The sequence below is a fragment of the Gigantopelta aegis genome, chromosome 8 (assembly GCF_016097555.1).
Source record: "Gigantopelta aegis isolate Gae_Host chromosome 8, Gae_host_genome, whole genome shotgun sequence".
In the NCBI taxonomy this organism is placed as follows: Eukaryota; Metazoa; Mollusca; class Gastropoda; order Neomphalida; family Peltospiridae; genus Gigantopelta; species Gigantopelta aegis.
Window position 1 is genome coordinate 37,812,063 of NC_054706.1, and position 288,358 is coordinate 38,100,420.

The window sequence follows — 288,358 nt, forward strand, 5'->3', positions numbered from 1 at the left end:
TGCAACAAGCCGGATTATTCAGGCAACCATATTTTGAAGAAAACACATGTGAAAGCTACAAAAGCAATTTAAAAAATGTATAGGATAAATTAATGGAAAATGCTATAGCAGAGTAGACATGTAGATCTATATGCATTGATTAAAAAAAAAACCTCTTCACTAATCATGACATGAGACTCGGTTGGTGGCCAAAAAAATCATGTAGGAAACTTAACTCTTGTAACTTACTTGTAAGCGATGTTCTACAGCTGTTGGCGAAAATTAAGCGGTTCCACCGACAGCATAAATGTTAGACACATTCCCTTCATTCACTTTCATAAAATATAAACTAAACACGAACAGGACAATTCCTTCCAATATAACTAAATGATCCGTAAAAATGCACAGCAGCTAGCGGAAATGGCGTTGCTTATTAAAATTATGTCATTTACCAAATGACGTCACTTACAAAACAATTTGCATTTTTACGCGACATAAGTATCAATGACGTTTACATAAACAATACTACAGCTAAACAAAATAAATTCAGTTATGTATTGTTAAAATATGCATATAAATTTAATTATAAGATTTGACCGCAATAATTTTTTGGTTCAACCAAGTATGAACCAAGAAAACAATGTGGACACTTTTGTATGACCCGCTACGCATCGTTTTTTCGGTTCATACTTGCATGAACCAAAAAATAATTGCGGTCAATTCTTAAATGAACAAACTCCCATTGCTACGTCTGGACCAATGGGATGACATTATGTTGTAATGAATGAACGGAAATTTAATTATTGTAAATTGGTATTAGTTTATGTGGTTGTATTGGTATTGGTTGTTTTATTGCACATTTTTAAAACAAAATATTTCACCTGGATTCTTGAGCGTACAAAAATAATCAAAACAGATATTTACAGTCCTGAGAAGCAAAAGTTTTAAGGATTTGACTGATCACCTATATTCATATTTTAATCTCCACAAACCAGATCTATTAATCTTTTCCAAGTCACAAATCTGCCTTAGCATTGCCTTGAATTTTGCTGAGCCATCCTTCGGAATTTGTGGCTTGAAATGTTCAATAAGTTCCTGAGTTGTTGCTTGTCCATCAACTGCTGCTTGGAATGCCACGAAGTTTCGAATGTCGGTCATCAGCTCCATGTCACGGGGACACAAAAGATCAAGAGGGTCACCATCACCCTCCTGCTGCGATGTGGACATCCGGTGTCGGTTTCTCATCTTGGTTAACAGTTCATCTGAAGACATCGAACTAACAGTGTTTGCCACACTTCCAGACACACTGCCATCAAATAGTTTCGGTTTAGTATCTTCCACTGACTAAAAACAAGAACACAAATAAATTATTATTTTCAAGAAAACTCTTATAAAAAAATAATGGTTACACTTGTATGAAACCAGAAGAAGAATGTCTTTTTTATGTGGAAGTACAATATTTAACAGAATACAAAACATTGTGTGAATATTTTTATTTGCCTTGTGAAATTGAAAAAACATAACAATTACAATATAATAAATTGTAGAATGTGATAAAAGTATATATTAAAAAATAATCTATGAGTTTAGATTAGTTTCCAAACAAGAAAGCTGTTTTATGTGTAAACTGTGGAAAAATGTGATATTACATACATATGGAAGGCAACTCTAACGGAAATATCTGTATTTAAGGTTTCACACCACCATTAATGTTTCACATCATTATGTGCATAATAGTAGTCCAATACATTTACAAGTAATTATATTCTTCATTACTTGTGTAAATAAAGTCCAAGCTATAATTCAATGCAATATTCAATGTTTGTCTTCAGGAAAACAAAAGTTATTGAGTTGGGTTACTTTTTTTTTTTTACAAAATGGAATTTTATTTTATTTTGCATCAGAGGGTACCTACTGTCTAATGTAATACATACAAATTTAAAGTCAAAATGAAAGAACAAAACTATGGAAATGTAATCCAGTTAGTTGAAAGGTACATACAACACACCTATTTGTTCCATATATTGTCTGTTTAAAATTCAGTGGTGGTTGCTACTATGTGTCAGATGTTTGTGGAAGACTTTGAAGAAAAGTGACTATATTTCTAAAATAGCTGCAAGTTCTCTTAAAGGTTTTCACTGAATACAGTTTTTGCCTTCAATGCATCGGCACGAAAATTGCTACACATTAAGTTTCAAACAAGTGACAACATTGTTCATAAATAAAAACACTTAACTAACATTGTAGATATTAAAACAAGCACCCTATGAGAGTTTACTGAATTACATTTTAATGGAAGGAAGGAAATGTTTTATTTAATGACACACTCAACTCATTTTATTTACAGTTATATGGCATTAGACATATGGTTAAGGACCACACAGATATTGAAGGAGGAAATCCACTGTCGTCACTTCATGCGCTCTTTTCGATTGGCAGCAAGGGATCTTTTATATGCACCATCCCATAAACAGGATAGCACATACCACAGCCTTTGATGTACCAGTCGTGGTGCACTGGCTGGAATGAGAAATAGCCCAATGGGCCCACTGACGGGGATCGATCCCAAACCGACCACGCATCAAGCGAGCGCTTTACCACTGGGCTATGTCTTGCCCCTTATGAAACTGTTGTCTTCTTATTTACTGATACAAAACGAAACCAAAGCATCTTCATTGCATGAGGATTTTATATTGCACTTTTTAAAAAATATAACAGATCATCAGAGAGAATTAGATGTTTCCATCATATACACTTCTGCAAGTTTCACTCTGAAAATTAAGATGATCCATAGATTAATAATGAGTATTTTATTACAATCTAACAAGCATGACACAAGACAATAGTGTTCACAGAATACATTACCGAAGATACTGCTGTTTTCACTGCCTTTGACTGTCGAACCAGTAAATTGTTTTTCTTTTTTCCAAACTTAGGTCTACAAAAACAAAAGCATAATTTTATTAATTTCATTAACCTTTAAATAAACCAGGAGGCAGGGCAAAAAGCCAGAGTTCTCCCTCCCCCACCTTCTTTGCCTCTCCCTCCCTCCCTCTCCCTCCCTCTCTCTCTCTTTGAGATTTGGAAAAAATGTTGTAGATATCCATCAGAATGTACAATTATCAAGTAATTATAGATGCTACTCTCGATACAAAACCTATACTATCTCGACCATTACCTTTCGACCGACCGTTCAAAATTGTGCCAAAATTTCCTCATCAAAATTGCGCACCACTTTCTCTTTGGCATTAACGGCATTTGGCATTCAAATTCCATAGCACCACCACCATCCCCACCCGCCTGTTACGGATTCAATTGGGCTGCTGGTGCTCCCTTGCACCTGCCAGTGCAGGCGGTTCCTCCTTCCCCTCCCCCCACCTTTCCTGTCATGGACAGAGGAGCCAGCCAAGGCCGGCTCTTGTGCCCACGACAGGCGTGTGCTACAACAGCTTGCTCTGAATGTGCACATAAAACCCTATGACCTGACCTGACCTGATGCCCATAGTTTCAAAAAACAACTTACCTCGATAATATACCTCCATGCTCTCCAGTCCAAGTTGGAATACCTGAAACTGCAGGCAAGCACATAGACCTGGATTTTTTAAGGGCAATAGCTGCTTGTTTGGCTACTTTCTCTGCTTCTGCCTCAACCAAGGCATAATCTGGTCGACTCGAGTCCACAATCTTATCATGTTTCAAGGCTCCTTGAATACCTGTCATTGACAGAAATAAGCAAAACGTTTCATTTGTCAACCAGTAAGAACACCTAGACATCTACTTGTTAGTAAAGTTTTCAATACCCCAGTAATCCAAATAAGTGGCAAGTTGCTATCTAAGATAAGGGTATAGGATGAAGTATCTGAAAGAGCATCTGATAGAGTCAAAGTTCAAAGTGCCCCCAACATAAAATAGAATATCCCTGTTATTGGTGAGATATATGACAGGATGTGTTATCTGACCAGTAAAGACATTTAATTTGATTTGGACTAGTATCAGTGTCCCAGACACTGCTACTGAATGATGCAGAACAAGTCAATGTTTCAGAAAAATGTATTTGTTCTTTCTATATGTCAAGTACTGTATATCACTATGTATTAAAGTTTGTTTGTTTTGTTTAACACCACCACTAGAGCACATTGATTTATTAATCATCGGCTACTGGATGTCAAACATTTGGTAATGTTTACATATAGTCTTAAAGAGGAAACCCGATAAATCTTTTTGTTAGTCACAAGGGATCTTTTATATGCATCATCCCATAGACAGGATAGCACATACCACTGCCTTTGATATACCAGTAGTGGTGCACTGGATGGAATGAGAAATAGCCCAACAGGGATCAATCCTAGACTGACCGTGCATCAGGCGGGTACTTTACCACTGGGCTATATCCCGCCCCCACTATGTATTAACCGACTCTATATAAACTGATTATCAGGCCCGTAGGAACCGGGGAGGAGGGATATAGCACAGTCCCCATCTTGAGGACAAAAATGTATGGGTTTTTTTTGTGTCCTACTCTATATAAATAAAGGTAAAATATAGCTTGTGTCCCCCCCCCCCCCCCCCCCCCCCCCACCACACACACCAGGATGTGCCGCCACACCACTCCAAATATCATTCCTACAGGCCTGATTATCTGGTACAAAAAGGTTTACTCACTGTGTCATGCAACTCAACCATTAGAACACCTCAACCATTAGGAGTATGAATCATTTCTAATCATTTCTTATGGACAGCAGAATAAACAACTGACATTACGACACCTCAACCATTAGGAGTATGAATCATTTGTAATCATTTCTTATGGACAGCAGAATAAACAACTGACATTAAGAAGATTTTATTTCTCATGACTAATAAAATCTGTCATTGAAGATAAAATATTGGACGATAATCAGTGGTTCCAAAAAAGTACTTGTCATGTCTGATTAGGTAGGAATAATCTTTTGATTTGCACGAATTGTAGCATCAAAATTAACTTCTTATGGGTCATGGTTACTGTGTCACAAGGCAGACACTGAAATCCATTGTTGTCCAGATGTTTCATTTTATTTCAATACAACAGTGGTTTTTAATTGCTCAAAATCAGGATTTTCCAGTGTAAATGTTTACTTATCCACCACTTTATTTCTACTGCTGCTTCTGGTAGATCCTAAAAAACATAGTTGAGCTTTTCATCTACAGCAAAAAAAAACACTTCAAAAATGTCATAGGTTAAAAAATTAGTAAATTCAAGCCCTGTCAATCTGTAAAATTATCTCTAAAATTAAATACAGAAGAATCTATCTAAACTGGACACCCAAGGGATCAAATAAAAATTCTGGTTTTAAGGGTATCTGGTTGAAAGAGGTTATGCTCTGTATTGCTATTAAAAAAAGAACCATGAAAAACATCTGGTTTTGAATAGAAGTCCGGTTTAAAAAGGGTCTGGTTTTGAGGGAAGTCCGGTTTAGATAGGGTCCATTTTGAGGGGTTTCACTGTACCTGTTTCTTTGAAGAGTGCTCTCAGAACATAATCATCTTGCTGCAAAGATTTGTTCTGTGATGTTTTTTCATCAGCTGTCTGAGATGGAAGTGCCTTGTGCCTGTCCAGATGTGGAATTCGCTCACCTTCAAATTCTACAAAACAAAATCAGTGCATGTATATGTGTTTGCATTTTATTAAATGAAACTTATTTTCAATTGGACTCCTTTTTGACGTGATTATATTTCTGGAATGTGAACTAAAAGTTGTATTATTTGTTCCACAATATCTACAGAATTCATGCATAGGAATTAAAACTATTTATTCCACAATTTCTACATATTCACTGTAAAAGGGATATGTAGGTAAAAAAATTAGCAAATTAGGTTTCTCATGATTGTGTCCCAGTCGAGGCATGGGATTTGTAATCCAGATACCGACTCCAAACCCTGAGTGAGTGCTCCGCAAGGCTCAATGGGTAGGTGTAAACCACTTGCACCGACCAGTGATCCATAACTGGTTCAACAAAGGCCATGGTTTGTGCTATCCTGCCTGTGGGAAGCACAAATAAAAGATCCCTTGCTGCTAATCGGAAAGAGTAGCCCATGCAGTGGCGACAGCGGGTTTCTTCTTAAAATCTGTGTGGTCCTTAACCATATGTCTGACGCCATATAACCATAAATAAAATGTGTTGAGTGCATCGTTAAATAAAACATTTCTTTCTTTTTTTTCATGACTGTGACACTTTAAATTGAATATTTTGCAGTGTAAACTAGTCAAATCTATAAGCAATAGTCACAAGTCACAAATAGAAAAACAAGCAAGCAATAAAATGTTGCTGAACATATCACTATATACATGTAACTGATTCTGAAGTTGTCACGGTTTCTATTAGAGGGTAAAACAGGTATGGTGCTATACCCCCAATTTTTTTTTGTAAGTGAACTTTTTGACTAAATTAATTACTCTTATCATTACTGTACGATTTTCTTAACCCTAATCCTAAACATATCACATTTTCTTTTCAGGGGGATGTCCCACATATGTTGTTGACTGGTTGCATTTAATTCCATAGCATTATACCCCCAAAAAATTTCTTTCTGGCAGAAACACTGGTTGTGCATGTGATCCGTTAAAAAATAGCTATATTTTCTGGATAGCAGTATAAAGGCATCTCAAAGGCATTTCACAATAGTTTGAAATATCCAGCATTACAAGAAAAATCAAAATCAACTTATTTTTTAAAATTGTAATTATTTTTTAAAATAAAGCAATTGCAGGTTCACTTTAAAAGCAAAACTTTTACACTGTTTAATTATTATTAATAAAGATAGTAGAACAAAAATAATATCAGTGGCCAAACTATTTTTCATTAAAAAACAACAACATCATAATAATAATAATGTAATAAGAATAATAAAAACTTACTTGCATCTTTACGTTTCTTTTCTCTTCTTCCTCTTCTTGCTGGTACTGTAATCTCCGTTGTTACTTTCATGAACAGACGTACAGTTTCTATGTCTGACAAGGCCTACTTTTGCAATACAGTTCTTTCGTATTTCTTTGCTAATCTTTTCTGATGATCTTTCTTTGAAAGTGGAACCACCGAATGGTTTTGGAGAATCATTTATAACACTGTTCAATGCATCTCTGCTTTCCACATTGCTTGCAGATAGGCCATTCACAGTTTTTCTGCTTGCTGTGTGCTGGGAAGATTTCAATTTCCCTTCCCCTATCTGTTTACTTAACTTCTTTGCAAAAGATCTCATCCTAGCCAACTCATCTTCACTCAAACTAGCTTCAAACTCATCCACATTTTTAGACTTTTTCTGCCTGTTCATCTCATCAAATGGATTTACTTTGTTCTTTTTAGGTACTTTGACCTCTGACCCGGTCCCGGCAAAGATTGCACTGGTCTCAGTACCCTCTCCGTCACCTCTGTTGTTGAGCGTAAACAACTCAAAAATGTCATTTGACTTGAAAAATCTTCTTTGTTTGGGGTCTTTTAAAACACGATTGGTCAAGAACTGTTTAAAAATTTGTCTGGAACAAAAAAAGGAAATAACAGTATTGAAGTTTGAGTGGACAATACTAATTTAAAAATGGATGTACTCAAGCATTCAAATAATACTTAATCATCCGAATGAATTCAGCAGAAAACAATGATTGATTACAAGCAGAATACGAACTTGACAGATGCTTGTATTCGGTGTGAAAACACTTCACATGTTAAAGAAATTGTCAGTAAACTGAAAAGAAACATGAATGAAAATAATACTAATTTGTGTTTCTATATATATATATAGGTATAATGTATGATTTTTTACTTAATGTTGAAAGTTAACACTAATTATTTGTAGTCATTTCTTTTATTTTTTTTATTTATATAAAACAAATTACTCCAGTATTGCTTTAAGAAAAACCCAATGTTCATGTTTAAAAAGACCTTAACATAAATTAGTGTAGGATAGAACACTTGCCGAAATCTATAGAGGCCCAAAAGCCTGTTTAGTACTTCTTTAAGAGTCGTAAATGTCCAGAACAAAGAAACGGTCACATATCAAATACCTGTGATAAATCTTTTCCTCAATGGTTCCTGAAGTAAGGAGACGATATATCGTTACTGGTCTTGTCTGGCCAATCCTCCACGCCCTCTCCCGTGCCTGCATGTCCGTACTTGGGTTCCAGTCTGGATCAAAAATAATCACTCGGTCTGCACCAGTCAGATTGACCCCGAGGCCACCGACACGTGTGGTGAGCAGAAACACATCCAGAGAAATGTCCTGAAAGATGAGTGGGTCTTGTGTCAGTTTCAAAATACCACAAATAGGTTGAAAGACCATCATGAAATATAGTCCAAAAGACACATAACTTGATATTTGTAAATCTGATTTTGATGCAACACTGAACAAAAAATCAATGTTAGTTTGCAATCTAAGTTTGTTCGTTTGTTATTTAACATAAAAATTAAGTTAACTCAAAAATAATTTGGGACTTACACTGTTGAATTTGGTAACAAGAGGTTGTCTAGCTGATATAGGAGTAGTGCCATCCATCCTGAGGTAATTGTAGTCTTGTTTGACTACAAATGATTCCAAGATATCCAACATCTGAAATATTAGACAACAAAATAAAGAACAATATTATGGTGATAACAATGAAGGAATTCTGAAGAATTACAGAATCTGGCAATGTAATTTTAAAACATAATAAAGGAAAGGAATATTTGTTGAACAACACCTCAGCACATTTCAAATATGGCTATTTGGTTTCTAACATATTGTGATAAATGGTCGAGAGAAAAACAGGAAACCGACTGCCACCACTTACACATAGGCTACTCCTATAGAACAGAATAGCAAGTTATCTTTTATATGCACTTTCCAAGAGACAGGACAGTGCATACCATAGCCTTTTATATACTAGTCATAAGACACTGGCTGGGATGGGGGAGGGGAGATCAAACCATAAAGGGTGATTGATCCTGCACCTCAAATGAGCATCCCTTTAAAAAAGCTAAATAAAATAAAAACTGCTTACTGGTATTATTACCACTATTAAAGCTACAGGCTACAATGATCTGACAAGTTTGAAATATGTAACTTTTAATTTAGCATTTTAAATCCTTATAAAGGACCTTGCACTTACCGTATTTGACCGGAAATTAGCCCAGGGGGCCAAGACAACTCATTGTAAGCTTAGCATGGGCTTATTCCCAGACAAGGGGCCAGTTTTGTTGAAAAAAACACAAAAAAACAAATAATTAAAATAAATAATAATTAAATGAACTAGGAAGAAAATGAAAAACGTCCAGTAGCACAACTATTAATTAGTGTTCCATTTGTTATTAATAAATAATAGTTTATTAATTAAAATTTTTTTTTTACTAGTATCTAATTATCAGAAACGCACATTCTATGTTACAATTACTTACCAGTGCTGTTTATTTACATTCAAAATTTAATGCTGAGAAGACTTAAAACAACAAACTGAATAGTGTATACACACGTTTCTGACAGGCAGCCAGCTTACACTACAAAGAATTGTCAATCTAGGCCATTGTTCTTAGCCAATCAGAATACGGTATTTGCCTAATTAGCATTAACTGCGGACACAGTGTGGTGGTAAAAATAGACATTGGTTTTAGTTCAGACTTGGGTTTGGGTACTTCAAAGAAATACTGCAGGCATGAAATTGAAAACAATGTTACACACTGTTACTGTTAGACTACTAAATCTCACTGGTGGTAAAATATTGTGTTACATTTGTGTGTTTAATTATTTGCAGGAGGTATGACCTTTTAAATGAACTTTGAGCAAACTTGCAGTTTTGTGTTATTTATAAGGTGACGAAGTTGGGGGTGGGCTTATTTACGAATGAGGGCCTAATTTCTTAAATGCTATCAAAATGGAGGGGGGCTTATTCAAAGACATGGGCTAATTTCCGGTCAAATACGGTATATCTTATACCGTTCATAAAAATGACATCTAAAACATTTTTAAATTCAGAATGCTGCAAATTTTGCAGGATTCTGTACTTTCACAAATTCCCAGGTTTTTACAATCGTTTTTAAAATTACAGGCAGATTTCATGTCATCCATAGTTTTCAAAAATGTTAATAGTTTTCTGTGGTAAGATGCTGGAAAAATCATAGTATCTTTACTATATTTTATATCTGGGTAATTAAAACAAATGGCCTACTAACCATTCTACTTTGAGAAAACAACAGAATTCTGTGTCTTTGTTTTTTCCACAGCCGTAGTAGGGCTTCTACTACAATAAGTTTCCCTGAGCGACGCCAGTATCCATATTCCAAGGTCTCATCACCGCCTGTCGACTGCCCAACAAATATGCGTGGTCCACCAGTTGATAAATCTGGATGGTTGCAGATCTTACGCAAAGTTATCAATCCAGCAAAAATCTAAAACAAAGAATGATCCAAAAATGTCTCTATTATTTTATGGTTGAAGAAATATTCAGTAAAAACTGATTTTTGTTTTATTTTTACTGTCTGCTCAAATAAGAAATAACTGAACATACTGAACACATTTGCAAATGTAGAGAAAAGTTAGTTTGTTTATTAATCATCGGCTATTGCACGTCAAACATTTGGTAATTTGGACATATTGTCTTAAGAGAGGAAACCCACTACATTTGTATATTAATAGTACCATCCCACAGACATGATAGTACATACCACATCTTTTTATATATCAGTCACGGTGCACTAACTAGAATGAGAAATAGCCCAAATGTAAAGAAGACAAATACTGTTGTCCGATAGACATGTTTGCAATGTTTAGTCTTTGTAGTTCATACCTTGTATCTCCCTGCAAGAATATTCTGACATTCTCTGGAATCCAAATAAGCCTGATATACTTCTTCTTGTTCATCTGTCAACCGACAAAATAAAACCTAACAAATAAAAAGAAATAATAATAAAATTATGTAACTTTTTATAAGAATTTTAGAACCAAAAGCAGTAATGGTTAACAATGCCATAGCACATTTGAACTATGGCAATATGTCTATGGTTATTTCAACACATGGTCAAGACAATGAGAAAGTAAACCTGCTAACAGTAAGGCATCTTTCATATATATGCACTTTCTATACAGGACAGCAGATACCATGGCTATTAATCACATGAAAATACTTTTGTCAATAGTTTAAAGAGCCATTCACAACAGTCGATATTCTCACAAATGTATTCTTTTTCACTACCCTCCTCCTAAAAGTGTCTATCAAAAACATTCATTTTCGTAAATAACATGGTTTACAGGGGTTTTTTTCATTTTAAAAGAGTATACGCTAGTTTTTTCCCAATTTGTATTTGTGAAAATATTAATAATTGTGAACAGCATTAAAAGCTACATATTGTATTAGAAACACAGACTAAAAGATGCATTTCAGGGCTCACCCTGTACATGCAAAATTAGCCAGTTGCTACATTTGATACAAAATGGCTACAACATTTAGTCTTTGCATAATAAAATGTTCCTTAAATTAACCACATTATAAAAAAATTTAATCTGAAAATTGGCTGAACCAAAAACATTTTCCAATGTCAGCCATGCATTCTACCAAAACACATACAATCCTGATAGTGTTTTTCTATTTTTGTAAAAGGCTGTCACCTGTTCACTTTTGTTCGGTAGATTTATATTGCTTTGCACGTCTGCCTTCATTCTCCTCAACAGATATGGGTTGATGGTATCCCGCAAAACACACACACACTTGTAAGATGTTTCCACCTGTCAAATAACATAATGTTCAGAGAATTATTTGTATCATTAAAGGGACACACCCTAGTTACGGCTAGTTGTTAACCATTACGGCGTTGTTTTTCGCTATTAAACCCATTTTTTCACAAATAAAATTGCACTTTACTTACTGTTTATTATTTAGAATATACATTTCCATTCACCTGAAGTGTTTTTTTGTAATCCTGGTTTTTGTAATACCACAAAATGCAGTTTTCGTATTTCATAAATCGCACGCACATCTGAGAAAAAAACGTTGAGCAGACAAGGTCTAATCTATTTTTAGAGGGGATATTTCCATTTTAATGTCACAGACGTTGGTATATCACGTGACCGTTATCATTTTGGTTCTGTTTGTTTTCTCGTGCACGGTTCGCGCAATCAACATCCGATTTGTTGTTGTTCATTTGTTAGATTTTTCTTCACAGTTCGTGAACATTTTCAGTGACAATAAAGTTCAGACAAGTAAGTGTCTCGATACAAAACGTTACAAACCCTTAAAACCAATAATTTTGCTAAGTCTTACGATATCTGGAGAGGAGATACAACCAGGACAGAACAGTTGGAACATGTCCTGGAGAGGTGAAAGAAATGCACCCCAAGTCTGTGAAATTTGTCGTGATGTAGGCATTGTTGTGCTTCGAGCGACATCTACCAGTGACATCAGAATACCAACTTTCAAAATTATTTCAAGCAATTGGGACATGGGGATTCCCATGGTATTTATCGATATAAAACCTGCTTTTTCACTCCATTTGATAAAAACGTGATCTAAGTGTGTTACAGGTTTGTAGATTAACCAAATTATAATTTATTTTCGCTGGATGGAACTAGGGTGTGCGGCTTTAATGTGTGTTTTAGACTGAAAATGCAATGCCATCATAAGCGTACGAGACAGGGGGGCAACTACCCCTCCAGTGCTGAAGAAAATCCTCAAATTCGGGAAAAAACGATATTCAGCCAAAATGAGCTGGCCTGAAACTTTTTCACCATGTATTTCCATGATTCTACACACAATATTAGTTGTAAACCATGTAAAAATGTGTAGTGATTTGTTTGCAACCCTATAAAGCTCTTGGCAGTAATGCTAATATGAACAAACATGGTTATTCAAATTCGGGCATTTTCACTTAATTCGGGCAAACACCAGCCTGCCCCCACCCCCCTACAAAAATGGAAGCCTGTACACCTATGAATGCCATCTTTTTAAATACACACAATCATTGTAAAATCAATTATACTAAATACCAATACAAGTACCATGTTACATCTTATTGTTATGTAGAAGAAATCCTATTATCAACATTAAAAGTTTGTTTTGTTTCATGACACCACTAGAGCACATTGATTTATTCATCATCGGGATGTCAAACATTTGGTAATTTTGACATATAGCCTTAGAGAGAAAACCTGCTACATTTTTCCATTAGTAGCAAGGGATCTTTTATATGCACCACCCCACAGACTGGGTTGCATATACCACAGTCTTTGATATACGAGGTCGTCGTACACTAGCTGGAATGAGAGATAGCCCAACGAGCCCACCGACAGAGATCGATCCTAGACCGTCCTCGTGCTTTACCACCGGGCTATGTTGTGCCTTCAACATTAAAAGATGCAAGTAATGTGCAATGACTGATTGTACCAAAACAATACCTGAACTTGGGTTGCATTGGCATAGCCGCCCTGTACAATAGGAACAGAGAAGTGCTGCAGGAAGTCTGGCAACATTCCAAGTTTGCCAGGAAACACAAAGTCAAACAGCGACCACAGTTCTTTTAGGTTGTTTTGTATTGGTGAACCTGACAGGATTATCCGATGTGGAGTACGAAACTGAAAATTAAACATATATAACATTTACAACATTATATAGATATTACAGAAAGTTAATATATTTTAGAAAAAAAAGCCTGCAACAATCTCTTAATAAATAATACAAAACTATCAAAAGACCTGTGGTATTGTTTTAATACATGTTTTGCAGTTTTGGAGAAAAGTGCCCACGCCTCATGAATGACTAAAATGGAGGCTACTCATGAATGTCTTTTAAGAACAGAAGTTTGTTTTATTTTATTAATACAGTACAGTGAAACCCCTCAAAACCGGAATTCCCTCAAAACCGGACATTTTTAACGGTTCTTTTTTAAAATCATTAAAGAACTTAACCTCTCTAAACTGGATACCTCTTAAAACCGGATATTTTACTTGGTCCCGGGTGTGTCCAGTTTAAAAATTGCAATATATTGAGCTTTTTATTACAAGGGGTCAAAATTTTAAGAAATAATTTAACAAAATTAGGACTAATCTTTTGTTTTTGTTTTACATAAACGAACATTGGTCTTTGGCATTTTCGATCAGCATACTCCGCATTCTACCTGAATGTCCATTCACATCTTATGTTGAACACTGCATCATGATGTTAACTGCCAAATAAATTTGTTTTAACAAGTATTCTGGGATCCAACACATTTCCCTATCTCCTAAGTTCAAGGATCATAAATCTGTGAAAAATGGCTAAATCGCCATGAAACTTGATATGTAACAGTACATGATAAAGTTATATAAAAATTTTTTATCTTAATATTTTCCGACACTGCATACAAAAAATTCATAAGTTCAAGGACCATAACTCTGTGGAAGATGGGTAACTTGCCATGAAAGTCAAACTTGTTTTCATTATACTTTATAAAAGGCAACACTTATACATATACTGTAAAACGGGTATTATTCGCGAATGTGTAATTTTCGCGTTTTTCGCGTTTTTAATTTAGCCGCGAACATTACACTTACGCAAATAATAAAATCCATTAGAACCAAAAAAACACCAAAAAAAAGCAAAAAAACACAATAAACAGTTTAGCAATTTTGGCATGCTGTTCTGCATCATACAGTCTATATTCACCGTGTTTTTGTTTACGATTTGTAGAAGTGTTTAATTTATCAACGGCATCATTGGCGGTCTGTGTCGATTGAACTTCTTCGATCGTTAAACACGTTGAAGGGTCAGGTAAACCAATGGTTTCAGGTTTGTCCGAGCTTTTTTTAACCACTGCAAAACTGAACCTGCCATAACGCTAAATGTGGTTGATTTTTGGAACAGACATTCTTACTGGTATTGTTAAGCTATGAATAAACATTTTGAAATTAGTATAATGAGCCATTTTTAATTGGCCAATCAAAATAAGGGACACAAATGGTTTTGTAAACTTCCGGAAAAACGTTATCGACAAGTGACAAAAACAAAAGAGGCGAGACGTTTTTAACAACCGGTGTTTAAACATTAAAACAAGATTACTAATACAAGTGTTTGTCTTTATTTCACACTTTCTGGAGATCTGATTGAACCACATCCTGGATTACTTTCATTAATTGTATACACAGTGTGGTCGCCGCTGGACATGTGGCTGCAGCACTTAGCGGAGTCGCTCAGAAAGGGATAATATTACGTATACCTCTGTTGACCACTCTAGTATCGATTTAATGTTATGTACCAAAGTATAGTTTTGTACGTGTTAGTAATTTAAAAAACAAACAAACAAAAAACAAAAAACAAAAACCATGACACCGCGAAAATTAAAAACCGCGAACTGCCTGCATTTTTGATATCGCGAAAATTTACTGCCGCAAATAATACCCGTTTTACAGTATGCAAATTTTTATTTTTTTAAAAAGTCTCCTACCGGAGGGGACTATAGGTTTTTGTCTACCTGTCTGTCCAACCTTCTGTCTCACAATGCCTTGAGATACTGAGCTGATATTTTGTGCATAGCTTTATCATGTACTGTTACAGAAAACAAAAATGACTTTCATGGCAATTTACCCATTTTTGACAGTTATGGTCCGTGTACTTAAGAAATATGAAAATCTGTGTTCCAGACTGGGTTTTAGCAATGCCTCAAGATATTGAGCTGAAATATTGTGGATACGTTTATCATGTTCTGCTTTAGATCAATACTATAAATTACCTGTTTACATGCAAGTGTTATCTGGGCATCGGGGTTGCGTATCTTGTGTCCCTCGTCCAACACAACATAATGCCAGTTGCAACGTAGCACAGTTTCTTGGTGCTGCACAAGGGTGTTGAATGATGTGACTAGAACACCACCAAATTTTGAAATAGAGTGTATCAGATCTGACTGAAAAAAGAATTAACAACTGACAAGAGTGCAATGTAAATACTAGTAAAATATAGTTTTGACAAAATGAATTAAGAAAAGGCACTGCTCTGTTGTGGTACTTTTTCTCTAAGGTTACTTTCCAGTGATATTTTGCAGACATAATTTGCTCTGATAACACTAAGTTTCTTTCAAGCAATGTTTGATAACATTGATGTCAATAAAGCAATTAATAACAAAACTGACATTAGCTGTTATAAAATCACTATAGAGAGCATAAGGAAATATAAATAGTATGAACTCTCTTTAACCTTCTGACTACTGGATTAATTTTTGACAAAAACCATGATGAGGGGAACAAATTTATAATAATAATAATATTAATAATAATGTTCAAATGCGAATCGGTAAGTATTATTTTTGTGGGTTTTTATATTTTAGATCAGTTAATGTTAATAAAGCTGCATTTACTTATGCACATTTGTGGCTACATGTCCAGTATTTAAGGCTATTATTCCCAATAACTGTGTGTACTGACCAGCATGATTCATATCCCAATATTTCGTTACTTTCATTTTTGGTAAAATGGTCAAATTTATTATCACATTAGATGTTACAATCAGCTAACAATTCCTGAAAATTACCGTGATGTTCTGCCATTGCTGTCAAGCGAAAACATTTGTCGAAAATCACTTTTTCAACTCAAAATTCCCATGTATTTCTCATGCAAAAACAAAAAACCAAAGTGGCCATTATCATGATTAGTCTCGATCAATGTTGTTCTATTAGTATTTCTGCTCAGTGCCATGTGCAAAATGGCGGGAAATATGAATTAGTGTACTGTATGCAGTATACACTGTGTTGGCTTGTGTGACCTTGGGCGAGATATCTTGCCTGAAGTAGTCAGAAGGTAAATTATTACAATTGTACAACCAAAGGCAACACTTACCGTGACCCTCCCCAGAATTAAAAACCAACCCGTACCTTAATAATGTATTTTATTATAGAGTTGAATACCAATTTATTGGTTTCCTTAGGAAAAATGTTAAAGTTTGTTTTGATTAAAAACATTAATAAAGCACCCTCATTAATTGATCACCAGCTACTGGGTGTTAAAAAATATAGTCTTCACAAAAAACATACTACATTTTTATATATATTAGCAGCAAGGGATCTTTCATCTGCACTTTCCCAGACAATATACCACATACCACTGCCTTTGATATACCAGTTGTGGGGCCCTGGTTGGGACAAGAAAAACCCCAATGGGGTCCACCGAGCAACCCACAACCCTCAGGTGAGCACTTTACTGAAGGAGGTAAATCCCTGCTCCATCTCAGTTCTCTTTTGATATAAGTGTAATAGTATAACCAGCATGACCAAACTGTTATACAAGCTTGTGTGTCGTACTGATTTTACGATAACGAGTGTCAGGATTTTTGTATTGCCGGAGCGAAAGCGAGGGTAATACATTAATCCTGACACAAGTTTCGTAAAATAAGTACAACTCACAAACAAGTGTAATAATTTCTTTATTATCCATATTAGTATTGTTAGTTTTGTTATGAATAACAAGGACCATTTCAAAATGTTTCAATACAACTAGAAGACCACAATTAAATGACGTCATATTTCTCATACACAGTTGGAGCTTGGATTGGAGAAGATTATGACGTCACTTCCCAAAATGACGTCATTACACTAGTTATTACATGTGTGCTTCATATTATTGTTATTAACTTGGTTATGTTGAACCAAGTGGATAACCAAGTGGAACTTACCTCACTCCCAGAGTGTGCACCAGATGAGTGAAGAATGGCTACACGGAAAGGTGGCCACCATTTGTGGAACTCTTGGACCCACTGATGCATGACCGTCGTCGGACAGACAATTATACATGGTCCTAGTCCAACGAAACTGAAAGTACAATGTCCTGACATGCATTTTGACGACTTAATTTAATCAGTGTTTATTTCACCAACTGTCACAATCTCATATTTAACACACAGCTAAACATAGTTATCTCAGTGTTGTAGGGACAGAATCAAATTGCTTGAGATAACAGTAGCTCAAGGAAGCATAATTATTGTAGATGTTAGTGAAAATAATACCATGGGATAATTTCCTAACCTCAAGATACCCTGTGCGGTGAGATAACAGGTAAAAAAATAATTACACTTGAGTGTACTTTACTAATGCTAACATAAACTTAACTTTAACAGACGTGTCTGTTTTTACTATCAACTGCTGTGACTAAACTACACCGTATACCAGCTTCCATTTTAAGCAGGGTCTTTTTTCTTTCAATTATTTCAGTTTAGCTTGGTGTGAAAACAAAAGGAAAAGTGCTTTGGAAATAACAACAATGTTCATTTTGTATATGCAATCTGTAGAAACATTGTTAATACATAAATAACAACATGTTCTTTGTTATTATTTTACTTACGGCATATTTCTGCATCGTAGTTTGCTACACTTTAGACCTGCGAGGAAAACAATCATTTGAATGGTTTTACCAAGTCCCATTTCATCCCCCACAATTCCTCCAGACTCCTGGCAATGTAATTCCCACAGCCACTGTACTCCCGTCTTCTGATAACTGGAAATAAAATATACTCAGTCTCTCAATATTATACGTCAAAATGTTTACTGCCATAAAGAAAAGAAAAACATTAATGTTTTATTTAACAACACACTTACCACACTTTATCTTACATGTCAAACACACTCTTTTCAATTAACAGCAAGCTTATAAAAATTCTAAAATTCTAAAATTTTATTAGTTTGTTGAAACAGCCTTAGAGAATTCATAAATTGTTTCAATAAGCGACTGAATGTTAATGCTAAACTTGAATTTTAATTTGTTAAAATTCAATAAAAAATTAAAATTACTTCTTTTTTTTTTAGAAATATCTATGGTTTGTAGAGAAGCCTTGTATCAAGTTTCAGAACTCTCCAGTTAAAACTGTATGAGTTTAATTATTTTAAATTTAATGAAGATATAACAAATTTAGAAATCTCTGTTAATTTGTAAAAACTGACCTAGAGGATTTCCTATATTTCAGAATGATGTAATCAAAACTCTTGAAGGGGAAAGACTTTTTTTAAATGAAAAGTGTTAAACTTCATTTTAAATTTGTTACAATTTAATAAAACTTTACTAGCTTGAGACATTGCCCTAGAACATCCCTGTACCAAGTTTTAGAATGTTCCAATCACAATTCTTGAAGAAGAAATGTTGACCGATAGACACCAGTATGAGAAAAGCTCTGATGATGAATGTCATAGTGGAGTTAAAGGGAGTATGTTCTGTATAGCCGTAAAAATGTTGGTATATGTGAACCGACTAATATTCCTTTCTTTCCATTAACTAGTAAGAAAGTTGTTCTGGAGATGGCCCTTTAAATTGTCACAATTGTCCAATTACTACGTGAGAAATTATGTACCTGCGCAACTCAACAAACATCTTAAAGTCTGTCACAAGTTGGAAGATTTGGTTATAACATTGTATTTTTATGTGACCTAAATAAGGAGAGCAAAAGACTTCAAGAGAATGACAGCTCATCACTGACATAAAACAGAACTGGATTGTGTATTTTAAATGCTTAAATATTACAAAAATATTTTAGAGACTGCAACTTTAGAAATGAATGAAGCAACATTCACTCAAATAAGGTTTTGGAGAATTCAACAGTAACTTTCTTTAAAGGAACATGTAGCGCAAATCTAATAAAGGCCAATTTATCTCACCATTATCTCTATTATCTTCTTTTTGTAGTCTGGCCTGTCAGTGTGTGAAAATAATACTATAACACATTTTGTCTAGTTTATAAATGAGCCACAAAATTACCTATGATGTCTGAAACAACTTACTTGTACAGTTTACTCCAGATTTTGCCAGGAATCTTGAGTCCTCCTTCAAACTCCTTATCCTCCATATCAGACTCAAAGCCATTCTGTTCGCACTCATATTTATTCAATAAATCAGTCTTGTGCTGCTCTCTGTAAATGTAGAGCACAGTATTTATTGCAATGATAGAAAACAAAAAGGAAACGGAAAGATGTATGATTTAACTAATTAAGATTCTTGATATGTAATCAATCAGATTGGTAGAGCACAAATTATAATTTTTTGATAATACAGATCATTGGCACAAAACAATTAACGATACATGAAATTATTTGAACGTAACTGTTCCTTTATCGTTTCTTAGCAAATGTAATTAATTAAAACCTGAATGTAATTTTTTTTTTAAAATGTGCATGGCATGAACACACAGGGGTGCAGAAAGTACTACTTCACACACAAAACGTTAAAATTTGGATGGAGTTAAACAATATAACCTCTAGTCCGATAGACAACCCTCCTTTTTCTGACTGCAAATGAAGCAACCGGATGACTACAAATATTAATCCGACTTTTTCTAACAGAGTGATATTGAAAAGCTGTAGTTGATCACCAGAAAATCTAATGTAAACTTCAGTTTGAAAGCAGATATATGAAAATATAATTTTTATATCCTACTGAGAAATGACAGACTAGTAGAAATTCCATTAGTCCAGTAAATGTTGGTTTGTACTGATCTGGTGAACTAGTAATTTAAGATATTTTTCATTTCTGCACCCATGTACATATGTGCAGCTAGTAACCTGGATTCACATTTCCAGGAAACAGAGATAAACATAAAAACTTACTGTTGAGGTAAAAACAAAAAGTTGACTCCATTGTCAGAAAGGTAACGTCTATATCTGACCTTTCTATTCTGTAATGGTGAGATAAAAACTGTCAAAAACTACGTACTTCAACCGTTTGTTGTAAAACTTCTCATCACCATCATCTCTCGTCTTCCTCACAGATGAACGAGTATTTTTAGTTTTTTTCCGAGAAGGAACATAGTCATTATCAGTGTATGGTGGTAACTTGTTAGTCTGCAAGACCCTTTTTTTCACTTGCTTTTTGACTGTAAATAAAACAGAAAACTCTTAAATGATATATTTAAGTTATAATGATCATAGACACAAATGTAAACATAATCAAAATAAACCTTAACGTGATCTCAATGTTGACAGTGAAATGGCCATGATGAATGTAGACCTTGAAATAAAGCAGCAAGGGCTGATAAAAAATTCAGTCCTCCGAGTTTGGCTCCAGATCAACATTGGAATTACTTGCAAGGTCGCCAGGAAGCCAGTTAATCCCTGAATCAATCCTTTTAAACTGTATGGAAGAATAGGTTGAATTTTAGTTGCATCAATTTATGAGCAGAAATATGCATGTACCTAATTGACTTATAGTTATCCTACTATATTCCTTTATATTCTTACACAATACATATAACAATTCAAACTTACCAACATCCTCAAATTCATCAGAGTCATATTCCATCTTCCATTCATGTTTATCGGGTAGGTATTCATCATCACTACTCACTTGCATGTCATTATCAGAATATGTGTCTTCATCATTCTCAGTGGCACATTGAGGTAATCTGTGATCTTGTTTCTGCTGTTGATTCTCCCATGAATATACTTTTTTATCACTACTGTTAATGAGATTTGGTCTGTTCTGCTTAAATTTCTTTGAAGGACTCTCAGAAGAACCATCTTCAATTGATTTTGACAACCTTTTCTTAACTAAAGGTTTAATCAATGTTTGGGAGGATTTCTTTACCACTTTACATTTTATGGTAGATGGCAAATCTTTTTCAGACAAGAATTTTTCAAAATCCGACATCTGAGATGTACATGGTTGTGGTGGTTTGTCTTCAGTTGGAAGAATCGGTTTCGCTGTTTCATCATTCTTAATTAGTGTGCCAAATGGAGTCATGTGTCCAAGTCGTATCAAGCGGTCTCTCTCTTTTTCTTCTTCCAATTTATTGGTGGACATAAAGTCAGCACTGTCTTCATCTGAAAAAGCAGCAATATTCATTTAAAATCTTACAAGTTTGTATCTTCATTTCAAACATTTCAAACAAATCTTATCTGCGAAAATAATACTCATAAATCACAACAACCTCGATTCAGGAGTGTTAACGCTGGAGCCTTTTAGCTAAAAAGCAATTTTAAAGCTGGATTTTCAAAAAGTTGTATAACATTGAAATAGTCTTTATTGGAAATGAAAACACACAGAAAATAATGTCTTCTTCTGGTACTTGACTACAACTTGGCAAAAACAATTTTTGTTTAGTTTTAACTTTACTCTGTTATAAATTTAACCTTAAATACATTAAACATTTTAACATTAAAAACTAATTCAAGCAACAAAAAATAATGTAATAATTGCACAACCTTCTTCATCTGCGGATTGACTATTGCTTTCTGCTGGAACACCATAGAGCTTTATTTGCAGATACCTGCGCCGGGCTTTCAACTTTTTAAGTTGGTTCAACTGAAATATATATATAAGACATATTACATGCCAAATTACATTTCCTAACATACAATTCTCATTCAACATTGGATATAATAGTACAACTGGTTAGCCAAGAATAAAAATAACAATATTATGTTAAACTTCATGTTCTCATTCAGCATTCTAAACGGGTATTGGATGAATTAGATCTTTATATTACCAAAACAATCTAAACTATAAAACTATACATCAACAATATTGCCAAATATGAGTGTTTGGGGGGGGAGGGTACAGTACTCATTTTAATATTTAAAACAACAAAACCAAACCAAACCAAATCACAATTGCTATTCAGTTAACTATAATGTGAGACTATGTATCATACTATAACCCCTTGTAATAATACTGCAGAAAACATTTTCTAAAAACACACACATGTATACCTTGTTGTTTTTTGATCGCCAAACAGCATCATATTTCCTCTTAACCTCACCAAAGCATGTTTCAGAAACTTGAAATGAAGCCAGTACTTTGTTAATATGCTTAATTTCCTTCTCTGTTGTGCTATAAAATAAAACACAATCTTAAAAGATTCTTATTTTAAAACAGCACAGGTTAGAGTATTAATCATCGCAAAGGATTTATTTACAAGAGAGCATGCAATGATACTTGAAACCATACCATGTACTGTTTGATTTTTTTTATGTATGTAATATCTCAAAACAGTTTTACATGCTTGTAAAATGTGTGTATTTTAAGTTTTGTTTTGTGAATTATAATGGTCATTGTTAAAATGTCATTGGAAATATTACAGTGATAACCATTTGGCCCGCATCCCATGAATGTTTCTATACTTGATGTTATCAAAATATAGTGTCAATACATATTACCTTTTCACTAATGCATGTATGGTGCAGCAAAGAAAGGTTGACTGAATTAGTGAATAGTGATTTTTCTACGTGTTAAATACAGAATACTACATGAGCGGCAATTAGATACCATTTATCTTATGAGTTGTTTAAAAACATATCTACGAGCAAAAATGAATTGGATACATTTTTAAACAACGAGTTGTAAGATAAATGGTATCTATTTCCTACATATCTTTAAAAAACAGTTTTAAAATAAATTTAAACGCCTTTTCCAACGAAAACCTATGTACAGCCTTAGCGCTTATAGTTAATTTATGAGCCACAGACAAGTCAATTTCAGGATAACTTGTACGTCACAGGAAGGAAATGTTTTATTTAACAATGCACTCAACGTATTTTATTTACGGTTATATGTCAGACATATGGTTAAGGATTACACAGAGTAATCAATTCGACCATGCTTTTTTTTCATTGGATGGTATGGCATTGGTGACCTGGTCATCACCTAGGAGCAGCCAGTTGTGTCTTTAAAATGTTATCACACATATGTGTTAATACTATGTGTGTTACAAAAATAATGAATGATGTTTATACCAACATGTGTATAGGTAGCACTAAACCAAATAACTTCCGGCTGGGTCAAAGTTAGAGGTGCACCAAAGAGAAGTTAACACCACAAGTCCTGTGGTTGGTGATAAATGTGAGTGTGTTGGCTGTAAAAAAAAGTAATTTCATCTGGGCAAAAAATGTATGCAATTTTATTTTATCTAGTACCACTGTGTCAAGTAGCCTTGTGCTTGAAACATGTATTGGGTACCTGTAAAAAAAAGTACTCAAATTTTGTGCGGAACTAGGGTAATCATAGACGCTATCCATTATCTCTGAAATGAGCAGCTTGAACCCCAATTTTTTCTGATTCATTTTAAGGGTGAAGGGCATTAGCATTTATATCTGTGGTGTTTATGTTTCAAGATTGATACACTACAGGTAGGAGTTTTAGCCACATATGTTACTATTGTTGTTTATGGGATTTGATTTGGTAGTATACACCCTGTAAGAAGAAAAATGTGCTTAACAACCCCTGCAATTGCCACGGCAATTGGCAATGCTGTAGAGACTGCTGTGGATTTTTTAATTCTCTGCATCACTTTTTTGCTTTGGACTATATTCAGGTTTTTCTTAATGGTATGATTTTTTGCCGTGGACATTTTCTTAATTGCAGGGGTTGTACAATGACAGAAAACTCAAAACAGTCACTTAATTAATAACCAGACATGTGCATATTAAAAAACCCATTAAATCCAAGCCAATATCATAATAAAACAAATATATACTACTGCATTCTTCTATTCAAAAATTTAACTTACATGTGCATTTACATTTGAATGATAAAATAGTTAATACAACATTCTGCTATATAATATAACTACATCAGAAGGCACTCTTATTTTAACCTACTGTTTGGTTTTGATATTTTTAAACTAAAATATTATTACATTTTTATAAACATTTTACCTGTAACTCTCATCAACAGACTTCAACTCCTTCTGCAGTATTTTTTTGAGTCGGTGTTCTTCTTCAATGGCCAGGGCTTTGTCCACTTGGGCCATAACACCTATTAAATAAAACCACACTTTGTATCTAACATGCATTTATTAACCTCAATGATAGTTTCTTACACCTTACACAAACATAATATTCTTACATGTAGGGTCATAACACCTATTAAATAAAACAACACGTTGTACATTTTCTTATACAAGCATAATATTCTTACATGTAGGGCTTACATACATAAAATACAAAGCTATCACATACACAAATCATTAAAGCCTTTACATTAATTAAGGTTTTAGACAGCCATACACTGAAGACATTTAGTTTAAATGTACATGACCTTGCACTGTCATTATATTCATACTTATAGCCTAATAAACAAAATGAACAAATTTAAAGATAGTATATTTATAATATTAGACAATAATAATATCTGGCTGGTGGGCATGAAAGTTACAATACATGGCTGCAACAAAATATGACTCAAGAAGATCATGTACAAAACGGAAGAAAACCTGTCAGCCATTCCATGTTTCAAAAGCATACATTTCGGCTATTGTAACATCCTCATAAAAATACCAACGTTCTTCTGTTTATTTCCTACAAATACTGAAGATTATATTCTTTCTGCAGAGCAAAAACATGGTTATTTCAATTGTATCCACAATCTTTGATGATTACAGATCTATTGTTGCCAATTTTGTCATCGATCAAGGATTGAATTAGTCATGATTCAAAAAAAAATTAAATATCAAAACTATTTCACTTTTAACAAGACATTATGGGAATTATTCATTTTGTTAAGGATATTGATCACAGCTTAAGCTTAAATTTATAACTTCATAATTGTTGGTGTTATTTTATTATATTTACATCTTAAGTGTTGTTATATTTATATCGCCTTTATGAAAACAAAACTGCAAACTAAATATATGAAAAGAAAGAAATGTTTTATTTAACGATGCACTCAACACATTTTATATACGGTTATAAGGACCACACAAATATTGAGAGAGGAAACCCGCTGCCGCTACTTCATGGGCTACTTTTTTCGATTAGCAGCAAAGGATCTTTTATATGCACCATCCCACAGACAAGGTAGTACATACCATGGTCTTTGATATACCAGTCCTGGTGCACTGACTGGAAGAAGAAATAGCCCAACAGGCCCACCGACGGGGATCAATCACAGACCGACCACACATTGAGAGAGTGCCATACCACTGGACTACGTCCCGCCCCACACTAAATATATGATGCTAAAATGTGACCGATTCCTTTTAACTGAGATTAAATACCTTGTTCAAATTCAGCCTGGTTGAAAACATTGAGACCCAAACGTTCGAGCTCTGCAGCTGCATTGTCTTCGAGTGATGCTTGTGGAATTAACCCAGTGTCCACGTGAAAAGGGTTGGCATCAGTTGATCCAGAATCGACAGGAGTCACCATGGGCACTGCATCATTTAATGTGACGGCATCATGACCACCACTACTTGAACTGCTGCTATCGGGAAGTTCAAGTACCGGTATATCCATTTTATCCATGATGATGTACAAACCAAATCTGAAAATCTAAATATCTGCTATGTTAGTACAAAATTATTTGTATATATGTGAATCATTTATAAAAATATTTTTTACTCTGTGTGTGTGTATATGTATCAAAGTCAATGGGAAATTGACGTCATTCTAATACCAATGTCATTCATATTCCAAAACAGTTTTCAATATGCATGGCGTAGGAAGATTTGTTTCAGTGAAAACATAAACATCTTTTTAGTGTATATCAGTGTTTATAAACAGACAATTAACCACCATTTTATTAATATTTCTTTGCTTCAAAACTGGCTACCATGTAGCAAATTTTCCTGCATGGGCCTCGTGAACTTTAGCAAGCATCAAGCGTAAATATTAACTATGTAACATGTTTCGGTGAGTGAAATGTTTAGTCGTACCGTATAGCTTACAACCAGAACTTTCCAAAATAATAATTATTCAATATTTTATCAAAACATGTGTTGTTCAATTTATAAAAATTATTTTAAATATTTTATGACAAATTACAAAATGCATGGGAATCCTTGCAAAAGTATGTACTGTTAAACTATATTTTAAAAATTACAATTAAACATGTTATATTTATTTTGTATGAAGCAAAAACAATGGTTCTGGAATTCATGAATTTGTAAAAAAAATATTTACTATAGTCTGTCCCACAGGGAACACTTTTTTTCATGTAAGTCATTTAGTTCTGAGCAGATTGTTTTCTAAATTGGACACAAAATGGTTTTATTTTTTTTATTTCCTTAACATTTTTACGTCAAACCAAAATGAAATTGCTTTTTTAAAAAACAACACACTTTTGTTGGATGGGACGGACTATAAACGGGGTAGTTCACCAAGGTAAACATCTACGGTCCGTTTTTTAACATTTTGACATTTATGTTACGACACAGCAATAAACATCACAATAATAAATATCGTGCCGGAGACGTTGATCTTGAACTATAAACGGGGTTACTTCCTCTGAATCTTTTTTGGTTTTGTTATCGTTTAAAAAGTTAGTCACAAAGTGGTCAATTTTTTTCATTTATTATCAATTACAATTTGAAAGTTGTCCCATCAGTTAAACATCAGTCATTCAAGTGTCCACGGTAAAATTACGACAAGTTGTGCAACTCCTCTCGTCAGTCGTTTTCACAGTGACAATCACTGACAATTTTGCGTTACGAACACTTTAAGTGACAAGTCGGTTTAGTGGGCATGGCCCAAGGACAATTCTAAGAACAATGAAATTATGTGTGAAAAATACACGGTATCGTACCGGAAGACGATGTGCTTTATTACAAAATTACATTTCATAACTCAAGCGTTTGGAACAAAGTCGCCACCATTTTTCTTCTTTTTTTTTCTTCTCTTTTAAATTCCTCCGATTCTTGGAGACCTAGGGACACTTTCTCTCTATTATTATAAAGGAATCATAAATTATGATCCATGAAACTTGTACCATTTGTTATGGGCATATGACCTCCTCCTTATATCTGAAACCTCACAAGGCCTACAGGAATGTCTTAACAGGCTTGATGACTTCTGTAAGTTATGGCACCTAAATATAAACCATTCAAAATCAAATTTTATAATCATACAAAAAGGGAAAAGCCCAACAACAACTAAACTCTACCTAAATAACAATGAAATTTTTCAAACAAATGTATACACTTATCTGGGTTGCACTATTATTTCAACTGGAAACTTTACTGAAACAAAAAATGTACTTAGTAATAACGGATCAAAAGCACTCGTTAGATTACACCAAGCTTTCTCGGGTGTAAATCCACCCCCACATATATATAATCAGTTACTGTTTGATACACTAATTAAACCTATTCTACTTTATAAGTTCTCGGAAGTATGGGGCACGGAACAAAAGAAACACAACCAATACAAATTCTTTGACATATTAGAGTCTGAACCCTTTGAAAAAATACATATAAAATTCTGTAAAATTAATCTTCAAGTCCCACGAAACAGTGTTAACATTGCCTGCAGAAGTAAAATGGGGCGCTACCCATAAATAACATACATACAAATATTTGTAAATATTTTATTTACCTAGAAAATGTAGAAGAATCAAGATCTATATTGTATGATGCAGTATCCTGTAGCAAAGAGCTACAAACACAACACAAAATAGGCTGGCATGCTTATTTACAAGATATGCTTGATAGTAACATCATTGACCAAAATCTATTAACTAACGCTAAAATTCATTCAAAACCGAACTGTAGCTACGTAAGCAAAATCCTTGATGATAGATCTGATATTACGAACACTTTAAAATTAAGCTACAGAACTCTGAAAAGCTGCTAATATTTAAACATATTAAAAACAAATATGGAATGGCAAATTACTTGAAATATATAAAAAAAAATACTCATTTTAGACAAGCTCTTACTAATCTACGTCTGTGCGCTCACAGAATAGCTAGGCTATAGAGAGTGGACGTCATAGGAATATCCCATCTAAATGAGCGTATCTGCCGGCTGTGTCAACAACAACCAGAATATGAGATGCATTATTTAACTAAATGTCCAATAAATATACATTTAAGAAAAATACTATATTATAATGTCGGTCAAATATAAAATACATTTCTGTTTGAACTGGAAAAAATTGTTTTCCTTCTTGACAGCTCAGAACAGGTATCTCCAATTGTTGGCCAATTCTGTTATGAAATGTTCAACCATAGGCAAAATGAACTTACCAGACCCTCTATTACAACACCAACCTGAATTAACACATATACACACTACATACATATACGTGTACATATCGTATACATATTACATGTATATAATCATTGCCATCATTACTAATACTATATATCTGATTTAACCCCTGTACGTTCTTATTATGTTCAATGTATGCCATGCCATTTTATATGATCCATATATAAAATAAATGATTTGAATTTGATATAACACGAGTAAATAAGATAATTTATATAGTCATGTACATAATTATAAGTGCAAATAAGATAATGTTTTGTACATAATCTACAAGGTTCAAATTATTTATTATTTATAAATAAATACATTTTCTTATTTATAATAATTATTAGTATCAATCAGTATTGTTTGGGTTGTCCTAATAGCCTACTTCATTGAAAAGACTAAAACTGGATTTTACCTTCCAATTCATAGTAGTCCAAGGTAGACGTATTTTAAAAATTGATGTACGATTCGGACTACTTCCCAGTAATTCCGTACGTAACAAAAACTATAAAATAAATAATCAAGTTTGAGTTCACCACTACAAAGTTTACCACGACCAGAATCATGTTGAATATAGCCAACAAGAAAATGTATTTGATATGAAAAACTGTTAGTCGAAATTAGCCCGAGTTCTCTGACGGTAAGAGAGCTATAGTCCATCCCACAGGGAACGCCTTTTTCATACTATGGAATTTACTATAAGTTATTTATTTCTGAGCCGATTGTTTATATATATAATATATATATATATATATATATATATATATATATATATATATATATATATATATATATATATACACACACGATTCGGTGCCACAGGTTCGAGTCCCAGCAACGGCATGGGACAATTTGTGAGGCCAGAAAGGATTTAATTATCCCCTGCGCCAGTGCGTTAATATCTATGTATGTAAAAGTCAACCTCGACATACATACAATATATAGATATTCATACATCAATACATACTAGCCAGTGCCAGGTCTGCCCACTGTTTCATGCACGTAAGCAGGATCGACCGCGTAGATTGTAGGCCCCATGCATATGGTTGAGTTAAAGAACTTCCTTTTTATGGAAGCTTCGATAGCTCAGAGCGTATCGTGGTTAGTCTTGCAATTTGCGGGCGATTCGGTGCCACAGGTTCGAGTCCCAGCAATGGCATGGGACAATTTGTGAGGCCAGAAAGGATTTAATTATCTCCTACGCCAGTGCGTTAATATCTATGTATGTAACAGTCAACCTCGACATACATACAATATATAGATATTCATACATCAATACATACTAGCCAGTGCCAGGTCTGCCCACTGTTTGATGCACGTAAGCTGGATCGACCGCGTAGATTGTAGGCCCCATGCATATGGTTGAGTTAAAGAACTTCCTTTTTATCGAAGCTTCGATAGCTCAGAGCGTATCGTGGTTAGTCTTGCAATTTGCGGGCGATTCGGTGCCACAGGTTCGAGTCCCAGCAACGGCATGGGACAATTTGTGAGGCCAGAAAGGATTTAATTATCCCCTGCGCCAGTGCGTTAATATCTATGTATGTAACAGTCAACCTCGACATACATACAATATATAGATATTCATACATCAATACGTGGTTAGTCTTGCAATTTGCGGGCGATTCGGTGCCACAGGTTCGAGTCCCAGCAATGGCATGGGACAATTTGTGAGGCCAGAAAGGATTTAATTATCTCCTACGCCAGTGCGTTAATATCTATGTATGTAACAGTCAACCTCGACATACATACAATATATAGATATTCATACATCAATACATACTAGCCAGTGCCAGGTCTGCCCACTGTTTCATGCACGTAAGCGGGATCGACCGCGTAGATTGTAGGCCCCATGCATATGGTTGAGTTAAAGAACTTCCTTTTTATGGAAGCTTCGATAGCTCAGAGCGTATCGTGGTTAGTCTTGCAATTTGCGGGCGATTCGGTGCCACAGGTTCGAGTCCCAGCAATGGCATGGGACAATTTGTGAGGCCAGAAAGGATTTAATTATCCCCTGCGCCAGTGCGTTAATATCTATGTATGTAACAGTCAACCTCGACATACATACAATATATAGATATTCATACATCAATACGTGGTTAGTCTTGCAATTTGCGGGCGATTCGGTGCCACAGGTTCGAGTCCCAGCAATGGCATGGGACAATTTGTGAGGCCAGAAAGGATTTAATTATCTCCTACGCCAGTGCGTTAATATCTATGTATGTAACAGTCAACCTCGACATACATACAATATATAGATATTCATACATCAATACATACTAGCCAGTGCCAGGTCTGCCCACTGTTTCATGCACGTAAGCGGGATTGACCGCGTAGATTGTAGGCCCCATGCATATGGTTGAGTTAAAGAACTTCCTTTTTATGGAAGCTTCGATAGCTCAGAGCGTATCGTGGTTAGTCTTGCAATTTGCGGGCGATTCGGTGCCACAGGTTCGAGTCCCAGCAATGGCATGGGACAATTTGTGAGGCCAGAAAGGATTTAATTATCTCCTACGCCAGTGCGTTAATATCTATGTATGTAACAGTCAACCTCGACATACATACAATATATAGATATTCATACATCAATACATACTAGCCAGTGCCAGGTCTGCCCACTGTTTATATGAGTTGCCACGGCATGCACGTAAGCCGGATCGACCGCGTAGATTGTAGGCCCCATGCATATGGTTGAGTTAAAGAACTTCCTTTTTATGGAAGCTTCGATAGCTCAGAGCGTATCGTGGTTAGTCTTGCAATTTGCGGGCGATTCGGTGCCACAGGTTCGAGTCCCAGCAACGGCATGGGACAATTTGTGAGGCCAGAAAGGATTTAATTATCCCCTGCGCCAGTGCGTTAATATCTATGTATGTAACAGTCAACCTCGACATACATACAATATATAGATATTCATACATCAATACGTGGTTAGTCTTGCAATTTGCGGGCGATTCGGTGCCACAGGTTCGAGTCCCAGCAATGGCATGGGACAATTTGTGAGGCCAGAAAGGATTTAATTATCTCCTACGCCAGTGCGTTAATATCTATGTATGTAACAGTCAACCTCGACATACATACAATATATAGATATTCATACATCAATACATACTAGCCAGTGCCAGGTCTGCCCACTGTTTGATGCACGTAAGCGGGATCGACCGCGTAGATTGTAGGCCCCATGCATATGGTTGAGTTAAAGAACTTCCTTTTTATGGAAGCTTCGATAGCTCAGAGCGTATCGTGGTTAGTCTTGCAATTTGCGGGCGATTCGGTGCCACAGGTTCGAGTCCCAGCAACGGCATGGGACAATTTGTGAGGCCAGAAAGGATTTAATTATCCCCTGCGCCAGTGCGTTAATATCTATGTATGTAACAGTCAACCTCGACATACATACAATATATAGATATTCATACATCAATACGTGGTTAGTCTTGCAATTTGCGGGCGATTCGGTGCCACAGGTTCGAATCCCAGCAATGGCATGGGACAATTTGTGAGGCCAGAAAGGATTTAATTATCTCCTACGCCAGTGCGTTAATATCTATGTATGTAACAGTCAACCTCGACATACATACAATATATAGATATTCATACATCAATACATACTAGCCAGTGCCAGGTCTGCCCACTGTTTCATGCACGTAAGCGGGATTGACCGCGTAGATTGTAGGCCCCATGCATATGGTTGAGTTAAAGAACTTCCTTTTTATGGAAGCTTCGATAGCTCAGAGCGTATCGTGGTTAGTCTTGCAATTTGCGGGCGATTCGGTGCCACAGGTTCAAGTCCCAGCAATGGCATGGGACAATTTGTGAGGCCAGAAAGGATTTAATTATCCCCTGCGCCAGTGCGTTAATATCTATGTATGTAACAGTCAACCTCGACATACATACAATATATAGATATTCATACATCAATACGTGGTTAGTCTTGCAATTTGCGGGCGATTCGGTGCCACAGGTTCGAGTCCCAGCAATGGCATGGGACAATTTGTGAGGCCAGAAAGGATTTAATTATCTCCTACGCCAGTGCGTTAATATCTATGTATGTAACAGTCAACCTCGACATACATACAATATATAGATATTCATACATCAATACATACTAGCCAGTGCCAGGTCTGCCCACTGTTTCATGCACGTAAGCGGGATCGACCGCGTAGATTGTAGGCCCCATGCATATGGTTGAGTTAAAGAACTTCCTTTTTATGGAAGCTTCGATAGCTCAGAGCGTATCGTGGTTAGTCTTGCAATTTGCGGGCGATTCGGTGCCACAGGTTCGAGTCCCAGCAATGGCATGGGACAATTTGTGAGGCCAGAAAGGATTTAATTATCTCCTACGCCAGTGCGTTAATATCTATGTATGTAACAGTCAACCTCGACATACATACAATATATAGATATTCATACATCAATACATACTAGCCAGTGCCAGGTCTGCCCACTGTTTGATGCACGTAAGCCGGATCGACCGCGTAGATTGTAGGCCCCATGCATATGGTTGAGTTAAAGAACTTCCTTTTTATGGAAGCTTCGATAGCTCAGAGCGTATCGTGGTTAGTCTTGCAATTTGCGGGCGATTCGGTGCCACAGGTTCGAGTCCCAGCAATGGCATGGGACAATTTGTGAGGCCAGAAAGGATTTAATTATCTCCTACGCCAGTGCGTTAATATCTATGTATGTAACAGTCAACCTCGACATACATACAATATATAGATATTCATACATCAATACATACTAGCCAGTGCCAGGTCTGCCCACTGTTTGATGCACGTAAGCCGGATCGACCGCGTAGATTGTAGGCCCCATGCATATGGTTGAGTTAAAGAACTTCCTTTTTATCGAAGCTTCGATAGCTCAGAGCGTATCGTGGTTAGTCTTGCAATTTGCGGGCGATTCGGTGCCACAGGTTCGAGTCCCAGCAACGGCATGGGACAATTTTGTGAGGCCAGAAAGGATTTAATTATCCCCTGCGCCAGTGCGTTAATATCTATGTATGTAACAGTCAACCTCGACATACATACAATATATAGATATTCATACATCAATACGTGGTTAGTCTTGCAATTTGCGGGCGATTCGGTGCCACAGGTTCGAATCCCAGCAATGGCATGGGACAATTTGTGAGGCCAGAAAGGATTTAATTATCTCCTACGCCAGTGCGTTAATATCTATGTATGTAACAGTCAACCTCGACATACATACAATATATAGATATTCATACATCAATACATACTAGCCAGTGCCAGGTCTGCCCACTGTTTCATGCACGTAAGCGGGATTGACCGCGTAGATTGTAGGCCCCATGCATATGGTTGAGTTAAAGAACTTCCTTTTTATGGAAGCTTCGATAGCTCAGAGCGTATCGTGGTTAGTCTTGCAATTTGCGGGCGATTCGGTGCCACAGGTTCAAGTCCCAGCAATGGCATGGGCCAATTTGTGAGGCCAGAAAGGATTTAATTATCCCCTGCGCCAGTGCGTTAATATCTATGTATGTAACAGTCAACCTCGACATACATACAATATATAGATATTCATACATCAATACGTGGTTAGTCTTGCAATTTGCGGGCGATTCGGTGCCACAGGTTCGAATCCCAGCAATGGCATGGGACAATTTGTGAGGCCAGAAAGGATTTAATTATCTCCTACGCCAGTGCGTTAATATCTATGTATGTAACAGTCAACCTCGACATACATACAATATATAGATATTCATACATCAATACATACTAGCCAGTGCCAGGTCTGCCCACTGTTTCATGCACGTAAGCGGGATTGACCGCGTAGATTGTAGGCCCCATGCATATGGTTGAGTTAAAGAACTTCCTTTTTATGGAAGCTTCGATAGCTCAGAGCGTATCGTGGTTAGTCTTGCAATTTGCGGGCGATTCGGTGCCACAGGTTCGAGTCCCAGCAATGGCATGGGACAATTTGTGAGGCCAGAAAGGATTTAATTATCCCCTGCGCCAGTGCGTTAATATCTATGTATGTAACAGTCAACCTCGACATACATACAATATATAGATATTCATACATCAATACGTGGTTAGTCTTGCAATTTGCGGGCGATTCGGTGCCACAGGTTCGAGTCCCAGCAATGGCATGGGACAATTTGTGAGGCCAGAAAGGATTTAATTATCTCCTACGCCAGTGCGTTAATATCTATGTATGTAACAGTCAACCTCGACATACATACAATATATAGATATTCATACATCAATACATACTAGCCAGTGCCAGGTCTGCCCACTGTTTCATGCACGTAAGCGGGATCGACCGCGTAGATTGTAGGCCCCATGCATATGGTTGAGTTAAAGAACTTCCTTTTTATGGAAGCTTCGATAGCTCAGAGCGTATCGTGGTTAGTCTTGCAATTTGCGGGCGATTCGGTGCCACAGGTTCGAGTCCCAGCAATGGCATGGGACAATTTGTGAGGCCAGAAAGGATTTAATTATCCCCTGCGCCAGTGCGTTAATATCTATGTATGTAACAGTCAACCTCGACATACATACAATATATAGATATTCATACATCAATACATACTAGCCAGTGCCAGGTCTGCCCACTGTTTGATGCACGTAAGCCGGATCGACCGCGTAGATTGTAGGCCCCATGCATATGGTTGAGTTAAAGAACTTCCTTTTTATGGAAGCTTCGATAGCTCAGAGCGTATCGTGGTTAGTCTTGCAATTTGCGGGCGATTCGGTGCCACAGGTTCGAGTCCCAGCAACGGCATGGGACAATTTGTGAGGCCAGAAAGGATTTAATTATCCCCTGCGCCAGTGCGTTAATATCTATGTATGTAACAGTCAACCTCGACATACATACAATATATAGATATTCATACATCAATACGTGGTTAGTCTTGCAATTTGCGGGCGATTCGGTGCCACAGGTTCGAGTCCCAGCAATGGCATGGGACAATTTGTGAGGCCAGAAAGGATTTAATTATCTCCTACGCCAGTGCGTTAATATCTATGTATGTAACAGTCAACCTCGACATACATACAATATATAGATATTCATACATCAATACATACTAGCCAGTGCCAGGTCTGCCCACTGTTTGATGCACGTAAGCCGGATCGACCGCGTAGATTGTAGGCCCCATGCATATGGTTGAATTAAAGAACTTCCTTTTTATGGAAGCTTCGATAGCTCAGAGCGTATCGTGGTTAGTCTTGCAATTTGCGGGCGATTCGGTGCCACAGGTTCGAGTCCCAGCAACGGCATGGGACAATTTGTGAGGCCAGAAAGGATTTAATTATCCCCTGCGCCAGTGCGTTAATATCTATGTATGTAACAGTCAACCTCGACATACATACAATATATAGATATTCATACATCAATACGTGGTTAGTCTTGCAATTTGCGGGCGATTCGGTGCCACAGGTTCGAGTCCCAGCAATGGCATGGGACAATTTGTGAGGCCAGAAAGGATTTAATTATCTCCTACGCCAGTGCGTTAATATCTATGTATGTAACAGTCAACCTCGACATACATACAATATATAGATATTCATACATCAATACATACTAGCCAGTGCCAGGTCTGCCCACTGTTTCATGCACGTAAGCGGGATCGACCGCGTAGATTGTAGGCCCCATGCATATGGTTGAGTTAAAGAACTTCCTTTTTATGGAAGCTTCGATAGCTCAGAGCGTATCGTGGTTAGTCTTGCAATTTGCGGGCGATTCGGTGCCACAGGTTCGAGTCCCAGCAATGGCATGGGACAATTTGTGAGGCCAGAAAGGATTTAATTATCCCCTGCGCCAGTGCGTTAATATCTATGTATGTAACAGTCAACCTCGACATACATACAATATATAGATATTCATACATCAATACGTGGTTAGTCTTGCAATTTGCGGGCGATTCGGTGCCACAGGTTCGAGTCCCAGCAATGGCATGGGACAATTTGTGAGGCCAGAAAGGATTTAATTATCTCCTACGCCAGTGCGTTAATATCTATGTATGTAACAGTCAACCTCGACATACATACAATATATAGATATTCATACATCAATACATACTAGCCAGTGCCAGGTCTGCCCACTGTTTCATGCACGTAAGCGGGATCGACCGCGTAGATTGTAGGCCCCATGCATATGGTTGAGTTAAAGAACTTCCTTTTTATGGAAGCTTCGATAGCTCAGAGCGTATCGTGGTTAGTCTTGCAATTTGCGGGCGATTCGGTGCCACAGGTTCGAGTCCCAGCAATGGCATGGGACAATTTGTGAGGCCAGAAAGGATTTAATTATCTCCTACGCCAGTGCGTTAATATCTATGTATGTAACAGTCAACCTCGACATACATACAATATATAGATATTCATACATCAATACATACTAGCCAGTGCCAGGTCTGCCCACTGTTTGATGCACGTAAGCCGGATCGACCGCGTAGATTGTAGGCCCCATGCATATGGTTGAATTAAAGAACTTCCTTTTTATGGAAGCTTCGATAGCTCAGAGCGTATCGTGGTTAGTCTTGCAATTTGCGGGCGATTCGGTGCCACAGGTTCGAGTCCCAGCAACGGCATGGGACAATTTGTGAGGCCAGAAAGGATTTAATTATCCCCTGCGCCAGTGCGTTAATATCTATGTATGTAACAGTCAACCTCGACATACATACAATATATAGATATTCATACATCAATACGTGGTTAGTCTTGCAATTTGCGGGCGATTCGGTGCCACAGGTTCGAGTCCCAGCAATGGCATGGGACAATTTGTGAGGCCAGAAAGGATTTAATTATCTCCTACGCCAGTGCGTTAATATCTATGTATGTAACAGTCAACCTCGACATACATACAATATATAGATATTCATACATCAATACATACTAGCCAGTGCCAGGTCTGCCCACTGTTTCATGCACGTAAGCGGGATCGACCGCGTAGATTCTAGGCCCCATACATATGGTTGAGTTAAAGAACTTCCTTTTTATGGAAGCTTCGATAGCTCAGAGCGTATCGTGGTTAGTCTTGCAATTTGCGGGCGATTCGGTGCCACAGGTTCGAGTCCCAGCAATGGCATGGGACAATTTGTGAGGCCAGAAAGGATTTAATTATCCCCTGCGCCAGTGCGTTAATATCTATGTATGTAACAGTCAACCTCGACATACATACAATATATAGATATTCATACATCAATACATACTAGCCAGTGCCAGGTCTGCCCACTGTTTGATGCACGTAAGCCGGATCGACCGCGTAGATTGTAGGCCCCATGCATATGGTTGAGTTAAAGAACTTCCTTTTTATGGAAGCTTCGATAGCTCAGAGCGTATCGTGGTTAGTCTTGCAATTTGCGGGCGATTCGGTGCCACAGGTTCGAGTCCCAGCAACGGCATGGGACAATTTGTGAGGCCAGAAAGGATTTAATTATCCCCTGCGCCAGTGCGTTAATATCTATGTATGTAACAGTCAACCTCGACATACATACAATATATAGATATTCATACATCAATACGTGGTTAGTCTTGCAATTTGCGGGCGATTCGGTGCCACAGGTTCGAGTCCCAGCAATGGCATGGGACAATTTGTGAGGCCAGAAAGGATTTAATTATCTCCTACGCCAGTGCGTTAATATCTATGTATGTAACAGTCAACCTCGACATACATACAATATATAGATATTCATACATCAATACATACTAGCCAGTGCCAGGTCTGCCCACTGTTTCATGGACGTAAGCGGGATCGACCGCGTAGATTGTAAGCCCTATGCATATGGTTGAGTTAAAGAACTTCCTTTTTATGGAAGCTTCGATAGCTCAGAGCGTATCGTGGTTAGTCTTGCAATTTGCGGGCGATTCGGTGCCACAGGTTCGAGTCCCAGCAACGGCATGGGACAATTTGTGAGGCCAGAAAGGATTTAATTATCTCCTACGCCAGTGCGTTAATATCTATGTATGTAACAGTCAACCTCGACATACATACAATATATAGATATTCATACATCAATACATACTAGCCAGTGCCAGGTCTGCCCACTGTTTGATGCACGTAAGCCGGATCGACCGCGTAGATTGTAGGCCCCATGCATATGGTTGAATTAAAGAACTTCCTTTTTATGGAAGCTTCGATAGCTCAGAGCGTATCGTGGTTAGTCTTGCAATTTGCGGGCGATTCGGTGCCACAGGTTCGAGTCCCAGCAACGGCATGGGACAATTTGTGAGGCCAGAAAGGATTTAATTATCCCCTGCGCCAGTGCGTTAATATCTATGTATGTAACATTCAACCTCGACATACATACAATATATAGATATTCATACATCAATACGTGGTTAGTCTTGCAATTTGCGGGCGATTCGGTGCCACAGGTTCGAGTCCCAGCAATGGCATGGGACAATTTGTGAGGCCAGAAAGGATTTAATTATCTCCTACGCCAGTGCGTTAATATCTATGTATGTAACAGTCAACCTCGACATACATACAATATATAGATATTCATACATCAATACATACTAGCCAGTGCCAGGTCTGCCCACTGTTTCATGCACGTAAGCGGGATCGACCGCGTAGATTGTAGGCCCCATGCATATGGTTGAGTTAAAGAACTTCCTTTTTATGGAAGCTTCGATAGCTCAGAGCGTATCGTGGTTAGTCTTGCAATTTGCGGGCGATTCGGTGCCACAGGTTCGAGTCCCAGCAATGGCATGGGACAATTTGTGAGGCCAGAAAGGATTTAATTATCCCCTGCGCCAGTGCGTTAATATCTATGTATGTAACAGTCAACCTCGACATACATACAATATATAGATATTCATACATCAATACGTGGTTAGTCTTGCAATTTGCGGGCGATTCGGTGCCACAGGTTCGAGTCCCAGCAATGGCATGGGACAATTTGTGAGGCCAGAAAGGATTTAATTATCTCCTACGCCAGTACGTTAATATCTATGTATGTAACAGTCAACCTCGACATACATACAATATATAGATATTCATACATCAATACATACTAGCCAGTGCCAGGTCTGCCCACTGTTTCATGGACGTAAGTCGGATCGACCGCGTAGATTGTAAGCCCTATGCATATGGTTGAGTTAAAGAACTTCCTTTTTATGGAAGCTTCGATAGCTCAGAGCGTATCGTGGTTAGTCTTGCAATTTGCGGGCGATTCGGTGTCACAGGTTCGAGTCCCAGCAACGGCATGGGACAATTTGTGAGGCCAGAAAGGATTTAATTATCTCCTGCGCCAGTGCGTTAATATCTATGTATGTAACAGTCAACCTCGACATACATACAATATATAGATATTCATACATACATACATATATATATATATATATATATATATATATATATATATATATATATATATCAGTGTTCGAGAGTACACATTTTTGGCATTATCCCAGTTGGATACTAACATTTCAAAATCTGGTTTCCACCTGAGAATTTAATATCCCACTTAAATGAAATTCATAATTAACATCGTAACAAACTTGGACGACACTGTTACTTCACTTTACCAGTAAATGACGACTTGCATTGTTTCAGCGAAAAATAAAAACGCAAGATTAAAAAAACCCAAACAACAACATTACATGGTAAGCTGGTGGGATACTGGGTTAGTGAAGTCTGGTATCCAAAATTAAATTCTGGTATCCCCGCGATATCGGGATACCGTTAATCTCGAACACTGTATATATATTTGTTATTTCCAAAACACGTATACTTTTCTTTTTACGTTATACCAAACTGAAATTATTTACCAAAAAAACCCATTCTTGTAGGTGGATAGGACGGACTATAGGCCCCTATAGACGGACATTTGGACAGTTATCAAATCTCTTACCGTCAGAGACTAATTTATATAAATTTGGCGCAATCACTGCCTACCAAAAGGTTGTCAAATATTTCCGTGCTAATACAACAATCCTATGAGTAATATATAGTGTTGCTAACTGTCCATGTCCATTTATCTTCATTGAAAGTTTTAAAAATACTTTGAACCAAATATTATAAACACCTAAAATAATGTGTGTTTCTTACACACCCGTTGGTGAGAACACCATGCGGGTTTTTTTTTTTTATATCACATAATTATTTACACACGTGTGTTAACAATTTCAAAACGTGATACATGTATTTAGTGAATAGTTTTCGTGCCAGGTCATTTTGCTTGAATGTCTCCATTGGTTTGGCCCGATTCGAAGGTTTGTTCTAGCACTGGTGTGGGGGTTGACTCCCTAATGCCCCTCGACTCCTACGCTTGTTCTTCTCTGGTTGTGCTCCACATTAGCATCAAACAGCATGTCACATAAGTCTTGAGTCTTGTATGTGAGCATGACTGAAAACATTTAAATTTTTTGCCTTACAAAATATGGGACAAAAAAGTATGTCTGGTTACATAGATTTCTTACTCACCCGTTGGTGAGAACATAATGTGTTATTTATGATTACACATACTTGTTAACACATGTACGTGTGTTAACAATTTCAAGACATACGACTGGCTGCTCCTAGGTGATGACCAGGTCACCAATGCCATACGTCCAATAAAAAAAAACCTGCACGGTGGAAATCGATTACACTGTGACGTATAGTTAACCTGGTAATCATGTGTCTGTGACGCGAAAATCAGCTACAAGTGCAAAGGGTTTTAAATATCTTTTAGTCGATAAAGATGTTAAAATTTGCTTAAAACCTGTTTTTTGAGGATATCTAAGAAATAGAATAATACATTCGTGGCCGTTAGATACATTTAAAAACAACTCATTGTGAGATAAATGGTATCTAACCAAAATAAGGATCTTAGGGTACGTTTTGACCGACAATGGGTATTTTGGTTCTGAGTACGTTTTGGGTTTGGTACGTTTTGACCAGCACCACGTGTATTCCCGAATGGCGTAAATTTACATTCTTATTACATCCGAAATATAGTTCCATTTTGTATGTTTATTCCCATATTACTGTCGTATCGTTAATTTATTTAATATATGTCAAGAAGTAGTACGTTTTGTAACTGAACAGTAGCAGTAATATTATGTTACTACTGACATCCTGTAAAAGTAAATTAGTATGCACTTAAGTACAGCGCATGAATTTGACTTGCAAAGAACATGTTTCTTCCTTTCACGTGGTAGCAGCTCTGTAAGTAAGCTGTAGTGTTTTGGCGCTTGGCAATATTAATTATTTTTGGGTGCTGAGGCATATTTCCTGGTATCTTTGACATATTTTTTATTTTAAAATAAAGTACAAACAAAGTATTGTAAGTAAAAAGCATCCCCACATAATTTAAATTGGGTTTTCGAAGTAATTGTGTGGAGGCCGTGTAATATTTGTGAGTGTTCTATTTCCGTGGGCGCCATAAAAATAGCAATTTAACAAAAAATAACCCGTTCTATAAGATTTTCACCTGTCAAAATAGTCTAAAAGCATTTGATTTTATTAATAAAAAATTCATGCACATGGCGAGGTTAATCTGCCCGAGGCAAGGGCGGGACGTAGCCCAGTGATACAGCGCTCGCTCGATGCGCGGTCTGACAGGGATCGATCCCTGTCGGTGGGCCCATTGGGCTATTTCTCGTTCTAGCCAGTACACCACGACTGTTGTATCAAAGGCTGTGGTATGTACTACCCTGTTTGTGGGGTGGTGCATATAAAAGATCCCTTGTTACTAATTGAAAAGAGTAGCCCATGAAGTGGTGACAGTGGGTTTCCTCTCATTATCTGTGTGGTCCTTGACCATATGTTTGACGCCATATCACCATAAATAAAATGTGTTGAGTGCGTTGTTAAATAAAACATTTCTTTCTGTCTGAGGCATTACGCCTATAGTATAGCGGATCTGAACGGTTCGAGGAATTTTGCTCGGAATGGAATTGTGGTCAAAACAACTACTATCATCACGTTTTCCCACCATAATCGTGTATTGTGATTTATTTCGAGCTCATGGAGACCAAGAAATACTTTGAATTAAAGGGAAAAAGTCGGACCACAACCTGATTGACCGATAAATGTTTATTTTTTTCTAAATATTAATTTCATCCATCTGCAGACCCTTTTATAATGTATGGTTGTGGTCTTTACGAAATTAGTTGAACGTGCCCATCTTACCGTTGGTGGGCCTATTGGTTTATTTCTTGTTCCAGCCAGTGCTAAGGTTAGGGTTTAGTGATAGTTATATACAAAACAATTTGTTCTATAAAACCAACGTAATGTTTATATTTCGTAATCCAGTATCGCTATGTTTTGCCTTTGAAACATTAAGACATTTTGACTATTCTGTGTAAAATTTCCTCCACAAGGGTGCTTTTGGAAGAAATGTAGCACAGAAGACGGAATGAGGCATCATGGGACTATATCTTTGTTTTATTCCGTAGATGTTCGGTTCATTCTGTCAAAATACACCGTATGAGATTTATAAGTATTAAAATGCACTTTCACTTGTTGATCCACTATGGTAGTGGAAACGGTGCTCAGCTACAGTCCCGATGGTCTGGAGTTCAAATCCAGGCCTAGCACTAAGTCGTTTGTAGTGTTTAATGCAATACCCAGTTCATATGGCTAATTCAATACCCCAATAGTGGGGGAAATACGGAACTCTTTCCGCCCTTGCTACTAATGGAAAAATGTACCAGGTTTCCTCTCTGACTTGAAATTACCAAATGTTTAACATCCAGTAGCCGATAATTAATATATCAGTGTGCTCTAGTGTTGTCATTAAACAAACTTTTTCAACTGGTTCAGACTTTAGCCCATCTGTGGTACTCGTAACTTCCAAGAAATTAGCGGGCTCGAAACTCGTCGAAAAAGATTGTGGCACAAAAAATAATAATGAATATTGGCAAATTATGGGAAGGGAACCACAAGCAAAATTTTAATGTGGAATAAATATATGCCATACAAAGATTACACGTTATGTTATAGCTCTAAAGATCGACCAAATATTTGGGCGATTAACGTCATTATTTGTTAATATTTAATTGCTAATTTATATTTTATTCAGTGGCAAAGTCAAATTGAGGAGACTTCGATGATAAATAACGCATTGGATATATTCTGGAAATTGTAGTTATTCATATTTTGTTTTTAGATCTGCTAAATAGCAAAAATGCCACGAATTCCATTGGTTCAAAGTAAAACCTACACGACTCCTCGACGACCGTTCGAAAAGGAGCGTTTGGATCAAGAGTTGAAGTTAATTGGTGAATATGGATTGAGAAACAAGAGAGAAGTCTGGCGAGTGAAATACACACTAGGAAAGATTCGAAAAGCTGCCAGAGAATTGCTGACACTTGACGAAAAAGATCAACGTCGTCTCTTTGAGGGTTTGTATGAAATGCAATTCAGTTTTGTTGAAACATTGTGGGCTGAATTGGCAAAGCCAGTTTAAGCATTGTAAATGTATGTAATTATATGCATGTAAGACATAACCAGACTTCGTCAATTCGAGCCAACATGTTTTGTTGGTCATTTTTTTTAATAAATTAAAAAGTTAAAATCAGATTTGTATGTTTTACCTTTGGGCTGTTTTCCATTAAGTCTTATTCTGGTTTATCATGCACGTTTGCACATGTCGAAATATGCTTTTCCATACATGCAATTTTGCAAATACTTTACAAAATTTGACATAGTTGGTGTACTTTTAAGCCAAAAATAAATACTGAGTGGGTTTTTTTAATGTCATCTCACTAAAGTACTTGCACACACAAAAAATCACTGATTGGTCAACCTTTATTTCAACATGTCAAATGCCAGTGTGCAGAATTGCTTGTATTGAAAGGATAGCCCAATAAACTCATGCAAAATCATGTCAGTGGAAAGCATGCCTAAGGCTACTGGATTAAGTTTTGACAAAAACCCATGTTGCTCATATATTTTCCTTTAAAATAATGTCAATGTGTGAAATGTTAAATATAATTTTTGTTACATCTAGATAGCAAGTTTTACATCTATTAGCAGTCAGAATTACTGAAGGGAACATGCATTCGAACTCGACCCTGTATGACATGATAAATTTTACAATTTCTGTGGATTTCTCTTGACCAGAGGAGAGAGTGTTACTTGTCGTGTCCAAAAGTGGCACCTTGTAGACTTTCTTTGGGAAAATGTTATAACGGATCCCTTGCTCCATTAAAACTGCATATACACAGTGATATTAATTGACAATATCTATTTACTAAGACACTTTATTAGTGTAGTTGAGTTTTTGTTATAGGATGGTTCTAGAAACTACAGGTTTAAATGTGGAAAATAAAAAACGTTACATTTAAAAGTTGGACATATGCCTTGATAAAATGTCTAGGGAATTGGAATCTTTTTCAAAAGCAATGGTGGAATTAAGTTTGTGTTGAATGGTTGATTGATAATGATTTCTATTTTAGGCAATGCACTGCTTCGTCGACTGGTACGAATTGGTGTGCTTGACGAGGGAAAGATGAAACTTGATTATGTATTGGGGTTACGACAAGAAGATTTCTTGGAACGAAGATTGCAGACCCAAGTGTTTAAACTTGGTTTGGCCAAGAGCATCCATCATGCACGTGTGCTTATTCGACAGAGGCATATTAGGTATTATATATTTTTTAACCAGTGTTTGTGTCTCTAATAACGACCTTCAATTTACTAAGTATAAGTGGCCATTATCGGTTATATATCTTGTGAGTTTAAAAATATCTTTTAAAAAAAATCAGCAGAAATTTCACCATATCAGTTATTTTCTAACAAAATAACAATTATGAAATGAAATTATTTTGCCAAATGAAAATAAAATTTGCCAATTGCTTTTAAAATTCACATTTGGCAAGTGGCAGAGCTAGCCCTGAACATGTTACTAGATGTGCCTTTACCAACATGTATGGGTATGGTATTCTAATACATATCCTCAAAACTGGATTTAAAACAAATTTAAACGTGTCTTCCTAATTCCATTTTCTTTTCTTTATATACTTCTGACAGATTGCTGATCGTTTGGTGCAAAACAGTTGTAACTGATAAATCAATGATAAAATTCTGAATTTCAACAGCCTGTGGTTCTAAATGACATTTAAAAAAATGGAAGAATGAATCGTTGGTTGTTCAGATATTGATGTTAGTCCATATCAGTGTTCAAGATTAAAATTTTGGGGCAATATCCCAGTTGGATACTAACATTTCAAAATCTGGTATCCTACCTGAGAATTTAGTATTATATGGTATCCCACCCCGGTGGGATACTGGGTTCTTGAAGTCTGGTATCCAAAATTAAATTGTGGTATTCCCGGAATATCAGGATACTGTTAATCTCGAACACTGCATACTAAGAATAATGTCATGTCTGACCGACTGATCGATGTATTTAATAATCTAATAGCAGCAGGGAGGCTATGAAGACACATGGAACCCACTTTAATTTGACAGGCTAGCTCTGGATGAGCAGAACATTTCACTAAATTATTTATCTTAAAAAATTGCAGAAACTATTATTTTGTAACAAAATATCAATTATTTGAAATTAGTTCTTTTTAAAATTTGTAATTGGTATTTTTGGCGAGTGCCAGAGCTAGCTCTGCGTAATAAAGCCTCGTACAGACGGGATGTGGCACGTGCCTGTTGTCCGGCTAAAGTTGTTTAAAATACGTTATTCATTGAGAGTATCTACGACTAAATGCATGCAACCATCCACCATGAAATTAGTGTATGTAGTGTATATGCTTAAAATGCAAGCCACAGATACTCCAGTCCACTCGCATGCCGTATCCAGTCTATATGAGCTTCAGTATTGTAGAACTTTACATGTATGTATAAATATATTGTTGCAGTTTGTCAAAAATTAATTTGTTTATCAGGATATGGTAGGCCACTGAGGTTCACCACCTTAAGTCTACTGAAATTGATGCTAAAATGTTAACGATAGGCCACTAGGGTTGCAATCCCTATGTCTATTGAAGATGGAGCTGTCCTGGCTGTTTATCAGGATATGGTAGGCCACTGGGGTTCACCACCTCACGTCTACTGAAATAGATGCTAAAATGTTAACGATAGGCCACTAGGGATGCCATCCCTATGTCTATTGAAGATGGAGCTGTCCTGGCTACCATTTATACATCATGGTTTGATAACTGGTGTTCGCATGGCATTCCACATAAACCTGGGCAAGAGAGCTTTGTTTCAGGTAAATCAGGTGTGACATTTAAATTTCTTTCTATACTTGTCTTGCTGAAAGAATGGTAGACGAGTGTGGATGTAAACAGGAATATGTTATCGATCTTTATTTTACTTTTGTTTGGCATCCAATAGCTCTGTTCTAGGAAGTGGTGTTATAATAAATTACAATCCATATGCTGGTTTTCATATAAGCTAACATTTTTTATTTCACGGTCGTGAAAACTACTCATTACTATCATGGTCCTGTTTACAAATTTGTAATTAGAACTAATATTTTAAAAAGTGTGAAATTCATTTTATATTGCTGACAGGGTGGGATCTAACGAGGTTGTAGAATGGTCGCCTTTGTAGGATTGAACCATTCTGATTATTTTGTTACCTGACCTAACTAGTGCTCCATGACAGGCAGTGTTTTCGCTGGATGAAAATTAAAGGAGGGTGGCCACTCGGCACCACACCCTTCAAAAACAAACAAAAAACCACATCAATAAACGAAAAGCAAAAAAAAAAAAAAAAGGGGGAGGGGAGTAGTTTGGTTACCATATTGTTGTGTGTTGGTAGACTTTGAGAAAAGACATACTCCTTATTTTGCCTACAAAAAAGTGCAAAGGGGTTTATAAAAAGACTCGTCTTTTAATTGAACCAAAGATGATATCAGTCGGACATTCACGGGCAGTTCCGGTTTTGCTGGACCGATCAAAGTTTTAATATTATTTTTAATAAAGATTTTAAGATATGCGAAAAACAATAAAGATGTTTGTAAAGTGATCTCCTAATGTCAGATACATTTTTGTTATTTCCATCTTCATCGAATGAATCGATCGCTGTGCTAAAATATCGCAGTTTATAAGTTTAGTTTTTGTAAAGACTGTGTATATATTATTTGGCACTCAAGATAAATGATTTTATGATAAACACTGCCACTTCCGTTTTTATAAGCGTTCATATCCCCTCAAAATCAAAAGTTTACAATATTTTATAAAGAACTGCTGAATAAACAGAATAACAGAAAGTAAAAATTATCAGTTTCAACCAATTATATCTGCAACTGAGGACAAAATATCAAACTATAGTTAGTGGAAACAGAATGACCGTTCTGATCACGTGACAAATTTGGACCCAAATAAGGGTTTGGTTTTTTTTCAATCGGAGATTGCCGAATCCGTAAAATATAACTTTTATGTGTCTATCAAACATACAAATGGATACAGATATTGGACAAAATAGAGGCTGTTAAAAATACTGTTAAATTACGTTACGGTAACTCATAAATGTTTCGTCAATTGCTTTTTGGTACACAACACGGCTTGTTTCGTTTGATGTCCATTGTGCAGACTGATCGTTGTTTTTTTGTATGGAAAAAAAGTGCATTTGGAAATAGCAGAGATAGGTGCTGGAAAATAAAGAAGGGCGCTCAAAAATAAAGGAGGGCGGCAAAATGGAGCAGCGAGAACACTGACTGGTATATTATAGACCATAGTTTGTGCTGTCCTGTCTGTGGGGAAGTGCATATAAAATTGATTAAAACTAGTGGGTTTTCTCTGTCATTATGATCAAATGTTTGATATTCAGTAGCTGATGGTGAATTAATATGCTCTAGTGGTGCAAAGTTGTATTGTAGACAAAGTGGTACAAGTGCTGGTGGGCAGGAAAATCTATGGCAGCTGTGATCATTACAATTTAAAAGTATTGGCTGGGCCGATGCATATTTAGCTAACTTTGTTCAATATATTTTTAGAGTTCGAAAACAAGTGGTGAACATCCCATCCTACCTAGTGAGACTGGATTCACAGAAACATATTGACTTCTCCCTGAGATCTCCGTATGGTGGTGGTCGTCCAGGTAAGTGCCCCTAATGATCGTTCATATTAATTAGACTGGGATCAATTCTTGACCCTGATCTCCTAGGCTTGCAAGATAGCAGAATATGTATTATATATTAATATAAACTCTTCAAAAGAAGAAACGCAAAACCACATTGTCGTAACATTTGGAGAATTGATTTAATTATTGAATGGTGAGTCCGATAATTACCAAATGTTGCAGGATTGTTCACAATTCACTCTAGTCCATTGTGAGCAAGTGATAGGACACACCACCAAGGTCAAGGTCATCTGGAGTCAATACCGGGTGTGGCCTCCGCATGTGTTGACAACTGCCTGGCACCGCCTGCCCATTGAAGCAACCAGAGTACGGATGACGTCCCGGGGGATGGTGGCCCACTCGGCCTGCATGCTGCCAGCTCGGGCAGGGTCTGTGGTTGTCGCTGTCGGATGCGTCGGTCCAACTCGTCCCATAGATGCTTAATTGGGTTCAAATCCGGTGATGTCGATGGCCAAGGAAGGACATTAATGTTGTTGTTCTGTAGGAAAGCCGTTGTGAGACGTGCTGTGTGAGGCCTGGCGTTGTCATGTTGGAAACACTGCGTTGGCGTTGGCCATAACTGAAACGATGTGTGTGCCGGAGGATCTGGTCAATGTAGCCCTGTGCATTCAGTTGCCCTGCACGTGGACCAGGTCAGTTCTGCCAGTGTGTGAGATGGCTGCTCACACCATGAACTACCCCCGCCGAATCTGTCCACTTCCTGCACGCAGTTTGCCGCATAACGTTCATATACACGCGACATCTTCCATCATGACGTCGGAGCAGAAATCGGGACTCGTCACTGAACCACACCTGTTCCATCGCAGTTGAGGGTCATTTAAATTCCTGGTGTTGAGATGACACCTCGAACTGGACGTCTGGCACGAATTCCTACCTCGCGTAGGCGGTTTCCGTACGGTCTGGTCGGATATCCTGCGCAAACCTGGTATTGCTGCGGCTGTGGAGGTGGCAGTAGTCAATCGTTCCCGAAATCTGAGGTAAAAAAAAAAAAAAAAAAAAAAAAAAAAAGGCGTAGCGGTCCTGCCCGGGGGTAGTGACCCGGGTCGACCGGATCTAGGTAACGTGCTGATCCATGTTGCTGGTAACGGTCCCACAGTCTGGAGATGGTTTGGGGACAATGGAATGCCCTGGCAACGGCCGTTCTGGATTTGCTTGCGTCTAAATTGTTTCTCTGCGGTTCACTGAGACGTGGCATGTCTGGATTGTCAACTGTCGGCCAGATACAGAGGCCAGGCACGCGAACACCCTGCACTTTTCTACTGTCGGTGTTCATGTTGCACGTGCAGACAACGCACGTGCAGTGGTACAAGGTTTTAACGTTTTTGCGAATATTCACATTTTGGAAATTGTACAGTAGCTGTGTTTTATCGAATGTAACCGTGGGAATGTGTTTGGGACATGCAATGACCTTATATATTCACAAAGCATGAACCGGTAGGAAACATAAAATCGGAGTTATAACCCATTTGTACCCTTTTGCGTTTCTTTTTTTGAAGAGTATATAAATAACTGAATTGTTATTATATATTACATAAAGTCTAAACTGATATAAATTTGAGAGATGCCGGTTTCATAGCAGTCTTTAAATTCCTTGAAAGTCTTTGAATTCTCACAAATCATAAATGATGATGATATCTTTTCCAGCTGCATGCACTTGATATTTTCCAGTTACAAGGTTTAACCTGTCATGATACATGTTAAAAAAAAATAAAAAATAAAAATTGTTGCCTCGGACAGTAATGTAAACGAACTGATTTGGTATTTTTATCGCATTCTATTGTCTTTGACCGCTGTGTAAAAGTCTGAATTAGTTTGGTCTTTAAGGCTGTGGATGGTTATACACTGTCCAAAATAATATCAGTCAAGCTCCACATGTGTTAAGTATGTCAATTTAATAAACTATGAATCATTAAGCAATACTGGTGTTTGTAGACATGTTTTCATGTAATTTAAAATGCACCCCTTGTTATTTCAGGTCGTGTCAAGCGAAAGAATGCCAAGAAAGGAAGTGGAGCTGCTGCTGCTGATGAAGATGAGGATTAATTTCAGTGAACTTTCCTAATGCAGAACTAAAAATGTGTATGGCCGAGTGCTCTCTGTAATAAATCAAAGAACACTTGAGATGTTTGTCCTTTTCGTTTTTAATGATTGGACGAGGGTGGGTGGGTGGGTGTGTGTTATACGCCCATCTATGGGTCGTATTATGGTTTGGCGTTGTCCATCCGTCTGTTAACTGTTTCTTGTCTGGACCACATCTTGCATACATGACCATTAAACCTCACATGTAGGAACAACTTGGGATGGTGGTTGGTCCAAAACAACTGTTCATCCACCCCATTGATAAAATGTCACATAATTATAATTTAATTGTATCCATAACATAATAATCATTAGTATGGTTTTCCATAATATAATGGAAAAGCAGCAGATGTTCCACTTCTGGGAAACTAGTGATGGAGGGGGAAAACCAGTCCACAGTAATTGATACTGCAATCATTTGTGATATTTTCCCGAATGTCACTTGGAACAAGCTACTGGTATTGCACCCTTATTTCACTGGTAGTTTGTTTTTAACTTGCTCTCCCCAAACTGCCAACCTTGGATAGAGGAGACCCACTGCCACCATAGGCTACTAATGAATATACCCATGGGGAGGGGTTTTTTTAAATGCATTTTTCTAGTCCATGACACGGAACTACAGCTGTATGCTACTCGAAATCATTAAATGTGCATTGTCATTGTTGCAAGTGCCTTATTTACAACTTGTTACGTTATCTAGAACTACAAATTAATTTATCTCGCACACTTGCACAAGTACTCGGCCATTCAAGAGTTTGATGGACATTTGATGGTTCTAATCTTTTAGTTGTCGGCAACAATGTGAGACGGCCAGATAGTTGTCTTCCTATTTGGTTGTCCAAAATCCAGAAATTTGTCCGCGCATCTTGTCTGCTGTTTGACTGATTATTTTATGGCAGAAGGCTTTGAAGTGGCAAATATTTGACTGAAGTTGACAGGGGAGAGCATGTAGTTTGTAAACGTGTAATTTGTTGACATTGAAGACTTGTTTATGTTAATTCCAGCCCATGCAAAAGTGCTTTTTGTGTTAAATGGGTGTACTCCGGCCAGGTTTAGGGTGTGTGTTCAAACATATCCTGGGAGAAAGAGCTGGACAACGGGGGGTTGTCCTTTTCAGGGTGTTTCCCCCAGGCAGGCAAAGGTACATACCAAAATCCATGGGCCTGCTGATATTAATGTTATAGCCACTAACGCTATGTAGAAACACAGCGTAATTAATTGTGGTCTGTAGCCAGACCCTGCTTACAACAGAATAAGGGCAAAGATTTCCCCTCCAATACAATAATTTTACATTGCACAATAAATTTATCATTTTTGAGTTTGCCCATAACAATGTCTTATTCCACATATTAATCACTAATTCACACTACAGGAAGAAACCCACTGGCAACACCGTTTGACACAATTTCAGTTAATATGTTAAATACTTGTTTGCAAACTAAAAATTGTCAATGCAAAGGTATTTAATGATATTGCATTACAGCAGAAATCCTACATTTCTGTGGTGTCTGTGATTATAACGTATCTAAATGTGTGTCTTGCTCTTGAATGGCAGAGTACTCTGCTTATTGTATCTAAATTGTAGTTGTACTTGCCATTTAGCAGGATCCTCAACAGGCCAGTAGGAACCGATCCATCGGTGCACCCCCACTCCCAAAGTCATTCCTACAGGCCTGCTTAATACGTGCAATACATTAATAAAAAATATATTACTACTACTACTATTATAATTAGTTTAAGCTGGATGCCAAAAAGTAATGGCAATTTGGTGAATTTGACAGTTTTTAAAGCGGCAGTATCCGGAATATTTTTATTATTTAAGCATATAGAACAGAAAATCCAATTACGTTTGGTGCATATATAACTCTGCATTGTTTTCACTACACTGGTTTATCAGGGTCAAAAACGAGATCACGTGAGATTTCGCAATTTTTGAACAAATTTAACTGCCTTGATTGAGGGGTCGTCTCGTATCTCCAAAACATATTTATATCCATAGAGGTATAGTACAACGCCTTTCCAGGGGTCGGTGGGTGGGGGGATTTGCCTTGAAATTTTGACAGTGGCCAGCTGTTGGCATGTAAGGGGGTGTTACTAATTACGTAACGCTCTAGGCGTAGAGGAAGAGGGTACTGTGTTCGATTTATGTAACATTTTTCAAGACTTTTATTTCTGTTTTTGAAATGTGCGGTCAGTCTAGGATCGATCCCCATCGGCGGGTATATAAAAGACAATGGTATGTCATATCCTGTGTGGGATGGTACATATAAACGATCCCTTGCTAAAAAAAAAATGTAGCGGGTTTTCAAGGCTCGTGTGCAGGGATTTCAGCGGGGTTGAGGTTATAGATTGAGCGATTATGGGGTTATGTGTTGAGCGAAGTTTATATGGGGTCATGCTCCCCCAGAAAATACATTTCAATTTTGGGCAAGTAAGGGTTTCGACCTCCAATACCCTCCCCCTGCTCATGCACCCGATTCCACATCCAACAGCAGATGGAAGGAAGGATAGGATTTCATTTAACAATGCACTCGACACATTTTATTTACGGTTGTATGGCGTCGGATGATTATTAAATCAATATGCTCCAACTTTGATGTCGTTAAACCCCCCACCCCCCCCCACCCCATACTTTACCCTTTCCAAATGAAAGAATATTTATTTGAATTTGTTGATTTTAACACGTAAAATTAAGAAGTGAAAACGTTCATTGTCTACTTTAGTATATTTTATTTTAAAAAATATATACATGATTAATGTGTTACTAGTATACAAACTAAACTTTAAAAGTTCTACTAACACTTTATAAAATAGGAAAGTACGATTGTGAATAATATGTTGTCAAGATCAAACCGGTTTTAACGAGACTAGTACCGTATCCTCAACCGAACGTTCTTCGTACAGCGCAAGATTTCTCTTTTAATTTTTTGAGACGAACCCTACAATTTGAAATCGGCAAACGCACATGTTAACTGAAACTGACAACAGGCTGTCGTTTGTGCTTTGCCGAGCTATGGCGGCACAGGCAACGAATCGAGCATATACATGTCCTTTTGACGATCTCCGTTCATAGCGAACACACACACGAGTTTTTTAAAAGTGCATTTGAGCTTGTATTTCATATTTGTACATGATGTTATAATATGGTAACCAGAGAATGTAACTTTAAATTACTTTTTTGGCAAATTTGTAATGTTTACCAAATTCAACTACAAAGGAAGGGACAATTAAGGCATTTGGCCTGGTATGCATATTCAATGATATAAAATGCACATTACTGCTTAATATCAACAAGTATAATCGTATAGTTAATTAATAAAAGGGTTAAATGTGACGGCTATTATATATAACCGGCGCAGCCATTTTGTACCATCTCAGTGAGTACGCCCTCTGGCGAGCTGGTGGTTACGTAATACTTAACGCGTAACGTCAGGAATGAGCCTTAGAACTAGAGAAACACAATCTACCTGCTTTTTGCGGGATGATAAATAGTCATACATAGCAATGTTCTGTAATAATACACATCCCAGTAAGCCAGCAGTAAGTATATCCAGCACTATATATATTTTTCAATACAAAATAAAATACCATTGTCAAAGTGGCTACACAACAAGTCGAAATAATTTACAATGTTTTGTCCATGCATTAACCTACATACTGAAATGATACACCGAGTGTTTTCTTAGTTAATTGGTCTATGCTGTTAGTTCCTGATTGGCAGGTGTGTAGTTGCTTCTACCTGTGATTCCTGATTGGCAGGTGTGTATTTGATTGGTAACCAGATGAGCCAATTAATTGACGCTGTCTAGACACAAAAATACATACCGGTATTGTGGAATATTACCTGTCGCCCATAAAATGGTAATGGACATGGTTTATTACTGTAAATAGTTCTGTAAGACTATTGATTAAGTAGACTTTTCCATTTAAAACCACAGAACTGACCAATTACGTAGTCCCAAAGAAACGAAAATTATCACTTGGGTATTGTGGGTTGTCGTTTTTGCTCCAATGTAGCATATCAATAGGCCTAATAGTGTACATTTGTCCTTTGGATTATTTAACAGAGAAAAATACTATAACCCCATTTTGTTCCGTTAATGCAACTTGAAATATATTTAGTTTAATAGTTTATTATATTATTACATCATTTATGCTGTTTTACAAGTCAGGTTGATCAAAGAGAAGCGCTGTGTCGAAAATTACTGCTTTTGTTTACACTGTACATACAGGAGATGGTCAGGAGCTGACGTCACTTCGCCCCAAGCTATCCCACCGGACGTCACAAAAACAAAACAAAATGGCCCAGTTAGCAGGAATAATCATGGTTTTTTATTAACTCTAAAATTACGTGTTTTTCATTTGCTAAAGTGTCAGTATGTGTTGGTGGTCCGGGTATGCATATTTCCAACACATAAGGCTCTTGTTTGAGTTGACCCTACCTTTAAATCATGTTTGGCAAATGGCAGCTTAAACCCAGATAATATATCGTAATGTGAATCTAATTCTAGTACATGTATTACAAATCCAACCCCTGCAATTGAGAAACTGTCCACGGCAAAAAAAAGATGCTATTTAAAAAACCTGACTACAGTCCCAAGGCAAAAAAGTGCTGCCGATTGCAGGGATTGCAAATCTATTTAAATATGTGTAATTACACCTTATAAAGTTTACTTTTAACAAATAAATTGGTACACACATACACCATTTTTATTATGGATGTAATAAAGTACTCGTCTAGGACTGATTTCTGTCGGTGGGCCCATTTTGGTTATTTCTCGTCCCAGCCAGTGCACCATAAATACTATATGCCGTGGTATGTGCTATCCTGCCCGTCAGATGGTGCATATTTATGATCCCTTGCTACTAATGGGGTAAAACAGTTTTTCTAAGCTTCTTGAATGACTATTTAATATGCATGCTTACTAGGCAAGTCAATTCTTCTGTGAATGTAATCTAGTGATATCGTTAAATAAAAGTCAGATACAGTTCAGTTTTTATTTTCCAAAACTACCATACAGGTTATTCCATTCTATGTAACGACAAAGATCGTTTGGTGACACACTGGCACGGACCTGCAGGAATGCTTCCTCGAAGTCGGCAAACATTATGCACCGCACCTAAAAAAACAATATTTTTAGCTGTATTACAATAACTGAATCTCTTAATGAATCAATTAATACAAGTTTAAGGACAGTTTGACCCAAGCAAAATCACTACAGACAACATAAATAGATACTAAATGGATGATCCCTAGTCATACTGATATGTACAATGACATTTCATAAGTTTTCTAACACAATGCACTAATCGGGGCAATATTTAGTTTGGTCAGTTGAGTGCTCGCTTGATGTGCTTGCGTTGCAGGATCAAACCACCTCGGTGGATCCATTCAGCTGATTGGGTTTTTTCTCGTTCAAACCAGTGCACCACAACTGGTCAAAAGGCCGTGGAATGTGCTTTCCTGTCTGTGGGAAATTGCATATAAAAGATCACTTTCTGCATTAGGAAAAATGTAGCAGGTTTCTTCTGATGACTCCCAGAATTACCAAATGTTTGACATCCAATAGTCGATTTATTAATTAATCAATGTGCTCTAGTGGTGCCGTTAAACAAAATAAACTTTATTTTGATGCACTAATAAAAATGAAAGTGGTAATGGCACACAGGCTTGACTATAGTAAAACAAGCATTCATATTTTTAAGTTCAAGGGTCATAACTCTGTCAAAAATTGGCAAAACTCCATGAAAGTTTAAACATGATCTGTAACTGTATGATAAGACATTTCAGCTCAATATTCTGAGGCATTGTGAAATAAAATAAAATGGGATGGACAGGCAAATAAAGACAAAACTTATAGTCCCCTTCAGTTGGGGACTAAATAATTAACTATAGTGCTGTCGGAAATAGAATAAAAATGATTTTTGTCGATTATTTCTTAAATATTAAACAGACAAGTAAATATTTAGTAAATATCTATTTAATTATAGTCTACCTAATTTAGCATTTACTTGTTTTGGCTCTCATTGATGTACAAGGTGGTGTTTACTCTTGAAATTAAAAGAAATATGTCGGTAAACAGGTGATTTGTGCACTTTATTGGAACAGACTATAACAAAGTTTGGTCACAGTATGTCAATTTCATTGCTGTTACAATATGTGAGGGACCTTTCTGATGATGGTTTACCCCTATTCCTCTCCAAAACAAAATATTTGTAAACATTTATAAGTAACTTTTGAGCAAAACTGTCAAGAACCATTTTGAGTTTGTGATCTATTTTCCAGTATTAAAGGTGCTATCTCATAAGTTGCATAATGACAGCTATTGCAAATCATGTTTTTATTAAATTTTGCTTTAACATTTAAAGACTACACCTTTAACTATATGCCCATAAATATTATAGGAAATGCTTTTACCTACTAGTAGAAAATACATTTTTATTGGAGAATCTTTATCACAAACAGATGCTCACATATAACTTCTGATATAGCACCTTTAAGTGGTTGCAAGATTGTGTAAATTTCTACTGTATTTATATTGAATTCATATTTACTAAATATGCTGGTCAAAATTAATAGTTTATGCTGCAATTCAAAATAATCAGTTATCTTGCAGTTTTAAATTAAAAGTTTGTTTAAGGGTAAATGAAAGGACACATATCCATCAACATGTGTTATAGTCTGTTCCAATAAAGGTCACAAATATCCTGTTAACTGACATTTTAATTTTAATTTCAAGAGTAAACACCACCTTGTACATCAATGAGAGCCCAAACAAGTAAATGCTAAATTATGTAGAGTATCATTAAATAGGTATTTACAAAACATTTACTTGTCAGTTTAATATGAAAGAAATAATTGACGAAAATCATTTTTATTCTATTTCCGACACTACTTTAGTATGCTTTTTACCAAGTACATTAACATACCTGTTCTGCACTGATGGTCTCAATCTCATCAAATGGAATACTTCGAATTGGTCCAAGAGCTGCTTCCTTACATAAATTGGCCATGTCTGACCCTGAATATCCTGAAATAACACCTGACAAAACTGTATTGCAACACATTTTGATGTAGTAGAGCATCTCAAGTTGTATCACAAAATTATTAAATCACAAACATTTATTATAATAATAATAATAAAAAAAAAAAAAAAAAAAAACCTTAGCAATCTTATGTTGCACTGAAACTTGTTTCTTAATACTCTATTTGCATTTATCATATGATAGAAATTGTAATGTTCAGTGCCATTGTGCATGCATATGTGTGACAATCCCTACTGGGTTGTCTTTTACAGGCTTGTACTAACAATTCCCAAGTGGAGGCCAACTTAAAGCAACACTATATTTGCAAAGTTTAATAAATATTACACTGTCTGCTTCTGCAAGTTACTTATGTGAGCTGCGTTCTTTTTTTTATTAATCCAAGAGTCGTACACCTATAAAGCTGACCTAGATCAATCAATTTTTATTCTGTACTCACCTTCAGTTTTTTTGGCGATTTCATCCAGTTGTGAATCACTCAGGTTGTTTTTCTGAGTTGTCATCAAGTTTTTAATAATGTGCCGTCTTGCAGCACACTCTGGAAGTGGGATATACAGCCGTTTGATGAAACGACGACGAGCAGCTTCATCAATTTCCTGTGGTCTGTATAATAATGGAAACACAATTAATATCGTTCTTAGCAACGTAACTATAAATAAGCAAGGAGGCATCATCTGCATTTTTTCATAGTGGCTACCTGGACTTTTTTTCTCTCTTTTTTTTTTTCAATGAGAAGGAAAATCTGAAGAACAATAAATAAATTTTGTTACATTATATATTATAGATAACTTTAAAGTGGTCAATAATAAACAAAGTGTTTCTGTTTTAGATCATACTGTGTTGCCATCACTTTGTGAACTGATAAATCATGATATAAAAAATCAGATATGGGTTTAATCGACAGCATTCGGGAGTTGTAGCCTCTCAAAGAGAATGACCAAGATATTCCTTTTGGCTACAATGTTAAAGAGTCTTAACTACATTAACTCATACACAATCTTAATGTCCCCAGTAATTTTTATTTTTTTCTAACCTGTTTGTTGCCCCAATTACTAAAATGTTTTCTTCCGAATCTGTGCTGGCTCCATCCTGTGAAAAAAGTGGAAGCATGAAATAAAAGACTTTTCCATTACAATAAATTTGAATACAATTTTAAAACACTTTTAGATAAAAAATAAAACAAGAAGAAAGTTTGTTTTGTTTAACACCACCACTAGAGCACATTGATTTATTAATCATCGGCTATTTGATGTCAAACATTTGGTAATTTTGACATATGGTCTTAGAGAGGAAACCCGCTACTATTTTCCATTAGTACCAAGGGATCTTTTATATTCACTATCCCACAGACAGGATGGCCTTCGCTATATCAGTCGTGGAGCACTGGCTGGAATGACAAATAGCCCAATGTGCCCACCAATGAGGATCGATCCTTGACCTACTGCACATCAAGCAAGTGATTTACCACTAGGCTATGTTTCGCCCCACTTTTAGATAAAGTACTTAAAAGTTTAACAAGTGATTAGTTAGTATGTACAATAGTGATTTTCACGAAATCCATTAAAACATTTATTGGTGTAACCAAAGTCAGGATGAATTTCATGGTGGGAAACCAACATCAATCTCTTTTTTTTTACTACTAAAGCAAAATGCAAACTGTCAAAAAATGAAATGCACATGTACTCACTTTGAAATTTGTACAATATAAGACAGTAACTTTATTATACTAAGACTAAACGTACCAACTGTACAAGAAATTCAGTCTTAATTCTACGTGAAGCTTCATGTTCCCCGTCAGATCGCTGAGACAGAAGTGAGTCAATCTCATCAATAAACAACACTGCTGGCTGGTTACACCGGGCCACGGCAAACAGTGCACGCACCATCTTCTCGCCTTCTCCAACCTGGCGAAAAGATATTCACTTTCTGTTACCTTTAGAGTTACTCTAGAAGTGATCAAATAAGATGGGTGGCAGGAACCAAATACAAATTGGTTGTCATGTTTTTGTCAATTTTAAATTACTGATGTACAACAGTCCAAACTGTATGAAATCGCTACACTATGTGATTTTATACTAAATTTGTGACTGGTAAATTCACACAAAATTACAAACAATTGTTATAATTACACACATCACAACTTATTTCATTAAAAATGCACATAAATCAAGTTTCCAATGTCCTTTCCATGACCCCTTTGATGTAATGACATTCCATTTTATATAATGACATCATTTTTTTGCATTTTATTGAAGGATAAAATCGTGTAACAGCAAATGGTTTGTAATTGTATTATTATATGCCTGGCAGATATTTTAAATACAAATATTAATACAATCAGATTTGAAATTTATATCTCTGGGTTATGAGTACTGGAACCACTGTCTTCAAGTTTTCCAAAAACGGTTAATTTTACCCATAAATAAAGATTAGAAACAAGTTTGATGTTTTTTAGCAGTTGACACTAAAAATTATATATTTAAAAAACTCTTTTAAACTCTGTGATGCTTATGCTTTCCTGTCTTATAAAAAAATTGTGATGGATATTCACCCAACAGTTCATGGATGAAAGGTTGATAGGTAGACAGACTGACAGAGAGCACTCTAACATAATATGTGTAATATTTTAAAATAAGGATGTATAAATACTGACAGAGAATTATATACATACCCACTTTGATGTCAGAGTTGAAGCGCTGATGCAAAAGAAAGTGGATTTGGACTGACTTGCAATGCATTTTCCTAAAATCAAATTAGAAATCTTAGATATTTTAGTAAAGTTAATTTCTGGAATATAAAATGTTACCTTAATTACCACAAAACTTTGACCTAAACATTGTAATTTAAAAAGCAAGTGATAGAAGTATTAAAATTTATTGTATATATAAATGTATAAAGGTACTGTACATGGCTGTATGTCTTACTTTTCTACCAAGTTGTTATTTTGTATGTGAAACAATTTTATAATATAAAACTAGTTTTAACAATATCATTACAGTATCAAAACAAAATAATTACCATAGATGTTACAATATGAACTGGAATGTTTTTTTCATCAAAACAACATAATCATCACAGAAGCTACAACACAAACCGGAAATTGACAGCAAAAAAAAAAAGGGGGCTAGAATTACATCTTTGGAATGTTCCATCTTGGTTTAAAAGTCCTTACCTATGAGTGTTTTGCCAGTCCCTGGAGGTCCAAAGAGGAGTAAACCCTTGGGAGGACCACGTAAACCAACAAAAATATCTCTGGAGAAAGAAAACAAAAAAACATTAACCACCATTAAAAAAAACCCACAATTTTATTTCAACAATGCACCTAACTTTAAATAGTTCATTAAATACTACCATGCTTGACACTGATGAGATATGTAACAGGGTTTGTCATCATAAAATCTGTTTTTACCAGGCCAGTAAATTAATGTAATTATATTTTAACTCGTATTAATGTACCTGGTACTATTATCTCTGGAGAAAGAAAACAAAAAAACATTAACCACCATTAAAAAAAACCCACAATTTTATTTCAACAATGCACCTAACTTTAAATAGTTCATTAAATACTACCATGCTTGACACTGATGAGATATGTAACAGGGTTTGTCATCATAAAATCTGTTTTTACCAGGCCAGTAAATTACTGTAATTATATTTTAACTCGTATTAATGTACCTGGTACTATTATGCTTGAAACATGTGGGGTGTAACTAAAATTGGCAGCCTTTTTTTTAATTTACTGATAAGGGTGAATTTTTGTAATGTTTACATCTATATATGTTGACTGAAAAATTACCTTGTTACTAAAATATTACTATTGTTATCTAGTCAAATTTATGATTCGAGAAACATTAAATAAGGATGCATAACAGAAGATGGTTTGAATGGTTCTGTATAAACAGGTTTAGTCAACGACCATAACCCACTTCAAGGCCTTTCCAAACAGCACAGCTGATAAAATCCTTTATCTATGTCAATATTTTAATGTCATTATATAGGTATCAAGAGGTACCGGTACACGTATTTGGATACCAACATTTATGATTGAAATGAGACAATTTTGAACTGAAAATACCCAGCCTGATATTATTTGGCCTAATGGAACAGGGCAATACAAATCAACTTGTACTCAATAAATGCTGCACCAACTATCAGCCAAGGGGTCACAACTCCAAGAATGTCTCCCGGTAAAGCAAAGAATGGTATCATGTCAACTAGATGTTAATCCTTACGGTCGCAGCATGGGCCATACAACTATTTCCTTAATGGTCTTCTTGGCAAATTCTAGTCCAGCAATGTCATTCCAGGATACCTGAGGTCCATGATCCATTATCTGAAGGAAGATAAATCAGAAAATGGAAATCAATAAGGGGATAGATCTTTGAACCAAGCACCCCACGTGAGTGCTTTACCAACTAACCAATCTAACAACAAAATGAAAATAAGTTTATACTTTAGATAAAGAATTCTTTTAATTAATTTAGAGTAGCATGGGGTGAGTTTTATTCAATGAAGAGCATCCACTAGGGATGTGTGAGATCACTGAATCAATTGTCCTATGTAAAGCTGTTATTGTAATCCCCTTCATAACTGGCATATCACAGGCCATGGGTTGTGCTGTCCAACCTCTGGGAAAGGAACATTATTCAGTAACCACCACTTTCTCTTCTCCACTCTCCAGGCTTTGTGTTGTGGTTATAGATTATTTAAATGTACAAAAAGATTGTCCGTCAAAATTGACTGTCGATAGTGTTGTAGTTGGGTTATTTTCAGTGTGTTTTCATTGTTGTATATGGAGTGCAAGGTACATGTAACACCTGTTATAAAGATACAAAGTCAAGAAATAAACATAGTAAGTTTTTGTTTCAGAAAATTCAAAACTGATCAATGTACATTCAAAGGGTGAAAACAGTTGACAATCACAACTTTGACCATCATTTCTGTCAGATGAGTTTCACATGAAACAGATGTTTCTCATCTCAAGCTACTGGCTGTATACTGGTATTGGGCATATTAGGATAAGAATGTACCTGCCGATTTAATGGAGGATGACAGATAGTAGGGGTCAGTAAAAATGGGCTAATTTGTGGACATTTAGATATAAAGCAATCAATTTTGTGGTCAATAAGTGGGTGGTATTCCAGCGGCAAGTATAATGGAGCTGACTGTAACTCAGTTACAATTAAAATGCATCATTACATATTTCTGCTCATTCTGATTTGCAAGGGATCAATATTAGTGCTCACAAGATAGCTATACACATTTCACAGTATCACTGAATTCAGTTCATGTATCAATACACCCCTTAGAGCAGCATGCAATATAACAAAATTTAATTTAAACATGTAACTATGTATATACAATGGCAAATATCTTATTTTAAATTAATTATATTAAATTATAAAACAACTGGTGAAAGTAAAATGGGTGGGCCCAGAAGACAAATAAACTACAGCACAGTCCGAAATGTTGTTAAACAGTGAACACTTGTTCAAATCTCACCTCGTTATTGATGAGGTCTACCATCTTAGGATCAATTCCCTTTAACCTCTCATCTACGGGTTCCTCTTCTTTGCCAGTCTTACTCCCACCAGCACCATAACTACCAGATCTCGACACATCACTAACAAATAAAGTAATAATTTATTTATCATCCACATTTTCCAAATTATTATGCCAAAACCTTTCAAACGTCATTTTGTTAGGCATTTACACTGGGGAAGCTGCATTAAGTTATGACGCGGAATCATTGACACACATGGGTTATACTGGTTATATTTCCCTGAATATCTTGAACTTTGTGGATAATAAATATTGATACTCACTCTTCATCTTCCCTAGAAGAGCTAGGAGGCACAAATTTGCCAACAGGTCCCCGCCTATAAATAAAGTAAACTTTCTGAAAGCTTTTAAGTACAAAGCAAATGGAGAAGAAAAAAAGGCTATTTTAGTATGATAATTTATTTCGACAATTACTCAGATCAGTTGCCTTGGAGAAAAGAAGAAAAGAAGGGGAAAAAAAAAAAAAAATAATAATTTAACATTACAGTGGTAATCCTACATAATTTTAAACATGACAAGGTATCATTAAACATTCTATTCATTCGTTTCCTTTCAAATGAATTATTAAGTTTTACTTTCATAAATAACAAAAAAGTACAAAAGAAATATAACACAAGAGAACAAAATATGAAACATTTGTATTTTGTTCACAGTCATGGAAGATGAACCTCTAACACTGTGACATGGTATTAAAAGTCAATTTTTGGAACCAAACAAACCTGTTTAACTTTAAATTTGTGATTACCATACACATTTACTTAGTATGGGTCAACTTGTGAAGCATGAATTAATTATGTATTTTTTAAGGTTTAAAATAGCATTGAGCTAGGATTGACATGCATTTTTTAGCATGTTAAAGATACCTTGTACCAAGAGATTTCTTCAAACTTCCATGTAAAGAATTGCTCACTTGACCCCGCGCATTACCATATTTTTTGTTTTGTTCTAAAACCTGAAAAGAAAAGAGAAAGAATAATAATTTTAAAAATATATATATTGATACTGGGTGTCAGAATCGCAAGTAAAGGATGAATCAATATTTAACGACACCCCAGAAAATAAATACACACGGCTATTGGGTGTGAGAATCCCAAGTAAAGAATGAATGAATGAATGTTTAACAACACCCCAACACATAAATACACATGGCTATTGGGTGTCAGAATCCCAAGTAAAGAATGAATGAATGAATGTTTAACAACACCCCAACACATAAATACACATGGCTATTGGGTGTCAGAATCCCAAGTAAAGAATGAATGAATGAATGTTTAACAACACCCCAACACATAAATACACATGGCTATTGGGTGTCAGAATCCCAAGTAAAGAATGAATGAATGAATGTTTAACAACACCCCAACACATAAATACACACGGCTATTGGGTGTCAGAATCCCAAGTAAAGAATGAATGAATGAATGTTTAACAACACCCCAACACATAAATACACACGGCTATTGGGTGTCAGAATCCCAAGTAAAGAATGAATGAATGAATGTTTAACAACACCCCAACACATAAATACACATGGCTATTGGGTGTCAGAATCCCAAGTAAAGAATGAATGAATGAATGTTTAACAACACCCCAACACATAAATACACACGGCTATTGGGTGTCAGAATCCCAAGTAAAGAATGAATGAATGAATGTTTAACAACACCCCAACACATAAATACACATGGCTATTGGGTGTCAGAATCCCAAGTAAAGAATGAATGAATGAATGTTTAACAACACCCCAACACATAAATACACATGGCTATTGGGTGTCAGAATCCCAAGTAAGAATGAATGAATGAATGTTTAACAACACCCCAACACATAAATACACATGGCTATTGGGTGTCAGAATCCCAAGTAAAGAATGAATGAATGAATGTTTAACAACACCCCAACACATAAATACACACGGCTATTGGGTGTCAGAATTCCAAGTAAAGAATGAATGAATGAATGTTTAACAACACCCCAACACATAAATACACACGGCTATTGGGTGTCAGAATCCCAAGTAAAGAATGAATGAATGAATGTTTAACAACACCCCAACACATAAATTCACACGGCTATTGGGTGTCAGAATCCCAAGTAAAGAATGAATGAATGAATGTTTAACAACACCCCAACACATAAATACACACGGCTATTGGGTGTCAGAATCCCAAGTAAAGAATGAATGAATGAATGTTTAACAACACCCCAACACTTAAATACACACGGCTATTGGGTGTCAGAATCCCAAGTAAAGAATGAATGAATGAATGTTTAACAACACCCCAACACATAAATACACACGGCTATTGGGTGTCAGAATCCCAAGTAAAGAATGAATGAATGAATGTTTAACAACACCCAACACATAAATACACACGGCTATTGGGTGTCAGAATCCCAAGTAAAGAATGAATGAATGAATGTTTAACAACACCCCAACACATAAATACACATGGCTATTGGGTGTGAGAATCCCAAGTAAAGAATGAATGAATGAATGTTTAACAACACCCCAACACATAAATACACATGGCTATTGGGTGTCAGAATCCCAAGTAAAGAATGAATGAATGAATGTTTAACAACACCCCAAAACATAAATACACATGGCTATTGGGTGTCAGAATCTCAAGTAAAGAATGAATGAATGAATGTTTAACAACACCCCAACACATAAATACACACGGCTATTGGGTGTGAGAATCCCAAGTAAAGAATGAATGAATGAATGTTTAACAACACCCCAACACATAAATACACACGGCTATTGGGTGTCAGAATCCCAAGTAAACACTGCACCCAAATAGTCCATTTATTACATAAGGCAGGCCAGGATGTTACCTTAAATAATAATTGTATTTTTTCTAGACCAATTGACACTTCAACCAGTTGGGAAATGGACATAATGGGACAATATTTGTAGAATTACATAATCTACAAATAATCAAATGACATCCATGAACGATGAAATCAAATATCCTAGAAATCCTACAAAATTTCCAAATCTGAATCATATTTGAAAAAGTACCAGTTGCTCCTTGGCAGTCTTAAAGGCACTAGCAATGTTGCTGGGGTCATCAGTGTCACAGTGACGCTTTGAAATCTACAATTAATAAAAACATAAGACTAAATTCTAATTCAATCTGCAAACAATGCAAAATGTGATAGCGTAATCAAAGCCACTTGTGATAGTAAACCCAACATTAACCTGTTGCAAATCTAGGGTATTCCTTTGCAGCCTAATTGCATACTAGTATTCCTACAACACCTCTTGCCATTTCACTGGACATATGGTTTGTTTAGTAAATGTTTGCCCTGAACATATTTCCATTGAAATTTGGAGGATTTATTTGTGACTTTCTTAAAATCCTATGGTAAACAAATGGTTTATTACATATATGCAGGGAACATTTTGTTCAGTATTGCATCATGATTCGCAACGCAAATTTCACAGATCACTACACAATTTTAAAACATTAAAATTAAACAGATGCTAATCAATTTTTAACTAGAAATATCGCTAATCAAGATTTTAAAAACAAAATGTTTCCTGTATATGCCCCGTGCACATTAAAAACACTTTTCTTTAGTCGAGTATTATTTATGGCTAGGAAGAGTGGTTATTAGAAGACCTAAAGATAATTTTTTGTAGGCAATGAAAAAAGCTGTGGAATTCCACTTGATATCAAATCTTTGTATTAACTACCTGTGCTTCAACTGGTCTGTTAAAGACTCTTTGTTCTGCAGAACAACTTCCAAAGTTCCCATGTCCCTGTCCACTGCTGGAACCTAATGACAGACCGACAAAAGACTATTTTAAAACTACAAATGTTATTAAATTAAATGCATTACTTTTAGGTGGTAGGTAGAAACTCGTTATCTATACAACTTAAGCCAAATGAAAACAGTGGATACAATTCAACAATTCAATCTCAAGATTAAGTGGCTTATCAGATTACAATCATTTTATTCTGGTATATAATCAATGAAGATTACATTCTAAACTAAAGATTCTAAAAAATAACTCCTTTCTGCACCTATTAATTTTGTTTTTTAATCAAACCTTTACCTGTATTTGAGAATAAAGATCTTCTCTTGGCATCTTCATGAGAAAAGACGTTTCCGGAGATATCTCCCCCTTGGATCCGCTGTGGTAAAAACATGTTGCTAGAATTATCTCCACTTACTTTGTTCAAATTATGATTTGAAGAATTTTTTTTTATATCAGTCCCGTCAAGTGTTTTAACATGTTTAGCGTTTTCATTTTTGAACACAGAATCATCTTCATTTTCAGGAGGCAAGGACTGTCTTGAATCTTTCTGAAAGGGAAATAAAGCTATCAGTAATTTCAAAGAAACTGTCTAAGAGCCACGTTACTTACTACTACAGGGGAAAACTAGTGTAACCCTTTGTTGAAAAATTAGCTGTTGACATGAAAATTGGCTGCAAAATAGTCTCTGAAAATCTTGATAACGATCATAACTAGTTCACACATTGTTTGTTCAGTATTGTCCACAAATATAAAACAAATTGTGCACTAGTAATATTTTCCTTTTTCTACCCCTTATAACTGATGCTTTACCTCTTGATTAGTTATCATTTCCGTCACACATGCCATATTCAGGATACTTTCCAGGGTTAGGGATGGTTGCCATTTTTGACTATCTGTAACAAAAAAGATATGAGTTAATGTTTCTATGCAGCTTTTAAATCTCTAGAAAAACATTTGAATCTTTTTCCAAGACATATTACATATACGTTAGGTGGAAACAAGAATTCCACAGAATTACATGTCTTGCCTACCAAAAACACAGTTGCATCCATAGCTGTTCATCTCAATATATGATAAAAAAAAATTAAATTAAATTAAACTTTAAAAAACAATAATAACCTAGTCCATTTTATTATATAATGCCTGATGAGGTCACAGACGAAAGTGGAAACTAGGAAATCATCACCTTCAGCATACTCTAACCGTGAAATATATATATATATATATATGTGTATATATTTTGCAAGTTGAGAGGTTGGACGCAAATAATGTGACATTTGTTTTACATGTATATATAATCTCAACACAGTTGCCCTGAACATCCTACTTCATATGATATTTCATCGTTACCTCTTTACAGCTCTAATTTCCTATCATCAAGTACATGCATTATAAATTTAAACTGTAGACGCCCTGTAACAAGGTTTGGCAAGATATAATAGTGAGACATAAAAATAGAACTACTGACCATTCCTGTGTCGCCTACATATTGCTAGAGCACCTTCAGCATAGTTGTTGAAACCTATTTAAAAAAAAATGAATATATATATATATATATAAATAAATGCTGTAAATATATTGTGTCATTAAAGTATTGCAAGCAGTCAACAATGGCCAAAACTGTGTGTATTACCATCTCAACTGGCGAGTTATATTTAAACAAACACGAGCACAATTGTTTTAGCTGCGTACTTAGGTGAAAGCGTATATCATGTGTTAATTAGGAAGCGATTGTTCAGTGTTAAATGAGCAGATATCACCAGTTTCCTCTGCATGAATTTTGGAACTTATTATCAGTAGTAACATTTTTTTAATCATACTATTGCACTTGGTAGTCCCTTGCAGTTTTTCGCAATATACTTTGCAGTTTGCTTAGCAAAACTTTCTAAGTGAAAAATAATGGTAAAATCAAGCTAGGACATGAGAGGTGGTACATTTTTCACACAACAGAAATTTAAATAGAAATGTTTCTAAAGTCCCTCAGTTATTTCTGCTTTTATAGAACTGATATTTTCAATAAAACAATATCATCAACAATAGGTTCATTGTTACTATTTAATACAGAATAGGGGTGTATTTTATTAAAACATTCAACATCGAATAAGTCTAAAATTAACTGAAAATTGTATAATATTCTGAACTTTGATCCAAGTACAATAAGGTCAAACAAGGCTAAAAGTTAGACCTTTTCTCATATGATCTTCTTCTTTTTTTTAAATCAAGAAAATGGTTTTTTTTGTTATTTAGAGATTACACTATCAATTTTAAAGATAACAAGAGGAGTCTAACTACCCTAGCTCTGCAGAAAAATTATTAGTGTTAAGTAGGAGTCAGGACCCCTCATGTTTCAAGTCAGTGTTCGAGATTAACAGTATCCCAATATCCCGGGGATACCATAATTTAATTTTGGATACCAGACTTCAAGAACCCAGTATCCCACCGGGATGCCATATAATACTAAATTCTCAGGTGGGATACCAGATTTTGAAATGTTAAAAATTTTAATCTCGAACACTGCAAGTAGTTTGTACATTAATACTATTTCAAATTAAATTACAGGAATTTACTGGCCAGATAAAACAACATTTAAAAACAAGTCCTGTCATATATATCTCACCAATGGTAGGTATGGTCTTATTTAATGCGAAATTGAAAACCCAACAAAATGCTATTTGGTACATTGCTACCTGTAGCATCCAATGTTCTCTTTGCTGTGATAATGTTAGGTACATGTACTGTGTTATAACATTTGATACTGAAAATGGAACTCACCTTTTTCAGAATCAAGTGAATCTGCCAAAGTTTCATAAAAATCTCGACAACTTTTTGAGACATCACAATCACAAGGCACTCTGAAAATACAAGAATATACCTCTACATTAAAGAATATTATTACATCAGTGTACATGTATTACATGTATGGATTAATTACCCCTGAGCAATACGGTTTAATAGACTGGGATCAATGACTGGTAACTTAATCTACTAAATACACACTTGCCAAAAAGAAATCACAAGTGAAGGCAACTGGAAGGACAGACCAATTAATAAACTGAACAGTCAATGTAAGTTTATGTAGGTTTTTTAAGTAAATTATATTCGACGACAAAACATGACACATCGTTGGACAGTTGATTTTGTTTTGTAGTCAGTTTGACAATAGTGGTTTATTTTCTATGTGTGTATGCCATCATGATCAAATGCAATGCTGGTGGTTGGATGCCTCTTTAGGTGCCGGAATCATGTCTGGTCTGCCTGATCTGGTATGCATGTCATTGGTGGCCCCCTGCAAAGTCTCAGTCAGGATCTGGTTTGTCTTGACCTTCTTCAATCAGGCGTTGAAATGGCAGCATAGTATTCACTTGGCAATAGCAGTGACATCCTGGTTTGGCTTATGACAATGGTTTTTGGCAGTATTCTCGGCTGGCGAAATGAATGTTTTCTTCATTGAAACCTGTCTCAAGTTGTAGAGTTATTAGCACTACTTAGTGAGAAGTCAATGTCTATGTAATTAAATATTTTGTACCTAATCCAATTTCAAATACAAAATCAAACAATTAAACCACAACCTGTTTAGTGTCTTATCTCACTTGGTATCTTGTTGGTCCATGTTTTTACTTTGGTGCCAGACTGTACATCAAAGAATGATGCGCAGTTTCCAGTGACCAGTCAAGCATTGTTAATTCTCAGCCATCTTTATTTCAGAGGTGCCAGAAAACACCAATTATTCCTTTAGTTTTTACATAACAACACATTATTAACTACTATCACGTTTTTAATGAAACATACACTTTTTTTGACCCAGTAGTATTCGAAATATTACATATTTTTCTAGAATATGGTAGCCCGACACCTGTGGTGAGTGTTTTTCACAGTAGGACTAGTAAAAAGTCTTCCGATCATGTCCTATGGCAAGATTTTTGGAATACAAAAATAGCAAGAAACTAAACAAAAATATATCCCCAATCTCTAGTAGAAATGTCACCACTTCAGTCATATTTATAACAAGCATTTGAGAGGACTGTACTGCTAAAGCCATACATGTCCCTAACCAGGCCCATCAATGTTTTTCATCTACAAAGTTCTAGAGCCATAATTCTGTGAAAAATGGATAAATTGCCATGAAAGTTAAAAATGCTCTGTTTACAACAGAACATGATAAAGCTACACACACAATTTCAGCTCAATATCTTAAGGCATTGCCCCCTTCCCCCCCCCCCCCAATAAAAAAAATCCAGGAAACATTTTCGTAGCTCCTAAGTTCAAGGGCCATAACTCTGTCAAAAATGGGTAAATTGTCATAGAAAGTCAAATTTGATCTGTAACCATATGATGATAAAGCAATATAAAAAAATTCAGCCATTGTGAAAAAAGCATCTGGAAAATGATGTGGGACCGATGAAAGGAGACAGACAGACAGAAGGATGGAGATGAAACTTATAGCAGAGGAAGTAGACCATTAACTCAACAAATTAACTGGCTTGTTGACACTCGCAAAGGAATAAAACGTTCTGGCAACAAAACCAAATTTTCTTATCTCCTAAGTTCATAACCATAATTTTTTCAAAAATGGGTAAAACGCCATGAAAGTCAAGCTTGATCTGTAACAGAACATGATAAAGCTATACAAAACAATTTCAGTTAAATATCTTGAGGCATTGTGAAAAAACATCTGGAAAACTAGAAGTGGAACTGACTAACAGAAAGACAGACAGGACAGAGATGAAACCTATAGTCCCCCCTATAGTTCTTGTAACCGATAACTTAGGTCTATCTAATCCTAAAACACTTGAACTATGGTTCTGTGCTACACTGGTGTTTCAAAAATATGTAAATATGTAACCGATTGGAGGTTCTCACAATTTTAAAGTTGCGTAACCGACACGCAAACAGAACAACGGTTCTCGTGAAATATTGTGCCCTGATGGAATGCAGATGATTCGTCCTCTGAACATTTCGTCCACTAAAAATTTGTCCACTGTTGAACTCAAGACGATTCGTCCGCAACCAAAAATTGTTCTTGGGCAATTCGACAACTATAATTTTTTTAACACGTCCTTTTTAAGTACAGATTGTAACCTAACCTAACAGCTTTGCCATGTCTGACATCGCCAGTGGCTTTGCCCATGGCAGAAGGGATCGAGGTTACTAAGTACGATGGGGACAATTCGATAGGCATAGTGTATTATAGTTATAATCTATATATATATATATAGTTTGTGGAGAGTATAGCTGATCATTCAAGAATAACAACATATCAATAAAGTACTATAATGGACACAGACAGACAATAACAAGTTGATAGTGCCACTAAAATTTAGTTTGTTTTATATACTAGTAGTTTACCACAAAACGAAAATAATTAACCATTCCTATGGCTAAGAAATAACATCCGTCTGGAAAGCGCCCTGTTTACCCATAAAATAAAAATATATATTTCCAGTTTTGCATCTCACTTTCAGAATGAAGATTTCTGCTACTTGTATATGTCCTCAATTTAAGTACCGGTACTCACATGTTGTAGGAATGAGCTGATGATAAATGAACCATCATGCTTCGAACACCATCAGCTTTCTGAGATACACTGATCATCTCAGCATCAGAACTAAAATGTAGATCTTGCAGGTGCTGCAGAAACTGGGATTGCTGACAATTTAATTCCATAACTGAAAATAGCAAACACAACACGATCAAGGGTTGAAATTGGCTGAAAAAATGGTTGCAGGATAAATATGAAAAATAAATGCAACCGGTAGCAAAAACCAGTAGGGACGACAGTATTTCGAACCCTGATTATTTCACAGAAGAAAACATTAACTACAGATTTAATTATTTTATCACATAGAGCTACATGGAGCCATGGTCCACACACTTTAGATCGAGTACTCTGCTATTTGAGAGCTAGTCTGTCCCATCCTCCTACAAAAATGTTTTTTGTTAATAATTTCATTTTGGTTCAACTTAAGAATTTTTTTTTTGGAAATAACACAAAATTACTATTACAAAATAATCTGCTGAGAAATAAATAACAGTAAATTTCATATGAAAAAAGGTGTTCCCTGTGGGATGGACATTTGGATGGTTATGATCACTCTCTGCCATCAGAGATAACTCTATAGAGAAAACACAGGTAGACAAAGTTTCACGCTCTAATAGAACAATAGAACACTCTTGTTTGAAGTTAAATACTATTACATGGGCGGCGCAGACAGCATCGTCCATGTCTCGGTGAGGGTAGTTGCATTGTTTGTGGGCAACAGTATGTACATTCTGTCACATTCACAGAAATTTTTGTAAAAACAAGGTTAAAACGAGCAAGATTGAACTTGACCCACTCATAATCATAACAAATTTCTTAATACCATTTTTCTATGAATTTCAAAAACTGTCAATTGAAAGAAAACTTTATTTTAAAAACTATTTTTGTCTGTTCTCAGCTGTATACTGCTGTCTGATTATTGAAGTCACATGATTGTCACATAGTCTACTGGCAAAACTCTCTTTACAGATCCTTGCCAAATTATATGGTCCTTACATGTTTTAACATAAATATCTTTCTGGATATATATATTTATTGAAACTCAGAATGCAGCTTATATTTTAAAAAAAATTTTTTTTTACCATTATAACCATGCATTCATTTGCTCAAACCGGCCTCGGTGGCATCGTGGCAGGCCATCGGTCTACAGGCTGGTAGGTACTAGGTTCGGATCCCAGTCGAGGCATGGGATTTTTAATCCAGATACCGACTCCAAACCCTGAGTGAGTGCTCCGCAAGGCTCAATGGGTAGGTGTAAACCACTTGCACCGACCAGTGATCCATAACTGGTTCAACATACATGTAGGCCATGGTTTGTGCTATCCTGCCTGTGGGAAGCGCAAATAAAAGATCCCTTGCTGCTAATCGGAAGAGTAGCCCATGTAGTGGCGACAGCGGGTTTCCTCTCAAAATCTGTGTGGTCCGTAACCATATGTCTGACGCCATATAACCGTAAATAAAATGTGTTGAGTGCATCATTAAATAAAACATTTCTTTCTTTCATTTGCTCAACTTATATTAAGACATCATAATTGTTATATAAATATTTGTTTTCCAAAAATGTAATCTGTTAACATTGGTTCTCCATTTTGTAATTTGCTTTAAAATAGTTAAAGTAATTTTTATAAATTATTATAAGTACATGTTTTGTTGAACAACATACATGTTTTGATAAAACACTATAAGATTTTGTGTTAGAATTAAATTTTGGCTGTAAGCTATACCACTAACGTTTCAAGTTTTAATGCACGTGCAGTAAACTTTGCTACATAGTGGCCATTTTAGTGCTAATTTAAAGCGTAGAAATACTAATGAAAAGGTAGCTATTTAGATAACAACTGTTTATAAATATCGATATGCTTTAAAAGCAAATGCTTATATGTTTAACGAACCTGGTTCACCCTTGATACCACTTTTCAGAGGTAAAGCATGGCTGTACCACTTTTGTGTGTGCGTGTGTGTTATATTTGTTGTATCTGCGAAAATATCCTTCACAGATGAATTTGAAAGGAGTCTGGCAACCCCAAACCAATGTGATATTTGTGATTATGTCAAATATTTGTTATCAGGGAATTCGAAAATGATCAGTGTAATTGTGGTATTTAACGTCAAACATAGGGTTATTGTTGTATTTGAGCGAGAATCTTTGCCTACCCGGAAATGGACAAAAATTCCGTGTTTTCGCTATAGGAGAAGCCACGGTGACGTCACATGTTTTGATCATGTGGTACCGCGTGAGCGCTGGTAGGCAAGAAACCAGTTGACAATACTGGCATTAGTAGTAACAATCAACTTTGCCCATCCCACAACGGAGATCGTCATTTTATACAAGGTTTGTTGTATGTTATTCATTCGTAATACTAATACACGTCAGTATTTATTGAAATGAAAATTGAAAAGATAATAAAATTAAAAATAATAATAATAAAAGCCCCCACCAAACTGACATGAAAACAATGATACTCTGTGAACAGTAGGCCTACCCAGTCAATCGACAAACAACGTTTTATGTAACTTTTTGTTTGTATTGACAGATCCATTATAGTGGGTAAAACAAAAATCTGAATATATTTTATATTGTATTATGCCATAAAATATGTAGGTGGCTGGAGTATTTATATTTTTAATTAAATAACAGGGAGCTGTGTGTGTGTGTGTGCAATCAAGCATATATATATTGTTTCATATGAAAATGGTTCTGAAATATTTCCATTTATTAATTATATTATATGTTAATTATAATGTTTTACTTTTTTTTTATTGAAGAAATGATCCACAGGTGTATTTGTAATGTGTAAGTTGATTTTTTAATAATAAAATAAAAGGTATAAACATTTCAGGGTGGGATATCAGATGTATTAAATCATTTGTTTGGGATTAAAAATAAATAAATACTAATAATAAAACTGGATATTGATCCACAAGTTGGTGATAGCCACCATATTTTATTAAAAACATAAATTATGTTACATGCATTTATTATATAAGTTATCTGAATTTGTTTGCAGCAAATAAATAAAGAAAGAAAAGGGGAGCTGATTGTATTTATAAGTATTATTGTCATCAGTGACAGATGTCAATATGTCTTCACAAATACATTTATGTGTATTCAAATATTTCAATAATATTCAATATACACAATATAAAACTTTCATACTTATATATCATAGAAATTTACCAATTTTCTTATTTTTTTCTAGGTATCAGTGATCCCTGTTTATTGACAAAAAGAGAACCGGCAACTCTTGGATGAAAAATGGGCCTTTCACGATGAATTAAGGGCGTTTAAGTTTTAGGGTGAATTAAGGAATGCTAAGGAGAACACTGGTATTAGATTCAGCGATTCTTTTCTACAGTATCTCATGTTTCTGTGCATAAGAAGGATACCAGAACCTTTTTCACTGACTTTCCAAACTACCATATGCAATATTATTGGGGCTATTCAGTATGTGATGATGACATTGATAACACTTGGATTTAATCTTTTTTTTACCAGGATCTCTATTTTCTAATCAAAACAGACTTTACAAAATCAATAAAATTATATCGAGAAACAATAGACAACACATATTTATTATTTTCTTTTCTATTATCATTATAAACCAATGATCAAATGATATTTGCATTGTGTTAATGTGTGTCTTACATTAAAACATTGTATTGTTACCATTTACAGTAATTTGTTGTTTTAACTGGTTTATTAATCAGGTTGAAAGTGATAGCCTTTGAAACTGTGCCTCTTGTCAAAGGTAACTGACACTGTTTTAGATTTGAAAGGAAGGAATCTTTTATTTAACAATGCACTCAAGTCATTTTAATTACGGATATATAGTCAGACATGTTTAGGGATCACACAGATAATATTAGGGAGGAAACCTGCTGCTGTCACACAATGGATTACTCTTTCCGATTAACAATAAGGGACCTTTTATATGCATCAGCCCACAGACAGGATAATAAATAGTGTAGCCTTTGTTACACCAGTTGTAGAGCACTGGCTGGAATGAGAAACAGCCCTATAGGACCACCAACAGGAATCAATCCTAGATCGACTGCGTATTAAACTATGTCCTGGCCTGCATGGGATTAGACGATTAAAATATTAATGGCAATTTTTATGTATATATATATATAAAAAATAATGCTACAAAATGTTCTGAAGATGGAACCACAAAGGTGAGGGACCAAGTAAATTTGAGATGTATCCGGTTTAAAAGGCTAAGTTCTGTACTAATATTTAAAAAGGGACGCTGTAGCTAGAGGGAGCAATGTATGTGTGGTCATGGAACATGTATGGAAACTAAATTTAGGTTCCTCCATTTTAATACAATGTGTTAATATGTATCCGATATCGGCAAGTTTAAGGAATAAAAAAGGACTTGATAAAATTAATAGTTTTAAAGTTTTTGTAAAGTTTTCTAATAAGATACTTGCTTAAATTTATTGTTGATGAAAAGCCTTACAAATGAACCAGTAGACAAGTCTGATGTGTTATATATATATAACTACTGTCTATATATTGTCTACTGGTTGTTCATTTGTAACAAATGTTCATATATATATATATATATATATATATATATATATATATATATATATATATATATATATATATATGGGTTATTTAAAATTCTTTAAAGAAATAATTTCCTTTAACAAAGTGTAGGCCAATTATTTCTTTTAAACAGTTTTAAATAAAAAATATAGGCCTACTCGTTTTATTTTATTATTTTTATTTGTGTGTGCGCGCGCTCGTTTGTAATGCTTTACTTGAAATATGGACCAGACGCTTTAAAAATACATGGACTAAAAATATTTATTCAGGTGAAAGAAAAAGAAAAAAAAGGAAGTTTGCTATAGTTTTGAACTCTGTCAATCGTCAAATTTTATGGGTGGAAAGAGTACATGTATCTCCTCCATACATGAGCTATGTAGAATAGCGTTCCCGTGCTACAAGCGGTAATTTAAGCACATGTTGGCCATTCTTTGCTATTCACGCTACGCTAGTTCGCTTTGTTACTAATGGCCATTATGATAGACTTCTGCCTACCAGATGCGCGCGCATGCTGATACGTGACGTCACTTCCGTAAACACATGGCTTCTCCTATTGAGTTATCTCTGGCTGAGAGCGATCATAACCGTCCAAATGTTCGTCTTAGCTCTTGAATGGCAGAATACTCGGGCTAATGCGACACCAAAGGGAAAATACCGTGTCATATGGAAAAATAAGTACTTATTAAGTTTAAGCGTATTAAATAAAATAAGTCAAGTCCAACTGAATTTGATGTTTTCCGCTTCCCGCCACACGATGTACAAGAACTGGCTATAAACACGAAACCGTGTAATAGCCGGGGATACAAATATAAACTTACCTTTTCTTTGGTTAAAACGGACCCACGACATGTTTATAAAATTTTAATTAATATTGAATTATTCAAAATGTAACAATTATATAGTTTGAACTAGGTTCAAATTTTCCATGATGGCCTAACAATAAAATAATAAAGTAACGAGCAATAGTTCCAAACGGTAGGCCTACGTTAAAGTGACGGTATAATTATGTTAGCCTACTGAGTACAGATCAATCAATATTGACTTATAGTAGCCTATAGGCCTACGTAGGCCTACATGTACCCCGGTAATTTTAACATATATAGCTAGTCTTAGAGAGGAAACCCGCTACATGTGTTTTCCATTAGTTGCAATGGACCCGTTTGATTTATATGTCGATGTTCAGGGCAATTTCATCATGGGGCCGTTTTGACCGCATACCATATCACATATACATGTATACTACATCCTTTTTATTTTTTCAATCGTGGTGCACTGGCTAGAACGAGAAATAGCCCAATGCCGCAATGGGATTGAACCTCTGGGGCGGATCTAGGAGGGTCCAAGGTGTCCGCCCCCCCCCTCAAATTTGAGAAGAGCCCCTTTTATTTAGGATTTTAAGGTTTTTTACAAATTTATTTAGTTTTTTAAAATTATTATAATTTAAAAAAAAATCTAATTATACCAAAGAAAATCCATGTGAACCATGTGTAATTTTTCAATAGTGCCTTTTCATAATGTTATGGTGTCTTGGACCCCCCCCCCCCCCATCAGAAAAGCTGGATCCGCCCCAGAACCTAGATCGATCATGCATCTGGTGAGCGCTTTACTACTGGGCTATGTCCCGCCCATTTGTCAACTAAAAACCACGCAATAATAGCTATAGGGCCTACGACAAAACCAAAGTCTTTGAGTTCCCCTCATTTTAATCAATGAACAGCTATGAAAAATTCCACTACGGTAAGCCTACATTATAAACTGTCCTGCTACCCATCTTAGAGCATGGATACAGCAAGAACTAAAACCCCTATCAAATCATTTTGTTTAGGCCTACTACATGCATGCAAACTTGTAGTTTAGTGTTATCAAAGGGCAAGACGTAAAGTTTGTTTTATTTAACGACGCCACTAGAGCACATTGATTTTTAATCTTATCATCGGCTATTGGACGTCAAACATATGGTCATTCTGACACTGTTTTTAGAGGAAACCCGCTGTCGCCACATAGGCTACTCTTCTTTACGACAGGCAGCAAGGGATCTTTTATTTGCGCTTCCCACAGGCAGGATAGCACAAACCATGGCCTTTGTTGAACCAGTTATGGATCACTGGTCGGTGCAAGTGGTTTACACCTACCCATTGAGCCTTGCGGAGCACTCACTCAGGGTTTGGAGTCGGTATCTGGATTAAAAATCCCATGCCTCGACTGGGATCCGAACCCAGTACCTACCAGCCTGTAGACCGATGGCCTGCCACGACGCCACCGAGGCCGGTAGGGCAAGACGTAACCCATTGGTAAAGTGCCCGCGTTTGGGATCAATGCCGTCGGTGGGCCCAGTGGGCTATTTGTCGTTCCAGCCAATGCCCCACGACTGGTATAAAAAAGGCCGTGATAGGTGTCATAGTATCCTGTCTGTGGAATAGTGCACATAAAAAATCCTTTGCGACTAATGGAAAATGTAGCGGGTTTTCTCTCTAAAACTATGACATCTAAGACATCCAATAACCGATGATTAATAAATCAATATGCTCTAATGATGTTAAACAAAACAAACTTTAAAAACCCTAAAAACTTTTATAATTAGGGGCCTAGCTTTACCATTGCTTAGGTGGTTGAACGCTCGCCTGAGGTGCTTGCGTCACAGGATCAAACCATCCCATTCAACTGATTAGTTTTTTTCTCGTTCCAACCAGTGCACCACAACTGGTCAGAGGCCGTGGTATGTGCTTTCCTGTCTTTGGGAAAGTGCATACTTACCAAATGTTTGACATCCAATAGCCAATGATTAATTAATCAATGTGCTCTAGTGGTGTCGTTGAACAAAACAAACTTTTTACTATTGTTGGGTCACCAAACTGTTTATATATGTATAATTATATGTTTAGCCTACATTATTATATGCAAGCACAGGACTAAAGCATTGTGTATTGTATTGTATCGTCTTCAGGCAGAATAAAACCTATAGTCCCCTCCGGTTGGACCGATAGGGAACTAATAAAGATAAAATATGCCCCCCCCCCCCCCTCCAAATATCGTTCTTACGGGCCTGTGGATTGCAGAAATTTATACTTTGAAAAGTAATTATATTGGAATTTTGTTTTTGATTTCCAACTGAAGTATTTCCAGTATGTTCACATGCTGAGTCATTTTCCTAAAACATGTGACAGGAATGCTCGGACAACATTTGTGGGAGCGTTTGCGGATAAACATAAAAGGGATAAATGTGATGGCAGCCTAAGCAAGATAATTGGGACAAGTTTGCACAAAAGGTCTATTTTATGGTATTGGCAATTATATGGTGGGCTCGTACAAACTAAAGGTGGTGCACAAATAGCCATGCATATTTATAACATGGTTTGAAAAGGAGTCTCCAAATATGACCCTTGTATTTTGTCATTTCTCCGATGGAAGTATTTGCGACAGTGGACCTGGCGTCCATTGTTTCTGGGTTTGAAATCAAAGCTGTTGCATAAGAGAATGGGTATTCCTATCCTTTTCACAACGTGCAGGTTTCTGCTGATGGACAGCTGGTTAATGGAAAGAACATCTGGCATCTAAGTAAAGTTTATTGGCGACTATATGGAGTTGCAGTCCAACACCTACTGGTCGTTTTCCGAGCACACATGGCTAACATGAGGTGTCCAGATTACAAAAACAAAATTGTTTGTTTTGTTTAACGACACCACTATCTAGAGCACACTGATTTATTAATCATTGGCTACTGGATGTCAAACACGTGGTAATTTTACATAATCTTAGAGAGGAAACCCGCTAAAAAAAATTCATTAGAAGCAAGAGATCTTTTATATGCACCATCCCACAGACAGGATAGCATATGCCATGACCTTTGATATACCAGTCGTGGTGCACTGGTCCAATGGGCCCACCAATGGGGATCGATCCCTGACAGACTGCGCATCAAGCGAGCGCTTTACCACTGGCCTACATCCCACCCCATAAGGCGCACACAAAGACAGAGGCTGGTCTAACAGCAATACTGCCTTGGACTGGTGTGTCAACTCCTGTTGGGAGCATGTATATACCCATAAGGCAGTGCACAGGGTGAAAGTTGGTTTTGGAACTTTTTCTATGGAAGCTGACCAACTGCGAGCCACCCACCAATCTCAAAATGCTACTTCTCAATCATATTTCGAAATCTACATTCCAGAGTTTCCACGCCAATGCTTACAGGTACTGGCAAATGATGGATGCATTCAGATATGAGGACAATTAGGTATTACATTAGTGATGACAGAAGCAGAGGAAGTAGCACATCAACTCAACAAATGAGCTGTTTGTCGACACTCGCACATGAACGAAAAGTCTTGCCAGATGGTAAGGTGACCTATGGAAATAAGACCAAAATCCCGAATGGCGCTTCAGTCTCGGTTTCATACCTTTGATATATGGGTACTTTTCAATGCGGACAATGTCGAAATCATCTGGTTAGGTTACTGCTCAGTCTGTTAAGACTTTTGGCATAGAAGAACTCTCTGAAGTGAGCTACAATATGGAAAACGGTCCTTACTGGTATTTTACCATCATCAGTACTCGGAGCAATGTCGTCGTGTCTATCTGGAGTGTAGGACGCCCGAATCTTGCAATCATCACATATACAAAGCCTACGTTGTCTTGTATGTCAGTTATTAAAACCTGATGCTGTCAAGCTGCAACACTCTGAAGCAGATTTGCTTGCTCAAGTCAATAACATCTATTTAAAAATGTAATAAACTAAAATACTGCAAAATGCACCTTTGTTTGCGTTTTCTTTTGTTTGGTTTAAATCGGTTTCTGCTTTACAGAGATGGCCACTTGAGCAGATTAGTGTATAAAGCATTGTTCATTAAGAGTATGTCAGCATCAGATGGACAGTACTCCTAGCCAGAGTAGCCTCATTCACAAATGTAAATATGATTTTAATCTTTAAACTGGTCTTTGGACTGGATGGAAACCAGTAACATCATGCATGACTGCTTGACATCCTAAAACTACCACAGCTGTAGAAGTCTACTCTATAGGTAAGGGTCTCTTAAAATGTGATGTGGATCTTAACCTCATCTAAAATATGGTTATGTTTTTGTTATTTAGTATAGGTTAGACATGTTGCAAGGCACTGTCACTAGTGCATAAAATATTTACATATGTTCTACATGTGAAAGTGCACATGAAAACCATGTGCTATTACATGGTGACATCAGAGGGGACATGCCTTATGATGATAGGGACACCATAATAGGTTTCTCACTCACTTGAAAGGTATTTAATAATCATAGACTTAACAAAGCCCCATATTTAATTAAATGTAGGCAACAATACTTGAAGAAACAAGTTCCTGTGCACCAAATAAAAACCGATAAAAATTATTGTAAAGTTTGCAAATGGCTAAAATTTGTGACTTGTGGACGGAACCTAATTGTACAAATGATCTCAGAATGTTTATGAATGACCAATAAATAATTTCTTGAAACAGATTAATTTTTTCTACAAGACTGTTAAATATATACGTTTTGCAATACAAGTACAGGAACTTTTTTCTGTTTTTATATATATACCCGGTATGTATCAAACAAATAAATGTCATTTCAAAGGGGTGGGATGTTGCCCACTGGTAAAGTGCTTGGAAATGCGTGGTTGTTGTGGGATCGATCCCCATTGGGCTATTTTTTTGTCCTAGCCTGTGCATTACAATAGTACACCAAAGGCTGTGGTATGTCCTGTCCTGTCTGTGGGATGGTGCATATAAAACATCCCTTGCTAAAAACAAAATGTAGCGGGTTTCCAAGGCGCGTGTGCAGGGATTTCAGTGGGGTTGGGGTTATAGACTGTGTTGAGCGAAGTTTATATAGGGCCATGGTCCCCCAGAAAATACATTTCAATTTTTTTTTAAGCTTGGGCAAGTAAGGGTTTCGACCTCCAATACCCTCCCCCTACACATGCACCCGATTCCTCTCTAAGATCATATGTCAAAATGACCAAATGTTAAACATCCAACAGCAGATGGAAGGAAGGATAGGATATGTTTTATTTAACAACGCACTCAACACATTTTATTTATGGTTGTATGGCGTTGGATGATTATTAAATCAATATGCTCTAACTTTGATGTCGTTAAACAACCCCCCACTAACTTTACCCTTTCCAAACGAAAGAATATTTATTTGAATTTGTCGATTTTAACACGTAAAATTAAGAAGTGAAAACGTCTACTTTAGTATGTTTTATTTTAAAAATATATACATGATCAATGTGTTATACAAACTAAACTTTGAAAATTCTACTAACACTTTATAAAATATTAATTCTGAAATAGGAAGGTACGATTGTCGATAATACGTTGTCAAAATCCAACCGGTTTTAATGAAAGACTCTAGTACCGTATCCTCAACCGAACGTTCTTCGTACAGCGCAAGATTTCTCTTTTAATTTTTTGAGACAAACCCTACAATTTGAAATCGGCAAACGCATGTGTTAGCTGAAACTGACAACAGGCTGTCGTTTGTGCTTTGCCGAGCTATGGCGGCTCAGGCTACGAATCGAGTGTATACTTTTGACGATCTCCGTTCATAGCGAACACACACAAGTTTTTTAAAAGTGCATTTGAGCTTGTATTTCATATTTGTACATGATGTTATAATATGGTAACCAGAGAATGTAACTTTAAGATGAAACAGATAGGCTTAACATGATACTGTAAAACGGGATATTAGCAATGCAAAAGCCTTACATAACTGAAGGGGAAATATTCTGGAAACTAGGAAGAAGAGTACTAGAAATAGAAACAAAGAGTGAGAGAAGGAAAGAAAAAAACCCCAAAACCCCCACCTTTTTTGAAAGATAAATAAGATCAATGCGATCTTAAAAAGAAAAGAAATTATAGAAAGTCGAGATACGTTTTCCGAACTGGCGGTATTTTGCATAAAAGTATGTTTATTAGCTTATTCGTATATTTTGTTATTAATAAGTTTATACATGCATTTATACAATTTGTTTGAGGAACTGCTGCCAAGGTTCCCACTGATCATCAAAGTCTTTATACAGGCAATTTTTATAAAAAATATATTTTTCAATCTGTATTTTATCAATAATGAATCTTAGCATTGTGTTTTTATTTAATCTGATCTTTTGTAATTTCGTTCTATATATATAAAACTTCATATTAATAATCAACCAATTAATAAAACAATGCTTTTTTGTTATACCAAATAAAACCATGTTTTTATCCAACTGAAACTTTTCATCTTTTTTTAATGCCCATTCTTCTACTGCTTTCCATAGGACTGTAACTTTAGAGCACTCATAAAATAAGTGTTCCAGTGTTTCTGGCATAAGATGGCAAAAATCGCAAATATTAGAATCAACATATTTCATTTTATTTAGAAATATATTTGTAGCTGTTATCCTGTGTAAAATTTTATACTGAAACCATAATAAAGATGGGTCTTCAATAGTTTTGAATGGTAGAGCATAATACTTTTCCCATACTTGTGAAGTGAAGTCAAACCCCAATACTGAATATCTTTTTGGGACGTAGGAACTATTGTAGTGCGATTTAATATTGCGTATATTTGCTTACTTAGGTTTGTATCTTTTAAAAATAGTTTTATTTTAAACGGAAGAATCGGGTTGAAAACAGTGTTAAAACTTTGGTTGTTTGATTTTGTCGTTTTACAAATATATAATTTAATGGCTCTGATTAAAGAAGCATATTCTAAAAAATAGGATTGTACTTGGTATTTTGTTATGAAAATATTGTAATTCATTAATGTCCCATTTTCGTTTATTAGATCTTGAATAAATATTGCCTTTTTGCAAATACTTCATATAAATAAAAGGTTTGCCGGGTTTTTTTAATTTTTTGCTATTGTACCAAATGTTAAGGCTCATTACATCTTCATTATTATCAGGCGTTTCTTTCTGTTGAATGGTAAGCCAGCTTAGTAACACATCTTTCCAAAAATTATTTTTATTTTTTGTTATTTTTAGCTGAATATAATAATCTCCATATTTAATCATATTTGCTGTCGTTAAACCTCTTACAGCTTGGAAAAGATGTGTCCATTTCGAGTTTGATATTAGAAGTCTTCTTAACCAAGTAGCTTTTATCGCAGTTGTAAAAAAATTCATGTTTAGCATTTTGATGCCTTCATTTACATAGTCTTGCATTAGTACTTCTCTTTCGTTTGTTTTGCCAAATAAAATTAAAAAACATTTTAGTTATTTGTTTTGTTACTTAATCTGGTACATTTGGTAATGCAATTAATAAATGTGTTATTTTTTAAATTATTAAGGTTTTGATAACAACGACGTGACCCAGTGGAGTTAATTTTCTAGTGGACCATTGTTTTAACATTTTTTTCATTTCCATTAACTTCGGTTCAAAGTTAGTTTGAATCATTTCTTCAATATTAACTGAAAAATATACTCCTAGTAAGGAAAAGGTTTCTGCACCCCATTCTAACTTCCATTTTGGATGATGAAAAACATCTTTTGAATATTTTGTACTGCCTATCCAGATGATTTTTGATTTCGAGTAGTTTGTTTAATCCAGATACGTTGGCATACAGGTCTAATATTTTTAGAGTGCTATCCAGGGATTTGTGGGTTCCATCTAAAATGAAGGAGGTGTCATCAGCATACAGCGATATTAAATATTCTTGCCTGTTTACAGTTATACCTTTGATATCCTTTGAATTTCTTATTAATATAGCTAGTATCTCGGCGCAAATTATGAAAATATAGGGGGAAAGTGGATCGCCTTGTCTACAACCTCTTTCTAGTTTAAAACTTTCAGACAGAAATCCATTTAGTAAAATCCTTGATTCTGAGTTATTATAAAATGTTTTAATCCATGATTTAATTGACATTTTAAAATTGAAAAACTCAATCCTTTTCAAAATCTACCAGGAACAATAAGCCTTAGTTATGCATTTCCGGTGATCTTATTGAACACGGCCCTGAGCCCCGTTCCACGAAGCATTCTTAGCCCTAAGGGCATAACTTAGTTATGCATTTCCGGTGATCTTATGGAACAAGGCCCTGGACAGTAAAAACATTGAGGTAAAAGGTAATCATTAATAAAACATCTGTCAGGCCAAAGTAAAAGTAGATTGGGTAAACTCAATAAATTCAGCTCATATAACAACTGAGTTTCCTTATTAAATATTACATTATCTGTGGCTATAAATCATTATACAACGTATTAATTGTGAACAACATAAGTACCTCTGTTAGAAAAATGGAAATATTTGTTTGAAAAGCACTTTTAATAACAAAAAGAACATCCATGCAGCATCAGAACGTATTCAAGAAAGAAATTGTATTTAGAAATGTATATTAAAGACATTAGTTGAACATCTCAGATGTATATCATGTTATAGTCATTTTGTTTTTTCTTTCTTCTGAAAGGATGAAATGGGAATCCATGGATAAATGAGTTCACCGTTCACCATGTTGTGAAGCAGTGTTGCCACTGAATGTTTCTCTTGCTGCAATTCCAAAGGTGGGGAGATCTTTGTTGTTTTCAACAGTTTGGTCAGTGAAAGGTGCGAAGTCTGTAACATAATAGTTAAAAACAAATCAACAATTGAATCTTCACCAAATCAAAAATCATTGCAATAGTAAGCAAACAAATAGATTTTTGGACGTTACCATATATCGCTGTGTATTAGCCAATTTTTTAAAGCATCTAAATACCATCAAGAGAAGAGGGGTCGGCCAATACACAGAGTCAACAAAAAATGTTAAAGAAAATACAACAAAATATTGGCGTGTATGAAAATCCGATACTAACGAAAACATGTCAGTCAATCTAGGCTTCAAAACCATACCGTTGCATTATTTAGCCAGTATTTTTAACAGCCTCTATTAAGTCCCATACATGATCGAAACGGTCTTTAAATCTTTTCAAGATCGCTGACATACAAAGTCATCCCACATTAGGGGATTTTTTAATAAACTTTTATTCTTTTTTTTAGCTATCTTAATATTGTTATAAAAAAAAGTTTTTGTACATTGTACTTTGATCAGTTCACCAAAACAAATTCCCACAAATGACTGTTGCACAAGACCGACATTCAATTGGATATATCTATATTTTTGCCCATTTCAACTACGAAAAAGTTGAGTTGACTTCTACATCATACCAACCTTTTGTAACAGATATTGAGGGGCAAAGTAAGGGGTTGGCTTAGCCAGAGAGTCGGCTAATACACAGCGATATACGGTACTCTTTATTTTTTTTAAAAACACACTGAACAACAGTCGAACCTGAGTACTTTTTTGCTCCAGGGGCCCTATTTTCGAAGCGATCTTAGCGCTACGAAATCGTAAAACCGTCGTAGGTTGTGACGTCACTACAGCGCACGCCATAGTGACGTCATAGCTTACGATGATTTCACGATTTCGTAGGCTAAGATAGCTTCGAAAATATGGGCCCAGGTCAATAAGTCTCGTGCATAAAAGTTCTTATCCATCATTTGAGAAAGGAAATTGTTATTTGAAATACATAGAAGGATATACCAGTTGTGGAGCACTGGTTAGGATGGACAAAAACCCAATCAGAGAATGGGTTCACTGAGGTTTGACCCAGCGATGAAAGCACCTCAGACAAGCGCTCCAGATCCCGCTCTAGGACTAATAAAGTTAACCAGTCTTTTGGACATACCACTACTGGCCTTGGTAGTGTTGTGGTCAAGTCGTTCACACCTCAGTACCAGTTTTCATCCAGAGTGAGATTTTAATGGTTAATTGGGGAGATGCTAGATCATTATACCGACTTCTCTCTCACTAACCGTATCCATCTTTCTTAATTTTAATTATTAAATTATTCACCCCCCCAAAAAAAACACCCTCAAACAAAACCTCCCAACTAAATGTTTAAAAAACAATTCTTAGTGAAATTTCTGTATTGGCAGAAGAAGGCAACAATAACATACACATAATCATACCTGCATCGTTAAAATCAATGTGTTTTCGGTCTGTGAATTTGGCACAACTGTGAATTTGACATCACCTACAAAGTAAATAATAGAAGAATGAGTTTTGGCTTTGTTTAACGATGCCACTAGAGCACACTGATTAAATAATCAATGGTTAAGTACTAGATGTCAAACACGTGGTAATTGTGATATGCTGTCTTCAAAGGAAAGAAGGATTGTTTTATTTAACAACACTCAACACAGTTTTTAATCATCTGACATGTGGTTAATGTAGTACTAAACTGGGTCAGAGTTCGATTTGGTAGTATAAACCCTATTAAGAACCACACGAATAATAAGAGATGAAACCCTCTGTTACCACACAATGGGCTAATCATTCTGATATGCAGCAAGGGATCTTTTATATGCAACATTCCATAGACAGGATAGCACAGCCTTTATTACACCAGTGGTGGAGGACTGGCTGGAATAAGAAATAGCTCAATGGGCCCACCGACCGTGCATCAGGCCACTTGCTACAAGGGATCTTTTATATACAACATTCCATAGACAGGATTGCACAGCCTTTATTACACTAGTGGTGGAGGACTGGCTGGAATAAGAAATAGCTCAATGGGCCCACCGACCGTGCATCAGGCCACTTGCTACAAGGGATCTTTTATATGCAACATTCCATAGACAGGATTGCACAGCCTTTATTACACCAGTGGTGGAGGACTGGCTGGAATGAGAAATAGCTCAATGGGCCCACCGACCGTGCATCAGGCCACTTGCTACAAGGGATCTTTTATATGCAACATTGCATAGACAGGATAGCACAGCCTTTATTACACCAGTGGTGGAGGACTGGCTGGAACGAGAAATAGCTCAATGGGCCCACCGACCGTGCATCAGGCCACTTGCTACAAGGGATCTTTTATATGCAACATTCCATAGACAGGATAGCACAGCCTTTATTACACCAGTGGTGGAGGACTGGCTGGAATAAGAAATAGCTCAATGGGCCCACCGACCGTGCATCAGGCCACTTGCTACATTTTTCCCATCTGCAACAAGGGATCTTTTATATACAACATTCCATAGACAGGATAGCACAGCCTTTATTACACCAGTGGTGGAGGACTGGCTGGAATAAGAAATAGCTCAATGGGCCCACCGACCGTGCATCGGGCCACTTGCTACAAGGGATCTTTTATATGCAACATTCCATAGACAGGATAGCACAGTCTTTATTACACCAGTGGTGGAGGACTGGCTGGAACGAGAAATAGCTCAATGGGCCCACCGACCGTGCATCAGGCCACTTGCTACAAGGGATCTTTTATATGCAACATTCCATAGACAGGATAGCACAGCCTTTATTACACCAGTGGTGGAGGACTGGCTGGAACGAGAAATAACTCAATGGGCCCACCGACCATGCATCAGGCCACTTGCTACAAGGGATCTTTTATATGCAACATTCCATAGACAGGATAGCACAGCCTTTATTACACCAGTGGTGGAGGACTGGCTGGAATAAGAAATAGCTCAATGGGCCCACCGACCGTGCATCAGGCCACTTGCTACATTTTTCCCATCTGCAACAAGGGATCTTTTATATACAACATTCCATAGACAGGATAGCACAGCCTTTATTACACCAGTGGTGGAGGACTGGCTGGAATAAGAAATAGCTCAATGGGCCCACCGACCGTGCATCGGGCCACTTGCTACAAGGGATCTTTTATATGCAACATTCCATAGACAGGATAGCACAGTCTTTATTACACCAGTGGTGGAGGACTGGCTGGAACGAGAAATAGCTCAATGGGCCCACCGACCGTGCATCAGGCCACTTGCTACAAGGGATCTTTTATATGCAACATTCCATAGACAGGATAGCACAGCCTTTATTACACCAGTGGTGGAGGACTGGCTGGAACGAGAAATAGCTCAATGGGCCCACCGACCGTGCATCAGGCCACTTGCTACAAGGGATCTTTTATATGCAACATTCCATAGACAGGATAGCACAGCCTTTATTACACCAGTGGTGGAGGACTGGCTGGAATAAGAAATAGCTCAATGGGCCCACCGACCGTGCATCAGGCCACTTGCTACAAGGGATCTTTTATATGCAACATTCCATAGACAGGATAGCACAGTCTTTATTACACCAGTGGTGGAGGACTGGCTGGAACGAGAAATAGCTCAATGGGCCCACCGACCGTGCATCAGGCCACTTGCTACAAGGGATCTTTTATATGCAACATTCCATAGACAGGATAGCACAGTCTTTATTACACCAGTGGTGGAGAACTGGCTGGAATAAGAAATAGCTCAATGGGCCCACTGACCGCGCATCAGGCCACTTGCTACAAGGGATCTTTTATATGCAACATTCCATAGACAGGATAGCACAGCCTTTATTACACCAGTGGTGGAGGACTGGCTGGAATAAGAAATAGCTCAATGGGCCCACCGACCGTGCATCAGGCCATCTGCTACAAGGGATCTTTTATATGCAACATTCCATAGACAGGATAGCACAGCCTTTATTACACCAGTGGTGGAGGACTGGCTGGAATGAGAAATAGCTCAATGGGCCCACCGACCGTGCATCAGGCCACTTGCTACAAGGGATCTTTTATATGCAACATTCCATAGACAGGATAGCACAGCCTTTATTACACCAGTGGTGGAGGACTGGCTGGAATGAGAAATAGCTCAATGGGCCCACCGACCGTGCATCAGGCCACTTGCTACAAGGGATCTTTTATATGCAACATTCCATAGACAGGATAGCACAGTCTTTATTACACCAGTGGTGGAGGACTGGCTGGAACGAGAAATAGCTCAATGGGCCCACCGACCGTGCATCAGGCCACTTGCTACAAGGGATCTTTTATATGCAACATTCCATAGACAGGATAGCACAGCCTTTATTACACCAGTGGTGGAGGACTGGCTGGAATGAGAAATAGCTCAATGGGCCCACCGACCGTGCATCAGGCCATCTGCTACAAGGGATCTTTTATATACAGCATTCCATAGACAGGACAGCACAGTCTTTATTACACCAGTGGTGGAGGACTGGCTGGAATAAGAAATAGCTCAATGGGCCCACCGACCGCGCATCAGGCCACTTGCTACAAGGGATCTTTTATATACAGCATTCCATAGACAGGATTGCACAGCCTTTATTACACCAGTGGTGGAGGACTGGCTGGAATAAGAAATAGCTCAATGGGCCCACCGACCGTGCATCAGGCCACTTGCTACAAGGGATCTTTTATATACAGCATTCCATAGACAGGATTGCACAGCCTTTATTACACCAGTGGTGGAGGACTGGCTGGAATAAGAAATAGCTCAATGGGCCCACCGACCGCGCATCAGGCCACTTGCTACATTTTTCCATCTGCAACAAGGGATCTTTTATATGCAACATTCCATAGACAGGACAGCACAGTCTTTATTACACCAGTGGTGGAGGACTGGCTGGAATAAGAAATAGCTCAATGGGCCCACCAACCGTGCATCAGGCCACTTGCTACAAGGGATCTTTTATATACAGCATTCCATAGACAGGATTGCACAGCCTTTATTACACCAGTGGTGGAGGACTGGCTGGAATAAGAAATAGCTCAATGGGCCCACCGACCGTGCATCAGGCCACTTGCTACATTTTTCCATCTGCAACAAGGGATCTTTTATATGCAACATTCCATAGACAGGATAGCACAGCCTTTATTACACCAGTGGTGGAGGACTGGCTGGAATAAGAAATAGCTCAATGGGCCCACCGACCGTGCATCAAGGCACTTGCTACATTTTTCCCATCTGCAACAAGGGATCTTTTATATGCAACATTCCATAGACAGGATAGCACAGTCTTTATTACACCAGTGGTGGAGGACTGGCTGGAATAAGAAATAGCTCAATGGGCCCACCGACCGTGCATCAGGCCACTTGCTACAAGGGATCTTTTATATGCAACATTCCATAGACAGGATAGCACAGTCTTTATTACACCAGTGGTGGAGGATTGGCTGGAATGAGAAATAGCTCAATGGGCCCACCGACCGTGCATCAGGCCACTTGCTACAAGGGATCTTTTATATGCAACATTCCATAGACAGGATAGCACAGTCTTTATTACACCAGTGGTGGAGGATTGGCTGGAATAAGAAATAGCTCAATGGGCCCACCGACCGTGCATCAGGCCACTTGCTACATTTTTCCCATCTGCAACAAGAGATCTTTTATATGCAACATTCCATAGACAGGATAGCACAGTCTTTATTACACCAGTGGTGGAGGACTGGCTGGAATAAGAAATAGCTCAATGGGCCCACCGACCGTGCATCAGGCCACTTGCTACATTTTTCCCATCTGCAACAAGGGATCTTTTATATGCAACATTCCATAGACAGGATAGCACAGCCTTTATTACACCAGTGGTGGAGGACTGGCTGGAATAAGAAATAGCTCAATGGGCCCACCGACCGTGCATCAGGCCACTTGCTACATTTTCCCCATCTGCAACAAGGGATCTTTTATATGCAACATTCCATAGACAGGATAGCACAGCCTTTATTACACCAGTGGTGGAGGACTGGCTGGAATAAGAAATAGCTCAATGGGCCCACCGACCGTGCATCAGGCCACTTGCTACAAGGGATCTTTTATATACAGCATTCCATAGACAGGATAGCACAGCCTTTATTACACCAGTGGTGGAGGACTGGCTGGAATAAGAAATAGCTCAATGGGCCCACCGACCGTGCATCAGGCCACTTGCTACAAGGGATCTTTTATATGCAACATTCCATAGACAGGATAGCACAGTCTTTATTACACCAGTGGTGGAGGACTGGCTGGAATAAGAAATAGCTCAATGGGCCCACCGACCGTGCATCAGGCCACTTGCTACAAGGGATCTTTTATATACAGCATTCCATAGACAGGACAGCACAGTCTTTATTACACCAGTGGTGGAGGACTGGCTGGAATAAGAAATAGCTCAATGGGCCCACCGACCGTGCATCAGGCCACTTGCTACATTTTTCCATCTGCAACAAGGGATCTTTTATATGCACTTTCCCAAAGACAGGACAACAAACATCAGGGCTTTTGATATACCAGTTTTGGGCACTGGTTAGTTTGTTAAAAACCCAATCAGATAATGGATCCCCTGAGGGGATTCGATCTTTGACCCAAACAGTTCGCGAGAGCACTTTACCGACTGAGCTAGATGCCACCCCTAGAAGAATGAATAATCAACAATGAATGAATTATTTTTTATATGTACGTAAGAGTTAAACAAAAGCAACTTACCAGAAACAGCTTTTGACCTGACTATCCAGAGGATGAGTGTAAAAGCTGGTGTAGCATTGATTATTGTGACAAAGGTTGACAAGACACCTTTGACAAATAAAACTCCAAGTCTCAACTGAAAATATATACAGAATGATACATTTTAGTATTTTACTATTCCAGACTTTATCATGGATCTTAGTTTCACAGATAAACTCGAATTCCTCAGAATTACATGTCACTGATAGTTGCACATTTAGATCTATGTTCACCTCAACACGTTTAAAAACATTTTTTAAAATAATAAATAAATACACTTTAAAAAACAACAAAATTCCCCCTCCCCCACTTGCATTGTGATGGACATTCATAGGTGTAACAATAAACAAGAACTTATAGTTTGTGAGAAATGGAGCTAAACAAGAAACTAACGTTGAGTAAAGGCAAAAGATGGCACTGTCATCACCCTTTGAAAAGTAATAGATATATCTCGCTTTTTTATTATTACAAACTCATCTACTATATGGTCCTGATTACAATCCTCAAATACACTTTTCCATATTCCACTCCAGGTCGGTTGAAAGCAAGTAAACATTGGAGTTGACCGACTGAGATTGAAAGCAAGTTTCTAGAGTAAATTATTTTGATATCTAGAAATGCAATTTCCTGCATTCTACAAGTGAAATTAATTCATCATGACAAATACTGGAAGCCTAAATGCAAATAATGTGGGGTTTTTAATCCAGAATTACTAAGCGGGGGAGGGGGGCCTATGGCCCCTAGTCTGCTGTGCCTGCATTCTACAGCCAGAACTACGTTTTCGGATCTATTGTTTATCACATAAGATTATTGGTAATGCCTTTAATGATATGAAAAAACCCCCAACCTAGTTCTGTAGAATAGAAAAACCCATTATGAGCTAGTCATGTTACATTATTTTAGCATTATTTAAAAACGAAATTCCAGTTTAGGCTATGCAATAAATACAAAACCACATGCATATGGGTTTTTTTTGGTTTCTCATTTACACTCATGTATTTCCTTCCTGAGGCATTGGGGTTCCAAGCAGGAAATACATGAGTGGAATACAAATAGAATGGTAAGGTCATAATGATTCGCATGCTAAATACTGAATTCAGAATGGTAAATTCATAAATCAATTCAGTTTTTTCAAAAGTTACAAGGAAGCATTATTGTTAGCATTAGACTCCCAAACTGAGTAATACATTTAACAACCGCACATTACATAATTATGTTTTCTTAGTACCTTTAAAACTGTTTGAATCCAAAACATTTTTTTCTATTTATTAACAATTGTCTACCCTAATTTATTCTGATCTCACATTTATTAGCATAGGGGTGTACAATTTAAACAATATCACTTGAAGAAAATTGCACCAAACATTACAGCAATCCATGAAATGATTCAAAAGTTAAATATAATTCATTTTGTTTTTAAATTCAAAATGACCTTGACCTTACATTAAGGTCAGACCATGGGTGTGTGAGGTGTGCAGTTGAAAGACTCACCTGCTAAACACACAAACTAAAAATGCAAGCCATTCTTGAAAAGAATCAGTGGTTAAAAAACAATTTGAGAAACTTGTAACTGTAATGCATTCCCTAGAGAATTTTGTAATTGTCGAATGGCTTCATTATTTGGGACCGGCCTCGGTGGCGTAGTGGCAGACCATTGGTCTATAGGCTGGTAGGTACTGGGTTCGGATCCCAGTCGAGGCATGGGATTTTTAATCCAGATACCGACTCCAAACCCTGAGTGAGTGCTCCGCAAGGCTCAATGGGTAGGTGTAAACCACTTGCACCGACCAGTGATCCATAACTGGTTCAACAAAGGCCATGGTTTGTGCTATCCTGCCTGTGGGAAGCGCAAATAAAAGATCCCTTGCTGCTAATCGGAAGAGTAGCCCATGTAGTGGTGACAGCGGGTGTCCTCTCAAAATCTGTGTGGTCCTTAACCATATGTCTGATGCCATATAACCATAAATAAAATGTGTTGAGTGCGTCATTAAATAAAACACTTCTTTCTTTCATTATTTGGGGGGAGGGTGTTGCATTATAGTACTTTATAAAAATGGCGGTCACTAGTCATTGCTTAGAAATGCATGTATGAGTAAATGGTGATGTACAATCTGCAAGGCTGCCAACCTTATGTTTCTGGGAACAATAAATATTTACAGTTTGTTTCAATTCTCTTAATGGTGGAATGGGTGAAATAACAAAACTATACTTGAGTTATAATTATAACGAGGACTCACAACAAGAAATACAATGTAGTAGAGTAGCATGGTGGGCAACAAGAAAAGCATCAGAGTGAAGAACAAGGTTCCGACAAACAGCTGGTCTACGTCATATGAAGCCGAGTCAACACGGTGGCGGAGTACATTCCACTTCTTGCCTCGGAACAATCGCCACAGAGAAGCCAGGGTGAACACCTGCAGACTGTACAACCTGCACAGTGAGACACAAAAACAACAGTTACTACACCACTTTTCATAGGGGAATTTGGAAATAAAACAACATGATGTACTGCCAATGTAACAATCCTATCTAATAAAGCCTTTTTAATGACATACATATATATATATATAAAAAATGTAATGAAGTTTGAGCTGCTACAAATAGTAGGACGATAAGAAAAACATTGAAGGAAATGTTTTATTTAATGACGCACTCAACACATTTTATTTACGGTTATATGGCATCAGATATATGGTTATGGACCACACAGATATTGAGAGGAAACCGGCTGTCACCACTCTTTTCGATTAGCAGCAAGGGATCTTATATATGCACCATTCCACAGGCAGGATAGTATATACCACGGCCTTTGATACACCAGTTGTGGGGCACTGGCTGGAATTTAGCTGGCTGGCTGGAAATGGAATCGATCCTACGTCGATCGTGTATCAGGCGAGCACTATACCACTGAGCTACATCCCGCTCCAGAAACACATTGAAAACACAGACATATTTTAAACTACTTAATTTGTAATTTTAGTCCTTTAAAAAGGCTCCGTTGGTCAGAAACATCTTAACAGTGTACCAGCCTCGGTGGTATCGTGGTAGGCCATCGGTCTACAGGCTGGTAGGTACTGGGTTCGGATCCCAGTCGAGGCATGGGATTTTAAATCCAGATACCGACTCCAAACCCTGAGTGAGTGCTCCACAAGGCTCAATGGGTAGGTGTAAACCACTTGCACCGACCAGTGATCCATAACTGGTTCAACAAAGGCCATGGTTTGTGCTATCCTGCCTGTGGGAAGCGCAAATAAAAGATCCCTTGCTGCTAATCGGAAAGAGTAGCCCATGTAGTGGCGACAGCGGGTTTCCTTTCAAAATCTGTGTGGTCCTTAACCATATGTCTGACACCATATAACCGTAAATAAAATGTGTTGAGTGCGTCGTTAAATAAAATATTTCTTTCTTTCTTAACAGTGTCATCAAACTTGGGACAGTCTCTTTAGACTAATACGTCACAACACATACAGACTAGGAATATTATAATGCTATGTAATCAGGGCTAGCTCTGCCACTCGCCAAATTCGCCAATTGCAAATTTTAGGAACTTTTGGCGAATTTTACTTTAATTTGGTGAAACAAATGTGTGTAATAATTGTTATTTTGTTGCAAAATAGCTATAGATTTGGCATTTTGGAGATAATTTGGCAACATTTTCTGACCATACAGAGCTAGCCCTGCATTTATAAACAAAATAATGCACATGAAATTCCTAATAGGTTAATTTTTCGAATGCTACTAGTACATGTACTACTCACCTAGCTGCATATACATAGAAACAATAGATATGGAGAGTCAGCATGGACAAGATGTCCTGTATAAGGCACAGCTGTACAGAAAATCCCAACAGTCCCAGAGAGCTGCTGTAGTAGAGAAGACTGCCGAGGACAGGACGCAATATTGATAAGTAACCTGAAAACATATATCCATGTAGGGTTTAAGCTGGACGCCTAAAATGAATAGCAATTTGGCAAATTTGATCATAAAATCTATAACAAAATTCAAGTAATATTTCACTAAACAGAAATATTTTTGAAAAATAGCTATACACATACAAACGACACGGTTTTCGAATGACATTTTTGGCAATTTGGTAATGACATATATTCGCTAAATTCAACTTTAAATATATCAGTGATTCCACACATACATAAAAACAAATTTTGAAAATGATTGTAATAGGCAACTGAACTCATGTACGTATCAAATTTTATGAATTGAAAAAAAAGCATTACCTGTCCAAAGATAGATATGATAAAGAAAAAAATGTCCAAGGAACTGTGTTAGTTGTGAGTTGAGTTTAAGTCCAGCTGGGGCACCCATCAGCCAGTTTATCAAATTTGTCAGTGATCTTCCTACTTCCTGCAAGTAAATAAATAGTCAACACACATTTTAAGTTCATATAATGTACCAGAATGCAGGTGTCTTCAAAATGTATTTATAAGCATAAAGCTATATGGATGCACCACATAGGACACTAGCCAAAGATTCTGCGAAGGCTGTAGTCAGAGCCGGTTTAAGGATCCGCGAGGCCTGTAGCACAAATAACAGCACCCCCTTCCCTGAATATATATTTTGCAACCCTCTTGAAAAGAGGGGAAAAAAGACCTGGGGAAAATAAATGTACACATCACCACGGGGCCCGTAGCACGTGCTACTAGGATAAACCGGCTCTGGCTATAGTGACATGAAGGTGACATGACTGTATTTATGTGTGTGTCTACACAAAATTTGACAAAGAGGCAGTAATCATTGTGGACCACCATTATACATGTAGGTACACATTAAAGACTTTTATAGGTCCAAATAACCTCAGTATACAGTTATCAGAATACATTTATCACAGAATGTAGATGAGTTATGAATATTTCGATGTTCATGTGTGAGGCCACGTGTTTGTACATGAGGGGTTATTGTATGTATTTTATTAACCACACGCATTCTGTACAAAACGTACCTCTGCCCACATCATGACAATATGAGCGATATTGTCTGCCATTCCTGCCTGCATAATGAACACCATTAACAACACACCTAGCACAGTGTCCACCAGCTGCTGCCAACAAACATCAGCGTACCTGAAACACACAGAAAGAAAGTTACAGTTTGTTTTGTTTAACAACATCACTAGAGCCCAATGATCGGCTATTGGATGCAAAACAGAGTCTTAGAGAGGAAACCACCTACATTTTTCCATCAGTAGCAAGTGATCTTTTAAATGCACCATTCCATAGATACAATAATACCTACCACAGCTTTTGATATACCAGTCGTGATGCACTGGTTGGAAGGAGAAATAGTTCAACTGGGCCCACCCGATGGGGTTCGATCCTAGACCGACTGTGCATCAATGTGCTTTACCACAAGAAAAGTCCAAGTAATCACAGGATTGTTACAAGCAAATGAATGTGATACAAGCTGAAGATACAGCAATATATACCTAATGTCATTTATACTATGCTGAGTTTCTACAGCTTTCTCAGTACTGTTAGATATGAGACTAATTTCCTGCTGAAATATTTAGGTCATATAATTGAGTTTAGTCAAACTCGAGTCATGCAAATTTTTAACTAATTATGCTTAGAAAAGAGAGACCAAAAAAGAATTGACAGAACTGTTAATTGTTTCTTTTTATAAACCTAAAAAGTTTAAAAAGTAGGTAGGAAGCAGTAATCCAACACCAGATTCCTTTAACACTTTGTAATACATTCTTTAACTACATTTCATTTAGAGTATACCGGGGTATTGATTAATTATCATTACAATATTCTCCTTAGTAGCTTACAACAGTCTCAAACAATTAATTCTTTATATGTGCTAACAATTGTTTTACCTTGTTCAGGATTCACTTTTTTTATGAACATGTATACCAAATATTAAAGGATTCAATGAAAGGATTCAAAGGAGGAGGCCTAAAGTAATTCCTGTGATAAGACAAGCATTCATCAGGCTTTTTTAATACAGTAGTTATCTGTTTGTATTATTAGTTTTTCTTTGGATAATAAATAGTAGAGATAAAACATAAGCATTTATTTTGTAACATTAGAACAAATTTGCAATGAGTAGCTGCAGTAATAAGGTGTTTTGGGGTTCTTGTTTTTTACATTACATAATGCTCAATAAACACCCTCCTCCATGTTTTGTAACTCATCGCATGACCCACTCCTCACCCCCATGGCTTTATATAATTGGTGAACTGGCCTCTCAAACCCGTGATTGGATTATAAAACATAACACTAACATGCATCAGAATATGTTTTTAAATGCAGAGCCCAAGTGTGGAAATGTGATCATACACGAATGCTAAGCAAACTTCCACCCGATCATCAGACACCTGAGTACTGACATGGAAAATATTATTTAATTTACCTGCATTATCCACTGAATGCTGAATGCAATTGCAATAAATTAAAAAGTAAAAATAAAATATATTTAAAAAAAAGAAAGAAAGAAATGTTTTATTTAACGATGCACTCAACACATTTTATTTACGGTTATATGGCATCAGACATATGGTTAAGGACCACACAGATTTTGAGAGGAAACCCGCTGTCGACACTACATGGGCTACTCTTCCGATTAGCAGCAAGGGATCTTTTATTTGCGCTTCCCACAGGCAGGATATCACAAACCATGGCCTTTGTTGAACCAGTTATGGATCACTGGTCGGTGCAAGTGGTTTACACCTACCCATTGAGCCTTGCGGAGCACTCACTCAGGGTTTGGAGTCGGTATCTGGATTAAAAATCCCATGCCTCGACTGGGATCCGAACCCAGTACCTACCAGCCTGTAGACCGATGGCCTAACCACGACGACACCAAGGCCGGTCATATTTGAAATACCTACATGTAGTTGGTATATTAATTACTAATATAAACAAACAATGTACTCACAATAACTTGTTTACAGAATTGTCATGAGACAAAAAAGCTGTCACATTTTTTCTCTGGTGATATCGCAGTCGTAGTTGACGAGTTAAACTTGGTACATCTAACAGATAATTTATCTTTGGATACTTCACACATCTAAAAAAATAATAAAAATTAATAAGGTTTCAAAAGGAATACAATGTAGAACATCTATCGCTAAAGGTAGATTATATATTAAATAGGAAAAACAGGCAATGACATTAATTTGTTTTATGTGGGGAAACTAACATTTTGATTTACAAGTTCATACTGCCATTTCATATTATTGTTTTAAAAAAGCTCATTTAAAAATTAGATAAAACTAGAGAGTGTAATGTAGTTTAGTAAATTATGTTCAAATGGTACGAAGGGAAGAGTGTGTTTACATGATTACTGTGTAACATCAACAAGGTATGCATTTCATTCATTATTTGTTTAGTTTTTATTTTAATCAATGGTTCTGTGCCCAAAAGATGACATATATACATGTGTACATGAATAAATATTCATTCTTTTAAATTATTAAAAACAAAACATTTCCCCTATTATACACATATAAAGTTAATGTTTCAAAAATACAGATATACAATGGCAAAAAGAAAGATGAATGTACAAGTACGTTAAATACAATCAAGTCATTCAAAACAACAGATCTATTTTTTTAGTTCTTTTGTAAAAAAAAATATTTAATTAGAAAACAATGATATTAGGATTTATTCATTTTCTACATACTTTATAGAAAATTACACTATAATGACCAAACAACAACAAAATAAACAAGAGTACCAGTGAGGTACATGATATGCCCGTTTGATGAAAAACCATATGATGTTCAGAATATAGACAAATTATTTGATTTATTTTTATCACAGTGACCTAGTAATTGTATGTGACACAACACCATCCCAAGTTGTTCCTACATGTGAGATTTGATGGTCCTGTATGCAAGATATGTTCCGGACAAGGATTTACTGTTATGTGCAGTAGACAGTGAAAAGTAGGTCACAGTGACCCAGTAATAGTATGTGACACACCACCATCCCAAGTTGTTCCTATATGTGATGTTTGATGGTCCTGTATGCAAGACATGTTTGGGACAAGGATTTACTGTTGTGTGCAATAGATCATGAAAAGTAGGTCACAATGACCTAGTAATAGTAAGCGACACACCGCCATCCCCAGTTGTTCCTATATGTGAGGTTTGATGGTCCTGTATGCAAGATATGTTCTGGACAAGGATTTACTGTTATGTGCAGTAGACAGTGAAAAGTAGGTCACAGTGACCCAGTAATAGTATGTGACACACCACCATCCCAAGTTGTTCCTATATGTGATGTTTGATGGTCCTGTATGCAAGACATGTTTGGGACAAGGATTTACTGTTGTGTGCAATAGACCATGAAAAGTAGGTCACAATGACCTAGTAATAGTAAGCGACACACCGCCATCCCCAGTTGTTCCTATATGTGAGGTTTGATGGTCCTGTATGCAAGATATGTTCCGGACAAGAAAAAGTTAACAGACGGATGTACGGATGGATGTACGTATGTATGGATAGACAAATGGACTAGGGCTTGAAACAGCCTGTGGCCAGGTCGTCAAATGCGACCAATGTCCTGTTTGAGCGACTTAAATATTAAAACATAAAACATCTTCTTTAGAGGTATAACATATGAGCCACTATTAATATTTGTATTGCATATATTTATTCCACATTAAAATCTTGCTGGTGGTTCATGGTTTGCTTACCTTAATTTGCCAACATCCATTATTATTTTTTGGGCCACCATATTTTTTGGTGAGTTTCGAGCCATGACGGACAACGTGATACCATAATACGACCCATCATAGACGGGCATACAAAAATATTGATACAATAATATCACAAACACACACACACGTACGTACTGATATGCTAAACAATTAGAACATAATAATTATACTCACAGATTGTCAAACATTCCTCCAACATATGGTAAAATTCCTGAAAGGTTCTGAACAACAGAGTTCAACCACACTGACAAATAAAAAAGAAAATAACCAGTGTCTCTTGGCCAGGATGCGACTACATCACTATTGCTTAGCTCCAATGTATGACTATGTTCAAATGATGTTAAGCCAGCAACCAAACTTGCAACATTTTCAACCTGATGACTGGATCTGTGTTGTATTTCAAAATTATTTTGCAATAAGGTTTCATTGCCATGTTCACTGACAGGGTTTTGTTGATCACACTCTAGAAAACGCTTTGATTTGCTGCAGATGAGATAGGAGGATAAAACATCTATAGGATTGTAAAGAATACAGTGACACTTCAGTTTTAGACTTGCACCTTTTCTGCAGGTGAATAAATCACATGAAAGACATTGTGACACTTGTTCTTGTGCAATCACCCAAACATAACTGCCCTCATAATTTGGAATGTGAGCACAGCTAGACTTTATAGTATGATCAGATGCCAAACTGTTCCAGATTCCAATGATCTGTTGAGAAAACAACGAAGTACCCGGAACGATTTTGTTCTCCTTATTTGATTTCTTCAATTTGCTGTTGCTGATGACACAGTGTGCATACACATGTCTTGTTTCCTCACAAACAGAACCAACAAGATATCCATGCTGTGCTGACTTCAGTTGAAAAGGAAAAAATACTTTCCAGATTTCCGACATGGTAACAGATCCTTATGGTCCTGAAAGACAATAAACTCCTCCATCAATAATTACAAATATTAAGCTGCTGCAATGAAAAATGACGTCAAGTCAAGAAGTTTATTTAAGGCCCAATACACACTGGGTTTGGGTATGTGTTTGGCTCTGCCCAGTGTGGCACAGTCCCATTAGGTTGGACTAATAATTTCAGGGCAGTAGCTAGGATTTTTTGTTGGGGGGGGGGGGGGGGGGGGGGGGGCAACCGAGTAGTTAATAGTCTAAAACTCCTTTTTTTAAAGTTTCTATAATGCTTTTCGGAATTTTTCATGCCCCCATGCTAGATACGGCCCTAAATTTATAGCTTGAACACAGAAGAAGAAGATGGACTAATAATTATCCATTCTGGTGTATTTTGACCTCTAGGTCTTAACTATAACGGGTTATCAATATATATTATGGTAATGTATTCATATCTTTAGATAAATTAATTCTATAAACATAGTATGATAAATCCACATTGATAAATATATACTTTTCCTGTTGGTTATTAAGAAAACTTAATGAGTAAGATTCGAACATTGTGCAGCTGCCAGTCTGACAGCATGAAAATATAGCGCATCTTCTATGGCATCTGTTGCCAGGTTTGTAGTTGATGTCAGCACAGACGCAGTGTGTTTTGTCACATAAATTGATTCAATGCTTTTCATTTTGGACTGGCACTGGACCTGGTATGTTTTGGGCCTAAGTTGTCTCCTAAAAATTATGTTTGACCCCCGAAACCACCTCTCTACACGCCCCTATGAGGTCACACTTCTATTCACTAAAATGGGTTAAATTTAGGTTTGGATTGTGTATTTTTTTTTACATGATTTGATTCTAAGTAGTGTAATTGCATCTTAATGTAGCCTAGGCCTACATAATTCCTTTCGTACGTACAGTATTTGGGTTTGACTGCTACCCTAATGGGAGTATGGAGTATTGATGGTGGGCCTTAAATAATGACGATAATTTCTACATCACCATTTTTGCTCTGTATACAATAAATAATACTAACATGCACCCAGTTTATTGTTATTGTAGTGAGATGCAGAGTGACATCATTTGAATGATCTCATCATTCAAAGTCAAAAATATCTATAATCTGTCTATGGGATACAGTTCTTATACATGTAGGTTATTCCACACCTTTTAAAAAAGACAGACAGACAAAAGGATAGAGATGAACCCTATAGTCTCATTAGGTTGGACTAATAATTATCCATTCCACATTGAGCAGAGAACACTTACATGTCAGTATATTTTAAGTTTTTATATGTGTTATATACTCACGGAAAAAGGTTCCTGTGCATCATTAAAATCTCAATAATACTACGTAATATGTTTTAAAATAAATTTAAACCTTTTGTTTACCACACATGTATTATTTATCTGTTAAAAGTATAGTGGTCTAGTCTGCACTTTTCTGAACCTAAAGTGTAGTCTATACCATGCTTGGTGCGATGTCGATGATGTAACAGGACTACATATTGCTGAACAGCCGTGGTTGTATTTTATGAATATGGAACTAATTGCATACAGTTCTTCCACTAATCGGCTGCAACTCGGGGATGTTTCAGGATGTAGGTGTACTAGCTTGATATAGACATTTTGCAAACAGGAAGGAAGGAAATGTTTTATTTAATGACGCACTCAACACATTTTATTTATGGTTATATGGCGTCAGACATATGGTTAAGGACCACACAGATATCGAGAGGAAACCTGCTGTCGCCACTTCATGGACTACTCTTTTAGATTAGCTGCAAGGGATCTTTTATATGTACCATCCCATAGTCAGGATAGCACATACCACAGCCTTTGATGTACCAGTCATGGTGCACTGGCTGGAACGAGAAATAGCCCAATGGGCCCACTGACGGGGGTTGATCCCACACTGACCGCACATCAAGCGAGCGCTTTACCACTGGGCTACATCCCGCTCCTTTTGCAAACATGACATCACACGTAGGCTCCCAAAATACAGAAGATCTCTAATACTAAAACTTTTGACAACATTTTTGCAGACACTGTGTGGTGTTTAGATGAAAACTAATGAACACCATAAAATCTAGCAACAATATATTATGCCGTTCAAAATTCAAACAAGCATACCAGAGAGGTGTGACATCACGTTGACGACAATCAATTACCAACAAAAGTTAAAATTCTGAGTGATGAGAAGCCATACAAGTGTTTTGCAGTCCAATGATAAGGAAAATGATGTCAAACAGGAGTAGGGCAAATGTGTGATCCAAAATGCAACATGAGGCAAGCTGTGTCCATAAAATGTGAATATCGAAGGGAATGGTTACCCAATAATTTTTTGAAATTTTCCATGACAAACTAAATGCAATTCTGTATTCATTCATTTGATGCACAGGATTTTTTCCCCCGCGTGTTTAAGTTTTAAACTAAAGTTGTAAAAAAACCCAAAAACTTTGTTAAATAAAACATATTGAAAAATTACCATTGGTTAAATATACCATAATTTTGTTTTACCAATATACTATATTAAATTTATTGTATAGGGAAATAGCTAGTTATTCAATATAAACCTTGAGCACAAATGCCGCTTGTTGGGAAAGTCCTTTCGTTAAAGGGTTTACCTTAATTCAATTTACAAATATATTTTGTCCATAACTGCAAATAAAAATATATCAATTGGTTATATTCATTACCTGACAACAATGGGGAAAGAGTGTTTGGGGCGAACTGACCAACTGAAACTGGGGGTGAATTGGCTTGCGGTTAAAAATGGGTCTGGTACGAAATCAGCATGTAAGGTCGAGCTGCTGGCGTTCCCTTGCACATGCCAGTGCGGGCGGTCCCACCTCCCACCCACCCCAACATGTTCCCTGTCCTTGGACAGAGGAGACGGCCAAGGCTGGCACCTGTGTCCATGACAGGCTACAACAGTGTCAACACTTGCTCTGAATGTGCACATAAAACTCTTTGACCTGAGGCTGAAATAAAACGAGTTCAAAACAATCAGTAGTTATAACTGACAGATCATAAGTCACTTACTAGTATTAAAAATAAGTATACACATTATAATTTTCGATACCATGAATGGCATTTCGATGAATGGCATGATTTATCATATTTTACTGGCACCTCAAACCACCAGTCCCGGTCATTTGTCAATGCAACGGAATGTTCAAGAAGTACCAGTATAGGCTACAGGATGAGTAACATGGCTACTTCCAAGTCTGGTGATGTTGAGGGTAACTGCACTGTGGAAGAGCGGGGCAGTCATTTGCAAGAGTTTAAGGAGATAGAAGAAATCAGAAAGTTAATAGCCGCCCTAAAAAATACATGCATGAATCAACTAGACCGCGAAATCTCATGCGAACGATTTACATGTGAGTAATCGTAGCAAATAGCAATAGTGTGCTTTCACCAGATTTCGTTAATATTTTATAACCGTTTTGCAACAAATAATGTCAAATGCACGTATGACCAAATCATGTTTTATGGTAGTTCATCAAGATTGACATTCATCAAGTTCAAGTAAAGGTTAAACATTTACCTAAGACACCAGCAACATCTGCATATTTAAGGGTCCGACTATTTATCCCAAGATACCTCAAAACACCACCAAGACACCCCAAGACTCCATAAATATTTTTTTAAATGAATTAAAATGTACTATTTAGAATTAATTTTAAGCCTTAATGACAGCCAATTGCTAAGGGAGATAATCGACTGTTTACCCCAAGACACCGCAATCTGTGTGTGTGTATGTGTGTCTGTTTGTCTGGAATGCCAGACAACTCGGCCCGGAGGACAACTCGGCCCAGACAACTTGGCCCACGTCGAGACAGCTTGGCTCAGAGTTCTGAGACCACCCGGCCCACCGCGAGACAACTCGGCTCGAAGTCCAGAGACAACTCGGCACATGGACAATCTTGTCTATTGACATTGTTGAACAAGTGTTGTTTTTTAAATTAAAGTATTCTCACAGAAATAAAAGAATTAGTTTTTTGTTAAATTGATAAATTGCTGATCCATTTATCTTTGAAGATAGTTTCCGCTGTTCGAATAATTAGTTTTTGTTCTACAGTCGGTGACCTAAACATTGGAGATGATCCCAGAAAAAACATGCAAAAGTTATTTATCGTTGTAACAACACTGACTTTTATCTTTTGTTGGACGTTTTATTTCTATGTTCTTTTGGTGATTGGTGTTTTATTTCTTTATTATAACTATTTATGTATATGTGGTTTTCTGTTTTTTTGGCGTACATATGTGTGTATGTATTTAATGTAATAAATGTGGGAATTTGGCAAATGATGTCTTTTGCGTTATTTCTATAGTACAATACTTCCGACACTACGATATGCGCCTACGACATACACAATTGTCATTCTTAATGGTGACCATATAGTTAGTGGTATCTATCAGTATAATGCATTATTATTACTATAGTACAATACTTCGACACTACGACATGGCCAACTATCATACTTAACACGCATATATGATATAATGTGTCTATCAGTCTAACAGTCAGATAAACTGAACAACCTTTATGTTGTTGGCCCCTGACATGTTTATTTTATTAATTTTAATGAGAGATTTCTGGTCCAGCAAAGGACACCTAGCTGGCCATGTGCGTGACTTAACAGTTAAAAATTATACAAGTACACATGGCAAGTACGCTAACTGATTCAGGGCCTCGTTCCATGAAGCGATCTTAGCGTTAAGATCACCTCAAGTACATAATATAGTTATTCACCTAAGATGATCTTAGCACTAAGATTGTGTTGTGAAACAGGCCCCATGACACAATTGAGACTGGCAGTGTTTATAATATGATACACCTTACATGGCTAGATTTAAGTATCAGGGTAATTTGAAAAACAATGTAGGTCTACTGGTCATACTAAATGAATAATTAATTAATATGAAAAACTAGTAAGTAAAGTTTAATTCAGATTTTCACAGTGAAATACTTGTAAATGACATTTCTGTAATTCAGTAAAGTTTGTTTTATTTAACGACGCCGCTAGAGCACATTGATTTTTTATCTTATCATCGGCTATTGGACGTCAAACATATGGTCATTCTGACACTGTTTTTTTTAGAGGAAACCCGCTGTCGCCACATAGGCTACTCTTTTTATGACAGGCAGCAAGGGATCTTTTATTTGTGCTTCCCACAGGCAGGATAGCACAAACCATGGCCTTTGTTGAACCAGTTATGGATCACTGGTCGGTGCAAGTGGTTTACACCTACCCATTGAACCTTGCGGAGCACTTACTCAGGGTTTGGAGTCGGTATCTGGATTAAAAATCCCATGCCTCGACTGGGATCCGAACCCAGTACCTACCAGCCTGTAGACCGATGGCCTGCCACGACGCCACCGAGGCCGGTTCTGTAATTCAGATTCAGTTATTGATAAATACTATTCATCAGTTTAAAATGACGTTATTCATAAAGTTATAGATCTTAAGAACCATTTGTTACACTGAATCAGCTTGTACCAAAACAGTTTTTTTTCATCTCCTGTAAAACAAAAAATTCAGATACAAGTTTTACTTAGTTCAACGACGATATATATGTGTGTGTGTGTATAAACCAACAACAGCAAGAAAATTTGTACCTCTTTTAAAAATTAAAAATAAAATACATTTTAATGCCTGGGGGTATATGGGGTTTCGTGTATGTCTTTGGGGTATCGTGTGTGTCTTGGGGTAAATAGTTAGTGTCTTGGGGGTATCTTGCGGTGTCTTGGGGTAAATAGTCTATTATCTCCCTTAGCAATCAGCTGTCATTAAGACTTAAAATTAATTCTTTTACTTCATTTTCCACTAAATATATGATAAAATAGTACATTTTAATTCATTAAAAAAAATATTTATGGAGTCTTGGTGGTCTTTTGGGGTGTTTTGGAGGTAAATAGTCAGACCGCCTCCTTAACTGGAACATTATTACTGTTGGGTTTCTTCCTGTAGTTTGTGCATGTATTATTAGTTAATATGTGAAATATTTTTTATCGACAAACTCAAAAATGATCCGTGTACATGTAATTGTATTTAATGTCAAATATATGGTTATTGTTGTATTAGAGCGGGAATCTTTGCCTACCCGGTGGTAGGCAGTCATTCCGTCTTTTCACTATACAGTTATCTCTGATGGTACTATGGTAGAGAACAACCATACCCATCCAAATGTCAGTCTAGCTCTTGAATGGCAGAGTACTTAAAGGGACACACCCTAGTTACGGCTACATTGTAGTTGTTAACCATTACGGCGTTTTTTTCGCTATTAAACCCATTTTTTCACAAATAAAATTGCACTTTACTTACCGTTTATTATTTAGAATATACATTTCCATTCACCTGAAGTGTTTTTTGGTAATCCTGGTAATCCTGGTTTTTGTAATGCCACAAAATGCATTTTTCGTATTTCTTAAAAACGAAAGCACGTTTGAGAAAAAACCGTTGAGCAGACAAGGTCTAATCTATTTTTAGACAGGATATTTCCATCTCAATGTCACAGACGTTGGTATACCACGTGACCGTTATCATTTTGATTCGCTTTGTTTTCTCGTGCACGGTTCGCGCAATCAACATCTGATTTGTTGTTAATTTGTGAGATTTTTCTTCACAGTTCGTGAACATTTTCAGTAACAATAAAGTTCAGACAAGTAAATGTCTCAATACAAAATGTTAGAAACCCTTAAAACCAATAATTTTGCTAAGTCTTACGATATCTGGAGAGGGGATACAACCAGGACAGAACAGTTGGAACATGTCCAGGAGAGGTGAAAAGAACGCACCCCAAGTCTGTGCGCACTCTGTGAAATTTGTCATGATGTAGGCATTGTTGTGCTTCGAGCGACATCTACCAGTGACATCAGAATACTAACTTTCAAAATTATTTCAAGCAATTGGGACATGGGGATTCCCATGGTATTTATCGATATAAAACCTGCTTTTTCACTCCATTTGATAAAAACGTGATCTACGTGTGTTACAGGTTTGTAGATTAACCAAATTATAATTTATTTTTGCTGGATGGAACTAGGGTGTGCGGCTTTAATCTACAAACCTGTAATACATTTGGATAAAGTTATAACTGAGTGAAACATGAGTCTGTGACTTTGAAATGGTGAAATACCCTCTAAGAATAGACTAAAACTCGTCTAAAAATATGAAAAATACATTTTTTGATATTAAAAACACCAGGATGACTAAAAACATTTCGAATGTACAGAAATTGATAATCTAAACCATAAAATCTAAGTAAAGTATGATTTCAGTTATCAAAAATGGCTATAATAGTAAAAAATATGCATTAGTGTTTACAATCTAGGGTATGTCCCTTTTAGCCCACGAAATGAAAGAAAGAAATATTTTATTTAACGACACACTCAACATATTTTATTTACGGTTATATGGCATCAGACATATGGTTAAGGACCACACAGATTCTAAGAGGAAACCCGCTGTCGCCACTACATGGGCTACTCTTCCGATTAGCAGCAAGGGATCTTTTATTTGCGCTTCCCACAGGCAGGATAGCACAAACCATGCCTTTGTTGAACCAGTTATGGATCACTGGTCGGTGGAAGTGGTTTACACCTACCCATTGAGCGGGTGTGCGGCTTTAAGCTACGCTAGATATTGTCAGGGGGCGGAACATAGCCCAGTGGTAGGGTGGTATTTAGCTCAGTCGGTTGAGTGCCTACTTGAGGTGCTTATCTCGCATAATCGAACCATCTCGGTGAATCTATTCAGCTGATCGTTTTTTTCTTGTTCCAACCAGTGCACCACAACTGGTCAAGGGCTGTGACATGTGTTTTCCTGTCTGTGGGAAAATACATATAAAAGATCCCTTGCTGATGGCTACATGTCAGAATTGCCGTATGTTTTTCATCCAGTAGCCGATGATTAATTAATCAGTGTGCTCTAGTAATGTCGTTAAACAAAACAAACGAACTATAGCCCAGTGGTAAAGCACTCGGCTGATGCACGGTCAGTCTAGGATCGGTGGGACCATTGGGCTATTTCTCGTCCCAACCAATGCAACACATGGTAATGGTATGTCCTGTGCAGTGGTGCATATAGAAGATTCCATGCTACTAATGGAAAAATGGTTCCTCTCTAAAACAGTATTTCTAAATTACCAAATGCTTGACATCCAATAGCCAATGATTAATCAGTCAATGTGCTCCAGTGGTGTTGTTAAACAAAACAAACTTTAACTTTAGTAATTGTTAAACAAAAAATTCCCAAATGCACTTTTACATTGAAAATTTTCCAGAATGCTGGAAATGTCATGCACCCAGTTTATTATTATTATGCAAAGTGTCATCTTTGAATATTAACGTCAGTTCAAATTCAGACAAATAACTTATTATAATGCAGACCTTGACATGAAAATGTTTAAGGAGAGTGGTTAATTGCTCCGCATACTTAGATTATTGGGAGCCATTTAATATATATTATCTTGTTAATCTTTTAAATTTGTAGTACTTGGAAATCACACTGGAAAAAGTTTTGATCTAGTCAATTTTCAGATATGTAGAGTATTTCCTTAAAAACTATTAAAATATGATTAACTTCAGGAATATTTTATTAGACAAAGACTATATGTTGCAGTAGAGCTGGACGGTATACCTTATATACCGTTCAGTATCGGTATCATGTCAGTACCGATTTACCATACCAAGCAAATTTCAAAGTACTGAAATTTTAGTGTTGAAAAATGTTTGACATCGTTTAGTAAAGCATTAACAATATATTACGAATGCAAAATGGGTTGGGTATAAATCAGATGAAAGCCTTGTGTATGGATTTTAATTTTATTTAGATGAAATTAACAAGTACGCCTCAACTGCATTTAGAGCCCAGTATACTGAAAATACTGCTCGGTATCGGTAGTGATATTAGTATTGTGTCAATACCAAATACCATACTGATACCGAGGTAAATCACCTGAAAATATATTGATACCGATACTGAACCTCAAATTTCAATACTGCCCAGTTCAAAGTTGTATCCAGTTTGTATTTAAATTAGCAGTTGTTACCACTAAATACTATAAATACATTAAAAATATCAGTGACGGTACATTAAATTGTTTTTAAGCCCAAATCTAGCATTTTAACTGTTTTTCAGTGGACAACAAAATTACTTATAATGTTTGAACTATTTATTTTTACTCACCTGTCTGTGACATTATTTTAGCCTTATATAAGCACTACTGTGTCTCGCTACACTGATTTGGTTGAAATGGGCTAAACCTGTACATGTATACTATTTTACTTGAATTTATATCCAGAATATATTTATTGCAGTCACTGTGGGAAATCTTTGGAGGATTAATTTCTGCTGCAAGTTCAATACATATAATACATGTGTCTTGGTTCATAATCTTTTTGTTCATTGACATTATTTCCATTTTATTTATATCTTGACCAATGTTTTCCTTTTCTTTTTTACATCGAGTATCGGCCAAATACAATTTTCAGTACAAAAGCATTATATAACACGTTTTGTGGTCGATATATATATATATACACACACATACACACACACACACACATATGTGTATGGTGTGTAGCCATTTCGTACCATAGTCATCTACAGAAATGTTTTCTGTGCATTTTGAAATTATTAGTATTTTGTCAATGGGGACTATTATCTCATCACATGATAATTTGGTGAACAGGTGACAGATTAACACTGTCAGTGTAATAGTCATCAAAAATCCTGTATCAATGGTATGGAATATGATAGCATATTCAGTAGATAGTTATCAGTGTTGGTGGAAAGTCTTCGATTTGTTACATTTTTTCTTTTGTTTTTCTTTACAGACATCATTGACTCGTACCAAGAACAGCCCTATCTGATTGATCCATATTTAGGTGAGTTCTTACAAATAGGTTTTCTTCCTGCCATAAAGATTTGTAACACCAGTGTTCTCCGACACCTTGAAAAGGTTGATTACACTGTAACATACATGGATAAGTTAACCTGAAGTTGATTTGTCTGTGATGCATACCATACACAAGTGCAAGGGCTGTAAATAAGTTTTGGTAAAAAAAGACATTTAAACTTTAACTCGCTGTAAGATACATGTAAATGGTATCTAACAGCCATTCATGTAGTATTATCTATCTGATTGCTTGTCACTCACGATTAAAAAAAACCCTTCCACACTTGGTGTAAATGTTCATCATGGGAGTCTTTCAACAGCACACATGATTTTGTTTCACTAATAAAAGTACTTATCTATGATATACACGTGTATGTAACATGTAAGCCACAATTGCTTTGTATTCTACATGTGGTTTTAGGTCTAATATGGTTCATTACTTTTAGTTTTTGACTTTTATAAAAGCATAAATTTATTAATTTTTGAGAGTAATGTTTGCTTGTTAACACATTAGTGTTCATCCAAATTGCTACCTTCATTGAACTGTCTTATTTTACTTTGTTTCTGAAATAAAAAAGTGGATAATAATGAAAACATGCAAAATGTTATGAAAAACTGGAATACTTTTATTGGAAAGAAAAAAAGAAACAAATGTTTTATTTAACGATGCACTCATCACATTTTATTTATGGTTATATTGCGTCAGACATATGGTTAAGGACCACACATATTTTGAGAGAGGAAACCTGCTGTCGCCACTTCATGGGCTACTCTTTTTGATTAGCAGCAAGGGATTTTTTATATGCACCAGCCCACAGACAGGGTAGTACATTGAACAATGCTGTACCATGTTTGTAAAGTGCTTTACAATGAGCCCACTGACGGGGATCGATCCCACACCGACTGCGCATCGAGCGAGCGCTGTACCACTGGGCTATGTCCCGCACCTCACTTTTATTGGTGTTATTTGCTTTCTTGAACGTGTTACTCATTTTCACAAACCCTTCCTTATATAGCTTGAATGATCTGGTGAAATAGCATACCATAATTAATCCAAGTTGAGAGCCATATATTCTGTCCAGTGAGCAGGGTTTTAATGTTCACCGTTCGACCAAATTAATGACTCTTATCCTTACTGTATGATTTTCTTAACCATAACCCTAAACCTAACACATTTTCTTTCTGGGGGAGGTTCCCATACCTGTAAGACATTGTAAATATTCAATTCCATGGGGCCAAACCCAAAAATTTCTTTCTGACAGAAAACACTGGTGAGATATTTATAGGTCTGGTAATCTAGTAGCTATTAACGTTTTAGTTAACCAGAAATATTCCAGTTTAACTATAATTTTTAACCCTTGAAGTGTAATAATATCACATTATTGTCGTTACTAAAATGTTCAATTGTTTATATTTGTTTCAGAGTCTGTTTTGAATCAGTTACTTGAGATAGTTCGAGATCAGAACTCACCACCCATACTTGTTCATGAAGCCTTCAAATACCTTTATTTTATAACAAAGGTATTTGTTTTGTTTTATCATGTATTTAGGACTTCTGCTTAAAATGACTTTCTAGTCATTCAATTTTCAAACAGCATAATTATTTTATTAATGTAAAAGACACACAACTCAATTTAACTTATTATTTTGAAGCATTTACTCAAAATGATTCAGAGGATAATTAAAAAACAAAAAAACAAAAAAACAAAAAAGCCTGCAAGCAATTGGGATGTACTAAAGTCTGGTGATTTTAAGGCATCAATGCAGAATAGACCGGAAACATAAGCATCATGACAAAGCTGTAATTGTATGTCTACAGACATATTCTATATTTCCATTGTTGCTTTGAATGCCATCTGGGTTGCTAAACGAAACCTACAGAAAACTGGAATTCCCTTGTAACTAATGATAGATAATTTTTATGGTCATTGGATTTATTCATCTTTTTACAAAAACATTTACACGTTTAAATAGGAAACTGCTCTAAACTGAACACCCAACAAATAATTTAGTCCTGGTGTGTTTATTTAATATAAATTGTATCCCTTAAAACCAGATATGTGGATCAATCATTATATCACTAATGCTCCAAATATTATCTCAGCTGATTATGTGATAAGGAATGCAGATAACTAAATGTAATGTGGGAATGTTCAAGTTGGTTGTCAGTTATATTTAATCAAACGTTGTTAAAATGTAACAAATATAGAAACATCGGGCAGATTCGGGGTGGAGGGAAAGAAAGAAAGAAATGTTTTATTTAACGACGCACTCAACACATTTTATTTACGGTTATATGGCGTCAGACATATGGTTAAGGACCACACAGATTTTAAGAGGAAACCCACTGTCGCCACTACATGGGCTACTCTTCCGATTAGCAGCAAGGGATCTTTTATTTGCGCTTCCCACAGGCAGGATAGCACAAACCATGGCCTTTGTTGAACCAGTTATGGAACACTGGTCGGTGCAAGTAGTTTACACCTACCCATTGAGCCTTGCGGATCACTCACTCAGGGTTTGGAGTCGGTATCTGGATTAAAAACCCCATGCCTCGACTGGGATCCGATCCCAGTACCTACCAGCCTGTAGACCGATGGCTAACCACGACGCCACCGAGGCCGGTCTGGGGTGGAGGGGGTGGCCCTTCTAGGTCCATTCACTGTAATATTTGAAATTTACTTATATAAACAATACTGAGTTAGAACAGTAAAGGAATAGTCACACAAAGTGTTTGATTCCTTTGCATAATCTGGAATATTAACAAACTTAATTATTGCTTAATGTGAAAACGTTTACTGGTAATCTGTATATTTATTTAATTTGTTTTTAAGATGCGTGGATTCAAGGTCATTGTGCGATTCTTTCCGCATGAAGTTTCAGACGTGGAGCCAGTTTTAGCTTTAATGGACAAAGAAAACCCACAGGACTATGCGGTATGAAGTTATTGTGTCAAATCAAACTCAACTGTTTGCTCTTTGTATTCTGTACTATTATGGTAACATAAATGCATCTTTGGAGAGAAAACTGCACTGGATGAGAATTGCAACCAGACGTAGCAATAAGACGTCTTTACCAAACTGCCATAATTATATATAAAAGTGAATTTGTGGAATATATTTCATAATTTTATAGAAAATTAATTTAAAATGTCTATTGTAGTGTTGCATTATGTTTGGCTATGGCTTAGAATGTATCTGTTTCTGTTTCAGAGCTGGGAAACAAGATACATGTTGTTGTTATGGCTGTCCATTGTCTGCATGATTCCATTTGATTTGAAGAGGCTAGATAACACTACTGCACTCGCCATCAAACAGGGTGCAAGAGCTACAGTTATGAACAGGATCCTTCAAGTTGGAGAAGTACAGCTTAACATTTCTAGACACATTATTACAAATTAGAGCAAGTGAGAGACCCTATTTTAAAAACAGTACAGTGTATTTTTCACAATTAGAGCCATTTTTGATAATTGAATCCAAAGTGTTTTTGATCATCCTGCTGTCTGTAATACCACAAAATGCATTTTTTATAATTCTAAAAACAAACATACCTCTGAGAAGTAATGGTTATAGAGACAAGCTCTAGTCTAATTTTAGAGGGTATTTCCCCATTTCAACACCCCAGACTCGTTTTACTCTGTTGTAACTTTATCCAATCCAGATTATATCTTTATCCAGGTGTGTTACAGGTTTGTAGATTAACCAAACTTAGTGTCCATTTTCATGGGTTGAAACTAGGGTCTGTGACTTTAAAATGTAAGTTTGCATACTGTTATACAATCAAACCAACTCTATATGTCCTGATAACTACTGTGATTGTTTCGGATTTATTTAACGGTAAATGACAAATCGTGTGATGTTACTGCTATATAATCAAACATAATATGTACTGATAACTACTGTGATTGTTTCAGATTTATTTAACGGTCAATGACAAATTGTGTGATGTTACTGCTATATAATCAAACATAATATGTACTGATAACTACTGTGATTGTTTCAGATTTATTTAACGGTCAATGACAAATCATGTGATGTTACTGCTATATAATCAAACATAATATGTACTGATAACTACTGTGATTGTTTCAGATTTATTTAACGGTCAATGACAAATTGTGTGATGTTACTGCTATATAATCAAACATAATATGTACTGATAACTACTGTGATTGTTTCAGATTTATTTAACGGTAAACGACAAATCGTGTGATGTTACTGTTATATAATCAAACATAATATGTACTGATAACTACTGTGATTGTTTCAGATTTATTTAACGGTCAATGACAAATCGTGTGATGTTACTGCTATATAATCAAACATAATATGTACTGATAACTACTGTGATTGTTTCAGATTTATTTAACGGTAAACGACAAATCGTGTGATGTTACTGTTATATAATCAAACATAATATGTACTGATAGTGATAACTACTGTGATTGTTTCAGATTTATTTAACTGTAAATGACAAATTATGTGATGTTACTGTTATATAATCAAACATAATATGTACTGATAACTACTGTCATTGTTTCAGATTTATTTAACTGTAAATGACAAATTGTATGATGTTACTGTTATATAATCAAATGTTACATGGACTGATAACCAGTGTGATTGCTTCAGATTTATTTAACTCTAAATGACAAATCGTGTGATGTTACTGTTATATAATCAAATGTTACATGGACTGATAACCAGTGTGATTGTTTCAGATGTACTTAACGGTAAATGACAAATCACGTGATGCAGCAGCTTATTTGATTTCTCGCTTCATGACACGACTTGATGTAAAGAAAGAAAAACTTCCTGAGTTTATCGACTGGTCTCTTCAGATCTTGCACGAAGCTGAAGGTAAGCACTCAAGACATTCTATATATATGTCTTGTATCAGGTCCGGGGGACCAGGAACCTGTGCCCCCCACTTGAGGATGAACATGTACATTTAACTGTGCTATGCCCCACTAGAGATTTTGGTTCCTCCCCACTCCAGATATCGTTCCTATGGGCCTGTGTATTTCATAAGAAAATTACAAGTAAGATGACATTTTCAAAATCTCTTAGTTGGTATTAATTGCTCTGCTAAGTGTTTCGGTCTGTGTGAACTTTGACTCAGACAAGATGCTGTTTAGTATAATGCTGTCTTTACAACAACACAATAATATGCAATAGAGGTCTTAAAAATATAAACAGAATTTCAGTTCAGTAAAGAGATAACATATTATTATTACTAATATTAGCTGTTTCCATAAGCAGAAAATAAATGTCCCTATGCATATACATGCAATTAGTTAAACCTGGAATGTGGGATTTGTTCCTTAATGTAAATTGTTTTAGTGGCATGACTGTGTTGTATTATCCCCTACTGGTCCAACCATGAGGGGATTATAGATTTCATCTCTTCATCTGTCTCTCTGTCACACATAGTTTTCTGACATTTTTTTCACAATGCCTGAGCTAACATTCTGTATCTAGCTACAAATCAAGTTTGACTTCCATGTCAATTTTCCCATTTTAACAGAATTCAGATATGAACATTTGTTTTCCAGTCCATTTTTTTTTTGCAATGCCTGAAGATATTGAGATGTAATTTTGTATATATCTTTATCATGTACTGTTACAGATCAAGTCTGACTTTCACAGAATTATGGCCCTTGAACATACGAGATGCAAAATAGAACTGGGTCCAGTAGGGGACATGTATTGCAGTTACGTAGTCTCAGAATGCTTGTAGGGGACATGTATTGCAGTTACGTAGTCTCAGAATGCTTGTAGGGGACATGTATTGCATTTACGTAGTCTCAGAATGCTTGTTTTAACAGCTTTAAATTCTTTTTCAGCTGAAACAGTCGCAGGAATGAATGCCCTTTGTGGCATTCTCATGACTCTGGCATTGCTTTTCAAACATGGAAAACGTGAAGATCTGTTAACCTATGGTACAGACATTAACATCTTCCATACTTTACATTATTTTATTTTATTACTTATAGTCATTATGCCAGTTTATGGTGTATGAATTACATGTAATTATTATTATCAAGTCTATTGGAATGCATTAGTCCGAGTGATGACGTTTTTGAAAGATCAAAGTTTGAATGACTGACATTAAATATGTTTAATTTAGTAGATAACTTATGTGTGTAAATGTCTGAATGAATGAATCTTTCGTGACACCCAATGACTGATGCCACTAGAATTAAAAATTGCAATAGTTACAGTCTGGATATAAACAGATCTACTTTTATCATTATTTTGTTATATACAGTTAGTGTGTGTATACATACACAAAACTATTAACAAACATGACTGATATCAATATTTCAATATATTAAATCAAATGTGTGCATTAACTAAAACTAGACTGACAATACCATGTGCACATTAAGTGCTGGATTCCAAAAATATGGAAAACCATAAACTTCAAGAACACCCAGAAAAGATTCAAGAGGTAAATGCAAACAGAACTTTTAAAATGAAATTTAACCAAAACCTTGCTTTAAGGGTTAGCTAAAAGACTGTAACTCAGTTCAAATATTAACACTATCCACTAAAGACAATTGAAGAGAAATTTTTTTTTTTACTTAACCTGACCTCTAACAATGGCATATTCCTCTAGTGAAAAGAAAAACTACATTATTTCATATTAAAATATAATCTAATTTCAATCTAGCTTCTTTCACTTCCATACTTTTCATTCTATGCACATGACAGGTTTTTATATATTTTTTGTTTAATATAGTGCCAGCAGTTTTAGAAAAAGTTCTTGGTGGGGTATTTCTGTCTGACTTTAACACAGTTCTTCGTAAGTCTGCAATGAAGATTTTGCAAAGGCTTGGGTTGACGCTGCTAAAAAGCAGAGTGACATCATGGAGGTATGTACCAGTACTTAGGATATTGGTTCAGTTTTAAATGATCTAATTCTCCCATGGAAGTGGCTAACCTTATATTAGTTTATTATATACTGTAAGCGCCTAGGTGCGTATTCTCGAAAAAAACATGTGGCAATATTAATAAGGTTTACAGTAATTATGGAAGCTTTTATTTGCTGTTATAGTAAATACACCACAGTCTATAATACTGTTTTAGCCTAAAAAATTTAAACGATAATTGTTGAAACTCTTTTGTTGTGTGAATTCTGTGCTCATCTTGGAGTTTTGTCGAATACTGAGTGGAAAAATCAATATTCTAGAAATTGAAAATGGTATTTGTTTGGTTTGAGTTTTAAGGCCATATGCGCCATTTCAGTCCAATAAAGGCGCTTCTTGACAATAATTTCAGTTCCAGAAAATGTTTCTATTTGTATGCATATTTTGTCAAAGAAAATGGTCAAGATATGATCAAGATAAGTTATCGATACTAGTGAAGAATGTCATCTGCTCCATGGAAAATGATAATTTATCAATTATTTTATCCTAGTAAAGTTTATATTTGATTATTGTCTTGTTAATCTGTCCAAACCTGTATTTATTATATAGTAGTTAGGACAAAGTAATCCATAAAATATAAATCTATGGGCATCAGTTTTATTTACACAGACACACATAGATGCTGAACATGTAATGTTATAAATCTTGATATGAGACTGCGGCTTTAATATTTAGCTGCCAGTGTAAGTGTAATTTTATTTATTAACTCAACACCCATTATAATGTAGTATGTGTAGATTGGAATTATTGGGATATGAATTATACATTCCAACACGGGCTATGTGTGTGTGTGTGTGTGTGTGTGTGTGTGTGTGTGAATCTTTGTGCTATGAATACTCTGTAATTATAATACCATGATTTAAGGCCAGTGATGGATCCAGAAAATCCATTAGGGGGGCCCAATGACATGAGGTGGAATGCCAATGAAACTGGGGAGGTTTGGAGGAGATCGTAAAAAAATGAAAATTAATATATAATAAAATTATAACTGTTGCAAAATTTAGGGGGGGAGCAGGCCCCTTGGCCCCCCCCCCCCCCCCCCCCCCCCCCCTAGATTCGCTTCTGAAGGCACCTCATCGGTGACATTGTCAAACTGATCTGGGGAAATTTAACAAAAATGCTTTGTTGCAGGTATCAAAGAGGAAATAGATCTTTATCCGCTAATCTACAGCAAAAGAAAGCACTGGTGACTGGACCTATTCAGACTTTGGAGGTTCAGAATGACGATGAAGAATTTGATGTTCCTGATGAAGTGGAAGATGTAATAGGTACTAAACATATCTGATGTGTTAATACCTGATATTGAATTAACTAACATCTGGTACTGAACATAAAAGTCGGTTGTACTTCACGAATCTTCTTTAGCAGCTTACCATAAAAAGATTTCTTTTTTTACTGTGACCTTGGTGGTGTGGTAGTTAAGCCATCAGACTTAAGACTGGCAGGCACTGGGTTCACATCCTGGTACATCCAGAGTTCCACCCAGAGTGAGAATTATAAACTCACTATGGAGGTGTAAGGCCCATGAAGATGAAGGATGTAAGTTCTGATTATGGGGAAACTAAAATTGATAACCAATGCACATCCTAACCGATCATTTGTGACATATTCTAAGGGCTGTATCATCTTCGTTAATTATTGTCTTACTTAAAACTGAAATGACATGTGATTTTATTGTTTGTTTTTAAATTACAGAGCATCTGCTGGGTGGACTGCGAGACAAAGATACTGTTGTAAGATGGTCAGCGGCTAAAGGGTATGTGGTTATATACTAGTAAGATATGTAATTGTATGATATTGAGCTAATACATTTTCTGTATAATCGGGACAAGAAAACCATCAGCATTTTCAAAATCAAATCTGTACAAGACTGTGTCAAAGGGACATTTTGACAATGTTGTAACTGCTTTCATGATTTACTATCGGGTACTTCCTCTATAGGACAGCTGTCACTTTTTAGGAGCATACATTACTTTGCCTGTAGGAAAACTGCAATCTGGGTCTGGCAAGTGTGGCAAAGACACAATGTCTGGTGCATTTTAACGTCTGGGTCTATAACTGTTACATGTTAACAGTATATATATTTAACTGCATTCATATCTAAATATTTTCTTCTATACACACCAACAATAATTAGGAGAATATATATCTTTCCTGCTGTTTATTAAGAAAAAGTAAAAAGTAAAGCTCGAACATTATACAGCTGCCAGTCTAGCAGAGTAATAATATAACACATCATCATGCTCTATATGGTCTGTTACAGATCGGTAGTTCGTACCAGCACATTCGATCCAGTTGGGGGTTTTCACGACTGGTACCATACTTGCCAGACGAAGACCTAACTTTGGTGTGTTTTGGGCCTAAGACTAGTTAAACGAATCTTAATCTGTCATTGGACACTTAAACAGTTGTTAAGAGATGAACTCTTAAATCAGTGACCAATCAGTGATGTTATGTATTTACGAAATGTGAGCATATCCAGCCCCAGTGTGGTGGTAGTTGTAACACATTTCACTCCAAGTATAGTAATGTTGCATATTTATGTTATTAACATTTTAGGATTGGCCGAATTACAGGAAGACTACCCAAAGCGCTTGGTGATGAAGTTGTAGCCTCTGTGTTGGAACTTTTCAGTCTGCAAGAAACGGATGGTGCTTGGCATGGTGGTATGCATCTCAACAATTGATTTTAATTGTAATGAAGTTTATATATGTACCACTTAATATATATTTGTAGGAAATCATTTAGACAAAATTAAATTGCTTCATAAGACAAACCTTGACAATAAATATGGGATATATATATAGAATACTACATGTGTATGAGTTAGTATCTGACCGAACAAACATGAGGTCAATTATCACTAAAAGTTCTCACAAATTATGTTAAAATGTTATCTTATGAAAACGAGTGTGATATTTTATTTATTATCCCCCCATCAAATAACGTAAAATCAGGCAATTGTTTCCAACATTACTAAACGAAACATGTGAATGCATGAGGGAAAATGATGTCACTTGCCAAAATGACGTCTTTTGGCAACTAATACGCACCTGGTGGTATGTATAAAATTTGTACAACACACCAAGACATTCACCAGGTGGGTAATAATGTGTGATTTGGAATTTGTAAAAATAAAATTTATCACCCATCATGGATTAATGTTCTTACACATTTCTTTTTGAATTTAGGATGCTTAGCTTTGGCTGAACTTGGGAGACGTGGGCTGCTGTTACCGCACAGACTAAAAGATGGTAAGTCATATAGAGGATAATAATGAGTTATAGTTTTTAACAAGTTTGAGTGCTCGGTGAACAAATATTCACTTGACACAAATGAAAATTGAATGCTATTAAATATTCATTGCATTGATGATAATAAAAGTTAATTTTAGAAGATATATTTTCCATGTCGACCGTCTCTGAACATTTTTTTTATCATGTTACCCTATGCTTAGCTCAGATACCTGTATTAACTACTGTTGATCATACTTTTTTTTTTATTAGCATATTCATTATATGGTCAAACATTGTTTTGATGACCCAATTTTTCCAAGGATGTTTTTTTATTTATTGCTAACTGTACAGTTGTATAGGGCCTCCCTTGTTTGTATGAACTGACATGTGTGGTTAATTTGTCAATGTTTCAGTGGTGCCGGTGGTGCTGAAGTCTCTGGTGTATGATGAGCTGCGGGGTACATTCTCAGTGGGAGCACATGTTCGAGATGCTGCGTGCTATGTCTGCTGGGCCTTCGCTCGGGCATACGACCCAGAAGAGATTGTACCTTATGTGAAGAAACTAGCAAAGTAACCTTCAAAGTCTCCCTCCAGTTTTAGTTTTAATTTACAAACGCAAAGACGTCTGTTTCTATATAGCAAATTAAGTTATTAAAAAACTAAAACAGTTGTTATTTATTACGATTTAATGTTTGTAAGATTTGTATTTATTTCCTTCTTATTATTTGTCACAATATTTTATATTCTAATCATAATGCACCATGGAATTTAGCATTTTATAACTGATTTTAAGGAGTAGAGTATAGGTTTCATTTCTGTTTGTTCCAGATTGTTGTTTCACAGTGCCTCGAGATAATGAGTTGCAACTTTGTGTATAGCTTTACCATGTACTATAATTACAGATCAAGTTTAAATTTCATGGTGATTTACCCATTTTTGGTTACTCAACTTAAAGTTATCAATGAAAAATCAACAAAAAACAGAGTTATTTCTAGAAACATAAGTTATTTATTGTCAGGCATGATATGTTGATTATGTTTGAACAAAGATGTTTCGGTTAAATTTATATTTCAGTGGTCTTCTGGTCGTGTCTGTGTTTGACCGGGAAGTTAATGTGCGGCGAGCAGCATCAGCAGCTTTCCAGGAGAATGTTGGCAGACAGGTTAGTCATAATTAACTACAGTTGGCATTTTGGCTTCTTACACACCCAATCGTTATTTTCGATAACACATACTGTTAACACATATTTGTGGGATAACAATTTAAAGACATGTGTCTGGCTGCTCCTAGGTGATAACCAGGTCACGACAGCCATACCATCATATGAAAAAAAAAGTATACTCAAAATCGATTGATCTGTATGGTATAGGTTAACCTAAAACTGATTAGTCTTTCACGCATTAATTAGCTACAAACTCAAGGGCTGTAAACAGGTTTTAGTTAGAAATGACATTTAAAGTTGTTTAAAACCTAGGTTTTTTTTTATGATTTGTAAGAAATAGAATATTTCAATCACTTGTTACTTAGATTTTAAAACAACTCATAAAATAATTATGGTATTATTAAGGCCGTACATGTAGTATGGTCTGTATTACTGTGTTTTTCAATTCATTTTCTGTGTAAAGTAAAAGGTCAGTAGAATGACATTTTACAGCTGGTTGACTGGCTGTCTGACTGCCAACATTGGTTCAGTTAAAGTTTTAAATTACCTAGAGTAATTTTGACCATATTTTCTTTTCTTTTCTTTTTAATTGTTTTATAACTTGGATCATTTCATGGATAGTTTTGAAATTTGGTATGAATTTGTTTTAATTTAGTGGTAGTTTTTAAACTGCTCACTACATGCCTATAAATATGACCCCAAGGCAAAGTGGAAATTTGGTTTTAAAAAAAAAAACCCAGGAAAGGAGCCTTATTGTCTGAAACAGTTCCAAGCTATCAACAACTCTCATGGAATTTGGCTTATAAACTTTAAAGTCTACACTCCAATCTTTAATGATATCACACTCTAAATGTTTCAGGGTTGAGGGAGCAGGACATAGCCCTGTGGTAAAGTGCCTGCCTCATGCACAGTTGGTCTAGGATCAATCCCTGTCAGTGAGCCTATTGGGCTATTTCTTGTTCCAGCCAGTGCACCACGACTGGTATATCAAAGTCTGTGGGATGGTGCATATAAAAGATCACTTGCTACTAATGGAAAACTGTAGCGGGTTTCCTCTCTAAGATAATATGTCTGTAATTACCAAATGTTTGACATCCAATAGCCAATGATTAATAAACCAGTGTGCTCTAGTAGTGTCATTAAAACAAACGTTAACTTTAACTTTTTAAAGTCTCAAGACATTATTAAAGGCATAATTTTTATCTCTTTCAATGTGTGGATTGATTTAGCTTTTCATTTTACAGTAATGACTTATACATTATAGCTTGAGTCTAAATTCACACTTGAGTATCATTTTGTTTGTGATTTCAGGGTACATTTCCACATGGCATTGACATTTTGACAACAGCAGATTATTTTGCTGTGGGATTGAGGACTTCATGTTACCTAGAACTCAGGTATAGGATTTATTTTGTCAGGGTTTTTTATTTTTACACTGGGAGATAAAAATTATAATTTTGTTGATCGAAACTCATTAGACTTGTTCAAAATCATTTGTACATATCAAAGTTTACTAATTGTTTCTTCTTGTGATCCTAATCCAACTGCATGTTCACAAGAGAGAAAAAGTGGTCTATAATGACACATTACTTGGCTATCAGTAACTTGTTCAGGAGGTTGAGTGCTCACAAACTGTTTGACTAGTACCATTGTCTTTTATTATACAGCAGTCATCTAATGTTTTTCACAAAAACCACTTTAGAGAGCAACTTTCGTTTCATTTCAACATATCCAATTACAGTTCAAGCATGCTGTCCTGGGCACACATCTCAGCTATCTGGGCTGTCTGTCTGGGACAGTGGGTTAGTAGTTTGTGAGAGAGAAGATAGTGTAGTGGTCTTACACCTACCCATTGAGTTGTTAAAACTCACTCTAGGTGGGAGCCGGTACCTGGCTGTGAACCCATTACCTACCAGTCTTATGTCCCATGGCGTAACCACGTCACTGAGCCAGATAGCGAACAACTGCTGTCTCTTGCCCTACTGAACATGCCTCAGGTTCAGGTCTGGTATGTTCTGGCTTTGTGAGTACACAGCTCAACTGGGAAGTGAAAGGCACTTTTGTTAGCCCAGTTAGCTTCCGTGTGTACCCATGACAGTGTGCTTGAATGCTAAATGGAGATAATCAAAAAAATAAAGTACAAGAAATAAAGGAGACTATATTTTATTTTAAATAAAAAATTTCAATCGTCTTCAGCAAAAAAATAAAAACATTGATGACATGTCCAGCTGCCTAATAACCTGATAATACTTTGAGTAGATGTTACTTGAGAACTGAAAGTATTTCATATTATTAGTCCCCTGTCGGTCCAACCTGAGGGGACTGGGTTTCATCTCTGTTCTATGGTCTGTTTTGTTTATCGCTCAATCATGTACTGTTGCAGATCAAGTTCAACTTTCATTGCGATTTATTAATTTGTGACAGAGTTATGGCCCTTGAACTTTAGAAATAAGAAAATGAGTTTTTCTGACTTTTTTCTGCATGCCTCCCTATATTGAGCTGAAATTTTGTGTATACCTTTATTGTGTACTATTATAGATCAAGTTTAACTTTCATAGTGATTTACCCCTTGGCTCTTGAAGTTAAAAGGTACACAAATTTGCTGGGCCTGAATGGGGACATGTATTGCTTTATACTCTCGTTTGATATCCTTGTTACAGTGATGTTATTTGAATATTATTTTTTGCTATTTCAGTGTTTATATTGCTCAGTTTGAAGAATATACCAAGTCTATGATAGACCACCTTGTTCACATGAAGATCTCCCACTGGGACAGGTATACTTCTTTTAATATTATATTTAATATTTAAATAATTTGAGCAGCTTTGGGTTTTAAAGAAGTGTACAAATTGATTTTGTTTACTCAGCCTACTGACAAAGGTTTGATGTCTTGTCTTTAGAGGACCATGCTTGAGGGTTATTATCTGGTTGTCAATAGGAATTTTTAGGTGGTGTAAGGTAATGGGAGGACCTTGTATAATGTGTTTCAGCTATCAAATAATATTGTACAGATTTTCTTGCATATTATTACATAGTAGTGCCACAGTATATGACTCCACATAGTGGGCAACCAAAATTTGTTTTGACATGTTTATTTTTATTTTTGGCTTTTACTTTTGTGAACCAAAAGATACTTGTCAATTCTTATAATTAAAGAAATATAATATAGTTTAATACTTCTGTTTAGCCTTGACATTTTTTAAAGTATTGTTTGTGTGAAGTTCATTGGGATGTGTGGCAATAGGAAGGCAAAGATTGACTGATAAATAGGCAAATCAGGTAATCGCTAAATGTCATTTCAGTAAGCTGCAACATCTTCCCTAGTCTTGTCTACGGTTTTGTTGAAAGAAATTGTTCAGTAATGCTGATTGTAATAAATAGAATACTATATTCAGGGATTTATCCAGGACTTTTCACCAGGATCTCATGTCTGATGGGATTGAGAAAATTAGTGTGACTAAATCACACTTGGGATATTTTTCAGGTCATTGTATATTGCAGTATACCACTATTAAATTAATGTATTATGACAGACATAATTAAATATATATATTGGGAATTTTTAGCCTAGAAATTGGGAATTTTCAGTGCCACTTTTTGTTTTGGTAAGGGACCTATATTCTGACCCACTGAATGCCTGATTAAATCCCTGATATTAGTTTCAGTAAGAAACTGTTTATATTACAACCAGTGTTTTTAATTGTACATCACTTACTTTTGTTTGTGATGTACTATTGAAAACACTGTCATTGTAATATTTAACTGAACTCTCACAGGAAACTGTTAAGTATTATCTATTTATTCATCAGATTAAACCAACCTTGTGCAGAAATAAAAAATGAGTGTTAAATTTATAGAATTATATTATATGAAGTACCATGTTCTATCTTGTATTTAAAGATGCTTTTGAGCATGCACTTGTATAGTGATACACATATTCCTAACCTATTTATGTATATGAGAATTTGATATAAATTTTTCAGTTCAATTCGCTTATTGGCAGCAAAGGGTCTGCATAACCTCACACCCAAAGATCCAGAATATCTTGCACAAACAGGTACAGACATAAATAGTTACTATTCCATATTTATTGTAGATTGTTGTCATACATATATTTGTATTGGATAAGTCAGTTAGTAAAATAATCAAAATAATTGTAGAAATCATTATATTCACACTGTGTTATAAAACAAGTACTTCAAGTACACTTGAACAGGTATTTTCTGTTTCATCAGAAGCCATATAGTTTAAATTAATTGCTCAAGTGTGATTTCTGCTACATAATGAAACTGGCCAAAATCCGACCTCAAATTATTGTATTTAGTTACGATGTCATCCATAAATATTTCATAATTTTATCTGGTGAAGAATTTTTGTCTCTGGACTAATCATTACACAAATAATCATAGTGTGCTCTATATTAATATTTATACAGATGAAGAACTGCACCACTCAAGGTAACTCTGTAATATTCTGTTGTAAAAGATGACGAACATTGTTATGTATTTGTTTTTGTGTTTGCAGTGATGCCACAGTTAATAGCAATGACATCAAGCATTGATCTTTATCATCGACATGGTTCCATCTTAGCAGCGGCAGAAATCACCCATGCCTTGTTTCTCATAGCAGACAGTCAGAAAAAGTAATTTAAAGCATTTTGGGTTTTTTAATTCTTAGTTTGCATTCTATATTAAAATATTTGTTCTGTTTTATTTAGAATAATTAGGTACTTAGGCTAGAATAATGAACACTACAAGGCACTGACCATGTGAATATAATTTTAATGAAAATAGTTTAAGGCAGTAATCATTTACATGATTCTACAGTAGAATCTTATTAGCTTCAATGTACAAGTTTTGAATACACCACACTCTTAACAAAGGACATTCCTTCTAGTTACATTTTGTAATGAATTTTCTTCTTTTTATATTATTATTATATTTATTATTATTATTATTATTATTATTGGTGATGTGGTACCCATTTGTTTGACTGACTATTTGATAAATATACTTAGTAACTACTCAATTTTCACTAAGGATATTTTAAAATACATATGTCAAGTAAAGCAACTACATTTATCATGTTTGTTGGAGGATTATTCTAATTGTAGTCATGTATCATCACTTTGGCGATGTATGGAATATCCAAACCTCATAGTCTCATTGATCACATGTTGCACTAATTTGTGATGTGCACCAATTATTATCATGACGTATATTTGGTATATCCCAAGTGAATGTTAGAGTAGTATATTAATACAGATATTTTATATGGCACTATTTATTACATTTAGGAAAATTACAAACTTCCTGTCGGATTCCACTATCTCTGGTTTAAAAGAAATTCCCCAAAAGGTGGGTTTTTGTACTTGCTTCTAGTAATACTTTTCAACACTTTTATTTCAGTATATATTCATTTGTGCTATAACGTTAAAAAAAAGCCATTTTTGTTGGGTTTGTCTTTAACGGTATGAGAATTTATGAAAAAAACTTCCATAATATAATGTATAGTAAAATAGATAACATAATAAATTGTTCAAATGGTAATATTTAGTACCATTTTGATTTTAATAATTTTATATTTTTCAAATTAAATTTAGTTAAAATTCTGAAATCATATTTTTATTTGTGAGGTTATAAGGTGGATGCTGGATGCTTTAAAAAAAAAAAAAATATATATTTTTAATAATTGTCAACACATCCACAAAATGTTTGTTTTATTTAAACACATCACGAGAGTATGTTGATTTATTAGTCCCCTACCAGTCCAACCAAAGGGTACTGTAGTTTTCATCTCCATCCTTGTCTGTCTGTCTGCCCATCCATCTGTCCCATATATAGTTTTCTGGATGGGTTTTTTTTTTCACAATGCCCTGAGATATTGAGCTGAAATTTTGTGTATACATGTAGCTTTATCATGTACTGTTACAGATCAAATATGACTTTTATGTTGAGTTACTAATTTTTGACAGAGTTATGGCCCTTGAACATGTAATTTGCATTTATAAACTGGAGTTAATTGAGTTTTTACTTAAATGTTTAAGCTCGATGATTCCAAGCTGTTCCGAGGACTTGGCGGTGAACTGATGCGAAAAGCTGGTGAGTCATGGTTGTGTTGTTTGACCTGTTTGATTTCTGAATCAGGAAAAACTGTAATAATATATAAATAACAGTTAGATTCTACACAAATTTCCAAAAAGATTGATAGATGGCTGCAGAATCAGGACAGTCCCATTAGGTGATAATTTTGGCATGCTTCCTCAACACACTTTACAGATGATAGTTTACACATTTTTCATCAGACAATCTCCATCGGGTGTTCTAATGGCAAGGGTATCTTTACCAACTGATACGTTTGAAATGTTCACCAAAAGCACGAAAAACATCATTGGTTTAAACAGGAATCTGATTGGATTAAGTTCTTGTAATTGGATCCACTGCAGTAGATAAAACAATCCAAAGATTTCTGAATGTTTACTGACTAAGTAGAGAATATTGCATGCTTTTGTCAAATATGGTGGATATTTCATTGAGTGAAGTCTGCAGTCATGTTGTATGAATCATGCCTGCGTAGCATGTGTGATATAAAATTGCAGACTTCGTGAGGTTAAATATCCATTATATTTGATTAAAAAGCCTGAAGTCTTCTATTTATTGTATAATTTTGGAAGATTTACCTTAATTCTGAAAAAGCATGTCAAAAGTCTGTGTAGTCATTGAGCACCTTTAACTGGGATGGCTCCTTAACACAATAGTATTACACAATATATATTGATAGCTCTCCAAGAACAAACAATAAAACATTTAAAAAAATAAGTATGGTTTATTTAAAATCCTTTTTATGATGGATATTATCATATTAATAATATTAATTATAACTGTAATGCATTCATTATAAAGAATCTAATAATAATAAAATGGAGAAAAGAATGGTGATTAAAGAAGAAGTTTGTTTCGTTTAACGACATCACTGGAGCACATTGATTTATTAGTCGTCTGCTATTGGATGTAAAACATTTGGTAATATTGACATATAGTCTTTGAGAGGAAACCAGCTACATTTTTCCATTACCAGCAAGGGATCTTTTATATGCTCCATCTCACAGACAGGATAGCACATACCACAGCCTTTGATATACTAGTCGTGGTACACTGGCTGGAATGAGAAATGGACCAATGGAGATCAATCCCACACCAACTGCGCATCAAACAAGCGCTTTAACACTGGGCTACGTCCCACCCCAGAATGGTGATCAGGTTGCATATTAAACAAAATTTCCACCAAATGATGATTTGCATGAATCTGAGTCATTTTCTAACTTTAAAAACAGCAACTTGTGCATGATAATGGAATTTTAGCAAACCTTTGGGAGCATAAACACAGGTTTAAAGAACAAAAAATTAATAAAACTGCAAGTCAGTGTCATATAGAAGATTTTATAATAATCCAGTCATTCTCAAGTGTCCTAAGCTTGTTTTACTTTTGTTTGTGGTAATGAGTTTGGATTTGTTTAATGCATTTAGTTAGTGCCGGATGATCTGGCACAATGACCTCAAACATATTTGGTTAAGTATTTATTGTGACATTTGCATACTTATATGCTGTTGCTAGTCATCAGACTATACAATGCATTTTAGGGATATGTTGAATAGGTTGCATTTTTATAAAAAATTTAGATATTTCTTTTACTTTTCGTGTTATTTTCACATTTAAAAAAATAGCAGGAATATTTCACTAGTAATTTTTTCATATTTCATAATATTGTATAATAAATTGAATGATTCTCATAAAAATGCATAAATATTATAAATATCACATTCTTGTCTTTCAGTAAGTCATTTGATTGAGAAGATGTCGCTGTCCAAGATGCCTTTCCACAAGGATTCCAGCATTGGTAAATTTGTCTTTTTGCATTTGTTTGTATGATGCACATCCTTTTTGAAATTACCATTCATCAGTACAAAATCCATTATTTTGGAACAAATGAAAACTTTTTTTTATTGGTTACTAATATTCAGTTGAGAATCTTAACAAATCTTTTAAATATCATCTTTCAGTGTTTTAGGAGATAAATGAACCATCATGCCAAACTGATTAATTACATATAGGTCAATAAAAACAAATTGTACAAAAATTACCTCATTTTTAGTAAAACTGGAGACATTTAAGCATCTTAAATGTATGGCAATGGGATGCAACATTGAATCAGTGCAGTTATAGCTTAATCTGAACGGTTGTAAATTAACCTTTCTAATCAAGTATTGATCTTTGTGATTTTTAGATCACTGGCAGAAAATCATTGATGACTGTCTACACCACAAGGAACCAGATGTACAGGTAGTACATATTCTGTATTTATATCCACCAATCTTATGTCCATCCACATATAATTAGCAGGTTATTTAATCTGCAGTAATGCACTGCAACAGATAGAGATTTTGTATCGATCACATAGAATAAACAATATTTTAAGAGATTGATAATTTTGTCCCATTTTAAAAACTGTTATATGGAATCATACGTATCCATTCCATATTCAAGCCAATTGATTCTGATATATTTAACTGAGTTTTGAATCCACTTTTAAAAGTAAGAAAAAATGAAAGTTATGTAGAAAAAGAATTAACCAATATGGGATTTAGTTTAAGTAAGTGTATCCTATTGTTTAACTATGCAGGTTCCCCGGGTTTTTTTTACTATTTTTATTTGTGCTTGAATGTCATGAAACATTAAAAAATATATTGCTAAACATTTTTACCCCCCAGCAAGCTGCTATTAACGCTATTCCAGCCTTCCTGTCTGAGTACAGCAGGGATGAGAATGGAAAAGCAGATACAGTAAAGCAAGGTATTTATTAAAAGAGTAACATTTTTATATTGTTTGATTTATGAAAAAAGATATATACTGTAACATGTTGTTTATAGTTAGAAGAAATCCACTGTGTGAAGTATCAGTAGAAAATACCAAAGTTATGTGTACTTGATCTTGGTAGCAGCTATCTAAAAAAAATATTTTAAATTCAGCTTTTAAACAATTAGAATAGATTATACAGTTGTGTTTTGTCCTTATGGTACATCATTCTAGACTTAAATTCACTCTGCTTGCACATCTTAAGTTGAATATACAAATGCTCTGTCGGACTCTGTGGTGGTATGTCACAATTTTTCAGTTTTAGTTGATTTGTGAAAGTACGGTTCTTACATGACATTGCACACATAACTACAAAAAAAGAGTTGATTAAGGGTCTGTCTCAACACATCTCTCTTTGATGACACTTTATCAGGGCTGGATGGGAGAATATACTTCATATTTTGAGGGTTCTTTGCTGTTTGCATCAGCGCTATATATAGCATGAAATAACAAAAGTTAAAAAATCAATAAAGTCCCCCCCCGCCTCACAATATGGCTTAGTCATCAAATTATTGAATACATCTTAGTATATAAAGCTAGCTATCAAGCTAGCATAATACATTTTAAACTAAAACCAAGAAGATAACTATTTTTTTTATGAGTAAAATTTTCTCCATTCCATTTTTCTCTTACAATCAAGCAATTTTTATTATGATAATTCACTGAATCCACAGAGAAAGAAATTACAGGTACATTGACAATATTTATGCTTTCAAGATGTCCGCCATAGACAGTTTGACCTTTGTTTATAATCATCATAACCCTAGTTGTTTTAGCATCATTTACCTCCTGATTTTATCACCATATTTTTGGGTGGAGTGGTGGTTAAAAATTAAATACCATTATTCATTGTTTATTTTATTGTTAATTCTTAATACTTATTGTATAATGCATGGATTGATTGTTGTTGCCTTTTTTTTAATACATTGACTAAAATATGTTTAAGCATATTTATGGTAAAGTATAAGAAGCATTTATGCATAACTGTTATTATTCGGAGATAAATCACGTCAGTATAAAAAAAATCACACATGGAGTAAAGTGCTATGAAGAAATAATTGATCATATTCTTATAAAAAATATATCGAAAATAAATGGAAAGAATATAAATTTAATATCCAGAGCAACAAAATCTAAAAATGAAGACACCCATCCATCATCCATCCATCCATCCATCCATCCATCCATCCATGCATCCATCCATCCATGCATGCATGCATTCAGCTGATATAAAGCTAAACAGTAGACTGACCACATGAGCATGCAAATAGCACTCCATTCTAACTGTTATAAAGTGTGGTTTTTGACTTGGATCAAACTTTTAAGCTGTTTGATCTCTTCAACACCTACCAGTTTGTTTTTACTAATGAAACATTTTACTTCTTCTCCTAGATGATTTACTAAAGAAATACTTGAATGAACTGAAAAGCAATATGAAAACATCCAGGTATTTATTTTTAATACACTTGTACATGTTAACAGATATCAAAATGTTTAGTTTATATTTTAACAGATATTAATTAACATTTTCAGTTTATATCTTAACATTAACTGATCAGTTGCTCAAAACGTGTTCCTTATATGTTTGTTTACTCTGAATTTAATGCAGTAGTATGCCAATGGCAGTCGAAGGAACGACAGACAACAGTGAGTATAGTAAGGAAAATAACTTTAATATACCATGTAACAAAGAGTTGTACCACTCCACTATCGGTTCTTTACTTTGCACTACATCTCCACGTAATACTCTAAATTATGTCTGATGGAGGAATAAGTCCTCAATTGTATGAAGAAAGGAATGTTTAACACAAAAAGTATATCATCATGGGGTGTCAACACACACAAATGTAAATAGATTTAAAAAATCACCTAATGATGCTTACCCACATAAAATAAGAAACTGAAAATGTTTGTGTTTTGATTAATGAGTTGTCCTGTTTGTGTTACCAGACAGGGTTACAGTCTGGCGCTGGGTTCACTGCCGAAGTTCATGCTGCACGGGCAGCTCGAGAAGGTTCTCACTGGCCTCATACAGGCAGCAACCATCTCGGAGAGTTATGTATCCTGGGCAGAAACACGCAGAGACGCACTCAAAGCAATTACCAGGTATACATGTACCATCATAGTATTTTGCAGGGGTCGAATTTCAATTTCTGGGGGGCATGGCAAGTGTTTCCTTCGGTTTAATAACAAAAATTAGGGCACGAAGGCAAACGTTTCCTTCAAAAGAGGGGCAAGAAGGCAGCTTACTTTCTATCAAGTTTCTGAAACAAAAATGATTTCACATTATGGTCTTTCACTCTTTGATACAGACATATGCCATAATAATGTATTTCACAAGGTTAATGATATGTAGCATATATGCTACATTTTTTTGTTTATATCCCCAATGTATGCTACGTTATTAAAAGTACCATATTTTCCGGCCTATTACACTGGTGTATAAACCGCACCACTTGTTTTTAGACCAAGTTCCTACCTTAGTTCGTACATAAACTGCACCTTTAAATAAGCAGTGGTTAAAATGAAGCCACAAACTTAATTACAGTTAATTATTGTTTCCTATAAATACTAAACACTATTAAATGGTAATTTTAAGCTTCTTTAATTAAAATATTTTAACATTTTAATGTTTAATTACTTTGTTTAAACCTGCTGCTTTTTTCCCCATTAGTAGTAAAGGATCTTTAACATGCACCATTCCACAAACAGGATAGGACATACAATGGCCTTTAATATACCAGTCGTGGTGCACTGGGTGGAATGAGAAATAGCACTGACAGGGATTGATCCTAAAACTGACCACGCATCAAGCAAGCGCTTTACCACTGGGCTATATCTGGCCCCAAAACAGGGTTCCAGTTTCACCATGGCACCAACGGCAATTATTTATTGTTTGAATTTAAGGGAGAATGGATCTCTTTATTATTATTAAATACATATTAAACGAGCTTCCATTTTTATCATGGTTATGTCCTGAGTGAAATAAACATGATATGAAATGGTAACGAGTTTAATATACTATTTATTACCCATAATCAAACTTAATTCATATCACTCAACTCATTTGGTTGATGTTCATATAATGTTATAGTGTGCCAATTGATGATGTCACAAAGTGTTATGTCCCACTTGGCGTTCTAGTGAGATGTATCACTTTGATACCTACAAAGATATTTTTAACCATATGGGTGTAATAATTGTAATTTTATTTCAATCATAATAGATGTGATGATTGTTCTTTTCTTTTCAAAATTACCTGCCCTCAACAAGTACACCTCCCCACCACGCAAGTGGTCTGGTCCGAACATCTCAACAGCCAATAGGATGGCCTAAAATTCTTCACTATATGCTTCCTGTAGTTCCGGTCATGTGACTTCAACTTTCTTCTTTTTTTCTTTGCTGTCTCCAAATTTTCTCCATTTTTTTTATCATTTGGAACATTCTGTACTGATGCATGTTTTCCATAATTCTGTTTTTCAGCATAATCAGAACCGTGGGAGTGGAATCTGATGGGTCAGTGCAGAATGTCGTGTGTGGTCAAAACGTGCCGGCCATCTACAGAGTGTTCCTGGCGGCCATGTCCGACTACACGATGGACAGCCATGGAGATGTCGGAGCATGGTATGGATTTTCATGTCCAAGTGTCTTCCAAAACTAAGTTATGGCAATATTTGACATAATTAAGTCATTTAAAACAGAGGGAGCATATTAAGATTTAATTCAGAGTCATATGAAAAGGCACCTATTTAGCTTGTGAAATGGTGTGGGTGTTTTTTTAATAAAAAATTGGCACAGCAATAGTGATAAGCTGAAGTCACCATTGTTTTGGGGTTTTTGAGAACCTTATTTTTTTTATAGGATTTCAAGAACAGAACTTCTTTACAGATGTCAACATACACTTATTACCTTGTCGATCTGGTTTCACTTTGGCACCGGACTGGACATCCACACATCGCAGTTGATCAGTCTAGTGTTGTTTTTTTCTTGGATGGCTGCCTTTGACAAATGCCAGAAGATCCTGATTATTACATTCATTTTATTGGATCAAGACACATTTAATTTAATTATTAGTTATTTAACAGTAATTGCCTTTTTAATGGAAATATTTTGCGGTAAATTCATTACTGGAAGTTACAAAATATGATTTTGGTTAAGTGTACAATTTAGAACCTTTCCGAATGAATGCAAATTCTGTCAAAACACTCCAAATTGTATTGATAAAAACAGTTACTTTACACGTTCGCCAGAGTACCAGTACTTCATAATAAAAATGTATATGGCAAAAAAACAAAATGTTTTAATTATAGATGCATCTTTTTACCTTTTGGTTTTAACTAACAATAATTACTAATAATTTCAAAATTAATAATTACGTTTAATGACTAATCTCTAAATGTATTAAACAATCACTGGTTGACCTCTCCCCATATTCTGACAAGTAATTTTGCCTACTTTTTCAAGCCTGATATGAAGTTTGTTTTAATCTAAACAATATATAGTGAAACCTCTCGAGACCGGACCCTCAGTAAACCAGAATTGCCTTTTTAAAAGCCAGGGCAGAAAACTCAACCTCTCTAAAGTGGATCCCTCTTATAACCGGACATTTGTCTTGGTCCCAAGGGTGTCTGGGTTAGAGGGGTTTCACTGTACCAACATATTTTTTTATTTTTTTTTTAATTATTTTTTTTAACAAGTTTTATTGCCAGCCCCTTGTTTACAATTAGAACAACACATGCCACGGGTAAAATATGGGTTGTGTACATACAAATAATAAAACAACATAATATAATACTTTAGGGTACTGGCTTCCAAACATCACCTCACCCCACCCCAACCCCACCCCCTCTCCATTCCCGCCCCCCCCCCCCCTCTCTCTCTCTCTCTCTCTCTCTCTCTCTCTCTCTCTCTCTCTCTCTCTCTCTCTCTCTCTCTCTCTCTCTCTCTCTCTCTCTCTCTCTCTCACTACATATCTAATCAATGTAGCTATCCATTTATCTTTCTCTAACGCAAAAGAAACAACACACTTTCATCCTTTTCCATTCTATGAACGACGTACATATATATATATACATATATATATATATATATATATATACACATATATATATACACATATACACACATACATATACATATCTATGTATCTACATTATTAATGTGTGGACTGCTGGGAACAAGACGATGCACAAGGAAAGTTACAAAAATTAGGTCTGTTCAAAGAGAGAATAATACACTGACCACTTGGTGAAAAATTTATTAAGATTGTTCTTACTAAGATAAATACATTTTTCTACTTGATATCTTTGTTTAGCTTCATTTTGGAAGTGTATAATATTTAATTGGACCCTTTGCACTTTACATTTATATATAAAATATTTAGCTAATAATAGTAGCAGGTCAAAAACATTACTGTATTTTCCCGTGTATTATGTGCACTGTTTTTTCTCCAGAAAACACAGGTTAAAAATGGGGGTGCGCACTATACATAGCAATAGAAAAAATATCTTTTAAAAATGTCCAGTGATCACCCATGAAAAATCGCCGATCGGTAGTTTACGGTACTTTACAGGTTATTGACAGTGTTCATCACAACGAAACGCCAAAACCCTCTTAAAAATCGCTTTTCACTTGTGATGGTTGTAATAAATGCTAAATAAATCTACAAAAGTATCCATACCTCGCCAAAAAGTGCACAAAAATTACAAAACTGGACCGTAAATATTTTTAATTTCCATGAGATTTAATTCGGCCATTTCGGGCAAACCGGAAATATACCACACTATTATAAATTTAGAAATCTCGCGCATTCACGTTAGCCACGAGAACGAAATGTAATATGCTATATTTTTGTTTTCATATATTTATTAGTCATTTACAGTGTATGGGGTATATAATTTTGTTTAGATTTATGCACGTGTGAGTCTGTGACATGTAAGTACGCAAGTACTAGCCTTTGTTTAATGTGACATGTAGGTCTATGTACTCAAATACCTAACTTAAGTTTTGTTTCTTGCTTTCTTGAATATACCGCTTCTTTCGCTTTTCGTTAATTCTGGTGACGGGGGGAAAAAGGTACATCTTGCATTCACTGTCAATTTTGTGGTTTAAAAAAACGGTGCGCATTATATTGTGGTTCATGTTTTTTTCCTTGGAATAAACGTTCAAAGTGGGGGGTGCGCATTATACACCGGTGCGCATAATACATGGGAAAATACGGTATCTGTTTTAATATTATCTTTACATCCAAATATCACTAGCTCAAGAGAAAGCTTTAAATTACATATATGCTTACATGAGTTTGATAACCAATTTAAATAATCTGTACCAATATATTAAAGTTTATATAGTTCAGTCTGATAGCTATGTCCATAAAAAAGAAGATGTCAGCTAGAAAAACCCTGTTATGAATTGTAGTACATCTTCTTCATGTTTCATGCTTGTGTTAATATTTCATGTGATGTCACCACAAACTAAGCACATTTGGCAGCTGTAGGAGCTCTTTGTGCATTACATTGAACATTTTCAACTAAGAATATGGTTGAAATCTCTTCCTTACTCAGATTTGGCACTTAGTTGCTTAATAAAAACATATCTGACAGAGTGTTTAACTAAAAGTCAGCTTTTCTGTGTTCATGTGTGTTCATGCTATACAGAGTATGTATTTTGTCATTATTTCAGGGTCAGAGAAGCAAGTATATCTGGCCTGGAAACTCTCACATGCATTTTGTCAGAGAAAGCACCAAATCTAATTACACCAGAGACGTACGTCATATTTTGTCAGATTAATAATATATAATTTTTTTTTTTTTTTTTTTCAGACTTAAAAGCAAAATATTTTATGTTGTTTATTGTATCTGATAGCATTTAATTTAATAATTGAGTTGGTATTTTGATATAATTACAAACTTCCTGTATTTATACTATTTACTCTATTCTGATTGGTTGACATAAAAACCTGAATGTTATCCGTATACAATTTGTTACTATTAGACATCAATAAATACACAAAAAATTACAAACAATTCTTATATAATTCCCTTTATTCTGTAGATGTAAGAATTTGTGTTGTTGCCTGCTTCAGCAAGCTTGTGAGAAGATTGACCGCACCCGAGCTCGCGCCGGTTCTGTGTTCATCAAACTTTTGTATCACAAGTAAGTTTACTGTCTATAACTTCCCTGCACCCACCTGACATCCTCGTCCTCTGCCACTAATAAAGATGGTCTGATCCACGGCACTAACTAATGACTGCCGGTAGATGGGGAGCCTAGTAGGTGGTTACAAGTGCCTCTTAACAATAACCAGAAGTAACTACTCAACACTCTTCTAAGTGGTCAGACTAAGCCCACAGTTAAAAGCTGATGTGTGTGGCACGGATAGTCACAAGAGAGACAAGTTCCTGTTGTGGTTGGAGAGACAAGTATGGGATGTGGAGGTGGACAATGAAAGAAGTTGGAAGCTAGGAGGAGCTGCCAGATTGGGAAGAAACGAGATAGAATTCAAAGGAGTAAAAAGAAAGGGGAAAGTGAGATTGAAAAAAAAAGATGATTTTTTTTTACATGAAGATGAATAATACTATCTCATCAAATTTGCCTGTTTAAAATACATTCAAAACATCTCTGTTGTATAGAGGCATAAAACTGATATTTAGTTCTTTAGGAATATTGTTTTCAACCTAGTCAGGTTTACTAGGAATCAAAGAAATTGTTTAATGATTGCAATAAAATATTTTTACATTTTATTTTACATAACTTGAATTGACTTCCAGCAGCTAGCCGACGCCATATAACTGGAAATAAAATGTGTTGAGTGCGTCGTTAAATAAAACATTTCTTTCTTTCTTTCCATGCCAGCAGCTAAACTTTTGGGGAAATTGTCCACTGCAGTACAATTTTATGGACTCAAAAAGTCTTAATTAAAATTTATCATTTCTGATTTCCAACTCAGCTGGACGGTATTGAAAACCTTAGATAAAAGAGCGAAACTGTCTTGTAGTTATGGACAGTATACTTTTAAACCAGTTTACAATTTTTTTATATGATAAGCTACCAAATAGTATCATTGATATGTCCACATACGTATATCTTTAGATATAAATTAAAACAAAATTACATAGTCATTACCAATGATTGATGCATATTTGTTGAAACATCTGGATTAACTATACCATACATTTAGTTTAAACTGAAAATTGTCTTCTTTGTTGAAATAACGTGGACTATTGGACTTCTGTACATCAAGTGTCCAAATTCATTCTAAAACCTTTTTGGAATATATGAATAAAGTTTTGCTGACGCTGAAGTTTGCTGATTTTATTTTGGAACATTTAAAGACTGAGGCAGTCTCAAAGTTGCCTAATCACCAAAAATATTTATTAATTTTTCTTATGAAATGTAAAGTATATACCATTCTCACAAAAAATAACATCCAAATAATTTCATTTACTACTACTATTTTCTAAATATATATTATTGCAAAATCCAAATTTTCAACAGTTTCCTCACTGAAAACTCAACTTGTAAGTTGCAACTTGCAGTTTTAATTACAAATCAACTTTTGGTTCTTTTCAATAATTCTAAAAAGAAAAAAAAAAGGTTATCAACATAGAGTTAAATATAGACAGAAACCAGTGCATGCCGTGTAGAACATTTCTCAACTTCATTATCCTTTTCAAAGTTTATTCAAGTTGTTTGTATTTTTTTCAGACCCACAGTTCCACACGTTCCACATAGAAGAGAATTGTGTGTCAAACTTCCACAGTAAGTAATATGTTTTGGGTGGCAGTTTGATGTGTCTATGGGAAGCTGGGGTGGGACGTAACCCAGTTGTAAAGATCTCATCTGGTGCACGGTCGGTTTAGGGTCGATCTGCGTTGATTGGCCCATTGGGCTATTTATCGTTCCAGCCAGTACACCACTACTAGCTCGCCACCTGTATGTGTCTATGGGAAGCTGGGGTGGGACGTAACCCAGTTGTAAAGATCTCATCTGGTGCACTGTCGGTTTAGGATCGATCTGCGTTGATTGGCCCATTGGGCTATTTATCATTCCAGCCAGTACACCACTACTAGCTCACCACCTGTATGTGTCTATGGGAAGCTGGGGTGGGACGTAACCCAGTTGTAAAGATCTCATCTGGTGCACTGTCGGTTTAGGATCGATCTGCGTTGATTGGCCCATTGGGCTATTTATCATTCCAGCCAGTACACCACTACTAGCTCACCACCTGTATGTGTCTATGGGAAGCTGGGGTGGGACGTAACCCAGTTGTAAAGATCTCATCTAGTGCACTGTCGGTTTAGGATCGATCTGCGTTGATTGGCCCATTGGGCTATTTATCGTTCCAGCCAGTACACCACTACTAGCTCGCCACCTGTATATAGGATGGTGCATATACAAAATCCTTGCTACTAATGGAATTATAGTTTGGAATTACTATGTTTGACATCCAATAGCCAATGATTAATAAATTAATGTGCTCTAGTGGTGTCGTTAACCAAAACAAAGTTTACTTTACTTTTATGGGAAGCTGTTATGTGAATCATATTAATGTTTAATTGTTTTTATGCCAAGTTGTTTGTGTTGCCATTATTTTGTTACCTTAGAGAATTATCATAATTATGGTTTTCTTTGAAAATTGTTTTGTAAAGCAGCTGACTATAGTTATTAGTATTGTTGGAATTTCATCATCAATCATCGGTTATTATCAGTTTGCACCAACCAATAAAAAATTTCGATTACACAATTGATTAGAACTATGTGAACTTGAGAAGAATTAGAATTATAACAACCATTCACTTACGGTCATGTTCACTTGGATAGACCTTACAAATTGCTTATTGTAAAAACTATTTAATACCTTTTTTCGTTATGAACACAAATATCAAACCCAACGTATTAACATCAGTTCCATCATCTTAACTTGGGGGACAATTGGTTAACATTTTCCATGACAATTGATTATAGATTTTTATAATTTGATCATCTCACCGGTAGAGCGGAACCAATCAATTTTCGATTACAATCAAACATTGGAACATCTCTGGTTATTAGGCAGTTTAATAAAAATATTTTTGGCAGTTATAACTTTTTAACCATCACTTTACACATTACTATCAAGTTTGACAAATTTACATGCTTTTTTTAGATACCCATTTGTTTTGTTGCTTGTTGTTGTTTAGAATTACATACCTAGGAAACTAAGGCCAGCAACTTTAAATTGCAAACAAAACAAATTTAAGGAAAAAACCCCAGAAAAAAGGAGTGATGGATGGCTTTCAGCTATTGCACAAAATACATGCAAAACTAATATACGAGTATTGTTGTATATCCAGTTTTAGAAATATAGATACAGTAACTATAGTCAAACTGAGTCTTTCTTGGATTCTTTTCACTAGTATGTACGGTAGTGTTTGGTTAACGATGTTGTCTCTAACAACCTGTCTTATTGCAGTGAGGACGTCAAGGAAATAAACTGGGCTGCTCCATCAGAGACGTTTCCTCAACTCACTGGACTGTTGTCGCTGTCTACATTCACATACAGTGTCCTGCTCGGTCTCACAGTTAGTGTGGGCGGCCTTACAGAGTCCTTGGTACAAGACTGTTTTCTACACTTTCCATTACTAGCTGATTTTTAGTAAACAAAAAATATTAACATATTTTTGTCAGGTTGATATATTTTATCATAAGAATGTTCATTAGTAGACACTAGGAGGTGATTTTAGATGGCTACTGCTAATTTTCATGTTTACAATTTCACACCTCACTGTGTTAAGTAGACATGGGTCCCTACTTATCATTATTACAATTACACACCTCACTGTGTTAAGTAGATATGGGTACCTACTTATCATTATTACAATTTCACACCTCACTGTGTTAAGTAGACATGGGTCCCTACTTATCATTATTACAATTACACACCTCACTGTGTTAAGTAGATATGGGTACCTACTTATCATTATTACAATTTCACACCTCACTGTGTTAAGTAGACATGGGTACCTACTTATCATTATTACAATTACACACCTCACTGTGTTAAGTAGACATGTGTACCTACTTTTCATTAGTACAGTTAAACACATCACTATGTTAAGTAGACATAGGTCCCTACTTTTCATTATTACAATTACATATCTCACTGTATAAGTAGACAAAGGCTCCTACTTTTCTCAAACAGCCTCATGCTTTCAAAGATGATACACAGCCAGTTTAAGGTGATCGTGTTTATCAGATAAAAATGCACTTGTTGGTGCAAGTAAATAAACTGAACAGTAATAATGGTTTGTAATTATATTAAATCAAGGATTTCAGACTGTTAAACAAAGATATTAACAAATTTATCTCGGTTTTAATATATTTGGTGGTGTTTATCTGATTTATCGCATTGAAGCACATAGATAAACTGAACAGTAATTATTTTGCACCTGAGATTTCAGACATGCATAAGACTGGTAAGCAGTGATCAAATTACATTCATGGAAGCACATAGACAAACTAAACAGTGGTTACCATTTGTAATTAATTATACTGCAGCTAAGATTTCCTACTGAATGTTTTAGGTTAAGAATAATGAATTATATTATTGTAGGGGTGCGATGTAGCCCAGTGGTAAAGCGCTCGCTTGATGCGCGGTCGGTTTGGGATTGATCCTCATCGGTGGGCCCATTGGGTTATTTCTCATTCCAGCCAGTGCACACACGACTGGTATATCAAACGCTGTGGTATGTGCTACCCTGTCTGTGGGATGGTGCATATAAAAGATCCCTTGCTACTAATGGAAAAATGTTGTGGTTTTCTTCTCTAAGACTATATGTCAAAATTACCAAATATTTGACATCCAGTAACAGACGATTAATAAATCAGTGTGCTCTAGTGGTGTTGTTGAACAAAACAAACTTTAGATTATTGTACACTGAATATGTTTTACAGGTCAAATACTCGAGCTCCTCCCTATACAACTATCTACATGAGATCTCCGAAGATTCTTCAGCCATGGATGTATTCAGCCAGACTCTGATACAGATATACAAGGATTATCACAGAAATGATAGGTGAGCACTTTTTGGAAACTGTTAGACTGACAGTGACAAATGAATACTTGGTGAATTATCACAGAAATGATAGTTGAACAGCTTTTGTGAACTTTTTAGACTGACAAAAATGAATACATAGTGTATGAATAAATAAACAAATAGATTGGGGAAAAAAAGAAAAAAACAACACCAAAAAACCCAAAAAACAACCCCAAATAGACAGACAAATACTGAAAAGAGATATCTCATCGATTATCCAAACTCGGTCATTAAGAGGTGTGGTAGCACTTACACTTTGAGATCCCATGATGTGAAAGTAAGTCCAATTATTGCTGTGTTGCTCTGTACTGAATAACTTCAATTAAAAAAATGGTGGATGATTACTTGGCAGTTACTTCAGATTCCATATACCCTGGGCTCAGGTGATACTGAAATAGCTCAACTGACAGCAAGCGTGGAGCATGGCTCTGTCATGAAATTCCATATCAAAATGGAAATACTGCGGCTTCACCATTTATTTCATTATCATCATCTCAATGTTTATGATGTTGTAACAAAACAATTCTATCTTATTTATTATTTATTCATTATCATACTAGCAGAAAAAGGTTCTTGTGCACCAAATGAATGTATCCAGAATTGTGTGCTTGAACTAAAGTCATGAAAACTTCAGAAAATTATTGTGTAACCATTCCCTTTGATATTCCAGAGGCAGTCTGTCAATTCTTTTTTTTTAAACAATATTGATATTTATTTATAAATGCCTCTTCACAAGATGATGTTACATACTGTAAAAATTTCAGTAAATGCTATAAAATATAACATTACAAAAATATCATTTCAGCGATTCAGTGTTCGAGATTAAAATTTTTGGCCAGTATCCCAGTTGGATACTAACATTTCAAAATCTGGTATCCCACCTGAGAATTTAGTATTATATGGCATCCCGGTGGGATACTGAGTTCTTGAAGTCTGGTATCCAAAATTAAATTCTGGTATCCCTGGGATATCGGGATACCGTTAATCTCGAACACTGGCGATTACATACAAACTACAAATGCTGGGATGGGTTTAAACATACAGTACAGATATTTGAATCAAGCCAAGAACTTGCACACATAATATCAATATACATGAATGACTAATATTATAACAGCATAATAGAACATGCATAATTTATGAAGTAAATCGTTCTGATAAGATGATGAAATTGTGTACAGATTATACTATCTTTAAGTCTGTCAGTTGCACAAGATTTTGATTTATTTAAAAATATAAGTATTACTGAGATTTTAATGATGCACAGGAACTTTTTTCTGTTAGTCTAATTATTTTATAATAAATATTATTTCTGATTGTTCCATAATTTATTGCTCTTAGTAATAAAAATAATTTGGATGTGTTGAGGAGCTTCCATAATAATCTGAGCTATAACTGATAAACTGACATATTCAGACAATTCTGTTAATGAAATGTTATCTACCTTTGAGGTTAAAGTTAAATAGTTAATTTGTTAATGTGACACTTTAGAACCATGCAAATATTGGTTATGAATGTTTTTGTGAAGACTACGAGATAATGTAATATAGAGTGAACATGCTTGTGTTTGCATGATTTGTTTCAGAGTATCCATTCCACTGCTGAAGATGACAGCCCAGCTTCTTTCAAAAGGATGTTTCCAGTGCTTTGTCGATGACACTAGGTTTGTTGACATTTCCACAAGTTTAAATTATGAGTTAAAATGCAGGGCACTGTTTTACAAAGCGATCTTAGCACTAAGATCACCTTAAAATGCATACATGTAGCTACCGTATGCAATTAAGTTGATCTTTGCACTAAGATTGCTTCGTAAAGCAGTGCTCTCTGCTTACCCATATGACTTTTTCATATTTTACACACTACAGTTTTAAGCCTTAGTATGCCAGTATGTTTAGAAATAAAATGAATGTATGTATGAACTCACACTACCTTTTTAATTTAAGGATTGTCTGTTGTTTCTTTTACGTTCATCGGGGTATGAACAAAAAAAACCATCCGCAAACTGTGTGAATCAGCGAAGCCGTTCTCACATAAGTTTGCGGATGATTTTTTTTTTTCATACCCAGATGAACGTAAAAGAAATAACAGACAATACTTATAATTAAATTTGAATGATACATGAAATTTGAATGATACATGCTAATAATAACACTAAAACGACACTTTATTTTGAATAATTTTTTATCCATAAACAATAACGCTCATTAAGACAACTTGCCCATATAAAATGACGTCATCACATATGACGTTCCCTGACGATGTAATTTTTACATTCATCGAAAAATGAACAAACTCCCGTTGCTACGTCTGGACCAATCGGATGAACGTTACGTTGTAATGAATGTAACAGAAATTTAATTATATCATGATATCCACAAAATATCCAAAGAATAAATATGTTCAGAGATTAAATTAAAAGATATAAACATTTCTTGCCAGTAGAAACAGGAGCAATATATATAAAAATGGCTGTCATTTTAATTTCAGAAAGAGATTAGAGTATCAGCATTGCAATGCATACCAAAACTGTAAAATATTAAACTGAACTTCCAGTTTGTTATGTACATGTTTGCAATGCCGCCATTATTGTTTTGCCAAGTACTTTGCAGACCTGTTGACCGATGTAGATGAATAACTGCTTTCTGTATTACCAATGACTGTTCGTTGATGTACAGATTCTTTATTCACACAAGTTTAATAGGAAAAGTGACACCAGCACATACATGTATTTGCAGTGATTTATCGTCATCTGCAGGGGTGGGAGGACAAAAAGCAGCATTTCCTTAGCTGTCATTATTAATGTAAAAGTTTTATCCGACACCCTAAAAAGCCATTGTACATATCGGAACACAAATCTTGCAGTAATCTTTTGCTTGATGATTTTCAGCCATTCGTTCCTGGTGGAGTTATTAAACTTGGTGAAAAAAGAGATGTACAGAAGTTCTGACCCATTCAAACTTATGGCAGCTGCTGATGTGTGAGTTTTTATTTACAATGTAGCATGATGTTTGCATTGTTTTGTGGGATACTTTGTCACAGATACCCAAGAGTAGGTGTAATTGTAGTAGAATGTTTTATAATTAATTTTCTGGTTAGATCAAATTTTCATTGTAAAGACAATGAATAAAAATGTATTCATTTTGTCAGAATAAATCCCAACTTTCATGTACTACTAATACTTCTGATAACATTATTGTCTGAATTCTGAAATAAAAACATATGTAAGAAATGTAGAAAAATAATAATTCAACATAACACATTTATGGCACTTTAACTAGATTGCAAGGTCATTTTGTATATCACAAAGCAACCACTGCAGTTTCAATAGTATTAATTTCATTGGATGATGTGGCTTTGGCATGTAGGTTAGCACCATGAAATAGCCAATCAGATGTCTTTAAACTGATATCCCACATATGAGGGAGATTGCTATGTGATATAAAAATCTCCCATGTTGTTCTCACCAGTGGGTGTGATTCAACATGTTAAGAGTTAGACACAATTCTATGTGTAACCACAATATTACTTTATAGATCAGTTCCATGATATTGTGTAGCAGCTAGCTGCCAGTGTTTAAACCTAAAACAAATCATATAGATACATGGTAGAATTGGAAGGGGTGAATCATATATATGGTTGACCTCTTTTTTCATTATGACAGCATTGTCAGTGCACATTGGCATTTTTATAGAATATTGTCACCTACTAACAGAAATAAAAGTAGGCCCTACTGTGTGTGTCTGGAAGTGAAAATATAAACTTGTTTAAATTACATTTTATGTTGAATTTTAATTTGATTGTAACAAACATGTTTTCACCCACTGTTATTTCAGCTTAACGGAGTTGTTGCAGTTTCGAGAAGAAACCAAAAGGCTATCTCTGTCATCACTTATGATACTACTTTGTCACAAATACCCAAGAGTAGGTGTAATTGTAGTAGAATGTTTAGTTTTAAACACACTCACACCTTAATGTAACAGTATACTAAGTGGCATTTGACTGGATCATGTTATTCCTAGGACATTTATGTTAAAATATAAGGGTAGTTAATGAGAAAATAGCTGTTGCTAGGAAGTCATTATTTACATGATTTTCAAGCTACAGTGTTTTCACATGTCCACAGAATAAAAAATTGCCCTGACAAGTTTACTTTCTTGTGAGTTATATCTATAGTTAGATTGATGGTGGAAATGAGGTGGAGTGTTGTAAATTAGTATTAGTTGTTACAAGTCCCAATGTAATGGACTTGAAAGTGCATTTTAAGTGTTAATATGACCAACAGATGGAAGAATGAATTTCTAAATATTGTATTTCTAAATTTATTTTTCATTTAAATAGTATTATCGTCTTTATCTTACGCAACAAGTTTTAAAAAATTTAAATGCACAAAAATACTAATATTGACAGCTAAGAAATATTGTAATTCCACAGATTTGTAAGAACAAATCTGATTGGATCTCCATTACAATCTGAGGTAGTAAAGCCTGTATTTTACCTGTTGAAAATGTTTAAGTCATACTGACATAACTTGAGTGTAGAACAGTGCATTATCTAAGTCTGAAGTGAACATATTCTTTAGTTAGGCTATATCCATAAAAAGAGTATTATAGTAATGAAATATCTCTTGTTATGCAACGTGTTTTTAGAACAACTAATAGTTCTGTTACCCGTCTCTTTTTACTAAAGACCTCACCAGCTGGTGAAGTTTATAACGAGTATTCTTACTACAATTAATAAACAGCAAGCAGTTGAAATTAAAATACATGTAGGGATAACCTTACTGTGTTTTCTGATTTGCAGATATACATTTGTGGTTTAATTGTTGCAATTGTTTGGTTTTAGTGGTTCTTCTAAAGCATCTCCAATATTTTATAATTTTCTACTCCTGAAGAATTTGTACTCTAAGCAGTTACACAACCAGCGATAGTTTTATTTCATTGTAAATTAGTATCTGTATACTCTAGAGCTATTCCTCAAGTTACTCTAGGATTTATTGAAAAACCTGTTATATGTAATATATCAAGGTTATGTTGACTGCCCGTCCTTTATATTCACCCTGGTTGGGGACAGGTCTTACAGTAAAAGGGTTTCTGTGAAGAAGAGAAAATATATAATAATAAAAAGAAAAGAAAAAAAAGCATCTCCAATAAAACAAAATTTGTGACAGTAAACCACTGATCTATGACAGCATATTGAAAAACACAGTAAAGTTATCCCCTGAATTAACAGAATTGTTTTTTCGCAGGTAAGAAAAAGCACAGCTAACAAGCTGTATGAAGCACTTGTTACATATGATGATATAGTGCCTGAGAATGAGCTGGACAATGTGATGACAATCCTCAGTGATACAAACTGGTTAGTTGTGAAGAATTTCAACTGTCGAGGCTATCTTTAATATCCACCACAAACTACAATATTACCATTACATAAATATGTACTGTCAGAAAATATTGTACAATACATTATTTCTGGGATATTAAACAAGCTTCCACTGGTTACCAAATTTATGTCCTTGAAGATATAGATGTTAAAATTAGCTTTCTCAGAGACAGTTAGATGCATTGCACAGTGACAATTCTTTAATTGATACACCATGAAGATACTGGGCTGAATGGATACAAGTACCTGTGAATATGTGAAGATTGCTTAATTCTAAAATCTTGTTAATAGAACATTCAAAACAAAAAATTACTTTGTGCACTTAACACAGGTATTTTAGCGATTTGGAAACCAATTTTAAGTGGCCAGAGGATGCACTAGACATATGATCAATTAATACAGGTCATTTAACACTCAAAATAATTTTAGAGAAATAGAAGTATATATATTGAAAATAAATTAAAATAATTATAGATACTGTTGCTAGTATAGCACTTAAATCATTTAAAATTATTTCTAGGGATACATCCATTGATGAAGTGCGTCCAATAAGAAATAAAGTTTGTGATATTATAGGAATTGTCAGACCAGTCCCATCCAAGGTATGTAACATAATTGTTCCATTGTTTTAAATGTAAGAACATAGCTGTGCCATTTGTGTGACGTTCTTTTTGTCTTTTGCCATGATGACTTGTGTTTTAAGTATAGGAATAGAAGACTGAACGAACCAAACATTCCCCTCACCACCACGTAAAACATGAACCTGATGCGGACAGATTGTTGATACTGACAAGTTGATGTTGACAAATTGTTAATACTGACAAGTTGATGTTGACAGATTGTCAATACTGACAAGTTGATGTTGACAGATTGTCAATACTGACAAGTTGATGTGGACAGATTGTTAATACATACAAGTTGATGTGGACAGACTGTTGACACTGACAAGTTGATGTGGACAGATTGTTGATATTGACAAGTTGATGTTGACAGATTACCAATTTAGTTAGAATCAAAGCCAATATGGAGAGCTATAATTAAAGCTTTATCTTTATTAAACTTTGGCTTACAGCATTCTTTAGCAGGCGACAGGTAAAAATATTTGGTGTCTAGTTTTCATGCTTGCTATATTTAATAGGGGTGATTGGGGCACTGTCATGGGTCAGGATTATTTTTAAAAAAAACCCCACAACATGGCTCATATTATCAGTTATATTAGCCTTACAAAATTGTAAAACCATTGTGAGCTATGACGTCACTATGGCATGTGATGAATAGCCTTATATGGTTTTGTGATGTCATAGCACTAGGATAGCTTCGAAAATCCCTAACCAGCTGAGGAGTCATTTCCTACATATTTATTTACACGAAATCATTACACAACTAAACAATTATAACTTATTATCCTTTTAAGAATGGTTTCATATTTTGTCTGTTCACAAAGTTATGGTCTTTCCACATTATTTCATTATGAATGTACAATGTCTCCAGATAAAAGTCATCTGAAACTTGGGTTAAGGTTTAATAAAAATGTATTTAATGAACATTTAATTCTTAAATCTGTTGATAAATGACTTTCACATTTGCTATGATATGTACGTCAAATGTAGTGTCTCCACGAGTATTCAGGCACGAGCCGAGTTTAGCAAGACTAGAGTCCGTTAACAGGACTCAAGTACCCATACAAGGAAGAACATTTAATTGTATTTTTTTAACGTCACTAAGCCATATGCTTGCCGCCGGTTACATTATAGGCTATGAGACATGCAATAGAATGGCATTTAAAAAAAAAAAAAATTTTTTTTATTTTTTTAAATATTTATTTTCCCCCGTCCATTCTGACCATGTCAAGGTTTGGGAGCCTTGAATTCATGGCCTTACATCAAAGTAATATAATTTATATCCAAGTACATATATCTAATTTGTTGTATAATAATGTTATATAATCATATATAACAATTTGATACATAAATGCATTTGTAATGTTTCTGTATAAATTAAAGATTGGTAAAAAACAAAACAAATTGCTATGATGCATATAATGGCATTATTTAGGATCCTTGTTCAGTGCTGGAATTAAGATGCATAATGCTATTTTACATTATTCATTAGTCTCATTATCATCTAGTATTCAGGTCCGGGTCGAGTTGGACCCACGAGTACTTCAGTCTTATTATTTTGTACTCGTAGAGGCACTAATCAACTGCACGCCACTCGGGTCTAGAGTAAGGTCAGGGTCATACAGGATTTTATTAAAATTTCTCAAATTGCTTTAACTCTGTAGTCATATGGAATTTTATTACATTACGTTATATGTGCTTGTTTGATCTTTTTTTTACCATCTATTTTATTTCAAAAATATTTTTAAAAACACTTTATTTGTGTCTTAACATGCATTATTTCAATCATTTCAGCTTACAGTAACAGACAAACAGAACTGATGAGTGTGCAGACAGAATATATCACAATTCAACTGTTCAATCAGTAACGATTAGACTGAAGGGACATCCAAATACTTGTGACGTTTTAAAGGAGAACCAACTAACGTAACATCAAATACTAAACATGCTATTGTGATATACAGTCATTATTCAATCAGTAATGATTAGACTGAATGAACATACAAATAACTGTTGAGTTTTAAAGGAGAAACGACTACAGCAACATCAACTATAACATGGTATTGTGATAGTCAGCAGTTAATTAATTAATGATTAGACTGAAGGAACATCCAAATACTTGTGACGTTTTAAAGGAGAAACGACTAACATAACATCAAATACTAAACATACTATTGTGATATACAGTCATTATTCAATAAGTAATGTTTAGACTGAATGAACATCCAAATAACTTAAGTTTTAAACGAGAAACGACAAATGCAACATATTAAACATGTTGTGACATACAATCAGATGGTATGTCATTATGTTGATGCCAAACAGGCCATTTATTTTTAAATAAGTGTGCCATACAAATTTCTTAACATAATCTGAATGATAAAACTGTAATATGTGATCAGGGCCATATCGAATGGACATTTTCGCAAAATTATGGTTGATTCCATAACAAATAATGGCCATTTGGTTTTGGCAATACAAACTTTACAACTGGCCTCATATATTTATAAACAATACTTTCAGCTCACATTAAAATAATTCTGTATTTAGCTTGTTTTAGTTGTATCACTTTCGAAACTACATTCACGCTGCTGGCTCACTAATCAACAATGAGAAGCTTTTGGTGTTGGATCAAGTTCATTTCCAAGAAACTCGATCTGTTCGCACCCACTTTAGTAATTAACTTCTGCTTTCATCAAAGCATTATTGTGATTTCTTACACACCTGTTGGCAAGAACATTATTCGTTATTTTTGACATATATATGTGTGTTAACAATTTCAAGGCATACGATTTGTTGTTCCTAGGTGATGACCAGGTCACCAATGCCATACATCCAATGAAAAAACAGCATGATCAAAATCTATTACACCTGACAATCATTTGTCTGTGACGCACAAGTTAGTTACAGTACAAGTGCTGTGAATAAGTTTTAGTCGAAAAAGATGTTAAAAGCTTGCTTAAAACCTGGTCTTTGAGGATATGTAAAAAATAAAATAATACATTTGTGTCAGTTAGATACCATATTTATCTTACAACTCGTCGTTTAAAAATGTATTAAACTCGCTTTCGCTCATTAGATAGTTTAAAACAACTTGTAAGATAAATGATATCAAACATTTTAAAACAACTTGTAAGATAAATGGTATCTAACATTTTAAAATAACTTGTAAGATAAATGGCATCTTACAGCCACTCGTGTATTTTTCTCTATGTACAAAGCTGACATGCTTCAAGTGTTAAACTTAATAATAATAATGATTGAGGCTATTTTTGTTTCTTGGGAGTTTTACTTTTTGCTGCATAAACTTGAGTATTTCATTTTTCGTTATTGGTATTATTCTTTCTGGCCGTTAAATTACTTCAAATTATTTGTATTAGTCCACTGTTAAAAAATCTGGTCATTGACAAATATGCTCTTTTTATTTCACTAAATTATACAATGCATTCCCCACATGTTGGTCAAACTGGGAGAGCAGAAGAAGTAGTTTGTTTTGTTTAACAACATCACTAGAGCACATTGATTTATGAATCTTTTGCTATTGGATGTCAAACATTTGGTACTTTTTTGACATGTAGTCTTAGAAAGGAAACCGGCTACATTTTCCCCATTAGTAGCAAGGAATATTTTATATGCACCACCCCACAGACAGGATAGCACATACCACGGCATTTGGTATACCAGATATGGTGCACTGGTTAGAGCGAGAAATAGCCCAATGGACCCACCGACGTGGATCAATCCTAAACCGATAGCGTATCAGGTGAACTTGGGGAGCAAGTAACAGTTTCAGCGACTCATGGTAGCAGAGCACGCACATGAAAGGTGGAATTTCAGACACAGAACATTAAGCAATATGTTGATTGCAGAGTGATTGGACAAGCAAAAAACATTTCATAGCCCACCGGACTACCGGGTTTTGATATCTGGTAGGGGGAATAGTATTTAGTGTTACAAAACAAAGCATGAGATGAGGTGTATAAAATGCCAGATTTTGTGTTACATAAAATTATACTGAATATATTTTCAATCATGATGGCAACTTTCCATTTCTTGTATTAAAATGGAATGATGATATTGAAATGACTGAGCTTGAAAGTGTTATCATATTGTGGTACATGTAAATATAATTTCTATGGATTTAGGTGGGTTTTTTTTTTAAGTACTTGATGTTAAATCTGTTAAGATGAAATTGGGGGAGAACAGGTTTACCTCTCCTCTCTGGCAAAATAATTGTCCGTTCTTTTCAAATTATTTTCTCATGCTCCCTGATGACTTTGTTACTATACCCTTAATCATACTTTAAAGGGATATTCCTGAATTTGCTGCAATTTTAAAGATGTTATCAACTAACATAGACTTTTTAACGATTGTAATTACATATCAAATATATTTTTCTGCATAAAATATTAGTAGCTGTATATTAAACGTGTTTCTGATCGTTCTAAAATTTGTACTAGGTTAAATTTCATTTTATTTCCTAAAATATTATTTTTTCTTACGTACGAAATTATTTGAAGACAAAATCCAGTTTGGGCTTCTTACAAAGACGACCAAAAACACATTGAATATACAGACACTGATATTCTAAACAAGAAATTCTATTTAATATGTAAGTTTAATCGTAGAAATATTTTATTAGTTGAAAACATGTTACAATGCAGCAAACTCAGGAATGTCCCTTTAAAAATAAAAAATGATCTTTCCTGAAAAGTACTGCAGGTCGCTATTCAGCACCACTTTGACATTATATTTCGAGTTGTCAAATTATTAATTAACATGGCAGTAGTGTATCTTATTGAACAAAAATTAATCCTGTAATCTGTAGCACTGTGATTAAACAATGTACTTGCAATGAACTCGTTAAAATATACAGACGACTTCATTGAGCATCCATTTTTTCTACCATGACCAACAAAAAGATTGTACTTGTATCCAATCTGAAATATGACAAAAAATAATACATCTCAAACAATGGAATGTACCCTCCTCCATTTTTTTCTTTCTTGCATTTTAAATTTATCAGTAATTCCAACACTTTTTTTTTTTTGTGTGCCTAGGTTTTTAATAAACACTAAAATTACCTGAGAAATAAAATACATTGTTTAATACTTTTCCCATGCACTTCAGATAATAAAATCTGCTATAAATTGAGATGTTACTGTGGCAAGTGACTCGTGTAAATATGTTGCCACCTTACGGTGTATTACTTGCTTCAGGGATCTAACTCGACTTGCTGACTTTCACAGACAAAATGCGATCCATAGAAATGGTAATTTGGTCCAACTCTGATCAATACACTTTTCCCACTGCAGCTTTGAGAAGCAATTACATGTACAGGTACCCACATTACACATAGCCCTTTCACAAAGTCCCATCTTGAAAGGAATGTATCAGTTGTATAGAACTTTCCTGAAGTGCGATGAGTAAAATAGTTTTTTTTTTATAATAAACATGGGCTATTGGATGTCAAATATGTTTTGACAGTCTTAGAGAGGAACCAGCTACATTTTCCATTGGCAGCAAGGGACCTTTTATATGCACTTTCCCACAGAAAGGACAGGACAAAATGGCACATACCATGGACATTGAAGTACATTTGTATCAGTCATGGGACAGTGGTTAGGATGGAAAGCCCCACAATCAGAGAATGGGTCCACTGGAAGTGATTCGATCCTGCGATGCACTCTACTTAACAAGTTAGAGCCCACTCCAGTCCCCACTGTAACAAGTTTAATGTTTCAGTTGTGGAGGCATGATTTGGATCAGTCATGGGACAGTGGTTAGGATGGAAAGCCCCACAATCAGAGAATGGGTCCACTGAAGTGATTCGATCCTGCGATGCACTCTACTGAACAAGTTGGAGCCCACTCCTGCTGCCGCCCCAACTGTAACGAGTTTAATGTTTCAGTTGTGGAGGCATGATTTGGATCAGTCGGACTGCTCACCTGACCTGCTCGAGTCACAGGATCAAACCACCTCGGTGGATCCATTCAACCGATTGTTTTTTCTCTCGTTCCAACCAGTGCACCACAACTGGTCAAAGGCCGTGGTTTGTGCTTTCCTGTCTGTGGGAAGTGCATATAAAAGATCCCTTATTGCTAATGGAGAAAAATGTATTGAGTTTTCAAGTCATAATTACCAAATGTTTGATATCCTACTGTATAGCAGATTATTAATTAATGTACTTTAGTGGCGTCATTAAACAAAACATTCATATGCCATCTATGTCAGACAAACATAACCATTGAAGTTAATTGCAAAACTAACATACTGCATACCAACAGTTCAGGGATCAATTTTAACATTTCTGGAGATTATCCAAATGGCAACCAAGAGCTCACATTGAGGTTGCCCATCAAATAATTAGGTTGTTCCAATTTTGTTTTATGCCTTCTATTCTTTTATATTGATATTTATCATATAATTCAGCCGGACATGACCTGTACACCAGGACTATCTTTCCTGTTTAAAAGGGTGGCTTTTATGATGGGTGGCTTCTATCATTTATTAATTGTCAGACAGGCAATTCAAAAGTCATAAAATTGGGTAGCCACACCAGATATTTGGATGATCATTAAATTGATCGCTGGTCATGATGCTCCTATTATCAACGTAATATTTGTGGATAAAACAGAATTTGAAATTACAGTGACTAAACTAAATTTAGAAATTATTAAACACATTAATTTTACAGTCATGTACCCCAAGACTATGAGTAGATAATTTCAAACTGGCCTCACAAACATCATGAACAAGTAAACTCGGACGACTGTTTCAATATTTTAATGACTAACTACATGTAGGTAGCATCATCTTGTTTATCCACAACTGATCATGTTTACTCCAAAGAAATGTTTTTGTTGATCCACATTCAATGCAAGTCACAACTGTATGTTTCTCTCCCTTACCTGAAATGACATGATTATTAGAAATTTAATATGGTGCTAATAAATAACATTTGATCAATTAATATTTCATGGTTAATTTCATGAAAAAAATATTGGGTTTGAACCGTTATCATTGTTTTGCAACTGGCTTCTGACATCACTTGAGATCCCCAGTGCTACATGTACAATGTAGCATGTAACAGCAACTGTGAATACACTTAGAAGCAGGAGCTTAATAATTAAATTCCTTCCCTGCATGAGAACCAACCATTTCCATTCCAATCCTTCAGGGCATGGTGGGAGAAAAAGAGTAGATGTTATTAGTTAATCTTTAAAATATATATTTAGACCCCCAATCAAAAAATTAAGCTCAACTAATAATTTGATTAAAATTTGTGTTTTGGCAGATGCAAAAAATGAAAACCCTTCCCATTATAAATTAATTTAAAACTATCCATAATGTTAATACCTGTCACAGGCTTGGCATGGGATAAACGTGCCTGAACCTAGTTTGGGTACATTTCATTTCAACTTATTTTCGTGCTTATATCCAATAAAGGTTCAAGCACGCTGTCCTGGGCACACACCTCAGCTATCTGGGCAGTCTGTCCAGGACAGTGGGTTAGCTGTTAGTTGGTTAGTGGTTAGTGAGAGAGAAGAGGGTGTAGTGGCCTTACACCTACCCAATGAGCCCTTAAGAACTCGCTCTGGGTTGGAGCCGGTACCGGGCTGCGAACCCTGTACCTACTAGCCTGTAGTCCGATGGCTTAACCACTACGCCACCGAGGCCGGTGTTTGGGTACAGGCTTATAAATAAAATTACTCAGCTGTTGGAAGCAGATTTTTACATGGCTAATTAATCCTTCTTTGTTACAGCCAATAATGCCAGACAACACACTGTTAATATTATGAACGGCTTCTTCAATAGGTCTGTCAAATTCATCTTGTACACATTTAAGCAATGACTTAAAAACCTAAGATTTGACCATTCACTTTATTACCATGCTGCTTTAATAATGATTTTGCAAGGCTTGTAATAAATATAATGATTAAGACCATCATAATTTCCATACTTGCAGACATATCCATAACATACGAACATTGTCAAACTGACTGAAATACCAAATGTAAAGTTTGGTGGGGTTTAAAGAACAAATGGATGATGTCACACTTACTCTTATGTCGTACTCTTGCTGTAATGCCGGACCAGAGAATAACACTACATTTCTTACATATAGTTCGCTTCATTTCGGGATGTCTGAAACAAAATAATATGAAATTACATTATTTTCAACACTCGACACTTTCACGTGCAAAACACCAATAATATAATATGTAATTGTCAAGAAAGAATGGGAAAATATTTTGAGTCGTGATATCCCAGCAAACTGTTTAATTAATGACTGTCCGGTACTAGTATTTAACATGCTAATTTCAACATCTGGTCAAGAGAAGGAAGAAACCCACAGCTTCCACCTAGGATACAAAAAGAATAGTATCAATACAAATACACCATCACCTTTTCTATACAAGAGGCAGAATACAGCCCAGTGGTATAGCGCTCGCCTGATGTGCGGTCGGTCTGAGATCGATCCCCATCGGTGGGCCCAGTAGGCTATTTCTTGTTCCAGCCAGTGCACTATGATTGGTATATCAAAGGCCGTGGTATGTGCTATCCTGCCTGTGGGATAGTGCATATAAAAAAGCCCTTGCTTATAATGGAAAAATGTAGCGGAATTGCTCTCTAAACATTTTTCAAAAATACTAAATGTTTGACATCGAATAGCCGATGATTAATAAATGAGTGTGCTCTAGTGGTGTTAAACAAAACAAACTTTTAACTTTTTTTTATTATTTTATACAAGATGCATTCAAAACATTTCATATAAGAGTTGCATTCAACTATGAAATAGCGTAATTGTTACATTACTAGTATTTTATCAACATTTTCACTAGCATACAAATCAAACAACCTTTTTTGGTACCCCTCTTCCCAGAGACACCTAAAGGCATATACAGCAAAAAAATTGATTTGTAGAAAATATTTTTATCAACATGTTAGTTTATTTTAAAAGTGTAAACTGGTATTTCTATCTGATGATCCATTTCTTGACATGGTTAGGTAGCTTGTTTGTCTCAGTGACACCGAAAGCTAGACCTGAGGAACTTCGGCTCCTTGTAGTGTCACCCAAGCTGGACTGGTCAAAGGATAGAGGCTGGACTAATATGGATCACTGTGAGTCAGCTAAACTGGACTGGTCAACGGGTAGAGGCTGTTCTAATATGGATCACTGTGGGTCACCCAAGCTGGATTGGTCAAAGGATAGAGGCTAGACTAATATGATCACTGTGGGTCACCCAAGCTGGACTGGTCAAAGGGTAGAGGCTGGACTAATATAGATCACTGTGGGTCACCCAAGCTGGATTGGTCAAAGGGTAGAGGATAGACTAACATGGATCACTGTGGGTCACCCAAGCTCGATTGGTCAAATGATAGAGGCTAGACTAACATGGATCACTGTTGGTCACCCAAGCTGGACTGGTCAAAGGGTAGAGGCTGGACTAACATGGGTCACCCAAGCTGGACTGGTCAAAGGGTAGAGGCTGGACTAACATGGGTCACCCAAGCTGGACTGGTCAAAGGGTAGAGGCTGGACTAACATGGATCACTCTGGGTCACCCAAGCTGGACTGGTCAAAGGGTAGAGGCTAGACTAACATGGATCGCTCCGGGTCACCCAAGCTGGATTGGTCAAACGGTAGAGGCTAGACTAATATGGATCACTCCGGGTCACCCAAGCTGGACTGGTCAAAGGGTAGAGGCTGGACTAACATGGATCACTCCGGGTCACCCAAGCTGGACTGGTCAAAGGGTAGAGGCTGGACTAACATGGATCACTGCCAAAGACAGATACTAGGCTCACACTGACAATAATTTTGTTTCAGCCAATGTTTTGTATATGTAGCGTAGTTCTTTGATAAATATTACAAAATGGACAATTTATATAAAATTGTCTTGGCAATATACTAAATGCTGTAACCACTTTGTATAAAAATTAGCAAATGGCTAATTTGGCACTAGGCATAGGGTAAGCCCTGAGATGAGCTGAGCCAAACTACTTGTAGAAAGGCACCTAACCGCAGCTCAAAACATAAGCATTCAAAGAAGATGAATAAAAACGTTTACTCCCACAAGTATACAGTTTGCATGTTTGTGAAGATGTTGATAGTTGTGAATGGTCCTTGTCAACCCAAAAAGAAAGTGATAAAAAAAACCCACTCCACCCCCCACCCCTCACCATCCTGACCAGGGTTTTTTTATAATTCGGAACCACTGATCTAGAGAATGAGAGAATCTATACACATGACTGCTCTCATAAGTTAACAAGGGCTCTTGCATGAAAGATACCTTTCCCCGCAGTGAGGGTGCTCAGAAATTGGTATTTCAGAGTTGTAAACTTGTAACAATGAGTACGGGTTCTTTGTGTTTGGGTGCACTTTCTTCATGGAAGTGAATAACTATAAATGTCACTAACTTTGTCTTTAAATTAGTGTATGCTAAATTTTATTGTATTAACAACTCAATTAAGTGAAAATTATGCAGAACAACATTTCCTGGCTAATATAAGAAGTATTAATTATTTTTATTAGGGGTGGGACATAGCCCAGTGGTAGGGATGCACATGTCAGTCTAGGATCGATCCCCATGTGTGGGTCCATTGGGCTATTTCTGGTTCCTGTCATCATGTCTATAGGATGACACACATAAAAGACCACTTTCTGCTCATGGAAAAATGTAGCAGGTTTCCTCTAAAATCGTCAGAATTACCAAATGTCTGACATCCAATAGCCGATGATTAATAAATCAATGTACTCTAGTGGTGTCATTAAACAAAACAAACTTTAACTTTATTTTTATCATCCAAGGAGAGGTTAAAGAAATATTCTCTCACCATTTTCCTTTTAAATTCAAAGGTGAAAGTCACACCGATTGCTTCTGTCTTTCGAGTTTACAATTCACAGTTCGACCTAGCTCAAACCTTGTCCATTCAGATGCTATTTTCAAGTTGTATGTTTGTTGAAAATGCAATTATGCACTCACTTGGATACAGAATAATTACTCTCATCACCTCGACTATTTTGTTTTAAAACCTGGTGTAAAAATCACACTCCTCAAAGGAGAAAATTGTGCTCCTAAAGATGTTGTAGAGAGAAAAATTGTGCTCCTAAAGATTTTGTAGAGAGAAAATTGTGCTCCTAAAGATGTTGTAGAGAGAAAATTGTGCTCCTAAAGATGTTGTAGAGAGAAAAATTGTGCTCCTAAAGATGTTGTAGAGAGAAAATTGTGCTCCTAAAGATGTTGTAGAGAGAAAATTGTGCTCCTAAAGATGTTGTAGAGAGAAAAATTGTGCTCCTAAAGATGTTGTAGAGAGAAAATTGTGCTCCTAAAGATGTTGTAGAGAGAAAATTGTGCTCCTAAAGATGTTGTAGAGAGAAAAATTGTGCTCCTAAAGATGTTGTAGAGAGAAAATTGTGCTCCTAAAGATGTTGTAGAGAGAAAATTGTGCTCCTAAAGATGTTGTAGAGAGAAAAATTGTGCTCCTAAAGATGTTGTAGAGAGAAAATTGTGCTCCTAAAGATGTTGTAGAGAGAAAATTGTGCTCCTAAAGATGTTGTAGAGAGAAAAATTGTGCTCCTAAAGATGTTGTAGAGAGAAAATTGTGCTCCTAAAGATGTTGTAGAGAGAAAATTGTGCTCCTAAAGATGTTGTAGAGAGAAAAATTGTGCTCCTAAAGATGTTGTAGAGAGAAAATTGTGCTCCTAAAGATGTTGTAGAGAGAAAATTGTGCTCCTAAAGATGTTGTAGAGAGAAAAATTGTGCTCCTAAAGATGTTGTAGAGAGAAAATTGTGCTCCTAAAGATGTTGTAGAGAGAAAATTGTGCTCCTAAAGATGTTGTAGAGAGAAAATTGTGCTCCTAAAGATGTTGTAGAGAGAAAAATTGTGCTCCTAAATATGTTGTAGAGAGAAAATTGTGCTCCTAAAGATGTTGTAGAGAGAAAAATTGTACTCTACAAAGTTATAGGAAAAAATGTGAAATTGTTTTTAAAATAACTAAATGTGCTCTAAACAAAATAAACCTTTTTACTGTCCTAATCACGTTCACCATTGAGAACTTACTAGTAGTAACTAAAAGTCCTAATCATGGCACTAACTAATGACCACCTGCAGTAGAGGAGTATAGTACGTGGGTTACAAGTGCCTTTGAATGCAAGAAGTAACTACTGAACACTGTCAGGTCAGGTTTTATGTGCACATTTAGAACAAGCTGTTGTTGCACACGCCTGTTGTGGGCACAAGAGCCGGCCTTGGCCGACTCCTCCGTCCATGACAGGAAAGGTGGGGGGAGGGGAAAGGAGGGATGAACACTGTCCAAAGTGATCAGACTAAGCCCACAGCTAAAGCTGATGGCAAATGACAGGTGTGTGGCATGGATAGTCACAAAACACAAGCACCTGTTGCGGTTGGAGAGACAAGGACTGGGATGTGGAGGTGGACAGCAAAAGAAGTTGACAGGAGGAGCTGCTGAAGAAATGAGATGGAATTCAAAGGTGAGAAAGTAAAGGGAGCAGTGGGATAAAATAATAATAATAATTATAATTATAATAAAAATATCCTAGTTAATTTATTCAACAAAACAATCATATTCCAACTTATAAAAAGTACACAAAGACGTGTATGTTGATTTTATCATCATGGATAGATAAACTGGGGAAGCACATGTACCTGCAACATTCAATTTATTAAAACATGGTAAGGGAGTTGTTTTTATCATTGCAGATTGGATTCAGTAAATCATTAAAATGGTGAATTTAAAAAATAAAATAAAATAAAATAGCACAAAACAGAAGCAAGTTTGTTCAAGGAATGACACAATAATGCACATTCCTAGGATTTAAACCCGGGGCACACAGGAGTGTGATCATTACTGTGTCCCTCAAAAACAAAAGTACTTCCTTAACTCTCCACCACAGTTAAGGATCTATAATGGTGACTATGCACCTATAAATAACATAGTAAAATGGCTTATAAAAACTGAAAATGTTTACTTACAGCCTTAGGACCAGCCTTTTGGCAACATGCTTCAGCATTTGAACATAATAACGGCATAAGGTGAGGTCAGTTGGGGACATAAATAAACTCTGATATGCTGCCTGTAATGATAAAAAGAAAATGACTTACAATATTTAAATAAATGGTCAAAATCTTTCTCCTTCAATTGCTTAGCTATTTTTATGGACTCCATTTTACAAAGCAATCTTAGAGATAAGATCACCTTAACTATAACTATCTAAGCCACTGAAGATGATCTTGCAGGGGTGCAGAAAGTACTCTCCCGCTCGCCAAATGCAAGTAAAAATTCTGACGGTCGAGTTAAAAAATGCAACAATCAATCCGACGGGCAATCTGAGTTTTTCTGACCGACTGTAATTTTCCATCAAATCCGCGACAGAGCATCAGTCATGCCAGAATTTAAAACCATTCAAACAAACTGTTCAGAATGATGACAAAATATGTAATACATGTACAGCATTGACAATAGAAGACTTCAGAGTTCTAAATAATCAACTGCATAAGCACGACAGTCAGGAAAAAGGTCAATACTACTTAGAAATGGATTCTTTACATTCAAATTATGTTGCCGGTTATGAATAGATTGGTTTGTTAAATATTTGTGAGATGTCACTTGAATTTTGTAAATCTATATGAAAGAAGTGATTTGCCAATCAAGTTCTGGTGGATTAGTATAAATTCTGGGCTAGTAAATTTTAGTTGGTACTAGTTCAGCTGGCTAGTGAAATTTATTTTCCATTTCTGCACCCCTGTCTTGGTGCTAAGATTGCTTTGTAAAATAGGGCCCTGGTGAGGTAAGAACATGTACACTGCAAAACCAATAAATGAAAGAATGAAACTTTGTTAATATCTATTTTATCCCCATAGTGAGATACTGAGATATGTGTGTACTGTGTAGTGAGTAAATGGTCCAAACTGCTCTGCATTATGAACAAAAGCAATGGCTACTAGGTGTCAGAAAAGTTATAGAAGACTAAATGACATACCAACAAAAACACCACATGTATTACAGGTCTCTGTGAATTGAAACTTGGAATAAACCATTTATGGGTTGTGCAAAAACAAATTCAGAAAACCCATTTCATTTTTTCAAAACTTGTTATTACCATGTAAATCATGTCCTAAATTTAATGCGTGAATAAAAAAAATGGGTTATGTAAAACTAGATTTGCACAAGCGATATTGTGCAAATGAAACTACTGTTCTTGCAATTTGTAATGGCCTGTTTTAATTCAGAACCACTATTCATTAAAGAAATTAAGAGTATTTGCTTAACTGTTTGAAGATACAAGGCACAATATTTCACGAGAACCGTTGTTCTATTCGTGTGTCAGTTACGCAACTTTAAAATCACGAGAACCGTCAATAGGTTATGTGGTGAACAATTACATTCTAAAATTAAAAGTACTATATATCAGCAATGAAAGAGAAAATCAGTTTATGTTTTTAAATACCACCAATGTAGCACAGAACCGTGGTGCAAATGTTTTAAGACTTTTGCAGCTAATAAATAAGGAAAGGTTATTTTGCTGTATGTAGACATATTTTAAATGTACTAATGTTATATATTGGCAGCTATAATACACCAGGTGAAAACATTTTGCCGTTATTGAGGAGCTTTACCGACGGCACTTTTGTGCTTCCGGCCTATGGCAATTTATATCTCACTGACGCCAATTGCCGTCATTAAGTTCGAGCCAGTTTACGGGAGTAGTTGATTACTGCATGCATTTTATCTCTTCGCAACAGAAACAATATTTTTGTTTGAACATTATTAATGCACCTGGATGTGTTTGAAGAAAATCTTGTGATTAAAAAATTATACCTTTTACGAAATATGGGTTTCAAGTGAAATTACAGTAAAATATCTTAGATTTATTGTGTACGAAGCCAAAACAAGGGTGCGAAAAGTGACTGTCATCGGCGTTAGGCAAGTAGCACTAAACATGCCTATAGTTATGGAAAGACTTCCGAACATTCCAGCATGCATACTAATACTATCACTAACCTGGGTCTGGGTCATTAATTGCCCCCCCACTCGACATTTGCCCCTTAGGTCATTTGTCCACCCACCCCACACCCCCGGTCATTTGCCCCTTTTAATATGAAATAACAATAATACAACCTCGGTTACTAGTGATAATTTCCATGTTGAAGAGATTAGTGATTTTCTTAATATCTGACTGGGACCCCATGTTATATAGGGAATTTTGTCACCCTAGATTAATCAGATGTGAGATATATCTGGAATGTTTTACCAAAATTCGGTCTTGCAATGAATAAGGTGCTTTTATGACCGTATGACGAGAAATTAAAGCAATATATATATACAAACAATAATCACATCCACTAGAGAAATAAACATAAATGGAAAGTAAAGATGGACATAACCGAAGTGTTCCGATTGAACCTACGAATACATTTACTTGGCCGAGCTTTTCCGAATACATAATCATTCATGGAGGGTTGGGGGTGGGGGGGGGGGGGGGGGGGTGGGGTGGGGGTGGGGGGAGGCAATTGTCCGGGGTGGGTGGGTGGGTAAATGACCGCCCACTAACCCTAAACCTAATCCTGAATACTAGAATGTTCGGAAATCTTGCTCCGAATAGTGGTAACCCTCCCCCCCCCCCCCCACACACACACAGACACACTTACTGACTTATTGTCCGAACCAAATTGTTAACAACTACGAAATATTACTCTCCTACCTTTAATTGCCGTTAGATTTCTTCCAAAGTTTGTCCAGACACAAATCTTGAAAAACCATTACAATGACACAGATTCCACATACCAGATGATAACCATGTCACCTATATCGACTTCGCCGAGAGCTCATAGGGAAAAAAGCATGTAATTTTGTATCAGCTGCCATTTTGACTTTTTATGGAATATTCTTCAAGAGGAGTGAAAGGATAGGACTTAATCTAACAACGTCATAACATGTTATGATATAAAAGCAAACGTGATGACGTCATATTATTATTTATTATTAATATTATTATTATTATTATTTTAATGATACCACTAGAGATCATCGATTTCATAGTAATATTCCACATACCAGATGATAACCATGTCACCTATATCGACTTCGCTGAGAGCTCATAGGGAAAAAAAGCATGTAATTTTGTATCAGCTGCCATTTTGACTTTTTATGGAATATTCTTCAAGAGGAGTGAAAGGATAGGACTTAATCTAACAACGTCATAACATGTTATGATATAAAAGCAAACGTGATGACGTCATATTATTATTTATTATTAATATTATTATTATTATTATTTTAATGATACCACTAGAGATCATCGATTTCATAGTAATATTCCACATACCAGATGATAACCATGTCACCTATATCGACTTCGCTGAGAGCTCATAGGGAAAAAAGCATGTAATTTTGTATCAGCTGCCATTTTGACTTTTTATGGAATATTCTTCAAGAGGAGTGAAAGGATAGGACTTAATCTAACAACGTCATAACATGTTATGATATAAAAGCAAACGTGATGACGTCATATTATTATTTATTATTAATATTATTATTATTATTATTTTAATGATACCACTAGAGATCATCGATTTCATAGTAATATTCCACATACCAGATGATAACCATGTCACCTATATCGACTTCGCTGAGAGCTCATAGGGAAAAAAGCATGTAATTTTGTATCAGCTGCCATTTTGACTTTTTATGGAATATTCTTCAAGAGGAGTGAAAGGATAGGACTTAATCTAACAACGTCATAACATGTTATGATATAAAAGCAAACGTGATGACGTCATATTATTATTTATTATTAATATTATTATTATTTTAATGATACCACTAGAGATCATCGATTTCATAGTAATTGTGTCACATACTTTGGAGGCTTTCACCCCTCTTGAAGAGTATTCCATAAAGAAGCAACATGGCAGACGGCAGAAAACTGCATGTATTTTTCCCTATGCAATCTCAGCAAAGACAATATCGGCGACATCGTTGCAGTCACGTGTGGAATCTGTATATTTGTAGTGTTTTTTTTTGCGATTTGTGTCTGGACAAACTTTGGAGGAAATCTAACGGCAATTAAAGGTAGGAGAGTAATTTTTTGTAGTTGTTAACAATTTGGATCAGACAATACACTAAATTTCGATCCCTGAGTCAGGGCCTGACACAGCACGCACGCACACAAAGACACACGTACTGATTGCCAAAAAGAAACTTTCCTGATACAAAAAGTTTATCCTTTGATAAATATCTCTATTTTTAGTTTTAGCCTGCGTTCCATTATTCATTTTCTGGTGTTATTTTGAACTTTTTATCAATAACCAAGAACCACTTCCGGATGTCGAATGGGCAGGTAACTCTATCAGAGAGAGAGAGAGAGAAAACCGAAAGAGTAGAGGAAGACAAAATGAGAGAAAGATGACATTACTTACTGAAATGAAGGACCATTACCCGATTAGACTTACTTAACACAAACATGATAAAAACGTTTTGTTGTATGTCACGAGATGATTTTGACAAACCGTTTCCATATTTTAGAAAACCCGTGGAAAATGGGTATTTTTCAAAAGATAGAGCAGGTACATTTCTTCATGACAAAAGTCTGTTGCGTTTTTATTATGTTCCCAATAACTATGAGAACGTCTGTTTTGACTTGAAAAGAGGATATAGAAATCTAATAAAGAAAGATGAAACGAAAAAAGAATATTTGGATGATTTGCTTCGGTGGGTTATGTTAAATTATAAAAAGTTTCAGTTAGAAGTTGAAAATGATGTAGGGAAGACACAATTCACAAGGCAAGTACATAGACAGGTTTTTAGTCCAGTATTTCCAGATTACTAGAATTGGATCATATTTAGATAGTAGGAGAGCATGTAGCCCAAGTACTCTGCCATTCGAGAGCTATAGATGAACATTTGGATGGTTAAGATCGGTCTCTGCCATCAGAGATAAATGTATAGCAAAAACATGGAATGGCTGACTACCACACGGTAGACAAAGATTCCCACTGTAATACAAAAAAAATCCTATGTTTGACGCTAAATACTTTTACGTTGATCATTTTCAATTTCCCGATAACAAATATTTCACATAGTAACCACTAATAACCACTACAAGAAGAAACCCGACAGCAACCCCTTGTAATAATGTTCCAGTTAATACGTAGGTGCTGTCGTGTTTCTTCCTGTAGTGTGTGTATCAGTGGTTACTATGTGAAATATTTGTTATCAACAAACACAAACTGTTGTGTCAAAATGTTATGGTTGTATTAGAGCGGGAATTTTTGCTATCCATGTTTTCTCTTAGAGTTATCTCTGACGGCAGAGAGCAATCATAATTTCTAGCTCTCGAAAGGCAGAGTGGTCTGGCCATATGTGCTGGGGTTCTTTTTACTTTCTAGTATTATTGGTACAAATGTATGGTATACAAAGAAGTAGGGCTAGTACATTTTTAACCATGGCTAGTGGATTTTGAAAATCATTGATACCATGGCTAGTGGATTTTTTTTAAATTCTAGAAGACTGGCTCACATAACTATTTCTTAATTTGAATATTGTCAGAAGTCAAATCATGTTACTGCATGATATCCAAACAAATGTGTCCATGATGCTTCCACTTTTAAAATGAAGGGAATTTCCTAGTTTTTTTGTTGATAATTATGAATTCTTTTGACTGTGTTTGAAAATAAATATTATAATTAAAAGTTTTATACTATATGTGAAGTGAACATCTGGTAAGATACTTACCAGTAATATTAATATATATTGTGTAGGAAGCCAAAATGATAGTGCATGATGGCATGTCTATCATAGTAAGTTTAGTAGACAGCTATTTTCGTTTGATTCTATAAGTCTTAGAGTACATTGATTTATTAATCAGCTATTGGAAAAAAGAAAGAAAGAAATGTTTTATTTAACGACACACTCAACACATTTTATTGACGGTTATATGGCGTCAGACATATGGTTAAGGACCACACAGATTTTGAGAGGAAATCTGCTGTTGCCACTTCATGGGCTACTCTTTCTGATTAGCAGCAAGGGATCTTTTATTTGCACTTCCCACAGTCAGGATAGCACAAACCATTGGCCTTTGTTGAACCAGTTATGGATCACTGGTCGGTGCAAGTGGTTTACACCTGCCCATTGAGCCTTGCGGAGCACTCACTCAGAGTTTGGAGTCGGTATTTGGATTAAAAATCCCATGCCTCGACTGGGATCCGAACCCAGTACCTACCAGCATGTTGACTGATGGCCTAACCACGACGCCGGTCCAGCTATTGGATGTCAAACATTTGGTAATTCTGACATATAGTCTTAGAGAGTAAACCTGCTACATTTTTTCATTAGTAGCAAGGGATCTTTTATATGCACCATCCCACAGACAGGATAGCACATACCACAGCCTTTAATATACCAGCTGTGGTACAGTGGCTGGAATGAGAAATAGCCCAATGGGCCCACCAACGGGGACTGATCCTAGACCTGCCTATAGGTCAAAGGCAGGGCTTGTAGAATTATTGTAAAATCCACTAGTCAAGGGATCAGTGATTTTACAAATTTACTAGACACGATTAAAAATTCACTAGCCCTACTTTGCTTTAAGTGAATACAATTTTACTAATTAATAGTAAGAATCGGATATATCACTTAAAGAGGGAGATAGAGTTTAAAAACACTGGTGGTGGAAGTGGCAGGATATTCATATTTACAAAATAGACTTAACTACAGCATTTGACACAAATAAATTCACTAGCTGTCGGGCATGGCAACAGTAGTTATTCACTAGCCCAACATAGATTATCACTAGCCATAGGAGTGGGGCTACCATAATCTAGAAACCCTGTCAAAGGTATGACAAAGTAGTGGTACACATAGTGTTTAAAAATTATTTTGAGTTCATGTAGTACAAATAGTAACAAAAGGGGTTTATGGATCAGAGGGCTCAAGCAAGGCAGTTGTGGCAGAATGACCATTGTCTTCAACTGTCTCAAGTGGTTTAAAAGTAAATATATTATTCAAAGGAATTTACATTTGAAATTAAAATTAATTATGTTTTAGAAATCACTGTCACAGGAAGGAAGCGGAGGTGTTTTATTTAACAACGCACTCAACACATGTTATTTACGTTTATGTGTCTTCGGCACTGTCGGAGATTACTAATTAACATGACTTAAAAAACAAAAAACATATTGTTTGCACAATAGAAATAAGAAATTCTGATTAAATATCTACTAATGTGAGGTACTAATAGCTACATGTAAGATTGATGGCTGTAAACCGGCCTCGGTGGCACAGTGGTTAAGCCATCGGACTACAGGCTGGCAGGTACAGGGTTCGCAGTCCGGTACCGGCTCCAACCCAGAGCGAGTTCTTAAAGCGGCTATGACCGGAATATTTTTAAGCATATAGAACAGAAAATCCAATTACGTTTGGTGCGTATATGACGCCGCACTCTGCATTGGTTTCACTACGCTGGCTTATCCAGGTCAAAAACAAAGCCAGTATTTTTGAAAGTGGGACACTTTTGACGGGCTCCTACTGATCTCGGTTTTCATTGGCTCATCACAAGTGTGTAATTCCCCAACATGAGATCACATGAGATTTCGCAATTTTGGAAACAAATTTAACTGTCTTGATCTCCAAAACATATTTATATCCATAGAGGTATGGTATAATGCCTTTCCAGGGGTCGGTGGGTGGGGGATTTGCCTTGAAATTTTCACAGTGGCCAGCTGTTGGCATATGCGTTACATGTAAGGGTGTGTTACTAATTGCGTAACACTTTAGGGGTTGAGGAAGAGGGTACTGTGTTCGATTTACGTAACATTTTTCAAGACTATATGTTATTTTTATTAATTACTTAGACCTAAAAGGGTGGTTTTTTGGAAATGCGCGGTCAGTCTAGGATCGATCCCCATTGGCGGGTATATAAAAGACCATGGTATGTGATATCCTGTCTGTGGGATGGTACATATAAATGATCCCTTGCTAAAAACAAAATGTAGCAGGTTTCCAAGGTGTGTGTGCAGGGATTTCAGTTGGGTTGGGGTTATAGACTGTGTTGAGCGAAGTTTATATGGGGCCATGGTCACCCAGAAAATACATTTCAATTTTTTTTAAGCTTGGGCAAGCTTAGGGTTTTGACCTCCAGTACCCTCCCACTGCACATGCACCCGATTCCTCTCTAAGATTATATGTCAAAATTACCAAATGTTAGACATCCAACAGCAGATGGAAGGAAGGATAGGATATGTTTTATTTAACGACGCATTCAACACATTTTATTTACGGTTGTATGGCGTCGGATGATTATTAAATCAATATGCTCTAACTTTGATGTCGTTAAACAACCCCCCACTAACTTTATTTGAATTTGTCGATTTTAACACGTAAAATTAAGAAGTGAAAATGTCTACTTTAGTATATTTTATTTTAAAAATATATACATGATCAATGTGTTATACAAACTAAACTTTGAAAGTTCTACTAACACTTTATAAAATATTAATTCTGAAATAGGAAGGTACGATTGTCGATAATACGTTGTCAAGATCAAACCAGTTTTAAAGAAAGACTAGTACAGTATCCTCAACCAACGAATCAAGCGTATACTTTTGACGATCTCCGTTCATAGCGAACACACACAAGTTTTTTAAAAGTGCATTTGAGCTTGTATTTCATATTTGTACATGATGTTATAATATGGTAACCAGAGAATGTAACTTTAAGGGCTCAGTGGGTAGGTGTAAGGCCACTACACCCTCTTCTCTCTCACTAACCACTAATCAACTAACAACTAACCCACTGTCCTGGACAGACAGCCCAGATAGCTGAGGTGTGTGCCCAGGACAGCGTGCTTGAACCTTAATTGGATATAAGCACGAAAATAAGTTGAAATGAATGATGGCTGTAATACATGTACTTTCTGTTTTCAGCTTGCATACTGATTTTATTTGCTGGCGTGGCTTATTGACAAAGTTGCTGTGTACACCATTTGAAAACCGAGATGACTGGTGTATTGCTGTTTGCCTCTTTAATGGGACCTACTATCTGTGTGAATTTGACACGGAGAAAAAGGAACGAGAAAAACGGTCGATGTCAGATCGACAAGATGAGATGTGTTACTGGGGCTGGAAGTTTGAACAGTATGTCACTGCAGGTTTGTATTCTTTATAGAATTTCATTTTTCATGCTTCTGATTTTAACTCTCAACCCGTAAACGCATAACACACGCATACAGGTAGACTACATCACATGTGGCAATAATCGTGTACCTTAATAACTCAAATAAACCCCACTACTTGATGTCATGAATTTATTTTGAATTTGGGGAATAACCCCAATCCTCAAAATTCTTAATGGCAGTCTAAATTCTTGATGGCAGTGCCACTGCCAAAACCTGTTGCAAAATTCATTTGCGATGGCATTTTTAATAATATTTTGGTATTTACATGGTATTATTTGTGCAAAATTGCCACTGCAAGATGATATGAATTCAAGGGCTGTAACCCTACTGATTATGATTTTTCGACATAGTTCAGTGGTTTTTGCTATCGTAAATGTATTTTTAATGGCAGATCGTTAGTGGTTCTAACATAAATGTGTTGAGGTGTTTAACCAGCTCTTGTATGTTGACTTTAGTCTTGATTAGTATCTTAATTACTCTGTTATAAATATGTCAAACCTGCTCGATGTAGTTGACAATATTAATACACTATATATCCAACTAGTGCACCATGACTGGTATATCAAAGGCTGTGGTATGTGCTATCCAATCTGTGGGATGGTGCATATAGAAGATCCCTTGCTACTAATGGAAAAATGTAGCAAGTTTCCTCTCTAAGACTATATGACAAAATTACCAAATGTTTGACATCCAACAGCCGATGATTAATAAATCAGTGTGCTCTAGTGGTGTCGTTAAACAAAACAAACTTTAATGACATCAATATAAATTGCACATATGATATTGATAATATTAAATTAAATGTGTGTTGTTCGTTTTTTAACCAGACAAACCAGATGGTAAGCCGAACACTTCTCAGCCCGTCAACAATAATGAAGCTTTTTGCACTGTTGTCCGAACTCGACTGACCTCTCACTCCCTTGGTACAGTATTACAGTTTAATTAACATTACACAGTAAATTCAGTACATGGTCGTAATAGGTAACACAAAATGAAAAATTAGATACCTGAAATGTTTTTGTGGAACCCTTAAAGAGTTTAGTAAGTTTTCAATTCTCAGAGGTCTGGCCACACGGCCCTGGCCACACGACCCTTGGCCACACGGCCCTGGCCACACGACCCATGGCCACACGGGCCCTAGCCACACGAACCCTGGCCACACGACCCATGACCACACAGGCCCTAGCCACACGGGGGCCCTAGCCACACGAACCCTGGCCACATGACCCATGGCCACACGGGCCCTAGCCACACGGGCCCTAGCCACACGAACCCTGGCCACACGGCCCTGGCCACACGACCCCTGGCCACACGACCCTGGCCACACAGCCCATGGCCACACAGGCCCTAGCCACACAGGCCCTGGCCACACAGACCCTGGCCACACGACCCATGGCCACACGGACCCTGGCCACACGACCCATGGCCACACGACCCATGGCCACACAGGCCCTAGCCACACAAACCCTGACCACACGACCCATGGCCACACGACCCTGGCCACACGACCTATGGCCACACGGGCCCTAGCCACACGGGCCCTAGCCACACGGATCCTGGCCACACGACCCATGGCCAAACGGCCCTGGCCACACGACCCATGGCCATACGGGCCCTAGCCACACGAACCCTGGCCACACGACCCATGGCCACATGGGCCCTAGCCACACGGGCCCTAGCCACACGAACCCTGGCCACACGACCCATGGCCACACAGCCCTGGCCACACGACCCATGGCCACACGGGCCCTAGCCACACGTGCCCTAGCCACACGAACCCATGGCCACACGGACCCTATCCACACGAACCCTGGCCACACGGCCATGGCCACACGACCCATGGCCACACGACCATGGCCACACAGGCCCTAGCCACACGACCCATGGCCACATGGGCCCTGGCCACACGGACCCTGGCCACACATACCCTGGCCACACAGACCCTGGCCACACGAACCCTGGCCACACGAACCCTGGCCACACAGGCCCTGGCCACACGGACCCTGACCACACAAGCCCAGGCCACACTGACCCTGGCCACACGGACCCTGGCCACACAGACCCTGGCCACACAGACCCTGGCCACACGGACCCTGGCCACACGGACCCTGGCCACACAAGCCCAGGCCACACTGACCCTGGCCACACGGGCCCTGGCCACACGGGCCCTGGCCACACTGACCCTGGCCACACAGACACATAGGAATTACATCTGGAGTGGGGGAGCACATTCTCTAGTGGAGGGGAGGGGGCTCAGTCAAGTAGGGGAGGGGAACACGCCAGATTTTAATTTTTATTTATATAGACTAAGACAAAAACCCACACATTTTTGTCCTTATGGGGTGGTGCACAGGTATCACCCCCCCCCTCCCCACACACACTCTTTTTCTGACGGCCTGAATTGTTCCTTTTTGTATAAAGGTGCTAGAAAATGTTCACCAGTTAGCACAATTCCTATACTGTAATACACCGTTTTCATTGGTTGTTGTTACATTGTAATAAAATGCACTGAATTTTTCTATATAATAATTATTCTAAAATTATAAGACTAAAAATACCATAAATACTTCTTAGACTCGTCCTTTTCATTTAGTTGAGACTTATGTCCGAAAAACCATCTGCAAAAGGACACATCTCAAAAACTATTATTCTGTTTCAAAATATATGTAAGAAAGAAGGAATGTTTATTTAACGATGACTCAGCACTTCAGCTATTTGATCTCTAATATTTATTTTGACAGTACATATCACAGCCTATTTTGAAAGTGCATAACATAAAATTTTGCCTTTTTTATATCCCCCCCCCCCCCCCCCCCACCCCCACCCCCCCACCCCCCATGTAAAGCTACAACCACTCTCCCTTATTTATATTCCTTTCCTTATCACTATGACGTAATTTAACCATTATTATTAAATTTTCTGTTTGTATTTGCCTTTTGTATAATTGGGGCACATTTCAACTATTTGGGTTACCTTCAGTCAGTCAACTGGTTTAATGTGTTTACATCCATTTAAGGTTCAAAGACACTCATTATGAGTACAAACTCGTATAGCCAGAGTTTTTACCCATTGAGAAGTGTCCTAGCATTCAGTCAATCCCATTGGTCACATACATCCCAGCAGAACACTCCATTTTGTTGACAGTGAATTAATAAATAAATGAATGTTTAAAATCAGCAAGTAGAGCTCACGAATGAATGTGCAGTTTGCATAGGCAAAACAAACACATCTTACTACAGTGAGCTTCAGACTGGGATGAGGTTTGTCTTACCAGGACAGGATTTTCATGTTAGTAGTTAATTAAAGATATTTTGGTGTTAACGGCCTCACACATCCTTAATGAGCCATTAAAACTCACTCTGTGTTGGAGGTAATACTGGGATACTACCAAATTTAAAAGTGCTATCTCAAAGATGCATAATGATGTTTCTCACCAGAATTATTCATTTACATTTGCTTTGAAATGTAAGCATTATATACTGATGGAAAGAAATAAGGGAACACATCAAATTGGAGACCAAATGTAATTCACAACTGGCGTAGTAATATCTGTATTTCATACCAAGTTGTAATATGGGATTGATGTCTGTAGTGTTGAATGTGCTGCCTATATGTTCCCAGTCAACTTCGGACAGTATGAATTGATTTTTGATGCAGTCATTATTTGTTGTTGCTATCTGTGTGATCCTTTATTTTTTCCATCAGTATATTTATCTTCAACTATATACAGTCAGACCTTGTTGTTCAGTGGTAGCCCACTGGGCTACAAGGTTATGAAATCTGGTAGCCCTTAGTAAACATTGGTTTTATTTTGAGATATTTTATTGATAAAAAAGAATCAAATTTAAAGGAATGTCGAATGGCATAAAATATTTAACATAATTAATATTTTTTAATATATATAGTAATAAAAGGTAGAGAGTAAACATTGGTAGCCCATAGATAATGTTAATAAAACAATTTTTATAAAGAAAAAAAAGAAAAATCATTTATTTTTTAATACATTATGTATTGTGTCAATTAAGTTGTAGTTATTTATTTCAAATAAAGGTAAAAATAGCATAATATGAACTTGTTACTGTGATACAGCACCTTTATAAAAGCTAAAGGCTTAATTTCCAAAGCCAGCTTGTCTAGATTAGAAGTTAATGCTTAATAATAGAGAAGTTTATGCACAGACCTTAATTATGCTGAAGTGTGAAAATAAAGCTGTCAACGCATGGCTTAACCACGACACTGTCAAGTGTCTTGTTTTGCTCAACACTTTCACTGGATCAAAATTAAATAAAGGTTTCCTGAGCTGTGTGCACGCTGTAGTTATCAATACAAGTACACCATGTGTCACAGGGTAATGACTAAAATAACACTTGCTTTAGTTTATCATTCTCTTTAGATTCATTAATCTGAAGTCTGAGAAAAAGATTGCTGCACCCAGATATAGTCCATTGGCATCAAAATGGAACCATGAATTGACATGGTACTATATAATCAATACTGTTAAAACTTGTATAAAACATATTACAGGTATTAAGTTTTAAACCAATATCAAAATCACATAACATTTTTTTTACAAAAACATTTCAATGTAAAATGTTTTTGAAAAGTTTCTGCATATAGGTTAAATCTCCTTTGTGAGAGCTGTAATAGCAAAGATAAAGCATTAGCATTTGCAATTCTGCCTTTAGTCTTTGTAAACTGCATATTGATCATCATTTTGCTTTAACTCCAGTATTAAAAATGAGATTTAAAATTACAATTTGATGGTGATTTGTGGAGCTTTTTTAGTATTTACATAGAGATGTTTTTGTGAAAAACTGTTATGAGTTTTGGTGACTGAATGATATATTTTTATACAAGTTTTAGCATTATTTTATATATATTTACATGCCAATTCATCAGTTCCCTTTTTACGCAAATAGATTATATCTGGAAATGAGATAAGGTGGATTTCCAAAGAAACATGAAGTTATTTCAAAGTGACATGATACTCCTTTAGTTGTTTTTTGAATGTTTACCAGAAAAAGAGTATCTAAAATTGCAGGTATTTTTGCTGTTTCAGTGTTTGGAGGTGAAGTTGATGCAGTGGATCCAAGGTCTGCTGGCGTCCGTCAGTATGTAGAGATGAAAACGACAAGAGAAATAGACACACACAGACAGATGGAAAACTTCAAAAGGTCTTTGAAATTTTAAAGTAATTTCAGTCTTGCTATCTTTATTTTTTTAGGAACAGTCTAGATTGCCTAACATACATGTATGATAAGTTTTCCCCAGAAATTTTGAAAGGCATGGTAGACGAAACACTTTTGGTGCATTTTCACCATTTCGAGGACACTTTTTTTTTTTCTCATTAAAAACAAAAAAATAATTGAAATAAAAATAAATGCAGTTAATGTGCTTGCTTTAATAAAGCAATGGCAAAATATATAACAGGGATTTTTATTAATTAATAACACATTTTCTGAGTGTATTATAAAGACAATTTTTGAATTAATTATTTATAAAGGTTTGTTTAATCTCAGGGCAGCATGACACTGATTAAGGCAAGATGGCACTATACTATCGAGTCATGGTGGATCACCATGCTAAAGCTATGGAAAACACTATGTTCATAATATATAGTTTAAGATGCTAGCAGTGATACTACTTTTTTAGATAGACTGAAGAGATGAGATGCAATGATTTAATATTTCAACATAATGAAAGTTTTATTACCTTTAATGACAATAAAGATAAAAAATAAATATGAAAAATTATTTTATGGAACTTTTATTAGGAAAGAAATGATGAAAAAAGCTTTTTCAACAAAATGGGGTCAAATGTATACAAAAGTTCTAATAGGCTCAGTTACTTGTAGTAAACATTTGTCAGTGTGGGTAATTTAAATGTCTTCTTTCAGTACATTTAAGGGAGCTGACTGTCAACCCAGTACATTTTATTTATGCTTATTTTTTCATTCTGTACTGTATTTAGTAAGTTTCCATGTTTCTATGATTATATACTGTCACAAATTTTATTCTACATATGTTTTTTCAAAAACTACTATAGAAAGGATAGTGTTCAGTTTACATCAATTTTTTGGTGGGGTTTTTTAAGTTATGTGTTCATTATTGTGTTAAATGTTTATTTCTTCAGATTCAAGCTGATTAAATGGTGGGCACAGAGTTTCCTTGTGGGCATTACAAAGATCGTATGTGGTTATCGTGATGATGATGGTGTGGTGCACAGAATTGAAGAGATGGATGTACCCAAACTACCAGATATGGCCAAGGTTTGAAATACATACGGTAGTAAACACGAATCACCCTCAATCACAAATAGCTGCAGCTAAAAAGTTAGCCAACTTTTATTAGCCATAATGAAAATGTTTTAGTCAAAATGAATGTGTGCAGTACATTGTATATACTACAACATGCAGAAGTCTCATTCTAAACATTTACATGAATTATGCTATTATAATTTAATGGTACTTGACAGTTATGAAGAACAGCAGCAGCTACGCGGCACATCGTTTTTAATTTCGGTCAATTCTTAAGTAAACATCCTGTCACATCTCACCCATGGCAGGCATAGCAGTATTAAATACTCTATTTAAAAGTTCAAGAGACTTTGAACTTTGTGCTTTATGTTTTTATATTTATTTATCTTTGTTGTAAATTGTAAGTCAGAGGTTGGTTTTTGGGGTTTTTTTTTTTTTTTACACCAAACATATATACATGTGTATATATATACACACTTAAAACAGTTTAAAAACTCTACTTATATTTAGTACTTGGTTTTCAGAATCTGAGGGATCCTTGGAATCCAGCCATATGTTTCAACTTTCTGGACCAGTTCCTGCAGTTCATTAAAAATATTGTGAAAGTGGATGATCCACAGTAAGTCTACATTTGTTTACACATCCTCTATATTATGTCAAAGAAAATCTCTTTATGAGTCAAACAATTCTAAGGAATATCAGAAATGTAATATACTTTTACGTTATGTAAACAAAGTCACATTCAGTACCACTATCACAGCATACCAACTGTTATAAAATAAACAAATCAACAAAATCTGGCAAGTTGACTGTAGCTAGATAGGACTATCAGAGACAGATGAATTGCATACGGGTGTATACTACCAAATAAAATCCCAAAGACGACAATAATAACATATATGGCTAAAACTCCCATCTTCAGCGTATCAGTCGACATAAATGCCACAGATATACCACCCCTCACCCTTAAAGTGAACAAGAAAAAATTGGGGGCCAAACTGCTCATTTCTGAGATAACGGGTAGCATCTATGACTACCCTAGTTCCGCACAAAATTTGAGTAGTTTTTTTTACAGTTACCCCATACATGTTTCAAGCACAAGGCTACTTGACACAGTGGTACCAGATGAAATAAAATTGCATACATTTTTTGCCCAGATGAAACTTTTTTTTTTTTACAACCAACACACTCACATTTATCACCAATCACAGGACTTGTGGTGTTAACTTCTCTATCAAAAGCTTGGTACACCTCGAACTTTGACCCAGCTGGAAGTTATTTGGTTTAGTGCTACCATAAAGACAGCAAACTTATCAGCAACATCTTCTGGTATAACATTACAGATTGTTTGCCTCAGTTGAATGTACCCAGTTCTTTAGTATAAATATAGTAAATTAAATTATTTGGTTGTAATTTTTTATGAGCATTTAGTTGAATATATAATTATATTTTCAAGCAAAAGTTAATAATGTGTGAGGGATGTCACCATTGTGCAACTTAGGATACAGGTATATAGCACCTTTAACTTAAACTTAATATTTTGTCTAAATAAAAGCATATGAACCTGTAAATTGTGTTGTCTGATCTCGGACAGGGGTCAAGGTAACTAGACCAGTTTTTATTATACGCTCATCTATGATGGGTTATGGTGTTGTCCATACATCCATCCGTCTGTTAACGTTTTCTTGTCTGGACCATATCTTGCATACAGATGCATACAGGACCATCAAGCCTCACAGTTATGAATGGCAGTGTGTCACGTACTATTACTAGATCTCTGTGACTTACTGCACATAACAGAAAATCCTTGTCCAGATCATATGTTGCATACAGATGCATACAGGACCATCAAACCTCACATGTAGGAACAGTTTGGGATGGTGGTGTGTTGCGTACTATTACTAGGTCACTGTGACCTACTTTTCACAGTCTACTGCACATAGCAAGAAATCCTTGTCTGGACCATATCTTGCATACATGATCATCAAACCTCGCATGTAGGAACAACTTGGGATGGCGGTGTGTGTCGAGTACTATTACTAGGTCACTGTAATACAAATAAACTGTTCATCCATCCCATTGCAAACATTTCACATAATTAGAATTGAATCATACCCGTAACGTATTCATTAATATCTATGGTTTTCTACCAAACTCCTGATGGGCATATCGTGTACCTCACTGGTACTCTTGTTTTAATGTGGCGAAGCACTGTTATAATACAGCTAAATTTGAATGACATCAGTATTCCAATGACGTCACTTTGCATGTCTTTACATTAATAATATACTTCGTACATGACATTTTCATTTTAAGCTCGCTGGAAAAATTCCAGTGCAAAATTGCAACTGAATAGTTTTTGTTTGTACATTACTAATGCACTTGACAGTGTTTGAAGAAAATCTTGTGATTAAGAAAATTGTACTACATGTATTTTTGTAAGATTGATTTCAAGTGAACTTACGGTAAAGATATGTGTATGAATCCAAAACAAGGGTGTAAGAAGTGACTGTTGTCGACCTTAACCACTGTGTTAAACTTTTTCTAGTGACATTTTCCACCTTAATACTGCATAGGTTGTTTGCATTTCAGGATTGTCTATTTGTGTCGCTGGTCTCCACATAAGGACATCACATGTTCCAGGCTGGAGCCCGATTCTTCCTTTGTGTTTTTACCAAAGTGGTTCACAGAGTGGAATGTTTGGAAGAAATGAACATTCTGGATTGTCAGCTGGTCTCTAGTAACACTTTCATCTGTTAACATAGCCTAGTTAATGATATAATTAAGTAATGTTTGTCATCAGAAACCAGAAACTGCAGCACTTGTTTTACAAGTTGGGTGGGTTGTAGCCCACTGGTGAAATGCTCACCTGATGTGCCGTCAGTCTAGGATCTATCTCTGGCGGTGAGCTCATTGGGTTATTTGTCATTCCAGCCAGTGCTCCACAGCTGGTATAACAAAGGCCATGGTATATACTATCCTGTCTGTGGGATGATGCATTTAAAAGATCCCTTGCTGCTAATTGAAAAGTGTAGCTCATTGAGTGGTGACAGCGGGTTTCCTCTCTAATTATCTCTGTGGTCTGTAATATGACTAATGACATATAACTGTAATTAAAATGTGTCAAGTGCATTGGTAAATAAAATATTTCTTTCTTTTTTTCTTTCTTGGTTTTCAAGAAACGGGATGTTGCTCATTGCTGGAGCACATGCCTGAGGAGCAACACAGGTTTTGTCCATCCCAGCTGGCACCCCATGTTTGGTGCGTCAAAGGCTGTGACATGTACTGTCCCATCTATGGGGAAAGTGTACATATAAAAGATCTCTTGCGGTTTTATCATTAGGAGTAGCCTATATAGTGGCAGCTGCTTTCTTCTCTATCAACCAAACGTTGAAATAATCACGCTACACCAAATAGGTGTAGTATTAATTACATTTCATAAAGGCAATGAAAATGTTAACAAAACAATAACCTAGATCAGTTAACCCTGTCATTTCCTCGTTGAAGGAAAATTACCAAACAGGACCAACAATTAAACATACTCAGAGGTGTGAGACCGTTTGACGCCATTTTGGCACATGGTAGTTGTCTACTTGTGTTTACTGGCCATGGTTGAACGAACTCGCAGAAAGTTATACTTTTGTTTCTAATCAAATGATCTGTTGAAAAAAATTACGTCCAGTCAAGTGATGCAAATTGTCTTTATTTTTTTAACAAATTATTTTGTATAATGGTTGTCCAGTTCTAGAAGATGAATATCAGGCCGACGGCATATAACCGTAAATAAAATGTGTTGAGTGCATTATTAAATAAAACATTTCCTTCCTGAATATCAGGATTAATGAACACATTTATAGTGTAGAGTTCGTTTTGTATTCTGGGTGTCCATAAGGTGGGGTTTCCGGACTACTGGACTACTGGAGCCTGGATTATCGAGGTCTTACTGTATATATATTTTGAATTATGTTTGTATATATATCTATGAAGAGCTCTTGTTGTCATCTTGTCAGTGTAAATACCATTTGTATAATAATTCCTCATATGCTGTCATTTGACGGCCTGATTGTACAAGGAAAGTGATTACCTTATAATTGGTGAACTCTAGAAGACTGTAGGCCGATAGATATTGTAAAAAGATCAGCTTAATAAAACCTTGTTCTGTTTGCTGGTAACCACACAAAACATCAATATGTAACTTGGTTTGTTGATGTAAAGTACTATTTCATGTTTAATACAGAACAAAACAACAAAAACTACACTCAGTACAAGTGGTGTTAAAATATAGTTAAAGGTAAGTTTCAAATAGAACATATAATTTTATGTTATACAAAAAATTGTGTACATATAGAATTTGATGGAAATAGGGCAATATGCAAAGAGTTTTAGAAAAGAAAGCTTAACCACGAACATGAATGTTTATATCATTTAACGTCCTATCTGATGAGGTCACTTTTTATTGGTACTTTGTTTTACTGTGTGTTATTGTTTATGAACCAAACAAATAATAAAAAAGGAAGACCTTTTAACATGATTATTTGTAAGTACATGTATCTTTTAAATTTAATTATATTGACTGCTAACAGAACCGTTTTCTTAGTATTAGGAAGTTAACTGACTTTCTGACATTGCCACTTACTTACTGCGCTTACTTGATGCGCGTTCGGTCTGGGATCAATCGCTATCAGTGGGTCCATTGGGCTATTTCTCTTTCCATCCAGTGCACCACAACTGGTATATCAAAGGCTGTGGTATGGGCTATCCTGTCTAATGGAAAAATGTAGTAGGTTTCCTCTCTAAGACTATAATATTATGTCGAAATTACTAAATACAATAGTCGATGGGGGCAGGACGTAGCCCAGTGGTAAAGCACTCACTTGATGTGCAGTTGGTTTGGGATCGATCCCAGTCAATGTTCCGACTGGGCTAACTCTCGTCGCTCCAGCCAGTGCACCACGACTGGTACATCAAAGGCTGTGATATGTGCTATCCTGTCTGTGGGATGGTGTATATAAAAGATCCCTTGCTGCTAATCGAAAAGAGTAGCCCATGAAGTGGCGTCAGCGGGTTTCCTCCCTCTAATATCTGTATGGTCCTTAACCATATGTCTGATGCCATATAACCGTAAATAAAATATGTTGAGTGCATTGTTAAATAACACAGTTCCTTCCTTCCAATAGCCGATGATTAATAAATCAGTGTTCTCTAGTGGGGTCATTAAACAAAACAAACTTTACTTTACATCTCTGTGTCTTATACAGGCATAACTGCATGTACACTTAAATAGTGAACTCGGTTTGGTCTCAAATACCATGTGCTCTCTTATTTTTTTCCATTAGTACATGTATAATCATATCTTTAATATTTGTGTTTGTTTCGAATTTACTGAAAGAACATTTTGGTTATTGTCCTATATCATAAGCTGTGGACTTGTGAATACAAGCAAATCAAGCTCCCCTTTCTTATGTGGACAGACAATAGCAAATCAAGATCCCCTTTCTTATGTGGACAGACAATAGCAAATCAAGCTCCTCTTTCTTATGTGGACAGACAATAGCAATTCATAGATCCTCTTTCTTATGTGGACAGACAATAGCAATTCATAGATCCTCTTTCTTATGTGGACAGACAATAGCAATTCATAGATCCTCTTTCTTATGTGGACAGACAATAGCAATTCATAGATCCTCTTTCTTATGTGGACAGACAATAGCAATTCATAGATCCTCTTTGCAGTGAGTTGTGGATCTTTTTCTAATTTTTGATATTTGACCAAAATATGGCAGCCATCTTTACATTTGGTCACCAAAAGAGCATTTAGCATCCCAATCCAATCATCTATCAAAATATTTCAGACACAAGGTATCAGACTGTGGATAACTAATAATCTGTGTTGGATCTCTTCACCAATTGTATGCTCAAATTAATATTCATTGGCTAAACAATGATAATAACTGCATCCTCATTTGCCTATTAATATGACATCAGGGCAAAGTAGAAAATTGTTAACAAACTGAATGCAACTTTATTGTTTGTTTAAAACAGCTTTAAGATACGTAAAAAAACATTAATGATTGCAGGGCTCGAGCTTAATGACAGCACCGGCGGCAATTGCCGTCGTTGAGATATCAATTACCATAGGTAAAGCTCCTCAACAATGGTAAAATGTATACACCTGGTGTACATTATCTGCTAGTATTTAACATTTGTACATTAGAAATATGTCTACATACAGCAAAATAACCTTTCAATCATGTTTATTTGCTGCAAATGTCACTTTAAAAAAGCAAATTGCCATAGGCAGGCACAAAATTGTCGTTGGTGGGCTGTTCTTAAGTTCGAGCCATGTGATTGTTCTTCAGTAATTATGCAATGTGGATGATGCTATGGACGAGTTGTGTTAGTTGACTTATTCGCTTTACAATAAAGCAAATAAATAAACAAAACCTGTCCAGCACTTGTGGATATCAAGTTTTATTTTATTTTTTTCACCATTTCACTATTCAGCACGCATACAAGCCACCATGCCATTTCATCACATAAACACTAAAGGCTTGCATTAGTCGTTTTTAAATTATTATTTGCAAAAATAGAATGATCAATATGTCCATATTACAAAGCTAAAACATTTTAGTGTGTTAAAAATATTTTATGTTATATTTAATGATCACATTAAAAATGTTGTTACCAGACTGTGATTATGCCCTCATAGACTATAATTTCAATCGGATTAAAATAAGCTCCACTGGTTAATAACTATTACATCTGATTTCAGTCAGATTGACTGTAATACCAGGCACCTTATGCCCTGAGAATAATAATTATAGGATATTAAACTAGCTTCTATTTCGTATTATGTTTATGTCCCATGGGAAATAATTTTCTACGAGGGACATAAACATGATAGGAAATGGTAGCGAGTTTAATATCCTATTTATTACCTATAATCGATCTTAATTTATATCACTCATCTCTTGTCTTGTCGCTGCTACAACTGTACGTCGTGTCTGCTTTTCACAACTGTATAGCTTTGTGTCGTCTGCCGTCAACTGACTCAGCTCATTGTTCATAACCTGTGTTTTTAACTGTATTTTGATATAGCTATAAATGTCGTGTAATACATTTTGCAATAAACATTTTTTTAATATTGGTCATTTTTTCTCCCTTATTCTTGTCATATATAGCGATTGAAATTTAGTCTTGTGTATTTTTTAATTGCTGGCTATTTCTCACATATTTGTCCGTTTTCGTTTTTTTTATGTACAGATCCATTTGATAATTATTCATTCTTCGCTTGCAAAAAAATGTCGGTACTCAAATAAATATCAGATTAAATTTGGTAGCATGTAGCGTATATGGACTTGAAAATCTGCGTCTGTTATTTAAAACTCACGTTTTCCGCACCTCAAATGTTAAATGTCAGATTTGTGTATGAATGTAATACGTGTCACACACCCCCACCCCCACCCCCTTACATATATGTACGTATACCGATCTTTCCGGTTTAAAACTACATTGGATACTAAAAGGAAGAGAAAGTATTATGTGTGGTGTTGGGGATAGGTTGGAATTTCATTATTGATTATATGAACACAAGGACTTGAATTATAAGGACCATGCACCTATTGTGTTCACAGGGGCGGGATGTAGCCCAGTGGTAAAGCGCTCGCTTGCGATCCCCGTCGGTGGGCCCATTAGGCTATTTCTCATCACAGCCGGTGCACCACGGCTGGTATATCAAAGGCCGCGGTATGTGCTATCCTGTCTGTGGGATGGTGCATATAAAAGATCCCTTGCTACTAATGGAAAAATGTAGCGGGTTTTCTCTCTAAGACTGTCAAAAATGACCATATGTTTGACATCCAATAGCCGATAATTAATAAATCAATGTGCTTTAGTGGTGTCGTTAAACAAAACAAACTTTACTATTGTGTTCACCGTGATCTAGACTACAATTAGCACATTTTTATCTTTAATAACTATATCTTTTTTTTCTTTATGTATGTACACATAAAAATAAACATCAACACCGACATATTTGCACCAATTCCATCATCTAATCAGTTAATATTTGCTCATGAAATCGATTATCGATTTTTATAATCGATAATCATAACGGCAAAGCTAAACATTAATTTTCGATTACAATCGACCATTGGAAGAACACTAATTATTTCTTTAATGCCACTTGGGCACATTTTACGCAATGCCTATTTGGCGTCTTAACATGATTAGGCCTATTTCTGTACATGGTAAGTGAATACGGGCCGAATTTACAAAACATGTTTGTCTTGTGTAACTAAATTTACAACGCTTAAACACCTGCGTTTATGAAAAACAGGCTTCGTAAATTCGGTACTAAGAGAGGAAATTGCTGCCGCCGGGTAGATTCATGCTTACTGACAAGCAGAAATTCATATTGAAAATACACCTCTCGTAGAAAGAGATGTGTAGCATGTACTAGTCAAGTGGGACGGAAAATCACACCCAAGACAACTGACGGATCGTACCTCAGGTCAACGGTCTACAACTAAGCTACATCTGGGAGTTAGAATTGTGGATGTTTGAAACGTAAAATCTATATATATTTAAAAATTACATTTCTTGATAAAACCTTAACCCTCTGCTACAAAAGCGTCTTGCAGGGTTGTGCGAATAAACTCCCATTTTGACGATCTCAGTAATTGGGAGCGGGTGGGTGGTGGGGATGTATTAATGTACCTTTAATTGGCCAGCGCAAATAATGGAAACACCTGCTAACCCTTTTCTTTATTTATTATGATTTGTTTGGTTCCATGTTGCAACCATAATTTAGCGACAGTCGTGTTACCATATTATGTAAACCAGTAAGTGAACCATCTCGTTTTGTTTTTATTTCTGTTTGCTGTTGTTGTTTTGTTTGGCTTTCTTTTTTTTTCTCTCTTTTTTTTTGTGGATTGGTGTGTTGGGGGATTTTTTAGGGGGTGGATGAGGTGAGGGTTGCATTACATGGTGTCTGTGAACTCTTATCTACGATGTGACACAGTGATTTGTCATGTCATGTGAGCAATTTTTATTTTTGCGTAGCCCAGTGGTAAAGCGTTCGCTTGATACGCGGTCGGTCCAGGATCGATTCCCGTCCAGTGGACCCATTGGGCTATTTCTCGTTCTTGCCAGTGCTCCACAACTGGTGTAACAAAGGCCGTGGTATGTACTATCCTGTCTGTGGGATGGTGCATATAAAAGATCCCTTGCTGCTAATCGAAAAGAGTAGCGCTTGAAGTGGCGACAGCGAGTTTCCTCTCTCAATATCTGTGTGGTCCTTAACCATATGTCCGACACTATATAACCGTGAATAAAATGTGTTGAGTGCGTCGTTAAATAAAACATTTCTTTCTTTTTCTTTCCATGTCACTGTTATGGCTACAATTTCCGAGAACGACCCTTATCCACTAAGAGAAATTCAATCAAACGACTGTATACCTAGACTAGAGCTCTACCACATTCCGGTATGAAGTAAAGGTGTCGTTTATCACTATAACAGCCAGTTTGGAACATACCACAGTTTTCAACATGGCCCAGATAGATGTTATCGTGTAATTGTTGCAGATGTCGCATGAAAAAATCTTTAGTTTTTCTTCTTGTTTTTACACACTTCGCCATTATTAGTTTCTTTAAGGAAATAATAAACCCTAACGCGTGGAGAGAAGAGATAACGGAAAGAACGCCAGATATCAGGTTCAATCGACCTCTGAATGCGAAGCTGTTCTCTTATTCTTTTCTTGTGATTGTGTTTATTTTAAGAACCCAATATTAAAAACTGAATCCATCTCGCCTCAGGTGGTCGCTTTACCACTGGATTATACATCTCGCTGTAGAATAATTTAGCAATATTTGGGAAGGGCCCGACCAAAATTTGGTCGAATTAAATGATTGTGCTTCTCGGCACCAAAGGAAATGTTCACAAGTGCGAACGATTGCGGTCGCTCGTTACATTTTTCTGCGCCTAACGTTTGTGTAACGTTAAACGTTTGTGTAACGTTTGTGCGGGATTTAACTCAGGCGGTTAAGTGCTGAGGTGCTTGCGTCGCAGGATCGAACCATCTTGGTGGATCCATTCAACTGATTGGGTTTTTTCTCGTTCCAATCAGTGCACCACCACTGGTCAAAGGCCGTGGTATGTGCTTTCCTGTCTGGGGAAAGTGCATATAAAGGATCCCTTGCTGTTAATGAAAACATATAACGGGTTTCCTCTGATGACTACGTGTCAGAATTACCAAATATTTGACATCCAATAGCCGATGATTAATTAATCAATGTGCTTCATTGGTGTCGTTAAACAAAACAAACCTTTGTTTAACGACCGCTAAAGCATATTGATTTATTAACAATCGGCTATTGGGTATCAAACATTTGGTTATTTTTCGACACGAAGTTTTAGAAAATACCATCAACATGTTTTTCAGTAAGTCGTAAAAGATCTTTTATATGCACTTTTCCGCAGGCAGGACAACATATACCATGGTTTTTGATTTACCTTTCGTGGGGAACTGGTTGGGAAGAGAAACTCAATCAGAGAATGGGTCCACCTAGATGATATAGTCTTAGAGAGAAAAGTTGCTACTTTTTTTTTTTTCATTAGTAGTAATGAATCTTTTATATGCACCATCCTACAGGCATGATAGTACATACCACGGCTGGAAAGAGAAATAGCCTGGCACCAGGCGAGCGTTTTACCACAGGGCTACGTTCTGTACGTGGTGTGATAAAAGTCAAAGTTAGATAGAAGACAATGATACCAGTTAAAATATTCGCGCTTCTCCGTTTCCAGAACACGCCACTAGTTGTTCACTTTGTCAGTGGTGGAGCCCTCGCAGAAATTCCTCTTAGTTCTAGGACTGATTTCTCTCGTTTTATTTTTAACCAGATGAATGAAGGAATGAATGAATGAATGTTTAACGACACCCCAGCACGAAAAATACATCGGCTATTGGGTGTCAAACTATGATAATGCAAACAAATAAAGTCATGATCAACATAAAAATTCAAGATTGAAATAAAAACAGCGTAAAGAACTGTGCAAAAATACAAATATCACAGATAGATACTGACTTTTACTCAAAATTTCATTTGTATCTCGAAGAAAACAAGGGGATTTGTGCTGTATTGGCCATTCTCAAAGAGAATGTTACACCCCTGCACCACGGTGAGGTTACAGCACGCGCTTTTTAACCAGTGTATAGGCGTACGGGCTTCCCATTTTTGTAATATGTGTGTGTGTGTGTGTGTGTGTGTGCGCGCGCGCGCGCGCGTGCATGCGCGCAGATAGACCGAATGTTTCTGTCTAGGGGGTCAGGCTGTTTTTTGCCCGAATTGAACAACATGCCTAAATCTGGATAACAACATCTATTCATATTACTGGTAAACAGCTATATAGGGTTGCAAACGAATCGCAACGCATTTTACATGGATTACCACTACTTTTGCTTGTAGAATGATGGAAATACATGGTAAAAAGACCTCAGGTTAACACATTTTGCCAAATATCTCTATCGTTTTGCACGAATTTGAGGATTTGCTCCAGCACTGGAGGGGGGGGGGGGGGGCAGCAGTTTCCTCTGCACCCCTGTATCATACGCTTATGCCACACTGATATATCAAGGGCCGTGGTATGTTGCAGTGGGTTTCTATCAATTACTACTTAGTCAAGGTGTCACAATATAACCAATAGACGAAACAATCTTGATTACTTGATCTTTCATACAATAATTGCTTCTTCTCCAACATTTTATGGCTCCAAATAGCAGTTTAAAAGCATGTTTTTCTCTCTTCTTTTTTTTTCCAGTGACTGGTAATCACCAAGGAATGCAAAACTCATGATGAGTTGTCCCAGCATATGGCAACTGCATACCACTATATAAAACATTTATTTTTAATTTCTTGAGCACCACAAACGATCTTTACTGTAGATGTTGTATCTTATGTCAGTTATTTTAATAATACTTGTATATTTGTTTATTTTAGTTGCTGGATCAACAACCGCCTGTTTTCACTCAGAATTTATATATTTGAAGTAAACACGTCGAACATGAAAGAGGTTTTACAGTAAGCACAACATATAACTCGTTGAAGTGAATGTCAAAACAGAACATGTCAATGGTTGCAAAATGTATGTATATAAGCAATGGAGGGCATATTTTAAAAGTGATCAACACGCCTAAATATTCAACTTAACAGCTCAAACTGGATTTTGCCTTCAATAAGTTTGTACATGTGAAAACAAATCCTGTTTAAGCTACTATAAAAATTAGGAATTCCAAAAAGCACATGGTTTACAAACATTAATATTCTAAACAAGAATATGTAATTAATATCCAGTTTTATTAATTAAAAGCCTTGTTAGCAGGAGGCATATTTAAATGTTTGTAAAGTCAGGAATGCCCTTTAAGAGTCGTGTATCATTTCCTAATGAAGTATAATGATGGAGAAAGCATTTTAAAATATATATCTCGGTGTGGTATAACGTGTTCATTAAAATTATACTGATGAAAAGAATGAACTTTTATTCCCACCCGGCACCAAAATATAATTTCCATCCGACACCAAAACTAAAGTGCCTAAAGAAGACAAAGGGTTAATCAGAGAAGCAAGTTTGTTAATCTACATTTCAAACATGTCTCTTGGTTATAAAAATACATTAGTTAATCAAAGTTTCCTCACATACTTTTTAAAAAAATTCTGTTAAGTTGGCATTTTTTATTTCTATAAATGTCCGACACTAAAACTATCTAAACTTCACTAAGTCAAAATAGGTTAATGAAGGAATATGTTATGCATGATATTTATGATTAGTATTCCTCCTGCCTTCTACAAACCATACCGGCTTCGGTGGCTTCGTGGTTAGGCCATTGGTCTACAGTCTGGTAGGTACTGGGTTCGGATCCCAGTCGAGGCATGGGATTTTTAATCCAGATACCGACTCCAAACCCTGAGTGAGTGCTCCGCAAGGCTCAATGGGTAGGTGTAAACCGCTTGCACCGACCAGTGATCCATAACTGGTTCAATAAAGGCCATGGTTTGCGCTATCCTGCCTGTGGGAAGCGCAAATAAAAGATCCCTTGCTGCTAATTGGAAAGAGTAGCCCATGTAGTGGCGACAGCGGGTTTCCTCTCAAAATCTGTGTGGTCCTTAACCATATGTCTGACGCCATATAACCGTAAATAAACTGTGTTGAGTGCATCGTTAAATAAAACATTTCTTTCTTTCTTTCTTTCCTACAAACCATATAACTTTACTTCCTAATGTGAATGACTTAAAAGGAAAACAAGGGCAAAGATTCAAATTCCATCTATCCGACACCAAAACTAGCATTTTGAAATTTGTCCTGGAATCAGTTATAAAACAACGGATCGATTGACGTTGATGGTCTCGGTCTCACCCTCTCCACGCCCTCCTTCCCAGCATAACTAATGCCCTACGACTGGGACATTAATAGATGAATGGATGAACGAATGATTGAATGAATATTTAACGACAACTCAACACAAATATACATATCGGCTATTGGGCGTCACAAAAGGTAAGTACGAGATATTAGTTTTTTTTTCTTTTTCGGAAGACGTAACCTGTGTGGCGGCAGCGGATTTCCTCTCTCTCTCTCTCTCTCTCTCTCTCTCTCTCTCTCTCTCTCTCTCTCTCTCTCTCTCTCTCTCTCTCTCTCTCTCTCTCTCTCACACACACACACACACGTGTGTGTGTTTTAATTATATATTTATATCATATGTTCAGTGGCTTTACTGAACATATATATATATATATATATATATATATATATATATATATATAAACACACACACACATGTATGTATGTATGTATGTATGTATGTATGTATGTATAATATTATATATATGTATATATATATGTATATATATATATATATATATATGTATATATATATATATATATATATATATATATATATATATATATATATTAAATGAGAAATGTAGCTTTACAAAAGACAGAAATATTTGGTCTAATATATATATTCTACTTTCGTTACCTATATAATTAACCTTTATAGAAGATTACAATGCTGTATTACAGTTAGTTAAAGTGTTTGTTTAAAGACACCACTTAGCACATTGATTAATTAATAATCAACTACTGGATGTCAAACATTGGTAATTGTGACACGTAGTCCGAGGGAGCCTGCTACATTTTACATCAAGGGATGTATTATATACACTTTCCCACAAACAGGTCAGCACATACCACGGCCTTTGATACACTAGTTGTGGAGCACTGGTTTGAACGTGGAAAAAGAAACAAAGAATAGGTTCACCAGAGGGCTTCAATTCAAGCATCTCAGGCGAGCGTTCTATTCACTGAGCTACATCCCGTCCCACAATGCTGTGTGGCAGTCGGTAATAAAAATGACAAACATATAATCCATATTGATGTACGTACTTTCTAGATGGAAAGAAATATATTACTAAAAATCAGAAGTTTATTTATGTTTGATGCTTGACAGTCGGTTTTCCAGCTTAAAACAACAAATAAACATTTGTTCCTGATTACTTTTCCAGCTTTAAGGTGGGAAGGGTTATTTCAATCAAGTAACTATTCGGTAGACTTTCTAAAATTTTTAGTCAATTCTGTGGAAGGTTATCGTTTCTTTAATTTAATTTAATTATTCTCTTTATATTTCATTCACGCTCGTTCACACGCTCGCACACACGCACACAAAGAGATAAATAAAAGTACGCATGCATATGCATTACATTTATATTTCTGTCAAACTCAAGTCTATGCTAGTGGTAATATTTTAGATTGCACGTTCTGGCTAGATGTAGTTAAAAAGCAATTTAAACTGCTGAATATCCGTTTTGTGTTTCCAAAGCGTGAAGGTCTGCACTCGGCATATCGCTGCCGAGATATCGCTCATAAAACGTGTGCTGGTGTTTTTGCATAGCGAGTCCGTTAATGTCTTTACCAGCGTCGTAGATGATCACTTTAACTTCTGTTCTCTATTTGAGTAAACTCCATTTTTTAAAAACACAATCAGGCATTTGATTCGCAGACGGAACGCTCTGTACGTTCACTGGAGCCAGACCATGGCGCTCGTACACAGTGCACGTAATACCGATAATTAAACATGCACTAAACTGCTTCGTCTTCATGATTAAAATTTCCCCAAATCAAACGACGCTTGATGATTTCGTCTTGGAGCGGAACGAAACTCAAGTGAAGACTGGCTGCCAGCAGTTGGGGATTAGTAAAGTGATGTGGAGGAATTCTAAAACAGAACTCGGGTCGTCTGCCGGTTTTAAAACATTTGTGTAAAAGAACGACACCGAATTCTAAAACAAAACTCGAGTCGTCTGCCAGTTTTAAAACATTTTGTGTGAAGATTGACACTGAATTCCAGAACGAAAGTAGTTTGTCAGTTTTAAAACATTTATATAAAGAATGACACCGGATTATAAAACAGAACTGTGGTCGTTTGCTAGTTTTAAAACATTTGTCTAAAGGACGACACTGAATTCTAAAACAGAACTGTCGTCGTCTGCCAGTTTTAAAACATTTATGTAAAGGGTGGTACTGTATTCTAAAACAGAACTCAAGTCGTCTGCCGGTTTTAAAACATTTGTGTAAAGGGTGGTACTGTATTCTAAAACAGAACTCAAGTCGTCTGCCGGTTTTAAAACATTTGTGTAAAGAACGACACTGAATTATAAAACAGAAGTCAAGTCGTCTGCCAGTTTTAAAAGATTTCTGTAAAGGATAATACTAAATTCTAAAGGAGAACTCGAGTCGTCTGCTAGTTTTAAAACATTTGTGTGATGGACGACACTAAATTCTAAAACAGAACTGTGGTTGTCTGTCAGTTTTAAAACATTTGTCTAAAAGACGACACTAATTCTCAAACAGAACTCGAGTCGTATGGTAGTTTTGAAACATTTGTGTAAAAGACACTGAGCAGAATGGTTCAAAGACGATGTGACAAAAGAAAATGTCATTTTGAAAGTCAGTGAAAGGTAGCGGAAACTTCTCAACACGGGGAAATGTACGCACGTCACACTGAGCATCAATACCGTTTTCAAAGATGTTGTTAGTTGATTTGAAAGGATTGTTCTTTGCAAGTTCTATGTTGCTATGCGTTTTATTATGAACTCCGATGGATATGTCTTTTGTCATTTATACACTAGTAATCTACGTCAGTTGGAAGAGTTGCTATTAGTTTGCAGTGAAGATGTTTTGAAAATCAAATATACATAACTACGTTCGATTTTATTGACCAGCTCGCCGGTATGTAAACAACGAAGCTCTTACCTGCAGCGTTGTGGCCTGTCGGACTGGCTGATCGCCGCTGTGGCTGTTACAAGGTGTATCCAGTTCCACTTGACGTCGCTTATCATACGCGGCAAACATTTGTATGCAAACTATTATCCAGAAGACACCGAAGTGCACAGTTTGCCACAAGATACAAGAAATACTGTATGCGCTTAGAGAGACATTTGCCAGCTTCTTCCCCAAAATGTGTCCTACGGTGTTGTTTTTTCAAAGAAACTAAAGTCAAACTACACTTATAACACAGATAATGCCCGTGTTGATTGAGGTAAGTATTTTAGTTTTTGCTATAACTTTTAACAATACATCATTTACTAGTACTAAAGGGTAAATATTTTGTCAACATCCTTTGATATTTTTAAATAGTGCATCCTTAGGAAAATGATAGCAGGTCTTTGACTATTTCCAGGGTAACTCGAAGACTGACAGACGTGCTTGAACCTTCAGTAAGCATGTATAAAATGGTTGATTGATTGATTAATAACGAAACAAATAAATAAATGAAATATTTATTTTTAAATAGTTTTAAGACTTTTGGTAAAGATATATATGCCAATTTCTTTACTTTAAAGTTACAGGTACTTACTTCTAGTGTTTTTTTAAAACCTGTAAAACGAGTGTAGACCTATTTAAAAACGATAATAATTTCATGGTTTTGGTTATTTTTAACATCTAATCAAAACTTTCTGTCTAAATGAGTATATTATATTGTACCAACACCGTGCAGTTGTATTTAAGAAAAAAAATCTCCTTCACGTTGGATAACCTAATGTCTTCTGTCCATCTCTCTCTCTCTCTCTCTCTCTCTCTCTCTCTCTCTCTCCCTCTCTCTCTCTCCATGTCTGCGTGTGTATGTATGTTATAAAAATATTTGTTTTTTTCTTTTGAAAATGGTTTTTATCTTTTACACCTTTTTTTCAATTACTCAGGTAATATACACTCAAATTACTCTATATTATTATTATATTGCTAGTGTATTTATGTTAATTTTAAAAGACAAATGTCATTTAATGTTATCTAATTGAATATACATAGCTTTTATTTTCTGAGACATAAATTATGTTTGAAATAATGAATGCCATATGGTTTAAACTGATCACTTTGATTTGGTCTGCACTCACCCTGGTTTAATATCCGCCAGCCCCTTTGTTAAAGATTCAGTTGGTTTGCCATGTATGTTGTATTAATTGCAGGCACATCGACCGCCGATGTGTTTCGTAACGGTTTGGACTAACGACCACCTCCGTGTGTCAGTGTTTCTACACTTACTGGCAGTCTTTCGGTGCTAGCATTGATTCACTGTCGGAAAGCCGGTAATGCTTTATCCGTGTTTAATGTCGGTCGATCGGAGAACACTTGAATGGTAAACCAGCCTCAGTGGTGTGGTGGTTAAGCCATCGGACATACGTCTGGTAGGTATTGGGTTCGCAGCCCGGTACCGGCTCGCAACCCAGAGCGAGTTTTATCGACTCAACGTGAAAGGTGTAAGACCATTACACCATCTTCTCTCCCACTAACCACTAACTCACTGTCCTGGACAGACAGCCCAGATAGCTGAGGTGTGTGTGTGTGTGCGTGTGTGCGTGTGTGTGTGTGTGTGTGCACAGGACAGCGTGCTTGAGCCTTAATTGGATATAAGCACGAAAATACCTACCAGCCTTATGTCCAAAGGCTTAACCACGAAACCACTTGAGGCCGGTACTGGGATGATCTGATTACAAAACGATATATGGTAAGACAGAAAGATAATATATGATATTGTTTTCTAATGAACAATAAAATATTACTTTCGTGATTATATTCGACCAGCTCAGCCCGGGTTATCTGACAACAGCATCTCGATTAATGAGCCAGCGTGACAGACGACAACTGCCCGTTGCCGCTAAATATATCGCTAATTACCACTTCCAGTTACGATTAGCATCATTTTCCTCACGTACGACAGCACATGCACGTGCGACACGTGTAATGCCTACGTCACCCTGTGCTGCTTGGTGGTCACTTATCCAAGTGTTAATTACGCTAAATGTTGCTATGTCAAAGATAACAGACATTTCTTTATCACCTACTTAAATTACCTACTCATCACGTCCAACGAAAAAAATCATGTGCAATTACTTTTCCTTTCAATTTCGCAAAAATTAAATGGATGCACTTTGTAAACAGTTGGTGCAACTACTTTCTTTAAAATATGATATTTTCTTTACAATTTTAAATTTCTGTTTTCAACGTATTCTGAAGATAATTTTTAAAATGTAAACATGATATTAAAAATAAAAAAAACATTTTAGCAAATGGAATAAAATGTTTTTAGTTCCTTAGTTTACAAGTGGATACGTTGTTCAACCCTACTTAATAATAACAAAACCCCAAAAACAATAAACAAATTCCAACAACAACACCCCCCCCCCCCCAAAAAAAAACCACACAAAAAAACCCCACCCCACAACAACAACAGTAGTAATAGGCCCTATTACTACTAACAAAAAACCCAAAAAAAACCCAACAACCCCCCCCCCCCCCCAAAAAAAACAAAAAAAAAACAAAAAAAACAAAAAAACCCAACAACCTCCCAACAAATTAAAAGCTATACTATTCATTATTTTAAATATAGTATATAACGTCTAATCCTTCCAGTGTTCGGAGAGTGTAGAGCTAAACCTGTATTTAGGTTTAACGCGTTTCTAGATTCAAATGATGGAACGATGGTTGTTATTCTTCAGTTGAACGTGTTAAAGGTTTTTGGCATCCATTAAACAAAGAACATCCGTTTCAAATTTCAGATGCATATTCTACAGAAATCATAAATGAAGCTGATTTATAAATATTTTGAATATATTTGTCTGTTTTCCATTTTCTTTGACTTTTTTTTTTTTTAATTCAGGTTCCTTATTACCGGCATCTTATTTTTATGAGCTACCTGACAGTAGGGTTGGGTATTGTGTTTGAAGTTTTGTAAACAAACATTAGGGGTAAAACAGAACCGTGAGAATGATTTTGTGTATGGTGAATTGGGAAGATATTCTTTGATAATAAATAGACACTATCAAATTATTAAGTTTTGGTTAAAAATTATTAAAGCATCTGAATCTGATAGAAAATATATTAAAATATGCTATAATATGATGTTACACGACATTGTTGTATCTCCTAATCAGATTAATTTGTCGAATGACACTGGGTTTACAGAAGCATGGAACAACCAGGGTGTTACAAATGAAATTTGTTTTTGTCAGCTTTACGGCAACTTTTACAAGATATATATGTACACGACTGGAGGTCACGATTAAATGAATCCTCGAGAACTTTTTTTTATAAACATTTTTCACAATTATTTTGTTATAAGCAATATTTGGATTATGTTTATGTTGAGAATATTAGATCTGCATTGACCAGACTTTGTGTAGCATCACATAGATTATCGGTTGAAACAGGAAGATGGAACAAGCCTAACCCTGTTAAATTAGAAGACAGAAAGTGCTATATATATAATGACATATAGGATGAATATCATTTTGTACTTGTTTGTCTGTCTACTGTATGATAGCATACGAAAAACGTATATTCCACTATATTTTAGAAAATACCCTTGTATGTTCAAATTCATTGATTTGTGTAACGATAATAATGCTCAGGTATTAAGAAATTTAGCTATGCACTGTTTTAAAGCATTTCCACTAAGGAATAATATATTATACATCTAAGTTTCTCCGTAACACGACGGAATTTTCGTATATGTTTAATTAATTACGTGTTCGTGTAACAGAACTCTTTTGGATTTTAAATTTTAGATATCAGGTCACACTTAGTATATGTCTTTTTATGATGCTAATCTTTGTACAAGAGGGACATCCATGCCATTAACAGAGATCAGTAACTCTAAACAAAGACTTGACGTCATAGTTGCCCAGAATGGACGTCATGTAGAACATATTTTATGAATGGATACTGAAACGTATTGACTGTCATGAAGGTAATGCCCAAGGATTATACATCAAATAAAGATGTATTATGTATGCCATAAGGCTATGCTTTCCAATTTATTGTATGCCCATGTGTGTAGAAAATACAAATGTAACGAATAAGGACAGATAATATGAAATCCTGTATGATGAAAAAAATCTTTGTATGATTGTGTGTTCATATACCACCGTATTTCATTTTATTTTTATGTATATTGTGAATGCTCAAAGGCCAGTAGGGCTATTGCAATAAACTATATATATATTTTGCGCATTTTTCTATCACAAAGTCAGGGTTTTATTTCAGCACCTATAATTATTGGCATTTTTGGCGAATTGGGCCAGAACATTCTATCAAAGTAAAGTTCTAATTAGCGAGACAGCCAAAATGTTTGTAAATTTACAAACGAAATGCAATTTTTGAATTAGCTTTCTTGACGAATTAATAATAAAATCTATAACTGAACTTTAATTCACATTTTGGGATTTGCGAACAACTTAAACCCTAATTCAGTATATACAGGATGATTCATAAAAAGTCTCCACTTTTTGAAGTTGAATAGCAAGAAAAATATGTAACGCAAATCATTGGAAATTTGCCTAAATCCAGTATGTTATGTTGTCTATTGATTTTGGAATTTTCATGTTGATGATATGATTGTTAATTTGAAAAAGGCAAAAATGCCGAAACATGTAATTAAATTACTGAACTGCTGGTGGTGGTGTTTTATATAATATAATATAATATAATATAATATAATATAATATATATATATATATATATATATATATATATATATATATATATATATATGACTTTTAATAAAAAAAAAAACCCACAGAATAAAGCCCAAACAATAATATAAAAACCCACCCCTAGAAAACATATATTCCACATAAGTATAAAATGTTATAACGGTTGCTTTGTGTACATAATACATGGTGGTATTTGGGGTGTTTGTCGACCTGGTATTTAATTAAACCAGGTGTTTTGTTATGTCACTGTTATATCACAACCTTTATGTTTGTATGTGTGTTGAATTAGCTATCATGTTTGAAAATTGGATTTTGCCCGCAGCCAACGTTTCACATGACCAAGCTCACGGTCAATCCGAACAAATGACTTCTACACATATTGACATTCTGTCGGCCCGGACCCTTCTATATGTCAGTCGTCACAAACATCGACAAAACCTGCACAGAGTTCAGCCAAACCGAGCTGAAAAACGTCCGCCAAACTTTGTTTATGCTCTTGACGTTAAACCAAATGGCCACGTCGGAAACCAATCAAATAATTCGCGAACGTTAGAGAAACGTTCGTTGGCTTAACGTGGGTCAGGTTTCATTAACATCAGTACCAGGGCCCATATTTTCGAAGCTATCTTAGCGCTACGAAATCGTAAAACCATCGTAGGGTGTGACGTCCTTACAGCACACGCCATAGTGACGTCATAGCTTACGATGATTTTACGATTTCGTAGGCTAATATTGCTTCGAAAATGTGGGCCCAGGTCTCCGACTGATGCACGGGCGGGACGTAGTCCAGTGGTTTGGGATCGATCCCCGTCGGTGGACCCATTGGGCTATTTCTCGTTCCAGTCAGTGCACTAAGACTGGTATATCAAAACCGTGATATGTGCTATCCTGTCTGTGGAATGGTGCATATACATATAAAAGGCCCCTCACTACTAATTGAAAAATGTAGCGGGTTTCCTCTCTAAGACTATATGTCAAAATTACAAAATGTTTGACATCCAATAGCCGATGATTAATAAATCAATGTACACTATCGTTATGTGGTTTATGTAATATATATTCATGTACACAGGTGGATGTTTTGTTGTTAAAACATGCAGTTAAACGAATACTATGTGAACAGTACTTACAAAAATGGAATAGTGATAAATTTGCCTCATCAAAAGGTATTAACTACAGAATGTTCAAGCATGAATTTAAATTAGAAAATTATTTGTTGAAACTCTCAACAAAAAATGCTAGAATTCTTTGTAAATTTAGAACTAGATATGTCAGACTTCCTATTGAAACCGGTAGATGGTTTAATATTGAGAGAGAAAACAGAATATGTCACTTGTGCAACACTGATGTTGGTGATGAGGTTCGCTATATTTTTAAATGTACGTCTTTATCTACTGATCGAAATGTTTATATACCTAGTTACTATACCAATAGAGCAAGTGCAATTACCTTTTACCAGTTATTTTCTACAACTAAAAAATCACTTTTGTGTAAACTATGTAAATATTTGCAAATTGTCATTGAGAGAGTCAGTCTTCCGGGTTAATATTACTTAAATATTATGTCCATTACCACTACAGAAAACACTTTGTAACTTATTTTGTTTATATTTTCTCCATACTGCACTCGGTGCAGTTTATGAGAAAAAATTCTTGTCTTGTCTTGTTAAACAAAACAAACTTTAACCGACTGATGCAAACCGACACAGGCAAAAGAACATTTTTATAAGTCGGTCTGCGTCAGTATGCGTCGGTCGGAAATCTGCATTCAGAATGTTATGCGTTACAGAAATGTCCGTAGTTAATTGCTTTTAAAATTCTACTTCTGTTTGTACAGTTAGAAATGTAAAATAAAGCGTTTTAATTAATTAATTAATTAATTAACTTTTTTGTTTATTTGTTTATACTATTAAAATTTATTTATTTATTTATTTATACTTTAAAAAATCATAACTGTTTTGAGTGATAAAAAGAAAGTTTACTTAATCACAGGTTTGTCACTTAACTCACACAATACTAAAATGAATTAATTTCTCGAAGATAGGTCAAGAGAATCTAACTCGAACCCACTTAAAATAAAGATGATTAATAATTTATATCCATTGTTATAGATTTACAATCACATAATTTTTTTTTTTTACCATTGTGTAGACTGTGAGTGCTTAGTGTTGGTATTGTTCGCGTTGTTAAATCGGATTTCATAAATAATTTGTAAATACATTTATCCATTTGTTTGTTCATTACTTATACCATTAAACAAAATTGTTTATTTATTTATTTATACTGTTAAGAATCACAACGATTGGGGTTGGTCAAAAGAAAGTGTAATTATTCACAGATTAGTCAAGTAATCAGCTCACAAGATACCAAAAATAACGAATGTTCTCTAAGAAAGGTCACCGGCCTCGGTGGCGTCGTGGTTAGGCCATCAGTCTACAGGCTGGTAGGTACTGGGTTCGGATCCCAGTCGAGGCATGGGATTTTTAATCCAGATACCGACTCCAAACCCTGAGTGAGTGCTCCGCAAGGCTCAATGGGTAGGTGTAAACCACTTGCACCGACCAGTGATCCATAACTGGTTCAATAAAGGCCATGGTTTGTGCTATCCTGCCTGTGGGAAGCGCAAATAAAAGATCCCTTGCTGCTAATCGGAAGAGTAGCCCATATGGTGGCGACAGCGGATTTCCTCTCAAAATCTGTGTGGTCCTTAACCATATGTCTGACGCCATATAACCGTAAATAAAATGTGTTGAGTGCGTCGTTAAATAAAACATTTCTTTCTTTCTTTCTTTCTAAGAAAGGTCAAGCGAATCTGACTTGAGCCCACTTAAAATAAAAATGATTAATAGTGAACAGACTAGTAGTATACATTTCACGTTTCTGTAGAGGAAATATACAAATTAGTTCATTGTTGAATCGGATTTCACAAATAAGTTATAAACGAGAAAATATTAAAGATTGTTTTCCCCATTGTGTTAGACATGATTTAGTAACTTGTGGGATTGATATGCGTAAATCACATCAGAACATGAACGTACCTTAGAAGGCGTTGAGATTAGCAAAGCAATCAAATATCAGTCGATAACAACTTAAAAAAGGCAAGCACGGAGAGTATTGCAAAGTGTGTGCAGTTTCTTTGTCAAAGTGTACAATTCTCTTTAGTATTGAGTGTTGTCGATCTCTCCTGTCGGATTACAAATTAATTTCATTGTACGATTCATTTTTTTCAGATGTGCATTTATGGCTTGCAACAAGAGATCACACTGGGGGAGAAAATCAACACTAATCACCGACAGCCTACACAGACTGGTAATAAAAACCCATGGTGTGATTGAACTGGGAGATGTGTGACAGTCTCACATAATGGCAGTTAACCCGTACCATGGGTACAGGTGTGTGGCGACAGTGATTTGAAGAAAATATGCGCCTCGCGCGGAGGTTGCGTTCTACGTCTTACATTGCAGCGCTCTGTCTACTTCTGTCGTGTACTTGGCTTACAGTCTTTATTACACAGAACATGTTCGGGTCATCGAAAACGTATTATCCGCGTCTGCAGCCAGACAAGGTTAGAGAAGATAGGCTTACTGCGACTATGTCGTCTGTGAAAGACCGTCTGAACGAAATCGGTGATAGTGGCAAGAACAGAACAGGCAAACACAAGGTGACGTCTGGCAGTTTTGATCTTGAACACGTACTTTTGACAAAAGAAAAGAATAACCCGACAACAGAAACGTTGTCGCCTGCTGCTGGAGGCGCCCCTACAAAACACAGTTATGCAGATCAACAAGTAGCCAATATGTTAACTGAGCTTACAAAGAGAAACGAGAAGTTTTTAGTGATAAAAAAACAAGACTCCTATTTAAAGTTCTTAAGAAATGACAGAAAACTGAAAAAGAGAAAAGGTTTTGGATTACCCGTGTATAGGAATTATAAAGGGTGAGTATAGCTGCTGAATAAGTAAAGGCCATGTCATGCCAAATATAAAGACATTTTACAACAATTACTAATGCAAACACTAACGCAACTGTAACGTTAATGTTAACGTATGTTTTTTTTTATCAAAAGATATTGTCCAGTGTTCAGTTTTATTTACGATCAGTTAACTAATTACTATGCAGTATAATCCATAACTAATTATTATGAATACAATATATAGACAAAACTACATATATGTGGTTTTCTGATTTCTGTATTCCACGAGTGTATTTAAACAAACAGTTCTTATTAGGCACACATACATTAGTCATAACATAAATATATATCACATAATTATACATACACATAATACATTATCCATAGTTTATCATATAATTAAACATACACATACATTAACCATAATCCACCATATAGTTATTTATTCATCACAAAATAATACATTGCAGTACATTAAATATAAATACAGTACATACATACAATACAATACATAACTAATTATTATATAATATAGTACATAACTAATTACTAATACAAAAGAAATTCGAATATTAATTTAGTTTATTAATTTATTTCAAATTATTCAGTTTGATTCCCATTAATGTTTGTATCTTTTAAAATGACCAATGTCTTGTTAACATTTTAGGCTCTTTTTAATAGTCTAGTTACCCAATTAAATTTATAATATATATATATATATTTAATATTAGGGCAAAAGTGAAAACGGGACAATGACGATGGCTCACACTTGACAAAAGACCAAACGTACAACACGACAAAACTGAAAGTTACAACATAATTTATGTGTTGTTTTATTTTACTGTTATAGTCGTAAATGTGTAATCTTACAAAAATTAGATAAAAATCCAGTTATAATTGATCAAGAATTTGGGCTAGTGCTTTATCTTGGTGGGCTAGTGGTTTTCACAAACCCACTAACCCTGTGGCTAGTGACTTTTCAAAATATCTGTCATACTCTGTCTAATATAGTGTATAATACATTAGTATCTAATATAGTGTATAACTCATTAGTATCTAATATAGTGTATAACTCATTAGTATCTAATATAGTGTATAACTCATTAGTATCTAATATATGGTGTATAACACATTAGTATCTAATATGGTGTATAACTCATTAGTATCTAATATAGTGTATAACACATTAGTATCTAATATGGTGTATAACTCATTAGTATCTAATGTAGTGTATAATACATTGGTATCTAATATAGTGTATAATACATTGGTATCTAATATAGTGTAGAATACATCAGTATCTAATATAGTGTATAACTCATTAGTATCTAATATAGTGTATAACACATTAGTATCTAATATAGTGTATAACTCATTAGTATCTAATATAGTGTATAACACATTAGTATCTAATATAGTGTATAACTCATCAGTTATAGTGTATAACTCATTATTATCTAATATAGTGTATAATACATTAGTATCTAATATAGTGTATAACTCATTAGTATCTAATATAGTGTACAACTCATTAGTATCTAATATAGTGTATAACTCATTAGTATCTAATATAGAGTATAACTCGTCAGTATCTAATATAGTGTATAATACATTAGTATCTAATATAGTGTATATAACTCATCAGTATCTAATATAGTGTATAATACATTAGTATCTAATATAGTGTATATAACTCATTAGTACGGTATCTAATATAGTGTATAACTCATCAGTATCTAATATAGTGTATAACTCATTAGTACGGTATCTAATATAGTGTATAACTCATCAGTATCTAATATAGTGTATAACTCATCAGTATCTAATATAGTGTATAACTCATCAGTATCTAATATAGTGTATAACTCATCAGTATCTAATATAGTGTATAACTCATTAGTACGGTATCTAATATAGTGTATAACTCATCAGTATCTAATATAGTGTATAACTCATCAGTATCTAATATAGTATATAATACATTAGTATCTAATATAGTGTATAACTCATCAGTATCTAATATAGTATATAACTCATCAGTATCTAATATAGTGTATAACTCATCAGTATCTAATATAGTGTATAACTCATCAGTATCTAATATAGTGTATAACTCATCAGTATCTAATATAGTATATAATACATTGGTATCTAATATAGTGTATAATACATTGGTATGTAATATAAAACACAACTGATTATGGGCTATCACTGCAAATAATTTCGTTTCAGCCAATTTTCTTGAGTATTTCTTTGAAAAATATTATAAAATGGTTAATTTAAGCAAACTTTTAGTAGCCATATATTAATGTTACTGTTGTAGCTACTTTGTAAAAAAAAGAGCAACTGACTAATTTGGCAATAGACAAGTTGAACCCTGCTAACAGATATAGTGTTAGTATACAACTTGTATAACGTAAAATCGTATTGACACATAATTCGGTTACATTAGTGACATGGCGAGCATGAGTATTAACATGATGTTTATAAAATAAATAAATACTAAATTATAGATACACATAGATATATAAAAAAAATGTCTACTTATGCATTCACATTCACTTGCAGGGAAAACTTAATTGTACAAAATTATGTTTCTTTTTTCAAAGGCTTTAAAACAATACACAATATAAATACAATACATAACTAATTACTAAGTACTACCAATGTAACAAGGACTTAGCTTAAATGCTACCAATTACATGTATTAGTAATATAACACAACTAATTACTACTTAATTTAGTATATAACTAATTACTGTCAATACTTAATCAATTATTATATAATATAGTATAAAACTACAACACAACTTTACATAACTAATTATTATTAATACAATACAACTATCATCAATGCAACACATAATTACTATCAATATAACGCATAACTAGTTACTAACAAAAATAAGTTACTATCAATACAACAGTGACTTCGCTCAAATGATATCAAGATGCTTAAATTACTCTTATATTTATTTTGTTTGTAATTTTTAATATATTCATATGCCATAAAATAAATATAATGTAATGCAGTGCATTTATACTTCCAGTAAAATATAACACAATATAACATAATTTTTGCTAGAATTTCTGCAAGTAATTTGCTAGAATTTCTGCAAGTAAGGTTTTGATTGGTGGACATGAGCTACAACTGGCTGCTATTAGATCCACATGTAATAGTGGAGCTAATTTTAATTAGATTGGTGAATGAATATCTATATTACACTTTAGGTATTCAAACTGGGAGAAGTTCCACATGGGGATAGACCAGTACGCGTTGTATGACCCGGCAGATCCAGCCATAGGGGGACTTCTTCGTGATTTGAGCACACTTCCCATAGTCGATGTCGGTAAGTCAAACAGTATGAAGATCCAGATTAATCCAGTTAGTGGATGCAGTGAGCATGCACGTGAAGATTTGGTTAACTGTTTTAGGGCTCAAAATATTTAATATTTAATAATAATTGCAGTGTTTCTGTGAGCACTAATATTTTTTATTTTAATGAAACGTAGAAATATGTGTTATTCTTTAAAGGCGCAGTTTCAAGTTTCAGCCTGTGAAAATGGACACTAACTTTAGTTGATCTATAAAACTGCAACACACATAAGGTTATAACAGAGAGAAGCTAAAAAGTCTGTGATGTTTAAACAGGGAAATACCGTCTAAAAATATATAGAGCTTGTCTCGATAACCATTACTTCTCAGACGAATGTGCGCTTTTTAGAATTATTTAAAAAAATAAAAATTGGGTATTACAAAAACTTGGATGATCAGAACCACTTCAGGTGTAACAAAATTAATATTCTAAATAATAAAATAAATTAAATTATCAAAACCGGCTTTAATAGTGAAACATACGTCTTAGTGTTTATAAACTAGGGTCTGTCGCTTTAAGTTATTTTCGTTGCAGACCAGGGCCCGATAACACAAAGCCCTCGTAACACTTACGTTAGACGTACACATTATGTATTGTGTACGTCTTATGTGTTGCGAGTGCGTTATGCTAATGTTCCCTGATAATCGACGTGGTGACGTCGGCTGAGAAACTCTTCTCCATTGAACGGCTTGAAATGCGTAACTTTGACACCATATTAACATTTACCAGGGTCATTTTCAAATGTATTGTTACCATTGACATAAAATATTGATAATTCTGTCTGCATCTCACAAGTAGAAACCCGACACGCTCACACAGTGTACAGGCGTGCAGGGGCGTGCGCAGGAAATTTTGCAAGGGGGGGGGGGGGGGGGGGGGGGGTCGAGGTGGCGTGCATTCGGCTGATTAAGAAAATGTGTGACCTAATAAGATAATACAACAGAATTATCAAATGTTTAACGTTCAGTGTGCTCTAGTAGTGTTGTTAAACAAAACATTTAAAAACAATCTTTATCACTTTAGGAAGTGACGTTGATTCATTTCAATTGATTTTCGGCTAATAAGCTTTTATAAATATGCAAAGAGAAAGAAAGAAATGTTTTATTTAACGACGCACTCAACACATTTTATTTACGCTTATATGGCGTCAGACTTATGGTTAAGGACCACACAGATATTGAGAGAGGAAACCCGCTGTCGCCACTTCACAGGCTACTCATTTCGATTAACAGCAAGGGATCTTTTATATGCACCATCCCACAGACAGGGTAGTACATGCCTTTGATATACCAGTCGTGGTGCACTGGTTGGAACGAGAAATAGCTCAATGGGCCCACCGACGGGGATCGATCCCACACCGACCGCGCATCGAGCGAGCGCTGTACCACTGGGCTACGTCCCACCCAAATATGCAAAGAGATGCAAGAAACCGTATGACAACGTAAACATGATTTTAAAGGGATTATCCCAAGTTTGTTGCCATTTTTAAGCTGTTTTAATGGACATAATTACACATTAAATACCTTTTTTTTTGTCTGTATACAATATCAGTAAATGTGTTCAGATCGTCCTTGTGTTTGTACTTGGTCAAAGTTCATTTTATTTTTTATATATGTGTGTGTGTGTGTGTGTGTGTGTATATATATATATATATATATATATATATATATATATATATATATATATATATATATATATATATATATATATATATACATACGTACGAAATTAATGAAAAATCAAATCCAGTTTGGGTTTTGCTAGTCTCAAACTACCAACTGCCATGACTTCTACGACTGTCCAGTTACTAGTCTGAGCGCTCTTACAACTTGTTTCTCGTCGTATAACCCACCTGAGTGCACCCATCTAAGTCGGGAGTTGGGTAAATTACAACGCAATCGTCGACTTGGCTAACTTTCTAGTGGCAATTGGTAGTCGGAGCCTAGCATTACGTGTAAACATTAGGACGACTAGAAACTCATTGGATATACAAACACTGATGTGGTAAACATGAACCTATATTTAGTATGCAATTTTAGTCATTCAAAGATTTTATTAGTTGGAAACATCTTATAAAAGGGGTGGGGGACATTTGTAGATCCTCCCTAACAACCAGGGGGCGCCGCTGACCTGGGGCCATATCTGTAAATGCTTGTAATGGGTCAAGGTATATATGTGCCAAGTTTTATGCTTTTAACCAAAAGTGTACTTTTTGTTTTGTCAGCCGCCCCACTGTTACAAAGGTAGAAAAAACTATTCTTTTGGCGTATTGGCCAATATAATTTTAGTGTTACTAACTATAGGTGTTATTTGATGTATTATATACACACAATAGCCATTATATTGATTGTTCAGAATCTCGAACTGCATTGGCCAACCCTTTCTTTGATTCCCCCCCCCCCCCCCATCCCAGCCCGTATCCCACGACTGGTATATGCTGTTAATAAAGAAAAGGGCTACGTCCACAAGTTGTGTAAATGTTTGATTAACATGATGAAATATTAGGTCAAAATTTAGATTTTGCAAAATTGTATCAGTTATAAAAATCATTACTTTGCTATCGCTTTGACACTATTTTCCTAGTGTTATTACCTTAATTCATAATAACTTAACTTGACTTTAATCTTTTAACATGCTCCTATACCACAGAGGTTTCAAGCATGTCTATCCCGGGGCCCGTCTCTGGAGGCCAGGGGCCGGCTCCGGGACAGAAAATTTACGGGACAATTTTTAGTTTTAAACCAAAATATAATAGGGGAATTTAAGTTTTTTGTTTGCGCAATTCGAAATTAATAATAATATAAAAATCCAAATAAAACTAAATTAATAACATTTTTGGCGCTTAATTTAAGAGCGGGCAGCCAAAAAGAAAATAAACATAAAATTTATATTTAATCTTAGCCCTTGGTGAGGTAAAGAGGTTAAGGTAGGAGGTTAGGCCAAGGCCACAGGAAGTTATTTAGTGGTTGGGAGAAAGGGAGGGACACCAGGCCTATTGGGAACCACGGTGTGACCCGCCAGGAGCGGGTAAGGGGAACAGGGCAACCCCCCGGACATACCCTGACACTCCCCACGGCCAAAACCGCCTACGCTTAAGCGCCTAACCTTTAATTCATAATAAAATAGTTTTGAATAGTTGTTTGTTTGTTGTTGTTTTAGGCCCACTGTATACAGTGGTAATTGTAATACACTATATTCTGTTTTCAGAGCAAAAGAAAGGTGGTACTCAACTTAAACTTATATTTATATTCAACGACGAAGGTCATGCACTCTTTAAACCGATGAGGTACGTATATGGTATCCTGTAGATTGTACAGTGTAAACAAAAGCAGTAATTTTCAACAAGTCGCTTCTCTTTGATCAACCTGACTTGTAAAACAGCATAAATGACGTAATAATATAATAAACTATTTAACTAAATATATTCCAAGTTGCATTAACGGAACAAAATGGGGCTATAGTATTTTTCTCTGTTAAATAATCCAAAGGAAAAATGTACACTATTAGGCCTATTGATATGCTACGTTGGAGCAAAAACGACAACCCACGATACCCAAGTGATAATTTTCTTTTCTTTGGGACTACGTAATTGGTCAGTTCTGTGGTTTTAGATGGAAAAGTCTACTTGATCAATAGTTTTACAGAACTATTTACAGTAATAAACCATGTCCATTACAATTTTAGGGGCGACAGGTAATATTCCACAATACCGGTATGTATTTTTTGTGTCTAGACAGCGTCAATTAATTGACTCGTCCGGTTACCAATCAAATACACACCTGCCAATCAGGAATCACAGGTAGAAGCAACTAACAGCATAAACCAATTAACTAAGAAAACACTCCGTGTATCATTTCAGTACGTAGGTTAATGCATGGGCAAAACATTGTTTCGACTTGTTGTGTAGCCACTTTGACAATGGTATTTTAATTTGTATTGAAAAATAATATATATAGTGCTGGATATACTTATTTCTGGCTTACTGGGATGTGTATTATTACAGAACATTGCAATGTATGACTATTTATCATCCCGCAAAAACCAGGTAGATTGTGTTTCTCTAGTTCTAAGGCTCATTCCTGACGTTACGCGTTAAGTATTACGTAACCACCAGCTCGCCAGAGGGCGTACTCACTGAGATGGTACAAAATAGCTGCGCCCGTTATATATAATAGTTGTCACATTTAACCGTTTTATTAATTAACTATACGATTATACGTGTTGATATTAAGCAATAATGTGCATTATATATCGTTGAATATGCATACCAGGCCAAATGCCTTAATTGTCCTCTCCTTTAATAAACAATTGTTTTGATATGTTAAAACACGTTTCGGTGTTAAAGTAGTTGTAAATGTGAATATAAAACATTTTAAATTAAAACGGCTTTGTAAATAGTTTTTTTTTTAGAACATTGATCTGTCGTCAAAATGCCTTATAAATATGGACTTATGTTTTCTCATACCAAAAAAATTAATTCAATAATATTAAGAGTTTTATTTTGTTTTCCTCAGATTTTCACGAGAAACAGAAACCCTGATAAACCATTTTTATTTCTCTGACTTCGAAAGACATACAGCGGAAATAGCTGCCTTTCACCTTGACAGGTAAATTGTACATTACATTCACATTTATATACTGTAAAGTAAATTAGGATAGGACATTCTATTTGTGTTCACTTATACACTTACGATTTAGTCACGTCTCAGGCTCGCGTGCAGGAAATTGTGGGCCCATTTCCAGCCAGTGCACAACGAGTGGTATATCAAAGGCAGTGGTATGTGCTATCCTGTCTGTGGGATGGTACATATAAAAGATCCCTTGCTACTAATGGAAAAATGTAGCCGGTTTCCTCTCAAGACTATATGTCAAAATAACAAAAATGTTTGACATCCAATAACCGATGACTAATAAATCAATGTGTTCTAGTGGCGTTAAATAAAACAAACTTCATATAGATATATATATATATATGTGTGTGTGTGTGTGTGTGTGTGTGTGTGTGTGTGTGTGTCATAGTTCTATAGCTACACATACGTATATGATTATATAAAGTCTGTAATAAAGTTGAACTATTTATGCCTTCTGATGACACAGACAACATTGACACAGACAAATGTATATAACGACATCTTTTAATTCAGACTGCTGGGGTTCTACAGAATTCCACCGACTGCAGGTCGAGTAGTGAACATAACTCATGATATCAAGAGACTGGCAACTAATAAGTTAGCCAAAACATTCTTCATATCCCCAGGTATGTCTTGCATGTTCTTGCAGTACTTTGATGTAATCTCCAGCTATAAATATATCACTAAGTGTTGTACCATCCAAAAACATGAGAAAATGTAAAAGGCCGAATTTACAAAGCATTTCTTAAACGTATGTGTTTAAGTGTTGTAAATATATACTAACCAACACAAAACAAGCAAATATGAAATTTGTTTTTATTTGTAGAACATTATCCACTTTGACTTACGTTAGTTTTTGTATCTATTAAAATGATCAATTTCCAATATATATTATTGTTATATACATGTATGTATGTTTCCAAACATAATCATTCTTTGTGTGGGTGATAATTTAAGATATTTCCAAGATACAAGGTATATCAAGAACAAAATGTTTATCTACTTTTGCACTAAATAAATATATTTCGTTAAGCTGTTTAACCCTCCATTGATTCGAGAATCAGTATAGGCTTAAATGCCAATTGTGTACCTGTTACATGTTAGTTACATTATTGATTTGTAATAATTCTCGTTGTTACAATGTTTATTTGTTTGTGTCGCCATAGTTCTACAGCTACACATATGTATATGAATATTTAAATTATGTAATCAAGCTAAACTAATTATGCCTTCTGATGACACAGGCAACGGTAGAAATGATATACCATAAAGGCAAATAAATTAAAGAAACATTGCTAACAAGTTACTTATTTATTTTAACCATTATTCTCAAGATCTCAATATATATATATATATATATATATATATATATATATATATATATATATATATGTATGTATGTATGTATGTATGTATGTATGTATGTATATATATATATATATATATATATATATATATATATATATATATATATATATATATATATATATATATATAATAACATTTAAATAGAGAATACTACATGAGTGTCAGTTAGATACCATTTATCTTACAACGGACAAAAGCAAGTTGGATACGTTTTTAAACAACGAGTTGTAAGATAAATGGTATCTAACGGACACGAATGTTGTATTCTATTTCTTACATATCCTGAAAAAACCCCACTTTTAAAATGCCTTTCCAACGAAAACCTATTTACGGCCCTTGCCTTTATAGTTGACCTGTCGTGATTGCTTGCTCTCAAAAATGACTGAAATCATTAAAAGTATCACCCGCACAAGAATGAATATGTTTGGAAACGTACATACATGTATATAACAATAATATATATTGGACATTGATCATTTTAATAGATAGCAAGCAATCACAGATAAGTCAATTTCAGGTTATCGTGTACGTAGTGATCGATTTGACCGTTCGTTTTTTTATTGGATGCTATGGCACTGGTGACCTTGTTATAACCTAGTTGCAGCCAGTCCTATGTCTTTAAAATGTTAACGCGCGTATAATTGTTAACAAGTATGTGTTATTAAAAATAACGAATGATGATCTCACCAGCGGGTGTGTAAGAATTAGCTTATTGAGTAGGGTTGTTATGAATCGTACATACGGTAAACCAATCCCGTGCTTATAAAAGATGAAAATCCAGACTTCAAAGTTTAGCAAAGTATCCAGATGTTATTTGTCACACCCAGGTTAAATCAAAATATGGGAATCTGACTAAAATGTTTAATTTCAATTTCCGCTGTGTTACCTTTGTTGAGACATTTTGGGTTGAGCACCAGCCCGGGACATCTTGGGCAACTGGGACATTTTGGATTTCAACATACCTTCCAACCAGAATTAGAAATATAAGGAACTGCAGAGAGTACAAAATCTGTGTCATACCGTGATATTAATATAATTATATGTTAAAAACGATACTGACTACAAAGCTTTGTGATAAAAAAAAATCATATATGAATGCAATTTTCCAACAGACACGGATCCCTCTGTTTCAAACAATATTCCTTCTGCTCTAACTTTTGGATATCTACGCTCCGAAACGTCTGCGATACTTTAGAGCATGTTTATTATAAGCTAATTTTAAACAATGTCATATCATTCTGGTAAAGAAGTTGTTTTATCAGAATGACTGAATTGAAGGACTCCTGAAATCTTTCAATTTTTTTCATGATAGACATTAAAAAATCAGTTCCGGTATCACACATCTCCGACTGATGCAACACCTTTTCTTTACTTTTTGTTGAAACGGATTTGACAACTAAAAGCTCTGCTTTACAGATGGGGAAGGATATACTCATATTTCGCGAACATCTGCTATCATCACTGTTTTCAGTGATTTTGTTTAGAGAAAGCAATTACGAGTGTGCAAGACACGGCCTTGGCTACGACAACTGTTTTTAAATATATAATTATTGTAAAATATCTATGCTAATCTCTACAATCCCGTGAAAGATATGTTTAAACTAGATCTGGTGAGTTATTATAGAGTTTCTGTCTAAATTAGTAAGATAACGAGCGCCGACAACATATGTAACGGCGCTTATACGTGTCTTGTAAATGTTCTCATTAGTAGCAAACAAAATAGATACCTTTACAACAGCCAACACAACAGGCTAAATACAATGTTTTGAATACTTTCTGCAAAATATGGATATAATTATATAATTCTAAGAAAGTTCCACCATTGACACGAGTTAAAGAAAAAACTCAGCTGTGCACCGACATCTTGATGTCATCAGTTTTTGCAGAACTTTACGATGATACAAAAAGCGAAGAAGAAAAATGAGATATTCATGAATTATTTTTGTAGTATCAATTGAGTTGATATGCAGTCGGTCACAGACATTTTCAAAGGTAAGTCTCTGTTCTTTATTTACATTTAAATCTTGTATAGTATTATAAATTATATTATTTTTATGTATTAGTTCACATACGGTCAGATTTGTTAATATTTTCAAATTGCTCAAGATGTTTGCATAAATAAATAATAACTCAGTTAAGTGCAATTTATTTTGGTTTTTATATCCAATAAAAGTTCAAGCACGCTGTCCCAGGCAGATTATTATTATTATTATTATTATTATTATTTAACCATTTAGGATAGGCCATCCACATTACTTTTCTTACCGTCGCGCGCCATTCTTCGATATCCTTTAGGTATACTCGTTGATCTAGGTCATTATATCCTACTACTGGTTTAAAACCCAGAAGCGGGACACTAGTTCACCATTTTGTATTACTAAGTATTAAATATAGCGACAGACTATTGTGTTAAATGAAGGCTATTGGCGATAACCATTTTGTATTACTAAGTATTAAAACATGGCGACAGACTAATGTGTTAAATCAAGGTAATGGTTGATAACTATTTTGTATAACTAAGTATTAAAACATAGCAATTGACGATAACCATTTTGTATTACTAAGTATTAAAACATGGCGACAGACTAGTGTGTTAAATGAAGGTAATGGATGATAACCATTTTGTATTACTAAGTATTAAAACATGGCGACAGACTAGTGTGTTAAATGAAGGTAATGGATGATAACCATTTTGTATTACTAAGTATTAAAACATGGCGACAGACTAGTGTGTTAAATGAAGGCAATTGACGATAACCATTTTGTATTACTAAGTATTAAAACATGGCGACAGACTAGTGTGTTAAATGAAGGCAATGGACGATAACCATTTTGTATTACTAAGTATTAAAACATGGCGACAGACTAGTGTGTTAAATGAAGGTAATGGATGATAACCATTTTGTATTACTAAGTATTAAAACATGGCGACAGACTAGTGTGTTAAATGAAGGTAATGGATGATAACCATTTTGTATTACTAAGTATTAAAACATAGCGACAGACTAATGTGTTAAATGAAGGCAATTGACGATAACCATTTTGTATTACTAAGTATTAAAACATGGCGACAGACTAATGTGTTAAATGAAGGCAATGGACAATATAACTATTTTGTATAACTAAGTATTAAAACATAGCGACAGACTAATGTGTTAAATGAAGGCAATTGATGATAACTATTTTGTATTACTAAGTATTAAAACATGGCGACAGACTAATGTGTTAAATGAAGGCAATTGACGATAACCGTTGATAGCGATAACTCGCGAACTGATTATAACACTGTTGTGTTTGAATTTAAATGATGTTACAATATTGTGAGGTGAGATTACCCCTTTAACAGCATAATAATTAGATAAGCAACATTACCACAGGCAACATTATTTCATGTGATTATTTAAAGTTTAAATATTTTAAATTATACATTTAGAAATAAAATTAATAAGTATATAAATAAATACATAAATACTAGTACCGTAAATAAATAAATAAATAAATTAATTAATTAATTAAAACAAAAGACAAAAAGGCATAATGAATTTGTTTTTAAATGATTTGACATAAAAAAAAAGTCTTAAATTTTAATTTTACAATCTGGCCTGGAATGTATGGAAATGCACCATAAACGATTCAGGACGCCATGCAATACTACGAATATTCTATGGTTTTAGGTAAAAACAGCTACAATGTCTTCGCATTATGACCATTCATCACCAAGATAATATAGTCATTTCTTTGATAAAAAGCACTCCCCGTTTCTTTCGTGTTATTATTATTTTTTAAAAATTTAAATTTATTATATTATTATTATTATTTTATTTATTTATTTATTTATTTATTATTATTATTATTATTATTATTATTATTATTATTATTATTATTATCTGACATTCTTCAAAATGAAATAAATCTGGTTTGTTGTTCTTTGAGTGGAATATGCTTTTAACCTGTACACAGCATTCTGCGCATGTATTCTGTTGCCGGCACATTGGCCTATTCTTGGCATCGTTGTAAGATGTTTGATGACATTTTTATGCTTATAAACCCAGTTACTTATACTCGTTTCAGCTGGAAGCTGTTGGCGCCAATTCGGGGGATGAGAGGTCCTTAACTTGTGTGTACTCATATCTTAGTGACGTTTCCCGTGTGTTTACCAGCATGGACTTATTGAATTTACATTTGTTCCTCCTCACAGATTGTCATGGAGACACATATTCTAAAAAAAAAAAATAATAAAAAAAATGCCTGCTTGAACAAAAATGTTTTGTTATTTGATTCAATGTCACCAGAGTTGGTATTATGTGCAGATAATACTGTTATTTGTTGTGTTTTTTTTTGTCTCTTTAATGTTCTATGTAATTCCATATTGTGTGTTAAGTTGTTATTGTAAACGATGCTTGCCAGTTTGTTTTATTTTCATGTGGGTTATAATTTCATTCTATTTTCAAACTGTTTCAAGACGTCTGTATTTCAAAATCCTTTTTACCTTTTTATGTTTTTGTTTTTGAAGAATGGTAATTTGTTAGTAATTTTTTTCATGGTCTTTATTAGAAAATACAAATGTATAAATTGTGCGCAACTGATCTCAAATGTTAGATGTCTTGGGGATCATTTAAAATCAGTTTCAAACGTTCTTTTTCCTGGCAAGTATTTTTATGGTAAACACGATTAGTAACCTACAGAAGGTACATAAATATGATTAGTCCGTTACCGGTCCAACCGGAAGGGACTATAGGTTTCATCACCGTCCTTCTGTCTCTCTGTCTGTCTGTCCGTCCGTCAGTCTGTCCCACATCTATAGTTTTTCGGATTTTTTTTCACAATGCTTAAAGATATTGAACTGACATTTTGTACATAGCTTTATCATATATTGCTACAGATCAAGTTTTACTTCCGTCGCGATTTACTAGTTTTTTGACATAGTTATGACCCTTGAAATTGTAAGATATGAAAATCTGTTTTCGGGGCTGTGGTTTGCAATGCCTCAAGATATTAATCTGTTACATCAAGTTTACCTTTCATGGCGATTTACCTATTTTTCCACATAGTTATAGCCCTTAAACTTAGGATATGTGTTGTTTTAGCAGTACTCTCAAACTGCCGGTTGAACTCTGCATATTTTATTGTTTGATGCAAGTGTGAAATCTTGTATGTACTGATCAAGTATGAAATCTTGTGTTTCCTGATCAAGTGTTAAATCTTGTGTATCCATGATCAGAGCCTTTCTTGATTAACTATTCATTTATTGTAATATTAACGCGGCGAAGATGCAAGTATATATTTTTTCATACTGTGTGGTTCAGGTTATGATAACTAAATTTCTGCAGTTTTATTTCAGTTCACTTTTTTCAAAGATTTATTGTTTCAAAAATGTTTTACTTTTTCCCCCACCGTCAAGTTAAAATAACATTATTTACGAAAATTACTTTCGTTAAGCCTCTCCTGTTCAAAGATTGTTTTGTTTAACGACACCACTAGAGCACATTGATTAATTAACCATCGGCTATTGGATGTCAAACCTTTGGTAATTCTGACACATATTTATCAGGAAACCCGCTACATTTTTTCTAATGCAGCAAGGGACCATTTATATGCACTTTTCCACAGACATACCAGTTTTGACCATTTGTAATGCACTGGTTGGAACGAGAAAATCCCCAATTAGTTGAATGGATCTACCGAGGTGGTTCGATCCTGCGACACAAGCACCCCAAGCGAGCATTCAACCGACTGAGCTAAATCCCGCCTCTCCCATTCAAAGACTAATGTTCCACCAACGGGGATCGATCCTAGACCGACCTCGCATCTGGCGAGCGCTTTACCACTTTACCCGCCCCTCTCCCCAAAATTAATTGTGAAGTGTAAGTCATATTGTTGGAGCAGGGAAGTCTTATTAATTTCCAGTTGTATATTTAAACAGAATATTTTGTGGTAAGCTGATAATGCCTTGGTCACAAATGGTCTGCGGCGTGTTGGCGGCGGCCGTAAGTCTCCAAAATTGCCGTTAGGCGATCTCAAGGTTTTTTGCTTGTCGCAGGGGCATCGCAATATCGCATATCGCAAGGCCGTAGGCCGCAACCCCGCCGCATATAGTATCGCAAGGTCACTGTACGGTGGCCGTGAGGTGACCTGGTCACCTCTCGGTTTTTACCCTGTCTGGTGTGCCTAGAAAATCGTACGGCAGCCGCAACAACCGCGAGGCCTCCTTACTGTCACCTCACGGTGGTCTTGCGGCCTTTGTGAGATGGCCGTACGATGTTCTAAATATCGTACGGCGGCCGTGCAGTGACTTTAGGGCTGCCGTACGTAGAGTTGGCGGCCGCCGTACGATCATCTTTCTAAAGAGGTATATATTGCCTGCTGTGACACTAGCCAGATCGTCAAGATGGCCTTGCGATTACTTTCTGATCGCCGTGAGGGCGCCTCGCGGTTTGTTAACTAGCGCCTTGCGGTCTCCTCACGCTTTTTGATTTCATGACTTTTACGACCTCGTAACATTTGTGAACACTGCTTCCGCAGCCCGCAAAGCCGTTCAATTGGTAAAAATTCCTTCTACAAACCGCAGACCGCAGAACCGTGCGGCGGCAGCATCATATGTGACCGAGGCATAACCGGAATTTTATTGGTTTGATACGAACTGCACATCTATGTAGATATTAGAAGATACCTTTTGAAAAAGAGTTTTTATTTTTCTTGCAGCTAACAACATTTGCTTTCATGGCACTTGTTCGTATTACTGTGATACTAACCACGCGATATGTGGGAATCCGGATACGATTGAAGGATCCTTTGCTGCATTCCTTCCGCCTTCCAGGATAGTTCCTCGGCAAACTTGGCGGAACCCTTGGAGCCGCTCCTATAGCAAACACCGCAAAGCATACTGGGAAGTGTATGACGACCTGTGCGAAAAGATTAGATACAAACCACTTTACAGCAGTGGCCGTAGATTGCTTGACATCATGGATATGCATATATTTGACTTTCTGACAGGTAAATCACGTTCTGATTCCATTATTTATTATTCATACCTTTGAATGCATATTTTTAAAAACTTTTTGACAGGTAAATCACATTCTGGTACTATTACTTGTTATTAATACCTTTGGAAGGACATGTTTTATTTAACGACGCACCGCACTCAACACATTTTATTTACGCTTATATAACGTCGGACATATGGTTAAGGACCACATAGATATTGAGAGAGTTAACCCGCTGTCACCACTTAATGGGCTACTCTTTTCGATTAGCAGCAAGGGATCTTTTATATGGACCATCCCACAGACAGAATAGCACATACCACGGCCTTTGATATACCAGTCGTGGTGCACTGGCTGGAGCGAGAAATAGCCCAATGGGCCCACCGACGGGGATCGAGCCAAGACTGACCGCGCATCAAACGAAGCCCGTCCCTCATACCTTTGGATGCATATTTTTTACTTTTTGACAGGTAAATCACATTCTGGTACTATTACTTATTATTCATACCTTTGGATGCATATTTTTTACTTTTTGACAGGTAAATCACATTCTGGTACTATTACTTATTATTCATACCTTTGGATGCATATTTTTTACTTTTTGACAGCTAAATCACATTCTGGTACTATTCATACATTTCATACATTTAGAACAAAAACGCCGTAACACAATGATTCAATAAACTTTAGTCTACTTATTTGTTGTATTCAATAACTGTTATCTCTGGCCTTTTTACATTACAATTGTTTTCTAACCGAAGGTTCATGTACGCCTCCCGAGTCATATTCCCATAGGCATCAAAGTAAAACCCTTCGGATTTCAAATGTATATATGGGTACAAAACAGCTAGCTACGTGCCTGCAGTATACTAGTATAAAACACTACTTTTCAACCTACTGCAACAGGTCGGGTGGCGTTGTGGACTTGTCATCGGATTCAAAATATAACCTGCTGGCGACACATAGGCTACGTCAAACAAATAGCAGCAAGGCATGACAACACGTACCACGCATGTCTGTAGATGGGATCACAATCTCTAGTGGAGGGGATACAGTCTCTAGTTGGGGGAGGGCAGATTTTTATCTTTATTTATATAGAGTTTGATATAAAAAAAAAAAAAACCAGCCTACGTTTTCGTCCTCGAGTGGCTTCGAGGTGGGTTCCTACGTGCTTCCCACGGCCTTTTGTGTTGTAGTGCTGATACTATACAACAGTGGTACTATATGTTCTCAGATGATTCAAATGTTTATATTTTATTATATTTTTTTAAAGGCAATTTGGATCGACACCATTATGAAACCATAGAGGTCTATGGTAACAACACATTTCTTCTTCATTTTGACAATGGAAGAGGGTATGTACATCTGAATTAGGTGAATACGTTGTTGAAGTAAATATGTCCCAATAAGACTTTCAGAAAGTTAATCACACCCGTGACTTCAAGTTCTATGTACCGTATCTGGAGAAGGTTTATACCTAACATGTATTTTGTGACGTTATTATTTACCCCTTAACCATATGTCTGACGCCATATGACCGTAAATAAAATGTGTTGAGTGCGTCGTTAAATAAAACATTTCCTCCTCTTATTATTTACCAATAGGTTTGAAGTAAGTTCCAATTCATCAACGTGTTCACTTTACTCAAAATGGTTTTGGAAAAATTCAGGTAATTTAGTTCGTCTGAAGTTGAAATAGGAAATCGTTAACAAGCGTCACGGAACTATGATGTAGGTGCACAAAATAGATTTCTTAACACTTTAGTATGGTTTGATTACGGTTGTTCTGTATTATTTTTATATTCACAGTTCCTGGGCTTAGTACATCGACGACGCAATCGTCGTCCTACTGTAGTTTACTGCGCTTATGATGCTTGTAAACGACAGGTTTTTTTGGACTAAACTTGAAGCTGGTAGACCAGTTAAGCATTGACAATCTTCCGCTGTAACATAGGACCAAATCGCCAAATGCTCTGCATTGTAAACCTGTCCAGCTATTCAACTTTAAAAAGTCGGACATTTAAAAAATAAATCACCTGATACAAACTGTGGCTTTTTACACCATATACTGAAGTAAGCGTAATTGTCTCTTTGGTCTTTGAACCAAAGAAAGACAGGCATTACTATTATTTATTCTGCCATTTCTACTTTTCTATTTCCAATTAAGGGTCAAACACGTAGTTCTGGGAAGACAATTTAGCTATCCAGGATTGTTATTTGTTTACTCATATTTGAGTTAACTGCAAAACATAAGCGTACGGGGCGGGGGAAGCGGGGGTGAGGGGGGGGGGGGGGGGGGGGGTAACTGCCCTTATAGTGCTGGATTAAATTCTCAAATTCGAGCAAAAACGATAGAGCTATTCGGGCAAAATATGCTAACCTGATACCTTTTCATCATGTATTTCTATCATTCTACTTACAAAATTAGTTGTAATCCATGTAAAAATGTGTAGTGATTCGTTTGCAACCCTATATAACTGTTTAGCAGTAATGCTAATATGAATAAATGTTGTTATCCTGATTCGGACATTTTCGTTTAATTCGGGCAAAAACCAGCCTGCCCCGTTACAAAAATGGGAGCCCATACGTCTAAAGACACAGTTTTAGAACAACAGATATGAAATGGCATATTTAAACTGTCTTTCTTAAATCATCTTCATAACACTATGGAAATTCATGTTCATTATCTCTCAACATGCTTCTGTTTATAGTGGCACAGGTATAATTAATTATGAATTCTGTTTAATTAGAGTTTCAGGTTCATCTGTCTGGTAATTAATTAAACCAATTTTCACTTTCTTACAAAGGTTTGGACGACAGATGCACGACGAGATGTCCATTTTGGCTCCCATAACGCAATGCTGCTTAATTCGACATTCCACGTTTGTGAAACTGGGCAAACTGTACAGTGGTCCTGATAAACTGAGCGACATGATGAGGACGTCTTTGTCAGCAGACGACCTAACACCAATTCTTACCGACCTCCATCTTAAAGCGTTGGACAGGAGAGTTAACAAGATACTCGTAGTGATTGTCGGCTGTTTGCAAACCAAGAACTACACTGATGTCATTGTGGATGACCATCTGTAGACGTTTTCATGCTGTTTGTCACTTGTCCTATTGTATTATGGTGCTGTATGGTGTCGTGTGGTGGTGTGTGTATCACAGTATAATGTGTTTTCATGTTTTCATGTATGGATAATGTGTATAGACGTATGTGTCCGTCCGTCCGTCCGTGCGTGTATGAATGTGAATAACGAATACGATGCCCAGGGAATATTTGACGTAATTTGTGGAATGCCTGCTATATAATTATTCTTGTTAAACACCCATAGCAAACCACGCATAGATTAGAAGGCATTATGACGTTTGTTCCGAAAATAGAATGGGAGTTGCGAGGCCCAATTCTTATTTTTGAAGAAACGTCTTAATGCCTTCTTATTCATATCTCTATTTAGACGACATACCATTTGTGCATTGCCTCACATGGGCGAATCAACGAACATGACATTGTTACACAAGTTGCAGACTACAGGTTTTTGCGGGCCAATCGTGTTGTGTATTTTTTTATCACGTGTCTCATCATTAAGAATGGCTTCTCGGTTGGTTCTTCTCGATTAATACGCTCAGAATGCAAGTCTAATTGGCTGAAATGATTGGGCAACAATACGTTGCTTTCTAAATTTACCCACAATGTTGTGAAGAGCACTACGATTGAAAAGTGTAAATTCGGGCAGCATGACTCATCGCCTACCCTCCGAAATAACCTGTGCCATTGTTTTAGCATTAATTATAATTTATATTTATCATTTATTCCCAACTCCATCATGTCCAAAATCATGTCCGAATACAAAATATGAATGATTACAGTTTAAAACAAATACACTTACATTAAGAATGATTAAACCTTATAATATATAGTCAGTTATTGTTTCATAGTTCATCATCATTTTGATTAAAACCGAGCAAAGTCAAACTAGTATTAGCCAAAAGTCGAAAGTTTTTTTCTTTCTTTCTTTTGCTTTCCCCCCACTCTCGTACATGTACACGTGTTTTTCCCCGAATCGTTCAGTTCACATAACGGTTACTAAATTCCCTTCATCATGAAAGATAAATAGATTATGACATAGTTTCTTAGACTAAAGGTACCCGCCGGTAATAAAACACTTTTGATGTCGTATGTAAGATGTATGTTTATAATCAGACCACTATTGTCCAGAAGACATGTCGACTGAATGGTACAATCTTATATAATATCGGCCTCTGGTTAGTTCCGTGGACAACACTATTCGACTGTAAAGCCAGTTCAATAGGCACCTGGTTAGTTCCATGGACAACCCTATTCAACTCTGTAAAGCCTGATCAATCGGTCTCTGGTTAGTCTCGTGGAGAACACTATTCGACTCTATAAAGCCTGTTCAATTGGCCTCTGGTTAGTTCCGTCGACAAAACCATTCAACTGTAAAGCCTGTTCAATCAACCTCTGGTTAGTTCCGTCGACAAAACCATTCGACTGTAAAGCCTGTTCAATCAACCTCTGATTAGTTCCGTCGACAACGCAATTCGACTGTAAAGCCTGTTCAATCGGCCTCTGGTTAGTTCCGTGGACAACACCATTCGACCGTAAAGCCTGTTCAATCAACCTCTGGTTAGTTCCGTGAACAACGCTATTCGACTGTAAAGCCTGTTCAATCAACCTCTGGTTAGTTCCGTGGACAACGCTATTCGACTGTAAAGCCTGTTCAATCAACCTCTGGTTAGTTCCGTGGACAACACCATTCGACTGTAAAGCCTGTTCAGTCAGCCTCTGGTTAGTTCCGTGAACAACGCGATTCGACTGTAAAGCCTGTTCAATCAGCCTCTGGTTAGTTCCGTGAACAACGCTATTCGACTGTAAAACCTGTTCAATCGGCCTCTGGTTAGTTCAGAACAGAACAGAACAGAACTTTATTACACTCAGGCCGTTATGTAACGGCGTAAGAGGAACATACATATTCTGATTTTGACAAGATGGTTAACAGGAGGATACAAATAATAGGAATACATTGCTTGGTACATATATGAATACAAATACAAATACATAACATTACATTACATTATAAAAATATGTGTATTAATAATATAAATACATGATATTACATTATAGAGATATGTGTATTAACCATATAGATGCATTCTGCGATGTAACAAAGTAGAGGTATATTGTAAAATATAATTATTCATAAAATTTCAGTTACAACTGTGTACTTTATAATTATTGGTATTACAATATATAGGTATAAATAAAATAAAATAAATAATAATAATAATAAAAATTAAATTTTAATAAAATAACAATAAGACATAAAATAATGTAATACGATTTAAAATATATCAAGTATAGTTCTATGTTGACCTTTAGTTTCATTAATTGGTTAATGTATGGTAATTTTGGTTGTTGTTGGGTATTGTTGTTGTTATGGGCGTTTAAATACTTGAAAAATTATATTCATGAATTTGGCTAATGTTTTTTAGTGTGCTTATTCTGTTACTGCTCATAAGTTCTCTAAATTTATATATATTTGGTCGTATATAATAATATGGACGTTAACATTCTTTCCGGGTATTGTTGAAAAAACTACATACAAATAAATAATGAAATTCGTCTTCTATGTCGTTTTCATCACAAATAGTACAAAGTCTATCTTCTAATAGAACTGTATTCCAACGTCCAGTCTCAACAGGTAAATAATGGTTAGAAGTCCTAAATTTTATCATAACAGTCCATAACATTCCGTGGACAACGCTATTCGACGCTGTAAAGCCTGTTCCCCATAAAATCAGCAACATGCTGCAAAACGCCGCAGCTCGATGCAGTAATGAAACGAATGTATTGCCGAGCTGTCTTGTTGAGACATATATATATATATATATATATATATATATATATATATATATATATATGTATATATATATAGTGTATATTATTTTTATAATGAGTTTTATGGTGTGTAATGTTTGTTAAGATAGCTGTGTATGAACTATATCATCGCCGGTGTCACCGGTATTGTTTTCTGTGAAATGCTTTAACAATATTGCTAATTTATAAATGTAAATCAAATTAACAAATTTCTACATTTGCTACATTGTTGTTATTTTCTCATCATGTGCTCGCATTTGTTTTCTTTTTAAAATGTTCAGTCGGATAAGGGTAGTTCACATAACGTGTTTCACTTGCACTGCCAAATATTCTGGGGTCAATTATACAAAACAATCTAAGCGTGAAACTTATTTCGTTGACCATTCTGCCGTTTAGTAACATGCTAGTCTAAACTACTCCTACATTTAGGTCTGAATTTACAAAGCCTGTTTATGTCTTATACTCGTGCAGTGTCACTACATACATTTACAATGCCGAGACACATGCGTTTAAGAAAAATAGGATGTGTTCATTTCATTTCAACTTATTTTCGTGTTAGCATCCAATTAAGGGCACACACCTCAGCTATCTGGGCTGTCTGCCCAGGACAGTGGGTTAGTTGTTAATCGTTAGTGGTTAGTGAGAGAGAAGAGGGTGTACTGGCATTACACCTACCAATCAAGTCGTTAAAACTTGTTCTGGGTGGGAGCCGGTACCCGGATGCGAACTCTGTACCTACCAGCCATATGCCCGATGGCTTAACCATGACGCCACCGATGCCGGTTAAACATTGTAAAGTCGGACCATTATGATTATGACACAAGGGAAATAACTCTTACTTCACAAAATACCTGTTTATTTATGAAAATAGGAATCACGTTTTCAGTAGTAAGTTTCCGTTGTTGTTGGCCAATAGCTCCAGCATTTTGTACCTACATATAATCATGTAGCAAAAGAAAACTTATTTCTCTCACTTTCGCAGAAAATAATAGACCTTTGAAAAAGAGTCTAAGAATGAGCATTAAAGTTGCAGTCTCTAGAATATTTTTAATATTTAAGCATCTAGAATATTTTTCATGTTTCATGCATCGAGAATAGATTATAAGAATCCGTCCTATGGGACGAGGCTTGTCGGGTCTCAGGGTCGAAATTCCCACCATTATGGTATACTTTTTCTGATCCACTTGTTAAAAAATAATATGTTATTTTTTTCTCTCATCCTTTTGATAAATAAATTATCATTTTACACGAATAAAGGTGACATATTTGCCGTGTTTGTTCCATGTGAAAAATTAACAAAATAATATTTGTAATGTAGTTTTTAATTTATAAATATCAATCTGACGCTGTTATCTGATGATGACCTCGCATCACCAACTCGCATACTGGGCTACTGGGAACTATTTTAACGTGCCCATATCCCGAATGTTCAGGCACGCCCACCCCGGACTCAGTCTCTGACATCGCGAGTGGCCGATTCCGGGGCAACTATCATATTGTGCAGCAGGTTTGTTCGTCCCATATATGAACAGTATCCTAAACTTATGTTAATTCTGACACGCTGTCTTCAACGAACGCCCTCTACATTTTTCTATCACCATGTTCGTGATCAACCTATGTTAATTTGTTGTTTTATGGAAGTTACGAACCAAATGTACTTCCTAAGAATAGCAGTCACGTAACCCTTTCGACAGTGTCCTATTTTTCACAAAATATAATCGTTTTGAATTGCATGCAAAAGTGAATGGTGGTGTAGGGCCTGCAAACTAAATCCCCACCCTAAGACCAAGTTAAGACAAATCGTTATTGATGCCTTATAGACCGAACAAAATATTGCGTTTTGTACGCATTACAATTTGTATAAATCATGTTGACCTGATAGTATTATTTTATGATGTATTTGAGAAGAACGGACTTGGACAGGTGTATTATAAATAACTCGTGTTTATATATATATATTACTGGCGAAAACCGGCCTCGGTGGTGTCGTGGTTAAGCCATCAGACATAAGGCTGGTAGGTACAGGGTTCGCAGCTCGGTACCGGCTCCTACCTATAGCGAGTTTTAACTACTAACAGATAGCTGAGGTGTGTGCCCAGGACAGCGTGCTTGAACCTTAATTGGATACAAGCACGAAAATAAGTTGAAATGAATGGAAACTGGCGAAAAGAATAACTTTGATTTAATTAACCTACAAAAGATATATCTCGCGTTTTTCAGTGGGTGTATCACCGACTAGACATACCTTATCTGACTGTCGTTAACTGGGTCGTGTTCATTCACTCGTGATACCGGGGGCCATTTGTCAACCAGTAGAGCAGACTCTCTACGTCAACCAGAGAATGCGAGTCATGTATTATTAACTTAACACTTTACTGTTGGATGTTTTGGCTGCCATGCGCTAACCTCCGCTGTAATATTTATTGATGTTTATTCCAAACCAGCAGATATCTATAATAGATACACTGGACCTGTCTAAACCGGATCACGCCGTGGACCTAATATTTATCAATGTTTATTCCAAACCAGCAGATATCTATAATAGATACACTGGACCTGTCTAAACTGGATAACGCCGTGGACCTAATATTTATCCAATGTATACACGGTCGCGTTTTACAATTTATAAAATTCGTGGCCATGAAACGTGACCGGTTTTGACAGGATTCCAGCTTCTTCAGGGATCGTTTTAGACAGATTTTACTGTATAATAAGCAATTTGGCTGTTTTAACGGTTTCCGATCGTTCTGACCGCTTCTCCTCTTTTAATCTGTACTACCGATCGCCTTCTTTGTACTTATCCGATGCCGCACTTCACAAGGATGTGTTTTTGTGTTCGAGTCCAGTCGACTATCGTACACACATCGTGCTAAATATTGCCTACAGAGATGAATTAAATAAATATAATGGCAATGGAAGCCGCCATCTTCGTCACTTCGGCTCATCAGGGCTGGCTAGTTACACGATGGTCGTATTTTGGAGAGAAAACCCCAAATGTAAGGCCACCATATCCCATCTAAACGTTTCAATGCTCAACACGGGTTACACCTAGTTATACAAAAATTATTTGTAATATTTTTGTGAATTTATGGATTGTAACAGACACAAATTGTATAACGTGGTTCATAGTTCCATGGACGCCATATCACGTTCAGTCCTTAAACATATCCCATCTAAACGTTTTAATGCTCAGCACGGGTTACACCTAGTTATACAAAAATTATTTGTAATATTTTTGTGAATTTATGGATTGTAACAGACACAAATTGTATAACGTGGTTCATAGTTCCATGGACGCCATATCACGTTCAGTCCTTAAACATCCCCTGAATGAAGGGATAATTAATTCATTTGGCCTGGTATGCATATTCAACGATATATAATGCACATTATTGCTTAATATCAACACGTATAATCGTATTGTTAATTAATAAAACGGTTAAATGTGACGGCTATTATATATAACGGGCGCGGCCATTTTGTACCATCCCAGTGAATACGCCCTCTGGCGAGCTGGTGGTTACGTAATACCTAACGTGTCACATCAGGAATTAGTCTTCGAACTGAAGAAACAAAACATACCTGATTTTTTGCGGATGCATCGCAATGTTCTGTAATATTATCCATCCCAGTAACACAGCAACGTGTATATGTGGTTTATGTTTCAATACAAAATAAACCATAATTGTCAAAGTGTTGAAATAACTGTATTATGTTTTGTACATAAATTAACCCACGTACTGAAATAATAGTCGGGGTGTTTTCTTGGTTCATTGGTCTTTTCTTTCTGTGGCCAGTACCTGTGGTTCCTGATTGGCAGGTGTATATTTAGACGGTCCCCAGACACTGTGTCTTTAAACCCATGAGTATTAGCTGCACGACCAACTGCATCCATTCCAATAGCGGGCAAGATGTAGCTCATTGGTGGAAACATTGCTTGAGGTGCTATGTGTCACAGGATCAATCGCCCTCACCGTCAGTGGGAAAGTGCATATATCCCTTGCTGCTTCTACCGTAGACTTGTGCAGTCGTTGTGGCGGAAACAGCTTTCCTCTCTTTCATTCTCCTGATCAAGTCTTGAAATGACCTTATGTAACACACCAAATAGCCATACTTTAAAATGTGTCGAGATGTCGTTAAACAAAAAAACCTCGCCTTCCCCCCCAATGGCAGGTGTGACCTTATTTTATGCGATTTTCAGGTCAGGTGCACTTCGAACTTTAACTTTGTGGAATGCTGCTTAATATACTGCAATCTGTAGGTGTGTTTATCATCCACCTGTGATAGAGATCAGAGTGTAATAACATTTCCGTTTGTCAGTGTGACGAACGGTTTTCAGCGATACAGCTTCATATAAGAGCTATCGCATACAGAAAGAAAGAAATGTTTTATTTAACGACGAACTCAACACATTTTATTTACGGTTATATGGCGTCGGACATATGGTTAAGGACCACACAGATTCTGAGAGAGGAAACCCATCAGAGTTGTCAAACGTCCAAGTCATCTGCAGTGGAAACGCGACCAGAATTTATTAATTTCACTATATTGCACCACTATATTATGGCGACACCATAAACGTAGATTTGTTTTAACATGATACATTACAAAGTGTCTGTCATTTCCACGTCCAAAAGCACAACAACCATTACTACTTGTACCACTCACGATCAATGCAGCAGACGAATAAACAAAAACTGAAACCGTTCCTTGTTGACATCGTTTATAACTTTGTTTTTAAAAAAAAGAAGTTTTTCTTTCACGACACCACTAGAGAACATTGGTTTATTCATCATCGGCTATTGGATGTCAAACATTTGGTAATTCTGACATATAATCTTAGAGAGAAAACCACGCTACAGTTTTTCCATTAATCGCAAGGAAAAAACGTTTGTTTTGTTTAACGACACCACTAGAACAAATTGATTTATTAATCATCAGCTATTGGATGTCAAACACATGTTTAGTAGCAAGGAATCGTTTATATCGACCATCCCAGACAGGATAGCATATACCAGGGTCGTTGATATACCAGTTGTGGTGCACTAGCTGGAACGAGAAACAGCCAAATGGGCCCACCGACGGGGATCAATCCTAGAACTACCGCACATCAAGCGAGCGCTTTACCACTGGGCTACATCCCGCCCCAGCTTTTTTAAAAATTAATTGATACATTGTGGATATTTTCAAAATCATTTCGGAAAGGCACTTTCGTAGGAAAAATATCTGTTCTTCGTTTTTTCTTACATTTAGCTATCATAATGGGTTAGTTGTAAGTTCACGAAAATTTGTTAAACAAATACATCATCTGATATATTCATACACTGGTAAAATTAGGTCATGGCGTCGTAAATGTTTACACTTCCCTTTCGTTTTGGGTACTTACTGGCTATGCCCGAGTTTGTACCCACAACGAGCGTGTTTGAACCTTAATTGGATGTAAGCATGTTAAACACGTTGATTGATTACATTTTCACAAGATTCCAAGAATTGCCAAGGTAATTATTGTAGGTTGTACATGTTGCACACATTATGGGGCAAATATAAAAGTTGGGGGAAAAGAGGTTACAAATGGCTTCGCCAGTGGCCACAAAAAATACCGTTTGTTACGTAACAACTTAAACAGGGTACTGACAGAATTATGACATAATAAAAACAAACTAGTAATTATAATAATAAAATAAAATAAATAATATAAATTAAATAAAAATAATTAAAGAAATATAAAATAAATAATATAATAAAATAATTTTTTTTTTAAAATAAATAAAAACATGATTTGCTGGTTTGAAGGCAAAGAGTAAAATGGTTTCAAACCACTACTCCAACCCCACTTATTTTGGCTTGATTTGTGTTAATTAAATCGATGCTGAAAATGTAACCGCCTTAAACAAAAATCCTGGGGAAAGACCTGAACAAGTCTAACAAAGAATACCTCTTTGTTTCTGTGACATGGACGACGTTATTGTTACACAAATCAACACCAAAAGGAAGGAAATGTTTTATTTAACGACGCACTCAACACATTTTATTTACGGTTATATGGCGTCAGACATATGGTTATGGACCACACAGATATTGAGAGAGGAATCCCGCTGTCGCCACTTCATGGGCTGCCCTTTTCGATTAGCAGCAAGGGATCTTTTATATGCACCATTCCAAAGACAGTATAGTACATACCACGGCCTTTGTTACACCAGTTGTGGAGCACTGGCTCGAACGAGAAATAGCCCAATGGGTCCACCGACGGGGATCGATCCTAGACCGACCGCGCATCCAACACCAAAAGGAACAGAGAATTAAATGATTTGTAAAACATTAATATTCTTTTTTATTTCGCAGAATAACAATTATAGACAACTGTTTACATAACAATACATATTTGATTACAGAACACAGCAAATGGTCTCCCGTACTTACATCAACACATTTCATAAAACACGTGGAAGCAGCTACACCAACTGCATGGAATGACAGGTATTTCCTCGTGCAAAGCTTTCAAATAATTCATTGTAAGATTGTCTTTACAACACATTAAAACTCAGTAATATGTCATGGACTAGCAGAATCACCCAATCACAAAATTAAAAATAATACCAAACGCCATATAACAAAATAATAATACAATAACAACAACAAGAAAAAAAGAGAAAAAAAGAGCTACCTAGAAGGAGACCACTAGTTACAAACTGGTTTATCAGCTTGGTGACGTCAGTGTTACGTGTTCGTACGCAACAACAATCTGTCACCTGGTTGTTGCAGTGTATTTATTAATCATTTAATAAATAAACATAGATGGAGCTCCTATCCTGGACACTCCCAGCGCAGAATTTGGAAGATGTGCCCATGTCAGACGTGCTTGAACCTTCAGTGGTAACATATGTAAGCACGTGTCAAAACGTTGATTCATTCATTCATAGATGGATTAAAAAAAATATGTAATAAACTGAATATGTCCCTCGTATGTTTTATACTGAAACTATTAACTTTGGTTTGTTAATCTGTATTTGTCGCGCTGAAAGTTCGATAAATACAGATTGACAAAGCATCGGTTGATATCTTTCATATTAAATATTACTATAAAAATATAATTCAACAGATATAACCGAAAAGCAGCAATTTTTAATATTGCAACAAGCACACTCATTGGATTTCACTATTATCCGCATTCACACGTGTATTACACATGTGTTACTAAAATTAACGTAACTGAATGTCACAGCTTCATACATCAAATAATAAGACCTCCTCATGCATTAACTAGCTGAAAATGTCAAGAAATATCGAGAAACTTTTCATGTTACACAGTACAACAGTGCGTTATGTTTAGCTAGCATCACACACTTTTAATATAACAATACATAAGTTACAGTACCTAGTACCCAAAGACAAAAATGTCAAAAATTAGAGTTATTAGCAGACGGACACCATGTGCAGAAAGTTTATTTACAGAACAAGTGCGTATCCTATTAAATCAGTGGTCTTTGATATCACTGCATATGAAAGAAGTAAATATTGCATACGACAATAAAGAAACACAAATAAACAATTCAATAAATAAAAAGTTTCAGTCTCCCTGCTTTGATATGTAATGATGGTTCATTAATTTTTTTTATAAATAAACCCACCCTCCTACCCACCCACCCAAAAAATCTCACCCAACAACGCCCCACCAAAAATAAATCCCACACACATACACACCTCAAAAAACCCCAACGCCACAAAAAAACAACACAAAAAAAACAAAAAAAAAAAAAACCCCAACCCCCCCCCCCCCCCCCCCCCCCCCCCCCCCCCACAAAAACAACAACAAAAAACCCCACAAACAAACAATCCCCAAAACATGGTATCAAGACCGTCGGTTTGACCAACCTGTGGAAATTTTATTATGGAATGTTTGCACGTTAAAATATCCAGTGAACAAGTTTTAAACTTGTACCTCGCTTCACCAGCACGGCAGCGTGAACACATTTTCATAAAAGTAATTATATGACGTTAATAAAAGAGATAAAAATACTGGTAACAAAATGACATATGAACTGAACACTCTCTGGCAGCACACCTTGGTTTCACCTAGGCGGTCGTGGTATATAGCCGGGGGGCATCACAAAACAATCCGACAATCTTTTTTGATTAAGCACTTTCCCACAGACGGCACAGCACATTCCATCTGTCACGTAGCACTGGTTGGAATGATTGGGGGTGGGGGTGGAGGGGGGGGGGGAGTAGGAGATTGTGGCCTCATTCATTCAGTTAAATAAGTGAGATCATGTGACAGTCTGATCAAGATGGACATTACATAAATTATGTTTTAATATTTATGCGCTATATCGTTAAATCTAAAACACAAGGGTAATTCAATACATATTGGAGGATAATAAGTCTTATTGCTTTTAAGGTCAATGCTTACAGAATAAAGTAATCATATTTTAATATGGAATATTTTGTTAAGAATGCTGCGTAATAAACACACTAACCATGTACAGCTTGTGTCTAAAGCGCGTGAACTCTTAATAAACACTCTAACCACGTACAGCCTGTGTCTAAAGCGCTTGATACTCTTAATAAACACTCTAACCACGTACAGCTTCTGTCTAAAGAGCGTGATACTCTTAATAAACACTCTAACCACGGACAGCTTGTGTCTAAAGCGCGTGATACCCTTAATAAACATACTAACCACGTACAGCTCGTGTCTAAAGCGCTTGATACTCGTAATAAACACTCTAACCATGTACAACTTGTGTCTAAAGTGTTTGATGCTCGTAATAAACACTCTAACCATGTACAGCTTGTGTCTAAAGCGCTCGATACTCGTAATAAACACTCTAACAATGTACAGTTTGTGTCTAAAGCGCTTGATACTCGTAACAAACACTCTAACCATGTACAACTTGTGTCTAAAGCGCTTGAAACTCGTAATTAAAATGTCTTGCTCCTAGTGAACTGGAGGCTATGTTGCACTTATTGGTAAATAACGTGATATTCTTTGACGTTCATTTAAGTATGAAGCAGTGAATCGCTTCAAACACGTGACTGTATGAACGGCGTATGAAAGCGGTTACGTGCTTCATACTTGCATGAAAGTCAACAATTATCATCTTCAATTTTTATAATAATTCTAACTGAATAATAATTCCATTCCACCCATAGCTTGGACATTAACGGAGTCCGTGAAATCAAATGGTTCGGTTCCCCCATCCCCTCCCCTGTTCCAAATGAAATGTATTTGGGTTTTTAAAATAAAAAATTTTAGGAGAGCATCACCCCTTAGAAACATCACCGCCACATTGTAGACACTCCTCCTGCACAGTTACCTGTAAGACGAATTTAATAACAGTTTCAACAGACAGACACATCCTTATTATGAATAGCCGGTAACCGGGACCTCAGATTTTGTCGTCAACAATGACCTTACTTATGGATTTTCCTTTGTGAACACAGTCTGCTAGCACGGACAGTATTTTGACCACTCTCCTGTCGAGCGCGTCCATGTGGAGTTCCGTCAACACGGGACTGGCTGGGTCCGCCACCATCGATCGTCTCATGAGGCTACTCAGACTGTCCGGACCCAGGTAAAACTTGACCAGTTTGAGGAAGGTCGACTTCCTGACCAAACAGCACTGGGTGACTGGCGCCAGGCACGATAGCTCGTCGTGAGTCTGTTTACCAAATCTGTCAACAACAACAACAATTATATATATATATATATATATTACTCAACACGGCCCTTAACTAGCGGTTATGGGGATGCAAGTGACCCCCCCCCCCCCCCCCCCCTCCGAGCTGGATCAAATCTTCAAATTCGGACAAAAAAGATAAGAGATATTTCATTTCATCTTATTTTCGTGCTTATATCCAATTAAGGTTCAAGCACGCTGTCCTGATCACATACCTCCGCTAATTGGGACTGTCTGTGCAGGACAGTGGGTTAATTGTTAGTGGTTAGTGAGAGAGAAGATGATGTAGTGGTCTTACACATCTGTTTGACTGTATGCTGATATGAATAAATGTTGTTATTTAGATTCGGGCATTTTTGTTTAATTCGGGGAAAAATCAGCCTGCCCTCCACCAGCCCCTTTTACAAAAGTGGGAGCCCGTACGCCTATTCTAGCGGTGACACAAACATGCTAAAAGTATACGAAAAAGTGCATTTTAATAGAAATTAAGAAGTGCTGTTTTTGTCTACTTAAAGAAGATTCCTTATTACTTTTGTTTTCCCGCTGGATTCATAATTATTATATAATAATTATCATCGGCTATTGGACGTCGAACATATGGTCATTCTGACACTGTTTTTTAGAGGAAACCCGCTGTCGCCACATAGGCAACTCTTTTACGACAGGCAGCAAGGGATCTTTTATTTGCGCTTCCCACAGGCAGGATAGCACAAACCATGGCCTTTGTTGAACCAGTTATGGATCACTGGTCGGTGCAAGTGGTTTACACCTACCCACTGAGCCTTGCGGAGCACTCGCTCAGGGTTTGGAGTCAGTATCTGGATTAAAAATCCCATGCCTCGACTGGGATCCGAACCAAGTACCTACCAGCCTGTAGACCGATGGCCTAACAACGACGCCACGACACAGACTGTGTAAGATCTGAGAAATTTAACAGGTTTTTATCTGCACAGGCGTAGCCAGGAATTATATTGGGGGAGGGGGAGGGGGCAAACCCATATGTATGTATGTATGTATGTATGATTTAAAAAAATTTAATACATGTAGTTTAAAAAACATTTGATTGGGGGGGGGGGGGGGGGTCATGGCACTCGTGCCCCCTCACCCCGTCTCCCTACGCCACTGTCTATCCGACACAAACTGACCAAGACCGTTTAGCGCTGCCTTCCCGTGTTTTTTGGGTATACGTCGATTTGCGCCAGTCTGCGTCGTGCTACAAAGTTTATGGAAAACAGACTTAAATGACCTGTATCCGCGTGTACAGACGCGTTTTACACCCGCACTGTGCCACTATACACAATACGTGACAACAGCTACTCGTCCCCAGTACAACTCGGATTTCATGAATTACTTACCCTCTGCCATTATCAAGATGAAGAAGGAATGTGTCATTTCCAAAATCTACAAACGTCTCATAATGATGACGGTCCAAATTGCCTGAAACAGTAAGGCAAGTATGACGACTAAAAGACACCCAGGATCAGTTACACAAATAATATAGTACAGTTTCTTACACACCCGTTGGTGAAAACACCATTCGTTATTTTTGATAACACATACTTGTTAACATACGTATGTTTGTCAACAATTGTAAGACATACGACTTGCTGCTCCTAGGTCATCCAGTGAAACAACAGCAAGGTCAAAATCGATTACATTGTGACGTATAGTTAAAGGGACATTCCCGAGTTTGCTGCATTGTAAGATGTTTCCGACTAATAAAATATTTCTACGATTAAACTTACATATTAAATATATTTTTCTGGTTTAGAATATCAGTGTCTGTATAATCAATGTGTTTCTGGTCATCTCAATATTTGTAAGAAGCACAAACTGGATTTTGTCTTCAATTAATTTCGTACGTACGAAAAAATAGTTTTTAGGAAATAAAATGAAATTTAACCTAGTACAAATATTAGAAGGGTCAGAAACACGTTTAATATACACCCACTAATATTTTATGCAGAAAAATATATTTGATATGTAATTACAATCGTTAAAAAGTCTCTGTTAGTCGATAACATCTTAAAAATTGCAGTAAACTCAGGAATGTCCCTTAAACCTGACAATCATTTGTCTATAACGCGTAAGTTAGCTACACGCGCAATGGTTGTAAATAACTTTTAGTCGAAAACGATGTTAAAATTTGCTTAAAACCTAATTTTTGAGGATATGTATGAAATAGAATAATACATTCGTGTCCGTTAGATACCATTTATCTCACAACTCGTTGTTTAAAAACGTACCCAACTTGCTTTCGCTCGTTAGACACATTTTAAAACAACTCGTTGTGAGATAAATGGTATCTAACGGCTACTCATGTATTATTATTCTCTGTATAAATAACAGTGTTACTCCTTATGAATAACCTACGGATAAATTCAACTTGAATGTCTAATAACTCATAAGCGGTGTGGTCCTATGTTAATGTAAACTACTTTCACCCCGTGTCATGAATATAAATAAGAACGACAAGTTCGTAATTGGTTAGATGTTGTTATTTCAACTCCAGCATGGATAGGTAGTATACAATATTCTCTTATGACCCAAGTCATGCTTTCTACCAGAAAATAATTTGAAGCTAACAAACAAGATTATAAATGCACATACAGGTACACAACAAACTTCAAACTGCCGGTTCTGTCCTTAAAAGGGCATGGCCAGTTGGCAGGGCAACCCATGGGAGACTCGTTTTAGCCCTTATAAGGGCTTGTAATTTGTGTATACTCCTCTGTATACTCGCAATTTGTGTATACTCCTCTGTATACTCGCCATTTTATACCGAGCGCCAGTTCAGACGTCAAAAATCTTTCTACAGCTTACATAAACAAAAGGACGTCTGAATAAGCACACGGGTGTGCCTAGAGTAAAATATATCAAACAAGGAACTGTAAATATTTTACAAAAAAAAAAATTGTTCAAATTATCTTGAGGGCGAAGTTCCGTTAAAACGCCAAACATCGATTTCTACCCATGACGCACGCGGAAAAGATATTACTTCTTAACCAGTTATCTTTCCATATGAATTCGGAACTATTTCCGTATAACGTTTCCTGTTTGTGATTATTTTATGGCAGCCAGCTTTGTAGTGGCAATTATTAGACATAACGCTAATAGGAAAGAGCATGTGGTTTGTAAAACGTGTAACTTGTTAACGTTGGAGACTTCTTTGTAATACTTCCAGCTCATGTAGTTATTTTAGAGTAAAATAGATATATATTCCGGCTACGTTTAGTAGGTGTTTGAGTTTAAACTGATATCCTGAGAGAAAGAGCTGGACAACATAAGCGTACGAGACAGGAGGCGGGGAGGGGGGTGGGGTGGGGTGGGGGATCAACTGCATCCCTAGTGCTGGAACAAAACCTCAAATTCGTGCAAAAATGATACAGATATTCGGGCAAATTGTCCCAACCTGAGACCTTTTTACTATGTATTTCCATCATTCTACCCTCAAAATTAGTTGTAATCCACATAAAAATGTACAGTGTTTCGTTTGCACCCTATACGCTGTTTGGAAGTAATGCTAATATGAATAAATGTTGTTGTCAAAATTCGGGTATTTTTGTCCAATTCGGGCCAAAGCCAGTCTGCTCCCCCCCCCCCCCCCCCCCCCTACAAAAAATGGGAGCCCGTACGTCTATGCTGGACAACAAGGGTTGTCCTTTTCAGGATACGTGCCCCCCAGGCAGGTAAAGGTGCATAAAGGTCAAGAGGCCTATTAATACTAATAAAAGTGCTAACCCACTAATGCTGTAGAAAAACACATTGCTTAAATAATTGTGTTTTGTGGTCAACCACCGCAATGTGACATTTGGCCTAGAAAGAAAGAAAGAAAAACGTTTTATTTACGGTTATATGGCGTCAGACATATGGTTAAGGACCACACAGATTTTGAGAGGAAATCCGCTGTCGCCACTACATGGGCTACTCTTCCGATTAGCAGCAAGGGATCTTTTATTTGCACTTCCCACAGGCAGGATAGCACAAACCATGGCCTTTGTTGAACCAGTTATGGATCACTGGTCGGTGCAAGTGGTTTACACCTACCCATTGAGCCTTGCGGAGCACTCACTCAGGGTGTGGAGTCGGTATCAGGATTAAAAATTCCATGCCTCGACTGAGATCCGAACCCAGTACCTACCAGCCTGTAGACCGATGGCCTACCACGACGCCACCGAAGCCGGTCATTTGGCCTAGAGTCAGAGTTGGGAAATCCGCTACACCCATATAGGATACTCCTACAGAATTTCTGAAGATGAGTAGTGATGACTGAAATACTGGTGTTAAAGAGACGGACCCTAGTTTTTCAAACACTACGACGTCTTTTTCCACTATTAAAGTCGGATTTTTTATCATTTAAATTAGAAGTATTTACATTTTATTATTTGGAATATTCATTTTCGAACCCTTGAAGTGGTTCTGGTCATCCAAGTTTTATAATACATCAAAATGCATTTTTCATAATTCTAAAAACGCACATTCGTCTGAGAAGTAATGGTTATCAAGACCAGCTCTTGTTATTGTTAGATGGTATTTCCATGTTTAAACATCACAGAGTTTAACTTCTCTCTGTTATAACCTTATTCAAATGCATTTGGCAGGTGTGTAGATTAACTAAACTTAGTGTCCATTTTCACGGGTTGAAACTAGGGTCTGTCCTTTTTAGGATCGTTTGTGTAATGTGCACTTTCATCACACAAATATAACGACTCAAATATTGCTGTACTTCATACATCCTGATTGGGGGCGGGATGTAGCCCAGTGGTAAAGCGTTCGCTTGAGGCGCGGTCGGTCTAGGATCGATCCCCGTCCGTGGTCCCATTGGGCTATTTCTTGTTCCAGCCATTGCTCCACAACTGGTGTAACAAAGGCCGTGGTATGTGCTATCCTGTCTGTGGGATGGTGCATATAAAAGATCCCTTGCTGCTAATCGAAAAGAGTAGCCCATGAAGTGGTGAACAGCGGGTCTCCTCTCTCCATATCTGTGTGGTCCTTAACCATATGTCTGACGCCATATAACCGTAAATAAAATGTGTTGAGTGCGTCGTTAAATAAAACATTTCCTTCCTTCCTTCGTGCATCCGACAGGCCGAAGTGTTCAGATATATACAAATATTCGGAATTCGTGGGTATAATATACAAATGTGGACGACAAAACTGTAATATATGACCAAGGCCGCATCTCAATACAGTGTAGTCGAATGGGCATTTGGCAACATACAAAATTGTGTTTGAGGTCGGTAATATGTGTCAGTATTTAAGGAATGATATATTAATATCAGGTATATCAGGGTACATGGTGTATGGTGTTATAATACTCTAATATCAGGTGTACATGTGTATGATGTTATAAGACTCTAATATCAGGTGTACATGTGTATGGCATTATAATACTCTAATATCAGGTGTATATATGTGTATGGTGTTATAATACTCTAATAGCAGGTGTACATGTGTATGGTGTTATAATACTCTCATATCAGGGGTACATATGTATGGTGCTAAAATACTCTGATATCAGGTGTTATGTGTATGGTGTTATAATACTCTAATATCAGGTGTATGTATGTGTATGGTGTTATAATACTCTAATATCAGGTGTACATGTGTATGGTGTTATAATACTCTAATATCAGGTGTTATGTGTATGGTGTTATAATACTCTAATATCAGGTGTTATGTGTATGGTGTTATAATACTCTAATATCAGGTGTTATGTGTATGGTGTTATAATACTCTAATATCAGGTGTTATGTGTATGGTGTTGTAATACTATGATATCATGTGTTATGTGTATGGTGTTGTGATACTCTAATATCAGGGGTACATGTGTATGGTGTTATAATACTCTAACATCAGGGGTACATGTGTATGGTGTTATAATACTCTCATATCAGGGGTACACGTGTATGGTGTTATAATACTCTCATATCAGGTGTACGTGTATGGTGTTATAATACTCTCATATCAGGTGTTATGTGTATGGTGTTATAATACTCTCATATCAGGTGTACGTGTATGGTGTTATAATACTCTAATATCAGGTGTTATGTGTATGGTGTTATAATACTCTAATATCAGGTGTTATGTGTATGGTGTTGTAATACTATGATATCATGTGTTATGTGTATGGTGTTGTGATACTCTAATATCAGGGGTACATGTGTATGGTGTTGTAATACTCTCATATCAGGTGTACATGTGTATGGTGTTATAATACTCTCATATCAGGTGTACATGTGTATGGTGTTATAATACTCTCATATCAGGGGTACATGTGTATGGTGTTATAATACTCTCATATCAGGTGTACGTGTATGGTGTTATAATACTCTAATATCAGGTGTTATGTGTATGGTGTTATAATACTCTAATATCAGGTGTTATGTGTATGGTGTTGTAATACTATGATATCATGTGTTATGTGTATGGTGTTGTGATACTCTAATATCAGGGGTACATGTGTATGGTGTTGTAATACTCTCATATCAGGTGTACATGTGTATGGTGTTATAATACTGGTGTATGGTGTTATAATACTCTCATATCAGGTGTACATGTGTATGGTGTTATAATACTCTCATATCAGGGGTACATGTGTATGGTGTTATAATACTCTCATATCAGGGGTACACGTGTATGGTGTTATACTCTCATATCAGGTGTTGTATATAATACTCTCATATCAGGTGTTATGTGTATGGTGTTATAATACTCTCATATCAGGTGTACGTGTATGGTGTTATAATACTCTAATATCAGGTGTTATGTGTATGGTGTTATAATACTCTAATATCAGGTGTTATGTGTATGGTGTTGTAATACTATGATATCATGTGTTATGTGTATGGTGTTGTGATACTCTAATATCAGGGGTACATGTGTATGGTGTTGTAATACTCTCATATCAGGTGTACATGTGTATGGTGTTATAATACTCTCATATCAGGGGTACATGTGTATGGTGTTATAATACTCTCATATCAGGGGTACATGTGTATGGTGTTATAATACTAATATCAGGGGTACATGTGTATGGTGCTAAAATACTGTAATATCAGGGGTACAAGTATATGATGAATATATTCTATTATCAGATGTACATTTGTGTCATGTTATACTAATATTGGGTGTATGTATGTATGATGTTAAACTAATATCTAGTATACAGATGTATGATGTTGTACGAATATCAATTGGATAGGTCTATGTTAATATCCTTTGTGCAACATGCATATGGTGTTATACTAATATTAGGTGCACATACGTGTATATATATATATATATATATATATATTCTTCAAAAAAAAGTAGGGGAACTCTAATAAGAATTTACAATTGCCAAAATTGTAAGGTATATTAGCTGTGGGGAATGGATATATGATAATAGTGAATTAATTGGGCAAACATTACAACCGGTAGTTCAGTATTACAGTAGGTTTTATGACCACCAAAGATCTTAAAGACGATTGGGGTCAGAAGTGAAATTTGAAAGGTGACGGGGTTTTTTTTATCAGTAAATCGCAAATTCAAACAATAAAAATGACTAAAAACAAAACAATAACAACTGTATGATCAAGAGAATGAAAAAGATTGACAGAAATAATATTCCACAGTGATTAATGGGCCTTCCTGGAAATTGTCAAAATCGAGAATGACACCCCATGCACGTGTATGGGGCAACTGCGTGATGCATGTGCAAACTATGGAATGTGTTTCGGTGTGTTGATAAACAGACCTGAACGTTCTTTACTAGGCTGTCTGTGGTCAAAACGTATGTTCGGTCTAATAGTTGATGTTAACATTAATATTTCAGGTTCTCCTACTTTTTTTTGGAAGAGTATATAATGATATGAATATCAGGGGTATGATAAAATGCAGTGATGTTTGTACAGGTGAATGGTGATGAATTATTTCCCCACCTTGCAAGAAATCAAACACGGCCAAATCCATGAGATCCAACAACCTTCGCCCAGAGTTGTATGGCGGTCTATTCCGCACCTTTTCACACAGGTCATCATAAACTTCCCAGTATGCTTTTCGGTGTTTGCTGTACGACCGTTTCCAAGGATTTCTCCAAGTCTTTCTGGATGCCATTTTTGTAGGCGGTAGAAAGGCTGCGAATGATCCTTCGAGCATATCGGGATTTCCACAAATAGCGTGACCCGAATCACAGTAATATGAACACGATCCGGTGAAACATAGATTGTTAACTGTTAAAGATAAAAAAAAAAAAACATTTAGTTATATTGTCTTTAAATTGGAATATTATAATGCATTGCATGGTGCGTAGAATTACTATTTAATCCTTATTTTAGTTTCAGAAATGTTCGCATCTGTTCATAATTATATAAGAATAGACGTTTGTTTGTTTAACGACACCATTGAAGCACATTGATTAATTAATTATCGGCTATTGAATGTCAAACATTATATATATAGAATAGAATAGAATAGAATAGAATAGAATAGAATAGAATATAATAGATGTTTAACGACACCCCAGCACGTCAAATACATCGGCTATTGGGTGTCAGTCATAATTATATAATGGCTGAATTAATAACATGATTGTTGTTTTTTCTTCTAAAGACAAAACAAAGTTTTTGATCAGTAGAATGTGTAACCGTGACCTGCAACGATGCATACAAAAACTCGACATCGCAGAAAACGCTGTAAGTGACATGACGACATAATTTGGAATCTGGTCTCCACCGTGTCTGTCTGTGCGAAACTACTCAGCTGGATTCATATGGGCAGGACAAGCTGAGCAAGACAGCATGGTGACGATGTTGTTGTTGTTGTTAAAGGAGGTCTGGCGGTGTCCTGCCGACGTCAGACACCTCGTCGCTGCTGCTGGAGAAAAGCCGAGACGATAGGTCTCAGAACGTCTTCACTGCAGGGGCGGAATGTAACCCAGTGGTAAAGCGCTCGGCTGATGCGCGGTCGGTCTAGGATCGATCCCCGTCAGTGGGCACATTGGGCTATTTCTTGTTCCAGCCAGTGCACCACGACTGGCATATATCAAACGATGTGGTATGTGCTATCCTGTCTGTGAGATGGTGAATATAGAATATCTCATGTTACTAATGGGGGAAATGCGGCGGGTTTCAACTCTAAGACTATATGTCAGAATGTTTGATTTCCAATAGCCAATGATTAATATATCAATGTGCTCTAGTGGTGTCCTTAAACAAAACAAACTTCTTCTTCTCTATATATCTCAGCATTAGAAATATCACCTGACTACCGACTGTAACACTCCTCTAAATGACCGGTGTTCTTCGTTTAAAGTTTGTTTTGTTTAACGACACCAATAGAGCACATTGATTTATTAATCATCGGCTATTGGATGTCAATGATTTGGTAATTTTGAAATATAGTCTTAGAGAGGAAACCCGCCACATTTTTCCATTAGTAGCAATGGATCTTTTATATGCACCATCCCACAGACAGAGAGAAAACAAAATATAGAGAGGGAGGAAGATGGAGGGAGGGGGAGAGAGGCTATTCCTTCCAAAAATATGAGAAGTTGATATACAGTTTTTATAGTCAGGACAGTACATACCATGGCCTTTGACGTGGGCTGCTGGTTGGGACATGGAAAACGTATCTATCCTGAAAATCATCGCACTTCAGCTGAATGCTCTGCCGCCGCGTTATAGCAAAATATAACTAATCGGGTATTGACATTGGACATGAAGAACCAAAGGGTTAGTATTTATTTTATTACCAGGTGATATGAAAAACGTTTTCTGTAATTTGTGGTTCGCAGTTTGCTTGAGCTCCGAGGTCATGTTGACAGTGCGCCCAGTGGTTGGGGGAATACGGTAAAACCCAAGAATTCTGCAAACACAGTACAATTAAAATATCATTAAATATACAAGGCAATAAATGGTTTTTAACAATAAACTTAGAATAATAGTAACGTATGTGTGTGTGCGTGCGTGTTTGTGTGTGTATGTGTTTGTGTGTATGTGTGTGTGTGTGTGTGTGTGTGTGTGTGTGTGCGTGCGCGTGTGCATGCCTAGCGCGGTTTCAGGGAATAAGCCAAAACATTTCGACTTATTTTAAAGTGCATTCACCGCTAACAAGTATAATACACAACTTCCATTTATTAAAGTCGTTGTATGTAAATATATGTAAAACATGGCATTTTTCACACTGTTTAAATTATTTTTATGAAAATGGTATTCGCGTGCTTAAAAATGAAAATATCAGAAAATTCCAGACATTTTGTCCATTAGGTTGGTCGCCCTGGTATTGACTAAGAAATAAAGGTAAAATGAATAATGACCGGTGAATAAAGATTACTAGTATGATAATGACTGTAGAATGCACATTAATACTAACGACTGTGGATTTAATCTATAATATTCACTGTGGGAGTGCAATAAATATATCAGATTGTCGTTTAATTCTCAGCAATGCGTACAATAGGAGTTCAGTTATTTTCTAGTTATTTGTGTATTACTGTGTTAATGGACTATAAAACAGCAAGTGGCTACTTTAGATACATGCTACAAAACCCTTATTTATTAATTAACCATGCTGAAAATTGGATAAATGAATTACTTTTTTATCAAGAAAATTATCTATTTAAGTTGTGGAAAATGAATGTATATGTGGAAGTTGAATAAGTTATTTGTTTTAGTGGAAGTTGAATAAGTTATTTGTCTAAGTGGAAGTTGAATATCTAGGTGGAATTTGAATAAGTTATTTGTTTTAGTGGAAGTTGAATGTTTAGGTGGAAGTTGAATAAATTATTTGTCTAAATGGAAGTTGAATGTCTAGGTGGAAGTTGAATAAGTTATTTGTCTAAGTGGAAGTTGAATGTCTAGGTGGAAGCTGAATAAGTTATTTATCTAAGTGGAAGTTGAATATCTAGGCAGCTGTTGAAAAAGTTACGTGTCTAGGTAGAAGTTCAATGTCTAGGTAAAGGTTAGATGAATGAGTTACCTATCTAGGTGAAGTTGTTTTTATTAAACTGTTAGAGAAGACAAGGTTAGTTGAATGAGTTACCTATCTAGGTGAAGTTGTTTTTATTAAACTGTTAGAGAAGACCAGGTTAGTTGAATGAGTTACCTATCTAGGTGAAGTTGTTTTTATTAAACTGTTAGAGAAGACCAGGTTAGATGAATGAGTTACCTATCTAGGTGAAGTTGTTTTTATTAAACTGTTAGAGAAGACCAGGTTAGTTGAATGAGTTACCTATCTAGGTGAAGTTGTTTTTATTAAACTGTTAGAGAAGACCAGGTTAGTTGAATGAGTTACCTATCTAGGTGAAAGGCGGCTATCTCAGCGTGGTGGCGTTCATAATCTGAGAAGTAGAAGTGATTTGGAAGAGTCTCTGTGTCACGTGAAAACCTGAAGATAAAATATATAAACATATAATTCTATACAAGAGAGAGAGAGAGAGAGAGAGAGAGAGAGAGAGAGAGAGAGAGAGAGAGAGAGAGAGAGAGAGAGAGAGAGACAGACAGACACAGACAGAGAGAGAAAGAGAGACAGAGAGAGACTGAGAGAGAGCAAAAGTGACTGAGAGAAAGAGAGAGAGAGAGAGAGAGAGAGAGAGAGAGAGAGAGAGAGAGAGAGAGAGAGAGAGAGAGAGAGGGGGGGGGGGGGGGGGGATAATTTAGCAGGCCTGTAGGAGCCGGGATGGTACAGCCACACCTATATCCACGCCCACTCGAGGACGAAAATGTACCTTTTTTGTCATACTCTATATAAATGAAAATAAAAATATGGCTTGTGCCCACCCCCACCCTACTAGAGGTTGTGCCTCTCCCCTCCAGATATTATTCCTATGGGCCTCTTTAGGGCATGTAATAACAAACTAAATACCCACTGATAAAAATGCCGTAGCAGATCAATTTTGCAGCAGCTTTTTGCGGCGGCACTGCTGATTGCCGTCGCGAATTTCGAGGGCTACCATGTCCTACCATTGAACGCATGTCGTCATATGCCGTAGAATACGGCCTGAGTGTAATAAATTCTTGTATTGTCTTGTCTTATCTTGTAGCCTAGTCTTATGATTGCTATGGCATTATTTCATAAAATGTCACAGTATTTTCGAATACTCCAATTCATTGTTGGAAAGAATCCGATTAGATTATGACACTTTCACACCTCTACTAAAGTAAGTACATTGTAGTGCTTGAAAATAATTGATATATTTGTTTCAAATATCTTACTCGGAAAGACGTTTTTAAAAAAAGGTGCGCTCGTTTAAAAATCCACACGTAACTCTTTTTTTGGTCATGTTTTGAGGAAGTCTGTCTCCTGCAGGACTTGTCCAAGAGACCAATATCAACATTTATTTTGTCTCCGCCCCGTTTAATGAAACCACCTACCTCATTGGTTTAAAAAGCGTTTGGCCATCGTCTTCAAAGGTTATGATCAATTTCAACTGTGTCCCACCTTCCTTTTGTTCTGTAAAAATAAAATAATTAGGCTAACGTATCTATTATACACAGATTCAATTCTATTAACGTATTTTATACAACAAAGCTGTTGAAATATGTTTTATATTTAACATAATTATATTATGGTGTATATATGTGTGTGTCTATAATATTATAATATTATTCTGTATTGCAGGCCAAACAATATAAAATTTTATTATTTTTGTTTTTAACCACGCGACGTCAGATGAGCAAGACAAATCCGAGTGAAAGTTTCATTTGTGTCTGGAACCATATGCGTACGAGCTCCCATTTTTGTAAGGGGGCAGGCTGATTATCGTCCGAATTAAACAAAAGTGACCGAATCTGGATTACAACTTTTATTCATATTAGCATTACCGCCAAACAGCTATATAGGGTTGTGTTTAGAATAGTGAAAATACACGGTAAAAAGTGTTCAGGCCAGCTTATTTTGCCCGAATTTCTCTATTGTTTTTGCCCAAATTTGAGGATTTTCTCCAGGACTGGAGGGGGGGGGGGGGGGGGTGCCCCCTGCCCCCTGCCCCCTGCCTCATACGCTTATATCTGGGTCAGCGTAATGGCATCATATTTGAATTGAAATATTAAATGGAAAATTAAAAGAAAATACTAGAATTCATATAATGTTTAACTATTTGTCTTATTTTTGTTTAACTTGTTTACTGCTTCGTGGTATTAAAACACAGCTAGGAAAACATTCGTAACTACTGGCGGGGCGAGAGATACCCCAGTGGTAAAGCGAGTGCACCACGACTGGTACGTCAAAGGCCGTTTTATATGCTATCCTGTCTATGGGATGGTGCATATAAAAGATCCCTTGCTGCCAATCGAAAAAAGTAGCCTATGAAGTGGCGAAAGCGGTTTTCCTCCTTCAATATCTGTGTGGTCCTTAACCATATGTGTGACGCCATATAACCGTAACTAAAATGTGTTGAGTGCATCGTTAAATAAAACATTTCCTTCGTAGCTACTGGCGGTATCGGGTGCTGTTAGCAGCCTTATATAATATGCAGAAACCCGAGCATATAATTCAGTCTTCAATAGGACAAGTAAATTATTCAACTAAATGAGCATTTCCATTAAAATAAATATCTTCTAATAATATTTCTATTTCAAAGGTATAATATTTCTATTTCAAAAGCATAATATTTCTATTTCAAAGCAAAAATAATTTAATAATATAAAACATTATGCAACTAAACAACACTAATTGATCGATGCGGCACTTTCGTCGCCAGCATTGTCGAAGTTTGTTGCACACGGACGATTGTTGTCATAAATGCTAATTTTGTTGCCAACAAAATCGAACATGTTCGACCTCTCCAACAATTGTTAACAACAAATGTTTTTTTGTTTAAAATTGCCGCACACGACCAAAATTTCTCGAAAAAAACATTGTTCATAACAGTGTTAGCCGTTAGCGTTGGGCATTAAGACATCATATTATGTTGAATCTTAGCCCGAGTATTCTGACTGTAAGAGAGCTAGACGGACATTTAGACATAAACACGCTCTCATTACAGTCAGAGACCAACCTATGTCTTTTTTTGGCAATTCCCGACAACCAAAAACTTGGCAAAGATTTCCGCTCTAATATCACAACAATCCTATGTTTGACGTTAAATACTTTTACATCGATCATTTTCGAGTTAATTGATTAAAAAAAATCCACATATTAATCACTAATACACACACTACAGAAAGAAACCTGACAGCACCCACATTCAGCTAAGCTTTGGCAAACTCCGGACAGCAGAATTCTAAGTTCGCCGACCTATATCGTGACGTTGCGTCACATGATCGCCCACTCAGCCATTCCGTCTACTAGGCGGAATCGCCAAGTGGGCGATCACGTGATCTACGTCTCGAAATAGGTCGCCGAGCTTTGTAATTATGGCGACGGAGTGTTACGAAGCGTAGCTGAATGTGGGTGCTGTCGGATTTCTTTCTGTAGTATGTGTATTATAGGCGAGTCAATATACCACCTAACCTAAAAAAAATTGCAACAAAATGTTTTACGATCGTTTGTTGTATTATTCGATGTGGAGAACAACATATCAAAAGTTGGACAATTTTGACACATGGGAAAGTCTTTAAAAAATGACATTAAAAATCAAGATGGCCGCCAGCAAAAAAACGTAAAAAATCTTATTGATAACCATCAAATTGCAAGTTTTTTTAAAACCTGATAACCAATGCAATTTTCATTTATGTTTTTCAAATAACAGTAGTTCCTGGAATGAACATTGCATTTGTACTGGCGTCACGTAGTTTGTAAACATGTGTAACTTGTTGACATTGAAGACTTGTTTGTGGTAATTCTGGCCCATGCAAAAGTAGTGGGTGTGTTTGTTTAAACCAATATCCTGGGAGAAAGAGTTGACAACAGGGGTTGTCCTTTTCAGGGTATGTGTCCCCCAGACAGGCAAAGGTACATACAAAATCCATGGACCTGCTGATATTAATAAAAATGTTATAGCCACTAAGGCTATATAGAAACATATAGCGTAATTAATTGTGGTATGTGGCCTGGTGGCAATCTTTCAGGCGTGACGAAATTCTTAGCTTTTGCAACATTTTTTGCACAGCATATCGTCGCTGAACTAAGAAAACCTTGCATGTGCAGTTTTGGCATTATTCACTTTTTTATTCTTTCAGAAGCAGAAATCTATCATCTTTTTGGTGTCAAAACCTCGTACATGTCCAGGCAATGGAAAGTATGGAAAATGTCAAATAAGTAAAACACGTATTTGAAAACCACTGTTTATCTGTTATGAAAACCTTGTATCTACCAATTGATTATTTTTATCCCTATCATATTTCGACCCTTTCTATCAGGTAAAGGTAAATTATTAGTGACCAAAGTGTCTATATTGTATATATCATATGTAACATATTATGTATTCAACTGGTGGTCAAGGAAAAGCTATCATACCAAAAAAGAAGTGTAGGCCCACCAGGAATTTTCGTTTTTAAGGTCCAAGCATAAATTTAAAAAATACCATCTTGGAGAAGATAAAGGTTTATCTAAAATTAAGTCTGGGACTTACATTAAGAAGCTGAAAAAACTGTATGCTATACATGGACATATAATAAAGTGGAAAAGTCCAAGTTAGGGTAGCAGCAGACAACATACATGTAATATCATTCAATGACAAAGCAACACATGTTTCAATACCATTATGTAGAACAGAAGGAACAGTTATTAATTTTAACTGAATCATGAAGAGCAGCGCTTATATATATTCTAGACACCTAGCTGTTTCATAGTTGAGGAAAGTGGAGGAGGTACACCCGACGCCTATAGATATAACTGTCTGCTTTGGATTATTTTAATGGATACCTGATGTTTACTTCATGTAAAATTTAAGTTTTTAGGTAATGGATTCTTTGGGATGCCACTGCACATGTTTCATATTATCGAGTTATTGATTATGCAAAAATTATGTATGGTATCATTAATATGTAGGTTTATTTGTTTATTTTATTTTATTTCATTGTTATTGTTATTTATGTAATGAGAGCAAACATGATGATGCATATTTTCTTAAATTTATTAAAAATGTCTCGTTATAAAATTTCCTCTAGTTACACAGTATATCAGATGTCATTTGTTAGCCCAAGGAATATTTCTATTAAGATATTATCCGAATTCATGCCAATAGTTTTAAATGCGGCGAATGTTCCTGTTTTTAAACCTATGGGCTTCATTTCACGTGAATCCCAATAATCTTGGGATGAAGTAAATGTTGCTGAACCTATGAATCATGTCCAAGATTTTAAACATTTTAGTTTATTCCTAAAAACGTGAGACAAATATGTTCAGCTAAAACGAAATGTATTACTTTGAAAATATTTGTGGATAATCTCTTAAAAAACACATTTTCTAAACCATTGATGAATATTCTTGTCAGTTATCCTAAATGGACAATGAACAATTCATGTACACATTATATTGTTATACACCATAAAAAGTGGCAGACAGCCACCCTATGGGAAACCTACCATGTAACTTTTAAGGTCTAATATACAAGGTTTATTAAAACGTTGATACACCTAATCTATTGGTGATCCGGGGCCAGTTTCACAAAGGCATTTACTGTAATCATCTGTTAAGCAATCGCTTGTGATTTTTTTTTCTTTCGTAATTTTTTGTAAATTCATCATTGCGCCACATTCTTAAATGTAGCAAACAATACTAATGAACATTACAAATTTCTAGAAAATACAGTCTTAAAATTTGGCCCTTACATGTTGCAGCCTGGTCAAGAATGTGGGTGGGTGGGGGTGGAGAGGAGGGTTCATTAAACTGCCCCTGATTTAAGCGATTTAAAAACAAAATACTGTTCTCTAAACATCGCTTAGCACAGTCTAGGCTCTAGGCCCCCGCCCCTGTACAATGACCGCATATGTACCTGCAGGTCAATTTTTTTTTTTATCAACAGCAGATTAACAGTCAGTTAAACTAAACAACCTTTATGTCGTTAGCCCCTGACTGATTGGGCAAGACATGTTTTTAAAAATTCCTGGTCCAGCAAAGGACACCTGGTCATATGCGTGGCTTAACTGTTGAAAATGAGTTCAAGTGCACATGGCAAGTACGCTAACTGATTCAGGGCCTCGTTCCATAAAGCGATTTTAATGTTAAGATCACCTTAAGTACATAATACATAATGTTACATTTAAAACCTCAAGGTAACGCGTTGGAAACAGTGAAATATAGCAAAATAAGGCACTGGCGGCTATTTTTTTTAACATCAGATTTTTTTGCTTTCCCACGCTCCATTTCTGTCCAACTTTTAATATGTTGTTCAGTATGTCTGAAGGTACAATAAATGACAATAAAACGTTTTGTTGCAAAAATTTTTATATATGGGTATTTTGGCGCTATATTGACCCGCCTATTAGTGATTAATATGTGGATTTTTTTTTATCAGTTATTTCGAAAATGATCGATGTAAAGGTATTTGACGTCAAACATAGGATTGGTGTGGTATTAGAGCGGGAATCTTTGCCAACTTTTTGGTTGTCAGGAATTGCCAAAAAAATACATAGGTTGGTCTTTGACTGTAATGAGAGCGTATTTATGTCCAAATGTCCGTCTAGCTCTCTTACAGTCAGAGTACTCGGGCTAGTTGAATCTTAGAGTGAAAATATTCTTAACCTCATGCACTCATGCCCGCACGCACTCAAAGACAGTCGATTCAGTCATTACGTATCAAACTTAAGGCGCGTATAGACTGGCTGCGGCGCGTGCGTGCGGTCTGACTGTTACATCTGATGTGTCTGCGGGTTGCGGTTTTGGCATATACACCGTATTTCATTGAGGCTGATCGCATGCTCTCAATGAAACTAATATATGCATGTATATGTATATGTCTATGTGTGTGTGTGTGTGTGTGTGTATATATATATATATATATATATATATATATATATATATATATATATATATATATATATATATATATAGATATATATATTGTCACTAGTTGTGTTTACCTTTACAACAATTGCTGTCAATGAATGATGGATCTTTCATTTCAGGCAATGTGTCTAGAAATTACCTTGAAAAGTCAGGCAATGTGTATATTGCCTGAAATATTTAGGCAATATACAGATTGCTCGAGTGAATCAGTTACTTTACAGATTGCCTGAAATTTTCAGGCATTCTACAGATTGCCTGGTTTTACACATTGACTGTAACATATACATACATATACATACATATATATATATATATATATATATATATATATATATATATATATATATATATATATATATATATATATATATATATATATATATATATATACTGAAAGGAAAAAGAAACGTCGGGTCAACTTTAAAGCCAGCAGATCAAATTGTATGACACGGTATGTACAATTGTACTACATATCTATGAAGGACGGACACTAATGATAATACTGTCAATTTTTTTTATTGAAATGTGAAAGAAAATGGCAACATAATCCGATTGCAAATGAGGGTACCCCTCTATAACTGAAATCAAACACTCATGGAAACAATTCATTAGTATCCGTCACATGTCATTTAATTCTCGTTAGTCTGTGTATGAGTCCACTAGTCTCACCGGTCTCACTAGTACCGTGTGTGACCACCCCGTGCCTGTGTAGCTGCCCTGACCCTCCTGGTCATGGAATTCATCAAGGCATTCACACTCATTGGAATGTTATTCCATTCGTCTACCAAGGCATCTCTGAGCTGGGCAAGGGTGATAGGTGGGTTTGAACGATTCCTCACTATCCTGTCCAACTGATCCCACAAGTGCTCGATGGGGGACAGATCGGGGCTGTAAGCGGGCCAGTCAAGGGGGACCATGTTGTTCGCTGCAAGGAAGTCCCTACACACTCTTGCAACATGCGGCCTCGCGTTGTCTTGTTGCAATGTCAGGTTGTTTTGCTGGACAAAGGACACGGCGTGAGGCTGCAGGATCTCATCCCTGTATCGGACGGCTGTCAGGTTCCCAGCGATAACCACCAAAGGCGTTTTCAACCCATGGGAAATTCCACCCCAGACCATGACTGAGCCACCCACAAATCTGTCCTTCTCATCAACGCAAGCGTCGGCAAATCTCTCCCCACGACGTCAATACATGCGACGTCGCCCGTCCGACCGGAAAAGTGTGAATTTTGATTCATCCGTGAACAGTATACGCCTCCATTGCATCATGCGGGACCTTCCCGGTACATGTGCACGCAGCCAATTAAAGGCGTCAGAGGGAGACAAACGTAGGGACGACGCGCGACAAGATTGGCCTCTCTCAGTCGATTCCTTACAGTTTTGGGGTGGATGGGACGATTGTGGGTGCTTATGGTGTTGCGAGCAGTTTCGGTGGCAGTAAGGTGACGATCGCGCAAATGCGCAAGCCTGATTGCTCGGTCCTCTCGGCGTGACGTTACACGTGGGCGCCCGGACCGGACGGTCGGCAACCCTTCCCGTAAATGTATCACAAGACGTTGTATGGTTCGAACATTCACACCAAATTGCACGGCAACTTGTCTTTGCGTATGACCTTGCATGAGCTGTGAAATTGCTTGACACCTCTCAACTTCAGTCAAGCGTGGCATAATGGCAATTAAAGTTTTACCAAATAACGCATCGGATTGTGTTCTGTAACAGGTAACACTACAATGTGGTATGAGTTGTACCTCCGATTTTGTCTGAATCATGCTTTTGCACGTGCTTTTGGTGATTTTCATTGTCTTGCCATACGCCGCTCCCTATCACACTTCATTGAGTGTGGATTCAGGGTATAATGCACAATAACCCAATGAGTTATTTGTACAACTTCCATACAAATCCGCCCACTTATTTAGGAATTTTTCCACAATTTATGATCCGACGTTTCTTTTTCCTTTCCTTTCAGTATATATATATATTTTTTTTTTAGACGGACCGCACGCCCGCGCCGCATCCAGTCTATAAACGATTACATTCCTGAACATGCTATTGCCACGTGTAAAAGATTTAATTAAAACGCCGTATTTTATTCAGTGTAGTGTAACAGGTGTTAACACGAGTTGGACGTTTGATTTAGGGACGCATTCTGACGAAAAGCAATACGACAGATATGAGATAGTACAAACCTACAGATTGAGATGGATAACTCTACTGATTTTGTGACAGGTGTTAATTAACAGATCGTTCCTTAATATGGAACAATTCTCGAATACGTAAATATTATTGAATGAATACAATTGCAGTTGGATTTTCATTTACAGACGGGACTTTGCTTGTATTTGTATTCTATCATCATTGTATTATTGTAAATTCTTAAGTTATTTTCCCTCTGTTTTCAATATATTAAAACGATGAAATACCCATCGACCCACGCAGAACAAACATTGTGGCTAAAGTTAGAGCAAACCACCAATGATATAATAAACTGGGTTTTTTTAGTACTAGTTGTAGTTTACTCAAAAATCAAAACAATCCTCAAATGTAGTTACCTTAATGTTAAATATACCTATTCAACATTGTCAAGATAACAGTAACAGTATCAATAACAGTTCCCAGTGTTTTTGTTTGTTTAACGACACCACTAGAGCACATTGATTTATATATCACTGGTTATTAAATGTCAAACTTTTGGTAATTTTGACATATAGTCTCAGACCCGTAGCTAGGATTTTGAGAGGGGGGGGGGGGGGTGTCGTTTAGGCTTATGGTGAGGCACGAAGTGCCTCACACGAAGCGCGAAGCGCCTGATTTGCTTAAGGGGGTCCGGGGGCATATTGAAAAAAAAGTCACCGGAAGTGGGGGATCGACCACGGGCCTGAGTCTTAGAAAGGAAACCCGCTACATTTTTCTATTAGTAGCAAGGGATTTTTTATATGCACCATCCCGAAGACAGGATAACACATACTACGGCCTTTGTATACAAGTCATGGTGCACTGGCTGGAACGAGAAATAGCCCAATGGGTCCACCGACGGAGATCGATCTGCTGTCTGTGGGATGTGCATAGGTCCTTTGCTGCTAATCGAAAAGAGTAGCCCATGAAGTGGCGACAGCGGGTTTCCTATATGTGTGGTCCTTAACCATATGTCCGACGCCATATAGCCGTAAATAAAATGTGTTGAGTGCGTCGTTAAATAAAATATTTCCATCGTTTTTGCCCGAATTCGAAGATTTGCTCCAGCAAACTCCCCCCCCCCCCCTCCCCCGTCTCGTACGCTTATTAAATGTTATCACCTAGAAAATAAATATAAATTTTAACAATGTGGTTTTATCTACAGGTTGAGGGTGCTGGGCTGACACAGCAGGGATATTTACTTTTTAATAATGTTGATGCCTAATAATGTACCTCCGTGTGATTAAATGTTCTACACCAGCTGATTAACGGTTTTTACACGAACCCGTAAATTACCAGCAATGGCAATAACAACCGCTGTACGTGTATACTATTTGTATTATTATATCGGGGGAAACAAAAGAAATATAGCAACGCAATCTGATTAAAATCAGCCCCAAGTCTATAATCATTACCTGTGGCCAGTGTAGCTGATTTCAGTCAGATTGTACAGAAACGTTGTTTAATGAAACGTTAGTACAGTTGATATTACATTATTAGCTATGAGGCAAAGACATTCAACAAAACAAAAACGGAATCCAACGACGGCGACCGATCTCACGAACCTCCGCACTTCGGGTGAGGGTTCCTACCCCTGAATTACACGATAACATCAATGGAATTCACACGCTATATATAATAATTAAAAATTTGTAATGGTGTCAAACACAATCAAACTACTTGGGTTTTTTCTCTTTTTTTTTTTTTTTATACATTGAACATAGTATTACAGGCGTGTGTGCGTGTCGACCCCCGAACCACTCCATCTGCTCAAGGCGATTTTTTTTTGGGGGGGGGTTGGGGGGGGGGGGGGGAAGAGACATGACTCGGATCCCCGTAAAATTCGCTCGCCAAAATCTAGACCCACCCACCTTCCACGCTTATGTTATTGCACACGCACCTGTATTGATATTACAGTTGGGTCGAGTAACTTCCTTTCAGTATATTGTTGTTTAGATATAACTGATATTGCACTTGCTGACGGCAAACTAATGACGCACCTATCGAATTATACATGTGGCACTGCTCCAGGGACGTCAGGGGTATGTTCAGTACATCTGCATGTTTATCACGCATCTGCCTGCTGACGATTTCATTGAATTCTGCCTATCCATTCGAAATTCGTCGGTTCTCACATTAGTAGAACTGAGGACTGTTATATAGTTTCATTCGAGCATTTTAATTGAGAAAATCACACAAGTTATAGTACAAAATTAATAATGCGAATCTTCAAAACACACACAGACTCACGTTTTCACTGTTACTATGAACGCCATATTGAATGAATTATCAAAGTACTTTCAAACATGCATTTTTGTATTCGGCATTTTTTTTAAACGTACAAAGAAAGACTGGCTAGTGAATGTTGATAATAGTTTTGCTGTTATTAATAAATAGCTGGTTGCAAAAACAAATTTGCGGGAACAAAGTAAAGGAAAATGAGTTTCTATTTTTTTATGAATCAGTAAACCCCATAGTGTCTCAGAAAAAAATCCCCATGTCTGGGTCTTGGGGAATTTGTTTTTACAGCACTTTGAAATTAGGGCTTCAAAACCTATATTTCACCAGATATTCACCAAGATATGGGGTAGGGATAACACATTTGCTGTTTCGGTCACTTGTAGCCTTTTTATGTCAATGAAGATTGGCAAGAAGTTACAAAAACGAATTACCCTTTACTGTTGTCTATGGAAGGACTTGATGTGACGATGTTATCATGATCAAATCCAAGATGGCTGCCATTTTGGCGGAAATAACTAAAATATTGTTTGGTGGTCAGCTCAAGTCATTCTAACTATTCAAAAGCAGCTGATAATAATTGTACTGAACTTTTTGTTTGTCTTAATTACAGATACTAATGATTTGGTCTGAATTTGTTACGTACTTAGATATATGGCGACTTGTGTTCGAATCCTGAAGACGACAATATGCTTTCATGTTAATTGTATTCAACCTTTTCATTCACCAAGTATAAAGGACTAACACATTTTATTTTATAATAATGAAACCTGGTAGAATGTTACTTAACTGATTACCCTTTACGGGAGTCTATGGTTAAATTTGATATGATAACACAATTGTGATTGTTTTCTAGTTATTCTAACTCATCAAAAACATTTTTAAATGTTTGTAATGGCACACCAATTATAAAGGTCTAACAAATTTTATTTTATAATAATAAGATTGCCAAAACGTTAGAGAAATGATTACTCTTTACTAAAATACATTGGCCAATTTGATGTAATTATGTTATCATCGTGAAATCCAAGATGGCGTCCATAGCATCGAAAATGTTGTTTTCTAGTTATCCTATGTCAGTTTTTAATGTAATTTCAGTTATCTCTTATGCAGATCCATACAGTTTGGTTTGATTTTTTTTTTTTTTTTTTTTTTTTTATTTTGGGGGGGGGGGGGGGGAGGACGGGGATTTGAATCTTGAAGAGGACAATTTGTTTTCATATTAATTATGTTCAACCTTTTTACGCACCCAACTATTCAGCAATGGTTGGAACAGTTTTAATAGATCACCCAGTGGCAATCTCCAGAATTGAGGCTTCTGCAGATTTAATTCTTTGCATTAGCAAGTCAACAGGTTTGTTCGAGATTGTTCGGGATTTGAGTTTTTCAATGCATCTAGTGGATTTCAAACTCTCCATTGTTTTGTCCATGTCTGCCATTACCGATTCAAGTGCAAATCAACCATATTGTCATTGTTCAAGTTCATCCACTGCATAGTCTGTGTACCTTGCACAATCAATGTCTAATGTTTGTAAAAGCGAATTGTCATTGAAGTCATTCCATTAGAATTTAATAAAGCTATACAAAGTGTTTTCATAGTGGCTTGCGTATCGGCTGAATACAATATGAATTGATCTATAACTTTCATCAGCATACTTTTGGTATGTCCAAATATAGACAATGTCATATCACATCTATGAATAGAAAGCGTTTTTCCCCTAAGTTCTAATGTCCGGGTTAACCTTTGAGGCACACCGTTTATAAAATGAATTCTATAGGATCCCACTAGTTTTTCCGTTGTTCATCTGATAATCTTATTGACACATATGTTCCTATTATCATATTCCCAGTGATGCAGAAACAATACAAAGATGCGCATGTCATTTACAGTTACTTAACAGTTTGCAGATTGCTGACATAATCTAGTGCAGTATATCAGCATCTCCTTGTGTTCCAAGTGGTGAAAGACCACATCAATGAAAATTGTGATGTTAGCAAAGAATGCTTTCTGATCCTTGTTCAGGCAGCTAGACAAGTTCACTTCTTTCATTACTACTTTGGCCAGTACTGTTTAAAGTTAAACGAATACTGCTTCCTAGTATGTGTTGCATTCCCACCTTATGTACTAAACAATCTCATTGCCGTCTACAATGCGCATTTGATCTCTAAGTGGACTAAGACAGGAGTAGTATAAGTCCTACAACATTAAGTGATCTGATCAAATGTTTTTACAAATTTGAAAAATCATCAACCCAAAATCATAATGGGATGAAACAAAACACTGAACATTTATCTGACTATTCATTCAGTTATTGTTAGACCATCTCAGATTAAAACTGATGAGAGCTTTCAGAGCAGTACTTTCAGTGGGAAATGTACATACGTTTTCCATTTGCTGCATTTGCTGCCATGTATTAAAATAAGAAAAATCAGGCGTTTATACACTGAATGCCTCTGCCAAATTGGTTTATGTCAAGAATCAGTAAATTATTGGTATTGTTCGGCATCAATGCATGGAAAGATGATACAATGAAATTATCTGTTAATAAATGCCATTAGAGGAACAAGATATAAAGTAGTAGGGCATTCCACAATTCACGCAATAAATTATGTCATCAATGCTTGACCCAACTGTTATAAAAACATTTTGTTTTAAACATGATGTGGGTGTAACATGACATCATAATTTGTGTATAGCACTTTGTTTAAACAATATTTTATTCCATTTGCTGGTGGGATTGGTCGACAGGCCGTAAGCCTATATTAGGACCTTTCCCTACATTTTTTTTTTACAAAACAACTGACAAGATGACAGACGGGGACAATTAATAACTAACAATAGTAATAATAAAACATAATAGTAGATGAATAACATAAAAGTGAGCTACAGAAAGGAAAGGTACATGAAATAATACAGGTAGAGAAATGTAACAGTGCTAATAAGTTTCAAAACGTTTAGTGCTTACAATAAAGTCATGAACGGATTTAAAAATGTCTATATTTTCCTGATTAGTTAAGTGTATATCACCAAATATTAAAATGTTATAGTTAAAGTGCTGTTCCAGATGTATGATGTATTGAGTTATATCAATCAAGATATTATTTAATATGATTAGAAATTTTTTTTTTTTTTTTTTTTTTAAATTATATACCGGTATATTTTCCATTTAAAAATATTCCCCTGAAAAACAGAACCAGCTGAATTCGTTTCGGGAATTTCCGTAAGATTTGATCCGTGATATCACGAAGGGAACTCCTTTCGATAATCATCGCCATTGTTCATTGCTTCTTTTGTGTTTATTATGGTTAAACGGCGTGTTGTTGGCGGTTGTAGCAATAAAAAAGCCGATAAATTTAGTCTTCACGCATTTCCTAGTAATGTTGCTGTGAGAAAGCTGTGTGTGAATTTGATTAAAACAACGCGGAAATACTGGACAGGAAGAAAATGCCGGAGACCGTTGCGACAGCAGACACTTTAGTTTCGATTCGTCCGAACTGGCTTGTCGGCTTAAGCGAGATATGGGAATACCATGTGTTATGGCTTTTAAAAAAAGATGCCGTACCAACAATTTTTCTGCGATACAAAACAAATGACAACAAGCGGACGCCATCCACACCGAAATGTCCCAAATTGCGTTATGCTTTCAACTCCGGTCAGTTTGTTTTCTCATGCACGGTTCGTGCAACCATCGAGATCCGATTTGTTGTCGTTTGCATCTCGTTCATTTGTGAGATTTTTCTTTACAGTTCGAGAACATTAAAACAATAAAGTACAGACAAGTAAGTATCTATAGCCTAGTCCGTCCCATCCTACAAAAATTTAGGTTTTTTTTGTAAAAAAGAAAAAAGAAGCTAATAATTTATGCATCTTAGAAAACAATCGGCTCAGAAATAAATGACTTGTAAATTCCATAGTATGAAAAAAGGCGTTCCCTGTAAAACAGACTATAAATACATTAAATTAATTTTACTATATCTTCCCACAGAGAAAACCTTTTTTCATACTATGGAATGTGCTATAAGTTATTTATTTCTGAGCAGACTTTTTCACAAATGCACACAAAAAAATAGTATTGTTTTGTTATTTCCAAAACACTTTTACTTCTTTTTTTTACGTCAAACTAAACTAAAAGTCGTTTTTGTTTATTTTTAAAAATTAAAATAAGTTATTTATTTCTGAGCAGACTGTTTTCACAACTGCACACAAAAAATAGTATTGTTTTGTTATTTCCAAAATACGTCAAACTAAACTGAAATTATTCACAAAAACCCCCATCTTCATAGAGGGATGGGACGGACTAAAAGTCGTTTTTGTTTATTTCTTAAAATTACTGATATCGGGTCCACTTGACTCGTAGATTTTCAAGAGTTATTTATCGTCGGTCCCACTTTCACTTGCACTGGAAGTCATCTCGTGGTAGGTTTCAGTGAAGCGCGTTCCCTTCGTGACGTCACGGCTATTTACCAGGCAAATGTTTTTACCGAGAATTTTACTCGGTCGTTTCCGGCAGTGTTCTACGGGAGTGATGTTTTAATACTTTTATGGGGCATTTTCGTAATTATTGATTTACATATCGGTGTAAAATATTATTGCAATGAATTAAGAAAGCATTTAATTGTGGAATTTGAAATTTTAGTGTATGGTCTGGCACAGCACTTTAACATGTAAATATTTCTGCAGATGGATATTTTGGTGCACCCTGAATAGAGGGCAATGACACAAGAAATGTATAGCACTTGACTAAACTGATGCCATTTATAGCAAAGACTGCTCAATCTGGGAGAGAGATGACAAATTATAGGCCAGCTTAAGACATTCAGAGAACAAGACATACATTTTCAGTTTCTTGGCTGTTTGAGGACGAAAATTGTAAAGTGCTGACTCGATGACTGTTCGCTTTTACAGGCATTCACTAGTGGTCTAAGATGTTTAACAGTGCAATCAATGTCTAATTGATTGCACTGTTAAACATCTTAGACTAGACCACTAGTGAATGCCTGCAATGGTATCCACCAAGACTTTCAACAGTCTCCGAATATTTACGTAAACTATTCAGTGGCTTAAACTGGACACCGTGTTTGATCCACCTTGGCAATATGGTCATTTCATACTCGTGCTAACAATAACGGACATAGACAAACGCTCGCGTTTCGGGTGTGAAAGCTAAAGTCCCAATCGATCTGATACGAACCTGTAAACATGTTTGGATCGTGTCAATGAGTGATTTATCAAATCAATTGTTGCTTGAAAATAATTAATAGACGTCAGAAATGTGGAAAAGGGGTATTACATTGGGGGCCAATGCATTATCTTTAGAGTTTTGGGGAGGGGGATTCCCCAAAACTCTAAAGATAATGCAATGGCCCCCAATTTATAATTGGTACATGATAAGGTTGAATACAATTAACATGAATGCATATTGTAGCATTCAGGATTCGAAACCCAGTCACTACACTAATAATTCCCTGAAAACTTCAGACGCAATAATTAGTATCTGTAACACAGGTAAATAAATTTTATTTACAAACAATTTCAGTTGTTTTTCAATAGTTAGCTGACCACCAAACAATTTTTTTCCCCCGCCAAAATGGCAGCCATCTTGAATTTGATTATGATAACATCATCATATCAATTTCTACCATAGACAACAGTAAAGAGTAATACTTTTGTAACTTCTTGCCAATTTTCATCGACATAGATCGACCACAATTGACCGAAACCTTAAATGTGTTATCCCTACCCCGCATACATGGGGACTTTTTCTCTGAAACACTATGGGGTGTACTGATTCAGAAAAAATAAGAATGAATTTTCCTTTACTTTTTTCCCCATAATAATTTTGAAATTATACAACCAGACTATAATCACAATTACCTGAGAAATGGGCAAATAGCAAAAAAGAAGTGATACCAAGAAACAAATACACACCATTCCACTAATTTAATTTCCATTCATCTAAACTTGATCTTCCACCAAAGAATCAAAGTTAAAAAGTTTGTATTGTTTAACGACACCACTAGAGTACATTGATTTGTTAATCATCGGCTATTAGATGTCAAACATTTGGTAATTTTAACATAGTTTTGGAAAGGAAACCTGTTACATTTTTCCATTAGTAACAAGGGATATTTTATATGCATCATTCCACAGACAGGACAGCACATACCACGGCCTTTGATATACCAGTCGTGGGGCACTGGCTGGAACGAGAAATAGCCCACTGTTATCCAATGTGTCTGATTACTGCTATATTACAGACGTGTCAGCTATGCACAATGTTATGCAGTTAGCAGGTTGTGAAAATTAACCGGCAATGATGTTTGTTAGACATTTCACATCGGCAAACTTAAACCTTTGCCAGTCTATTATGATTTCTTAAATGCAACCTTTTGCGACACGTGACTAAATTCAATAGACATTAAAAGCAAATAGAATCGCATGTACTGCTAGTGCGATGTGTGTGTGTGTGTGTGTGTGTGTGTGTGTGTGTGTGGTGTGGTGTGTGTGTGTGTATGTGTGTGTATTTGATAAATAGCACGACTGTTAAAATAATAAAATAAAACGAGGTCAGAGGTCAAAATGGTAATTCACTATTAGGTCACAAGACATTTGTTGTGAGCCTATATAATAAAATAAAACGCCAAAATATTAATCTTATTATATAAGCTCCAGACCTACAGAAATGCACTTATCTTTCTTCTTCTTCTTCTTTTTTTGTACTTGCTAATGTTATAAATTAATGTTAGCAAATTTTGATCATAGATAATTTTTAAACATTGTTTGAGTGAATTTTGACCGGTGATATAAGCTTTGTATACTTGGTAAAACCAAACACAAATACAAAGGAAAATGTTAAAACTATCTACACGCCCTTACTTAATTTTGTTTTAGTACATAATTTTATTTCCAGAACAACTAAAATAAATTTATGTTCTCACAGAAAAAAGAGGAATAGTACTCAACAATGTTTACACAAATATAAAACCCAGAAATAGTTTCTTATAGCTATATCATGTGCGTTCAAATTCTGAATCTGTTCAGTCTGCGTTATATTTTAATCATCCACTGATTATTCTATAAACGTTGAGTGCTCTAGTGGTGACGTTAAACAAATACTTTTTTTTAAATTAAAACGAAGGGCGCATGTGTTTCGTATCCCGCGGATTATAATTGGAGTCTATTTCACATCGTAAGTTTATGTCTGCAACTAGCAGTTATACCGGTCATTAATTTACAAGTGTTTGACATCTATTTCACACAGGAAATTACATCTTTACGGAAGATAAAAAGAGCATTTTAACGACAAAGGATCATAAAATATGTGTACTTCAAACTATACTTCTTGTACTATATATAATAGTAATATGGATTGTGATTTAGTCATAGATATACATTTACGTGCAAAACTAGGCTTACAATGTTTTGTGAAATTGGGCCAACAGACGGCCAGATTCAAAATGGCGCTCACGCCCCTAAAAACAAGTTTGTGTATAAAGTCTACAGCAAAGTCAAGTAATTGTTTTTAGCTGATTTGTATTAAAAGTGGCAATGGGGACGGGACGTAGCCCAGTGGTAAAGAGTCCGCTTGATGCGCAGTCGGTCTGAGATCGATCCCCGTCGGTGGGTCCATTGGGCTATTCTCGTTCCATCCAGTTCATTACGACTGGTATATCAAAGGCCGTGGTATGTGCTATCCTGTCTGTGGGATGGTGCATATAAAAGACTCCTTGCTACTAATGGAAATAAATGTAGCGGGTTTCCTCTCTAAGATTACATGTAAAAATTACCAAATGTTTGACATCCAATAGGCGATGATTAATAAATCAATGTGCTCCAGTGGTGTCGTTAAATAAAAATAAAAAACAAAACCCCAAAAACAACCAAAGTGGGAATGAGACTGGTGACAAAACAGCAAAGCATTGCTCTAAAGGCTTTGCCAGGGTAGAAAAGTGATTTCGATTCTGCAGTTACGCTTGAATATTTTTGAAAACGTGCCGAGTGACAGACATTTATTATAATCAATATTATCCTGATGCACAAAAACTAAATGCATGTACACATATTATTAAGTATTTTATGTTTACACAGTATTAACTTGTTTCCTAATTAAGAGTGCTTAGTAAATTACTTTTGACGCTTGGCGAGGGGAAAGAAATGATGCTAAATCCAAGCTTTATACCTCTTTGGAAACGTATTCTAAAGGCTACCCCCCTGCGTGTGCTGTAACCTCACCGTGGTGCAGGGGTGTAACATTCTCTTTGAGAATGGCCAATACAGCACAAAATTGAAGTTTTGAGTAAAATTCAGAATCCGTAAAATTCTGTGATATTCGTGTTTTTGCACAGTTCTTTACACTGTTTTTGTTTGTCTTGAGTTTTTATATTGATGTTGATCAACACTTTATTTATTTGCATTACCATAGTTTGACACCCAATAGCCGATGTATTTTTCGTGCTGGGGTGTCATTAAACATTCATTCAGTCTTCAGTCTAAAGGCTACCGCACACAAGAGCTATTAGCCGAGTAAAAAGTTACTTGAGACTTTTTGCTCAGTTGATAACTCGTGTGCGGTAGTCTTAAAGCATAACGTGACAAGAATGGTTGCCGGTTGATATCATAAATAACATTTTATCACCATCCTCTAGTTTAGATGCTTGGATGGTGACGTTTTCAAAGGTGAACTAACCGTATAATTCGTACAATCACATCTTCAACTATGGTTTTTGTACTGATGAAATATCAATATTCTATAAATCGACAAATACTAATGCAGCTATATACAACATCCATATGCCCAGTATTAAAATATGAATCTGAGGTTTGCAACGGATGTCCCGTACTAGATGTGGTAAATTTAGAAAAAAAATATACTCAAAGCAGCAAGAATAATAACAGGCCTACCATTGTTCTCATCAGAAAACGCGTAATACTTAAAAACAGGTTTAACTACACTCGCCTAACGCCGAGAGGCAAACAAATTAATTGTTGACTGTTCAAAATAATAAATGGTAATGGTTCCTGACTCTTTTTTTTTTTTTAGTAAACTATATACCATCCAGGGTTGAACAAAGCGTCCACTCTAGATTAAGGAACCAAAATGATATTTCCATTCCTTTTGCTAGAACAAATGTATTAAAACTATCATTTTTACATCCAACAATTGATCTGTCGAATGCCTTGCCATTTGAAATTCAAAATTGTGAGCAAATGTTTTTATTATTATTATTATTTTATTATTATTATTATTATTATTTTAAAGCAGTAGCACCTGAACGTTACAAGATGCCTTCATTCTATTTAAGGGGCGAGACGTAGCCCAGTGGTAAAGCGCTTGTCTGATGCGCGGTCGGTCTGGGATCGATCCCCGTCGGTGCGCCCATTGAGCTATTTCTCGTTCCAGCCAGTGCATCACGACTGGAATATCATAGGCCGTAGTATGTGTTATCCTGTCTGTGGGAGGGTGTATGTGAAAGATCCCTTGCTACTAATAGAAAAACCACTTACACTACAAGCCATTGCACCACGACTGGAATATCATAGGCCGTAGTATGTGTTATCCTGTCTGTGGGAGGGTGTATGTGAAAGATCCCTTGCTCCCTAAGACTATATGTAAAAATTACCAAATATTTGACAATAGCCGATGATTAATAAATCATTGAGCTCTAGTGGTGCGTTAAACAAAAACCAAACTTTTCATTCTATTTATGCGGAAATCGAAAGGAAAATATTTTACATAGTAGACTGAGACACTTTAAGTACTTTAAATGTAGACTTATACGGCTGTGGACTTAATTCGGACTTCTTTTGTAATTACTGTAAATAAAATGTGCTGAGTGCATCGTTAAATAACACATTTCCTTCCTTCCTTTTGTAATTTTTGGTATTGTTATGAGAGCAGCTACCATTATTTCTTTGAATGTAACTTGTTTAAACCAACATAGATAAAACAATTATATTCTTTAAATATTTCTGGACCAGTTGATCTACAGTTAATAGTAAATCTTAGAACCACGTTCAAGGACGACGCTAACAAACACATGCTTTTTGTTGTTGTTGTTGATTTTCAGAAATATATTAAACAAACACAATGATTTAAGAAATGAAACACGATTAAATTATAACTAGCTATATTATAGCGATAGAAACAAGAAGGCAAAACAAATAAATGATGTGAATGAAAGTGAAAGAGGAAGTCCATGAGCCAGAACCCAAAATGTGGGCCAATTGGTACCACCTGGGGGGGACGAATGCTCATAGTGATTTTTGTCAAGGACTACATCCCTAAGAATGGAAAATTTATGATAGCATTGCAGGACTCTTAGCTTTCTATATATGTGTATCCACCTGTTTTGTGACCCTACCCCATTTCCACGACAGTTATATTTTTATAGAATTGCTTAAAGGTGACTAGTTTAAAAGCATTGTAAAATATGTGTCAGGGCATTTAGGAATACAAAACTTGGAGGATTGGGAGGTAATGGATTTGTGAATTCAGATATGTTACCAATATTGAAATACTGTGAGGATTAGGGTCTCATATAACACTTTTTCTGTAACGTTACAAAATAATGTAATTTATGTTCGGTTCAGACAGCTCAACATTGACAATAAAGTACTACTAGACGGGTTCCGCACAACTAGTTATAATTACATTCAATTCACTCGATCTCTTTTCTCTTTCATTTTGCCTTATTTTTTCTATGTATTTATTATTATAGTTTTAATATTCATATTCTTGAAAATAGTTGCAGTCGCCGATATTGTTAAAATATATTTTAATTAGAAGAGGGGCTCGTATGTTGGATAACTTGTGCCCACTCGTATGGCGTATACATGTGTACACACACACACACACACACACACACACACACACACACATACACACACACATTGTATGTATGTATGTGAATATATATATATATATATATATATATATATATATATATATATATATATATATATATATATATATATATATATATAACTACGGTAATTATAACAGGGATCTCTGTTTTTTAATGTGTATTATTGAATGTGCTAAAGACAAAAGTTGTGAATTTCGCGCCTAGTTAAAAGCGTAAGTAGACCGGAACAATAACTTGTCACTAATAATTATAAGAAACCGTGTCACCAAGCCACGGTTTTTGAAGGCTGTAAACTCGTGTGTGCAGCCGGACTGTCAATATTGCGTATGTGACAACTTGTGATTGATGTACAACCTTTGACAAACGTTTCAAGGTAAAAGAATAGCAAATCGCACTGATTGCTAACCCAGAACATAACAATTAAACTTTTAAAACAGACCATACAGCCCTTTAACGATATCGCTTTCAATTTTTTGTTGATGGGCAAATTCATATATAAGGGTCTTCTTTCTGTCCTGTCCGGGACACTCATCTTATTGCAAATAATTTTAAAATGTTTGAAACCCCTCTAAACCGGACACCCTCGGGACCAAATAAAAAATCCGGTATAGAAAGGTTAAGTTCTGTACTGATTATTAAAAAGAGATCGTTAAAAACGTCCGGTTTTTAGGGAATTTCTTTTTACAAAGGGTCGGGTTTTGAGAGGTTTCACATTTATCAGTTATATTTTATTAAGCCTACCAACGGGGTCGAACGGGGTCGGAATTGGGAGGAGGCAAAGTCCCTTCTCCACACCCGTTTTCGACGTCTATGTCTGTGACCGTTACTTTATTTCAGTCTTTTAATACACTATATAGGTTATGTACTGTTTCCACTGGCGTAGCCGGGGGAGGGAGATGGAGGACAAGCCTCACGTCTCTTTCCATCCTGCCTCCTTTTATATTTTCCTGTCACCTTATAACACGGCTCAGTGCGTTTGGCCACACCCCTATGTGGGAGCTCCCCAATACAAACTCCTGGCTATGCCAATGACTGTTTCGTTGTGAAGTATAAGGGTTTTCTGAAGAAATCTGACCATACTATATAATTAAGTTCGTGGGCGATTGTCAACTCACCGACATCAGTGATGGGTAGAAGAGATATGTCCTTGAGAAGCGCTTCAATGACGGGGTCGTCGGGGTCATACAGGGAGTCCTGGCGTATCCCCTTGTGGAAGGTCTCCCAGTGAGTTGATCTGAAACCATTCATCAATTCAATGATAGACTCAAAAATTACATTCATCAAAATATGAACAAACGGAAGGAAAGAAGGAAGGAAATGTTTTATTTAACGACGCACTCAACACATTTTATTTACGGTTATATGGAGTCAGATATATGGTTAAGAACCACACACACACACAGAGAGAGAGAGAGAGAGAGAGAGAGAGAGAGAGAGAGAGAGAGAGAGAGAGAGAGAGAGAGAGAGAGAGGAGGGGGGAGAGACCCGCTGTCGCCACTTCATGGGCTACTCTTTTCGATTAGCAGCGATGGATCTTTTATATGCACCATCCCACAGACAGGGTAGTACATACCACGGCATTTGTTACACCAGTTGTGGAGCACTGGCTGGAACGAGAAATAGCCACGAACAAACCGGTTCCACGGTCTTTAGTGAGTTTATTTGTTTACAAACGTATTTGTCTGTTGGGGTGGGGGCGAAATTTAGTTCAGGCGGTTGAGTGCTCGTCGTTAAACAAAGCAAACTTTTTGTTTTGTTTGTTTGTTTGAATACTAAAAATTATCATCACAATAGTCAAAATAGTCATCACAGCAGTGTTGAACAGTGGTCCGTTACAGTCAAAAGAGCCATCACAGCAGTGTTAAACAGTGGTCTGTTCCAGACAATAGTCATCACAGCAGTGTTGAACAGTGGTCCGTTACAGTCAAAAGAGCCATCACAGCAGTGTTAAACAGTGGTCTGTTCCAGACAATAGTCATCACAGCAGTGTTGAACAGTGGTCCGTTACAGTCAAAAGAGCCATCACAGCAGTGTTAAACAGTGGTCTGTTCCAGACAATAGTCATCACAGCAGTGTTGAACAGTGGTCCGTTACAGTCAAAAGAGCCATCACAGCAGTGTTAAACAGTGGTCTGTTCCAGACAATAGTCATCACAGCAGTGTTGAACAGTGGTCTGTTCCAGACAATAGCCATCACAGCAGTGTTAAACAGTGGTCTGTTCCAACCATAGTCATCACAGCAGTGTTGAACAGTGGTCTGTTCCAGACAATAGTCATCACAGCAGTGTTAAAAATGGTCTGTTACAGTTAAGTCATCACAGCAGTGTTGAACAGTGGTCTGTTCCAGACAATAGCCATCACAGCAGTGTTGAACAGTGGTCTGTTCCAGACAATAGCCATCACAGCAGTGTTAAACAGTAGTCCGTTCCAGTCAAAAGAGCCACCACAGCAGTGTTAAACAGTGGTCTGTTCCAGACAATAGCCATCACAGCAGTGTTAAACAGTAGTCCGTTCCAGTCAAAAGAGCCATCACAGCAGTGTTAAACAGTGGTCTGTTCCAGTCAAAAGAGCCATCACAGCAGTGTTAAACAGTGGTCTGTTCCAGTCAAAAGAGCCATCACAGCAGTGTTAAACAGTGGTCTGTTCCAGTCAAAAGAGCCATCACGCCACTGTGACCTATTCCAATCAGTATATACGTTAGGGTATAGTGGTTAACTGTTTTGGTAAATTCGGAATATCAGTCACAGCAGTGTTGGAAATTTGTTCAGTAAATTAGGCAGTCGCATTAAAAGGAAATTGTGAGGGTTGGGTGGGGAGTCTAGACTGTGGCGAGAGACGTTTCGGGGGGGGGGGGGGGGGAGGGGGGATGGGGGCGTTGGGTCATGTTTCTCCAGAAAATATACATGTATTTAAAATAATAATAATAATAATAAAAAAACTAAATAAACTAAAAAATAATAAATTCTTAGCATTATTGTTGTGAAAAGTGTATACAAATAAATGAATGAGTGAGTGAATGTTTATCGACACCCCAGCACAAAAATACACCTCGGCTACTGGGTGTCAAAGAAAGGTAAGCATAGAAATATGAAAGTGTATACTAACCATAATATGTCACTGTTTGACTGTTTGGCTCTGTGTGCAGTTGAATGTGCGTGTATATGTGAGGTGTATATAGAACGTGCATATTATTTATGCGCAGTAATAAAAAATCTCTGATAGTACCTTATTTTACTATCGGTTTAACACAATTTTTCTAGTGTCATTGCTTTCATTCATAGTAGCATTGCTGTGAATAGTTATTTGTCTGTTATTATGTTAGGCCTACTGTATCCAGTTATAACTGTAACAGTACAAGAAAGATGGTACGCAATTTAAACTTATATTTATATTCAATGACGAAGGTCATGAACTCTTTAAACCGATGAGGTACGTATATGGTATCATGTAGATTAAAAAAAAAAATGGATGCATGCGTTTGCAGGGCTCGAAATAGAAAGTAAAATATGGTCTGCTGTTATTTTGTTTTATAAATAGCAGGCCAAAATAAATATGTCCGGCTAAGAAAATATATGACCTGCTGGAAGTAAGGCAGCACGGGGTGGGGGGAGGGTTTGGAAAAGAGTGTGCAAAATTAGGACATCTGAGATGTGTTTTAGAGCATTAATGCTTTTAAAATATAGTAGAATCACAAGCTCAATAGAAAACAGAAAATACATTTTGTCTCGTGTGTGTGCGTGTGTGTGTGTGCATGTATGTGTGTGTGTGTGTGTGTGTGTGTGTGAGTGAGTGAGTGAGTGAGTGAGTGAGTGAGTGAGTGAGCGAGTGAGTGAGTGTGAATCCTTGTTAATTTAATAGTCACAAAAGAACACTTACCCAGTATATTTTTTATACGATGGAAGTCTGGGTGAGTTTCGTTTTTCTGGTTTTTCTCGAATCTGTTTCAAATAAGAAGGATAATGTTCTCTGGAGTTATTTACACGTAAGACGGCTTTATCCTGCTTGCTCAAAGTCCTCAAAAACATATCCACATTCATGTCTGTATAGTTTGGCTGAAACATTCCGTTTTTCATCACAGTTTTTTTTGTCTTCGGATTTCTGTTTACATTCACGTGTACGGGATTTACGAACATATCTTTCTCTGTCAGTTGATCGACGTCGGGGCTGAGGTTGTTGCTGTAGCTGTAGTTGTAGTTGCTTTTATTCAGTCTCTTCCGCGCCGCTGGTAAGTGTGCAGCGTACAGCACGCGTGACGGACTTTCGTCATCGCCGCTAACCACGTCGTATCTCAGGTTAGTGAAACTGAAATACAAAATCGACGCCGTCGACAACGTCGCCCACACAGCCAAGCCGCCGAGTAGATACCTGTACTTGAGTATCATTCTGGCGAACGGAGTTTACTAGCTGGAGACGGGACCCGCTCGGGCTCCATGTTTTCTAGTCACTCAAGCCTCGCGACACCATGCTTGTCGTCTGCTCAGCATTGGCGGAAAAAAACGTCTCGCGCTCGCTCCGGCAGCTGTCGTGTCAGTTCTGTTTTCGTTCGTCAGATCTTCCTGAAGCCAGTCATGCCTGCTCGGATAATCGTGTGAACTACGAAGAAAAAAGATAAAACAAGAAAAATATGTGTGCTCCTTTTAAAACTTTTTTTCTTTTTCTTAGGTCAGTGTTAAACGAGTGTCGCTGGATGAAACAGTCCACTTGGAACGAGTGTTTGTGTACAGAGGTATAAATAAGTCTTTACAAAGTTTAGTAGCTAGCTTGATAATAGGCGTGTTCTCTTGTTATTAAACATTCCCACCTGACCTCCGAACACCCGTGACGGCCACCTATCAGTCGACACTACACTCGCATTCATAGGGCCACAGTAAACTCTCAGGTGGCTATTTATTATTAAATACAAGTTTCATTATCTGGCATATTAAAGTATGAAACCACACTCAGCACGGATTTGTGACTTAATATAATTAATATGCCATCTAATAAAGTCTAGACAGGAATGTTTATAATTCAATATCCGTTAGGAAAAAATAAGAAGAAAAAGAAAATATGTTTGTATACGTGCGTGTGTGTTTATGTTTTAAACTGATGTTTATGATCAAATAGGCCCGTTGCCGTTAATTTTACTAGTTAATGAAATTGGAAACGAAGTCAAGTTCATTATATATTTAATTGTAGTCATATCATATGACCTTCGAGCTTATACATATATGTCATAGCATATTATTAAATGTGAAAATTACTATACCTAATTAATACAGGTTTTACCCTATCATAATTTCATATCATAAACTGTTTAATAATTCAAGTATTTATATTTGAAGATATTGCCTGTTAATAAGAAACATATGTGTAATAATTATGTCTTCCATGTAAATTTGCAAATAAACAACAAAACAGAAAGAAAGAAGAAAGAAAGAAAGAAAGAAGAAAAAAAAACCCACACAAAAACCAACGAAAACAAAAAACAACAGCCCAACAAAAAACAGTTATAAGTTAGATAAAACCAAATTCCAAATGGCCTTCAAGCTTACACATACATGTAATATAATTAAAATATTATGATCCAGAAAATACAAAAAACACGATAACTAATAAAAGAAAGACGTGGTCTAAAGCCCACCCCTATTAAACTCAAGTGTTTTAATACGTTACCAACGGAATCTTCTGCTGCCTTAGAGTGTTGTACTCGTCACTTTTAGTATAAAAAGCGGAAAACCGGAACGTCGTCACAACTGCGTAGGCCTAATAGCTATTAACTGTAATATGGCTTGCCACGGGCAGAATAATAACTGGTTTATTTATTAAAAATGCTTAATACTTAAAATAAACTCGAGACTATACTTTTACATGCTAATTCATGCACTTTATTGTGAGTAGGTGTACTTAAACAACTTGATAAAAATCAGAGAAAATTGCCAAATGTTATATTTAAATCAATTATGTTATTTTTGCTCGACTGATTTAAGGTAGACCAATGTCAGCATTCTTAAAACATTACCTAGACATGATTGATTTGTCTATTTAAAATATATATATACTATACTATTTATTATACTATATTTTCAGTTGTAGTAAGTAAGGAAAAGTCTTTATATAGGTTACGCCTCTCGACACGTCCCATCTATCACCGACAAGAGAAATAAATAGTTTAAACGTATCTTTTAAACAGCAAAGGTTGTGACGGTGAAAAGACATTGTCAAACAAGACATACCTGTTTTGTGTTTGTCAAACTTAGATAAAACCTACTTAGCTGCCACACCCAACATTTTTCGCCGGCCGGATTTTAGTTACTGGCAATATGCACTAACACAGTTATAACCATGTTACAGTGAACAGCCAACTTTCCATAAAATCTGCAAGACGTCTGCGATTGACGCAGAAACGACGCACACTGTCTAGATCTGCAAATGTGTTCCTACAAAACCTGTCTTTAGTTTGCGTCCATTACCGGCCTCAGTGGTGTCGTGGTTAGGCTCCCACCCTGATCGAGTTTTAACGACTCAGTGGTGTCGTGGTTAGGCTCCCACCCTGATCGAGTTTTAACGACTCAGTGGTGTCGTGGTTAGGCTCCCACCCTGATCGAGTTTTAACGACTCAGTGGTGTCGTGGTTAGGCTCCCACCCTGATCGAGTTTTAACGACTCAGTGGATAGGTGTAAGCCCACCACACCGACTTCTCTCTCACTAACCAACTAACAACTAATCACTAACCCACTGTCCTGGAGACAGACAGCCCAGATAACTGAGGTATGTGCCCAGGACAATTTGCTTGAATCGTAATTGCATATAATCACAGAAATAAGTATAAATGAATGAATCAATGAATTAATGAATCAATCAATCAATCAATCAATGAAAGAAAAAAAGTTTGTTTTGTTTAACTACACCACTAGAGCACATTGATTTAAAAAAAATGAATGAATGAATGAATGAATGAACGAACGAATGCGTCCAGTTGTGTTAGTCGCCGCCATGTTATAGATTGCATAGAAACCAGGCTTATGATAATTCTACACTGATATCTTGATAAAGTTTGTTTTGTTTAACTACACCACTAGAGCACATTGATTTATTAATCATCGGTTATTGAATGCCAAACATTTGGTAATTTTGACATAGTCATTGAGAGAAAACCCGCTACATTTTTCCATTAGTAGCAAGGGATCTTTTATATGCACTATCCCACAGACAGGATAGCACATACCACGGCCTTTGATATACCAGTCTTGGTGCACTGCCTGGAACGAGAAATAGCCCAATAGGCCATCGACGGGGATCGATCCCAGACCGACCGCGCATCAAGCGAGCGCTTTACCACTGCACGTGCGCACACACACATACATACATACATACACGCACACACATTTATTGTTATACACAATTATAGATAGATAGATAGATAGATAGATAGATAGATGGATGGATGGATGGATGGATGGACGGACATACATACAGACAGACAGACAGACAGACAGACAGACAGATAGATAGATAGATAGATAGATAGATAGATAGATAGATAGACAGATAGATAGAAATAGAGATAGAGATATGTCATGGTATGTGTTATCCAGTCTATGGTAAAGCGTATATATAAGAGTACAATAAACGAGTTATCAGTTATTATCAAATTTATGTAAAAAAAAAAAAAAAAAATTATCTTTGAGTGTCAAACAAATAATATTTTAACTTTCTGTAAACTTTCCGTTGTTGACGTGACTGGCAATCCCTGTATAAACACTGTTAACCCAGTACCAGTGTGAACACAGTAACAGTGTGAACGCTGTCAGTTTGTATTGATTGTACGTCACATCTTGAGCCGCAGAGGAACACTGCATACAAATGTCACACAGCAGGTGAAAGTATACTGAGCTCCACTAAAAACACACCACCCGATTTTCAGTCATTATTGTTATCGTATATGTGTGAGCCAACCACAAAAACACATAAACTAACGCGCGGAAACAGCCGTGAGACCATTTCCAATGCTGTATTAAGATATAATGTTCTGTCTTTGGAATCGATCCCGGTTGGTGGACCCATTGAGCTATTTCTCGTTTCAGCCAATGCACCGCAACTGGTATATCAAAGTCCGTGGTATGTTTTATCCTGTCTGTGGGATGGCGCATATAAAAGATCCCTTCCTACTAATGGAAAAATGTAGCGGGTTTCCTCTCTTAGACTATATGTCAAAATTACCAAATGTTTGACAAATAATGGCCGATGATTAATAATTAAAATCAATGTGCTCTAGTGGTGTCGTTAAACAAACAAACTTTAATATGCTGTCAAAAAGCTTGAAAAAACCCACACACAATAAAAACAGAGAGAGAGAGAGAGAGAGAGAGAGAGAGAGAGAGAGAGAGAGAGAGAGAGAGAGAGAGAGAGAGAGAGAGAAGAAAAAATACACCAAGGCGTGTCAAAAATATGATATAAAATGAGCACCACCACATACAATAACACTAAACACCCACCCATAGATCACATTTAATGTGTATCCACGACAATGTCACGATATAACACCCTAGAAGCATGAACAAGCATGGAATGTCTACACACTATTGTATAAAATTAGTCAAATGTGTCATTTCTTTTCATATCCTTTTTTTATATACAACTAGGGCCTACAAATGTGACTGATACGTTTTCAGTGGAATGAAATATCTTTCGTTTTCATCTACAGTTAATTTCGAACTATTAAATGTTTAAAATTAAAAATGACGTCTATGAAGTCAGTTTGCGTCGAAATGAAATGAAAGGGGTATTTGTTTGACAACACCTCAGCACCTGTTAAACACCGGACATTCGGTGTCTAACCAATGTTTACATCGACAATTGGTCGAGAGAAAGTAAGAGTGGGAACCCATTGCCACTCCGACCGATGCAGCAGCAAATGATCTTTTATGTACACTTTCCCATTAACAGAACAGTACATACCACTGCATTTAGTGTATCAGTCATGAAGCACTGTTTGGGACTAGTAGTATCTGATGATACGTGTACTGACCCTGTTCTTACAATCTACTGGTATTTGACGAAACTACTGACTCTCTGTACTTACAGACTTGTAGTATCTGACGAAGCACGTACTGAATTTCTATACTTACAGTCTAGTAGTATTTGACGAAACACGCACTGAACATCATTAACAATCTAGTAATAGTTAAGAGTAAGTTATCCAGCTGTATATGGTGTAATTCAGAACGTGCTAATGCATATTAACTTTTTTAAAGCGTCTGGCTCGGTATATTTCATACATGTCAAGATGTCTGCTTGTTGAGCCCTAGACATGTTTATTTGCATTACGGAAACTAAACTACACGCCCCTGGCGTTGATAGAATTAATAACACTCAGCTACCGGTTTCGGTGGTGACATGTCGGACATAAGACTGGTAGGTACTGGGTTCGCAGCCCAGTACCGGCTCCCATCCAGGGCGAGTTTTAACGACTCGGACACACACACACACACACACGTATTCATATTTGGGTGGGTCTTACTTCATATTTGCGTAGGTGTAAGACCACTACATCCTCTTCTTTCTCACTAAACACTAACCACTAACACCTAACCCACTGTCCTGGACAGACTGCCCAGATAGCCCAGATAGTGTGCCTAGGACAGCGTGCTTGAACCTTAATTGGATATAAGCATGAAAATAAGTTGAAATGAACGAATAAAAGCAATAAGCTACAACAGGGCTTCTAGAAGTTTTACAAAATCCACAAGCCATGGGATCAGTGATTAAAAAAATGTACTAGCCATGATTAAACATTCACTAGCCCTACTTTACTTAATACAATTTTACTAATAGTAATAATCGGATGTTACTTAAAGAGATTAAAAACACCAATACTGGGGTCAGGGGTGGGAGCAGCATATTCATATTTACAAAATAAGACTTAAATTCAGCATTTGACAACTTTTTTCCACTAGCCATCGGGCATGGCAATAGTAGTTATTTACTAGCCCAACATTGAAAATCACTAGCCATGGGAGTGGAGCTACCATAATCTGGAAGCCCTGGCTACAAGTCGTTCTAGCGTGTTGAAGTTCGCTGAAGTGCTAATTAAATTACACGCATCCGTGTTTTGCTTATTACATATTACATAATTCATGAATTTCCTGGAATGAAATCCTGAAAAGTGTATATATTTATAGTATGATGATGTATGACTACATAAATAAGACTTGTATAATTCATGAATTTCCTGGAATGAAATCCTGAAAAGTGTATGTATTTTGTATTATGATTATGTATGACTGACTCTACACAAATAAGACATAATAAATACCAAACAGTTGCCTTTAAAATAATTATGGGCGCTGTTGAAAAAATAATCCAATCAGTGGCCAAAATGTGTAGCGAGAGTGAACCTGTTGAATGGGTGAAATCAATACGCGCTATTTGTCATTGGGCACAAACTACGACTGAACACAAATTATGCCAGGAAACCCGTTTTGTCACAGTCATCTGTGAAATAACGACTGGCTACACTTGTATTACCAGAACAGTTTGTGGCAGTGCCCACAAACAATATAACCATCACCATAAGTACGAATTGTTATATTAATTGTTCCCCAAACGAAGTTGTGATTGATAACAATAAATTATTCGTATATAGTGCTATATATAAGACCAGAATTTTGTTTAGGGAAGAAAATACAAAAACCACAAATCTGGTCTTGGCACATTTGGCTTGTATTTAAAATCCAATCCAATCTCCTAATTTTCTTCTTTAGTCAAACCTTCCTAAGAATCCATACAAGGGGAGAAACATTGCAGGGAACAGCAGATGCATTATCCTGACTACTATCAAAAATTGATTTTCTAGGTATTGTCAAGAAAGTCTTCGAGACAAGTGATACTAACCTCATGTAGATTCCCAAGATCAGGCACCAATATTAAAACTTTTGATGTTTTAACACCATGCTGCGTAATTCTTGTTTCTCCCACAATTTGCCTGCACTAAACTACCCTTCGAAGTTTTCACTGTTACAGCAATCTACCACACTGACTACAACATGTGTGCGATGCAACTGTTTCTTTAAAGTTGCTTTTTTATCTGCTTTTTTATCTGCCCATTTCCTTGTCAATATTAACAGTGTTGGTTTATGCAATTAGGTAGTTGCTAAAACATTTGCACGGACGAACACATGTTTATTTGTAAAACGCTTCGTTGTGTTTTTATACGTTTCGGCTCGTGCACTTTGTTTTTGCATTATGTAAACATCAGCTATAACAATTTTGTCGTTGTATGCCCCCTCTCTTCAATAATAAAGAACTTATGTTATATATACGTACGTCATTCAGTCTGGGAAGCTACAAATTTTGCCGGCCCGAATCAAATCATGCTAAACCAAATATGATTGTATATTATAATCATAGCTGCCGGTCCGACGGGACGGCTGAATTTCGACCACTGATTACACACACACACACACACACACACACACACACACACACACACACACACACACACACACACACAGAGAGAGAGAGAGAGAGAGAGAGAGAGAGAGAGAGAGAGAGAGAGAGAGAGAGAGAGAGAGAGAGAGAGAGACGCAAACGCACACGCACACACTAACATGCACACACACACACACACACGTATTCATATTTGGGTTAAATCGATGAGGCTGGGATAATACGTTACAGGCCCGTAGCCAATCGGGGGTGGGGGGTCGACCGATTGTCAACCGGTGGCTTTTTTCCCTAATATGCCCCCGGACGCCCAACTGATTGAACGCTGGAACGCTTCTCGTTTCGACAGTCTGCACCACCAGGTTGGATTCTTTTTTAGCCAGATTCCTTGCCTCCACGTCATTTCTCCGGCTGACTATGTCGACTTGTTTTTTCGTGACTCGTATAACGGCCACTCTGCAGAACGCCACGGTTGTTCGCGTTTAGTCTCTACATGTCCGAGCCTGTCCTAGCAGCACTGGAAGATTGACCGCCTCACTCTAAGAATAAATAGGAAGTGGGTTCGGCCCCTACTACTCTTTTCTAGACTTTGCTTTATAGTGATACCATCTCGTATCCTCCGGAGTCGGGCCCGTCCGCACCACTATACCAACCCATGACGACTAGACTATACCCTAGTCTTGACGGGATGCAACCCATCTTGTCCCTATAAGCTGTGCACCCAAACGACCTTAACGAGGCCACTCACGTGGACATATAGATCGGACTTTAAACTTTTAGATCTGCATTCAAAATTTTATGTCGAAATTACTTTCTGTTTTTTAATATTATTAAATAGTCCGATCCTCTCTTCTTTCTCTTATTTATTTTTGCACTGTCCTTCTAAAATGCTCCAAATTATATAAACATTCGGCCGAGCAGTCAATTCTTTTTATTTTTGGCTTTTAACTTTCTTTCTTTTTTTTGAATTATATTAACTTTACTAATTGCTATTCTGCCCATTCCGAGTCAGGCCACCGATCTTATTGGAGGTTGGACTCGGGATGGGCGTGTTCGAAACCCTAGTGGTATATGAGCACGTTAAACTAGTTATCTATCTATCTAGCTTTGTTTAACAAGGGTAGTTCAGGGTGCAGAACAAAAATGTGATGCTGAAAAGTTAACAATTTCATTAAGCACTATCAAATTTCACTCAAATTGAAATTAATTCAATCTCTTTCAGATAAACATTTTCAATAATCGCTTAGTGCCACATTTCTCTCCAAGTATTGCTGAAACCGCTGGGGTATACTATCAATTAAATTGTCTATGTACTTTTTGGGTAGGCCATCCCATGTTTGGAAGACGATTCACCGATATTGGTCGGTCAGTCGGTTCCAGCTCCTCAGCGTTGTCTGTCTATGTGATTTATACCGGGTAATGCTGAAGAAAATGGCATAACAGTTGTGTCATTGCAATTGCCTTCCAGCCACCGTATAACATGGGCAGTCGTATAAATACGGGACTTGTCTTATTGCGGTGTATAAGGAATACCACTTTCTGAAATATCTGAGTTAAAAAGGCCAATCTATACTTGTTTGAATCTATCCTACCCGTAATGTTGAATAGTCCATCCCATCCTCCTACAAAAATGTTGTGTGCAATTTACAAACCTATTGGTTCAGAAATAAATAACTTGTTGTAGTAAATTCCATAGGATGAAAAAGGCGTTCCCTGTGGGAAAGACTATAGGCTGAGTTTACTAATCCCTCCCCAAACCATTGTACCAGGAAAGAATTTGGGGATCTTATTTATACAGTTGCCATGACGCGTTCACTCACCCGTGTCAGTGAAAATAACTCTAGAAAAATCAGGTCTGTGATTCTGAGTACACCATACAACCAAGATCGAATATTTCTATCAGTGTAGGCCTATGTATCTTCAATATATATTAGTGTCACATATAATCCCTTTCTTCATATATGTTCAGCTGTCCGAAGCATTTTTGTTGGGACATTACTTTCATATCCAGATCGACTTAGACTTCTCCTAACTATTCATTCAGATGCAACTTTAATAATAATTTGATTTGCTGACCCAGGGCCGTAGCTAGGATTTTTTTTATTGGGGGGGGGGGGGGGGCAACTGAGTAGTTAATAGTCTAAACTTCTAAAACTCCTTAAACGGTTAAGAAGAACATTTTCTTTAGATGCTAAACATGCTAGTTTTTTGTCGTCAAAACGTCACAGACAGTCTGGTCCCGGTTTGCGCCTGAAGCCTTCAGCTGTTCAGACTTCTTTAAAGTTTTGTATAGCCCAGGGTATCTTAGTTATTGTTTACAATTCCTGTGCATATCGGCAACCTCCTTCATACAGTTCTAGAAGACAATACTTATTGTTACGTTTTGACATTGTCAAAGCCACAAAAAATATCGTCTGCTACAAATCGCCGTCACGTGACTTAGTTACAAAATGGAGATAACTACTGTATCATCTTTGCTTAGACCGGCCTCAATGATGTTGTAGTTAAGCCATCGGACATAAGGCTGGTGTGTACTGGGTTCGCAGGTCCCACCCAGAGCGAGTTTTAACAACTCAGTGGGTAGGTATAAGACTATTACACCCTCTTCTCTCTTCGCTCGATGCGCGGTCGGTGTGAGATTGATCCCCGTCGGTGGGCCCATTGGGCTATTTCTCGTTCCAGCCAGAGCACCACGACTGGTATATCAAAGGTCGTGGTATGTGCTATCCTGTCTGTGGGATGGTGCATATAAAAGATATCTTGCTGCTAATCGAAAAGAGTAGCCCATGAAGTGGCGACAGCGGGTTTCCTCTCTCTATACCTTTGTGGTCCGTAACCATATGTCTGACGCCATTTAACCGTAAAAAAATGTGTTGAGTGCGTCGTTAAAAAAAACACATTTCCTTCCTTCCCTCTTCTCTCTCACTAATGACTAAGAAGTAACAATTAAAACTCTGTTCTGAACAGACAGCCCAGATAGCGGAGCTGTGTGCCCAGAACAGCATGCTTGAACCTTAACTGAAATGATATGAATGAATAAAATGCGAGCTTATGGGGGGAGAAAAGAAAAAAGATCATGTTTAAGTTAACATAATCAATGCCATAAGATCAGAAAATCTGAATTACAAATTAACTATACTAATCTACATTGTGCACAGTAATAAATTATAAATTTGTAGTTAGAAATTATGTATTCTTAGACGCAATAGGCAGTAATAATTGTTACAAATGATATACATAATAATTTTGCGAAGGTCTTGTGTTTTCCACCTGAAGTCAACAAAGTTTACTCGGGGTTGCTTTTTCTTGTTGGTTGTTGATAATTGGTTGTTGTTGTTGATGTATTGGGGTTTTTTATCGGGTTTTTTTTTTTTTAAATCCTACTTTACACTCAAACCTAAACAGTTAAACACAATCCTTAAAAGCAGTTGATCGAAGCATTGCTGTTTTCTCCAGATGTTAGGAAACAGAGGCGGATCTAGAGGGGGGGGGGGGGGTCCAGGAGCCCGCCCCTTAAATTTTGCAACAGTTATAATTTTATAATATATTAATTTTCATCCCCCTCCAAACCTCCCCCAAAGTTCCCTTGGCATTCCGCATCATGCCATTGACCCCCACCCTCAAATTGATTTTCTGGATCCGCCACTGGAAAACAAGCATTCTAAGAATACTGCTAAAGCAATACATGTCCCCTACCGCGCCCAACAGATTTTCGTTATCTCCTAAATTTAAGGGCCATATCTCCGTGAAAAATTATTGAATTGCCATGAAACTTGATCTGTAACAGAACGTCATAAAGCTATTCACAAAATTTTCGCTCAGTATCTCAAGGCATTGTGGGAAAAAACCCACCCGAAAAACTATATGTGGAACAGACTGACATACAGAAGGACAGAGATGAAACCTATAGTCCCTTCCTGTTGGACCTGTAGGGGACTAATAACATTTAACAAATTAAGACCATGTACGATAAAAATTTGAGGTAGGCCTAGGCCATTTTACGGATCTGAATGTACTTTTGTAGAAGAAAAAAAACCCTAAACAGTAGAGTATGCTTCCTTGGTTAGCAGATGTACGAGATGCCGTTTCATAAATTTCGGATCTGCAAAAACCTTGGAAGCCTTAGATTACTATCTGCCAAACGACAGATTTATGATATCATTCAAGTACAAATGAGCAGCTACAAAGCTCCATAACGCGCCTTGGGGAATCTATTTTTCACACACACACACACACACACACACACACACACACGCACGCACGCACGCACACACACACACACGCACACACACGTATATGACATTCAACATTCAGTGCCCCTTTTATTAAAAAAATGAGAGAGAGAGAGAGAGAGAGAGAGAGAGAGAGAGAGAGAGAGAGAGAGAGAGAGAGAGAGAGAGAGAGAGAGAGAGAGCATGTATTAAACCAAAGACCAACACATTTGCCAAATAGGTCTATTAAAATGAAACTGTTAGAATATTCTGATACAGAGTAAATGAAGTAGATATCTTTTGTTTTTTTGTTCACCAAACCTGCCTTAAATGTTTTCTTCGAGTGTATTCTGCACAAACCCGCACGCGTGCGTTAACAAATGAATGTTATGAGAATTATAAAACTATACATGCTTACCTCTTGCACTTATCCTTTGGAAAGCGAACAGGGAATGCGGGCACACATTAAGCAAGCTCAATATTCGTGTTACGTTTTAAATCAAGTCTGGCGACTTGTTTGCCAACATCACAGAGAAGTGTACACAGTTGTTGATTTAATTGCCTGTTCGTTTTAATACCGAAGGTCTGTTTAATTATTTACACGAGACGTCTGCTGCAGTAGAGAGTTTAAGTTGACAACATGGTCCTGTGATTTTTAAGAGTATGATTTAATTCCAGGTGTTTAAAGGAAACATGACACGAGACCATATTATAACTCATTTTAAAAGAAAAATGATATAAAAATAATATACAAATAACTTTATAACAATAAAATACGTGTAGTTAACTTAAAATGAAGAAATTACGCTAATCAGTATCAAAGTACGATTTATGCATATTTCTTCGTGAGCGTTCGGAAAAAAAGGGAAGTGACGTCAGAGCCGCTGTACTCTTCCATTGTTGTTAACTGTTTATATATGGAGTAAGGGGCTTACGATCTTTTCAGTCCAACAGTGCCGTACTGCGCGGCCTTTGGGTGTAAAAATAAACAGTTTAAACGATCGGGATTGTCTTTTTATGGTTTTCCAAAGGATTGTATCCGAAGAAAGACGCGTGTATTTTATCGCAAAAGAAAAGATTGGACACCAACACCGCATAGTACTTTGGTGTCAGCCTATTTACAGCCCGAACGTTACCCGGAGACAAAAACAGTACTCGGTTGCGAATGCCGAGGTGTACATTGTACATATTTGGCACAAAGATACACCTCAGCATGATGTATTTATATATGTTAAAACAAAAATGTAGAATGTTTTATTTATTTATTTTTTGGGGAAAAAAAGAAGATTTTTCATGTTAGGGCTGTAGGCCTACATAACAAAATCTGTATTCACCGTCCGAAGAAGGAAACGTCAACAAGTAATTAAATATGGCATATACAAACATGGGATTTGGCATGAGGATACATCTCAGTACGATGTATTTAAATATGTTTTTAAAAAACGTGTAGAAAACAATAATAATTTTAAATAATGTTTTTAATCTTCGGGCGGAATACGTCACAAAAACGTTCCTCATCGCCCGAAGCCCCAAAGCAACACGAAGTTCAATACAAAATAAACCACTACTGTCGGTGTCGAAATAACTATTATGTTTCATCCACGGGCTGACTTGAGAATCGGAGTGTTGTTTTAGTTAATTGGTCCTTTCTTTCCGTGGCCTGCACATGCGATTCCTGATTGGCAGGTGTATATTGCAGGGTATCGACCAGGTAAGTGATTACCACGGTCTAGACATACGTACAAAATACGTGCCAGTTTTTTTAAGATCACAGGGTATTGTGGCGTAACCTATCGCGACTATAGTACAATGTTAATGGACATTATCAGCCGCCCTGCTTCATTACTGTAAATAATGCTGTAAAACCCTTGATTAAGTAGACTTTCCCATATAAAATTACAAAACTGACCAATTACGTAGTACCAAAGAAAAGAAAATTATCACTTGGGTATCGTGAGTGGTCGTTTTTACTCTAACGCACCCTACCAATAGGCCTAATAATATGCTACTTTTTTTATGAGAGAAAAATACTATAACCCCATTTCGTTCTATTGATGCAAATAGAAATATATTTAGTTTAAAAGTTGATTATACTCTCAAGTCATTTATGTTGTTTTACAAGCCAGGTTAAGCGCCTTGTCGTAAATTAGAGCGTTTGTTTACACTGTGCATACAGATTTCATTATGTACAGCCCGAACATAAAAAATGCGATATTTTCTATAAAAAAACCCCACCAAAAAATGTTTGTCCTACATTTATATTTTTTTACATATTTAAATACATCATATCGAGGTGTATCTTTATGCTAAATACGAACAGTATACACCTCGGCATTAGCATCCGAGTTTTGGTTTTGTCTCCGGGTTACTTTCGGGCTCCGGGCTGTAAATTGGTCGACCGGTCTGGTCTGGCACCATGTTTCTCCACCCTCCGACTAGCTATCCGTTTTTTCATCAGTATCACTGTTGTAAGTAAATGTGTGTCTTTCTTCATTTACTAACAGCTCATATTGATACGGCAAAACGTTTTGCGAACGAACACTCAATGTTTTGGTAAGCTGTGCAAGTCTTAGATTCTTTATGAGTGGTACGGACTAATGCTTTTAAGTGTAAGGCTTCAGATCAAGCGACGCATCTCTGACGTCACGGACCTTGTGATTGCCCTGCTCATTAAAGATCGGCAATTTCCGCTAAGAGCTCGTATCTGGGGTTCTTTTATGGAGATA

The 288,358-nt window shown here is 36.2% G+C and overlaps 9 protein-coding genes across 13 annotated transcripts; 4 read left to right on the plus strand and 5 right to left on the minus strand.

Moving 5' to 3' along the window:
* Window positions 1-466: 466 nt before the first annotated feature.
* LOC121380092 (DNA excision repair protein ERCC-6-like) lies at window positions 467-27,511 on the minus strand. The gene is given in 23 exon segments (XM_041508844.1): window positions 467-1,323; window positions 2,845-2,917; window positions 3,503-3,692; window positions 5,467-5,601; window positions 6,875-6,893; window positions 6,895-7,489; window positions 8,015-8,229; window positions 8,446-8,556; window positions 10,152-10,367; window positions 10,766-10,861; window positions 11,584-11,700; window positions 13,366-13,542; window positions 15,675-15,845; window positions 17,606-17,741; window positions 18,271-18,423; window positions 19,698-19,826; window positions 20,626-20,785; window positions 21,177-21,731; window positions 22,113-22,212; window positions 22,620-22,740; window positions 24,564-24,663; window positions 25,904-26,177; window positions 27,430-27,511. Coding segments are annotated over 22 exon segments (4,191 nt in total). The 5' UTR covers window positions 26,142-26,177; window positions 27,430-27,511; the 3' UTR covers window positions 467-939.
* Window positions 27,512-43,928: 16,417 nt separating this feature from the next.
* On the plus strand, window positions 43,929-50,983 carry LOC121379116 (40S ribosomal protein S9). The gene is made up of 4 exons (XM_041507592.1): window positions 43,929-44,163; window positions 45,220-45,406; window positions 48,720-48,823; window positions 50,841-50,983. The coding sequence occupies exons 1-4, from the start codon at window positions 43,947-43,949 to the stop codon at window positions 50,906-50,908; spliced, it is 576 nt and encodes a 191-aa protein (XP_041363526.1). The 5' UTR covers window positions 43,929-43,946; the 3' UTR covers window positions 50,909-50,983.
* A 4,945-nt stretch (window positions 50,984-55,928) lies between these two features.
* LOC121379015 (fidgetin-like protein 1) lies at window positions 55,929-75,039 on the minus strand. Its single transcript, XM_041507451.1, has 19 exons — window positions 75,016-75,039; window positions 72,838-72,988; window positions 70,095-70,174; window positions 68,791-68,844; window positions 68,133-68,215; window positions 67,620-67,869; window positions 67,257-67,339; window positions 66,579-66,653; window positions 64,414-64,502; window positions 63,814-63,867; window positions 63,491-63,611; window positions 62,221-62,321; window positions 61,161-61,240; window positions 60,660-60,730; window positions 59,731-59,892; window positions 59,022-59,077; window positions 58,428-58,591; window positions 57,875-57,975; window positions 55,929-56,064 (listed from the first exon to the last, which is right to left on the minus strand). The coding sequence occupies exons 2-19, from the start codon at window positions 72,984-72,986 to the stop codon at window positions 55,942-55,944; spliced, it is 1,896 nt and encodes a 631-aa protein (XP_041363385.1). The 5' UTR covers window positions 72,987-72,988; window positions 75,016-75,039; the 3' UTR covers window positions 55,929-55,941.
* An 11,618-nt stretch (window positions 75,040-86,657) lies between these two features.
* LOC121378381 (phosphatidylinositol N-acetylglucosaminyltransferase subunit Q-like) lies at window positions 86,658-106,439 on the minus strand. Of its 2 annotated transcripts, none has more exons than XM_041506520.1 (10): window positions 106,311-106,439; window positions 102,547-103,288; window positions 100,585-100,716; window positions 98,648-98,768; window positions 97,926-98,052; window positions 97,449-97,602; window positions 95,928-96,120; window positions 93,673-93,787; window positions 88,360-88,424; window positions 86,658-86,964 (listed from the first exon to the last, which is right to left on the minus strand). In XM_041506520.1, the coding sequence occupies exons 2-10, from the start codon at window positions 103,266-103,268 to the stop codon at window positions 86,791-86,793; spliced, it is 1,803 nt and encodes a 600-aa protein (XP_041362454.1). In that variant the 5' UTR covers window positions 103,269-103,288; window positions 106,311-106,439; the 3' UTR covers window positions 86,658-86,790. The 2 variants fall into 2 exon arrangements, with proteins under 2 accessions (XP_041362454.1, XP_041362455.1); XM_041506521.1 differs by lacking the exon at window positions 106,311-106,439 and adding an exon at window positions 105,965-106,079.
* A 31-nt stretch (window positions 106,440-106,470) lies between these two features.
* On the plus strand, window positions 106,471-154,269 carry LOC121378379 (tubulin-specific chaperone D-like). The gene is made up of 37 exons (XM_041506519.1): window positions 106,471-106,648; window positions 113,113-113,163; window positions 114,598-114,695; window positions 116,009-116,110; window positions 116,387-116,536; window positions 117,895-118,033; window positions 119,020-119,115; window positions 119,919-120,051; window positions 121,237-121,373; window positions 121,801-121,861; window positions 122,665-122,771; window positions 123,297-123,359; window positions 123,755-123,911; window positions 124,416-124,503; window positions 125,815-125,900; window positions 127,199-127,279; window positions 128,487-128,560; window positions 129,028-129,145; window positions 129,800-129,860; window positions 130,550-130,604; window positions 132,338-132,400; window positions 132,788-132,843; window positions 133,272-133,353; window positions 134,809-134,863; window positions 135,367-135,522; window positions 136,900-137,040; window positions 140,098-140,181; window positions 140,470-140,571; window positions 142,123-142,176; window positions 143,870-144,008; window positions 145,351-145,472; window positions 147,079-147,156; window positions 148,381-148,470; window positions 149,327-149,414; window positions 150,739-150,848; window positions 151,393-151,474; window positions 153,287-154,269. The coding sequence occupies exons 1-37, from the start codon at window positions 106,471-106,473 to the stop codon at window positions 153,311-153,313; spliced, it is 3,564 nt and encodes a 1,187-aa protein (XP_041362453.1). The 3' UTR covers window positions 153,314-154,269.
* A 3,994-nt stretch (window positions 154,270-158,263) lies between these two features.
* LOC121379949 (ribonuclease P protein subunit p21-like) lies at window positions 158,264-168,861 on the minus strand. Its single transcript, XM_041508643.1, has 4 exons — window positions 168,728-168,861; window positions 164,495-164,595; window positions 159,558-159,640; window positions 158,264-158,403 (listed from the first exon to the last, which is right to left on the minus strand). The coding sequence occupies exons 1-4, from the start codon at window positions 168,794-168,796 to the stop codon at window positions 158,285-158,287; spliced, it is 372 nt and encodes a 123-aa protein (XP_041364577.1). The 5' UTR covers window positions 168,797-168,861; the 3' UTR covers window positions 158,264-158,284.
* Window positions 168,862-168,895: 34 nt separating this feature from the next.
* LOC121379055 (decapping and exoribonuclease protein-like) lies at window positions 168,896-184,263 on the plus strand. Of its 3 annotated transcripts, none has more exons than XM_041507507.1 (7): window positions 168,896-169,304; window positions 173,447-173,670; window positions 174,525-174,620; window positions 178,757-178,871; window positions 179,830-179,965; window positions 180,478-180,572; window positions 182,530-184,263. In XM_041507507.1, the coding sequence occupies exons 1-7, from the start codon at window positions 168,985-168,987 to the stop codon at window positions 182,576-182,578; spliced, it is 1,035 nt and encodes a 344-aa protein (XP_041363441.1). In that variant the 5' UTR covers window positions 168,896-168,984; the 3' UTR covers window positions 182,579-184,263. The 3 variants fall into 3 exon arrangements, with proteins under 3 accessions (XP_041363441.1, XP_041363440.1, XP_041363442.1); XM_041507506.1 differs by having other exon boundaries at window positions 182,546-184,263; XM_041507508.1 differs by having other exon boundaries at window positions 168,967-169,087; window positions 182,546-184,263.
* Window positions 184,264-196,170: 11,907 nt separating this feature from the next.
* LOC121380126 (extracellular serine/threonine protein kinase FAM20C-like) lies at window positions 196,171-227,389 on the plus strand. The gene is made up of 9 exons (XM_041508907.1): window positions 196,171-196,551; window positions 204,231-204,936; window positions 208,144-208,262; window positions 211,497-211,575; window positions 212,804-212,896; window positions 213,434-213,546; window positions 220,991-221,281; window positions 222,545-222,626; window positions 224,078-227,389. Exons 2-9 carry the CDS (start codon window positions 204,422-204,424, stop codon window positions 224,358-224,360), a joined length of 1,575 nt encoding a protein of 524 aa, XP_041364841.1. The 5' UTR covers window positions 196,171-196,551; window positions 204,231-204,421; the 3' UTR covers window positions 224,361-227,389.
* Window positions 227,390-234,945: 7,556 nt separating this feature from the next.
* LOC121379231 (extracellular serine/threonine protein kinase FAM20C-like) lies at window positions 234,946-279,215 on the minus strand. Of its 2 annotated transcripts, XM_041507746.1 has the most exons (9): window positions 279,105-279,215; window positions 273,871-274,587; window positions 271,111-271,229; window positions 249,203-249,281; window positions 248,124-248,216; window positions 246,583-246,695; window positions 244,772-245,062; window positions 238,205-238,286; window positions 234,946-236,844 (listed from the first exon to the last, which is right to left on the minus strand). In XM_041507746.1, the coding sequence occupies exons 2-9, from the start codon at window positions 274,374-274,376 to the stop codon at window positions 236,559-236,561; spliced, it is 1,569 nt and encodes a 522-aa protein (XP_041363680.1). In that variant the 5' UTR covers window positions 274,377-274,587; window positions 279,105-279,215; the 3' UTR covers window positions 234,946-236,558. The 2 variants fall into 2 exon arrangements, with proteins under 2 accessions (XP_041363680.1, XP_041363679.1); XM_041507745.1 differs by lacking the exon at window positions 279,105-279,215 and having other exon boundaries at window positions 273,871-274,898.
* Window positions 279,216-288,358: the final 9,143 nt, after the last annotated feature.

Bases quoted from the DNA above. Each gene is read 5' to 3' on its own strand.
- LOC121378379 (XM_041506519.1), top strand. From the start codon at position 106,471: ATGAGTAACATGGCTACTTCCAAGTCTGGTGATGTTGAGGGTAACTGC. The intron at 120,052-121,236 runs GTATGTACCAGT...GCTTTGTTGCAG, and splicing joins AGCAGAGTGACATCATGGAG to GTATCAAAGAGGAAATAGAT. The intron at 124,504-125,814 runs GTTAGTCATAAT...TTGTGATTTCAG, and splicing joins AGGAGAATGTTGGCAGACAG to GGTACATTTCCACATGGCAT.
- LOC121378381 (XM_041506520.1), bottom strand. From the start codon at position 103,268: ATGTCGGAAATCTGGAAAGTATTTTTTCCTTTTCAACTGAAGTCAGCA. The intron at 100,717-102,546 runs GTGAGTATAATT...TTATTTTTTTAG, and splicing joins GGAGGAATGTTTGACAATCT to ATGTGTGAAGTATCCAAAGA. The intron at 98,053-98,647 runs GTACGTTTTGTA...ATTTACTTGCAG, and splicing joins TTGTCATGATGTGGGCAGAG to GAAGTAGGAAGATCACTGAC.
- LOC121379015 (XM_041507451.1), bottom strand. From the start codon at position 72,986: ATGGAATTAAATTGTCAGCAATCCCAGTTTCTGCAGCACCTGCAAGAT. The intron at 58,592-59,021 runs GTTAGAAAAAAA...ATTATTATACAG, and splicing joins GTAATTGGGGCAACAAACAG to ACCACAGGAAATTGATGAAG. The intron at 57,976-58,427 runs GTGAGTACAGAA...GTGTTATTTCAG, and splicing joins AATCGCCAAAAAAACTGAAG to GATATTCAGGGTCAGACATG.
- LOC121380126 (XM_041508907.1), top strand. From the start codon at position 204,422: ATGCGCCTCGCGCGGAGGTTGCGTTCTACGTCTTACATTGCAGCGCTC. The intron at 204,937-208,143 runs GTGAGTATAGCT...ATTACACTTTAG, and splicing joins GTGTATAGGAATTATAAAGG to GTATTCAAACTGGGAGAAGT. The intron at 211,576-212,803 runs GTACGTATATGG...TGTTTTCCTCAG, and splicing joins GCACTCTTTAAACCGATGAG to ATTTTCACGAGAAACAGAAA.
- LOC121379055 (XM_041507506.1), top strand. From the start codon at position 168,985: ATGATAAAAACGTTTTGTTGTATGTCACGAGATGATTTTGACAAACCG. The intron at 169,305-173,446 runs GCAAGTACATAG...TTCTGTTTTCAG, and splicing joins GGGAAGACACAATTCACAAG to CTTGCATACTGATTTTATTT. The intron at 179,966-180,477 runs GTTTGAAATACA...CTTGGTTTTCAG, and splicing joins AACTACCAGATATGGCCAAG to AATCTGAGGGATCCTTGGAA.
- LOC121379116 (XM_041507592.1), top strand. From the start codon at position 43,947: ATGCCACGAATTCCATTGGTTCAAAGTAAAACCTACACGACTCCTCGA. The intron at 44,164-45,219 runs GTTTGTATGAAA...TTTCTATTTTAG, and splicing joins TCAACGTCGTCTCTTTGAGG to GCAATGCACTGCTTCGTCGA. The intron at 48,824-50,840 runs GTAAGTGCCCCT...TTGTTATTTCAG, and splicing joins GTATGGTGGTGGTCGTCCAG to GTCGTGTCAAGCGAAAGAAT.
- LOC121379231 (XM_041507746.1), bottom strand. From the start codon at position 274,376: ATGATACTCAAGTACAGGTATCTACTCGGCGGCTTGGCTGTGTGGGCG. The intron at 246,696-248,123 runs GTAACTCATTCA...CTGTGTTTGCAG, and splicing joins GCCGCCTTTCACCTAGATAG to AATTCTTGGGTTTTACCGTA. The intron at 245,063-246,582 runs GTAATAAAATAA...TATCTTTAACAG, and splicing joins AACGTTTTTCATATCACCTG to TTAACAATCTATGTTTCACC.
- LOC121379949 (XM_041508643.1), bottom strand. From the start codon at position 168,796: ATGAATAATGGAACGCAGGCTAAAACTAAAAATAGAGATATTTATCAA. The intron at 159,641-164,494 runs GTAAGTAAACAT...ATTTTGTTTCAG, and splicing joins AAAAGGCTGGTCCTAAGGCT to ACATCCCGAAATGAAGCGAA. The intron at 158,404-159,557 runs GTAAGTGTGACA...ATGTCATTTCAG, and splicing joins AGCAAGAGTACGACATAAGA to GTAAGGGAGAGAAACATACA.